Raw genomic sequence first — 203894 nt, 5'->3', positions numbered from 1 at the left:
TTACATATAATATATGTATATATATGTGTATATATATATCATAAGGATTTGTTAAGTGCCAAAGCTTAGTATTCACTGTTTTTATCAAATTAAGCATACTATGGGTAATGCATGCTTTGGAAGCACATACTAGGAAATTTACTAAGCTAATCAGTATTTATGTTCTGCTCATATTTATTTGTTATTAACATCTTTGGATGCTCTTACATGAGTGTAAGAATCCTCAGATACCACAGATACAAATGTTGACAGAAAATTTCACAGATTTGAACTGGGAGTTTAATAGCGTTTCACTGACAGCTCCCAGAATTTTTTCTTTTCTCATTTTTCCTTTTTTTTTTTTTTTTTTTTAAATTAAGCTCCCTTGCCCCATCTATTTGTTCCCTTTTTACCTTTTACCCCTCTTCCCTTGGTGTGAGTTGTCTGAGCAATCTTAACTTTCCTGTAAGTCTTGTATTCCAACTTGCATCTCACCTTCCCTCCTTCGAGCCCTGCTGCCTGCCCAAAGCCCCAGTGCAGGAGTCTCCATTACTGCAGAGCCATAGGATGGGCAGGACCTGTGTCAGACCAGGTGGATCTCCTGGAGAGGCTGTGGATGCTGCAGATTTCCTGACAGGGTAGGTGTCTCGCTGTGCACTTGCACTCATAAAGCCTGTTACTGATCCTGTTTCTGGCTGTGCCACAAGGAACCAGTTGGCTGAGTCTTCTACACAAGACTTGATAGACACCTTTCAGGTCAAAATAGTGTATAAATGTTAGTGGTAAATGTCAGCCCTGCAGAGAGCAAAGTTTCAGAAGCCATTTCTCTTTGATGACCAGCTTTTCTGATTGCTCAGTTGTCCTCAGTGTGGGATGGTGTGAGGCTGTTCTTGCCAAGGCCTCTTTGGCCTCCAGAGAGAAATTAAACCTGAAAAGTACAAACAAGAAACCTAGGAAGAAAACACCAGGGGATCTGCCACACCACTGGCCTCCCTTCTTCATGCACAAAACAGCAAAGTGCTCCTGAAATATTTCCATCCTGGAAGCAACCATTTGTGCCTCTGGGGTGTCTTAGGGACTGCTGGTGTGGAGGGGGGAGTGGAGCAAGGGCTTTGGCATCCATCGGGGAGGGTGGGAAGGGTTGTAAATGTGGAAAGGCAAAGGCACAGTGTAGGTCACATGCTGTGATGGGTACCAGAGGGCTCAGTGGGAGGTTATAGCTGAGAGTGCTCCCAAGATCCCAGGGAGCTTGGGAAGTGCAGGAGGCCCTTCAGCTGGGCCCATCCTGCAGGGTTTGTGGGAGCCTGCAGATCTGAATATGCTTGTTTTCCTTTTATTTGCCAAATGCTCCTGACCCATGTTCTGTTGTGCAGACTTTACACATATGATTTCTTTTTCATTCAATTGTCCTTTTTATGTCTCTTTTCTAGAAGCTAGAAATCTGCCTAGTTACAGAGTTGTCTGAAGTTCTCCCAGTACATTTTTGCATCTTAAAATCACAAAATAAGATGGCACAAAGTAGAATCTATATCAGGGCAGAGAGGGAAAGCTTTCCTTTCCCCTAGCAAACCTATGTGACTGGCCTTGCTCAGCACCACTGGTGACTCCTGACTTGCCCCATCACATTGGCTGACCATCAGGTGCCAACAAGGGATGCTTTTCTGCCAGGAAGGCCATGCTGTGGCTGGACCCCTTGAGTGAGCCCATTCCCTGCTGCCAGTGGCCATCATGAGCCCAAAGAAGTAATCCATGCCCTTCTTTAGACTGCAACAGAAGCTGACTTGGACACCTAGTGACAAATATGCAGCTAAACCCCAGATCCTTCTTTCCTCTGTATATACTTGTCTCATCAAGTGATTCTTTCCTTGAAAATAGGTTTTATCCTAGGTTAGGCACAGATTAAATTGAGCTCTGCCTTTTTACTTGCTTTCAAAAATAAATGGTAGCACATTTAGCCTGCTTTCTCTCTTAATGTCAGTGTAAACTGACCACCCACGATGAGCAGTGTGTGTATGCCATGCGGTGTGATGTGAAGCAGGCAAAAGTGGTGACTTGCTTTTGAGTTTGACCCAGAGTAGCTTTTCATACTCTGGAGCTTCTGTACAATTACATATATCTATATCTATATAGAGATATATATACATAGACTGTAGGATGGGGCAACTCAAGGTGTTTGCAGCCAGATTGTCTCTTGAGAGACACTTTGGGGTTGCTACGTCATGATGGAAGGGGGGAAGATGCAGAGAGAGAAACTGCATGACGTGAGGTGTTTGGTGGACTCAACACCACCAGTATATCTGAAAAGAAAAGCTCATTCCTCATTTTAACTTAATCTGGGTTGTGGGGGGCCATGATGGAGCTGTGTGTGGAAGAGGGCACGGCAGGTCAGCACCATGGTGCCAGTGCAAAGGGGGATACAGAGAGACCACACCACCCTTATTTGTGTTTTTCTTGGCTCTACAAGCACCATTTCTTCCTTAGCTCTACAGCTGCTAAAAATAACCATGCTCTACACCACCATTAAACTGCTAAACTTGTACTGGTCACTCCAATATGGCGTGCCAAAAGTCCTGCTTATTGCACGTTTAAAGCTTTTGTTCTCCAGGCTTCTTTTTGGTAGCAGAGGTTGGACAGGTAATCCTGATTGTGGAGGCTTTTGCTTTTTCTTGGAGCAGTGATTTCTTGGAGGAGAGTCAGCTACAATCCAGGGAAGGTGGAAAGGTGCCCATGTCTGAGGTGAATAGTCTCCCTGAGGGCTTCAACCATGGAATTGTGGGTTATTTCTGGAGGACATTTGATGAGCAGAACTTGTCCCAGAGATGGGACAGGTGAAGGTGAAGTTTCAAGGCTATTTCTGCAGATCACCTCCCCTCATGAGAACTCTGAGCAACTCTTACTGCAGGCCAGAAGAGGAAGCAAAGCAGTGATGCCGCTAACCCCTTTAAATGTGTTATTTTAATGAGTCTGACAGATGCATATCAAGCCTATGTTTATTTCTCTGCTATGTGAGGTACAATGTTAAAAGAAAACAATGGAAAATGTATGGAAGCCACAGCTCAGTGCTCAGACAGCTCTTGGGCTCTTTTTAGTGCCTTGGGCCAATTAAAGCACAGTCATTAGGCTGGGACACTCGATGAGAAGTATGTTGGGGTGTGTGCATGTGTGCCTTTCAGTTTAGGGAGATAAAAAAGAAAAACGTGTGTCAAAGCAAGAGCTAGACTGCTGACTAGGCTGGGGATGTGTACACGAACCATCAGCTGTGTATGCTGTGAAGTAACGGTGTAGGTGAAGTCATGGTGGAAATCAAAGCAGGCTGAAAATAAAACCAGTGGGGAAGTTGCCATAAAGCTCCTTAAAGCAATGACTCTGTTCTAGACAAGCTGCCTCCTACAAATTAGACAGAAGAAAAGCAATGCACTCAGGAAATATGAGGTGCTACTGATTTTCTTAGAACAAAAGGAATGCTACCAACACCTATTTAAATGTTGCAGAGCTTTAACATTCTGAGTTGATACCTTATTTACTTTTGCTTTAATCTGCTTGTCTTTCTCCTCCCTCTGTTTCTTCACCACTTTTTTAGTTTGTTTGTTTGTTTTTGGTTTTTTTTTTGTTTTAGACTTGTCTTGTAGAATTCTCCCAGCATGTCCTTTTAGCAGTCCTAAAATCATAAAACTTGTGGGAAAGGCAAACAAGGAGCAAGGATTCATCATTTCTCACCATAGAAGAGCTATGGCTGAAGCAGTCAAGGAAGATAGGGTTTTCTGCATTACACATAACTAAGTGCAAGTCACTATCATGGTATGTTATAATCTAAAAATACACCTATGTTGAAAACGAGATTAATTGTATGCATACAGAGTGGGGGATTTTACGAACCCCCACTGTAGTTTATGGTAGTTTGTGGTGCAGGATGCCCTTACATCCCTAAGTGCTGAAACCTTGGGCAGGAATGCTACAGGAAACATCACTATATATTCAATATGGATTTTCTCAGATAACATTTAACTAATAATTTAGTGGTGAAAGTTAGACCTGCAGTTTACATTGAGGTGTTTTGTTTCCATTTTGGAGTGGTTCTAGCACTGTGCAGATGTCTCAAGGTGTGTTCATACTGCTGTTTGAAAAACATTCAGTTCTCCTCCAGTGGTGCCATGAGCTGAAACAAGGTCTCTGGCATGTAAAAATGACATTACCCTGTCTAAGATATTTCAGCCAGGAGAGTTGTTAATGCTGCTCCTATATGTGAATTCTCTCATGCACAGCTGCTGTGGAGTCCTCCATGTGTCTGCCCTGGTTGATGGCACCAAACCCTGCAGACACAGAAGAATTACAATAATTGTTTCTGAAGGGTGATTTGTACTGTACTCCTAACAAGCTCAGTTACCTTCTGAGCTCACTGCTTACATAGTTCTCTGGAGAAAGGACCTCTCCCCAGCTGGCCCTGCATTCATCGATTTTTTGGTTTGGTGGGTTTTCTCTTCAGACTTTCTCCCCTTCTTTCCTGAAAGAGGATAAACCCACTAAAACAAACAAAACCATTAAATCGGCTAAGAAAAAGAATATAGAAATCATTAATGAGGAGCTGTGTTCTGCTCTCTTTTCTTCTCCCCTGGGATAATTGTCTGAGGTCTGAAATGGCTCACCAAGCAGCCAGATGAGCAGAGAGGAAGTGATGGAATGGGAGGACAGAAGAGAAGAGTCAGCTCTTTTGGTGACAGAACTCATCTAACACATCAGCTCAGCCCATGTCACCTCCGGCGAGGGCAAAATTCACTGCCTAATGCCTGTGGAGTGGAATATTCTTCTTAAACTTGACTGCTGAATTTCCAGTAGATCTCCAGTTGATTTTGGTTGTTAGGAAGATTTACTCTCTTTCAGTTCCTAGTGGTTTGCAAGCAAGCTATTAGACTTGCACACTATTACTCTTTGCAGCTCCAGGACAGTGTGAGTGAACTCTGTAGAGCCAGAATGACTGACCACGGCACAGGGCTCAGTAATTGGTTTGTTCGAAAATTTCCACACAAGTTTCTTGTCTCCACAATCTAAGTCTGCACTGCTCTGAAATCAAAACCAAACAGAAAATCTCTGCTGCTTGCATTTGCAGTCCCGTCTGTAATCAGCACATTTATAGTAGAGTGAAGGTTCTCATTCTCGAGTGCTGGCTTCCTACAACTCAGGTTTTCTCACCGACTTAGAGTGAAGGAGATGGTAGCCCTGTCCCACAGCTTCAACAGCAACTTCAGGCAGCAACACAACAGCAACTCCATCACTACAGAAGGGCTGGGGGCATTGCAGATTTGGGGTTAGTTGTCGGAAATTTCAACAGCTTGTTTACTTTGACTTTCTCATACTCACTGTTAAACATCAAATCCCACAGACACAGACTTTTGGTAGCATTTGGTCCTTTCCTTGCAGTGGGTGGAAGCGAAGAGATTTGTGGATTAGTGCTCAGGGGGATAGAGACAGAGTAAGATGCATCTTGACCTTGAAGATCTTTGTCATTACATTTAAAATAAAATTCTATCTGAATTTTACATGATGTGGGAGTTTAGCACAGAGAGCCAGCTTTATCTACCTGATCCATACTCATTCCTAATCACCAAACACAATAGCAAATACTCACTGTTATTTAGTAGAATGTCATATAAGAGTTTAAAATTTTCTTCTGCAAAACTCCTTTTTTCTCTGATGGCACCAATAATATAAAACTTACATAGATGGGAGAGGATTTCTCTCACGTTGAGGTGAGTCAGAATTGAATCCATTTACATGCCATCCATAATGCATATTTTTGTATTACTTGGGTTACAATTCCAGTGTCAGCCAAGACCCAAGCTGGTTTGGCATACAATAGTACCAGTAGCAGTCCAAATTTCTGGGTCATCCTGTGCTTTCTGCATAATTTGGAAAATGCAGATGCAAGTGCCTAGGACACGTTTGATGTTTTCCTATCTGGAGACACTGGGATATTTCCACAGGTTATAGCAGAAGCCATCACTGCAACTTAAGATGAAAAACTCTTTTTAATGGCTAAAATCATGAAGAGACAAATCCCACTCTAGGGAATGTGAAGCTTTGACAGAACTGACTGCTCTGGACTGTGATATAACGATACATATTTCTGTGGAGGAGGGTTTCTGTGCTTTGAGTGGAGATGAGCCATCTCCACGGATCAGTTACTTAATCCTATTAATATAAATTGAGAATTTTTGTTGTGATGGCACCAATCTTATTCCAGCTGGCATTAAAAGCTGTCACTCTGGTGGGCAGACAAGTCAAGTTAGGAATAGCTACAGGAATTGATTTACCTCTCATGTAAGGCAAAACTACGTGTCACAACAGAGCATCACACAGAAATATTCCCCCTAAATTACCTCCCTCCTTCTCAGCCAGCGTGGCTATTCTGTGCTGCCACCCAAGCCTCAGGCTCCTGAAGCCAACTCCAGTATCTCCACATGCTGCTTCCCTGTGCTGTGTTCTTTCAGAGCACAGGCAGGTTGGAAGAAGAAGGCCCCATGTGCTGCAAGTTGGAAAACCACATCCTCCATTAGGCAAATCAACACAGTGATTTCACTCTAGCTGCACCAGATAAGGGATCTGACTCCTACCCTGTCCTGCCCTACCCTGGGTACTCAAGTCTGTCACTATACTACTGATTTCTTCCAGATTTTCTTTCAAAACTTGTCCTTGTAGGATTTTCAGTCTGTTGTTGCTAGTAAGAAACAATCTTGTTTTAATGAACTGTAAAGACATAAAACAGTCTAAGCTCATATGACTCGTTTATTAAAGTCATAGTCAACAAGCGTAAAATTGTATACAGCCACCCAAAAAGGGTGAGTGTGCCAGTCTGTGCAATTCAACTTGCATTTAAAATCACATCTATTAATAGCCAACTTGTTTATGGAAAACAGACCAGTAGAACAGATTAAAACTTTAATAAAAATTTACAGAAACTTTTTTTATTTTTCCTTTCCTTTCTCCTAACAAGTCACTCTGGGAGCACACCAAAGCTGACATTTTTAGCTTGCCTGATAACTGCTGAAAACTGCCCACAGTACTTGACTGTGGGATTTTTTTTTTTTTTTTGTGTGTGTGCGTGTGTTTCCTGAAGAAATCACCAGTTTAGCACAGGTCCAGAGCATTGCTGGTCATGAAGCTTGGCTTACAGAGAAAGTGTTCTGGGAGTAAATAGACATTGGCTAATAAAAACAGTGTCCCACAAGCTGCATCCTCCTCTTCCTCCAGCTACAACAGGGAATTAGAGGTTAGTTGACTTTTGCATGTAGAATTAAGGTTTGGTTGCAAAATAATTCTGTTTGAGCATTAACTTTGCAGAATGAAATCTTGTTTTATGGAGGATATATTTGTATCTGTTATAAACAATGTTGCTTTTTGAAAAGACAAAAAATAGCATCACTACTCCAAAGTGGAAAATGACATTATTATTCGCAGTGGAAAATGTCATTGCTGTGCTGATAGCTGTTGACAGGTACTTGTCGTGGCTGTGTGCTGTGATGTGCTAATTATTCTGAAGTTCAATCAGATGGCATTTTGTGTTTTCATTTCAACTGTAAAAACACAGTATTTGTGACATGTTGACAAGTGCGTGTTTAATTGCTCTGTGGAGATCTTCCAAGCTCATGTGTTTCCCGCTTACTTTGTGAAGAAAGGTGCGTAATTAGCTCTCAGGCTACAGGGTAGGTTGCTCATGATTGTATTTTCATTTCCTCTGCAGTGATAAATCCAGAATGGTGACAAATGTGAAAACCCATCTTTGATGCTGAATGCTACCTCGACTGGATTGCAAAGGTGGAGAGTTCTGGCTGATTTTGCAAATCAAGGTCATGAACCACCCATGTAAAAGCTTCCTTCTCAACTTCTCTCTGCTTCACTACCCTTCACAGGTCTAGAACTGAAAGAAAATTATCCAGATGAATCAGACATTAAAAATGTCACCATATATCTTGGGACAGTCTTTAGCATTCACACTACTACAGATTATATCTGTTGTATTTCTTGCTTATTTCCTTGGGATTGTGTTTATTTGTCATTGGTGTCAGGGTCATGGTATTCAAAGAGGAAACAAGCCAAATATTACAATTTCTCCAATCCAGCTCAAAGTAAATGAATTGGGCAGATGTAACTGGAAATAGAGTTAGGTGGTCTATTAGTCCAAAATTGCTTTTCCTTGGACTCAAGGGGGTCTGGGTCTAAATACCACAGCTGTTGACTCTTCAGGTGCAAAATGTGCATCCATGTTTAGACACGGAATTTTGTCCCTTGTAGGTGATCAGGACAGGTATTTTCTCCGTACAGTCCTAGTCTGCAGCTGTGCAGGTCTGGACTCAGTGACTCTGGAACTGCCTCTTGGTCCTGTCTCTTATGGACCTGCCCATGGTAAGGAGGCAATTGACAGCAAACTGAAATCAATATGAAAGTTACTTACCATTTTCACTGATGCTGAAAGCTGTCATGCTGGATCCTAGCAAGGAGACCTTTGAATAAACTTACTAACCAGGATGAGATTTAGGAGAAAAAAGTATGAAGATTACACACTCTTCTTGCCTTGCAAGGATGATCTTTTGTTGCTCCGAATATCGGGAAGAAGATGAAGATGATGGTCTTCAGGTGCACATATGCATTAGGTCAGCTTTAATCAGAATTTATTACATGCAAATATACAGAAATTATAATTGTAATATTTGGTTTTATTGTTTTGGTTTGGGTTTTTCTCTTTTCCAAATACATTATGTGGATTGTTTTAAAGACAGACACGCAAATATCTTTCCTCAGTTAGAAAATAGTTTAAATTATTTGTTTGCTGCTTGGCTAGCAGAGTCCCTAACCAGACCCAGGAGTGTTCAAGGCTCATAGACACATTAGAGCAGCCTGAAAGCTACCACTATGCAGCCTGGCTTGTTTTTATCCTTTCAAAGACTGTCTAGATTGGAAGCATCATTGTCTCTTGCAAAGTGATTCATACTTGTTGATACCCTACATGACAGGGAGAAAAGATGAGCAGGTGGTAAATATCATTCTTGAAGCCTTTCCTGCTTGATATGGAAGTTCTATGGTTGTAACTCATAGAACTTTCTTCTGCTCTCCTCCTCTGTACTGCCATCCCCTCTTGTTTTGGCTTGCTGCTCTCTGTGGTCCACCTGCCTGTCCCTCGTGCTCCATCACAAGCAGAGTTTAAACATATCTATTTGAAAGGGACACTGGTTAGTTATGGCTGTGTGAAGGTGGATGCAGGAGCATGCCTTGTGTTTCTTGTGTGGTGTTCAGTAATAGAGCATTTACAATTTTAGGGTAACTTTAATGTTGAAGTTCTGCCTCATTGATTCTTGTTATATTTAGAATTCAGAATAGCCAAAGTGTTTGAAGGATCAGTCAATCAAGCTGTTCTCCCTCTTCCCCTTTAACCTTATAATTCTATGCCTTTCCTTAGCCAAACCTCTTATGCTCCAAGCAAGCTGGGAAGCAAAGCAGGGGCTCATCTGAAAGGGACAAACTTTGGGCCTAAATTTCAGTATTCCTTCCCTTAACTTGAGCTGGGGGAGGAAATGATCTGCTATCAAGTTACAAACTTATTCAACCTCACAATAAGCTTGTCAGTATTCTCCAGCAAAGAATTTGCAGCCATGTTTTAATATTTATAGCCTAGATAAAAATACTGGAGAAATTATTTCATTAAAAACAGAGAAAATAAGAAATAAGAAATATTTCTCCTGCTCCTTTCTTTGATAGTGCAAGGACCAGACACTGTGGTATGAGAGATACCCTCATCTGAGCCTTCTGCTTTTCTTTTGAAATGACCATAAAGTTATTCTGCTTTTCAGCCTTCCAATGCTATTTCTTTAAACATTTATTTTCTCCTCACAAGGCTAAGTCAAATGGTTTTGATGTGTAGGCTCTTACTCTGGTACTTGAGGGAAAATGCATTTATTTATTTTCATGCACTGATGTATTGGCAGCAACCACATTATAGGTATAGAAACTATTCCCTGCTTCCCCTGCATTGTGACAATTTTTGAGTATAATAGCTAGTGAAATGAGTATCTTGCAGTAGTATTAGGAAACATGAAAAAAATTACCATCACAATTGCAACAACTCTCATGTGGCATGTGCACTTTAATGTTTTTATCTTGTTTGAAACTCTTTTACAGACTTAGTTCCCTGTCTTGTGTGTTTGCCTGTACAGCAGCTCTTGCTATCAGTACACAGGAATGATGTTTACCCTTCTCTCCAGATTGATGGAAGGGAGCCAGTTCAGGAGCTGGGGACTTTTGCATTCTCAATTTTAAATTCATTTTTATACCTGTAAGCTTGGAGATGTCCAGTGATGTTCTTCTGAGCAGCATGAAAACAGACAGGCAAAAGTGCCTGAATTTCCATGTACACATACACACAGAGCCAGAACAGGGAAACAAGCTTGAGATTAATCAAATTTTGTCTTGAATGTGTTGCAGGAGAAGAAAATGTTACTGCTATGTCAGAGCACTCGGGGGGAGCTGCCACACTCTGGAGATGGTGGGACAACAGAAATAGATAAATTGAAGTTTGTGTAACTACAGTTTATGCTATACCTGTTCTGCATATGAATGCAAAGCTTGAGTCCCTGCACTTATCATTTTGGCACCCTTCCTGCATTTAAATATTACTTTATCAAGCCTTTCATCGTTCTAAAATATAGCTACTGCTGTTCTCCAAATGGCTGAGGAATACAGCCACAACTTATTTTTGTGTCAGTATTTTGAGGCTGTACATGCCCAAGCCCTGATAAACATTTACCCTTTCAGGACTGAACTGACTGATTACAGTCATTGTCTTGTCCTGGCTGGAGTGTCTGAGGAGGAGTCAGTGAAGGAGAAGTCAGTCTGGCCTTTCTGGTTACGACCTGACCCGGCCACCTTCACGCTGAGAGATTTCAGCAGTCCAGGGATGCCGTGGATGCTGCCCAGCCCTGAAAAGCATCACATCTCCTGTGAATGACTCACACCAACCATCTGATATGCGAGCTGGCTCTTTCAAAACTGAAGGTACAGACACTGCCAATAATCTAAATTGTTTGTGGGTTTTATTGAAAGGGAAATAACCTTTACAGTTAGTCCTTGGCCTATACACAGTTCACTGGAGATACTTGTGATGTTCTGAATCTGGCATATTTGCATTATATTCTGCCCATAAATGATTGTTCTGTAGCAACTCAGGGTAGTTACAAATATATCCTCCTAAGATTTACAGGGTTTCCCTACTGAGGGGTTAGGAGACCTTGCATATTTGACTGTAATATTTTCATTCCTCATAAATATTTAAATTGTTGTTTAATGGATGCATCGTCTTACTTTTATCTATATTGTGTTAACTCAGGCTTAACAAGAAAGGTTCTCATTGACTTAGTTCTAGAAAACAATATTTACTATGCAAAGTAATTCGAAGTCCATCCTTGCTTTATCAAGAAACCTGTTCAAACTGCTTAAGGGGTCTGGAAGATAATCCAGCTGTATCACACCATGCAAATATTGAAGTAGAAAGATAAACTCATTAGTGGGTGTGGTTTGTAGGCAGCTGTAAAATTGAGAGTTTGCATCTGGATCCTTTATAATAAGTCCTTGCAATACAGCAATCCCAGAAATGCTTTCCTGGCAAAAAAAAAAAAAGCCAGTGGCAAAACCCAATCATAACTGCAGTTGAAACTATTGAATAATGAGAGATGCCTAGAAAATGTTATTGAGCTGAGTTCTCAGCTGTGAAATCCAAGCCTGGTTAGGAGTTGGGTGAAAAAAATGGAGTTAAGCGTGAACCTAAGCATGAGCTTTGTCCAAGGGTTATCCAGCTATTGTCAGACAAGTTTTTAAAGTAGCTGGATTGCATTTAATTAAATGCAATTTAATTAAATTGCAATTTTAACTTTTTACAGTCCCATTTTTCAATAAAAATCTCAGTGGCACTTACATTGTAAAGGCACTGTAACATGTTGGATAATGATATGAGGCCTGATTTTAATTTAATTTTTCAACTTTCATAATTTCTTTAGTCAAAAACAAAACAAAGACGTGATTATTAGGACACAATGTTCTTTGCATAGAAATCATTTATTTCTCCACATACAATAAATAGCAGGTATGTGAGGACAAGCCAGCCCAAAGCTCAGTCAAGGGAGATAGTTACAAAGATGCTGTGGTTTTGGCTTAGATTTCTGAGAAGGTTCAAACTGAGTGATAATGGTTTTATCAATCAAGTTAAAATGTGGGTTATTGTTAATGAAGGTAGTTGGGATCCTTTCAGCCACACTAGTGTGTGATGTACCTGGTCTGAATTACTGATACAAAAACTTGTCCTTCAGATGAGGATTCATCTCCCCTTGCTTCAGGCATCTAAAAATGTGCTTCTAATCAAAGTTAGCCATCAAGCCCCCTTTTACAGTTGTTGCAGAGTGAAAGGATGGGAGAGACACCTACAAAGGACCATTCTTCCCACTTTTCTCAGACAATGTCTTAAAAGGGAAAGGTGGGTGAGATGACTTCCCTCATTCTGCTGATGCAGCTAAAGGCAGCTTCTCAGAATCTGAGCCAAATATAGGGTCACTTTGATAGAAAACTCAACTGTATCATAGGCGATCTTTGGACTGTCTGGCTCAGGCAGGAACAATGTCCCAGGCTTTTGAGGCAGGATGACACTTGTGCTGATCTTGTACAAAGACACTGTTGCTTGCTATTGGCCACTGAGTGCCTCAAGCATCACTTCAGAGGGAGCTGGCCCCATCAGTGAGGGTCAGTGGCACATCCATCTGCATATTTAACTTTATTGAGGATGCTCAAAAGTGACAGTGAGGAAGGTCATGTACCTGTTCCCTGGTGTAGGAGCTGGGGAACTAGCTTGTGTCTTTTGCTTTCTCTTGGCTTTTTTTTTTTTTTAATTCCCATCTTCCCACCCTGCACACTTGACTGATATTGAATACAGCCCATCCCTTGGGGAATGTAACTTTCATTTTTAGTAGGGAAACGGTCTTGCAATCATAAAAAATTGATGGCTGTCTGAAGCAGCAGTTAATCTTGCTTGAGAACTGCATCATTAACCTACAGCACAACGTACACATTACGGACACGTTTATAAATGGGAGAGGGTGTAGAATTCAGTTTCTAATTTCCTTCTTGTGGAGGCTCATAAAACTCACAGGGAAAACACTGCCTTTGACATGTTGCCATGGCAGATTTCTCTGCTTCTGTAGCTCCTTCCAGAAGAAGGATTGCTCTCTGTGGCCATGTCAGTGGAGTAGAGCAGAAGAGAAACCTTTCTGCTGTTCCTTTTTCAGATGTTCCTTTTTCTCTGTAGTGATGCCAGACATTGTGAGAAATATGCCTATCACCACATGCAGCAGCCCAGAGCTGGGTGCAAACGACCTGTAAGGCTCAGTGGAACGAATAGCTGGCAACTGAGGCATGAAATGCTCAGGCTATCAAGCTTGGGTCACCAGATGTCTTGAGTGGACCTGCACACCCAGGAAAGTACTGTTTCTCATCCCCACGAGTTTCTGACGTGCTAATTAGCTGGCATGTTGAATCTCCTGTCTGACCCTCTCAGCCCTCAGAGAAGGCACTTGCCAACTCCACCATCTCAGTCGAACAACTTTGTGAGTCACACCCATGATGTGACCTGAAACAATAGGTGTGTCCTGAGCCTCATGTGAGCTCACATCACTAAGAATAGAAATAGAAGGTGTGAAGCATCCAACACAATGGTGGGTTTTCCCTTCATCACATTAACTGTAAACAGTGGTTTAATATCTTCACCCACAGCAGTGAGCCCACACATGCATGTCCAGAAGGACCAGGTGCTCTGTCCAACTAGGGAAGGACTGCTATACGTGATTTTCCTTGCTCAACACAGATCTGCTTCCTCATGATTGTCATTGTCCTACCTGTCTTCATGCTTCACTCCAGTGAAGAAAGAGCAGCAGTTTTTCTCTCTGTTCACCTCTTTGTTCAGATTAAACAATTTTTTAAATTTATACCTTATGTTAAGCTGGCAAAAAATGGGTGAACTTCGACCAATTTGCTGTAGTCAATGGCTGAGACCTGCTTTTTGTTATGAATTGGTAAACTTTTCTGTCAGACATCTTGAGTTTGGGCTTTTTATGAGCAACAGATAAACAAGATTTTTTTTTCTGTACATTTTAAGTGAATTACCTCAGCTTTTAGAAAAAAATCACCATTTCATACGTCCAAGTTCTTAGATGTGTTTTTTCCATTTCAGTAATTCAGTGTTTGAGACATGGCTTAATTTGTCTAGCTATGAATTCTCTCTGAGATGATCCTGTATCTTTGAAAGGAACAGCTAGTAACCTGGTTCTTGGTTACTCCTAAATAGAGCGGATTTAGGGTTGCTCAGGAGAAATCCTTTAACTTAGAGTTAAAAATGGAAAAGATTCCAGTCTCTGGCAAAATAGGTGTCTGTGTTACAGCTGGGTACCTTAAACAGTACAATTCTTTTTATTCTGCCTGTTCTTCAGAGACAGAGACAGTGACAGTGACAGTGGTTGGAACTGTGAAGAGTGAAAAGCAGTAGCTGAGAGCTTACTGTCAACAAACATCTTGTTGTGTGTGCATGCATCATTTGCATATAACCTCAGAGGTGTTTCCTAGTAAAATGCAGTCTGCTTGCTGTTCTCCTAATTTGAAAATAATGGCAACAGTACTCCAGTCATGCTGTGGCCTTATATGCTTTTAAAACACATAGGTGTGTGGACAAAAAAAAAATGTTTCCAGGGTCTGTGAGAGCTTGTAATTGAATGTGTTATTTCTCAAGTATACTTCTAAAATTTCCACTCCTCCTTGTACACTCACTATGGAAATTAATTTGGTACAGAAAGGTTATTCTTGGCAATACAGAAATTTGTCTTTGGGACGTTTCATAGTGCAACCAGTCACTAAAACCAGACTTTGCTGTCCCAGCAGCATATCTGTAAACAACTGGCAGTGAATAGAGATCTTAGAAATACCACTCTTCCTAGTTATTTTTTGTTTAGAAAGCAAACAAACTGAAAAGATTTTTTTGCTCAGGAAAGGAGAGTACTGAAAGTTCTGGTGACTGAGCTTAGCACTAGTAGGCAACCCATGAATTACATTCAGTTCTACTAATGCCCTGTGTAACTGATGAAAAGAGGCCTGCTGTTTAGCTGAACCACTCCTAAGCTGTAGGATAAATGTATTTTCCTTACATCCCCATCTTGCCCTCTTAACCACTGACATATGTGTCTTAAGGGACTTACATGTTAAGGAAAGAAACCTACAAGGTTGTGCCTGCCAGTAAACAGAAGGGAGGGCCAAAGTGCCTGTTCCCAGCATGTGCTTGTCAGGATATTCTGGAGTCCTGCTGTGTGGCTGAAGGTTGTGGGGACGACAATAACATAAACTAGACTGGGTCTCTCAGGCTAGACACTGACCTGAGTGACTGTGCAGAGTCCTCTCATCCTGCTCTCTTACCTTGCCTTGTCTTGGTCTGTCTTGTCCCCTTAGCTTTTAAGTGCTGCAAGGAATAATAAATCTTTTAAATTAGGTAATCATGAACAAAGGAAATATTTTTCAATTTTTTAGAGTAATGGAGGTAATGGGAGATTCCCCCTTTGAACCAAACTTTTTAAAGTTCTATAGAAGCATCAGAAATGGATTCAGCAACTCGAAGGTTAGTTTCAAAGCTGTGCTGGGAAGGCATGTGAAGTGTCACATGAACAGAAGGAAAAGCTGAGTGCTATGGGTTTTCTCCCATTCATCTCTGCTTTCAAAGCAGCTGAGGACATCTGAAGCTGGGCTTAACTTCTGCATTTAACAGGCATGTTAATACTCTACATCTGTGTAAGTTGTTATCAGAAACTGGCATCTCAAGGAAACTTAAGAGGTTCTTGTCATGTGAGCATGTTTTGTGGCCCTGGGGCTTACTCTATCACCATCACAGCTTGTCATCTCCATAGTGCTTTTGGGCTCACTGTTTCCCACTGCACCCATTCTCCGGATCCGAAATAGCACAAGAAGACTAATTCCTCTTTCATGTTGGGATAGATCCTGCCATCTTTCAGCAGCAGTACAAACTCCACAATCAGATCTTGCTAGAAGTTCAGTCCTGGTCAGATCTATGATAAATGACAACTTAGAGGGTCCTGACTGTCCAGCCTGGATATTGTCTCCAGAAAGAGAATAAATTTGTTCTTGGCAAGGGGGCTTCTGCATTGCAGACAAATATCTGCTAGAAACTAAACTGGGATGAAGCCAAGAATAACTACTGGAGGTTTAAGAGAGTATGTCAGTGTTTTGCCCTATGAACCTTAACAAAAAGAAAACTCTTACCTCGCTCTGGATGGAAGCCTATTTTTCTTGTTACAAATTAAATAACAATGACAGAAGTCTGACCTTTTCCACTCCAAAATCTAATCCCAAAGAAACAGAGTTACTGGAAATCCAGTTTTGCCTTCGAGGCTGATTAATTATTTGATCATGCAAGTGTTGGCCAGCCAAACAGTTCACCTTTCTTGCATGGCTGCTGTTCCAGTTAGGAATGTCACCTCAGAGAATAGCCAGTTTATAGTTTCAACTGAGGAGCTGTAGAGAATTTCACACATTAAAACTGGATTGACTCCCACACCTGTTTCTTCAGCAAAAGTAGGTGTCTGTATAAAAAAAAAAGAAACAAAGAGCTCTTGGAGGGATGGGTGTTATAAACAGTTACCTAGATGTTTTACATAGCATCCCTTGGTTTTATGCAATGTGTATTTGGGATCTACTACTACTCAAAATGTCTTGGTGACAGGATGGCAAAGCCAAGTAGCTGCAGGCGCTGAAGGGAGAAGGCATTTCAGGCACGAGTCACTGGCAGGAGAGCACTGCTACAGCTCTAACACAGGGTGCAGAAAGGCAGAGCACAAAGCTGGGGCCAGGGACACCCAGTGAAGCTGGCAGCAGGAGCTGCTACTTGCTCACATCCTCCCACTGCCTCAAACCAGGTAGCAGACCCTGCACCAGCCTGGAGGAGTGCTCTGCATGGGAGCTGAGCTGTGCAGTGAGAAAGGGCCACTGTGCTTGCACTCTGCAGGCACTCAGCCTATCCTGCAAATGCACAGGCTTGTTTGCATCGTCTCTTCTTCAAAATGTGTAACACTGGCTGAAATGGCAATCTTTTTTGACTTGCCATTATGGTTTTCTGCAGTGCCTATGGACAAGTGCAGGAAGAGGTTTTGTATAAATTTGACATCCTACAGTTTTTGAGCCCAGAGGTTTTGCCCAAGGGACATTTGGAAATTTTGACAATTTGTTTGGAGTTTTGAGATGATCTTCAGCCGTTCTGGATGAAAGACCACACGTCACTGATGGCCACACCACATACATTACTTCTGTCCCAGGCATTGTGTTTAAACATCTGGAAATACTTGTCTCTGAATGATAGTGAGGCATTGGGATAGATTATCCAGGCAGACAGTATTATCTTCAGTGCTGGAAAGGTCTTTAAGAAACATCTAGAAAACCGTCAGTCAAGCATAGCATATACCGAGTTCATCCCTGCAAGGATCAGATCCTTTCCAGTTCTGCATGTGTGAATTCTATGTACAAAAATTCCTACCACAATGTGGGCATGCCCACTGTAGCATGAGCATTTGTGTTGTAGCCTCTCTGTATATAAAATATTCTCTGGCAAGGAATGGCAATTTTGAAAAAACTTTTCAGAATAACCCTCTTTGTAACTTGTCACATCCCTCTCAATGGCATTTCTCCATTTCTGCTGAGACAAGGGTTCATCTGTAGTTCTCAGCAGAAGTAGTCTATGCTATAAATACTTCCTTTCCTCCTCCCAAAAGGTAAGGTGGAAACAGCAAACTGGTTAAGAAAGGCATTTTGTTAGGAGTGTGTTTCTCGGTATGACAATGTGGTTTGGAGAATATTCTGTTTATGAAGAGTGATTTCTCTCAAAGGGGAGTAGCTGTCAGGGAGAATAAAATACTCTGGTGTGGACTTCTCCCACACTCCTTTCTGTGTCCAGAAGCCCCTACATTCTGGTTGTCTATTTTCCCTTCTACTCCTCTCTATCTGTGGCTTTTGAGCAAATCTCACTCATCTCCTCCGAGCTCAAGTTAAGTGTAGCAGAGCATAAAGCTCAAGCACAGTCTTATGTCTTATGCATCTCTTCATGATCTCTGCAATGATTCTCTGACAAAAATGCAAACAAGAAAATGTTTTCAAAGGATTTGTGATGTCTGAGGCAAGAAAGAATTTCCAACCAGCCGCCTTCATCCCACCATCTGTCAAAACTCCCCCAAAAAGGCCATAGGAGCGATCATATTTAAATTAGTAGTAACAGAGAAGATTTACTCTGAAATTATAGAAAATACCCTTTTTCTCTAATTCCTTTTTCAAGCAGTACATGTGGTAGAAAGCTCTTTACCTCTAAAGCAATGCCACAGTACCTTTGGTGGAGGGCAGCTGAAACATGGTGTTGTGAGCATGGTCTACTTTGGCCAAGGCCTGGTTTTAAAATTTAGGTGAGCATAAGATTATTGGTGCTGTGCCAGTTTTGAGATGCTCTGGTGTGACAGCAAGGACCATCTGAGTGTATTTATAATATATTTATTTTTATATTTATATTAATCATGTATTATATTTATCAATATAAAATGACAAAAAGAAAAGGCAGGGTAAATTATGCTTTTACTGTAAAGATTCATTTACACAGACACAGTCACCTTCAGTGCAGCATTGTTATCCCATTGCTTTAGCAGCTTCAGCCTTTGTCCAACTGGAAGAAAGTTCTCAAGTAAGTCTTCACTCCTGCAAATATAACTTTGGTAAAATGAGCAGAAAAAGCTCCTGTATCGCTGAAACAAGCTTCAGGCTGTGGATCATTATTTTTGGCAGGAAGGAGAAGCAAACAGCTGAGATTATTTTTTCCCCTTCTTTTTTCCTTAGTTCAGTCTTTTTGCCCAGCAGTTCAGATTTCAGGAGAAGCCTTCAGGTGAACGACACTGAAGTATTGGCTCTTTTCTCCACTTCTTGCTGGTGGGACTCATGTGAGCTCATTGCAGGACAAGATGCCAGTGGCACTTGCCAGCCCCCCACCCGCCCAGGCTGTTATCCCACACTATGGATGCCCAGGAGCAGAAGGTGCTCTTCCAGCACTTCCTTCCCACTGCAGGCCTTTCTCCTGCAGCTGAGTGCTGTCCCCACCCAAAGCCACCGGGTCACTCAGTAATGCCACTCAGGCCAGGAGGCCACTGGCAGACCTGCCATGGTCGTCTCCACCAGGAGCTTGGAGATCTGACGGTGGCAAAGAATAGCCTGAGTTGGAAGTGATCCACAAAGATCATCAAGGTCCAGCTCCTGGTCCTGCTCAGCCCCAAGAGTCGCACAATGTGCCTGAGAGCATCATCCAAACGCTTCTTTACTTCTTGTGGGGCCTGTTCCAGAGCCCAACCAGCGTCTGGGTGAAGAACCTTTCCCTAATACCCAGCCTAAGGCTCCCCTGGCACAGCTTGGGGCCGGTCCCTCGGCTCCTGTCGCTGGTCACCCGGGGCGGAGATCGCTGCCTGCCCGCCGCTCCCTCAGGAGTGAGGATCCTGCAGGCCCTCAGTCCCCTCTGCCCCAGGCTGAACAAGCACAGCGGCCTCAGCGCCCATGATTCCCGGGGGTGCCGATGATTCCCCGGGGGTGCCGATGACTCCCCGGGGGTGCCGATGATTCCCGGGGGTGCCGATGATTCCCCGGGGGTGCCGATGACTCCCCGGGGGTGCCGATGATTCCCGGGGGTGCCGATGATTCCCGGGGGTGCCGATGATTTCCCTGGAGGCGCCAGGCCGGGCCGTGTCCCCCAGCGCCGCCAGGTGGCGCCGCCGCCGCGCGGGCCGGGCGCTCCCCGAGCCCCGGGAACACAACACCAAACCTTCAATGGTTCGGTTTTAATTACTAATTACTTTAGTGCCTGTACGAGAAAGTGCAAGGGAAAAAAATAAAAGAGAGTAAGAACTTTTCTTTATTCTGACTTATGGGTTTATTCATTTTACCTGAATATGCGTGCTCTCTTTTGGTGCTAGAAAATCTTAACTTCCACGTAATCTTAGGAACTGATGCAGTGATTCAAAAAGAGCTGTATTTTAACAAACACACAAAAAATAATTATGCCTTGATTTTTTGGGAATGATGGTTAGTTGGCTTATTTTTACTATCACAATAGCAGGCACAAAAGATGTTTTTCTCCAAATTTTCACTGACATCTTCTTTGTATGCATCACATCAATGCACCTTTGTAATGTATTGTCTTTCTCCTTGTTACTGGTGACAAAAAGGACATGGCCATAAACTTAAACTAAGTGTTAAACATTTGTGCAGGCCACGTGCCACCTTCTTCTGTGCTCCACTACACCTCCAAAGGCAGGAAACCCCACTGTTCCCTCTTGGAGCAACTTGGGTTTGAGTCACCTCTCATTTCTCAGGGCAGCAACATTCAGTTTTGTCTGTGCCTTAATCTGTTTCTGTTCCACCATCCTTACAAAGGAGGAGGAAATTGCAGTTTAGCAAAAGGCCACCCAGTTAGCTGGGAGGCCTGGGCCTCCCTACTGGGAGAATGTAGGGGAATTCCAGTCCCAGCAGATGAAGGTCTGTGTAGGCAAGAAGGGGTAAAGAAGTTAATTTTCAGGCCTGAGTCCTTATTTTCTATTCCTAGGAGACATAAAGGACACTGCTTTTCATTGTGGTTTTCATTACATGTAGGACTGACCCTGGGAGCCGACAAAAATCCCAAGTGCCTTAAGGCTATAGAAACGCCAGGCTCTCCGTCCTCTGTGGGAATCTCTTCAGTAAGCCAGATTTTGCAGCTGATGTTCATCACAGATTTCTCCCTGAGTTGCACTCAGGACTCCCCAGACCCAATTGTAAAATGTGTATCTGCTTGAGGGCAGAAATAGAAGCTTAACAAAGAGTTAAATGAGGGGGCAGCACAGATCTCCTTACCTAATCTAGATCTAACATATCTAACCCTCTCGGGCTGCATGGGCATTGCTGCCCTGCAGCTTTCCATTTCCCCTGTGGTGGCAGAGAAGGGCAATCCCTTCTGTCCTAGTGTGCTTTCATCTTAGACTCCTGATGGCTGCAGCAGCTGCTGCTCTGGGAGCTGTGGTTGCTGCCTGCCCTGGGCTAAGCAGGCTGAGTTGGTGTCAGGAATGTGCTGAGATGGTGCCTTGTGAAGAAACCAGGACTAAAGCTGTCTGGGGTGCTGTGTGCATCCATCTGCGGCTGATGTTCAGGAGAGGAAAGGGGATTGACCAGTCATACACAATGTCTGGAATTGTCGGGGGAAGAGCAGTTACCTAATCCTCATCTTTTACCTGGAGCTCTGTGTATCCATATACTGACCCATGGACCCCTGCACACACTCTAAAGTCACTGGGAGAGGTGCTGCTTTTTCATTCAAGGTGTGTCCAGTACAAGATTCTGTGGTGGCCTTTTTCACTAGTTAGAGATCAGTAATGGCACCATGGCTAATTAGCAATGATGGACAGTCATAGCAAAAGCAGAGAGAGCAGAACACATTCAAGAAACAAGTTGGAGAGTGGGTGAGACAGATCATAAGGTTTTTCAGCTGTTATTGATTGTGGGTGATACTCAATGCCAGGAGGAAGGTGACCACTTCTGTAGGAGACATAGCTACAGATAACACAAGCAAGGTCATTGGGACGGAAGCATTAAAATACTGTATTCTGGCTGGCTCTCCCATTTTTGGTTAGGCCAGAAGTCTTCCCTCTTTCCTGAAACATCAGTAGCCCTTTGTGGCAATACCCATTTTATCTGTACTTTGGAGGTAAAGGAGCTGAGGCACAGAAGATGAAGCTCTGGCTTTACGTAGCATCTTGGTAATGGAGGTAGAAGCAGAATAGAAGTCTGTAGGTGACAGTAATAGAAATACCAGCCTGCTTTTCTTCTCTGAGGAAGAAAATAAAGCACCTGGAGGGCATGATGGTAACATATCACTCTGGATGAAGAACAGCGCTGGCCCAAAATTGGAGGTCCTCCTAGTGTGTACTGAACATAAATAATTTACCTGTGAGTGAGATGGAGAAACAAAGAACTGCACCAGCTCACCTTTGAAAAATTGCCTTTATTAGACCAGTCTTGCTAAAATTGCTGGGAGTAACAGATTCTAAAATTGAGCTACTGAATTAGTCTCAAATAGAAACTGTGACAGCCAGCCTTAAAGTGGAGAAAATTGGATTTAAGAATTGCACCTTGGGCATAGCAGGATGTCTAGGAAGTTGCTGTGCTGTAGCTGAGGAACTCATATGGAGCATGGATTTCATGCTGGTGAATAGCAATGTAGTAAATGTTCTACAGAAACATTACAAACCCAGGCTGGAGAAAATCCCTTTAAAGAGGTGACCCAGGTGAGAAAACACTTTGTAGACATCTGCTGTGAGCAAACTGCAGCTCTGGAGGATTACACTCTCATAATCATGTGTGGTATGCTCCCAGCCCATGAGGAAGGAGAAAGGAAATGGCCTTTGAAACAGAGTAGTGAGAGTGGAATGGGCAAGTGCTTCTGCATGATCTCAGCTGTGCAATAGCATTTCCAGGGTCAGGGCTCAGTGACAAGGACTTTTGAAGGAATGCACCTCTGGTTGATCAGGAAGCCCTAAGGCAACGACAACAACTATGCCCTTAGAGAGTGGTAGGTTCTGGCTCCAGGGGACAAGGTAAGGAGAAGGGGAAAGTCCGTGTAGAAAATTTTGAAAAGGGCTGAACACTTAAATAAATTAGGTCTGAAAGATTCTTCTGGAGAAGAGAGTAAGGCTTATTAAGGTGCTTCTAATATTAGCTTTCTTCATTCACACAAAGGGAAAAATTCCATTACTATTACCCAATTCAGAAATGATAGATTCTAGTCTTGAAGTACCCAATTCTCTAAGTATTTTACATGGAAGAAGAATCTCTTTGAGAAATACTTGTAAGCAGATTTTCTTGTTGGGGTGGAAAGGGGCCAAGGGTTCATAGGACTAACACCCACAGGCACTAACACCCAAAAGGCATTACAGCAAAAAGAAAAAAAGAAAAAAAGAAAAAAAAAGAAAAACAAAAAAAACCAAAAAAACCCCAAACAAACAAACAAAAAAAAAAACAAAAACAAAAAAGCGCCCCTCCCCATAGCAATTCTACAAATCAAGACTTTTTAACAATGGATTTTCCTACCGATTTTGCTGTATACAGCAGCATTGTGGTAAGAAACTAAAAGTGGTTGCAGGTTTCTCAGAGACCCATACTACAGTTCTCCATCTGCCTACAGGTTTCTGTAATAATGTCTAGTATCAGGATCCTTTCTAGAATGCAGGAGTCATTCTTGGCACTAGCTATTAGTATATTCCTTAAAATAATCAAATGAGGTCAGTGCGATTGGATTTTTTCATTCTGGAATATAATTTCGTAATTTCCACATTTTGTGGTTACTCTATGTTAAAGAATCCGCATTCATTGGTAAGCCCTGAGCAGAATCCTGGGTTAGCTGACAGTTTCAGTGAAGATTTTCGGTGCACCTTGGGTGATTTAACTTAATCCATCTCCCTGTCTCAGCTCCTTATCAGCAAGATGGAGGTGATAACACCATCCCATAGGGGTGACACGGGGATAAATGTAATCAAGAGATTGTGCAGGCATTAGTGTACTAACAACCACAAAATACCTAAGAATTCTTATCTGAATATGAAGGTTAATTGCACTCTTCAGAGGTAGCTACCTTGCATTCCTTTTAGCTGATAAAAGGGAGCATGCTTCATCCAGTTTCAGACCACTCATCGAGAATGCAGTTATGTAGTGTTGGACTCCCTTTCAGCTGCAAAACGATTGCCATGGACATAGCACGTGGGAATGCAACGTTCTCCAAAACACCGGGGGATGGATTTCCAACAGAGCTGCACACTCTAAATGGAGATTTGACATTTTCTAAGGGGTTCATCTCCCATTGAGAACAAGAAGAGACTCTGGGAACTTAAGCGCTTTTGAAAAAAAAAAAATGTGCCTCTGTGCAGGAGCTGAGCTTTCTTAAGACTGCAAAAACAGATGAAGGGTGTGTGAAATCAAACCATAAACGAGCTTGGAACAGCGGCACCCTGTGACCTGGCTGGCGAGCAAAACAGTGTGAGTGTAATGTGCACATGGATGGTGAGAGAGAGAATTGTCACAGAACTGATAAGGCACCTGGATCCGAGTTCCAAAAGGTTAATATGCTTGGCAGAAGACAGAAGTTGGTCTCTACTGGCAGCAATAGCTCTTCAAAGCTCTTCTGACTATTTGTTTTACCAAAGCTGCATGCAGCAGTATTGTGCTTTTTAGCCACATATGTGGCCTTTAAGTCTTAATCCTGTTCTGACTAGGGTCAAATTCAAAGGCTTCTCCCTGCCCCATACCATTAAGCTTCTGATATGACTTTTATTGTGAGGCAGTCAGGCATTACACCAATTCCTAGGTATAAAAATGCACAGCCACATTTTCCTATTATGAGAGGCATCTTGCTCTGTTCACACACACTGGACACCCTGCAGAAGTTTTTCACTTTTTGGTTGGATTGAAGAGCTTTGAAACGATCCAAATGATTTTTTTTTTTCCTTTCTGTTTCTCAGTCGCTGCTTTTCTGCTCCTGTTCTGAAACAGTCTGTCACAGATATGCTGGAATACCAGCACACATTCAAGTGTAGCTGTCATTCCTTTGTATCACTCTTGCCTTGGAGCTCTGCATGCTAGAAAAGGACATGTCCAACCCTCTCCTTCTAGATGGTCTTCTGCAGAAGGAGACAGCTTGGACCAACTGGAATTAGTGTGGTTTATTACACCTTCTGTCAGATAATGGGTACCTGTATCACTTTCTGTAGGATTACAGGTTTTCTGTGGACTTTACCCTCAGTTTCACTCAGGTTTGTATGGATCCTCCCTCTGGACACTGCTGAGTTTTAAGGTTATGTAGTTTTCAAGGGAATGTTTGCCATTTCCTATGTTGTCAGGCTTGATTCCAGCTCTGTGTCTTCCCTTGAAATTCTGACATTCTAGGCTGTATAGAGGAGTGTGAATCCACAATCCAGTTGTGGATATGTACCTAGGTGAAATACCTGTGTCATAAATGGAGGAGGCCTCCCAAATATCTTCCTAGAGGGGATTAATTCTGTTAAACAGTGTTAATGCCTGTCTCTTTTATGTAGGTGAACACCTTAGCATCAGCCACACTGTCCTTCTTCTCCACTCATTCTACAGCGGCGTGCAACTCCACCCTCTACTGTGCTCCCTAATGTCCATTTCTGAGGCAACAGCATGGAAGAGAAATCAAGTTATGGAGAGCAGCTGCATTGCTTCTGTTGTGCAGGCAATCCAGTCTCATCTGAGGGCGCTGGCACTGCGATTTCCCTTCTTTACTCTGTCCCAGACAGGTACCAGCCTCAGGCACATCCCTTGCTTGTGATCAGAAGATCCAGCCCAATATGCATAAGGGCATTCTGACTTTGCCTCCTTCTCTTTATAGCTGGCAGGTTTTAAAGTGAAATGGGAGACATTAAACTGACACTTATTTGCCTTCTGTCTAGGGTAACTGGAAGATTAATATTTTGGTTGAGAATACATTTTATGCTAAATACAATATTTTACTAGACTTGAAAATACAGAAGAATGTAAATGTTTTGCTTTTCAGGTTTTATGTGCAATAAAATGATGACTGGTATCAAATAGGTGTAATTTAATTTTTATGTGACTGTTTCTCCCTCTCCAATTCTCAAATAAAATGCTCAGCACTTTTTAAAAAGCCCACCTGCACTAGGAGACTGCTTTTTGTTGGCCTCCAGAGCACTAGTTTTAATTTGTTAACAGGAAAATATCTTTTGAAGAAAGATTATACAGCCTAAGAGATGTTTTTAGAATGAGAGAAAGTGAAATTGCAGGCAATGAACTCTTAGAAACAGACTCAAGCATAGGATAAATAAGTCCAGCCTTAACCATGCATCCTTTTCTGCAATGTGTGTTCAAAATGTTTAAATTCTGCACATTTTGCTGCACAGGGGACGTTCTTCAGCCAGAACATCCTGCTGCCCTTTGTACTGCAGCTAGCGGGAAAAACCAGAATTGTTAATGCACTTTGTAAAGGTGGTTTAGATGCTTTAAACCATTTGATCCTGCTTGTAGGAATCCCTCTGGCAGATCTTGCTCTTAATTCAGTCCAAGGTGACCTTCGTCCCCTACTTTGTTAGTCAGCAGGTCCAGGACTCTGTTCAGAGAAGACCTAAACACAGATATATGGAAATGCAGATGAGGGAATTGTTCTCTGAGTTCACCAAAGGGAACCTGGTCTGCTCCTGGAGCCCCCCTTTGTGGGCTACAAAGGGCAACAACTTCAGTGTGGGGTCTCCAGTGGCCATGGCCATGGAATAAAGTCATGGAAAGGGACAAGATGAAAGATGCCAGCCTCTCTTTCAGGACTCTCTGAGGATGGCTCAGCACTCTATTCCTTGTCAGTCTTGAGCATCTCTGTCCCCTGAGAACAGGAAGATTCCTCTGTGATCTAATTCCTTTCCTAGATTTTCTCCTGAAAAGCTTCTGAAATACAGCTGTGGTAGAATTGTGTTACTTGTACATTTCCTGTTTTTCTAACATGAGGATTTGCTGAATGGGGTGTATTTCCATGTTCTTTGAACAGTAAAAACCTGGAAGCCATCTTCTTTATTCTCAAAGGATGTATACCCCCACAACTCTTACCAATATAAATAAGGTTTCAAATAGTTAAGGATTGCTGAACTAAGCTTATAACATGATACAAATAGTAAAAAACCCAAATACGAAAATGCTCAAGAAACTTACATTTTTTGTTGCTGTTTAAATTGCTCAAGTAGACCATCTGCTTCTGGAACAGCTTATGTATTTCTGCTTCTGGAATTGCTCGTGTATTTTTGGATTTGGTTACAAACTGACCACAGCATTGCAAACAGCACTCATCTGCAGAGATATCTGTTTTTATGCACAACATGAGACTGGCAAGAGAGATGTGTCTAATCAGTGTTTTAGAAGTCAGACAGAAATGGTATGACTCCAATTGGCACAGCCATCTCCTTGTAATTTCACTTCACTACCACTTAATTTGTATAAAATAGGGAAAATTTTAAATGGATGTTATCATAATGGGAGAATCTAATGAATCCCTTGTTTGGGGCAAAATAAAGCTGTCCATCTAAGGTGACTTCACTTTAGCCTCCTGTGATTCACATGGGATGTGGAATTACAACATTTGTTCTTGAGCAGAATTATAGATGAGGCCCAAGACTAACTGACAGCTCAGTTTTTCTTCCTGATGCATTTCATTAATAGCCCCTGCACCTCTCACCTCTATGAAATTGGCAGCTAGTGAGGTGCCTGTAAGAGGCTAATTGCCTCCAGAGTCAATTGTCTTGGAGCCAATTGTTAATCTCCTGGTGTTAATTGCCAAAAGCAGGGGAAATCAGGGTAGGCAGGGGGCACAGGAGCTGCATGCATATTAGAGCTGTGTAGCAAAATGCAGGTGTTCAACTGTGCTCCGTGACACCACTGCACTCAGCGAGTTGGAATCATAATGAGGCACAGGCTGGGTGTAAATTCTGCATGTTTTGCTGCATTTTTCATTCATCACCTTCAGATTGCTATTCTATGAGGAAGCTATAAAGCAGCTGGTGTGGAATGTGGGCTCTGAGGGAGTCAAATAAAAATTACCAAGGATCTGATTGGGGTGCCTTTACTACCTGATCTTAAGATAACACTAGCAGTGTCGTGATGGGTTGGGAAAGAAAAAGAATGGAAGTGCAACAGTTGTATAGTTTAGTTCTCTGTTTTGCCATGGCTTTTCTATGTGATGTTCCCAGACAGAAGAGTAAATTTAGACCTAGAGCTAAATTAATTTCTGTAACTCTTCTGGTCACTTCAATTGAGTTGATCCCATATCTATAAAGATATGTCTGTAGTGTGTTTGACTTGTGCTTTTGAACTGCTTTTCTAACATTAGATGATTGAGTAGCTTCCCGAAAAACAGAGAAAACTGTGTTACTTTATGGATAAGCAAGGATGTATAAACAACTAATAGGTTAAGTAGGCTGTAGCTGGAGCCAAAATTTGAGCAAGATATGTTTGCTAAGGTACCTATTATGCACATAGTGTGTTGAGAAAAACCCTGCTTGGCTCTTTTTTCAGTTTGTCAGACTGGTGACTTTTGAGCATCCCGGTTTACAGCTTCTGTCTAGACTATGGTTTGACCTTTTGTTCCTGGTGTCAGATGGTGACTTTCAAGAGCTTGAGTCTGCTGCTGTTGGGCAGTGATGGAAGTGTGTATTCTGCTAACTTGAGCAGCTGGAACATCTGTTGGGGGAATAAAACCATCAGTTGTTTGTCTGGATGTTTGAGTGATAAGAGACTTTGGCTGTGGGGCTGTGTTAGCATGTGTGACAAATGTTTTATCTCCCGGTTTACAGTAGAATTCTTTTAAATAAGTATAGATTAGTTTAGATATCTCTAGATTTTTTTTTTTACCTGGGGGAAGAAAACAGAAATTGTCTATGGCTACTGTATATTGTAATGGACATTTTGCAAACTAATGGCAGCAACGATTAAGTTACCTTACAAATTCCAGTCTGGAAACTGCCTGTGTAACTCAAAGGGCTGAGAAACATTTGAAAAATAGCCCTGAAGATTTTTTGGATGCTGGTGACATGAGTGGGAAAATTAAATTTAAAAAAAAAAAAGGAGGAGGTCCTATTATCAAATTGATAGTTATGGTTCGTGAGCAGAATAACAGTAACAGATTCGAAGAGCACCTCTGTTTTGATTTGGTTTCCACGTTGGCTTCAAGCTGTACTTCCAATACACAATGTAGATATGCTGAAGAGCTATCTACAAAGCTCTACCCTTCAGCATATTCTTTTTCTCTGTGTAATATAGTGTGCTAACATATATAGGAGCTGTGAAGGAAAGAGGAAATAAGCTTTGTGATCTACTTTTATACACAAATTAGAAGGTTTAATTTGAGGCACAATCATTTCATCAGGTGTGTGTTAACTGGCAGGATGATTGGGTCCCTCGAGAGAGAATTTTGTTTTGATTTCTTTTTCCCTGCCCTAACTGCAAAGCTACTTGATATTTGCTTTAATGCACGTGTATTTGGCACCTGCAGCTAGGATTGTGACAGATAGAGGTAGTTACAAAAATTAACATAAATTTATAAATAAAGTAATGAAAAGCACAACTGCAAAGATAAAGCTAAAGGCAGGCCCTGACACTGAACTTAGTTATTAAAGAAATGACCAGTTTTTCTGTACTTACCTCAGCTCTGTACCTTCTGGACAGTCTGAAAGTACTGAGATATATAACATCAAATCAAAGCAACAAAGGTGCAGGTATTTTAGGGAAATGTCTTCTGTGGAATGGAGAGGAGACCCTCTTACAAGGGAGTTTGTCTCAGTGTGTCCGAAGTGCTGTCACAAGCGTTTGCTGCTGTACCCTTGCCTGCTGCCCAAAGAAGAAAGGCAATCTCCAGGCATGCTATGGGATATTCCCTCCTCCCTGAGGATGAAAGCCTCCGAGATCAGCAGCCCTCAGAAACACAACAGTGGCTGCCTGCGCTTGAGGACCTGTGTGTAAATTTTTACCATAAGGGCTTGTTTGCCTTAAGGAGGACTCTGCCTTCAGCACTGGAAGAAATCTGGGGTTGGCCTTCAGAGAGAGGAGCTCTGCAGGGAAGCAGCCAGCCTGAGGAACACCAGAAGCACTACTGCTACTGCTGAGAACTCCTGCAGGAAGGGATGCTGTGGTTCTCCAGCCTGCAGCCTGGGATTTGTGCCAGTGGCACAGAACGCTACTGTTCGATTCTGTAAAGCCTCAAATCTCATTTCAGTAAAAGTTGTGTTAATGTATATCCAAGCTGTGCACACACGGCTATAATCCACTTCTCTAAAGTGCTTTCTGGTCATGGTTTATATTCTCCTTAGAATGAATCACAGATGTTTTGTTGTTTGGGGTTTTTTCCCCTTAATCCCATCAGTTACATGGTGGGTGAGCACGCTGTGGTTTGAACTAGGTCTGTTTAATTTTTTACTTCACAAACTGGTGGTAATAAGGGAAAAGGAGAGGAAGAAAGGTGTATAGTCCAAACACATAAAGGAAGATCATATCTACTTCCTCATTGTATTGGGGTTATGTGTCCAGGTTTTGGCAGCAGGAAGGCTGTGAGAAGAGATCAGGGGCTGGCCCTATGCTGGATACAGCTGGCTCTAAAACAGACCCACTGCTGCCCAAAGCTGAGCCTATCAGCGAGGCTGGTGGCACCTTGATGGACAAACGTTTAAGAAAGGGTAAAACCTACTGTGTAGCAGTTGTGTGATAGAGGAATGAGGCAAAAACACCAACAAAATAACAGCCCTGCAGGCACCAAGGTCAATGAAAAAAAGAGAGGGAGGAGGTGCTCCAAGCACTGGAGCAGAGGTCACTGCCCAGCCCGTGGAGAAGGCTGTGCTGAGGCAGGTTGTCCTGCTGCCGCCCATGGAGGATCCTATCAGAGCAAATATCCACCCTGCAAGACCCCATGCTGAAGCAGGGGAGCAGTGTGAGGAGGAAGGACAGGCAGAGAGAAACTGTAATATGGACTGATCCCAAACCCAATTCCTCCATCTCCATGTGCTTGGGGGAGAGGGAGGTAGAAGGGTCAGGATGCTGAGCTGGGAGAAATGGGATTTGGGGTGAGGGTGAGGTTATTTTATTGGATTTTGGTGTTGTTTGTTTGGTTTTGTGGGGTTTTTTGGCGTTTTTTTCGTTTCGTTTTTAGTTCTATCTTCGTTTCTCACAATATTAGTTTATTTCTAACTGTCTGTAAATGAATTGGCATAGGTTGATGTCCCCTAAGAAAATGGCACTCTCCCGAGTCATGCCAACAGCTCAATTGTATGGCACCATTTGCAGAAAGGGCGCTCTCTCAGTAGATCAGTTTGCTTTTCAACAGCCTGAGTCTGAAGCGCAGTCATTCAAATGGAATCTCTACCAGTACTTATCAAGTGATTTCAAGTCTGCTTTGTGTCACTGAAAGAAGATGGTTTGCAGTTGCATTGACAGAAAACTTTCTTTTTAGGGTTAGCTATATGCTTTTTGGGGAAAAACAATGTGCCTTTCAGGATGCATTTGCAACATTATTTGATTTTGAGTGAAAAGGGAACTAATGCAGATTTGAAAGTCATCAGTCATAAACTTCTGCAGTCCAAACTATGCATAAGCATTCTCTATTTGTTTTGCTTAAAAACTGACTACAAGAGAATAATGAGGGGCCATGAAGCCTCCAGAAAACAGCTCTGTTTTGTGGTATTTTTTTTTATGATGAATCACATGTAGAAAATGCTCATTCTTCTTCCTGTGCAGGGCTGGACAGGCAGTTTAATGGTATTTGTTCCTCATCAGCCTTTGACAGATGTTATAGAGTCGATATGAATATGTTATCCTAGCTCATCTCCAGGAAGAGATAAGCTGTGATAGAATTATGTCTCATGTTTAATAAATCAGATCTGAAACCATACCAGAATGGATCAAGAAAATGTACTGTATCTGCTGCTGTTGCTCTGGAAGACATTGTTAACTTTCTGTTCTGAAGAAAGGTGACATAAATATCCTTTTTTGCCTTCTAGACTGTGGAAGAAAAACATATCAAATTACCAGAACTCGGTAACCTTTCTAATTGGGTTAATTTTTCTTAAAATAATTAAACTAGTGGTAAACTCAAACTTTTACTCTCACATAGGCCGAGGTATACTTCACTGTTTCAGCCATGGTTTTCCATAGTCACCTCTCAACAGGGTTCATAGATTCTCTTTGCTGGAGCTAAGTCGTGTTCTCTTCTGCAAGCACTTCAAAACACAGTTGGAATTGTAACTCCAGCGTGGGTGGTTCATAAGAATAGGGAGCCACACCAGAGGGCAAAGGTAAGGAGTGACTTGTTACACAGATGTGACAGTGGTGGAGTGACAAATGTGTGAAGTGGCTTGGAAAAATGTCTTTGCAGATAATATTATTTCAACAGCTGCTGTGTGATTTATTATCTCTGTTCCCTCTCCTGTAAAATCACCTAGACATCCTTTAAATAGAAAGAGTCCCTGAAGTCACACCTTTTAATTGAGAAGGGATGGTGAAAGAGAAAAAAATCTAGCATTTAATTAGCTGTAGAAAATGCTTTTCTTTTAAATGTGTTTCTAAACTGCTTCTTATAATCCCATAGTGCTTTTCAGTTAAGCACCTCATAGCACTTCCCAAGCCCAAGGTCACTAGTGTAGACTGAGAGAAATCCTATGTGTAAGTACGAATTTCTGCCTCTCCTTTTCAGTATGTTGATTTTTAGTAGTGCAGTTGTCCTCTGGGCACAAAACTGTCTTGTTTTCAGCCCTGGATCTCTTTTTAACATCTATACTTCTACTAGCTTAGTGGATTTTTTCTCTTAGTTCAAATGTCAAAGGAATGAGACACAGGAAAAGCATAACAACATAAGAGGTATGTAACTTTCCACTTAAGGCTGTTGACTTGCTGTTGATTTTGGAAATTATTCAACACATTTGAACACACAATTAAATCAAATATGTGTGTAACTGGAACAGGGAGTAGTTATACATGTAAACTAGAATGAAAAACTGCAAAGAACTAATTTCACTACTGAAAAATAGCAAAGAATTTTTCCAGCATCTGTTGACTTAAAATGGTCTTCTGAACACATTCCAGGTATCCAAAAAAGGTATATGTTTGTCTTCATTTTTGGCATAAAAGGAAAAGACAAAATGCTATCTCAAAATTCCATACTTTCATATAAGATTGCCAGAAAATTGGTTAATACTTTTACTGGGAAATATTTTATTTTAAAAATGTTTCTATTTGTATGTAGTTTGATGATTTTTTTTGGTAGGAAAAAAATCTAGGAAAAGAGAGGACATATTACTGACTTAAAACAACCTCTACTGAAATTATCATGGTCAAATACAATGAAAATGAGGCTCTCATTTTTGATTGTAATGTAGGTGAGATGCTAATAGGATACAAGCTGAATATTAGAGCACAGACAACATGAGATTTGGCAGCATTTACTTCAAAACCAAAAGATTTAGATGGCTCTGCTGGGATTTGTTTCACCAAACTGTACAATATAGGTGTCTGTAGCAGAGCCAGGCATCCAGGGGCTTTTCAATCAATGGGCACTTTCAGGGCATGATTCACCTCATTGCACTTTGGATGTCTAAAACAAGGCAAATTAATTGTGTCATGTAAATATGTTTTCTGTTGACTAACCATGTATCAACATCTGACCAGTTGAAGACCAGATGGATGGAATATAAGAGTTGGGGCAGTGGATCTACTCTAGAGGAGATAATATTAATGGTTAATGGTTTTGAAAGAATCACTTTACAGCAATTTATTTATATAATCAGAAATAATTAGAGACTGTTTCAGAGGAGCCAAACAATCATGTAAAAGTTCTTTTAAAATCTCAAACACAGGAGATGATTATGGGTTTTTATTAAAAAAAAATATCTTGGCAATCTGAGTAACTGGTTTTCCAGTTTCCTTTTTCTTTTTGGGTGGGGCAGATCTTTCCTTGTTCCCAGTCCCTCCAATAATAATTTATTCTAGGATCCTCTTCACATCTTCTGCAAAGATGTTTTTTGGGGCTTTTTAAAGTCTGTATGTTCATTCCTATTCAGCTGGATTTTTTCCCCCTCGAGTAACATATCAGCCACTCTCCAACTCTTGGAGACAAATCAATCTGCTCCTGAAAGCAGCTTGCTTGAACTTGAGCTGGGAAAGTGCTACTGGGTGAATGGAGGGAGCAATCTTGTGTTTTGTAAATTATATGCAGTTTGTGCTGTTCTGCTCACCACATCCTGCCTTCCTGGCTACCAGGCTTCATTCTGACACCCTTGTGTCTAATGAGCAGCAGAGCAGGATGCCAGCAATATGTTCTGAAGAGCATGAGTAATCCACGGTGTCTGAGAATAGAATTGGTGTGAGCAACCCTACAAAAAGCCAGTAATTCCTCTTATTTCAGCCTCTCTGTGCTCTGAGTCACACTTCAGATGATGGCCCAAGGTCAGTTGACAAAGAGATCTGAATTTCAGTGTAACTTAAGGGAGCACTGCCATTGCTGGGGAAAACACTTGTCCATTTAAAAGTCTCCTTTCAACACAGGCAACTAACTCAAAAAGGGAATTCTGTTTGTCTTGCAGCTGCTTTGGCCCTTACAATTGTTAAGTTTTACTCCAGTATTTCACTTCATAAAAAATGTCCTTCACTAGCAATGGAGAAAACTGCAAAGGAAGCATATACACAGTGAAATATTTTAATATTGGCAAATATTTTAATGTCTGCTTTGCCCAGGAATTTGTATTGGCTGCTCTGGTTGTAACTGTGGTGATGGGATGCATTGGAATTTTTCTTGGATTTGACTTTCAGGAGGGTGTTCCTCAAATGAAGCCTTTTGCATTTCAGGACAAAAGCCAAGCTCTACCTAGTAAATGTCACAAGCAAACACCAGTTTTTTGGCAGACTTGACCACTGCTACCTGTTTCAGGGCAAATTGATGTTCCCTCTGAAGCCAGTGACATTGTCCTGGACAGTGCTGTACCACTGGTTTTGATCCACTACAGCTGTTAATTGCAGTGGGCTGAGGTGTAAACATCCATCACCTCTAGAAATTGCATCCTTCAAAGCAAAGCTTAAAAAATTGCTTCTGTGAAATTTTTTATCTCCTTTTATCTTTTTATTTTCTATGTCCTACAAGTCTTGTTACTAAGAACTTTACAATTAATATCACCGTGATCTTACATCAAGTATAGATTTTGCTTGAAGGTCCTATTTTAGTCTTTAAATACATCATATATTGCTTCTCCTGGTTGCTTCACGGGTGCATGGGGGGTCTTATTTGGAGGGAAGAAGAAGGGGGCAAAACATCTGCTTAGCTCCAGAAAGGATTGTCTTTCAATTCTCTATGGAGATGGCTTCCTGGAGGTGGGTGGCCTTCTATTCATGCAGACAGTGAGTAGCTGACTGAGAAATCTGTGTAGGGAAATGAGCTTTGTCCTAATTCCACTGGAATCAGCTGGGTCAGGGAGATTCTCACATGCTTTTTCTAATGAGCTCAGAATCAGTATCTTAAAAGATGTTACCATACATTAATGGAATAATATTGCCAAACACTTTTGACTGAGAGGCAGTCCCAGGCTGACATAGGGAGGGTACCTGACTATTAGCATGGTTATTTATTTGACTACCTGCCTTCAGACAGCATATTTTAGGGCAGCTTGTCAAATAAAAGGTCCACTGACTGGCTGGAATCATTAAAGCAATGTGCTTTTTCCTTGGGGAACAAAGCCCAAGACCTAGTCCCTTTATGATATCGCTGTTTCAGCCAGAGAAGTTAAAAACTACCCCCACAGAATATAATCAGAAGACGCATCTGGAAGATTTTTTCATCCACCTGACTTCACCCTATGGTGTTTAGGAGTTGTGATGGGATTGGAATCACAATGGTCTCAGGTTAGACAGAGAGACTGAAATTTTCAGTTTCTGTTTCAGATCTGAAGGCAGCTTTTGTGCCTAAAGCTTGTGTGTATTTCTTCAACATCATTAGATATTCTGTAGAAATTTCACCTTCTGTTTTAAAAGGATGAAGCTCATCAATATAAAACAAAACAACTTTTTTTCTAAGATTCTTTTCTTAGAGACGAAAAGTTGCACAGACTTGTCTCTCACAGATACCTCTGTTTTATAATGGCATTCTGTTTAAACTTTCAACAAGCTCTTCAATATTAGCCTGCTTGTCATTTTTTTTATAAATTGCACCCTGAATGTACTACATGCTGTATTTACATCTGTGCTGTTTTTCAACTGCAGTTTTGCTATTTTTGGAGTTTTATCAATAAATAGTGATGTGGGTGGGTGTGCTTGCTTGTTTCTTTTTTTTTTTTTTTTTTTTTTTTTTTTTTTTTTTTGTGAAGTTCTTCTATTATACAAAATAATCCACAAAACACTGTCTGTACTTCTTTTGATGTCATTGGCATCTGGTTCTTAATCTCTTAAATCTTTCTTTCCAGACATCTCTTGGATGATGGGACTATTTTTATTCAGCAATACTGAATACTGGTTATTGTCATGGGAATGGTAGGTGATTATACCCACAGTATTATCCAGACTCCCTGCTGCTCTGGAGCTGCTGAAGTTTCCACTCAGAGAGAGGCATACTTTAGAAGAAGAGCTTTTCAACTTGGCACCCACCTGGAAAGACAACTGTGTTTCCTTATGTTACCTCAGTTATGCTCTTTTCTGCAGGAAAATAAAACACTGGCTGTCTCAAAAATAGGCTGCTGCATTTCATTGTCCTGACTCACCAGGAAGGTTGTCATAGTTGGAAATTTGCAGAGATGATGTAAGCATTTGGGTGGATGTTGCGTTTATAACTGCCAGTGTCCATAATTGACATTGCTATTGCTTTATAATCCTCTTTTAAAAGTAAATGGTAACACAGCTGGTGATTTTCTTCTTAATGCTTAAAAGCTCTCCATCATTCTATTAGAGGATGATACTTACCAAAATAATAAAAAAAAGAAGTAACTATTGTTAAGCCACAGTGAAAAACCATCCACCTTCTCTAACAGCATAAAGCATTTCTCTTCTTGTGTCACTTGGGTGAGTATTGAGTTCTAGGCTTTTTCCCTCAGTCCTCGATGTCTTATCCAGGCTCCTGGAGACAGTCCAGTTCTTTCTGTTAAAATACTGCAGTTGCTGTTGTGCTGCAGAGCATGTATTGACAGGGGATGCTGAAATGCCAGGCTCTGCTTCTGGTTGACTTTTGCTGACTGCCTTAACGATCCGCCACTTTGATGCATTACACAGAAACGCTTCTCTTTGTCTAGTGCTTTTCATAGAATGCCTTTTTGTCATGTTTGCAGTTTAGACTTAAAAGAGAAAAAATAAATTTAAAGCTTCCTTTACATTAGGAAGACTAGAAAATGGTCACTGTACATTAAAACTGCTAAAAGAAAAAAATGAAGAAAATCTAGAGAAAGTAAAACCTTCCTTAATGAACAATGGAATTTGTTTCCGATAAAAGGAACTTCAGGCCAAACCTAAATAATCTACTCTGTTGCAAATGCCTAACTAATTACCGGTTTATCCTTGAGGTAAAATATTTGGCTTTTGCAAAGTGGAAATGAAAAACTCTGATGACTTTGCATGTTTCTGTCACAATTAACTGGGAATGAGCACTCATACCTTCTGGGTTTGTTGGCTGGGGTTTTGTTGCTTGTTTGTTTTTCGGGGGGTTGTTTGTTTGTGAGGTTTGGCTTTTTGGGGGGGGGCAGGGGGCAAGGGTGGGAGGCGGTGGAAGTGGAAGGGTTTTTTTTAGCTTAAAATATGTTTTACTCCACTTGCTTCCCAGCTCTGGATTCAGACTGTTCAGGGCTATTTTCATTTTAAAGACCCCTCCCCCCAGCTCATCGGAAGAACAGAGAGAAGCGCAAGGGAAAAAAAATCCTTTTACACGTGAAGATGGTATCAGCATCAGTATAATGATTTTCAGTGTAGCAAAAAGGAAACTAATAGCGAAGTGGTATTTGAGTGCATCAGGGAAACAGAACTGTTGCCAGCGCACAAAGACGAATGGTATATTGCTAAGAAGGCATTTCCATTCGGCACTGTACTTTTCAATACCTGTGCTGCTCAGAGCAAGAGGACAGTGCCAGTCCGGGAGCTGTGCCGTGCTGTTCGCATTGGGAAACCTCGCTCGGGACTCAGCCGAGCCGCGGTCGCTCGCAGCCCCCGGCTCCCCAGCAGCCCCAGCTGTCCCAAACCCGCCGCACGCTCGGGCACGGCAGAGGCCTTTTGTTCTGTAGCTCGCAGCTCCTCTGCATTCCCCCCACGTACGGGCTCCTGTCTCACCGCCCGCTGCTGCTCCCCACTACCCAAAGGTAGATCCACCTTCGGCGGGCCGACCGCGGGGCAAGGACCTTTCGATTCCGCCGACAAATGAGCAGCGTTAGTTAATTCAGAAAACTTAGAAGTCTCGGGTTCGAAAACAAAAGAAGCTCCTTTAATTTCTGTCAGGCCAGGTGGCACTGTTAGCCCCGGGGATGGCTCCGTGCGCCTGAAGTTACTGCTTGCACCGCTGATAAAATGAACAGCTCCCGGCCGGGACAGCGCGGCACCGGCAAAACTCGACCGCAGAGACCGGCTGTAACATCACCTGCGGAGCGAGGGGAGCCCTGCAAGGAGGCATTGAGGATTAGCGGAGCGACAGGCACCACTGGGAGCGGGAGAGCGGAATTCCTCTCCACAAACGGAGCGCGGGGCAGAGCCAGCCGGGGGCGGATGCTCCTGCCCCGTGGCGGCTGCCGAACCCCGAGTCCCTGAAGAGGGCGAGAGTGACCCAGAGGTGGTCAAGTTCACGGGCAGCGGGAGGACTCGAAAGGCAGCCTCCAGACGCCCCCGGGGCCGTGAGAGGCCGGGGCGCGGCCCCGCAGCCCCTCGGGGCCGCCCGGCTCGTCCCCGCCCGCCGCCGCCGCCGGGCGGGACCATCTCTGCCCTTGGCGAGGGGGGGGGGGGCGCTCCGCCCCGGCTCCCCGCCTGGCCCGCCTCCCCCCCGCGCGCACAGAGCGCCCCTCCGCCTGGCGCGCGGCGTGGTCACGCCCAGCGCGGCATTAACGCCCCCCGGCGCGGGGCGCGAGCGCCCGGGCATCCTCCGGCGGCGGCTCCTCGGCGCGGGGCGGGCGCGGAGCGGCTCCCAGCGCCAGCCCTGCGCGCTCCGCCGCCCTTTCTGCGCCGCCGGACAACGCCATGAAGCCGGCGGTGCTGGAAGTAATGAGGATGAACCGGGTGTGCAGGATGGTCCTGGTCACTTCCGTGGGCTCCTTCATCCTCGTCATCTTCTATTTCCAAAGTATGTTGCACCCAGGTAGGGCACCGCAACAGTACCGGCGCCACCGGCCCCGCGGAGGGCAGCGCCCGCCCCGCTCCCCGCCGGCGCAGGTGGCGGGCGCCCCGGGAGCCGTCGCTGGCTGCCGCCGGCCCCGGCTCTCGGCGCCGCTGCGGCAGGCGCGGGGCTCGGCGGCTGCGGGCGCGGGAAGGTCGCCTCGCCCCCCGCAGGAAACTTACCGTGGGAGGGAGGAAAGTTGGTCTGTTTAAGAATTTTGTTATTTTTCGCCTTATGTCGTGCATTTGGTGAAGGGGGACGGGAGACGGCAGCGGCTGGCGAGCGCATCGTGGCTGAGCGGTGCCGGGAGCTGCCCGGTCCCCGCGGGTCCCCCCCGCCGGGAGCGGAACCCCAGGTCCCTTCTCCCATCGGGGTTCGCGGGCCTTCGTCTTCCCAGCTTTTCGTTTTCAGAAGCGTCAGGGACGCCGCGGCCGAGCAAGGGCACCCACCACGGTCGGCGGTAGCTCCGCGCTGGCTTGCCCGAGTTGTGCGGAGCGGCGGGGGCGGCTGCCCGGGCCGGGCCATCCCTGCCCGCTCCCGCCGTGTCCCGCTGTTCGGGCGGCCGAGCTGCTCCGGGTGGAGCCGCTGCCTGGGCACGGATGTCCGCAGGGACGCAGGGTGCGGAGCGCCGGGCAGGGGTGCAGGGATCACCTGGGATCCATGCTCCCGGGTACCTAATGCGACTTCAGCTTTTCGATTTCCCTCATCCTAGGGACGGAGTTCTGCCGGGGGCAGCAGATGCTGGCTCCCAGGGAAGTCCCACGTAGATCAGCTGCTGATTCACACAAAGGTGGGATTGGGCTGTGGAAACTTCATGCGGTGTCAGCTGTGTGCACAGACCCCTCATTGATGCCTTGCGCAGCTTAGTGAAATTTGTCCAGCATGGCAAAAAAAAAAATAAATTCATTTTGCTCTGTCTGTCTCACTTTTTCCCCTTTCTGCCTGGGAAATGACGTGGGAATTGCACTTGCAGTGTCTTTTTGGAGGGATCTGACAGCTGAGTAGAGGAGCGAGGCTGGTAAGAGGGAGTGATACCTTGCAATGGGCCAGCAGCTGTAGCTGGCAGACTGGCCACGCTCCTCAGCAGGCGAGTGTTCCCAGCCGTACCTGTTATTGTCTACTGCCAGCTCTCAAGCGTCCTGGCTGCAGGCATATAGCTGTAGCTGATAAGAGAATTGCAGCCTAGTAAAAGGGAAAAGGATCTATTCAGATTGACTCTTTCTTTCCCTGTTTGTGGCCACCAGAGTTGCCATATGTGTATGTGGCACTTAGGGATATAGTTTAGTGGTGGACTTGGCCGTGCTGGGTTAGTGGTTGCACTCAGAGGTTTTTTCCAACCTAAATGATTCTATGAGAAGCGATTTTTTTTTTTTCCTTAAAGTTTTTGGAGAGTTTTTCATCAAATGGTAGTGGCTCAGTGCAGTGATAGAATTAGGAATCAGTAGATCTGCTGTTCTGTGGTGAAGCCAAGTCCTGTTTGGTGTTTTTCTATCAGCTGCCTGCTCCTCCGGAGCTGGTATAATTTGCTTGATGAATGTGTTCTTGTATGGTGCCCACCTGTGTTAATATCTGCCAACTTCTTGGGAAAATTAGCATATTTATTCTCTTTCCTGCTATGTCTGCTCCATGCTAACTGGTTTCACAAGGAGTGCTCAGTCCTTTGCAGACCTAGGGAAGGCTTTATTTCTGGTCTTCAATGCACTGTGCAGAATTATGGGTTGTAACATAGCTTCACCAATTTAATAGAAGTGTGATGTGATATTTTAATTGGTGGAGTTCCCCAGATAATATAATTTGCACGCATATTTAGAAAATTTGGCCAAGACTTCTTATTTCCCCTTGTTTCAGGTGAATTGTACTGCTGGAATGCAAATCATGCAGTAGGTGAGAGATTAGGTAAATATTCTTCTGTGAATTTTTTAATGTAGAAAAATTGTCTTTTAAGAATTCTCAATATGCTCTGTAGTTAATTGTTGGAGATTATGGCTTTATATTCATTGTGTTGTGAGGCTATAAATAGGCTGAGATTTTAGTACAGTTCAAAGGATTTAGCATAAACTCCAAGGAGAGAATGCAATGCTGTGAAATCTCTGGGAGAATAACGTGCACCCATTTTCTGTGTGACGCATATTTAGGTTGTTAGTGTGAGTGGAGTAGATCTGGAAATAAAGAAATCACAACCCTTATTGTGCTTTTTTGATCGTAACTGATTCTGATTTTTTTTTTCTGTTTTTTTGGCTGGGCTGTTTCCATAGTGGAAACTGCTGGGAAGCTCTCGAGCCCTGCCCCTGCTCTAGTCCTGCATGGTGTCCCCACTTGGGTTACACACGGTTTGTAAGGCTCAGACAGCTGCTCTCCCAGCTATCTGTTATGCCATTGTACATGTTACCATCCTGGTAGTGCAAGTGATAAAGCAATGTAGAGTTCTTGAAGGGTCAGGAGAGAGGGAGGTGGCAGACCTGTCAATGTCATATACATCGCGTAGTGGATCATTTTTAGGAATTAAGTCCTTTTTGTAAGATGTGCTTGTAACCCTTCCTGTGTGTCAGAATTCACTGGAGCCAGATCCTGGGCAGAGTGTATGCCAGGACTGGAGGTATTAAGAACTTTCAAGATCTTGATTCATGTCCTTTTGGTTGTTGGAGGGTGTTCTAAATTCCAGGTGGTCTCCACTGAAGCATGCCTTTGGATGGTTGCAGGGGGGAGCTGTCTCTCATCTCTGGCTTGCCAGTGCCACTGTTGCTAGTAGCTTACCATGCTCTCTAGCAGAGGCACTTTGCAATCAGAATTAGATGAAAAATTCCCACCCAAACCTTTTGGAAAGAAAATAAGGTTTTCAGAGAAGTCCTCAACAACCTTACTGTGAGTTTCTTGAACCCCAGAGTTCTCTCGCTGAATTTCAGGAGGCTGCTTACAAAGCTTTCTCATCAGTTTCAAGTGAGAGAAAGTGAAGGTGAAAGATGCTAGAGGGCCACCAGATGATGAGTCCCACCCTCTCTGGGTTAAGATAAATCTTTATCTGTTAGAGGGGAATTTCCATTTTCAGAGATCTCAATATGGAACTCACGTTAGAAGTGTGAGAGACAAATTTCTGCTGATGGCTTTTTTACTTTAGGATGAAAAAATAAGAAAACTACATAGTTAACAGAAACCTTTTTTAAAAACAAACAAGCAAAAAACCCAAACACACCCAATGCTTGAAACTGGGAAGATGAGCTTAACCTTATCTTTGCAAAAGAATATGATGTATCCCTTGTGCTGCATCTCAAATACCAACACATGCATACTAGAAGGAAATCAGATGGTTTTTACTCTTTTTTTTTCTCTTTTTGGCTGTTTACCCATTCTTTGTTGAGAAGCCAGCTGTAAATGTGCTATTTGGTTATTGCACCTTTGCATTGTCTGAGTTTTGTCAGAGGTTGCCTGTGAGCTGGGAACCCACCTTTCCAAGTCAGGTTCCCCAACCAGTTGTTGTTGAGGGAAGGTGAATTATGCAGCTCTCCAGTGCTCAGGACCACTGTAAAGAAAACTTTGGAGCTGATCCTGGCTGTTGTGGCTTATCTAGGGCTATGTTTGTTCCTGAGGGAAGAATTGGTTGTGGGGACTTTGGTGTGTTTTCCCATTGCCTGTCTAGCCTTTTCTGGAAAAAAACTCCCATGCTGCAGTGTTTGCTATATCTGGAGATATAACAATATATAGCTGATTTTCCCTGTCTCTTTTGCTCCAAATATTTTTCCCCTTCACTCTCCTGTCATGTGCTATCTAGATAACTGAGTGCAAGCTGATTATTGCTCCATGCTCCTGGAACTTCTGTCTGCGTGAAATAGGTCAGGCTTGGGGTTTTATGTGACAGCCTATCATAGTTTTATCTGCTGCATTTCCCGTGAAATCAGTTTGCTCACTAGTCTTTAGCCTGCCTACACTTTCCCAGATGTGTTTGCTTTGTTCTCTAGACTTCCCAGCTGCAGTGAGCAGGGGACTCTGAGTCACCCGGTGGAGGCAGGAGCTGCTCTGCCGGGCTGAGGGTCACACTGGTGGTGTGTTAGGATCCGCCAAGGTGGAAAATTCCTCGCAGAGACAGGATAATTAATATTATCTTTATCTTACCTCAGACAGGTTTATGAAGCTAAACTATTCTAAAACCTGATTCCCCTCCCACCCCTCCCGCTTGCATTTTTTTTTCCTCAATTTTCTATCTCCTGTTTTAGACTTGTACTGCTCTCCTCTGGATGCTAACAAAGGTTAGATCCCACAGATCAGACTTGCCTCATGTCCGTGATCATCTCTGTTACATACGCAGCACAGTATGACTGAGAGCTGGTGCCTACCTTTGCTCAAATATCAGAACAACTCAGACCACAGGAAATTTTTCTCCTTATGTCTGAAGACAGGCTCACCATTGGTTTTGATGGCAGATTCTGTTTGAAAATCAATGCAGCAGTCTCCTATCTTGCAATTGATCCGCACTTTCTCTCTTGCTTACAAAGGAGAATGAGATCTGCAAGGCAGTTGGGTGTGTGGCGTTGCTTTGATGGACCCTATATACTGGTTTTAAATTATTCTGTTTGGGATACAGAGAAATGGAGTTCATTTGACAGCCACAAGAAACTGGCCCTCATTTAATTGCATGCAATGAAATCCATCCCCCAGAAACCCTGCCGTGTGCTGTATCTATTTGTTGGTGTCACTATAAAAGCTTTTCATAGATTTCCATGGAGCTGTCATCAGTGTGAACAAGCCTACTCTGGTCACTCTTCTCAAAGGGACTGGTAGTCTGGAGCTGCCTTAAGTTGGGAGTTAAACTACTCTGTGTATCTTGTGAAAATCTTCCTGGTTAGTGAATATTATTCTTATTAGAAGAGCAACTTTTTCTATGGCAGTGCAAGTGAGTTTAGGTTTTTGCAACAACTGCTTGCTGAACTGAAGAAATAAAAATCTGTCTCTGAATGTGTTCAAGCAAAATTACCTGGATAATTATGTCGCAGTCATGTCTTATCACATTTTAACTCATCAGGCTATTTATTACTCCACTGTTACATTTTCTACCATGTAGGTTTTTATAAGCTTTTATTTTTTTTTTTATTACTGTGTATCAATATTGGGAAAGTATGTACTAACTTTCAGAGCACTGACACTCTATTCACAGATGTAAAGTGTCATGATTTAGCTTAAGTAACTTTTTCAGAGATAAAGTTCGTGTGCATGGAAGCTTTGTTTTGAACTTAGCAAAACAGCACAGAGCCAAAATGCCCCCTGCCTTTTTATGAACAAATTTATACAATTGATTTGGTACAAGTAGTATCCCATTTTTATTTCATATTCAGAAATATGAGCATCTTTCTGAATTCTAAAATTGTTTCCATTACTTTTCAGAAGTGGCAGGTAGTTTATCTTGTACTGTACCATGTAATTAACTCTAAAAGTGGTTCAGACAATTGGAAGAAATTAGATTCATGTTACGTTTTCCAAAGCCAGCACTACTGTATTTTGTTTGACTCTGTTGCCAGATGTACTACATCAAATCCTGCCTGACAAAGCTGCTGCAGTTGTCCTTGTGTGAATGTCATTCCAGCACAGTTTTTTTCCTCTCAAGCCTTTTGGGCTGATGCATATGTATTATGTACCAACTCCAAGTTGATCCTGAGGGAGTTAAGGACTAGGATGGGGGACACAATGATTTTAATCTGATGGTTTTTCTTTCTGATTGTTTGTGCTATTCAAAGCAAACGTTTGAGTTCTGTGTGTGACTTGTTGAAGTGTCAACATACATAAAATGAAGCATAAGATGCATGGATGAAGGGCCCAGTTGAAATCAATGAAAAGAGAAGGAGTTTTCCCTTTCACATTAAAGGGATGAAATTAAGGTCAGGAGTGATGTACTTATGTAGACCTGGCATGTCCAGGATAAGGATGAAGACATGTCTGTGGTGGGTTACTTAGATTCAGCAGCCACCTACAATCTTACAAGGATAACATTTCAAAGCATGTTCATATTTTGTTGGATGTTCCTGTTCCCTGTAGCCCATTCATGTAGGGTCTTTGTGGACGAGGTGTTTTTCCTTACAGTTGCAATTCTGACCGAGTTCAGTTAATTCCTTGTTATTTGTGTTTCAGTAGCCACGTTATAGATAGCGTCCTTTTGTTATGGGCAGAATGCTTGCATGTGACAAAGTGGTGTTTCTGGCACAAGCCTCGTGCTCTTCACTAGAAGGTGAGACCACCAGAGACTACAGCAAACCAGTGAAAGAATTCAGTTTCTAATTATCTCTGGTTAATGCCTCCAGACACAGGGATTTTCTTGAATTTCAATTTTGTGAATGTAATCAGCAGAGGATACAGCACGTTCCTCCTTTCATGTAATTCTTTGGCACCTGAAATTTTACTGCATATACCCTTGGACTCTGAGTCACTTTTCTTGTGTCATGTTATCACCCTCCACTTTTCATGTAATGCTGATCAATGAATGTGGTTTGTTTTCTTGCCCTCTCCACATCCTTCATAAGGAGTTAGCTGTTGGGGAAATTGTCTGGAATAGGTCCATTCCCTTCTGTGAAACTGAAATTGGAGGTTTCCATATGAATGGCCTATGTTAGATTTCAGCTACCTCCTCACTGGGGCTGTCACAACACCTGTAGCATCCCTAGGAATTACTTAATGGAAAGCAACCTGTGCACAGATTAGGAGCACTTATCCATAAGGAATAAAGGAATGAGGGTGCTGACTATCCCGTGGCAGTGTGCATCCTCTGCTCTGCCCTTTCTGTGATATCTGATCCCTGCAGGCTGGTGGGGAGCCCCTCAGACACAAAATGGGAACTGCAGGCATGTCTGTGGGAGCTGGTATGTTTTACTGGTTCAACTCTAGGTGCTCAGAGATTGAAAAGCTCTGTGGTAGCAGGCCTCAGAGAGCCACACTGGATGACAGGACTCTCATTTCTGTGATATGCTGACAGGACTTTGGATAACAGCATGGTATAAATAGGTGCAGTACAAGAATTTGTTAATTTGCAGCAAGGAAACTTTGTGTCCATAGGAGTCAAGGGAGGCTTCCTTGTATAAAGAAATTTCACTGCCTTATGCATTTAACATTTAAATATCCAGGGTTTTAAAAATTATTTTAAAATAGTAATGCTTTTTTTGGTTGCTTTTTAAACTGTGCCCAGTGTTGGCTACGAAAGCGGATGACAGCCTTCCTTTGGCCATATTAATTTTACACATTAGAGATGAGGTCTTGAATGAGGTATTAACATTTAGGTTACAAGCATCAGAAGGGGATGCTATTTAAAAGAAATAAAATTAGATGGCTGCCACTGGAACATTTGAAGGAAAATGTTCATTAGAACACACTGCCTGACATTGAGGCTAGATTTGGAAACTTAGTATTTCATGTCTTTTCCCCTGACAAATTTGAATCTATGCATTAAAAAAGCTGAGTATGAGTACTTATAAAGTGCTGACTGTAAAAAAAAAAAAAAGAAAAAAAAAAAAAAAAAAAAAGAGGGCTCTGCACACAAATGTGTGTGAATGTGCACATGCACTCACTCATCTTCCCACCTCCTACGAAATTTGTAGTTGGTGGCCCAGGTAGTCCAAATGCAGTGATTTCTAAAGCGCAAACCTTTTTCTCCTGACAAGGCTGCTGTAAGGACTATGAAGTTCTTTGTTATTAAAAGAAATCCCAGAAGTGCCAAGGCTTCCACATGGGTGCCTTTGTTATTTTACTAACTGAAATTAGTAGTAAGTGTGGTTTCTCCTTTCTGATACTCTCTCTTAACTTACACATTTGGAAACATCCAGGTTGAGAGAGGAATGATTTTATCAATTCTTTGTAGGTTGTAGAAGAGCAAGGATTTTTATGGTTTGTCAGTGTATCAGTTTAAACAGTAAGAGTGCCTCTTCAAGGTAGCCCTCATCTTGTTTGTGCCAGGCTGTAGACACTGAGGGATGACTTTGCTCCATCACCATCAATCACTGCTGCTATGGCTTCACACTCCTATGAAAAAACGTAAAAGAAGGCGCTGGGGGAAATGGAAAATACAAACAATGCAATTGAGCAGAATTTCTCACAGTGCTGCGATTCCGAGGGTTTGGGAGATGGAAGCTGTCTGCAGCAAATGCCATGGACACGGGTGGACTGCACCGTGCCAAAACGGGTGCCAAGGGCTCGCGTGCTGTAAATGTTGTCTGCCCTTCGTTTGGCAGGGAGAGGTAGCCCTGGTTTCAAGGATGTGACTGAAGTGATCGATGTGTGGTTTTGCAGGATCAGGCCTCTCTTTCTCTCTCTTCTCTAGGAGGTAAAAGAGCAGGATCTCATCCTCATCTGTGCTCAATATGCAAAGGAACTGCTGCTGCTGCTTCGAGCATTGTCTTGGGCTAAAATATGCCCTCCTTAGTCTTCTTAATAATAAAAGATTGTGTCTTTTTATGTTATTTGACTGAGTGGTAGGAGACATAGATTTTAATTGCAGAGTCCACATATAAAATCCACAAGGAATAAAAGGCTTTGTTGGATTTTAATCTACTTCTCAAACACATTGTACTCTGTAAAAAGCAGAGAACTGTGGGATTCTTTTTAATTTTTTTTAAATTCATTTTTAAGACATGGACAATCAAGATACATTTTGTAGATGTTAAAAAGGTGGGTTTCAGGACCCTTAGGGTAATGCCTTCTGAATTAATTCAATAAATGACATTGTAGCTAGCCATTTTCACGGGTTCTTTTGCTGAAAAATGATTGTATAAAGAAATCAAAAACTTCAAGATGGATAGCTTGTAGGGATTTTTGAATTAGACAAGGTAGACATATAATTAATAAGGTGACTATAATTGGATCTCATGGATGATCTTTACTGTAATACCTTGTCTTAAAACAAAGAGCTTTAGGGAGTTAAAATCCTTTTAAAGACTATTTGCATTATAGTGCTTTAAAGCTGATTGGTATGCAGGCAGAACAAAAATGTCTGTATTATCTGAAGTGACCTGACACGGAATAGCACATTCTGCACCCACGCTGGTGGGTACCAGGAGCCGAATATGTCCTTCTAGTAATCTGTATTTTTACAGCCTGTGTTGGAAGTGGTAATAGAAAATTTATAGTAACTGAGGAGGAGGGCCTTAACACTTTTTAAACACTTGGTGATTAATAAAATGTGTCAGTTGGGGTCATAAATACAAAACCGATAAAGCCTGTCTTGATTATGTATTTTGGTCTTGATTAACTTCTAAAATGCATTTGAGTTTCCAGATGGTGATAAGCGTTTTATCTTTAGAATTAAGCATGTGTATGTGTGCACGTAATTATGATGTTGAAATAATTGCTAATCACTGAGGCAGTACACCAGAGTGTGATGGACTGCAAGGGTGACTGTGGACACGTGCACTCCCATGCATTGCTGGTTTTATTAATTGTTGCAGGATCAATCAGCTGGACATTGTGCAGAGTTCCTGCCACCGTGGCACTGGCAGTCCTGTGGACTGTGCCAGATAATCTCTGCCTCTCCACATTCCTTCTCTTTCCAAATCAGTCTTGTCCTTTGTGGCAAGGTTAGGGAAGCTCAGATGGAGTGAACGTGGCACGCTGCTAGGATGTTGGGTTTGGGGTTTTGTTTTGGGCAAGCAATAAGTTTTTATCATTTTAATATTTTTTTTCTGAAAGCAGTACAGTGAGTGGTTTGAATTTGCTGATGGGTGGATGGCATGAGGTCTGCATAATGGACTGGAGGAGACTGTGGTTGCTTTTCCATTGATTTTAGTGAGTAAAGAGGTCTACTGTGCTAGAGCAGAGGATTTTGGATTGCACAAAGGACATACATTCCCCTTGGAGGTAGAAATATAGGATTGCAGTCTTGGCTGGAGCCCTGAACTGTTTCTCCCCTGTAGATCTGGGTCAGTTCCATTGACTAGGTTACATCAATTCTGGATCAAAGGTACCGTAATGAAGAGCAGAATTTGTCCCTCTGTCTTCCTACAGACCAGTATACAGAACAACAGCTTTGCATGTCTGTTTTCCCACTTGTCCTTTCTACAGTCAAGAGAATGGAAGGTTTATGTCCTATAGAGATGCGTGTGTGAAGTATTGAGAGGGATGCTGCCTATTTTCAATAGCTCCAGTAGAAATTGCATTGACAGACAAGCTGTATGTAACCATCAGCATGCAGATCATCAATAGGATCGAAGCTGTCTTGTCCTGCTGTAGAGCTTCTCTGTCTCATGCTGAAAAGGCTATTAATATTCTGGTGCAGTAGCAAAAATGTAACTGCATTAAAGAAAAAACTGGGAAAAAGTTGGGGCTTCTAGGGCTATTAACTATTTTGAGATAAAACTCGTTTGTGATACTAAATTAGCTGAAATAGATTATATAAGACAGACATGGTGTAATTAAAATTGTCTTCATATTTGGCCGTCTCAAGCCAACTTGTGGTTTTTTGGTGGTTTGCTTTTTGTTTCCTTTTTTCTTTCACTCCTTCTCAGAACACATCAGTGCTGCTGGTAAATCTTTTCCCATTCTGTGTCTGTTTCCTGAACACTTTTTCTTAAAAACTTCCAGAGTAGAGAGAGAATATTTGCAGAGGATGCAAAACAAAAATACACATTGGGGCTATTGTATCTACATGATTAGTAATGCATGAAGTCCATATATCAGTATAATGTCAGTGCCTTACAACCTCATCCATCTCCAGAATGCTGTAGCCAGTGTGGTAACACGGTACTGTGAGAACTCTTTGTGCAGCTAGAAATGCATCTCATTCCCCCCAGTGTGCCTGGGCACCAAGGGAAACAGGCCATAATTCTTGGATGTCCAAACTAGCTGGGTTTTTTTCCCACTGCCAGTCTTTACAGAGGCTTTTCCCCCCTTCGTTTTAGTGGGTTTTTCTTGTACTCTTCAGACCTTTTGCTTGTTTCTGCATTCACTGGGATGTGATCAAGAGATTTATTTCATGCTCCCATTCCAGTTGTGAGGGGATCTCTTGTCATCAGATTGTACCTCAACCACTCTTACTTTGCCAGAATGGTTTATGCCTGGTGTACTTTTTCAGCATTTTGGGAGCCTGGAAACACTACTGAATGTCAAGCCATGTGTGTTGTATATTGGCTAATGGTGAGTCTGTGCTTTCCTGCTGTCTGTTGCAGTAGAAAGCTTTCACTGGGAGCAAGTTAGGAGTGGCATTTCTGGAAATCTTTGAGTATTTTGGTCCAAATCTACTTCTGGGACACAAGACTTACTTTAATCAGAAGGCTTCAAAAGGGTCCACAAAGTAGATCCAAGCTTTTTTTTTACTCTATAGCTAGGGACACTGAGGCATGGTCAGGAAGGGTGTGGCTGCTGGGATTTGTTTAATGGTTTTCCACCAGGCTCGTGGCACATTCAGGAATAAAACTGGAGGGGTAGAGTGGATTTCTTGAGCTTATATGATCTGAGGTTTGCAATCCCCTATAGGTACCATAGTGCAAGCCACATATGAGGCACAACCCAATTCCCAGCACTCAGCCCAAGTAACACCTCTGCAGCCCCCTCCAGGTGTGCTCTCTGCTTTTGAGGATGACTGTTGTGTCTTGTGTCCTTTGGAGTGCTCCTGACGGGAGAATGCTCCTGGTGCAGATACATGGGCCTCTGAGAGCTCCTTTTGAAAGCTCCTGTAAAAAGTGTTGCCTCCATGAGACCACTCTGAGGTGGAGGCCACGCCTGTGCTTAGAAGTCTGTTTTTTGGAATCAAGCGTGTCTTACTCTAGATAGTGTTGTGCTTGGACAGCTTTTGCCAGTGGAAGTTTTCCTGGATCAATATATGTGGAAAAAAGGACTGTGTCTTCCCATTTCGTTTTCTTTTACCTCTATGTCCAGGTCTGCTAGAGGTTTTGCCAGCAGATCTAAGTTTACTAAAATAAGGAAGAAAAACAAAAAAAGCACATACAATGAAACTGTATCCTTTCTATAGTCCTGCTATGTCAGCAAAGCTTTTACATGTTGAGCAAGACTGATGTGCATGATGCATCCTGGGTTTTTATTCATGCACCAATGTTTAACGTAGCTGTAAATTAAAATATTGCCTCTCTGTAACATACGCTGTCCCTCTGTAACATACATTGTCCCTGCACTTTGCTCATTCTTCTCTTATTGCAGTTTTAAAGTCAAAGTCAGGAAGGTATCAGCTGTCTCTGTGAGGGGCTGCAGCTGCTGGCTGATGCTGTCCCAGATCCTTCCCTTTTAGACCTCCGTGCTTTCTGTGGTGCCTATGGGATATTGTTGATGTTCATTCCTTGAAAAAGAAAGCCTTGGTAGAGCGTTTCATGAATGTGTTTGCTCAGAGCAGCCTCAGATTTAAATCTAGCATCTTTTTCAGTTCCTGTGAAGTTCTGGGATATTAATTCTGGGGAAGTAATGCTTCATGCAGTGCAAGGTGGGGAAATGGGAGCTACTTAACATGTTTGAAAGGGTATTTTTACCTCAGTCTTGGAAACAAAACATTTCCTGTCTATCTTGCTGAACATGTGTGACTGTTTCCCACAAGTGCACAGGACTAAGAGCTGCTGAGGCATTTTGAAGAGATGGACTTCTTGTCATCACTGCAAGGCATCTAGGAATGCATTTCTTCCTGCCTTTCCTCTCCCCTGCTAACCTCTAAGTTTCTGTGTCCCCCTCATAATTAAACAAGCATGGTAAAAAATTTATCTGTGTCTGAAGTTGAGGTGTTTGCTTCTTGCTCATCTGTCAGGTTAATTTTGCATTGAATTATGAAAAATGTTGTTCTGTCCCCAGTTGTGGCTGGTAGTAGAGTGCTTGCACACTACATCTGTTCAAATGTTCAGGAGAGGGACCACTTGAAAATTTCAATTATAGCCTAAAAATACATGTGGTGTCTTTTTTCACATTTGACTCCCTTGCTGGAAATAGCAGGGTTCTGTCATGTTTGTCATATTTTCTAGCTGTAGGCAGTTTTAAGCACAATGTAGTTATGTAGCACACTGGAGAAATGTGCACCCATCTTCTTCAAGTGAGGACATGTGGGAATGATGCTGTGGCCACATCAAATGCTGCACACATGGAAATTACAGGAGCTGGGTTTTGAGCAGACAACCAGTGTTTACATGCTTAATTTATGTAATAGCCCTTTCAGTTCCCATCTGTCCCTGTGCCCTTTGGCAAATGGGTCTGCAGTTTTCTAACATGTGAAAACGTTGTCAAGTTCAGGGAATAAAACCTGGATTTTATTTAATTTCTTCTTTCTTTGTGTGTTGTAAGTTGGTCCTTAGGGAGAAGAGGCTGACCCCAGGAAGCAGGGAAGCTTTGTTTTCCCAGGCTGCCACTAATCTGAGTGACACTCAAGTTTGAGAGGTCAAGATTGCAAGCTGAGCATTTATGGCCCAAATGCATCCACTGTCTCATATGCAAGTAAGGCAGCTGCAAAGGGGTCCTGCTATAAATGAATGTGATCTGAGAACCCCACATTTCTGTACTTATGGCTAAAGTGTGACTGGGACTTCCTGTGAAGGGCATTGATCCAGAGCAGAGGGTGCAAAGATGAGTTCCTGATCAATGGGACCAAAGCAATTGGCTGTCCAGGTAGGAGTGGTTGGTTTCTGTCTTGCTTTTATCTCAGTTCTTGCTCTTCTGCAGTGCCAGGGCATACTCCACCTCTGTGACTCAGCTGTGGCAGGCACAATGCAGACCAGAACTTGAGGACAGGAGTCTGGTGTGCCTGACATGCAGTGGCAACAGTGATGTGTGTTACAGAGCTTTTCTGAACCAATACAGTTCAGCATAGGTGGGGGGTACCACCGGCACAATAGAAAAGCAAATTACTGCTGAAAACAATTCCTGGCTACCAAAACTGATAATTCTGACAGATTTATTCAAACTCAAGTGTGGGCCTGTGTATGACCCCAATTACCACCTCACTTCTGCAATTTCTTTGAAATGGGTTTATGTCAGATACAAGCTTCATGGGAGCTCCAAGGTATGGGTGGAGAAAACACTCACCCTTTCCTTACTGCTGGAGTAAGGATGCATACACCCATGTCTGCAGCATGGTAAGCCAAGCACAGGGTGTCCATAGCTTCCCACTTGTGTTCTTCCCTGCACATCTTGAAATGCCTTATACCAACACTGTGAGCTCGTGCTCAGTAAGTTGGTCCTGTGGGCTCCTTCCTGGGACAGGCAGTGTCCTGTTCTGTAGGGCACTAGGCTGAGCTGCCTCTGCAAGCATCTCATGGCATCTGTGCTGGGATGAGCTGTGCCCCAGCACTGTTCTTGTGTGGGTCATCTGCTGTGTTGGGAGACCAGATTGCAGTAAACTGGCCAAACAGTAAAGTTAACCTCCTTCCTAGCATATGCCCATAACTTCAGGATGTGGTTGGAAGAGCTGGGAGTTCAACCTAGTCAGCTTCAGGCTTACTACTGAGAATGAAGATGTTTTTGGACAATGACAGTGGAACAAGGACAAGCAAGGTGTGAGGAAAGGGATGGTCCTGGTGACAGAGATGTAACTCTAGGGAGGTTGGTCAGGGCAGTTGAGATCTCTTGGTTCCCTGGCAGTAGGCTTGCTAACTCATTTTTATGATCTACTAACTTACCAGCTCCTGAAGAAGCTCTTCTGACAGCCCTCACAGATGGCCTTGTGCTGCAGAGGAGCCCAGAGACAAGTGGTAGGCAGTGAGAGGAATTTACTGTGCTTGTTCCACCATCATGGTCGTAAGGGTTTCATGTTTTATGTAATGGGTTACAGTTAACCTTGGCTCTTAGACTTCCTCAGTGTTGGGTGCTAAATGTGAGGAAATTCCACTTTCAGGGCAGAAAGCAAAGGCATAGTGCAGTAGGAACAGTCCCTACTAGGGGAATCTATTTCATCAGGAACATTTATTCAAAGGACAACCAGTAACTTTCTGCTAAGTGAATACACATAGCCTGGCACGTGTTCACAGAGGGGCAGGACTGGCTTTCCAAGTGTGTGATCCCTGGCAGAGCTGGCTGGTGACATGCAAGAACATTGAAGGTCGTGGCTTTTGTTGCTTCTTCCTCTTCTGCCTGCTGGCTCTTTTGTCTCTCTCTGGTGTTGCTGGCATGCAAATTACTCCCTGCTATTCCATGCTGGGCCATTCCTTACGGTTCATGTTGGTGTGCCTCTAGAGCTGGAACTGGTGGTGGAGCAGGCAAAAGCTGATCAAAGCACACGTCTAATTGGATTTTTTGATCTTGCTTTAAAAATGTGGGATTTTCAGATACTCCCATTAGTGGGCATTAGTACTGAGGAGAAATATGTCACCAGGTAGGGTTTTTTGAGTCAGAATTTCAGTATAATTAAAGAGATTACTGAACTTAATACTGTTAAAAGAAATGCTTTCATGAAATAAAGAACACCACTGGAACCTCTGGATAGGAGTGTGCTGAGCTTTGCCTGCAGCTTGATGTTAAGGCAAGAGAAACATTTTTGTAAGTATGGAAAAAGGGAGCTGCTGCACACTGGGGCTTCTTACTCTTTGCTCTGCAGAAGGTTCTTCTGGAGGGAGGGAATTGTACTTCTGAAAGACTGAGCAGGAGAAACATATGTGGGTTCAGCTAAGAAGTGTCAACCTAACTAGCAACAGATTCTGCAGTTTGTATTAGAATAATAAACTGATAAGTAAAATTTTAATTATTAATTTACATTTGTATCCTTTTGCCATATATCCTAGTTAATTTGCAAATGAATATTCTTTTGCAGTGTTGCTGTGCTTTTCATTCTGACAGTCACCACCTTAGGGCTGGGTTATCATTGCTAACACATATTTCAAATTAAATTGGGAGGTAACAGTGAGAGCAGTTTATCTTCAGCAGTAAGGACAAATTCCCCTAATTCTCAATCATGTGTCACTCAGTTCCATTATGACAGGAATATATTAATCTTTTCTTGTGAGCAATTTAGTATTCCACTTTCTACTGCTAAGGCTTGCATTTTTATGATGCATTATTGATTAATATTGTTAGGGTTTGTGTTTTACCACTGGTTATTCTTAGTTGTGATTTCTGTCTTGTACTTGACTACTTTTCTTTCTCTTGAAATATTTTATTCAGGAACAATACCTCCTGGAGGAGGAAGGTGTTTCCACCTGTGCACAGGAGTGACTGGGAAGCACAAGTAATTAGTTGACAGGATGGCCAAGAATGCTTAGAAGCCATGGGAGAGTTTCTTAGGACTTTTCTAGCACGACTGGCAGTGGATTTGTTTGGTATTTTTATTTTGATCTTCCCATCCTTGCTGTAGAACTGCAGTGGCATAAGCAGACGTGCTGCTTGGCTTTCCCAGGGACTGTTGCAGTGCTGGGTGCTGCCAGTTCTCCTTGAAGGAAGGCAAGAAGAGAAAACAGATACAACACTGATGTGAAAAGCAAATGAATCTTTTATCTTCGTATATCATCAGCAAAAAAAAAAAGTCTCCTGATTTATGTTAGTCTGAAAAATGCAGCTTTCTTGGCATCCAAGAGTTCAGTCTTGAGCTTGGAGTCCTGGTGAAGCCAAACTGTAAATGGAAAGTTTGTCAAGTGATCTGGCTGTAAAAATTTAGATTTGAAGAAGGAGAATTTAAATTTATGTCAATTTATACAGTGTTAATCTCTGCACAGGGGATCTTAATTGCAATACTGACAATTTGGGTCATGTTTGAAATTGATTTAGAGATTGGTCCTTGATAACTTTGGATCTGTTTCCTAAGCTGACTTGTGAGTTGGGATTGAGGATCAAAGCCTAAATGTCACTTTGTTTCAAACTTGAGTGTCAGACTGAGGCATCTTGTTTTAAAGTGGAGTTTTGTTGCATACTTTACCTTCAATTGAAAAATTCATCATTGTACTGAAAATCTTTAGTCTTTGAGGCTTAAAAGACTTATTGAAGATGAAGGTGAAACTGTTTGTGTACTTGTAAGCATTATAAGAAGAGACCTCAGTAAAAATAAAAAAGTGCAAGTGGCATGGAGAATTCTGACAAAAGAGAATTGTTGCTAGGGAGTTAAAAGATGGATGTTTGAAGGCAGTCTTTGCCTGTGTTTGAAGTTGTAGCATTTGTGAGTAGGGATGTGCTGCCCTCCCTCAGGGAGGGAGGCTGGGCAGGATTTGGTAGCCTTCAGAGGACAGCAGCTTTGGTGGGAGATAGTCACTTGTAGCTGCTGCTGCATCATTGTGTAGAATGATGTGCTTATGGCTAACAGAGTGATGAAAAGCCAGTCCAGGGAATGTTTTCAGAAACATGCTTACAGATGTGCCTGTAGCTGTAAGTTACACCTTTAAATCACCCTTACGGGCACAGTTTTCCAAATCAAGTCGTTGGCATAGCTGAAGTGGAGGAAAACACTCATCCCATAGAATCATCTTCCTGCCTTGCCTCATCTGTGTGAGGTACTACAGTGACACCTGGGAGGTGAGGATGAACAGCACCAGGCTGCCAGGAGGTCACAGATGGAGGGTGTAGGGAAATGCTGTGGAAAAAAAGATCGATGGTAAAATAATTGGATGTACATTTGAAGAGGGAGTCTGTTCATTTATTGAACCCATTCTGTATTTCTTATATTAGTTTTCTGTAGGTCACCTGATGTGTGTCACCTGCATACCCTTATCTTTGTCCTGCTCTGTCTGTTCCAGCTCCACTGCTCTGGCATCTCTGGCACTTGCTTGTTTGATCAGGCAGTTTATCAGAATCCTGTTTCTAGGATGGGTGTGTGTGTCCCCAGTACTTTTTAGGGAGTGTGATGCCTTGGCCCAGGAGGTCAGTGTGGTGTGAGAGCTGCTGGGGAGGTGCAGGTGCAAACAGGCAGCGAGGTTGGGGTAGGTGACACCATGCACAGTCACAGCCAGGTGAGCTGTCAGGGTGGCCCTACCTTGGCTCCATCAGAGCTGGAGGAAGCAAGAAGCAGATTTACTCTTGTCTCTAAGTTTCTTCCTTCTGTTTTCCCTTTCCAGTAAAGTGAGTCTGGAGTGGACTGTATCAGAGCCAGTTAAAGATTGGTACAGGGAAGAGGCACGTCTGTTTAGAAATTGCAAAGAATGCAACATTTGGCAATAACGGCTGTGTCTTTTTTGGCAGCATCCGAAGAGCTCAGAAAGCGATTTCTCCTCATTAGTGATCCAAATTTTATGATCACTCCTGGGTTTTGGAAGCATTCTCGACAAGGATGAGATGATGTAATTACATAAAGCCAAGATTTCCTATTTTTTTTATGAAGAACTTATGAAGCTTTGAATGTGGACTGGGTGCTGAAAATGTTCTGGTTCTAGGTCACCTCTACATCTCCCTCGGGCACAGAGAGCAATGAAAGCCAAGAGGATCTGTCGGTCTAAGCTGCTTTAGGGTCTGCTGTCAAGCAAAGGCTTCCTGGGAATGCTCTGTGATGTGGACACAAATGAGATGAGAAAGGGTTTTTTTATTTTTATTTAACTTTTTAATTCCAAGCTCAGTGTAAGCTCTCTGACCTCCAACATGCTCGTAACAACATAGTTTTTGGTGGTACTAGGAAAACTTTATTTTATTTCAAACTGTCTCTTGTGGCTTTGAACAAGCCCCAGAGTCCTAATTAAACATTTTTGATCAGGCATGACTCCACAGTAAGTCAAATCCTTTGCCTTTGGTGTTTTGTTTTATTTAATCACTGGACTATTTCTCTGTGTAGAACACTGCAGCATTCTCATCTGACTTCCTTTGTTAGCGTTTTATTAAAAATTATTTTAACTGACCTGTTTCTATCCTTACTTAACTTTCCAGTGACCTACTCCTTCCTTTCCTTTTTCCTATCTCCTGCTGCAAAATTGCTTGTTTTCAAAGTTTACTTGCTTAAGGAAGTTGAAATTCTTGTTCTGTCTGCTTTACCCAACCTGAGATGAAATTGTGTCCCTCAGATGGCTCCCAGTGAAGCAGAGAAAATAAACTTTGTGACTCCCCATTTATCAGAAGGGGGCCCATGGCATTGAGCTGTGGGGATTGGTGTCCCCTCTGCCTTTTGAAGCTGTTCTACTTGGCCAAGGGGGTGTCAGCCCAAGTGACTTTATATCCTGTTGGTTATGCTCTCTCCTTCCAGCACCTTTAATTGCTGTCCTCATAATAGTTCCTTGCTTTCATAGCTACTTTGTATTAGAGAAATTCAGCAAAATGAGAGAGGAAAAAACTTAAAAGCTCTTTTTGTGTGTGTGTCAGTAAAATTGTGGAAAAACTATTTAAGAAGAAATCAAAAGTTTCTCATGATTTTGTCACCGAGTTACAACAGTTTTTTTTATTGCATGATTTTGTAAGATCACTCTCAGCTGGTTGACCTACAGCATCTAAAATTGCCACTTCTCCATGGCCAAGTTCAAAGTGCTTGGCAGGTCAGTTTTGGGCACTGCCTTCACCTTTCCCACTTAGTGTCATTAGAATTCAGAGAATTTAATATGTAAAATATTTACAAAATACTAATGAGTTCTTAGACTGCTAATGTGTATTATTTATTTAATACAAAATCTGCCCTCCTGGGGTGACAACCAGCCCTCCTCCTCAGGGACCCCTCTTTACTTGTCTAGATAGATATATAATCTATAGTCTTAAAGATCACCTGCTGAGTCATCCTGGCCCATGCTGAGCACTTATCACTCACTTTGCTTGTAAGTTCTGCCACCTGGTATGGCTGTGCTTATATTAGGATCTCGACACAGTGGGCAATCTGTGAGCACAGTGAGACCTAATTTGAATCCAATATCTGGAGAAAGCATGCAAACCTGAATTCAAAAGTCATCTATAAGACAACCACTGAAGGGCAAGATGCTTCCTGCATATTTTGTTGCAGATGGGACAGAAGTTGTGCACAAACTCGTGGAGTAGCATTTGTCCTGGTGTCTGAACTTGGTCAGCACTGTCTGATGACAGGCCCAGGCTGTACAAATAGTGAATACTCCCAGGATTACTGGGTGATGGCCTCATGCTGGAGACATTTGCCTGTATCTATATATTTTACACTTCTATGCAGTGCCACCCTGTATATTTGGTCGAGTTTGTTGCTAAGGAACTTGAAGTGTCTTTGAATTTGATGTGAAATAAATGGTACTGAATGATGTTGAGATGAAGAACTAGAATGTAATCCATGTTCATTTTCTCAGTGAATTGCACATGTAATTCTATAATATAAAGGAACAACACTAAAATAGATTTGGCATGTGCTTTATGTTGGCTGAGGGGATGCAGGGCTTTAATGCTGATTTATGACAATGGGTATGAAGCACTGGTCGGCAAATGAGGGTGTTCCCTTTATAAGCATGTTTTGCCAACATGCTGTGCTTTTCCTGCTGCATCTCATGCTTCATGCAATGATGATTAGGAGATTATTTGAATACAGGGTAGTGCTAATGGGCTGCAAGCTTAATTCATTTGTCTCTGTTGTAATTGGGAATTTCTTCTTCTGTCCTTTCTCTACTTCTGTTCCTGGGTGTGTGATCACAGCAAAAAATTTTGTCATCTTTTTTATCCCTTAAGTTTCTCAGTAATTACGTGGCTTTAGTGGTTTTTTTTGTGTGTGTTTTTTTTTGTTTGTTTGGGGTTTTTTTGGTGTAATTTGGAAGTATCTGAGTTCAGTTGTTGGCAAATGTATCAACACAGCGTGGGATCTACAGCCTGTAAGGTCTCCTATCACAGGTAAAAGCCGTGTGGTAAAAAGTTTATTCACCACAGAACCTTTGGAGACTTGTGGTGAAAAGCACAATCTTTGGCTGTGAGAGTTGAGCAGATTAAGTGGCTGAGACAAAGTCCTGTAGGTGAAGAGCAAGGTGAGTTCAAAGGTGTGTCAACCAGGTATGCACCCTGAGAGCATTGATTGGTAGGAAAAAAAAAACCCAAACCAACCCTGCTCGTGGTAGGCTTTGCAGTGTGTAATAAAGCACATGACAGATTTAATCAGGGTTTGCTGTAGAACACCAGAAGGGCAATGAAACACCAGTAATAATTAACATCTTCAAGGCTGAATTTCAATGTGAAGCATACACCATTAAAATGAATGAATGCTTGAGGGAATGCCTAAGAGAAACCTGTGTTTGTCAAGCAAAGGTTCATTCTTACAGATATGCTGTATATCTCTTGGTAAATAGATACCAGATGGGTAGGCCCTGATAGTAGTATGTGAAAGAGGTTTAAATTCTGATTTTAAAAAAATAATTGACCAGTAATTGAATAAAGGACAAAATTTAGTGAAGCATAACAAAAGAGGCAACTTTTCCCCCCTTCCCTTAGTTAATTATTAATGACTTCCCTAACAGTTCCCAACTCATCTCTTCCATTGGACTGAGGGTAACAAAGGAGGAATTTGAGTTGCATACCTGCTGAGTGTATTGAGTGGGGTGGGAGGTCACCTGGCTTTGTGTCCAGTTTTCAATTAGTGGCAGGGAGTTGTTTGCAGAAGTCAAGTACTTAGCCATGTCTCAAAGTGGGTTCTTCACTTTATTCAGAACCTGCTGTATTGTTTGCACTGAGAGAGGAACCTCCTTTGGAAGTGGAGTCCCAAAATACCCCACCTCCTGTATTGACACCATAAAATTTTGGACTTTCCACAGTTGAGAGGGGAGGATTTTTTCCAAAGCATGCCAAATCTGGCTGCAACAGGAACTTTCTGCACCAACTTTGTTAGGTCAAAGACATTTGGTAAAGCAGCTGTATTAGGACTCCCCCGTGGGCCCCCAGGCTTAGATCATGGCAGGAATAATGACAGCTGCCTCCACAATATCCTTGTTTGAAATGCACAGAGCTCCTTGCTATAAAGTGCCCAGCTCTTTCCTTAGTGTAAGCTGTGGGTGCTTCGCTCTGCTGAGAGGAGACTGCTGCTTGCAAACAAACTGACAAGAATGACACAAGGTGAGGGAGACCTGTTCAGTTTTCAAAAGGATAGACAAATGCACATACCTCGGGTATGAATAAATTAGACACTAGAAAAGTTTTTGCAAAGAAGGAAGAAAAATAAAATAAACTCGTGTTAAATCTTTAAATAGCTTATAAAAAAAGTCTTAGAATATGGCTGCCTGCAGTAGTAAGAAACAATGGTCTGCCCTGAATGGTGTGACTCCCTAGAATAACGAACCTGAGTCATGCCTTAATGCACCCAAGCCCTGTGGCAGTCATAATTGCTTTAGTCCACCTGGGAAATATACTTGGAAGGAAACACTGAATTTCGGATCTCTACTGTTTTGTTTTGCAGTCTATGTGCTTGAAGAGAAAACAGTATTAAATATTTCAGTTCCAGACCCCAAAGGCTGATTTAGATCTGTATGCCACAAAATACATAATACACAAATTAGTGATAACTGCACCTATTCTCGAGTCTTTCCCATGATGGCGTGGGGTTTTTGTTTTGTTCTTTGTTTGTTTTGTTGCTTTTGGGTTTCTGAGGAATTTACCCGTTTTGCTCATTCCAAAAGTCTAAAATACGACAAGATGATGGCACAAGTCAATGATGATGTTGCCAATGACTTTCTTAGGCCCAATCACAGATCCTCTTGGGGATCTTTTGGACTGCATAGACTAAAGCACATCCTGAAAATGTGGAGAAATATATATAAAAAAAATCTTGTTAGGGTTCTGACAGCAGGTTTTCACTCTAAATGCTTTCCTGTGATGCTAAACCATGGTCATTCCATAATCAATCAGTTAAATGAACATTTGGCTGCATCTGTGGCTAAACCCAGTTCAAGCTACCGGGTATGGTTGAGCATTCTGATGCTGTGCTCAGTCCTTTCTTGTGGCCTGGTCCAGTTAAAGTTGATCCCAATTCTCCTTCTCCAGCGGCCTGATCCAAGGGCCATCACTGTAATAACAGTGCATTGTTCTTCCCACTAGGATGTGCCCATGAGACATTAGCTGCTGTGTAAAAGCATTATTCTGTGTAAATTGGTTGTTGAGTTGAACAAGGTAAACTATATCTTAACCACTTTTTCAGAAGTGGGCAAAGTCTAAGAAAGCCAGTTTGATTCAGTATTTTTGTTGAATCTAATTGAAGGGACCTGATCTAAAGGAGGCACTATTTGATAGATCCTGCTTCTGTGAAAGTGTTTTGGAGCAGGAACCGTCATCTCTTCCTGCCTTGAGGCTACTCAAATCAGTGCTTCTCTGCCTGATGGCTGCGACTTCTGCAAACAGATAATTACCTTTTGAGTGTGTGTCTCTGTGTTACCTTGACCTTGCAGCTGTCTCTCTGATCACAGATTATGTAGCAGAACAAAAACTCGTTCTTTAAAGTTGGTGGCAGTTCTCACTATCTGTATATAGCAGTAACAGAAAACTGTTTAGTGTCACTGTTGTGCCAAAATAAGGCCAGGCTAGAATGATAGAACTTGGGAAAGGTCGGACTTGTGAAACCATGGCAAATGGTAGATAAAGCTTGTTATGGTTTGCCTTTTTTCCATAGTTGCTGTTCTTCTCTTTGATTTTTTGCTAGTAATTTAGACCAAGTGTGCTTTTAAGCATGATACTGCAAATTGCTTGTGTTTTAAACAAAATGTTGCTAGTTACTTTTGTTTGTGAGAGTCCATGGCTTTGAAAACAATTAGCCTTTTTGCTTTACCAAATAAATTAATTTGAAATAATTCCTGGAGTTGCCCTGTGTAAGACAGCAGCCTAATTGTTTTCTGTTGTTTTTTGTTAGGCTTTGTTAGGTGGGAGTGATAGGTGCCACTTGTGTCTTGTTGGGAACTAGCAAGATGTCTTTTCTTAACTTAGCAACTCCACTGCAAGTATTTTGGCCCTTCCACTGAAAACTTAGATTTCTTCCATCAAGATTTCAAATTCACATTTGTTTTTCATGTTTAACTTGATTCCTGCATAATTTCACTTGTGGAAGCTGGGAGCTGTTGTGGGCCTCCAGGCTGGAGTGAGAGGTGATGGCAGGATCTTGCCTCCTTTGCTGCAGGCTCTGCAGCTGGAGGAGACTCCACACTGCAGAGGGGTTTGTCATTTATCATCACACAGCTAGAGCATCTAAGTAGACTGACTCATCCCCTTGCTAGTGACTCACTTTGTCTTCTCTTTCCTGGGTGGAAGAATAACTCCTTTGTTTCTAATGGGAATGCAAAGTGACAGTCAGACCATAGATACCACTTTGTATCAGTAAAAGGCAGATACACATTTAGAAGTATTTTCATTACAGGAGCCTTGGTATCCTAGGAAATGCATGCTCATGTGGTTTGAGGCAAGGACTGAGTCAAAATGTGTATTGTTTCAGCTGTTGGGACTGGGAAGGGTGCCCTAGCACAGGAACCAAGTAGCTTGTTCCCGATTGTGTTGGGTTCAGTGCAGAGTCAGACAGTGAATACATCTCCCCTGATCCTTCATCTCTGGTCCGGTATACCACCAGCCATCACACCTCTCAGGCTATTTCAATTAAGTTTGTTGTTTCTCCTATGCAGTATGCTGGTAGAGGTGGATTTCTTTTTCTATATCTCTGATGGTCAAAGAGCCCCTTCCTGTGTCAGTTCTTTTCTGTTTACTTAGTTGTTTTAGTTAAAGAACAAGACTTTTCTTATAGGAGCTCCTATACTAGTCCTCTACTGTATTTATCTAGATCTGCCTCTCTGGTTTTTCAATGTGACATTGCAGCTGCAACCTCCTCTCCTCCGTGTTCAGATGTATTTTCATGTAATGTGTACACCGAGGAGCTGATTCACCAGTGTCTTACTGCATTTACACACAGGCCTCTAATAGGGTTAATGAAGTCCAATTTTGTGTCAAATCAAGTAATGCTGTTCTGTATCTCTATAGAAGTTTTCTCTCCTGATTTTAACTTCAATTTTCATGTGTATTTTTGTCTAGTAGATGAAACTTTCAGAACCACACCACAGCTGTGTCTCTCTGGAAGAGCTGCTGCAGTCCTTTTGCATTTCCCTCTAGCATGAGCTCCCTGGCTCCTGTGTACTGTGAGCACATAGGTGGCCACCATCTCTCCTGGAAAGGAGTCCACTGCAGGTGCTGGGTCCATAGCCTGGCTGGGGAGCTGAGAGGGTGGCATGGAAGCAGGCAGCTGACAGGAGCCACTACAATTACATAGACCAGTTAAAGTACTTTAGCTTTTGAGCAGAAATAGATGAATAATTCTGTAGGAGGAGTGTACTAAGAGTTCAGTTCTTTCACAATAAATCTGTTTCTTTCAGATAGCTCTAAAATAAAATCTGCTATTCCTGCTGACTCTGCAGTCAGGTCCGCATATATTAGCCCCTCCCATTTATAGCTTGCTAAATTATTTTTTATTTAATACCTACATTGAGGCAACAGTGAATGATAGAAACTTACTCCACTGAAATTCAAAGTGTGTATGTGCTTAAAAGTGGAGAAGGTCACATTGACTGGCAGCTGGTATGTCAATAGCAGCTCGGTAGGTCTGTGCTTCAGGCTCTGCGTGCATCTCTGGGGCTTGTGTGTGATGATGGATGTAAACATAACTTCTGAGGCTTCTGCTTGCTTGCTGTTGCTGTAATTCACATTTTTCGTTGTGACTCTGGAATAGCATTGCTATTGCTGGTCTTCATTTTAAGCTGCTGGGTACTATTTCATACTAGAATTACCACGGGCAGGGCTGCAGGGTGGGTCTGGCTGGGGCTCAGGGAAGATGCAGCCATGTCTGGTTTCCCAGCTGTACACTCAGACACTTGTGTCACAGGGAAGGAGTAGTGGTGTGGGCAGCTCTTTTCCACTCAGTTGTTTTATGCTGAGTCTTGTTTTCCATGCCACTTATGAAATCATCAGTGTAGTTCTGCATCTGAGCACTGGGAGTGTGAAGGAAACCTCATCTTGCATCTGTCTGGGGAGGCTTTTTGTGAGGCAGAATACATACATAACTTAAATATTTTACAGAAGAACAGAGAGTATTTAAAACAGGAATAAATAATAAAGGTGCTGTCCAGGCTCTCTTTAGCTTGTCAAGACAGCAGATCCAGACTTTCCTGTTTCATCAGAACCACTGTTGTGAAGCATTGTAAGAAGGCTGGATTCGGGTTGTGAAGGATGATGTGATCAGGAACTGAAATAAAAGTCTGCCTGACCCATAAGAGTGTTTTGTCAAGATGCTTTTCTTGGCCTGGCATTGCATTACAGGGCTTTAGTATTTAGACTGAACTGCTTCAAACTGTTCTTCAGCTCCTTTGTAACCTGAACAGCATTTCTCCTCCACACATACATGAACTTCAGAAGTCCAAGTGTCTGTGGAATAAAGATAGATGACTTTCAGTTGCAATAACTTTTTCTGTTTGCTTTGCCTAAATTGAATTGTCTTGAAATCAATAGCTGATTTATTTCGAGGTTCACACTGTGTCATTGACTTACTGACACTTTTCTAAGTGCACAGTTTATTAAACGTTAGAGTAGTCCTCGCAGAATCTGCTGGTTTAAGTTTTGAATTTCCTTGTATTAAAACTTCATTTCTTTTCCAAAACTTTTTAGAAAGTTGCTAACAGCCTTCAACCCACAAAATTTATATAAAGAAGGTTTTGTTGACTATGAATTTGTTAAACCTACATTAGTGTGAGATGTTACTTGTTTCTGAGACAGCTCCTGTAAATTTGGTTTAAAATGTTGTTCAGAAACATGAGACAAGAGACTCTCTTCAACTTGCAAAAACACTATTCAAGATACTCATCTCTCATCTAGTGAATGATTGTCAGAGATTGCTTAGAGTTCATATAAGGAACCTTTCCCAAGTAGCAAGTATGGAAATGTGACATATGAAGGAAACATTTTTTAAGAAGGGTTTAGGCATTCATTCTTTATTTCAGGATTTCAGCCCCAGGATTTGAGGTTCTCTTTTTTCTTCCTTCTCTCTTCCAAATGTTTAGATTTGGTGTTGGTGGCTAAATGGGGACTAGATCATTGAAAAAGTCCATTATTCATGGAACCTCATTTCAATGAGGTTCTTCTGTAAATCTGTGCTCCTTAAGCAACTGCCACAAATTCTGCTTCGTGACACTTTTCTTCTTCTAAATGAGCCTAGGGGATTTCAGAACATTTTAACATATTCTGATCTTGATAAGTAGCATTTACTGTCTTGCTGCAATGAGCTGGGAGAGCTGAAGAGTAGCAAAGCAGCACAGTCCTTTCAGATAGCATCAGTGATAAAAAATTGAGGATAATCCTTAGACATCCTGGCTCATGGGTGTGTATTGTAACTCTTGAGGAAAAGCATACACTCACCAGGTACTGAAATAAAGTAAACAATTTTTTTTCCCTAATCACTGCATCTCTCTTGAAGACCCTCAGAGTATGAAAGTATTGGCATATTTGTTTTGGGCAATCCTTTTCAGTCAGCCCCATGAGAGACCACATGAACATGTAGGGGGAAGCAGAAGATTAAATCCTGTTAATGATAAATCTAGAATTTGCATGTTATCTGGTTTTTGTGTGTGTACATTGGGTTTTGTTCTTCAGTTGCTGCTTAGCCTGAAAGGAGGCCAAAGTGCTTGTCTGCTGCTCATGATGACAACTGACAGAGGTGCCTCGAGATGCTGGTCCTCAATTAAATTTTCATTTTACAGTCTCTGCTGATGGTGTAGATGGAGGAAGGGGGGAAAATGATGTTACATTTAAGACCAAACCATCTTGCATCATTTCTTTCTCAGAAGTGAGGTTTGCAGCACGTCCTCATGGTCCATGGGGTGGGAAGCCTGAGTCGCCTTCCAAATTCCAGTTCCTGGCTCTGCATGGCTGGTTCCTGTGGCTCCCTGGCAGATGTGGCATAAGGGGCATCAGGTGGCTCCTGCCACCTACCCGAGCTCATGTGCAGCCCCAGGGCAGTGGCAGCAGGTCTGTCTCTGGGAGCAGCCTGGGCAGGAGGGAAGCTGGAGGTGGAGGCAGGATCCAGTCATCTGCCAGTGAGGCAGCTGCAAGATTTATCTGCTGCTGCTGCTCTGAATCCCTGATTGCTGGGAAGGAGAGGGAGGGGGAAGGACTCTTTTTCACCCAGACACAGGTGTGTAACAGGAGGAAGCTGGAGAGAAGACAAATGGAAGGGCAGAATTTCTTCCTAAAATCTAATCTAAACTTGCTCTCCTTCAGTTTAAAGCCATTGCCCCTTGTCCCATCACTGGCATGTCCTTGTAAAAGGATAAGCTTGCTTCTAGGTCCCCCCTTTAGGTACTGGAAAATGCTGTAAGTTCTCCCTGGATCCTTCTGTTCTCCAGGCTGAACAGCCCCAGCTCTTTCAGCCTGTCCTCATAATAGAGGAGCTCCAGCCCTCTGATCAAACTCTCTGAACTTGTTCCAGCAGGTCTTTGTCCTGCTTATTCTGGGTGCCCCAGAGCTGGGTGCAGCACTGCAGTGGGGTCTCAGCAGAGCAGAGTGGCAGAGTCCCCTCTCACCCTGCTGTCCACACTGCTTTTGGTGCACCCCAGGGCATGTTTGGCTTTCTGGCTGTAAGTGCACATTGCAGCTCATGTTGAGCTGTCCATCCACCAACACCCCCAAGTTCTTCTCAGGGCTGCTCTTGATCCATTTTCCAGCCAACCTGCATTTGTGCTTGGGATTGCCCTGACCTTTATGTGTTAATGACAATTATTTGTCACACTTCTGGTTTTGTACTTCTAGCACACAGCACTAAGATCTCCTACAAGGCTCAGATGGATATCTTAATTAAAAAAAAAAATCTGCTGCACTGTGTATAAATACATTTAGAAGTAATTTAAGGAACTTGGAAAGCTGCTGATCTCTGTGAGGGTATTTTCTGTTTCAAAGAGATTGCTGCTACTTATGGCAAGACATCTGTTATCTGAGCAGCCCTGCAAGGCACTGAACAATGGACATATTCTGTGGCAGGTCTTTATAGTCACCAGCGTCCAGGAATAGCACATGGAAGGTGTCCACTCAATAGCAGTTATGCTGCTGCATGCAAGCGGGTGTGTACTTTAATTCCTTGTCATATGGAGTCCGAGACCTTAACTGGTACAGTTTCTAGCTCAGGACTACTCTGTTTGTAGTCAAATCCTGGTACACCATTGGAGACCTAAGTTCTTTGTCCCTTCTATTCAGATGGATAACAGCATGTTTTGGGAACAGCAGAATGCACTTATCTGATAGCAGCACCGTCGTGGGGAAGCTTGCTGATGCAGCTGTGGGTTCTGTGCTCAGAGCGCTGCCTCTTAATGTCCTTCTTTCATCTTCCCTGTCAGCATTCCCTCCGTGCAATGCTGAATTTCTGCTTTATAATGAGGGCTGACACACATAGCAACCTTTACCTTGTGGGGAATATTGGTAGCCTCTCTCCTCTGCTTATGTTACCAAGAGTTCCAGGAACTAGATGACTTGGAGATTTCTGTATCATATTCAGTTCAAAGTTGCTCTAAAGTTAAGAGGAATTGAAAGATGTATAGCTAGGGCTATGTCTGCACAGAAATAATGTCTTATGGTTGGTGCAGAAGACACTTCTAGCTTAGAAGTTTGGGGTTTTTTCCAATGCTTGTCTTTAGAATTGGTAGGAACTGGCAATTTCTTGTCCCATAGGAAACTTTGAGGAAAAACCTCAGACTGCCTCAATGCAAACAACAACAAGTCAGAGACCTGGAGCATTGATTAGTTTTCCCTGGTGCTGCTGATTTCTTTGCAAGTATCCTCTGTGTGCCTGGGACCTTGAGTCCAGGCTAGGTGTGCACAGGGAGGAAAGAGCTGTGATTTTTCTAATTCCCTGCACACTTGATTTTTTTGGGCTTTGGAGAAGGAAAAGTCATGTGATAACAAACACTGCACTAAGAGGCAATAGCAATACCATGCCTGGAGTCTTTTGTAGAGTCTGGTGAGGTCCCTGGAAAACACCATAGCTGAGTATATCCTTATTTAGGAACAAGAGGCAGGAATAGGGATGAAACTTCCGTTCATTTGAGCTGATGTCATTTGTGATCAGGTTTTCAGTAACAAATCTGGCAAAAAGAGGCAAGGTGCTGTACAGATGGTCGAAGGGAATGGACAAATAGAAGAAGTGAAAACTAACATAAACTGACAATTATTTTCTTGTGCCTGCAGTTTTGGAGAGTATCTTATTTGAGAGTGAACTTGCTTCTGAGTACCTTTTCCCTAGTAAATGGAATATTTTACAGCTCAAATCTGGTCTAGACAGTTCAGCCACAAAATTTTAACATTCTTTTGAGATCATTAAAAAAAAGTTCCAGCCACATTTGAACAAATGGCTTTTCATTGAGTGCTCACCCTCACTTTAGCCATAGGACTGAAACTAAAAGGTTCTTTTTCTCCCTGGTGATGTGAGTGCCAAGGAGAAAAAGAGTTGTCCTGTGGACTAAATGTGGGGGAACAGGAGGAGATAGTTTGATAGCTGTGTGTTAATTAATTCTCAACCCGTCAGCAAGCTGCAGGAGTTCAGGTTACTGCTCACTTTGCTTAGGGGCAGAATCTGCCCCTGTGAGTTCCTTTATAAATCTCCAGTAGTCCCAATTGCCTCAACACTGAAACTGGTTTACAAGTGCCTGTCCAAGAGCAGGTGTGGGATGAAGAATGCCTATCTCAATTTCAGTAATTGTAGGTCTTAATCCTTAGTAAAGGTAAGAATGAAAACGTGGAAATTGAGTTAAAAAACATCAACACACCACTGTTACAAAAAAAACCCAGGCAATTAAAACCCCCTGCCTGTTAGCCTTATATACTTTCTATTGCTTGTAGTGAGATGGTTGGTATGGCTGCAAATAAACAACCATTTAAGTGCTTGCAGAATTGAAGCCTAGAAAAGAGTGCAGCCCTCGGAAAACCAGAATATGAAGTTAAATTTGACTCCTTGTCTTCCCAGCCTCTGTTCACTATAGTGGAATGTGTAGCAAGGAGTGCAAGATAGGGCCTGTCTTTGGCCTGAACAATAAATCCTTCTTGAGCACTCTTCAGTGTCAGGCCTTAAAAGAAAAAAAAAGAAAAAAGCCAAAAAACCCTGCCCCATCCTGTCTGATATACATAGAATTGAAGTTCTAAAGATAGCTTTAAGATGAAAGGTTAGTCTGTATAGGGTTTTATAATATCTTTTTGTTCATTCAGTTTCCATGAACATTATGAAAACCATTCTTGAAATACAAACCAAACCACATTGCTATGTTTTTTTTTTTGTTTTTTTTTTTACTGAGGTTTTTTTTTTTAATCCAGAAAGTTGTTCCATATTGTTAAGGTCCAGATCCACATAAAACCACATTAAGTTAGGCACCTGCTGGCAAAATAGTTCAGTGTGTGCTGGTGATAGGGCTTCCTACCCCATCACTGCTGGGGAGTTATTGCTGTCATTATCAGTAGGAGCAGCAGGGACCCAATGATCTTCAAAATTAGGCTGCTTTTACTTTACAGAGTAAAAAAAAAAAAAAAATATGGTGGAAGTGCTAGCTGGTACTGAAGTCCTGTAGTGTACAGTGGATATTTGTATGTATTGCACTGCAGTGATTTGACAGGTTTTTAAAACATTCACATGGCTTTTACTGTTGTTGCTGTAACCATACAAAGCAAAGCTGGAGACGATTTGCTCCTGCTGCAGTCACCACTCATATTTCTGCATGAGCTTTTACTGGATCTGTAGCTGAGCCATGGTCTGTAAGGAGTGGGTAAGGATTAATAAGAAAGATAGGGACAAACTTCTTAGTAGGGTCTGTAGTGATTGGACAAGGGCTTATGGTTTTAAACTCAAAAAAATTTGATTTAGATTAGATACAAAGAAGAGGTTTTTTGCAATGTGAGTGATGAAACACTGAAAAAGGTTGCTCAGAGAGATGCTGGATGTCCCATCCCTGGAAACATTCAAGTCAGGTTGGACTCTGAGGATCCTGATCTGGTTGAAGATGTCCTTTGTCACTGTGGAGAATTTGGACTAAATAACCTTTAAAGGTCCCTTCCAATCCCCAAAACCATTTTATGATGTTTTGAGTGGCGCTTGAGACTTGTGCATTTGTGCACTTAGGGTCTTTTATCTATTTCAGTAGTGATGAAATACTTCTGTTCCTATGCAAACATTTGCTTTGTTTCCAGGTTCTGTGGGCCAGATTCGTTGGCCAGGGAGGTATTTCACAGCCACTGATCAAAGACTGGGCATGGACATGTCCAGACTTGGACAGCAGAAGGAAAACAAACAGTTTAATGTGAAGTGACAGAGTACTTGTGCACAATGAATGAAGTGAAGGGGAAAAATCCACCTAGAACATTTGTTACTCTGTGGATTATGCAGAGATTGTGGAATCCCCTGGTCATAGAGTTAAGGGATGGGCAGGCTTCCCTGAAAAGACAGCAGACCATTAGAAGATCCTTTTGAGGAAGCAGTTGGGAAGAAATGCACACAATGTGTGAAACTTCCTGTCTTTGGGGGGTTTTAGAGGTTTTGCCATCTAACAGAGATTGGGCTCAAGTTAATGAACTCAGGAGAGGATCCCTGTGTGGGGCCAGGGCTGTATGGGCAGGCAGGTTAGATGCTCACTGTGGTCCATGTCCCGGGTGTGTAGGAGCTGTCAGTCACTGGGAAAGCTTCTAGCAATGCTTCTCTAGGCGTGTACACTGCCATCAGAAAGATCCTGGCATGTCCCCACTTACTGACTGCAGCTAGTTGAAGTTTGCTTCTTTTATTTTGGGAGCTGCCTGTCTCTGAAGGAGAGTGGGTTCCTTTGTTGCTTCATACAGGTAATAAATAACTGCCAGTGATGAAAGGATTGGTTTTTTTTTGTAACTGTCATTGTTAGAAAACTGGTCACAAAAAGGTAATCCACTCTTTCATATTTTAGTAGTTAGCTAATTAAACAATTAGCTTTCATATTTACTGATTAACAGTGTTACTTTCATCTTGACACTTTTTTTTTTTTTAATATTTCTTTCTTGTCTGGAATAAAATTTTCAAAACCAGATAGCAGTGTTGATGCTCAAAGCGTGAGAAAGTGGAGAGCTTATATGAAATGTTCTGACTATATCATTGGCTTTGCTTCACACATCAAAGCAATTCATCTTAAAAAAAAAAAAGGAAAAAGATAATTAGGAAAGCATGCAAAGTACAAGAGAAGCATTGTTTAATTAAGAACAAGATTTTCAGACCACTCTGTATGGGGAATTAACTCCAGAGAATTTAGGAAAACATGTTTTTATAATGAGAACTTAAACTAAACATATTGGCTTCCTCATAAAAAAGAAAATATTGGATTGTAGGGTATATAACTGCCTCCACAAGGAGAATATCTCTGTTCCTGGGGGGATTCTTTACTTCCTGTAGTTCCAAGTTAGTCACCAAAACTCAATCAAGAGGGGAAAAAAAGGATATTTTTAACAGTGAATGCAGTGAAGCAGTGGAACTGATTATCAATGATGTGATAAATCCTCAGTTGCCCACAGTGTTTATTTAAATTGGATGGGATTCTATATAATGTGATCCATGTTAGATGAAAGTTGTTGAGCAAAGACAGCTGTAGTGAAAGTGGAGGCTTGTTTTATGCAGGAGATCAAACCCAATAACCATCAACCCATTTTACTTTTGCTGGAAACAGAGATCTGTCAAAAACTGGGCAAAGGCTGCAGCCTGTGTTTGTTTCTTGATTGAAGCTTCCAGGGACTATATAAGACCTCTGTGATTTGGTTCTATTTTTGCTCCATAGCTGAAAGCCAAATGCAATTTTATGGGTTTGCAAATCTTGCGGGTTTTTGGCTACTTCTGTTATATTTGACACTAAAGGAGAAAGACTCTGAGTTGTCTGTTTGAAATGTTTTTAGCCATGAGATCACTGTAAGGCTGGGAGCGATCAGGTTATTATTCATTAAAATCACATGGAAAAACTTCCAGCTTCTGTGGAACAAGTTGTGGTCAGAGTCACAGCTGGAGAATACATTTGTACCACATCTTTTTAATTTATTCTCCATTTGCAGGAGTCTCAGTATTAATTAGCAAGTGTCTTGGGAGGCTTGTATCATAAGGCTGGAGGATGAGTGACCTTGTCACTGTGGCTTCAGTGTGAAGGGGAACTGCAGTTTTGCTGTGTGTTCCTTAATGAGATCTGGGTTTTCCAGGTCCTCAAAGTTGAGCACCCATTCTTTAAAGTCAGTGAGAGACAGCTGCCATTCTGCCTTGGAAGGGCTCATCTTTCATCTCTCCCTACATCAGCTGCTTTCTGTGCAGTGGCAGATGAGCAGTGCCTCAGAACCGCCCTGTAGGGCACAGAGGATGCACGCTGGGATGCTTTCCTGAGAGGTCCTGCCTCACTGGGGGATGTCCTCCAGCAAAGCAGGTCCTTGGTTCTGTGCTGGAGCTTCTGCTGGAAGTTATTGTATAAACAATTCTCTGGAAATCCGTCTCCTGCACTGCCACGACCAGTGCGGAATTTGCCTTTGCAAGATTAAACTCTAATGTTGTGCTGCCCATCAAAACAAGGACACCATAAAATCAGAGAGGGAAGCATGCTGTCCTTTGATGCCACTTGGATGATTTACATTATCAATTTTGTGGAGCTGCACTAATTCCTCTTATAAACAGGGTAAGGTAATAGTCATGGAAATTTTAGGAATAAACAAGTGTTCTGTGAAGTTGGAATTATTTTGATTCCCTGTGGCAGATAAAGTATTTTCGTGTGGGACATTAATATTTATTGAGATCGGTAGTGATAGAATTGATTTTGGTGACTAATCTTCTAGCTTTGTAACCATTACAGGTATAATTTGCTAGCTGTGTAAATACATGGTTATCAGTGTATACACAAAATGACAGCCCAGTTAGATAAAAATACCCAACTGTTCCTAGGCTTTTGCTGTTTATTCAGTGCACAGTTCTATCCATTTTGCTGTTGCAGAGCAGTTACCAAAATGGCCCTATCTTATTCCAGTGGAAACTATTAGAAAAAATGTGTGTGACCTTTAACAGCAGGAAAATCTGTTCCATTGCTAACACTTTCAAGTAACCTTTCTCAGGATAGTGTACTATGGCTACACTGTGTCTGTCCTGACATTTAGTAGAACTTTAATCTCACCTTTTGAATCTACTATTTATAAAAAACCACCAAAAACCAAAAAAAGTGCCTGAAATTTTGAATTTAATGGTTTAAATAGTTGTATTTTTTTGGATAATGGTGCCATGAAGGTGGAGGAAGAAATAAAAAATGACAGCCTTTAAATACATTCTTTTCTAACAAAGGTACATGTTCTTGATCATCCACTTACTTCAAAGTTTAGTATGTTTAGTATCTTAGGCTTGTTGATGTGTAGGATCTACAGTATATACAGCAGTGAGCTTCAGGTTCAGCAGGTTCAGAAACTTTTATAGGTTTAATTCCACTGTATAGTTCTTTCATGTGTTGGTGTTTTTAAGATGGTCCATATTACATCCACTTGATTTAAAATGTTTAACCTCAGATACCTCTTCATAATATAGCAATTAGTTTTTTCATAAAGGTGGGTCTTTAGTGACTTCAGTGTGTGAACCCTCTTGAAAAATAATTGGAGATATTCTTCTGAGTCCTCTAGACCTTTTCAAAACTCACCCAAATTATTATAAATTTCATAGACAGACATGATGTATTGGAACAGTTCCCGTGTTCACAGAGACTGGAGAGCTGCTCAGAGGAAAAGAATTGAGAATATTATCTGGTGCAGTAGCTAAATCTTAGGGAGAATAATTTTTAAATCAAGTCTACCCTACAAAGAGTTTTTCTGTGGTTTTAACGAAAAACTGTGCTTTGTTTTTCCTTTACTTAATAATCTTAGTCCAGAAAGACAAGTTTGATTGTTGCTGTGTGCAGGAGGCCCATCTGGGCTGCTGAGCCAAAAGCAGAATCGATGTAAGATACTGCACCTTGTTTTTCTGTGTCCTCTAGTTTTTCTGATGGATTCATTGCTCAGTTTCTGGTAGAAGCAGCTGGAATGGTGTGTTGGTTTGAAAGCAAAACCAGTGAGAGACTCCAAGTCAGTAATACAATTTAATAGGAAAAAAAAGAGAAAAAATACATGCAATAATACAAAAGAAAAGCCACTGACAGAGTCAGAATACAACCTGACACCCTGTCAGTCAGGGTGTTGGTAGCAGTCCCATTAAATGGTGGCTGCATCCTCCTGGATGACAGATATGGTTCAGTTGAAGCAGTGCTCCTGTAGAAGGGTCCGGTTTCCTCCGAAGGTCCAGCGATGATGTGGAAAAGGTCCGACTTCCCTCTGGGATCCAGTGGAAAGAGGCTGCCTTCCCCTTCCAAACCCCAGTTTTTTATCTAGGTAGGAAAGGTTGGAGCATCTCCCAATGGGATGATGTAATCCTATCAGTCACACAATAGGACTTAATGGCTCATTAACAGAAGATATCTTCTGGAGGAAGGATGTGTTGGAAAAGATAACGATGATCATCCCCCTGATTTTATCAGATGGCACATTAGCAGAGGATATCTCCCACAGAGATAAGGATCACCACCCCTCCCACATTTTAACAGATAGTGATAGAATACACATTTTTGCATTGTAACCCAGGACAAATGGAAATCTTTGCCCTTTTTCTTTTCTCTCTTGCCCTTCAGCTCTCTGGGGCAATGGGTGTGCACAATTCTGGCTGAGGGACATGTCCAAGAAGCAGTCATGTTGTAGAGTAAGGGAAATGTGGACTGAATTGGCAACCTAAGAGGTAATTTTTTGTTTACATTTTTTTCCTCCCCTTTGTGCACTATATAATAAAATACTGCCTGGAGAACAGGAGGCTTGGAGGGTAAATTGGCTGAGATGAAAACTGGATTGTAACAACAGTGTTTTTGTTTTTCTTCAACCTTATCTTGACAGAGTGATTTCTGAGTATTAAATTTCCAAAGATTGCATATGGAGCTGTACATATGTTCTCCATTAACTGGCAAGGTAAAGCTTTTGCAATTGAGTCCTGTGTGGTTTGCCATGGGTTTTGTTGGATTTGGAGGTCCCACGAACTGCATAACAGATTCTTGAGTGCTGTCTGCTGGCACCTTTGTCTGCTGGCTAATTACAGATGTAGAGACAGGGAACAGAGGCTAAAACCACAGAAGGGAGGCCCCTGCATGGCTCAAGTCTGAGCTGAGGCTGCACATCCCACATCTGCAGTGGGGAGCTGCAATGTGGGCAGGCAGGGAGGGTGATGGCCTTGCCATGGGCATCTCTCCTTGTGGCTGCCCCTTCTTGCCAGCCTGCCAGGGCTCTCATGGGGGAGACACCAAATGGGAGCTGGGGCTGGATGAAGTTCTGCAATGTTCAACAGCAAAATCTCTGTTCATTTCTAGTTTCATGGTTCTCCAGTTTTGAAGAATCTCATCCTCAGTTATAGCAATTCAGAGGTGAAGATCCATACCAAATTCATGGGGTGAGAAAACATGATGCCTAGACTGAAGCACAAAGCATCTGTGTGGTGCCCCTCCATGTCAAGGGTTTTCTTTGCAGTTAAAATAGTTTCACTCTTTTTTCTACCTTAAGTTTTATGTTCTTTGAAAACAAAGCCAAAGTACTGTTTTTAAGGATCCAGATTACATTGATGTTGAAAGTCTGATACTTCATAACCTTGTTCTCTTTTATAGTCTGGTACCCTGTTCAGATTATGCCTCTTAAAAGTGTTTGATTGGGGGATATGCTGAGCTAGAAGGGACCCATCAGCATCATTGAGTCCAGCTCCTGAACAGGACACCCACCCCACAGGTCACACCGTGTGCCTGAGAGTGTTTTAAAATGCCTCTTGAACTCAGACTGGCTTGCAGATGTGACCACTTCCCTGGGAAGTCTGTACTACCCTCTGGGTGAAAAACCAGAAAAGGCCTTGACATTCTGTAAACACTGCTCAGGAATAATGAAAACATCCCAGTATTATTAACAGTGTTTTCAACACAAATCCAAAACATACCCACTGTGAAGAAAATAAGCTCTGTCCTAGTGGAAACCAGTGCAGCGTGGCTGGGAGTGCAGTGTGAGCCAAGCATGGGTGTGGTGATCATGGCCTGGCTCAGTGCTGGTGTTGCCTTCTTGCAGCTGCTCTCTGTCCTGGCTGGAGCAGCTCATGGATCAGCCTCACCTTTTAAAGACTGCTTTTTAAAATCTATTCTTTATTCCAGATGTAGACCATTCAGAAAGGACCATCCATGAAGTTTTGCTGGTGATGGAATCCTCTAAGATCCTTTAACTTGCTTTTACAAAACCTGATATTTTTGTCTCACTTTTGTGTTGACATGCCATTGGGTGCAGATATAGAAGCGTTAAAACTCATGGAATTTTTTTAACATTTATGCTATTGAAGCTTCTTAGCATCAAATCCCTTCAGTAGCTGCAGGGCTTGTAGAACACCACAGCATAACTTAAAGAAATGCCAGGGAGGCATCATCTTTGACAGCCACTCAAGAGCTTAATGCTGTGGTTTTTGCTGCTTGTCTGAGTGAACAAATACAAGCATTACTGAGCCCTGTAAATGCAAAGGTGGGTGCAGGGTTTATTGCCTTTAATCTACTTTCTCTGGAAATTACAGCTTTTCTTTTGAGCATTCTAGTGAGATGCTGGTGGAACCAAAGGAGCTATTTGGGATCTTGTAAAGAGAGAATGGTCTCAGAAAGCCAGTGAGGATAAATTGGCTCAAAGGCATATGTGCTAGAGGCTTCTCTCTGTGTATATAGTTCTTGTCAGTCTAGTGGAGAAAACTACACTGACTGCCTGGTCACTTGTAGGTGACAGTTCAGGGCACCTTTTGGTTGATTGTTAACTCACCGTGATCTTGAGAACAAAATAGCTTGGGGCTCCTTGCTGCTATGACTCTTCCCTTCTTTGTTTCTCAGAGACTTGTGAGAGATAAGCATTTTCCTTCAAACTATTTGGTTTTCCTTTCTAGTGCTGTCCTATGGTTCTTTCTTTCCTGGTGAGCCCTTCAGCAAGACACTGTAAATGCCATGGTGCCTGGGGTGTCCCTTGTCACCCTGGTATTGGCCATTTATCCTATGCTACTCTGCCTTTCAGCCAAGGTACTGCAGGAGGCAGTGGCTAAGGAAAGGTGTGAATAACCCAGGTATAAGATTCAAAACATCTCTTAACAGAAATACAGGAGAGAAAAGCATAGAGAAAAGTGACGTGAAAAATCTCTTAATAATTCCTGCATTTCTCAAAAGAGAGATGGAAAACTTCTGAAGAAACTAATGCAGAGAAACTGGAAAGACTTGTCACAGGGAAATGGCTGTAATAATGAAGATACTTGTTATTTTGCTGTATTGGAAGAAGAAAGAGAAAAATCTACTCACAATTTTCTTTAATGTTGTGTTAGTTTTCACAGTACTCCTTATGTCAAAAAACCCAGCATATTTAAGACCATAAAACATGTACATTTTGAAAAAAAAAAAAAAGACAACACACAACAAAACACTACTGGAATATGTTGAATAAGCACTCAATTATCTGAAGTGGGTCTTGTGAATGTTTATCAGTTTCCTTATTTTTGTGGTGTTGAGGAAATCCACCTTTGAGTTTATAGAGCTAATTCTGTGACGTCCAATGGAAACATCCTCTATAGATTTACCAGTCCTTTTTAGCTGTAACAACTCCTGTTCTGTGCCCTAGTTAGGTGCTGTAAGAAGCCTCTTTTCAGACAACTGCTGGGTAACTTTGCTCCCTGACAAAGGAAGCAGCAGAACAAACTTCTTTCAAGAGTGCAGATTAATTATAAATTTTAAGAAGTATCTTTTCTCTCTAGAAAAAATGTAGTTTGTACTTGAGAAAGCAGAGTGTGCCAGTTGTTGGAGATTTGCTGACTTCATTCTAAGCTGCAAGGTAGCTGTAAAGGATTTTTTGGGGGAATCTAAATCTCTTTTGTGATCTATGTTTGGCAAGATAATTCTTTATCTATCACACACTATATGCCTGTGCTGCATTTTATTTTTAATGAAAACATGGCTCTGAACCTACCTGAAAGACCAGTCATACTTGCTAAGCCACAAAATGGGTGACATGTGAACGATGAAATAAAAGACTGAGCAACACCACCCGTTGTCTGAGAGCTGAAGCAATCAGGTGGGCACATAGGGGGAAGCTTTGTTATCCAGGGACTGCTCTGCCGGGGCTGCAGTATCTGGTGAGGAAGGAGATGTTTTATTTATATTTGAGGAAAAGAGCGCTATATATGTGTCAGCTATGCAGTGCAAGCATGCCATCAGTTGCCATCATTCAACATCATAGCAAGGCACAATGTGTGGTAAATGATGTCAAAGGAGGCTTTCTTGCTCTGAGGAAAGTGGCATCCACAATGTGTTAACCAATCTTTTCCTGACAATGTCTATTCAAGACATTTAAAAGCCCAGGTGAAGGGTGGCTTCCTTCTCTTTTCTGTGGAAAAAAATATCACCATCTTCACAGTTTTCAATAACTGCTCCGATCTGCCAAAAATCACCTTCTCCCAAAAGAAGCAGTAAAAGGCATCAGGCACTTTGGCAGAAGGTACCCTCAGGTACCTCTGTGAATGGAGACTGTAGCCCTACAGCACATATGTAGTTTAATAAGGCAAAGTAGTTCAGTTATGGAAAACCAACCAATGACTTTTCTGCCTTTTCTAACTAATAGTTTCAGGATATCTTGTTTTATGTCTCATCTTTCACCTCAGACAAGTACTTCAGCTAAGGGGAAAAAAAATCTTGTTTTTCTTTTATTTGAACTATCTGGAATTATTGACTCTTAAAATTTTATTCATCCAGTATCAAACCACAGTAAAAAGCCAGAACAAAGCAACTTTAGTATTCCAGCCCTCATGTTGTAGCAAAAATATCATAGTCACAGGGAGGAGAGTATTCTAGTCATCTGTGTGATGTCCTCTTATCTCTGAAGCCTCTGTTGCAGCACTTCACAGCTGCAAAGAGCTGTGTTTGGAAAGTTTGGAAATCATTGGATTTTGCAGAGTAGCAAATCCCTCAAGTGAAGGTATGTTCAACCTCCTTTCTAAGCAATGTTTTCAAAATCATTACAATTCATTTAATTTACTAGGATGTTCTTTTTATGCTTTTGTGTCAGCAAGTACAATAACCAAATTGGCAGGCATGTGGGAATAAAGTCAATTTTAATATTTCACCCAGAGGATAAAGTCTACCTCAGAGTCTCATTGGGAAAGGTTGCTAAGATTGACTCTGTTTCATGGACCACACAGCAATTTATTTCCTTACTCTTTTCCTTATGCCCTCCCAATTAAAATTTCTGCTGCAGAAATGCAATAAGCACAGTAAACAATAATGACTCCTGCTTCCTTTCACCCCAAAAGTAACGTTAACAGAGTCTGGGAAATTGCTTGAACCAGATCACAAAGGTTAAATAGCAGAAGCATGTAGAAAGTGATAAGAAAATCTTTTTTTTGAGAAATTAAATCCTTTTTGTGTAATGTCTTCCCTTTCCCTAAGCAAACAGTGGCTGTATGTCCTGCAGCTGTACTTTGAAATCACAGCCTGGTCTTAACCATTTCCTCAAAACTGGAGTATCCCTCATTTTAAAAACAAAGCAAACTGGAAATAAAAGTATTTGAGTGTGTGCACATTAATACCTGTGGTATTCCTCCCATTTAGCAGACCTTCAGTGCTTCTTTGATTCTTTGAGAAAAAAAATATCCACACAAAAGCCACCTAAAAAGCTGTTTAAGTCTGGCTTTACTTGGCGTTTGATTAGTTCTGTAATAAATATTTATATTTTTCTCCAATACACTCATACCATCTTTACATTGTATTAAGTGGCAAGACAATATTTCATTTTATGTAGGACATAAGCAAAACATGAAGTTAATTAAGTTTAGATCCTTGCCAGATAGCCATCAGGGATTAGTGTTTTTATTTTTGCCAGTGTAATGACTTGGTATCTTGTAGAGCTCATTGGTTTCTAACGATTTGCTACAGTTTAAGCTGGTCTTTAATATGGAGGGACATGGTTAACAGTCCTTTAAATACATAAGCACAGGAAACCTAATGGAAATTGACATTCGTTTTTATTTATCATTGTAAGATGTGTATTTCTTTAAATGGATGCATTGTGTGTTCTGAAAATGGTGATTTTTCCAGGGGATGTACACCGCCTCCCTTGCTCTTCCCCTGCATGTGGAATGGTTGATGGGTGTTTCAAAGAGCTCCACCCAAAAGCACAACAATGTCAGTTTTTAATGTAAGTGGGACAGAGAGGCTAAGCTGTGCTGGCATTCAGGACAGGATTTAATCTCTTAATAGAGTTCCTTGCTGTAATTCCCGCAGGTAAGCTGACCATCAGTGTTTACCTTGCTCTCCTGATGAAAGCATCCTGCTGACCACCTGCAGTGGGGATCAGCCAGGGACTGGCAGTGCTCCCTCTCCTCTGCACTGAGTGGCCGGAGGCTAAAGGGGGGGAAAAACAGCTCCTGTTATAGGTGTAGGTCCCCTGTGGGGTGCGAGGCCTCCAGATGGGTGGTTTCTGCTTTTTGGCTAACAAATTTCCTGTGTATGCAAGGAGGGTTCCCAAAAACCACGGGGCAATGCAGAAATCCTGAACCACACCAGTTGGAGATTTCGATTTCCATACAGAAGCCCTTTGCCTCCCTTCCTTGTGTTATTCATGTTGGATGATGAGGTTGGTGTTGGAAAGGTCAGAAGTACAAAAAAGCTTCATTGGAGGGAGAGAACCGAACTAAGGTGCCAGTTATGGAAGCTGTGAAGGAAAGGCAGCTTAGCTTCTCAAGTGTGATGAGGGAGGGGGAATGCTCTGTGTCCAGCAGGGCTTGAAAACCTGTTTTTGTGCTTTTCTTATGAAAACTACACTAGAAATGGTCTTGATGTGCCTAATTCTGAGTGTGGCTAGATAGGTGCAGATTCTTAGTGATAAATCCTATTATCATTGGCAATTGAGGGAAAGAAAACCAAAGTTTTCACTGTAGTTCTGCCATCAAGACTGGAAAAGCAATTTCCATTTTAGTGAGTGTCCAAGCATGAAAAGATGAAGCTGTTTCCTTAATTATAATTTTGTTTCTCATAGGTAAAATGCTGTTGTATTTTCAAAATTAGGTTTCTTTGAGAATGCTGGTCAGAGCAGTGCTGCACCTCGGCTGTGTGCCAATGCCTGAAGGGTGTGAGCTGTGCTCAGGTTCTACAAGGATTCCTTTCATCTGCAAAGAATAACCTGAGAAAGTTAACATAATGGTAAATAAAATTATCCTGGATGCTGTAACTAACTTGAATTTTCAAAATTGAAGCCTTACTTTAAAAGAAACTGTTCTGGAAAGTAATTAGCCACAGAGGAAAGAGGCAATTTAGCTAGAAACTAGGAAGTACATTTGTGATAAGCAGAGTAAAGAGTCAGTGTGAGCACAGAGTGAGTTCTTGAGTTGTTCAGTAACATTATTGGAGGTGAATAGTCTGGGACCAGAGCTAGCACAGCCTGATTTGAGAAAGATCTGGGCAGATCTCTTTGAAAGAGACTTGAATAAATGAATGTATAAGCAAGAGTGTGTAATGAATTAGTATGTGCATGGTGTGCAGGGTGTTCTTATCCTAGAAGAGAAGAGATCGCTTGATTAAAAGGACAAAAAAAATTCGTTCTTTGGTCTGACCAAATTAATGGTATGGTCTTCTCTCTGTCAAAGTTAAATTAAATTGTAAAAAATAAATTGTTCGAAGTTAAAAGTGTAAGAGAAATGGTCTACTACTGTTCCTCAGTGACTTCCCTTGTCAAATATGTAAAGCTTAGGTTGGTTGTGGTAATCATGTGATCACCACTGGAAGACCATGGTGGGTGTTAGGACATAATTTTCTCTTTTGTATTCAGCCAAGCACCAGCTGTTTAATTGGATACTTTCTGTAGAAACATAAATGGGGCCACAGCAAGCTGTGGGATGCTTAGATGGATTAATTATCTTCTATAGCAAATTTTGTATTCCTATTCCAAGTTTTGCCCTTGCTAAGTATTCTTGTGTAGGTTTCCTACCCTGAATGTGGTGCAGAGATGATGTGAGTCTGCATCTTCCACTTGATTTTTTTTTTTCCTTCTCAGAAAGCATTTTCTCCAAAGGTCATTTCGATTGCTAAAGCTTTCTCCTTTATTCCTGCTTTTAGGCTCTGCCTTGCTCTATGCTATCGGGTTTCCCAGGCTGCTTCTGGCTTTGTGCTCTGGTAGAGTCACTCCGCCTGTATCTGCTGCCTGTCCTCTTTTAATCAGTCAATCCAGCCTGTGCTTCCTCCAGTGTTTTGTCCCAACATGTCTTGTCATTCCTCCTTAACGACAGCTGCTTTTTTTCATGTTTCTTTTTCCTTCTGTCTCCTTTCAGAGCTTGTGATCCAGCCAGTCTGAGAGGACTTGCCCTTTCTTTGATCCCTGTGTGTTCCTGGGAAGTGTCCTTACCTACCTTTGCTGCGTGGGATCTCGATTCATGTCCTTCATTTTTCTGCCTAAAGGCTTCTTCACCAGTTACCACAGTCCTGGCTCCCAGCTGTAGCTGCAGCTTGATGCACCAGTTAGCTGGTTTTCCTCTCTCCTCTTTTCCCTGCTTACCTTTGACCTTCCTTAGTTCTGGCAGTGTAGTCAAGAAAGGGATCTCTTGTGTCTCCTCTGTCTTTATCACAGACTCCTGTTGTAGTAGTTGAAGTTACAGTTCGGATTTGCAAAGTGGAGTATTTTAAATGTCATAATTGTTGATTTTTTTGAAAATAAAACCACTGTAGAGACTATTTCTTCTATTAGTACTTTACATCTTTTGTGATCCAATTTTCGATGGTACTTCTATTTCTTATATTCAGTTCATGTGCTAAGGGGCAGAATGTTGTATCTTTCCATTTCACAGCTTGTGCTATTCCAGTGTCAGGTTTTAACAAGGTAAATTAAATTAGAAAAATAAAATATACTCCATGTAGTTTTTTTAGTTTTTGGTTGTGGTTTCTTTTTTTTCTTTTTTTGTTTAGGTTTAGAAGATTGGTATGTAATTTTAAAGTTCCAGTTTTTTGTGCTGTCATTTGTTTTATTTTTATTACATAGAGAAAGAAATGTCAGTATTTGCCTAGTTATGCCCTGAATCAGAGGAGGAGACAGAACTCCACCCGTTGAACATATTTTTAAATATATCCTAGTTTAAAGCTGCAGTCAGTTCCAGTTTAGACCTTCTGCATGTCCCAGCTGGGTTGCATAGGCTACAGGAGAATGTGCTGCTAAAAAAAATTAAATTAATAGTTTTCACTTTTTTTTTAGCCTAAATTTGGGAGAATTAGTCCAAGATGCAGATTTTCTATATATGTTTTTGAATTGTAAGGATGCCTTTAATCATTTCTACATAAATACGGTTGTTTGTGTATGGCCTCTACCTAGCTTGGTTTTGACAGAAGATGTGGTCGATGTGGCCCATATTAAATACAACCACAGTGACATCACTCCCTATTTTTTGAGTCTTGGATCAAGACTCCATGTGGGAACAAGCCCAAACCCTTTCCTGATGTGATGGAAGTGCAGCTACCTTGTGGCTCAGTCTCCAGTCTGGTGGCCAGAGCTGGCTGTGATGTGGATTGCTGGCTCCAGAGCCTTCCCTGTTCACCCCAAAAACCCAAGCCAGGATGTTTCTGCAGGGGTTTCAGTGCTGGCAGCTTCCTTGTGCTGTTCTGAGTTCTGTCCCACCACACTCCACTCCTTGCTCCATGGATTTGCTTGCTCCAGTGTTTTCCTGGAGCAGCTGCAAAGTCTCCCTCAGCACAGAGGGTTTTGCTCTAGCTCTTTTAGCATTTCCTTGCACATATGCAGCCCTGTTGATTTACACTTACTCGTGATGCTCTGTCCTTTTAAAAAATATGATTTATATCCTCCACGTGTGGCTGAGTTATTTTGGGAAGCTGTAGTTAAAACATTTTACACTGCATTCCTGTGAGGCTTTACTTCTGTCAGGTTTTCAGTGCTATTTGGGGGTCTCTGTGCTATTTTCAGTGTCTTTTCATTTACTACAGGAATCCTGTTTTGGAAATAACCAGATGTTTCAGCACTTGGTGGGATTTTTAAAAAAAAGTATTATCTTTTTTTGTATCGTACATCTTCCCTGCAATTGTGGTTTCATAGTCTTTAAAATAAATTATATATGGACTTATATAAGTTATGTTTTTAGTAAGGGACACATTTTGTTTGCTGGCTGTAGTACATTATTATCCTGTATTAGTAATAATGACTCAGTAACAATTTTGATGGAATCTGTGTGACTAATATTTAACTTAAAATAGGTCAATATTTTTTGTTTCATTTTAAACATTTTGTTCTTATATGATGACTCTTTCATTTTTTTTCTGGTTTTGCTTTGCCCAGAAAGCTTAAGCACAATGACTGCTTGCTTCCAGTAATGACAGGTAGCTGTAAGAGTGGAGGCAGCAGGCAGTGGTTGCTGTTATTTTAAGCAGCATGTCATTCTTTTTGTTAGGTTTGAGGAAAGTACATTTTTGCCTGGACAAGTAGAAACCTAAGTCAGTATTTTCAGTTTTGTCAGGGGCAGTCACTGGGTTTTTAAATGGGAACCAAAATTTAGGATGTTACTGTTTTATTTGTAATTGTTAAGACTTTGGGTCCAAATTCTTGGCTGCTTTAGATTCATGTAGTGTTGTCAAAGTTAGTGGATTTGCTGAGATTTGTATCAGCTGTACATGTGCCTCTGTGCCTTTTGATAGCACTGGAAATCATTAAAAGAACAAGGGAAAAGCTTTGTCCTTTTTTTTTTTTTTTTTCATTTTTTTTAGTCACAGACACCATCACTTTTCTTTCCTCAATTGGAAAGAAACCTCTGTTGGCTCGGAGTCCTATTATGTGCACATTGAGTGATCTCAGAGGGTTCCTGGCTTCCTCATGCAGAGACTTTAATCATCCTGCCAGGGTGATACTTCGTTGCTCTGTTTAATGAGTTGTTCAGGAGAGACTCAGCAGAGGAGCTAGTGGAAGAGTTGGGCACTTGCACAGATTAATCACTCGAGCTCTGCTCAATAAGGGTTGATTAAATAAACCTATTTTATCCATCAGCTTGCTGACCTCACACGGTCTTTTTTTCCTCACCTCGTGGGACAATATGTAACTTGGGCTGAAATTCAGTGAGAAGGGCAAACGAGTGGAAACCCACCAGGTCCTACTACTTGTGCTTAAGCCTATGTGTTGGTAGAGGCTGGAAAAGACACGAATTGGGGCAAGTTTAGAGGTATTTTCCATGACAGACTCATGCAGTAGACACCTGTAACCAACATTACTATGATAAATTCTGCTCGTTGTGATAATGCCTTGATATCTCTGTTTTATCAGTGTGACATCAATCTCTATCTGTATCCCTGATACATGGGTCTGTAGGGTAGATAAGAGGATTAAAAATTAGTTACTATTTCATTGCAACATTGAAACTCTTCTTGAAAAGAGTTGTTTTACCCAGGCTTATTGTCCTCAAACTGGTCCTCTGAGAGGTTCTATCAGTGTGGCTGAAAAGGAACCTGGTGTTGCTTCCTTGATAAAGCTGTATCCCTTGTCTCTGCTTAATTCGTCTCAGACATATTACTGATGCAGTGGGCAGGGTCATAGTGCTCGCAGCATTTTGATAGCTGGGGTTTCGGTGAAGGTCAGAAAACAGGCACAGCTTTCTCTTTAAATCCTCCAATGTGGCAGTTGTCATCCCGTGGCAGTGCTTTTCACCTTGCCTGTCTCTGCAGCGAGCCCACTGACCCATGGAGTCACTGTGTAGGTACTGCTGGCAGTAATTTATCCTGTCACACACGCAGTGAGGAATTCATCATCAGAAATGCGGACTGTTACAGATTTGTGAAGTGTCAGTTTGACAGAATTACTCAGAATTGCTGACAGCTGGCGTCCTTCCAACAGACCAGTAGTTGCTTAGCTGTGAAAAATGGCAGAAGATGGACAAATATATTGGAACAAGAAAATCTGTACAACACAGAAGTGGTGCTAATGTGATATAATTCATAACTGGTTGCTGTTACAAAGAGTCACCTTCAAGCATTCAAGTCTATTCTTCTTTCTTCTCTGGCGAGTGATTTACTTTGTGACAGGTAGCTCAGCAAATCAGATCATTTCTTACCTTGTTTGGTCTTTGTCCCTCTTCTTTTGCTTTTATTTTGAGAGCAGGATGGAGCTGACCAGGCTAAATGCATTTTACAAATACTTCTGTCAGGTTACGGAAGAGCAGCTATTAAACATTAATTTCTAGTGAGGCTGAAGTGGGATTTTAAATATTTAAAGGAGTAATTTATGTAAAGGAAATTCCTACCACTTCCTAAAATGATGATTTCTTATAATTTGGGTTTGGATATCCATAGGCAATTAATCTAAAATTTCTACTGCTGTAGTTTTGCTCCCTTTGCACTAGCTCTTTATATAAAAATATGTTCTCAATACATGCCAGCAGGTCTATATTTTGAGCTAATTATGATTGTCATCCTTATCATACTTGATTACTTTTTCCCAAGGACAGAAATTGTTGGGCAAGTGGCATGGGGGTGGAAATTGGAGCCCAGAGCCATCAAATGTAAGGATGACAGAACTGGGACGCATTACCTGATCACTAAAATGACTCAGACCACATGCAGATGGATTGTTTCCCTTGTTAATTCATGCAAACGTGGCCTGGAGGTTAAAGGAATTGATCTTGAGATCAGGAGGTCTCTGCTGTATTTCCAGCTCTGTCACCAGTTTGTTTTCTGACCTTCAGTGAGTCATGACCGTATCAATATACTGGCATTGATTTTCAACTCATATGCATGATGAGAAGCAAGGGCTTCAGTATACTGATGAATTTGGACTGAAGTGGTAGCCCCAAGGTTGCACAAGAAGACTGTGAGGGAGCCAAAAGTAGAAGCCAGAAGTAAACTCTGATGGGAGGTATCAGTTGTGGGGCACCTTTGCTTCCTGGGCAAGAATTTTGGCTCAAGACTTGAGTCTTGCCCATGGACTTTGAGAAGTGCATATCTACACTTAAGAACAGGATACAAGGTATATGATGATGATGTGAAGGAAGATTATGATGGGATTAGGCACTTCTCAATTTGGATTGGTTAACTCTTGCTAAATAAATAAGAGCTGTTCCTTAGTAATGTTAAATGGAGACAAACAATGATCATAGAGTTGTAGGATATCCCGAGTTGGTATGTAAAGGTTGTTTTTTTTTCCCAGTAGAGAATCTGAAATCTGAGAATATTTTGCTGAAGCTGTTCTTGAATGCTCTGTTTCAGACATGAAACACAGCATCAGCTGTGTTCTTTTGTTTTTCAGTAACTGCTATTTTGCAGTTTAGTAACTCAAAAATTCTTTGGGCCAGGGGAAGAGTCATTGAAATCCCTCATAGTGAAGGGAAGGAAGGTGATTGGCAGCCAGTGGTGAGTGATGTGAGTAGTTCTTTGTGTATGAATCTGAGAAAGACAACAGATTTGCTGCTCTTTCTGATTCCTGAAGAGAGTCATAGCTTTTCTTTTTGCTTCATAGTGGAGTTCTGATTTCACACATTGAAAATTAATCCTGTCTACCAATGACCAGTTTGCTTTTATCTTCCAAATAGATATAGTTCTTAATATCATCTTTTGTCCATGTGGCATTGTTAGGTCTATACTGGGTCTTTCCCCATCTTCTTTTGGCTCAGCCCCACACTTACTGTTGCAGTAAGGGAAGTATTTTTCTCCCCATTGCTGAGAGCAGAGTGGTCAAACTTGGCTTTGCAGAGTGGCCGTGCTCCTCCTGCCTTGGACCTCTCCATATGTCTGTGCTTTCCTCTGGAAGGGCTCTGCAGTGTGGGCAGTGGCAGCCAGCTGGGCGTCTGTGTGACCCAGTCCCTGCTCCCACTCACCCAGGGCTGTGGTTGGGACCCCTGGCAAGGAGCCACATGGCTTCTCTGTGTGCCTCCTTTCAGCTGGGTGCTCCTTCTCACTGCAGAGCACGGGCAGCAGCTCACATCAAGAGAGGCAGGTGATCTGTAAAGTACTGTGCTTTTATTTTTACTCAGTGTAGCCAAGGCAGTGGTTGTGTAACTCAAAAGAACAACCTAATAATAAACCTGTCCTTGCATTCAGAATTCAGGCTGAGTGTCCCTGCTTTGCAGTCACTTCTTGCTGCTGCTCTCTTTTGAAGCAGTTTGGATAGACATGGGCTGCTCATGCCTTTGGCTCCAGTTGGCAATGTGGTACCAGCTCATATTTTAGGAAGTGGCCATCATTCAGGAAAGCTGTTGTGTTCAGCACAGGATTGTGTAATTTGTATTTTTAATAACCTTCTGGGTGTGACTCCATGTAAATTCAGTTCCACTGGTGCCTGTGCAGTGACAGCAGTCAAATGATAGAATTGGGTAAGAAAATGTACAAATCTATTCTGTAATGGCTGTCGTGGCAAAGAGAAAGATAGTAGAATGCAGTTAGGTTTTTGAAGAAGCTTGTTTTATTGTTTTTGGTTTTTTGGAAGCTTTTTTGAATTTCTTTTTTATAGGCATAGCTTCTTATTAGTCTTACTTTCACTTAATCACTTTCTTCATATTTTTTTTCAGGGGAAAGGCCATGGGAAGAGGAAAGGGGTGACTTAGGGAGGAAGAAGTTTTTGCTTTTGCTGTATTCTATACTTCTCAAGTCAGGCAGTAATGCTGGTTGCTGTGATGCCATATCTGTTAGAAATAGATTGCATCATTTGTGACCATTGGGAGTGGCCTGCAGTTCATCCTGCTCATTTCCTCTCAGTGTGATTTGGGGAGCAAGATGCCTTTAAGTGCTTGTTTGAGGTATTAGCCCAGAGACTGTGATTTTACCAAGTGACAAGTGGCAGGGCTGACTGTCACCCTGTGCATGTTTATCTTGGCACCTGGCCTTGATGACTGCTTTTAATGGCTACTTTTTGCTGGGAAGCTGAAAATCTTCCTTTGGCTTTTATCATTTCCATCTCACATACTGTAGTTGATGTGGCCAGTAAAAGGCCTTTTGTATTTCAGGCATTCCCCCCTTTAATCCTGATCTAAGCTTGTTGTGAGGAGTTGAAATGGCATTTCTGGGAAGGAGATTGCAGAGCCTGTGTGACTGGTGTGACCATGTTGTGTCTGGGTGGAGGGGAAGAAGAATGCTGCTTGGGTTTGGAAGAAACGTTTTGGTCACTTGTTTCTCAACATTAAAGACTATCTGACTGTCTTAATCTCCAGTTTAAAGGGAGGGAAGAATTCTGTGTTTTGTTTTGTCTGCGGTGAGCAAACAGATGCTGTTTGAAAAACAGGGGAGAAAGGAAATGAAGTCTTGTGTTTTCTTTCTTCAGTGTTGTCCTACAGATAAAAATCCACGGTGGAGCTTGTTGACTTTTTGATTAGACAGATAGCATTGGGAAACCCCTGGTGCTGGAAACCCTTAGCCATGTGCATGGCTTAACTCTCTTTGGCAGTACAAAGTGTTAACAAGTGAAGGAGAGAAACCCTAAATGTTTGGTTGGGGCTTGCTGTGCTCGTGTTTCACTTCCCCTTTTCTCTTCCTCCACTGTTAGTTTTATTAGGGGTTGACTTAAGGATAGGCCTGACTTGACTGCCAGCTGTTTTTTGGGGAAAGCAAGCTGGGATGAGCTTCAACCTGCCACCAGCCCTGAGCACTGTCCAAAGGGTGTGCTGAGGATTCAGCTCCCACACAGCCATGAGAAAACTTCTCTGAAGCTTCTTTGCATGGAAGATGGTGGGAATGTAACTGCAGCATTTCTACCCTTTTCCACACAAATAAGCATTGATGCAAAGAGCTACCTCCGACAGGGAGTTTGTGAAACAAAGCAGGTTTGGAAAGAGATGGTTGCTGTTGCATTGTCCAAATGGGAGCTGGTTTTTAGCTGTTGCTGTGATGGCGTAGACTTTTGGAAAGTTAGATGATGCCATCAGATGTTTTGAAGAAAGCCACAAGTGGAAGCTTATGGAAGAATTCACACCAAATCCGCAAGCACATATTATTTATAAGACCTTGAACTTTAGCTTAAGACAATTTATTTGAATTTCAGTACTTGCTAGCATTACTGTTTACGAGGGCATGGAGTGACAGGATAAGGGGTAATGGCTCTAAACTGAAAGAGAGTAGATTCAGATTAAATATAAGGAGGAAATACTTAACTGTGAGGGTGGTGAGGAACTGGAACGGGTTGCCCAGAGAAGCTTTGGATGTCCCATCCATGAAGTGTTCAAGGCCAGGTTGAATGGAGCTTGGAGTAACCTGGTCTAGTGAAAAGTGTCCTTGCCCATGGAAGGGGGCTTGGAACTAGATGATCTTTAAGGTCACTTCCAACCAAACTGTTCCTATCATGCCAATCCATTACTGGTATGGTAGGTAGGGAGAGCCTCCTGCTTAAATGGGCATTCTGCAGTGAGGCATGAGGTCCTTGGGGCTGGGCTGATGGAGGGTGCAGGCTTTAGGGTTGTCCTCTGAGAAGGGAAGTAGCATAGTTGCAGGAGAAACAGTGAAATTTTCTTAACATGGTGATCAGAGTATACAGCAAACCACCCTGTGTTTTAATTTCCTCATAGGATAAGTAGAACACAAATGAACATCTGCAGGGCATGGAATTAATCCTGTTCATGCAGGATCTAAATGAAATCACTTGTTACTTTCACCCTGCATTTTTAACTTATATTGCAATTAGCTTGGGGTCATCAGAAGCACTTATTTTCAGTTTCACTCATATTCTCATCTACAGTCTTTGTATCCCTCATTATTTTGTGGTCAGTGTAAAACAGTAACAACAACAACAAAAAAAAGAGATAGCTAAGTTCTTGACCAAAATTAGTTGGTGCTAGTGGTTTGAATGTGATTTTCCAAAGTATGCATATTCAGCTGTCCTTTGTAATTAGCACACATTTTGTGGTAGCCACAAACACAATAGTAGAAATGCAGTTTCAGCAAGGTTAATAACAGTGGGGTTATCAACTTGTGGTGTTACCATTTTCTTTTCTATTTGGGGTTCCCATTACAAAAAGCATTCAGAGCTGAGGTAGAATTAATAGGCAGTCTTGATTTCTAAGACCATTTGTATTTACCTGAAACTTCTTTCTAGCACTGATTTTAGCTGGGGCACAGTCTTGATGGGAAGAGTAAAATTCTTATGCACCCTATCAGAAAGTAGCCTGTAAAGTCTTGGAATACTTTCCATACTCACAGCCTTTAATTGTCTGAGGAATGACTGCTCCTTACTTAAACATTTGAGATAGAGAACTGGAAGTGAATACGTAAAAAAGAAAGGAAAAGCTACTGTTTGTTGAGAAATGGGAAAGCACTCGGCAACATCGCAGCCAAACATCTCGGCTGGTTATGCCTTTGTGTGCTTGTGACAATGCACCTGGCCTTGAGCTCTGCCATCTTTCTGGACTGTTTTAACTGCAGGAAAAACAAAGCCTCGACTAAGAGCTGTAAATAATGCCAGTCATGCCTTCTCACCTTCTTGCACTGTAACTCTTGGCCTTGTGATTTGCCTGCTGTCTCTCAAGCCTCTTGTTCATTATTTTGGATTTCAGCTGATGCAGAGCCCCTGGGTAGATGGTGTCTCCTGGGAGTAGAGCAGGGGAATGTGTGGAGTGACAGCACTGAGCTGGGAATGGGGCACTGACATGATGGACCAAGTCTGCCAGTCTCAGGGAAGGGAGTAAAATCTGAAAACCGAGGGGGACACATGGGACAGGGCTCTTTTCTCTTTCCTCTTGAGCAACAGAAGCCAAGTCCCCATGACTTCAGCACATCTTGTCCTCACCACCCCTTGCTCTGTGTTGAGCAGGACGCAGGTTCCTGGCATGGTGGCCAGATTAGGGAGTAAATTAGGATTTTTCTCGGCTTGTTGCTTTAGAGGGTGGAAGAAGGGAGTTGGATTGTGGTGGAAGACTAGGAAAGATGAGGGAAGAGAAATGGAAACAGCCTAAAAGATTGGTAGAGGCGTGTAGGGGCAGCAGAGTGCCAAAGGGAATAATTTGAGGGGAGAAAAGAAAAGGTCAGAGAGGAGTAAAGAGAGGATAAAGATTCCAGAAAAAATAGAATAGGTTTTGACAGGAAAATATTATGTCAAGAGCTTGATTAAATAGAGTAGTTGAAAAGTCGTGTGTTCTGGAAAAAAAAGGTTATTCAATGAGAGACTGCTATTAGATGAAAAATTCACATTGCCATTTTCTCTGAATATTACTTAAGCTTTCATTCTGGGAGCCGTGTAATGAAATAGAGAGAAGCAAAATACAGAAAACGGAAAGGAGAAACCAAAATAAACTGCTATTTCATTGTTGCATTTGAATAGTAGAACATAAAGCAGCATTTTACAATTTTTGAAAATTGTTTACAAAATTAAAAAGCAGCATCTGGCAGTAGGTTAAACACTGGTTTGCTGTGTCAACATCAGTAATGCAAGTATATACTCACTCATGTATGTGTGCAATCTAGTCGCTCATATCATACCTGCACAAGTAGCTCCATGTAAGCACACAAATGGTGTCCTTCCCAGCTGAATAAAATTATTTCATTGCTTTGCCTGCTAAGGACTCAAGCAGTCAATCTCAGTAAATCTTCCTTTCACCTTTCACAGTTCAGGTGCAATTCCCAACCACCCAGAAGAACAGAGATCTGTTTGAGTTCATGGAGCTGAGATGATTTATCTCAGCTTGGAAAGGGATAATGTGTGACAATCTCTTTTTGTAAATTTGAAATCAAATCAGCTTTTTTGTTTTCTTCACTTGTTGTGTTCTGTTATTTAACACAGCTTTTACATACAGTCCTTGGTAAAGACTGATTAATATTTAATAAAGATAAATGGAGTTTTCAGAATAAAGTGTAGGAATTGCCCCAAAAGCAGCAGCCATCTGAGATAAGAGTGATCAGGAGGGAACAATCTGCCATTCAGCTCTGTGGCTGGAGAAAGCATCACTTAGACTGTAATTTTTATTCTGCTCTATATTTTAAAGCTGAAAGTGTAAAGTACTTTCAATTAAAATGCAGTTTCAATGTTTCAGCTCTCAAGAACTTGTGATAAAATTAACCCATGCAGGGTTGAGAGCAAAGCAAGACTGGAATACATCACAGAAGTCTTCTCTGCAGCCTTGGAAGGTTAAAGACGGGCAATGAACCTAAATATCTTTTCAGAAAAAAATTGTTTTAAAATTAATTCACCGAGCTGATGACCCTCTTTGTTTTAATGATACAATATTTGGAAGTGAGAATTACTGCTATACAGGTGATACAGGAATGAACAACCCAAAAGTTAAATTGGCACGTGAATGCATGTCAATTTGGCACACATATTACCGATTTTAAAAAATTTGAACAGTTTGTTAAAATAGCTGTAACTGGGAAATCATTACTAAGCAGATACATTTCCCATGGGATCTCTGGGGGACCAGAGTTTGGGCTGATGTTTGTTAAATATTCTAATTTATCATGCAGAACAAAACATTCTCGTTTATTGATCAAATTTACAGAGGATGCAAAAGTTAGGGCAGTGGTAAATGGAGAGGAAGAGAACTGCAAATCATTCATGCAGAATTGTGAATACCCAGTGACTTGGGTGCCAGCCCAGTTTTAGTCGTTTAACAGCAGTGAATGCATAGAGCAGTCAAATTTAGGTGGTGCTTACTTAGTAAAGGACCCTCTTTTGCTGGACTGGAAAGGGTTTGGGGTGATGTTTCAGCTGGCCTGCCTGCTGCCTGGCACACAGGAGAGCACATGAGGGTGGGGGACTGGGCCAGCAAGGGCAGGTGACACTTACTCATCCTGTGGGTCCTGCCACAGCTCTTGCTGTGTGATGTGGGGCACCCTGGTGTCAGCAAGCTGCAGTGCCACCTCTGAGTGTGTTCAGGAGAAAGGAAGGAATGATGAAGTGCCCAGAAAACTTGACACAGAATAAAGGGAAGTTAGAAGGTGCCTTGATTGTGAGTTACATGCATAGAGCTGAGGAGACAGATGTACCACAAGAAGGTGCAGATAGGTCACATCAGCTTAGCAAAAGGGTATGGCTGGGGAGGAAAACTTGACATCAAATCAGTTTCTCAAGATGTTTCTGTTCCTGGCAAATTTAGAAACAAGGTGAGTTGTCTTTCTGAAATATGAACTATTGCTTATCTGGGAATTATTTTAGGAAAATCTTCTGAAAAGGGTGCTTTCCTTTGTTTCCTCTCTTGCTCTTTCTATCCTTCTCTGCATGAGACACACATCACAACAGCAAGAACAGCATTTGTTCCCTACAGAAGAACTTTCTGAGTCCATGGCTCTGTCAACCAGTTTTGTTGCCTGTCTCTCCTGAATGATACTGTCAGAGAGATCCTGGATTTTAGCTACTTATTGGTCACCATCTGCAGCACTAACAGAGTTTCTCAATGCAGTTGGCAGGCTGTTTTACTGAAACTAAAGCTTACTATTTTGCATACTAATTATTAAATGTTATTATTAACAGTAGAGGTCACATAAGTATCCAGTATTCTGGAGCCTTAGAAACTACGTGTTGAAGTGCTGTGTGGTTCCTTCATTCCCATCTAATGCAGAGGAAAGCCACTTGCCTCATGCTATTTGTGCATGTTGCTTTTATATACATATAGCATATCCATATTATTTGGAGGAAGAGTCCCAATCAATTTAAAATGTTTAGTCTGTCCTATTCGTTAGTGATACCAGAATATGTATCTTTTGCTACTGCTGCCTTTTCTGGTTCCCCTTTGAATGCTGTCATTGGAAATGAAATCACAGAAAAATCGTTCCTCGTTCACTGTTTTTTCCTTTGGGACGTGCCTTCAGGAGGTGGAGTTGGTATTCTTGGCTCATCCGCTTGTGTATGTGTGAGGCATGGCTGCATTTCCTCACTGAAGACTAAAGTCCATCAAAAGGTTTTAATTAAAGTCATTGAAATGACGGGGGCAATGGGAGGAGACAGATGAAGGGAGTCGGACCACATAAAGATAAGCAAGCACTGAGACTTCGTGCATTCACCATGCTGAATGGTTTTGTTGTGTTTTGAGAATTTTTCCTCAGAGAAAGACAGATCCAGAGTGCCTCACCCAGAGCTGACTGTAAAGTGAGGCTCTATAATGGAAATACAGATTATGCTAATTGAGATGAAGTTTTATAGTGCTAATGTGTATTTTACTCTTCTGTGTGGTGAAGTGCAGTCTGGGTCTGAGGGAGCTGACAATGTCCTATTCATATGTAAAATGTTGTGAAGGATCTGTGGTTTGGGATATTTCAGAAGTGCCACATGAGGGGATTCATACATCTGAAAGCAAAATTACCCGTGTACACTTATTGCTAAAGGAGAGAGGAGCTTGTGAAAGCTTCCCAGCCTCCCTGTGTGGATCCTACTGGAAGAAGGCAGGAGTGGTGGAGAGCTTCCATGGTCCAGTGGGGCAGGACATGGGGCTCTACAGAGCTGGAGCTGTGCTGATCCCGGTCAGCAGAGGCAATAAACAGCTGCTGGAAAAGTCAAAGAAACCCATTGCATCTCTGTGCCTTGGGATTACTTGGAGTTTAGAAGTATTAAACAGAATAAACTCTTGGAATAAGACAGTAAGCCCAGCTGTGTCTTAATTATTAGTTCGGACAGCTTTCAAATCACAGAATCAGGCCTTTGCTGCCTGTGATACTTTCTTCTTTTAATATCAGCATTTGGCCTTCACATTGCCAAGGAAGTAGCATCCTTAATTTGTGAGAGCTCATCTGCTTATCCAACAAGCTGCAGTCATAATCCTCTTTGCCATAATGAATGACTGCTCTGGAAGCGATTACTGCAGGATTTCATACTTTCTTTTCTGCTTATCAAATTCTTTAGTGCTTCTTTTTTGTAGAGAAAATTGTTGTTCATAAATCACAGTAAAGTATCAGGGGGCTGTGACTGCACTAAAAATACCAGGGGCACTGCTTCAGCGGTGGTAAATCTTGTCTCTCTGGACACGTTGCTAGGACAGGAATGACCTGTGTCCCCTGGTTTCTGTTTGCCAGGTCAGGTGTGCGTGCACTGCTTCTGCCTCAAGTTCAGAGACCACAGCTTTGAGCCTTTCATTGCTCCAGGTTAAAAAGATTGCTGCAGCTCTGTTTTCTATTCTGCTTGGCTTGTGAGAAGACTTGCTGTGCATTTCAGTATATCCATTGCAAATATGATTTGGTGTTTCATCTTCTGTTCACATCTGTTGAAGAGTAGCAAAGAAACAGTAGCTCAAATAGACTGCAGCTGCGGCAGCCATCGTTTTCATTTTGACTGTGATTCAAGATAAATGCTTTTAAAATTACAGCTTTCTAAAGAAACCTTCCTCCTTTAAAGGTTTGTCTCTCCCTCTTCTTTTTTTTTTTTTTTGGTGAGCTCATAAATCATTTTTGTTAAGAAGACTGGTAGTAACAGTGGGATGGAAGTAGTGGGAAACTTAGAAAAAGAAATTCAGCTTCTTATTTTTTTAGGACAATGCAAATTTACGGCTTTTCTTCCCCCTACATTTACACAGTTTTCTTTTGAACTTACATCAGAGAGATGGGATATAGCCAGCTATCTACAAGCTTGAAAACTAGGCTGATAAGAAGAACAGAGTAGAGCATTTAGCTTTTTGCTCTAAAGATAACCCAGCAGCAGATGTTCCTGCTGATGTTGTTACAGTGAGTATCTAGAAATTGGAGGAAGGCATGTTTAGAAACCTGTAAGCCTCATTAGAAATCTTCCTACCTTCCCAGATAATTGCAGTCTCATTTGGCAAAACACATGCCTGACTTCTAGTGGAAAAGTAGGAAAAAGAGTAATGTCCAGAAAGAGTTTTTGTTTCCATTTAATGTACTGGGTTTAATGTACTGTCCCTTCATGCAAATTCACAATGCACGTTTGTTTGCAAAATACATATGGTTCAAGTCATAATTCCTAAGATTCTAACTTCATTTGTAGAAAGTTGCATTTTTGATGGAAAATAAAAAGGAAACAAATTATTAACTTGATATAGATGGTAATTATTTATTTATTTCTGAGCACTTAGAAATAGTTCAGCAAGAAATCTACTGTTTTGATCAATATTTTGTGACATCTGGCTTTGCTAATTGGTGACATAAATTACAGCATTCTCAGAAGTGAGCAGACAGCTGAGATGGTCTGTGGTCCATCTAAAATGGACCTGTGAAATATTGTGATGCTCCCAGATCTGTGTTTCATGCCAGAGAAAACAAAGTTGTATCAGAAAAGTTCTGGCCAAATCTAATATAGTTTGTAGTTTGCACTCACAAAAACTTGTGGCATTTAAAGAAGCCTGTGTGTTTGAGATAAACAAAATAGAGCTCTCCTCTTGGGAGTACTAAAGCCTGTGGAAAAGTCTCTTGATTTAGGTATGTGGATAAATTCTTCAGACTTCTAAAGAAATGCTGTATAGATTAACTTTTTTTTTTTTAATTACTGGAAAAAAGTTTCTCATTGTTCATTAACGGGAAAGATGCTGTGCTAATTTATGCCACATGCAATGTCTGTAGGGTGACCAAGGATCTAAGTCTATGCATAATTTCACCCAAGGATATTAACTTCCCCACTGTGCCCAATTAAATCCATCCCCATGCTAATCTGAGAACAAACAGGATAAAATACAAATTTATTTCTGGAAAACTATCTAAAGCAAAAAGGAATTAAATATCTCTCTATTCTTTGGAGGATATTTACAACTTTTTGTAATTAGTGATTAGAGCCAAGAAACAAACGTTGAGACTAATTTCCTTACTGTGGATTTATTTCATGTAACCTCAACCATTCAGGGTTGCTGGTCAGTGGAAAGGAGAGGAGCCATCTCCAGAGCCCCTTGGGGTGGCCCATCTCTGCAGGAGTGGCTCTCTGATAAATGTAGGAATTTAAATGAGTAGCTTATAGAAATCTCACTTCCTAACATGAATTCAGACTGTAGCAATGAATAGGTTTGATGGAAGTTTTTAAGGTCTTTGCCTCTACTTTTCTGACCTGGGAAGTGAGCACTGTTACCTGGCCCCATAACTTGCAGCTTTCCTACTCTTCTCAGCTATAATCATTTCACTAAGGTGTGATCTCTTCTTTTTTTCTTTTTTTAATCCTTTGCTTTTATTGTATCCATTTTTGTATGTTTCTCAGGCTAATTAAACCCTTGTTTTTGTAATTATTATTTTGTAAGGTAAAATCTGTTCTCCATTGATATAAAGGAGAATTGTCACATTCTCTGGGTTTAAGACTTCGGCATGCTTATATACAGTATCTAATCTGATTTTTACTTTCTAAATATAGATCTCTCAAGCTCCAAGGAAGAAAGCTGCAGTGTTGCCTTAAGAAATCAAAAGAGGCCAGACAAGAGTTTAGTCATAAATCCTTGTACCTGTGGTCTCCAGATGAAGGACCAATAATTTAGTCTAAAATCCTGAGCTGAATGTAGAAAGCACAAGGCCCCAGATGTCACAAGATGTTGCTATCAATCCACTGATCTTTGTGAGCCCCTGCTGAAGGATTAGTGTTCATAAATCATTGCCTGGAGAGCTATCTCAAAGTCTCCTTACTCAGGCTTTGTAGCCAGTGCTGGTGACAGTATTTGCATTCACTCCTCATGTTCCTGGTTGCTGATTAAAAATTAACCCTTTCATACCATTTGGTGTCCTTTGCCTGATTACTCTGTAGAAGGGAGCATAGGAATTTTAATGACATTTGAAATGAGTTAGACTTGTCGTTGCTGAGTTTCCTGTTTTGCCTGTGGTTTAAACTTGGCTGGAGTCTTGCAGAGCAAATTGTTGTAAATTATTATGGAAGACTCGTTTTCCTGAAGCAGAATGAGCTGTTTACTAATCACAAGCTTGTTCAGCGTGATTTTAGCTAACTGTGTGAAAGGTATGTGGACAAGATGTTCCAAACTGAACAACAAAAACCAAAAAATCAGTCCCAGACCTCCGAGGAACTCTGAGAAAGGGCTACTTCCTTGGGTCACTTGCTTCAACTCTGCCCTGAGTGTTATCATGCTTCAAGAGCATTGGATGTGCAAAATGTTGTTGGATTGAATCTTGCTTGATTTGTATTTGGATACAACCAGTTTGCCTTGAGCATAATGTCTTGTCAGTACAGACAGAGCATTGTTTCATAATATGATTTATAGAAAAATGTTTACAATTGGGCTATGGATGTCTCACTGTGCTTAAGGTGTTTGGTATAGTATGGAAATATGTATAGCAATGCTTTGTCCTATATACCAAATAGAAGTATTTTCTGTGCTGCTTTGGGGTCGTAGCAGAAATCTATGCAAGAAAAACCATGTCCAGGTCTTTAGCTGAAGAGAATCTGTGAACTTTCAGTATGGGTATGATTATTTATTTTTGCTTTTATTTAAAAATTCAGGAAGTTTAAAGGCAGTAGCTTGTGTAAACATGGCTAGAGATGGCAAAAGTGTAAGTAATCATTTTGGTGCTTGCCTCGACCAATTGGCACTGATTTTTCTGTCTAGAAAAGGTTGGGTAGGGAACGTTTAGGTGAATGGTCAGCCCTAACCCAGTGGGTTACAACTCAAGGAAAAGCTACTATGTTATGTACCTGCTCTTTGCTGTCAAAAAGATGCTTCATGGAAAGCATTAACTCTGGCCTGAAATTAGGGGTGGTTGGGCAGGAGGAGAGCAATGTGTTAGTGGAGAGCAGTGTACTTCAGGCAAAAGAAGTTACCATTTTCAGCCTCTCATGCAGAAATCAGACCAAAAATGAAGAGAAATTAGACCAAAAAGAGGAATATATTGGACTTTTTTCTTTAAAAAACGAACAGGATCTGATCCTCAACCAGAGTCTCACCATACTGCTGCCAGTGCTTACTTTTTCTTCCTCAGAGAAAACTTGTATCCCAATAGGAGGAATGAATTATGTATTTCAGCTTTAAGCAATGCTGTATTAGGGAATTTTGTTCTTTGTACTTTAGACCAGTATAATGAAAAGTTAAATATTAATATGTCCTCAGAACTTTTCTCAAATATTTGTAATATGAGATTTAATTTAAGAGGCAGTGAACAGAGGTAGAATTTTTACATTTGGCTTTTGTTATCATGCCAGTAATTAGAATAGTCCAAGCAATATAAATGAAATGGTACCAAGTAGGGAGACAGTTGCTAGACAGCATCTGGGGACCTTTTAATATACAGAAGTCTTGGAAACTGGAGCCTCAGACATCTATGAGATAGTAGAATGGCAGTGATAGAGATGGCTGCTGAATGTGTGCACCCATGCTTGAAATGCCACTTGTTTGTCTCTCTCTGTGTTGAAGAAGAAGTGGCAATTATTTTGTGTCTCTTCTAGCAGAGTCTCCTCTGGTACTGAATCCCACACAGACTTGTGAGAAATTGTTTGATTTGTCCTTCTGACACTTCGTGAGAAGGTCACCTTTATGGCTTTCGGTCTCCAGAAATCATGGTTGCCATGATTTCTGCCTGACCCCCTTTCACTTTGTCTAGGTAGTCCCAGTGTTCACATACATTTTAGGCCAGTGATCTCCCAATAGAAGTGCTACCATGTCGCCTGTCTCAGTTTTTTGTAGCTCCTGGTAGGGAGAGGCAGAAACTGTATTGATGTGGCTTCTCATATTCAGTATTTTCTTCAGAGGTCTCCCATTCTGGCATGGGGTCTTTGTAGGTTACCAAGTGCATTAGAAATGCCTTCTGCCAAGGAGAGGTGACAGATTAAGCTGAGCTCACATTTTTCCATGTGGATGATCTTCGGAGTTCTTGTGCCCAGTGCACTGCTATTCACAGGTCAGATTCCTGCTGTTGCTACTGATGGGTCTAAATGGAGTTTTCTGGAAGTTGAAGCTGTGCACAGATGCTTCTGTTCTGAGATGATTTAAGGCTTACACACTCCTCTCTGTGTATGCATACACAGCTGATTGTTGTGTTGATAAGCAGGGCTGTTTATCTTCCTCCTTTGAGAAATTGAAATTTGGTGCCTAGATAGCGTCCTCTACAAACTTCCTTATTGGATTCATAACTAGTGGTTCCACACATATTTTAGCAAGATGGGCCAAGACTGCAATTTTTACAAATCATTCTTGGTGATGGAACAAAGGTCTTGTTTTTACAGCTCTTATATTTAAGTAACAAACTCACGATTCATCCTGTTACTCACGCTCCTGGCTAACTTCAGGGGATTCATGTTCTTGCTGCACTTGTAGCATTAGCACTACTCTTGAATCATTAAAGGCACTGAATGCTGCTGATCTTAAAGGTCTTTTACAACCTAGACAATTCTAAATTTCTTTGTCAGCTGCTTCACACTCTTGGTGTGTTTGAACGTGATCTTTTGAACAGTTCTTGGATCCATGCATATGCAGTACTTATCATTAGACTATAATTAACTGTAATTATGTATGGAGATCAGCCCCAGCCATAAAATGTAGATTTTAGATATTTACTATGCTAATAAGATTTGGTGAGGATAAAGGGCTTGATTTTTTAATTTTCACTTCCACAATGGTGTGACGGATCCTTAGCAAAATTGTTGTTAAAATTAGTAGAGCTGCTGTTACCCTCCATACTACAGTTTTTCTTACTGCATATTGCTACAGGCAAGGTTCAGGCCCAAAAGGTTTTGTAATTGGCATAATGAAGCACTGCCTCAGAGAAGCTGAGACAGTAGAAAACAGGTTGCAGGAGCCCTGAGAGATAAGTGTGCCCACAGACATGCCAGAAAGTGTTTTGAACTGTATGAAAACATTCCTGGTAGTTATTCACATGAGGGCAGTTGTGCAGAGAGTGCAGGTGGGATTTCTGCTGAGGAAAGGGCAGTATTCACCTTTATTTTGATGCTGCAGTTAAATTCCAGGTACAAGTACTTTCCAGGTGTGCACAGATGTGCTCTGTACTGTTATATCAGGGAGTGCTGTTCCTGACATCAATAAACAGGAAACCAAGTGTAGTGTTGCTATGCTAACCCCACAGTCTGATTCCAAATGCTTTTTTGAAAAAAACAAACCAATTAAGTAATACTGGAAATTATAAAATAGGTTGAATCTCCTCTATGATTAAGACTCTACATTAGCATTTAGCCTTTGCTGGGGAGATAGCTTTTTTTTTTTTAGCTGTCTATTTACATCTGGAAACAAATCTTTCATGTTGTGTAAATAATTTAATCTTTATTGCTGTTACTGCTGCATATAATGTGTTGATACCTGCTGGCTAAGTGAAGCAGGAAAGGATGGATACATTTATGCACGGTACTATTTATTGTATTTAATAGAAATGAAAATTGAAATAACAAGTTAGGGAATGCCACACTAGAAGTGTTATTCTTCTTCATTTTAGGACAAAGCATCAGTGTTGCAGGACCTTAGTTAATTCACAGTTTAATGAGCTGGATACACTTAAATGTTCCCCTTTCCTTTTCCCCCTGCTGAGGTGTTTTAATGTGCTTTGCCCTAGAGTAGAAAGCTTCATTTTGGAAAGGTTTCTTTATTGAGGAAGAGGCTACAAAATGATTTTTGTACCAGTTCTGGTACAAGAGCATGGAGGGGGATGAGGTGGACAGGAGCTCTGTAGTTAGAATGACTGCTGAATGTCTCATGTCCTCACTTGAATATTTTCTTCCTAAAGCCATTACCAGGCTCTGGAAGTTTACACTACTGTGAATTATTTTTAAAGCTTTAACTTTTTCAAACACATTGTAAGTTATCTTTTAAAAAGGCACATTAGCACAGAAATGGAGGAATCACAATACTTGTCTGCATGATTAAAAATGCTCAGAATTTAATCAGGTGCTCAAATGTGTCAAAATTATTGCCTCTACTAATATTACTGTCCTAATTGTGAAGAAAATTGAAGCCAGTTTGTTTACTGAGTATGTCTGCCTCCTGCCACAGGACCCGTGGAATCTGTCTGCTTAGGGAAAAAGCAACCCAGCATGTTATTAGATAATTACCTCCTATTGAAAAATAGATATGAAGTGAGTGAAGGAATCAATTATGTTTCCAGATTGGACTGTATACAGTTTTCTGTGGTTTATATTACGTGATGTATCAATTATGATTGTGTATTGGCCTCAGGGTTAAAACATTACTGGACTGTGTTTTCTGATACAGACAGTGGGCTTGAAGCCCATGACACCACGTCTGCAAGTGGTGCAGCTCATTGTTCTAGGGCACTTCAATAGTTTCTGGTTACAAAATGTAGCAAGAGGTGGTAAAAACATGCCTGACTAGGCTTAACATGATGTTCCCAGCAGGAACATCTCTTTTTCCTTTTTTTTTTTTCTGTTTTGTCTTAATCAAATGTTGATGAGACAATCTTCCCTTGCTGCGATGTCGGATGTGGGTGTCTGACAGCCTGGTGTTCCTTCTGTAGTTCCCAGGGCGAGCTGGGGGCAGAAGAGTATGAGCAGAGGATGGCGTGGACCATGTGAGATGAGAAGCACACCAAGCTCTTGTTTTCCTCCTGACTATAGAAGGTGGTCAGAGCTGAATGACTTCTTACAGAGTTTTATAGCCACAAAGGTCTAAATTGAAGCTGATGGTCTCCATCCCTGGTGGGGCTCAGGTCTACTCCTCGCCTGAAAAATTTGTCATCCAAAATGCTCCTTGATCAGACCTTTGACAAGCCTTTGGTTTGAAAACAGCTGGTCTTTAATGGTGTGACAAAATGCACGTTGTTGCGGATCAGTCAAATTTCCAGTTGTAATATGTAGAGCAAAATTGTGGCAAGAAGGGCAGCAGTGTTTGATTTTTATGTGTGCTGATGAGTTCTAGGATCTGATCTGTTCTAGGAGAAACGGAAGAGTTAGGTCAAAAGCTTTAAAAGAATGTATTTTAATATGAGGTTGCTGTGTACATCTGTGTTTAGGCTGAGAGAGGCTCAGACATTGCCTCTCAAAGGTGCTGATTATAGGAATCCATCCAACTTCTCCCTGATGATCAGAGAAGCAGGTATCTGGCACTGCTGAAAATTGTAATGCTCTGGTCCCCATGCTTGAATTTTTGTGCACCCAAATTGAGAGTTGTTGCATAACAGCTTTTATAAGGGAGCTTTTGTTTTCAGTAACTTCCAGAATAGATGAAGGATTTAGCTCTTGGACAATTGCTAGTGAAAGGAAAATCGGGAGTTAAGTGACAACACCGTCTAGAATCGTAAGATCTGTCAGAAAATCTTTCCTTGCTGTAGGTATTGCAGTTGCTTTCTCCTAACCAATGTTGCTAACCTCTACTAATTTCAATTTCCCCTTGCAGTAATGCGTAGAAATCCATTTGGGATGGACATTTGCTGTCGGAAAGGATCCAGAAGCCCTCTCCAGGAACTGTATAATCCCACCCAGGTGAGTGTCCTGTGGCTATAATTAAGCTTCCCAATCCAGCATACAAATACAGTCTCTTTTGATGATATTTTTTTCTTATTTATATGCAACAATCAGCTGCCTTTTATTCAGGAGAACTTATCCTGGAACCCGCAGGTTTTAGTTATAACGTTCTACAGTTTGAGTTAAAAGCCTGATTTTTAAAGGCTTTTAGTCATCGTAATGATGTGCACTCCTCCAAAATATTTTCTTAGGTACCTAAAAGCCTTAAAAGAGTATACTTTTTAAGTAGCTAGAAGCTACTTATATATACTTACATACTTTTTATCTAGTTAGAAGCCAAGGCATTGTGTTGACACAGACTGGCAGTGTGGGGTGAGAGAATGCAACATGATCTACATGAGACAAGGAGTGCAGTAGGACTGTAAATTGCAATAATAATACATGAATATGATTTCTGTGACTTTCAGGTAGCCAGCTGCCTTTCCTGTCCTGGTCCATGGCTTTTATAGAGTCTAGACAAACACTGTAGCTCATGTTCTTCCTTACACTGTGTGCTATTCAATACCTGACTGTCTTGATGGGAGCTTAGGACCTCAGAGTAATGACCTCAGTTATTGCTCTTCTTGTGACAAGCAGCATAGGAAAACTACCTGAAATTCATGCTCCTGTTTGGTCCTCAAGATCAATTTATTCCCTACATGTGGGCTGAATTGGCACATTCAGAAGAAGCATTTCCTGTTGGCAGCTGAGAGGAAGTACTGCCATTGAGAGAAAATGCCAGCTGACTATTAAACATATTTATTAAAGTTTAACAACTGCCTATTATATATTTATCCATCAATGAATACATTGAGTTTTACTAAATTGGCTATTAGGGAAAGTGACTATCCCAGTAAATCTAACTTGTTAGATTTAACAAGGCAGTAAATGTTTTAAATACTATTTGATTATGAAGAGACTCACTATATAGTGTGCAAAACAAAGTCTGAGCGATTTAAAGTATTTACATAAAGAATTGACAGCAGCCCAAAGATATGTGATATCTGTTATGTAGCGCAGTAAAGCTCCATTTGCTCGTTAGTGTTGTTTTTATGAACACAGACTGACTTTCTAATTCAATTTGAATTCTGGGCATGGCTGGGAGCATAAGTTTGTCATACTATTCTACCACCCTTTATTGACCATTATGGGAGCCAGCATTGCATAGATGGAAAGAGCATGCAGAAACCCTGAAGAGGAACAATCCAGTGCTGCAAAGGAGAACTATTAGCATTTGCAGGTCAAATTTAAAGACTCTTGGCAGATGCTCCAGAGAAGCAGGTAAGGGAGAAAAGACTGCCTGAGTAATTAGTCTCTCTGGGGTCTGCTGGGTGTCAGTCAAAACCTTTTGCCCTTTAACATTATTAAAGGCCAAACTGTAGGAAAGAAACATCCCCGTCCACTGAAGAGCTGTAATCCCAGAGCCCTTGAAAACTTGAACAACTGAAAAGATTTCCTGAGCTTCCTAAATCAGGGGACATAGCTGCCAGCTCCTTCCTTTTTGGGTACCCTGACCAAGTGAACCATTAGCATCCCTTTCTAGACTCACCTGTGAGCCAGCCAGGAAGTCAGTGTTTGAGGAAGTGCAGCAGTTCTGGCAGCTGATGTTGAACTAAAGAGATGATGTTTTTTTATGCAGAAGTGTTTCCATCAGCTTGCTCATACCCATTTGCATCAAGCTTTTAATCTTTGTTTCTTTGTTTTTAGTTGGTGCTTGATTTTTTTGGAAGGGGCTTTGCATGCTGCCCATATTACTATAGGGACAGGCAAATGAGCGTATGCCATCTGGGAAAACAGTAACAAGAAAAGGCAGTGGGTAGAGGCTGCCAGAGAAAACAACAGACTGGAGATGACACCTAGAATGCTTCATCAGATACATGGTTCACCTTTTTTTTTTTTTTCCATTTGTTCCCAAAGAGATGTCTGTCTCACCTTTCTAAAGGTGACAGTATTTTGGCAGGAGGGTGCTTGTTCCTGAAGAGTTCACCTGTACTTGCAAGGGTGGAGATTGGATCTCTCGTGTTTCCTTGCTGAAGTAGTTGCAATCAGCCATTTGTAAAGTCAGCTCAGAAGTCAATATATAATAAATATGCAAGGAGACAAGGCCAGGCTGGATGGAAGCTCTAGTGGAAGGTGTCCCGGCTCATGGCAGCTGGAATGAGATGATCTTTGAGATTCCTTCCAGCCCAAACCATTCTTTTATTCTATGAAGACAAAGAATGGCCAAAATCTCTCTTGTACTAATCTAGATAACGAAAACAGTCACATCTTTAACCTCTGACTATCAGAACCTATTGGGCTCCTGATGCTGTGAATCCACGTTTCTCTCCTGGGTGCCAGTGGCTGTGTGTGCTATCACAGAAAATCTGTGGCACTCAATTTAGCTGCCTCAGAGCAGCACCAGAGCTGATTGAGCAGATATTTGTAGTTCAAAGTAATATGTGTAATTTAAACCCCAAACTTAGGCCACTGAAAGATGCCCTGAAGCTATGGTTTTGGATTATTACAAGCTAGGTGTGTTTTTTTTAAGGGTAGGAAACTTTAAATTTGAGCTATATTAAGGGCCCATTCTGCCTTGCATTCTGTGTGCTCCTGGCTGTTCCCTGCCTGGGGAAATGAGAGTTTGGCCATCGACTGAAATAGGTGTCAGATAAGGTCAGTATTCACTTGGATTTCAGATGTTGTAGTTTAACATGAATTAGGTTTTTCTACACTGTGTTTAATATCAGGTTGCACTACCCTCATAAAACCAGATGGAGACAGGTTGATTTACACCAACTGAGGGTTTGACTGTGGTTATTTACTATGTTGACATATAACAGCTCTCTGGTCCTGGCCTGTTGTTTCCTTCTTTGGAGTTACTTGAGTTGTTTGCAGATGCCATCATTTGACTCTTGAATAATTTTTTGGCCTGGTGAATAATTGTGAAAAGGAAAGAGAAAGGAAAGGGAAAAACAAGAGAAGGAAAAAATAAATATGAAAAATAATAATAGTTTTTAAAAAGGGCAGAAAGGGAGACTGGGCTTCAGGAAATTAAAATGTTGCAATGATCTGAAAGTGACTTAATGGGCTGTCTGGTGGTTTGTAGGAGCTGAATGTTAGGATTGCAATCAGATTTTCAGAGGGCTAATCGTTATTGTTCCTATGTTGAGTGGAGAAAGCACTTGAATCAGGACTTGAGAAAGTGTCCGTGGCAAAGCCCATGTGGTATTTATGCCTTAGCTGGGTGTCTGGCCTTGTGATTATTGTAAAAGTAAGTACAACACGTTTGTTCTTTTGCCTGTGGTAATAAAACAGAAAATGGGAAGTGCATTTGTCTGAGGACAAAAGATTTCTTCTCTAGGGCTTTCACTGCAAGATTTTTTGTGAGCACTAATATACCACGAGGGAAAGAAAAGTCAATATAACTGTACTGGATTTACACTGAGTAAGTGGATATCCAGGCTGTGGTCTCCTCATACATGGCAGGCAATGTGCAGCACATCTCAGACCCTATTTTCTGTTGTTTTGCCTTTCATTTTCAGGTGGAGGTTTAGTACTAAGCTGCAGAGATACCAGTGGCAAATTTTGAGGGCTGAAATGGATTGTTTATTTAATGAGTTTCTAAAAAAGCCACATAATTATAAATGGAAACAGAAAGAGGATTCAAACGCATAACAAATAACAAAGAAGATAATCTAGATGTAACTGAACACAGATGAAAAGCCCTGCAGGAATGTGATACAAGCTTGCATTTTATCTTTGGTCGATTTTGTAGGGTTTTTTGCATGTGAAACCCCAGGAATTTAAGAATGTGGGAAAACAAATACTTGCAAGACATATTCTTAGAAGACAACATATACAACTGTGTCTTGTAATTTACATGGCTGTGTACAGGCCCACTGCTCCAAGAATAACAGATAATTGTGGGTCAGCCCATGAGCTGGAGTCACCAGAAGTTCAGAATTGGGTAACATTGTTCACTCTTTCATGGTTAACATTGATCTATTTGGTACATTGAACGTGCTACTGAATTACAAGAAGTTTCAAACCAAAATAGACCAAATGTTAGAAGAATGGGAAGTAATTGCAAGTTTAAGTTAGATTTTTGTCTTCTAGTTTTCAAGATTAACATTTAATTCTCATTAAATGCAAGTAGCACCATTGCTTAGTCTAACTGTTTAGACTTCTGAGAGGAACACAGAAGAGAGGAAGTTCTGTATCCATCAAGATCCAAATCCAAGGATGAGTTTTCTAGTTTTCTAGTTTTCGGTTTCTAGTTTGACATTGCCTAACTTTAATTCAAGAATCAACCTGTTTTTGCTAAAGGTCATGCTGTTTGCCGTGCTACTTGCCTTTGCAAACATTTCTTTTTGTTGAGGAGAGATATTTCTAAGTGTCTGCTTTTGGTGTAGCTGGAGCCAGGTCTAGTGATTTGCTAAAACTGGCGAGTCAGAGCTATAGACTGTGTGTTTGTTGCCTTTGTGCTATGAAATTTTATTGGACTGGTTTGGTGCAGTCATTCCAAAATGACCCATTTCTTTTATTACTTCTATTTTTTTTTTCCTCCTCTCCTCTCCCTCCCACCAGGAGAAGTGAAATAAGTGACTTGTTGCCTTGCAGATGTTTATACATGTTTATACATCCTCAGTCACCTCAGGCCACAGATGCTGCTTTTTGGGAGCTGCCCTGTGATTATCTGTGGCTTAGACTGCCTGGATAGCACCAGCAAATACCAGCCTAGATCAGCCCACATCACTCACCTGGGTTGTAGTTTCCTATCTTCACTTATTCCCACTCCTTAGGATGACTCTGTGCACAGCTGTACCTATTCCTGGACAGATGTTTGTGGTGAGCTTTGTGGTCTGAGCTCTGTGCACACATCATCCACAGCACTTTGTAGCAAAGGTTCCAATGCTTAGGACCTGGCATTTGTGTCCTTGGTGAGCCTAAGGCACTGAGTGCACTGAGCACTGTGCAGTTTGTTTCAGTGTGCTCTGACTTCTCATTCTCAGAAACACAACAACCAAAGAGCAGGTCATAGAGCAGGATGAGAGCCCCAGTTCACCTGGTGGTCTGTTTTCAGCAGCAAGTGACCAGACTACAAGAAAGATTAAAAAACCTCATTATACTCTTTCAGAGCACAACCTGTGGATCATTAGCATCCTGAGCCAGACTTGTGTATTTGTCAGCTATGTCATGCAAGAAAAGCCTGAGATGACTGACAATTGCTGTATCAGTCTGAAAGGGCAGGAAAAAAAGTAGATCTCTAGAGTTACTTGCCAATTCCAGTAAGACAAGAAAATTACACTGGCATTGTATATCAGTGCTATCCAGTATTTTTTTTCTCCAGTTTTCACATAGATATATTCTGGGTTTCAGATTTCTTCCTTGAGACAGCCATATAGCTGTCCTGGGAAGTGAACTTTTGAATATGAGAAAGTTTATCTAAAGAACAGTATGTTAGAAGTTATTGATGCTTTGAAACTGAGTCATAAATATGTATGTGTCCTTATCGAGGGCAAGAAGTGGCCCAAAAGTTCTACCAGTACTGAAAACATATGTTGTATGATTGATGCTGATCTTTGTAGGCAGATCTGTGCAAATGATAACAGCATGGTAAGTATGGCTCATAATCACAGCATTTGATTGATCATAGATTAAAAACTCCTTAATGGGAAAGATACAGAATGGAGACATAAGGAAGAACAGTTGATGTGCACTGCCAAACTTTAGGTACCTACTCCTGTTGGTAAACAACAACTTCATATGTAATTAGGCTCATTTGCTGCAGCAAAATGCCTGCTGATGAAAGAGGAGATAATTGATTTACTCTGTGGATGACTTCTTATGCAGAAACATTACTTACTGTCATGCTTGGAAGTCATAAAACAGCAGCTGGCCTGGGATGAAATATTACATTAACCTTAGCAGAAAAACTGCACTATTGAGAATGCTTTGTTATTAATTACTGATTACAAACGATAAGAGCTGGTTTTAGATGCTGAGGAAATGACTTGGGGAGGGGAAGGTTTCAGGTATGGTGTGCTTCATAGATCATTCATTGTGACATGATGGATACCTTTGTAAGTCAAGAGGAATTAATCAGACAAGTATGTACAGTAACTACCAGCACTCAAGGGTAGAATTATCCCCAGGACATGCTCATTCAGGTTCCTGCAGTGCACTGGGATGAATTTTTAGGCACCTGTGTTTAATAAAAGACTTGTTACCTGCATGGAATGAAAGAAAATACAGTCTCACTCAAAGTAGCTCAGATTTCCCAGATATGAAAAGAAGCAGCACCTCTTTTTAATTTCTCCAGTCCTTGATTTGTATTTTATTATTTTGAGAGAATGAGTTTTACTACAAAAGATTTCTGAAGGCATAAAACTATGAGAGGAAAGGTTTAATAATACGAGAGACATGGCCAAAACCGAAAGGGTTTTATGTGGTGGAGGTGAAAGAGGATAACACAGCTTTCTGTATGCAATATGTGTAATGCACAACTATCTGTATGCAATATGTGGGCTCTCTGTTAGACAAGCACTTGGGCTGGGTGGAGAGAAGACCTGGACTCAAGCACCTGGTGCCATTCAGTGGCTTTTTGTGTTTGTCTCCAAAGCAGATCTCTGGAGACCTGAACCATGTTGGTTCAGTCAAATGCTTGCTCTGAACTTAGTAATATTCAGATGGGACACCTCATCTGCCTCTTTCTCTGCATGAAATTCTTCATTTTTTCCTCCCCATTTTTATATTTTGGACCAGAAAAGCTGAGTAATCATACATCAGAACGCAGGGGGATATGGTAGCTTGGAGGAAGGAATGGGCAGTGGGAGGATGTCAGTGTTTGCAAATAGCTTTAATGAGCACAGATTTCTGCCCCTGGTCCCTGCAGAACAGTGTCTCCTTTCTGTCTGTGCTCCAAGCATCAGAAACCATCCAAGTGCTCCAGTATCACTGGCTGAGTTGCTGTATCCAATTGTTTTCAGCTTAGACCTTGTAAATAGTAGCCTCTCATGCTTGTTTCTGGTGCTGGTAGTTTTGGGGCAGCTTTCTCCGTTATGTGAAGGAAAGCAACTGTGTTTGGTTAAACATCTGCCTTCTTTTCCCTGTGTTGGGTTTTTGTTTTGTTTTTTTTTTTTTTTTTGTTGAAGAGGTTTCTTAACTGCAGCAGAGTTGTTGCCCACTTGTGACAGGGCCAGATGATCTCTTTAAATCCTGAGAGCCCAGCTGTAACCTCTCTCACCCCTGAGGAACTGTAATGTACCCCAAAAGATGTAACTACAAAAATCAGAGAATACACACATACAGTCTGTCTACTGGTACTTGTAATTCTTGTTTACTTTAACTTTAAGGTGGGACAGAAGAAGTTGGTAAATTTGCAATTAGTTTCAAGAGATCAGATTCTCCAAGTCCCATTTTTGCTGACTTAACTGTATCTGATGCAGAACCTCAAGTTCCATAAAATGGCCTGTAATATCCATTGATGTTGTATATAATGTTGATATATAATATTCATTCACTTTTTCACTTTGTACAATATACATTAATTTCAATAATGTAATGAGCTGCATCTTACCAAAGCTTGCTTCAGTAAAAGTACCATAATCTTCTTGTCTGTTTGTGCAGAGAAATTCAGGAATGTTTCTCTGTGAATGCCACAGACATAGCAAGATTAACATACTGCACTTTGAAGGATATGGCTGCAGGAGCCAGTGTGCCTTTTGGGGTTCCTTCACTAAGGAAATTCATGGTACTATGAGGAGACAGGCTGTAGAGTTTTTGTACAAGTGTGTAAATCATCAAATCAAGCACGGATTATTTAAGGGCACTTTCTAAGGAGGTTTTCTTTTAGTGGAAGTTTGTGGGGAAGTGTAAGGTGTGTCAAGCCAGGTGCTGCAGTCCAATCCATACTTAGTGCACTAGAAGAGGTGGCTTCCCCTGCAGTGAGTCTGCTCTCTGTGATTATGGACAGGGCTGAGCATAAAGGTCAGCTGGAAAATACAGAATTTGTGGATGGCTGAAAGCAGTTGTGAGTTTGGGCTGTGTTCCTCCAGTTGTGACAGGTGGGAAACACTTGGGCTGGCTTGGAGTTAATTTCACAGGGAGGTGTGTGTGTGGGCAATGATGGACTTGAGGTGATGCAGTTGAGCATCTCAGACTGGGCAGGTCATGTATCCAGGTGACACAGTGCACAGAGTGTCCTTCTTCAGTCTCTCCTGTTCATGCTGTCTTGCTTTCTGAAACTAAACAGAAGAAATGAGCAGGATTTCAGGCTGGCAGGCTCTTCATTAAGCCTCTGTCAGGATCATCTGAGGATATAATAGAATAACAGCCATGGCTGATTTAAGACTTTTTGTGCTCATCTGCTGATCTAGTAAAACAAGGAGAAAATTCTGCCTTGCCCTGATAGTCTTGTTCGGTGGCATCAAACCCTTGTGACAGCAGTAATTAACATTTCACTGAATCCAAAGTACAAACTGGAGGGTCCTGGGCTATTCCTGCCAGTGTTCAGGGTACTCTCACAGAACTGTGATACGAATCCCTGCAAAAAGAGGATGTGTGTCCCATGCTGGTTGTTGGAGTTGTCCTTACATTTGTTTGTTTAATCATCAGAAGACTGGTTGTTTCAGTAATCATTATCTGGGCCAGCCACACTTAAGCTGCTTTTATTCACTGGTTTTCAGACCCTGATTCTTACTCATATGGAACAGCGGAGGAAATAAAAGGGGGGGGGAAGTATTTTTAGAAGGTAATACCTATACAGCATTTGAACACAACAAAAAAAGTGTTTGTATTGTGTATGTCTATTTTTTCTCTATAAATAACATAGTACCTATCACACTGAGACCACTCAAGGAGATCATTGTTGATTTACTTACCTGTTGAAGTTGTATATTCTGGTGTGGATGGAATCTTGTATTTGAACCATCCCTAAGTTTATGAGGCAATGGCAAAATGTGGGGAGGCAGAATGAAAACAAAATTTTATTTCCTTCACAGTGATTCTTTTGTGTAGCTGCTTTGGAGGAAGGAATGGCTTTGTATTCTAGGTTTTCCAGAATGCAGTCAGTGTAGATGTTTCTATCCATTTATAACCTTGGGAGAAAAGTGAAACTTGATCGATTGAAAATTGATGGCAACACTCCTAAGGTCTAAAGAGGCCAAACTTAGAGTTAAAAGATCTCATCCAGGGGATCAGAAAGGAGCTATATTTGTGAGTATTTTTTTGTCTGTGTTTTCATCATTCCACACATTCTATGGCACTAGAAAATACTGAAGGTCTTATGCCAAAAAGACCTTTTTCCCTTTTTTTTCCCCCCTCGGTAGTGACATAATAAATACAGTGAAACCAAAGAGAGTTGGAAAATTTACAGTGCATTGAAACTGCTGTGCATTTCTGGTGCCTAGAAAATCCAGGAAGGAGTGTTCCTTTCTTTTCAACCTTAAATCACATCTGAACGATATTCTGAGTGCTGTCCAGCACAGGGCTAAAAGCAAAACGTTACATCCAAGTTTTAGAGGAACAGTAAAAAAATCACAATGTCCGTGCAGTCAAATTGCCTGTCTGCACAGCAAATTAGCAACCTCTGTAGCTATCAAATTAATGCCTTAATATAAATCTTTTCTCCCTGTAAATGTGGGCTGTGTCTTAGATCATTTAAGACAAGCATCTGGGGATTAGTAAGAGGAAGTGAATATTAATTCAATTAGAGTACAGAAGATGAACGTACAAGCTGGCGTGGGGAATTGACATCAGGAGCCCAAGTAACAAAGACATCTCTATAGCTGGGACAGGACAGTTTCATCTGTTCAAGTCAGACTTGGCTTTTGCCTTGCATATATTTTACTTATGAAATAGTGGTTGAAGGAGTCGTATTTACATAGCAATATAGTTAGTGTCATATTTTGTGAACTAAGCCTGGTTGACAATAGATGGATGAAAGATCTGGAGAGCAGATGCATAGTGGTAGCTTTCAGTTCATTTTGATACATTAAATATTCATAAAAAGCTCAGCTGAAGGAGAAAAATAAATGTTTAGTTGAACCAGTAAGGAGAGCTGAAATCACTGGTACTTCTCCAAAAGTGTAGCATCTTACCTAATGTAAATTGAATGAAGGTTCACGTGGGGAAGGTGAGATATGCAATATTAGGCACTGGTTTCTTTCTGTAAGAGATTCTTGTGCCACTGATAATCTCTCTGTAAAGTAATAGCCAAAAGTCACTATTCTAAACACAGAAGCATTTTTGTTCTTCTATTTCCATAACTTTGGACCTAAAAATGCATATCCATGCACTTCCTTATTCTTAAATGCTACGTGTTTGCAGGCTGGAAACAAATCCTTTCACACTGCATTTTCCAGACAGGAGCACCCTGTCACTTTGGGAGTAAACCCTGGATCTGTAGACTTTTCTCACCCCTTCTGTGACACTCTCATTTGTGCATGATTTTCTGCTAATCTGAGTCTTCCTTCATCTAAAGAACATGGGCACTCTGCTCAGCTTCCTGCCTGATGCACAGTCAGGGATGCTTTTGTCTCTGTCCCTGAAGTTTCTAGCTCAGGTAGGGCTTGGACTCTGGCAGCAACTCCGGGGTTCTGGGGTAATGCTAAAAACGAATGCAATGTGCATATACAGATGTGTGGTTGTGTATATTTGGTAGAAAAAGTCACACCACAGACAGCTCTGCACTGGCAGAGTGAGGGAGGAACAGGACACACACAGCGAGCACGTCCAGCTCCCAAACAGCCTCGTGGGCTCAGTGACTCTGTGCAGGGTGTCTCACTGTAGGGATAGCAATGACCCTGCTGCTTTCCCTGTAGCTGCCTTTATCTTCTTTATTTCATGTAAACTTGGGTTAATCAACTGTTGCTGAATTTGCAGCTGTGTGCAGAGGGGTAAGGTTGTCTCCTTGCCAGGACCTAATTCTCTGTTCTTTCCGTTCCTTCCTGCCCATTCCTCCAGCCCTGAAGTCTCCTTCTCAGCCTCAGTCCTTTTCAGATTTCATCTCTGCACAGTCTCCCTCTCCCATTCCTACTTTTTATCTTACAAAAACGAGTACATTGTTTACATGAATTACTGTGTATGTTTAAGTTCATGGCTTCGTCAGAAAGTGAGGGAACCACACAGTGAAAGAATGAATACGAGACACTTCTCCCTCTGAAAATTACACTCTTGTTTATTTGTTTATTTTAGGCACCTAGTGCAAAAACAAACCAGGTAAAAGAAAAAAAAATCTGTTTGCTGGTAAAACTAACATGAAAGTGTGTCACCAAAGTAATGATAGACTAGGTTGTTTATTAAAATGGAGGGAGTTAGAAAACAAGTAGTGCGAGACCTACGGTTTCACCTCCAATCCCCACTAAAGAAGTCATGGGACACTGAGATGTAAATGCATTGAAGGGGTTTGTTTTCAAAAGGGATGTAACAGATCTCTCCCTGATCCTGCTTACAATCCCTGAATCACACAGGTACTGATCTGTCACGGGAAGATTGGTGGAATCTTCAAGCATCACCTTCATGCCTTGCACTAAGTATCAAGTGCTGGTCCTCTTTGAGAGACCCACTTCAATTTTCACTCAGGCTGTTAAGTGAGTTACTATATAAAATATTGACACTGAAGGAAGAAAACTGCCTTTTTACCCAAGTGTAAATGATCTTGAAACAAAATACGTGGGATAAAAGAATGATTTCTTAGGTAGGTTTAATGAATAATTGATTTTTGCTTCTCATGACATTATCAGTGTAATTAAATCTGTGGCTAAAGAAGTAAGACAGAAGGTATCATCCACTAAGACACTGAATCTCTTTATCCCACCACTGGCAAAGTACTGTCATCCTTTATTAAAGGCTCTCCTGCAGTCGTGCGGGTTCACGATCTGTCGTGTCACTAACAAGTCGTTCTTGTGTAAGTACCAACATGATAAAAATCCATGTATCCAATCTGTTATCCACATCCAAAAATAACCTAAATAAGCTTCCTTCCCTGCTAAACCTGCTCCTGTCTTTAGAAGCTGTGCACTGAAATAATTCTTGCTTTGTGTAGGGGATGTAGATATTGGTGCGTGTTTCCAGTTGACCTGTCATGCAACTATGGGTGGTCACTAACCTGAGTCACTCACCAAGCCCCACCAGATGGTTGCTGTTGTGATTTCTTTTGCTCTGTTAAAAGCTTGTTGAAAAATCAGGCCAGAAGAATAAGAACAGGGAATAGGAACCTAGTTTGAATGCAACTGGGCTTGGCCAGTGTGTATATCTTTAGAAAACATACTTATATGGCACTGTGGTTTCTTCACATGGATTCTGTCTTGGAGAAATGGGGCATGGAGGGTAATTGCAGAGGCCAAGCAAGGATAAAACTAAAGGCAAAGGCTCAGTCTGCAGTTGCAAACACTGAAAGTGCATTGATTTAGAAATTGAGTTATGTATCTATTACACTTGTCAGCTACTGTTGCTTTATTTTGCAAAATTAACTCTGAGAAGCAGTTTTTGACTTTCCTCCAAGTAACATCTCCTGGATACCGCAGTGGTCTCCTGGAATAGCTCACTCCCTTGTGAATCCTCACTGTCATACAGATCAGCCTCAATCCCTTATGCAGTGAAGTGCTAGAGTGTGTTTCACTGCAAAGCTACAAGTCCACATGGAATAGGAAATCTAAATCCTGTACTGTGTGGTGGGTCAGTGTGTAGGTGATGAAATGGCCTGATGTATTTTGAAAGTCAACAGAGATCTTTTTGCAGATGTCAGAGCAGCCTGTTGTATCACACGGAAGAGGGGTCTCATTCAGTGGCTACTGAAGTCAGCAGAAAGGCTTCCCCGTGGCTTAGTTTGCCTTAGGGACAGTCCTTAGTTTCAGAGACGTAAAGAAATGCTCCACTCGCATTGTTAGCAGCTCTGTTTGTGTTATAAATACTACTCTGAGCAACTGTTCCTGGAGAACTCCCGTCTGTTCAGTGATACTCAGCCCTGCGTGCTGCAGCCCGTGTCTCCGAGTGTGACAACGCTAATGCTTCCCTTGAATCACCATCTAAATGATGGTACAGTAATCAGCACCACACCAGAGTCACTGCAGCAGCAGCCTGGCAAGGGGTAGTTCTTGTTCCTACCGTGCTGCAGGATGTTCAGCCAATGCCTGAGCTGCTTTGCACCATCAGCACACCATGCATCCTAATACTAGTTCTGCTATTAATGCTTTTTGTCATCAGATCCTTGTGTCTCTGATACACTTGTAATGCCTGTAGCAGTCCTGCCTCTTTATCTGTTTCTCAGGGGCACATTGGTGGTATAATTATTGTCTGCATAGTGTTTTGATAATGAAAAATGAGAAGTGTAATTATTGGTTACAAGTTTGATTGTGCATCCACCAAAACTACACAGCTGCCGTGTGATGTACCTCTTAAATTCCTCCCTTTCTTGAAGGCAAGCCAAGTATTTGCTCCTTTCTATAATTATCTAAGATGTACCTGTTTGATTTTTCTGACATATATCTTTGTCACTGCAACCTCCACCAATATATACTCAGTCTGAAATGTTCATCTAAATGACTTCAGAGAGAACCAGTGTTTGTGTGGAGGCCTTTATGGACCAAGGGCAAACTGCTTTCTCATGCACAAATATGAACATGAATGTGTGCATGCCCCAGCTGCTGCTGAAGTCTATGAATTAGGGATGTGCTCAGTCCTGCCAACAGATTTTGTACCAGTCTTGAAAAGGGATGGTTTTGTATGCCCAGTGCTTCATTATGCATACAAAATACGCATTAGTAAACCTGCATTTTGATTCCCCAAGATGTACTTGCATGACTGGCTGTAGATGGCTTTTCTGTACTCCAGCTGCCGAGCTTAGAGCTGAAACAAGTATTTCTCAATGGGAAGAGTAATTGTTTCAGCTCAGAATTAAGTGGCTAATCATTAGGAATTCAATTGGTATGAAATGCACAACATTAATCATGATGCACTAACGTGCATCAATGATGTGGATGTAGGGTGTGTGCTCCACTAAAATTCACTAATTGATATATCTGGTTTTTATTGAAAAGGATTAGTGGGGGCTGTGTTGTTAAGCAGGATATGGGAATGCCAGACCTGCAGGGATTTTAAAGTGATTACCCTGCTGTTCAGGACACGCATTAGTGAGGGCTGAAACCCTTAGAAAGGTACTTTTTTTCTTTTTTTTCCTGAAATCTGATATTAAAATTGACACCATAGATGTATCTTGAATAAAGCACTGTCCCTACTTTGAGTATCCTTTATACCCTGGCAAGGGAGTCCCAGCCTGCAGCAGGAGTAGGGGACAGGGGCACTCGTGCAGTGTAGATGTGATCCAGTGTGGAGGGAGGGGGGGCATTGCCACCTGCCTGGCAGCTTTCAGCAGCAGCCTCAGCCCCTGCAGGCAAGGGCCAGCTGTGCTCTGTGTCCCAACAGGCTGCACAGGACCTCTGCATCTGAGTCCCAACGCCAGAGAGCCAGAGTCCTGTCCCTGGGGCTGTTTCTGCACATTCTTGCTAATGCCTGTGTTACCCTCAAAAGTTTTTGATCTCTACTTCTGAAACTACTGAAAATATGATACTGTAACATAACAAATGTTGATGAATGTTAAGCTGAATAACATCTGGCTTATTCTAAATAACTTCAAATAAAATGTTGCTAATTCCCAGTATTATGGAAAATTCCCTTCTTGCTAACCAGCAGTTACTGCATGTCTCTGAAACAAAATTATTCCTTGTGTTCATTGGCTTTTCAGCCATGTGAACTCCTGTGTTGAGAATTTTAAAAGTCTCCTATGTTTAATTCCCGAGGGCACAAATGTAACCTGTTCAAATATCATTCCTCAATTATCCTTTGAATCATCTGCCTTCCAACTCTTCTCAGATTCCATAAAATACCCTTCTGACTACCTATCAAAAAAATAGTACATCTGTTCTTTCAGTTCATTTCCCTAAACTGTAATCAAGCACTGTCTATGCAGTAAAAATGAAAAGGAATGTCTATCTGGAACAGCATTCTTCACTTTTATTATTGGAAAATGCATTAATATTCCCTTATCAAACATATCCATTTAACAAATCATTCCATTTCCTTCCATATTCAGCTATTTTTAAAAGAGAAATGCACAGAAAGCCATTCTTTCCTGATCATAAAGGCCAAGCTTGATTTATGTCTTATTCTTGTCGTTTCATGAAACCTAAAAATAGATAATGGTATATAGCCTATTGACCTCTCTCTTTTGTTGAAACATAGCTGAAAGGTTATGGACCCTTACTAAATCTGGTCTAAGCTGCCATTTGTATTAACGTGGTGGAGCACAGAGTAATAATGGGAATTATATTTAGGCTTAGGGTTAAAACTTGTGTGTCTTAGGTTGAAGTCTGTTTCCAGCCTGGTTACTGCAATTAGAAAAGTGTGTGATTCATCCAAGTTTTTGGTCGTTAAGTACTGGGGACAGACATTCAAGCACTTTGGAAAGTGCTTCCTTTTCTGTCTCCACTCAGAGGAAAAGAAACGGAAGGAGCACTTCAAGTACTCGACTTGCAGGCTTATTTTTTTTTCCAGTTGATGTGGAGGCTTTATGAAGTTCCTTTATGAAGTCCTTCCTTGAGGAAAGGACTGCAGCCCAGGTGCCTTTAGTCTGCCAAATCCAAACAGCATCATTCTGCAGCCACTCTGCCCACTTTCCACGGGCTTACACCAGGTCCAGGGCACAGGAGGCTTGGCCTGAAGCAGCCACGGTTTGGTGCCTTCTTGCAGGTCCTTGCAAGGCAGCAGCAATTTCCAGATGTCTGACTGGGGTTTGCTTTTGGACAGATTCCAGCCTCATCTTTCCAGGCAGGCTCTGTCCAGCTGCGGGAAGTGCTGCTCTGTGGTCCAGCTCTCTAAGGTATGAAGAGAAATGGTGACCACCCACCTTCCCCAGCAGCAAGCATGGGCTCTCCAGGGCTCCATCCTGACCCTGTGTGTGCTGGCACTCAGGAACTGCTGCTGTGCTGCACCAAAGAGAGCTAAACAGTCCCAGGGGAACAGAGGGTCTCCTTCTGTGATGGCCAAGCACCATTAAAAATCTGTGTATCATGCCTGAGGTCTGTTTAGCTCAGGAAGAAGGGGAACATTTATTGGTTTTAAGATAATTTGATAATTAGAGATAGTCACTTGGTGTTGGTTTTCCCAAAAGACTGAGATACCATGGGTTTTTTGAGATTCCCAAGGGCCTAGAATGTAGGCACTTGAAAATCTCACTCAGGGACTCTAGAAGGCAGTTAAACTATTCATTGCCATCAGTCTTGGTGGGCACCCAGCAATGTTAAAAGCCAGGCCCAGGATTTAGGACAATCAGCAGCACCCAGGGTGGAGGAGGCCTGTATGCAGCTGAGTTGTTACTTTGGCATGTGAGATGCTTGGTCAGATGAGTGCAAAAGCAAAGCACTCAGCTCCTGCTCTGTCAGAGCCCATAAATACATTCAGTTATTACAGGAGAACTGTATGTTCGTGTTCAAGGCAATATTCAACTTCATGCAGTGTTTGGCTCCATTAATTATCAGCCTTTGACTGTTCTTGCAAGTACTGAAATCCCAAGGAAAACATAAGGTCCATTAAGGCTCACTGCTTTCCCCAGGCATACAGATAGGACACAATGTGCAAGCACTAGGATTCCCAAGCTGTTTTTTCAGTCTTGAAACATCACATGTTTACTTATTTTAATATGTCTGAAAAAAAAAAAATCGCACAAAAATCCAGCAGTTGGGGGAAAAATAAGATTGTGGTGAAATTAAGAGGTTTTTTGAGCATTAGCATCCAGTAAAATTTAAGATCCATGATTATTCAGTAGCAAAGGAAAATAACACCATGGCAGGGAAAAAAAAGTCCTGCTGATATGCCCTTTTAGAACAGAGCTAACATCAATAATTCTTGCTCTGTGCATTAAGTTTTAATGTGTAGACAGGCACTCTGTGCATAGCAGGGTGTCTGTGGAGTCATCAGGGAGAGCTAATAAATGCCTGTCATATGAAGAATACATTATAGAGGGAGCCAAGTTAAGTGAATCATTTAGTTACCATTAGTCATTTTTCATTAATATTTTTAACTGTTGTATTATCCACTACACATTAGGTAGGATAGAGAGGATAATGCCTGTCATGTACTTTATCTTAAAAACAGAGATTTCTTCCAAAATTGTGTGTTGTTGGTGGGAATCAGGATGAACGTTTCAGCTGTGATCTCAACGGTGTCTTTTTTTATTTATTTAAGACTAAAGGAACTCAGATGGGAAAGGAAATAATTTCATCACATGGCTTGGCATTAACCAGTACTGGCCATTTACATTAATGGCAATTGAATAGTAATAACTGTGCTGGAAATGGAAATATTCATAAGCATGTTTAATACTGGGTATTAAAAATAGCACTGGAAAGGAATTTCCACAATAGCAAATGCATTATTCCAATCCGGTGTGTTCTGTTCTGCAATATGCATCTGCTCCTGTGATCCTGGTCAGCTGTGAGCTTTGAAGCTCAACCAGACTGGGACCACTGGGGTCAGAGGTGGGAGAGAGCAGGGAACTGTCCATGACCCTGCAGGTCCTGCTCTGCACTCGAGTCACTGCTGGGCAGGACTCCCTTTTCTGACACATTGTTCAGTTGAGGGCTGCATGAAGATGGGGTCCTGACGGTCACTCAACGTGGAAGAGTTGCAAGAATAAATATGTTGGATCCTACTTATGCTCATAAATTTTTCCCTAGGATAATTTGCTTCTGCCACTTTACACTTTTTCCTTTTTATCTGTTTTTCTTTTGTTTTTCATTACTGTCTGTTCTAAACTCACGGATCCTAATTTCTAAATGTAATAATAGCATGGTTGGGCATACGTGTGAAGATGTATCCTTCCCAAGATGTCAAGCATTTAACAGATAGGGAAAGAGGTACACACTTGAGATGTGATATAAAGGCTTGTTAACATGGATTTAAGATTACTCTCGAATTTGCATCATTCTCGACTTACATCAGTAATGTTCCGCTTCTAAAACTACTCTCCAGTAGTCACAGAGGCTCCAAGGAGACAGGGAAGAAATTAAAATACATTTTAGAAACTCTTACAAATGACTTTGCACAGCTTTTTCTCAACTGTAACAAAATTGAAAGTGAAGTTTGATGGTTCAGTATCTTTGAAAGTTAGAAAGGGATGTTGTAATTCTCTTTAGAAGAATGAGACGCTGCCTTTTAAAGCATCAAAAGCTTTGGTCTCTGCTTTTGATAAGTTGTGAAGTATCAGCTCCAAAACATATAATTGTCTTGGAACTAAAATTTGCACATATTCCAACTCACGCTAATATTATCCAGTGGGAAATGAATTTGCACTGTAGAGGGAAATACATACAATTTTTATTTGTGAAGTAAATTACTCTTGCTATTATTATCTATGTTAAGTGTCCCAAATTATTTTATTCTATATGTTCCAAAAGTAATTTACTCGTACATATGGACATGAATTTTTATTTTCTGAAGGATGTGGAGCTGTCAGATGTGGATTTAACCACAAATCAGAGATGTTACAGCGTCTGTTGCTGTTCCCCTGGGACAGGCACACAGGCAAGAACAGTATCCAGCCATCCGTTCCTTGCAGTAATTTTCTGTGACTGAAGAAATGCTGCATCTGGAGGATCAGAATGTGTGTCCATGGCAAGTGGGACTGCAGCCACAATGTTTGTTTCTATGTGCCACTGAAGAACTCCTAAATTTTAACACTATATTTGGTGCAGAACTAACCTTTGTCTGTACTGCTTGATTTCAGAGTAAGGTTCACAGGGGTCATGCAGAGAGTCCCGGTCAGGTACTGTTGTATGAACTCTGTGGCCCTGTGGTGGAAAGCAGTGATTAGGACATGGCTATAAATCTGGAGGGGAAGTAAATTTAAGAGATGCTACCAAGGAGTAGCCGATTTGCATATCAGATGAATCTCAGGAAAAGTGATTTGGACACATAAATATTCTACTTTTTTGGGCCGTGTCTGTGACTATCAGCACCAATAGCTTCTTTAATGAGTAGAAATATTTCACTATTTCACATTCTCCAGGGCTTAATTTTTGTAAGTGAACTGCTGATTCAGTTCTACCTCACAAAATAACTCAGTTTGGCAATAATTCAAGGCTAAAAATGCGAGCTGTAACTGCCTGCTCTTTATCAAGCAAGCAATTACAAAGAACAGTGCATCATTCCATCAAGCAATGTTTAAGTTCTTTTAATTGTGTTTTAGAAAGTGATGTCTCCGGGTTTTGCTTTTGTTCCTTAGTGGCTCCCAGTGCAGGCTGTGGGCAGCCCACTGCAGTGGCTCACTGTGATAGTGTTTGCTCCTGGCCTCTGCAGGCTTTGAGGGGCCAGGGTTGGTGAGGAAATGCTAATGTGTTTTTCTTGTTACTGAACTTATCGATCCTTTAACCAGACTGAATCATCTGATTGGCTCTTGATCTGCTTTCTGTGTCCTTTCCCTCATTTAGCAGCCACTTGGCACTAAAGGTTTTACCAGAGCATTGCACAAGGTCCTTTGTATATCAGTTCCTACACTATCTGTGTATCGTTTGTACTTCTCCAGGTCTTACATAGAGAGCTACAGGGATTTATAGAAGATCCAGATTTTTGACGTTAAAACTGGGCTGGACCACTTTGTCATCCAAGACCCATTTAAGATCTGCACATCTTAAATTTGAAAGCAAGCATTTGTCTTTGTTCAGCTCCATCTTTTGGTGGCTACTCACTGTATTCATGTAGCCAAGCCCACCCTTGGCTTGCCACTGATAAGAGGACCCGTTGAGTTAAATGGTCTTTGGATGGGATACTCTGGAGGTGGTGAGAGGAGCCTGTGCTTCCCCATCTGCTCAGTTTTGAAGCTGTGGTGCAGGACAGAGGTGAAGGTGTGTTTTCCAGGACTGCTGTAAATGCTTCAGGCAGCCAGCACTGTGGAGAATTTCAAAATGCAATTCAGACATAAAACAGCTGCTGCACAAAAACGTGAAATATGCAGGTCCTGTGCTCTCAGCTGATGCTGGGAATGGCTTCTTGAGTTTCTAGTTTTGAAGCTCCATTTGGGTTCTGAAAATGGGAAAAATTTTTTATCTCTTCCTTTTCTTCTGGCCCCCTTTCCCCTCCAAAACAAGGAAAAAAAGGTTCAGTGGTCCAAATGAAATCCACAGGGAGGCTGGTGCAGGCTCTAAAATTTCCATTTGGTTTATTTTTGCCTTTGTTGCCAGTGTCTCAGAGGTGGAGTGCAATAGCTTGGCTCAACTCCTTGTCTTCGGTGTGCCAGTAATTGTCTGAGTCTGAAATACCCCCAGCAGGATTGTTTGGTGGTGGAAAAGGAGAAACAGGGTGTAAGCTGGGTGTTTTTTATCAGGACTGATTCTGAAGGGTTGTGAACAGTAAAATCCTGCAGGAAGTCAGATGTTGGAGCTCGGGCTGTGTTTTTAATCACTTAGCATTGTGTATAAATAAGCAGGTTTGTGTAGTAGAGTGGTGCTGTATTTGCATGAATGCTTTTCAGAACTAAGGCATGTTTCAAAGGAAGAAAATTGTCTGTAAAAGCCTCATGGTGGTTTCATGATTTGGGTTGATATACAGTGATCACCATTAAAAAATTGAACATTTCCTACTAGTTCAAGGCTAAACCCAGAACAACACAGGATTTCTCTGAATTTGGAATATTTAATGCTTCTGCCAGTTGAAACACTGTGATCTGATAAGCAGTAATCTCTGTAGATAGCCATATAAATTAATATATAAGCTCACATAAAAAACATATCCTTCATAGATAATTCTGTATCTTTTGATAAAAGCCTTGAAAAGCACTGGCAGAATACCATTTCTCTTGCTTGGTTGTTTTTCCTTGTTATTGCAGACATCCTAGCAAACCCAAAATGGAAGTCCTAAAAATTGCATTATGCTGTCAACCCATGTCACAGCAGTACAACAGTTGTTTTATCATTGGCAGCTGCTTCTTTAAGTAATGACTTCGAAGCTGTATCCCTACATTTAAGCAGTGTGCAGTAAATCATATATTCTAAATCCGTTTAAAATGGAACACAGATGAGATTCCTACCTGTTAACGTGGGATCAAGGAGGGATTAATAAAACCTAAAAGACTAAGTCTGTTTTGGCCACTGCAATCATAAATAAGGTTTATAGTTCTGTCTCCCCCCCAAATGGTGGGGAACCTCTGGTAGTTGTGTTAATAATTTTACACAATTTATAATTTGTGCAGTAGTTTTAGTCTTATATAGAATAGAATTGCATTTACCAGGTGTGGTTCCTGCTGTCTGTTTCCTGAACTCTCTCTTTTGACTTTTTTTTGATGAGCTGACTGTTTGTGAGACACCTCTCCATTACTGATGTTTAAAAATCCCGTGCTGACATTCCCAGGTGAGGAGCCTTGGTGACATGTCACAAGCTGGTTAGGTGCATGCAACAGGTAAATATTTATATAAGGCTCAAGTGAAAACCAACAATGAAAGCTCTTCTACCTTCTAGCAACACAGAGCACATTTGAATGTATTCTTCAATACATCAAAGAGCTGGGCATCACCAGGGTGCTGTTCAGCTGTGAGGCCCTTCAAGGTGTATTGAGTGAGGCTCTCAGTCAATGTTTTAAGGATTATTGTGGCCTTCACCATAATTCCTGGGCTCTGCTGCCTTCTGTGTTGCCCTGGCTTCATGCACTGCTGGGTGCTGAGACCTTAATTCAGCAGAGTTCATAGTCAAGTGTGAGCTTCAAGAGTGAACTTGAATAAATTGCCAATTGAGGCTTGTATGGGGGATGCTGTATTACTAAATCTCAGTCCTTTTTACATAAGATATTAGCTGCCAACTGCCAATCTGACAGTGTGGGTGAATGTTGGAGAGGCAGTGATTAGGGAAACTGAGCTGTGTGGTTGTTCTTCCTCTGCTCTCTTCATTATTCATTAATTCACAGTTAGTGTCTCTGTAGTTAATAATTCTCTATGCTTCTGTATAGCCTTCAATCAGAGGATCTGTATTACTGTGTGAACATCAATGAATCAGCATCCTCTCACTTTTCTGTGGGCACTTTTAATCCTGTTCAGTGTCTTGCCCAGTGTGCAAGTGTACTCTGTGCTGCCCTTGGAGCACTGAGCTTCAATTTTTAAAGATCATTACTCCAATGTACTAAAAGCAGCCATCTAACCTTCACAGAATTGAAGATTGGTTTGGGTTGGAAGGGACCTTAAAGATCATCTAGTTTCAACCCCTTGCCACAGGCAGGGACACCTTCCACTAGACCAGGTTCATCTACCAACAGCACTTGTTTTTCAGGGTTAGATTCACAATACTGGCAGAAGGAGAGTTACTGATGGGTTTCCCTTACTCACTAGTTTGGTGATTGTAGCTAATGTTTCTCAGCCTGAAGGACATAATGTCAGGTCTGTGACTTAGAATCATACAATAGTGTGGGTTGGAAGAGACTTTTAAAAGTCTGTCATGGGCAGGGACATCTTCAACTAGGTCAGGTTGCTCAGAGCCCAGTATAACCTGGCCTTGAACACTTCCAGAGATGAGGCCTCTACAGCCTCTCTGGGCAACCTGTTCTGCTATTTCACCACCCTCATTGTAAAAAAAATTCTTAGGCTAAATCTACCCTCTTTGTTTAAACCATTCTCCCCCTTTCTCAATCATTCCGTGCCCTTGTCAAAAGTCCCTCTCCAGCACTAGGACACTAGCTTTTGGAATTAAGGCATTTTAGATCTAATTTCCACTTGAATGGACGTTGATTATTTGTATGAAATTATACCACAGAGACCAAACAGGCTACAAGGATATTGCCTGATAGCTGAGCAGTGGGTGAGTGTGAGAGAGAACAGTACCACTGATTGTCTCACATATTGCTCACTGCCCTTTGGGCTGAAATGGCACTTAGTTTTTCTGACTCTTTTGATTTTCTTTGCATGTGGCCAGAATTGTTCTAGTTCTGTGCTGGGGAAATAAAATATCTGGTTTGGTTGAAAATGTCACATTTTGCACTGGGCAATAATTTGCCTATTTCTACAGATGTGTTTCAACAGCTCTGGGTGTTTGCTATTAATGTAGTGTTATAAATAAAGAGTGTTTGTAACACATAGAGAAGAAAGGTTTTGATCTGAGACTGAAATAAATGAAGTCTTACTTAAGAGAGAATGAACAAATTAGGCCAACTGAGTATCCTTAAATTCATGGAAACCTTCATCTGAATTTGCCTCCAGTCTCCTGATTTGATCAGTATGCTAGCAACCTTCCTAATGAAGTTATGTCTTATCTAATAAGCTTTCTAGGCTTATTAGGCAATGCCGAAGTTTTAAAATTTGCAGCTGAGAAGGAGAAAACTCTAACCATTAGAAATCTCTCCAACAGAGTGGGTAAGTTTCTGTAGCACTGTGCAGACTCGGGAATTGGCAGAATTTGCAGTGGTCACAGTATTAAACACTGAGAAGCATAGTTTGCAAATGAAGATCATTGCTTAGAGAGGAGCTACAGGGACAGTTTTGGCAGTAAAAAGGTTTCATTTTCAACTTCACCTTTAGAGGACTTTCACTTCTCCCTCACATTTGATTTTCTTCATCAGCCTTTGCACATTGTCCTTTAGTGGAATAGTTTCAATGCTGCTCTGACATGAACCTACGCATGTTTTCATCAAGTAAGGTGTTTCTGATGACACGTTCATTGAAATCTATCTCCATTTGCCTGATCTTGATTGCATTCAGTTCACAAGGTGATGTGTTGCATGATTCATTAAATGCCTGATACACGCTAGGCCTTTTCAAGATTGACAAAATAGGCATGGGGAAAATGTCAGTAATCTTCCCCAGAAATGCCAGTCATTTTCTTATAGCACGCTTCTGTACAGCTATTGTGTTTCACCTTTTTCACTTTCTTCCTACTCAGCTTTCACAATATTAAAAAGTTGCAGTGGTAGCTTCAGGTAAGTCTGCTGTTTCCACCCTAGAAATTACAGTGTCACAGAATCTTCTCTCTCTCTCCTCTGCCTCTTGCTCCCTCTTTCCTCTGCCAGTGCAGCAGAGCACTTGATGCTACTGGGTCAACAGGGTTTTGTATACAAAGAGGTGGAAGAGTGGGGCTGTTGAGGTCATAATCTCTTTTGTAGTGATATGTGCTAGATTTGCCAAGGGGCTCAGCTGGTACCCTCTGCCTCAAGACTGCAGTGTTGACCAGCAGGAATCAAGTCCTGGAGCAGTTTCAGTGCAGAAGGCACAAGTGCAGAAGCTGCACATCATGCTTTGTTGTCTCCCGAGCAGTTCTTTGTGTAAAAGGAAAATTCATTTGTCAGCATAACAGCTGAAGCAAAAAGTATTTGTAACCTAGACAGTGTTCTGAAGGAAACAGCAATAACATTTAGTGACAAATCTTAATGTAAGTTGTACTTGTTCACTGGAGTCCTCCTTTCAAATCATCAGCTTTACATAAATCTGTTACTAAGAAAAACATGCAGGTGGAATAACATGACTGGTAATAGAAGCTCCAAAGGTAGTAGATTTTTACAGCAAAAGCAGACAGTGCCTGGAGGGATATGATTTTTCCTATGGTACATACACATTATTTCTCTTTAGAACACTGAGTTTATATGCTAACGGAAACAGAGCTAGTCCTCCTTTGCATGGGCTCTATGGGCTTCTTAAAGTCAGTGGAATAATTTCTGAGAAAGCAGAATTGGACCTCTTGTGTTTTCTGCTTCTGCAGAAACTAGACTAATGTGGATTTGTCCAGAGGCAAGTATTAAAGGTGCCAATATGAAATTGTATTATCTGTCATCAGTACATGGTAGCCTGGAAGGTGGAAGCCTTTGACTGCAAAGTAAATTTCTTGTTACTGTATTTACCTCCTGTTCGCCTTGTTAATGTCTTCAGCAGTTTCAGCAGCAAAGAGGGAAGACCTGTCTGCCAGGCACAGCCACTCCTTCCATGCTCGCCTTTGGCATCATTTACAGCCTGGCATATTTTCCTGCTTTGTTCAGGTTGGTGAGGGAAAAAAAGCCTGCTAGGAAAGGATAAAGAAATATCTTTTGAGATGGATTTATCTGAAGCATGGTGATGTTTTCAGTTACTAGCAGAGGCATAGCTCTGGAGCAGGCAGGCTGCATGGAGGGGTTGTTGGAGCTGAAAGCTCATCACTCAGGCTGTAGCTGAAGACAGTGAGGCTACACCTGGTTGAAGATGGGCAGAGTAAATTGGTATTATTCAGGCTTGAAGTGTCAGAGGAAAAAAAGACAGCTTGAGGAAGAAAAAAAACCCATCTTCTTAGGCAAGGCTCAGTGTAGCAGCACCTCATTATGGCTGGAGTGCTTTACCTGCCACAGCCATGGTCTCTGGGTTGCTCCAGGGGACTCCCCATTCCCCATTTGTCAGGATTATGGATATCCTGTTTGGAAACACCATTAGTGAATGTACTTCCCCTTTGGCTTATTAGGAGCTGCAAAAGCTCTTCCAAATGTGCTCTCCACATAGTCTCTAATTTGTTTGGTCTTTGTGCTGTCCAGAAAGCATACTACATGGTTACATTTGCCAAGTTGTTATAAAATTGATAAAAAATACTAGTATCATCTTGGGAAAATATATATATATATTTTATTTTGGTGTCTTAAACTATTTCAGAAAAAGTCATCCTTTTAAGTCAGAATCCCACTTTGTGGGGTTTCATTTAGACTACCTCTTAATAAAGCTTAGATTAACATATAGATCTCTAGACATCATTTAGCCTGTATAATGTCACTGTTCTTTTTTGCCTCATGATATTTCGATTTCTAGTCTCTATCAACAGTAATCTTCATCTCCTCTACACCTGAAGAGAGAATAGAGAAAATTAGACCTCCCAGCCTAGCCTGTATGCATTAACCCTTCTTTAGCACAATCAATCTGTGTAAAATACAGAAAATTATATTAGGCAAACATTGAGAGCTTATTCAGATGGATGATAAAAGTATTGAGAACAAAAGGTCATATACTTAGCCAATTAAATAGACATAACAGTACTGAATGCATCTCTACATGACACTTGATACAGAATTTGACCTCTGCTTTTGTTAATATTTGCCCATCTTCTGCTGCCTCTGAGAAGATTTTTCTTCTAGTTCTGAAATTGAATAGCATTATCTGTCCATCTAATTACAATAATAATAATAATAATAATTATTATTGTTAATATTATGCATTCACAATTGGGCTTAAAAGGTGCAAGTAGGGTAAAAATTGTGCTTAGTCAAGAAAAGCTGTGTTGCTCCAGTGGATCAGCAATGAAACTGTAGTAGACTGAGACAAGTGGTGTTGGAGGCAGCTTTGATATTTCAACTTTAACTGTTCCTCCAAACTTTATATTTGCATGAAATACTTAATGCAAGTCCACATGACGTTTGGTTTCAAATGACAGCTGTTTCCTTTTAATTTGCACAAAGATATTGCAAAACCCAGAGGAATTTCTGTAATGAGGTTTTAAAATCCTTCCTCTTTTCCCTCCTGGATATCCCAGTGAGGATAACAGTTATTGCCTCTCAGTGTTACTGTGCAAGAAAACCAGATGACAGCTGAGCTGTAGAAAATTTATGATTTAGTCTAAAACACGGATTCGAAGAAGAGGTTGTTTTTAGGTTTCCAGTCATGCATTTAAACACTTGTTTAGGAGCCTCCAAAGCTGAGGCTTGCATTCATTCTCTGGCTGCTGGCACCCTCCTGGGCAGGGGAGTGGCGGCAGCCCCTGGGGCCTGACAGCCATCGGGATTCCATTTAGGAACCTAAGTGGGACCAAAATGTGGAAGGCTCGGGCTTGCCTCGTGTCTCCATTAAACCACACGTGTGTTACAGGAGTTAGTTGGGAACGTGGCCCCTCGTGTGAGGATCTCATCATCTCCTAAGTAGGTGAGGCAGATGAGAGGTTCCCATCCCTGTTTTACAGGTGGGGGAAATGAAGTGTAGAGAGATTACATGGCTTGGTGCAGATCGCAGGAGAAGCCAAGGAGAGAATAACAATTGAATCAAGGTCTCGGGGAGGCTGTTCTTTGCCTTTAATTAGTCTGTCAGAAACATGCCATAGTTTCTTATACAGTGTATCAGTAATTACAAAAGCATACACAGCAGCCTGTGTTTGGAGGGTTGCCCAGACAGGAAAACAAAACTGTTTGTTGAGCAAGTAATGGGATTTGTATGAAGGCATAATAAATGAAATTTATTTGAAGGTAGCTTAGTAGATAGACGGTGTGGAAAGGCAAGGTGTGCTCCGTACAGTGAGAAAATGCAGTAGTTATCCTTCTATTAAATTACAGTGTGAATATCCCTTCTAACTTCTTAACAAATGTGTTAGTGGCTTTCTGTGTCTGGAAACATAATTAGAGTCGCTGGCAACAAGTGCCACATCTGGCAGTGAAGAAGAATGTAGCACCTCTCGTTGCTGTGTTGAGGCAGAAACAGAGCTTGGTGCCTGTGGCTTTGCTGCACAGTGCTGTGCAGAGGTGGAGGTGGTGTCTGTCCCCAGGGCCATGCTCATCTCACCCTTTTGAGGCAAAAAAAGAAATAAATTTAAAAGTAAAGAACCATTCTAGAATCTGTAGCTTCTGGTAAGGAGGCTGGTAAAAACTTGGACCAACACCTGCTCTTCTTAATGTAATAGGTACCTGAGTAGAGTGTCTTTCTGTTAACCCTCCAGAGGGGACTGCCTGACTGCAGCTCTTAATTGGCAGCATTATTTGGCATTCTGAATTTTGTAAAGATGATCCCTTAAAATCTGAGAGAGATCAGCTGATGGCTTTTTGATGTGTCTGTATGGCAAACGGTTTTGGTAGATTCAATAGCTGTCTTAGTATTTTCTCAACTAATGATGGCTGAAGCTGTGATGGAAGTGACAGACGTGTCCAGCTGATCTGAAGGACACACTGAAGTGTGGTTGAGTGGGAGCCAGCCTGTCTTTTACCTGTCCCTTGCCATGTCCCCTGTAAATCCGGCCACAAGGACACCACAGTAACAAGGCTGAGCTCAGTTCCCACCAGGGCTGGCCTTGGCTTTTCCATCTTTCAGCAGAGCCGTGTTGTAGCTCTGGTCAATGAAATCTGGAAACACAGTCTTGCTGGATTTTTGTGCAGATATGAGCTCTTTCCTAGCTGTGGGTAGGTGTTGACTTTGGTGCAGTCTGCTGAGGATTTTCAATAGCAATTTCCTAAGAGTTCTCTGAAAGCCATTTTCCCATTCAGTGTCATTTCCATACATGACAGCAGCCTTCTCTGAAGGAACACCCTAAATCACTAGGAAAGTTGACTCATCTGTTGCTTTCCTGAAGAATAATCTTTAATTCATGATCTGTTCACTGTGGGCTGGGTGCTGCTGAGCCATGGATTTGAGAGGGAGTTGGGCTTGTTTAAAGCCTTCAGTATTAAGCCCACTGGGTTTAGTTGAAAGTTTCTTGGAACATAAAAGCTTGGGAGGCTAAGGCACACAAGTTCTGTTATGAATCTGTTATTTCTTTTAAGACATTTGTCTGTGATGCAGTTGTTGAAGATTAAAGAGACATGCAGAGAGCTGTCCCACACCTCCCTAGAAATTGCTGGCACTTTGCAAAATCAGCCACTTGAAGAATTAAGCAGTTAATATGCAGCTGATAATAAGAAGCAGGGTTTGTTTTAAAACCCCATTAATGTCAATAGAAATAATTCTTGTTAACTTCAGGGATGGACTTTACTGCAATATACATAGCAACCAACCTGGACAGTCCTACACATGGATTGGCTGCTGCTGACACTGAAAGTGCTGGAGGTTCACTCTGAGAATATCTGTTATTTGGGAGAATGATGGATGCAAGCTGAAGGTCTGGAGGTGAAATGTTATTTTCTCTAAAAGCTCTCAAAATATTCAAAAACTTTCTCTCTAGTTTGTACTGCCTAAATTCCTGGACTGTTTCTTTTTTAGAAAATAATGTTGAGAAAGGAACATTCAGATGTATTGTTTTGATGCATTTTTTTCCTTGCCAGACCTAGACAAACTTGTTATTGATAATATATTCCAGTATCTTAGGAGACTGCACTGCAAAAGGCTTCAGAGAACTGTTCATGTCATTAAGCCTCCATGAAAAATGACAAACTGGATTTTAAAAATCCAGTTTTTTCAAATGTTTACATTATTGAAATAGTTTTTAAAAAACCTCATAACTGTTTCAGTGTGTCATAGTTAGGAATTTCCTAAGTGAGCAAAAACTTAATTTTGCATGAATCTAACTAAAAATATTTTAATTGTTTTCCTTCCTACTTTGACATCTGATTAGAACTCTGCAAGGGGTAAAGACAACTCTCATGGTCTGATTCTCAGTGGGATACCTCAGGAGGCAAAGGGAAAAGACAGGGGTGTCTGCAAATGAGCCTAAGTTGGAGTCAGTGCCCTGTAACCTTATTGCCTGTGTCTGGCTTGTGTGACTACAGGGTGAATACCTGCATACAAAGCAACTGGGAAGTTCAGACCTCAGTCCTAAGCCTAGATTCGGATTCATTAAGTGATTCTCTTTCTCTGTTGTTTGTACCTAAAGTACACTAAGACCCACCAGAGTCAAAGTTAGGGATTTTATGATAATTGCAAGACCACGCGATTCATGATAGCACTGAAATGAGTGGCTGCCTGTTCATCCCACAGCCTAAAGGAGAAAGCAAAGTCTCCTGGATGAAACCCCAAATCCCTCGTCAACCTGCACAGCCTAACAGGGGCAGAAAAATATCCTTTTTTATTATGTCTGTGCTGAAATGTGCTGTTAAAACCAATTTCCCCAGAACCAGCACAGTTTAATGGTGATTTATGCACTGAAGCAGGTCTGACATTTAGATCCCTACTTGGTTCTTTATTATACTGTTATCACTCAGGCCACCTCTACATTCAGGGAAAAATGGCTTTCTGACTGAAAATAAATTTTTGCAAAGGTATTTCAGTTTTCATCGGTAATGTCTGGGGTTTTATTAAAAACAAAGAGCCAACTAAAAATCCTTAGCCCAACACAGCAGTCAGACAGTTTTAGGCAGAGCTGCATGTTTGCAAGCCTTTGTGTTTTCAGCTGTGGAAGGGAAAATATATACAGCAAGTAAAGCACAGCACTGTGATCTGTGCAGCAGCTTCACATTTGGGTGATGGTAATAGTCAATCACTGAGCTGGTCAATTTATTCTGCCTGGCAGCAGAGAATGTGTTGTAGATAGAGCCATGACTGAGATCATTCAAACAGCTGTAAGGTATGTGGCGAAGAGAAAACGATATTCTGACAAAACAAATTGCAACAGGGTATGCCAGGCACCTCCTAAAATGGGTTGCTGGGTGTCCAAATTACTCATGCAAAGCCTGGAAAGTTGCGCCTTTGACACGTGAGAAAGGGTCTGTTAAATAAAATGGAAAATACTGTGAGAGTAGTTTGCAGTTAAGCTGCTGGATGCTGTGGAAATTAGTAGCCATTAGTCTGTTCAAGTCCTACTGTTCTTGGCAATTTTCAGTCACCCAGTGCACGATGAAGTGCAGCACTGGTGTGGATGTGTTAACAGGGAGAGCTGAGAATAAAAGGAGGCATTGTATCCCCATCACACATTCGGCAACACACTGTAAAAATTATCAGAGGGGTCTGTCTGCAGGATGTAAGCATTTGCTAGTCATCTGTCTTTTGGGATTTCTGCCTGGCAAAGACCCTCTCTGACGTATCTTTTCACTTCCCAGTATCAATACAACAAGTATTTGAATATTTCCATATAATTTGTTCCAAAGGGATGTAGAGGATGCGAGAGAGCTAAAAGAGACTGAGATTTCTGTTTTACTCAGAACTAGATTTTTCCCACCAGTCTCCATTAGTAAATTGAAAAACACCAGCAGCTGGGGGGAATGTTTGGTATGAAACAGTAGTGAAGATGTCATTATGGCATTTTTCTTCTTCAGAGCTCTGCCCACCAGGGCCCATAATCCCAGCACAGAGGGATGCTGGCTTCTTTGCTTTGCTGTCTTATGTCAACCACTTCTTTTTCAGCACCTGGTTCACAAAACACTGCAGAAAAATAGAGGTGAGATCAGGTATATCACAAAACACCACCTGAAAATGAGTGAGTCCCTGTTTTCTCCTACTGAGAGGGCTCTAACATCAGTGAGGCAAGGCACAGCTCCTGGCACAGACAGTGTATTGTGCACTCTCAGGGAATGAACTCCATAATCAGGGAGTCTGTCTCCATCTTCTGCTGCAGGCAACAGTGTTTTAAAGGTTCTATTCAGCACTCCAGCATTGACTTCCTTGCTGCATCTCACAGCACATGCTGGGCTCCTTGGGACAGCAAACACAGAGGTGATAAGGAAGTATCTCATGAAAGTCCTCAGTGATGTGCTGATGGAGGAGAGCTACCCCTGGCATTCTTAAATAAAGAGGAGTTTTTTGTTACACAGGACGTCTCAGGGAGAGGAGGAAGAGGAGTGTTTGGGATCAGATGTTCTCTTGACCTGGTATTGTTTGCTCAAGTTTGGAAACTTGGCAGCCTCGGGTTTTCATTAAATTTTGATTTTTGTGTATTTGGAAAAGGCTACAGGGAGAGGTAGAGCAGTTTTAGCTCTACCAAACCAATTTTGGTAGAGAGTTTTCATGCTGTTTATTAACTGTAAATTTTAATGTGTGCTTTATGTTTTTTGTAAGGTAGGAAAACTTAGTGACTCTTCCTTGCCTCTAAGTCTTTGGCTTTCCCTATCTTTTCAGGTTGTTCCCATTGAAGTGGCTTTTGTCTCAAAGAGCACGTGCCTCAACATTGCAAATGGGCAGAGGGCTCAAAGTCACACTGCTGTTTTGGGAAACAGATAAACGTTTTAGGTTAGACTCAGAATCATGCAATGGCCAGGGTTAGAAGGGACATTCAAGACCATCTAGTACCAGGGACTGCCACAGTGATGCTTGACTGACTGGCTTTTGAGTCAGTCCTCTGTGGAAGGAAGCCTTTAGGACTTTGCAGGTTTGTAAGCCACAAACAACTTAGCAGCTGCTCTGCTCAACTGCTCTAATTTTAAATACATCCACTTTCATATCTCAGTACCATTTGTCACCTTGCAAAGCATCTTTTAATCTTTTCCTGGTTGCAGAGCGCCAGATTCTTGATCACCTGTTGCATACCTTAATAACCAATGATTTCCCATCTTACTGAGCCTTGTCTCCTGGACAGCTGTCAGCCATCGTCACCTTGCCAGGCTCTGCAAGCAAAAAGCAGCAGATAGAGAGGAATTTGAGTGAGGTCACTCAGCTTTGCCTTCTCATTCATTCCTCTGGTTCCCTCACACTTTAATAGTCACAAGTGGTAACCTATTTTTGTGGAGCCCAATTATAATAAAATTTTTTTTAGAAATCTCTGCAGCTGGATGTTTATATTGGCACCAAGGTATGCTTAATGCATATTTTACAGACCAAAGAGCTAATTTTGGGAATCTGCTAGCAGCATTTCAATGCCCCATTATGATGCCAGGATTTGTAAATTGAGGCTTTGAATAGGTTTGGCTTAAACGCTGAGGGAATGAGATGGTCTTTAGACCTGGCTGCAAGTTTAGCATCTAATGCAAAGTCAGTGGAAAATCAATTCGTCTTTCCATTTGCCTTAATGGACTTTTGGATCTAACCCATATTCTTAAAAGCATTTGAGTGCATGAATAGTGTCAGGTTTTTAGACAGGTTTTTAATTTGCAAGCCTGAGTAGTTAGTGGTGGAACCCCAGGTATGCAGACATCTGCAGATAGGGCCTTCTGCTTCTGAGTGACTGTACCAGAGCCTGAATCCTGAATGTGCTTGTATCCAGAAAAAAAGGAAAGCGTTGTTCAGTCTAAAAATTTGTATTTTTTTAGTAGTTTATTAGAGAAAGTATTCTTCAGAAATATTAGTGTAAAAAGACAGTCAACTGACGTCCTTCCTTCAGGAATGCTGGAGGTTTGGGAAAAAAGGGCTTGCTCTGAGCCAACCACTGCAAGCATATAACACTGCCTTCACCCAAATGCTACAGTGGCTGAAAGAGTATGAGCAAAGCCCTTTATAAGACAACAGTGAATTTCCCTGTGTTAAAAAAATTATAATAAATCAACAGAAGCACTACTAATCTACATCATTATGCTGCAGATCCTTCAAATGCAAATGGTTTATTACTTTGCCTATACAATAAATTCACTGCAAAAACAACTCTTCACATTCCTTATGCTTTTAACCTTGGCCTTGACTGCTGAAAATGTTCTTTATTTAATGCTTCAGTGTTCCTACTGCTTGGCAAGCTTCTGATTCGGCACATAAGGGGAATTTGATTGAAAGGCTGTGCTACATTTAGGATCAAATCCTCAGGGGCCAATTCACTGAGGGTGCAGCACAGCTCAGGGAAGGAGCTGCTCAGGTTTGTGGAAGCTGAGGTTGGTTCTAATGAAAAGCAGTTGCCTTTTTAGTCAGTGCAAATTGGCAGAAGCCTTCTCCAGCAGGTGCCTTGTTGGTCTTGCCCTCCAGCTGTGTGAAACCCTCTGTAAATGTGGTGGTGCCACCCGGACATGCTGTGAAACCTCTCAGAGCTGGGATCTGCCATAAGGTGTGGGAGAACAGCTTTGAGCACTGCATCTTGCACTTCCTGTATATGGATCAAGGCAACCACAAGACAGAATGGTTCTGCAAAATATCATGGAAATTTTAGTGTCCTCCATGCATGCCCAGGCATAAGCATCTGCCATTAAATGCTTGGTGAAGGTTCTTCTGAGTTGGGGTCTTACATGTGAGTTTAGTTGTTTTAAGTCCAGTCTGACTGCTCCTGGATGCTTGATGGTGTTGTCTTTTCTGTGTTTCTCCCCCTCATTTGTATGAGCTTTATGTCAGAAATCAGGAATAATAAAAGAAAGAGGAGATAGAGCTAGTTGCATGAAACAAGTCAAGGCTGTTTGAAGCTTCTTGCGTGACTTCTATATTTCCTTTTGTTGCATTTGATTGTTTGCCTTGAGGCAGGCAAGGGAGGTAGGAAATTTACATGAAGATGGAATTACTTCTATACTTTCCTCTTTGAATTTACATGGGCTACTCAATTTTTTACTGAAGCCTAAGGGGTAATTTCATTAAGGTCCACTTAGGCAAGAGACAGCACATGAGATCAGCCTTCCTGACATTGTGTGTGGCTTCAGTGCTGTACTAGGCAAGAAGGAGCCACCCATGCTTCCCTGCATGAATGCAGGAGGAGTTGTTTGTCTGGGACTTGGATGAGATTCTGGCAAAATGAGCCAGCAGTCTGGCTGCTGAGGAGGGTCTACCCTATGTGTAGCCCTTGGATAGTGCAGAGGAAGCCTGAGGAGGTCCTGGGAGTCCTCTCAGTTTTGCCATGATGAAATATTACCTTGGCCTCCCTCCTGGAGTGCTTACATGCTTTTCCAAATTTGAGCTATAAGCAAATAATGAACCTATGTAACAGGCATGTTTCTCATCCTTAATCATTCTTGTGTATAAAGAGCTTTGGTATTATTTGGATGGGAAGTTCCAGCTGTAAAGAATAATCCTTGCTCTTGTCAAGACAGAGTGTTTGCAAATCCTGTCAAACTTTTAATTTAGGTAGCTTAAAACTATTTCATTATCCTTGTTTGAAATCCAAAGAATCTGAGCACTTTTGAAAATACATTGCTGGACACAGAAATCTTTACAAATTTTCAACTGGCTGCCCAAGTGTGTACAAAAGCTAGCAGTAGAATAAGGAATTTTACTCTTTTTTTTCCTCCATTCTATATTGTGTCCAGAGAGCTACTTTAGCCTTTCTGTAACTGTACAGTCATGGGGAGGAAAAGGCAAGCCCTCTATAAACTGCTATTTTAAAAGAAACTTGTAACCTTATTACTCAGTTGCTTCTTTTCAAGTTAGTAAAAATCTGAATACAAGCAAGGTTCTCAGGGAAAGGTGCACAAGGGAGCTCCATGGCCAAATTACCTTGAAATTCTGTAGAAATTGGGTTCTTGAACTCCTTCCGTTTCTTCTGAAAATCTCAGCCTTAGTCCCTCCATTGCAGTGGGGTTTTCTGCAGTCTGGTGAAAAATTACTCCCTTTCAAAGCTAAGTAAGTCGTAATGATTTAAAGCCCATCTTTTACATGTGTTTGGGGGTAAGGGGGATGTTTGTTTATTTATTATAGAATACACTAGCTGGCTGTCTGGCTTCCACTGCCATGGAGAAGTGCAATGAGAGACCCTATTCAAAACCGGCATTAGCTGCGGGGAGCAGCCTGCACAGGGAAGCCCAGATTACCCTTCTGTACTCCTTTTTTTCTCTGGCATACCTCTTTGATGAAATTTTGGACAATTACACGTATTTTTTTGGTCTGATTGTATGGTTTTCTTCAGAGCGGAGATTGAGAACTTCACCGTGAGCGAATATGGAGACAAAAGTGGGTATTAAAGATACACCTTATCCTTTGTTTTGTCTTGCCCCTGAGCCAAACTGTTTCTGGATCATTCAAGAAAAAGAACCCTGAATGATCACTATCAGCATTAAGTTCAACTGATTTTTTGCATGTTTCACTTTACTGCAAGTAAAGTGGATTGCAAAGGCTTTCTGTGGCCACTTTGCCATACAGCATGTGACTAACTTGCACACCTTTATACAGGTTTTTTTTTGGGAAAAGCTGTGTTTTGGTTAAGTGTTTCCCCCCTATTTTTTTTTTTTTTTTTTGTTAAGAGCTATTTAATCTTGCAGAAAGCTTTGGTTTTCGCTGCTGACGATTAAGATAGTGAGCTAAAAACCACTTCTGGAACGTGTTTTGGCTTACTTTGAGGTGTTATATCTCTGCAGAGAGAGGGGGAGCAGATCCTGCTGGGCACAGCACCACTTGTGGACCATTAGGATCCTGGCTGTTGCCATCGAGGCACCCCAGCCCTGGCCCCATGGGACTAGCACAGCTTTAGGCAGCCTTTGCATGCTGCTGTGCTTGTGTTAGTTGACTACTGACCAAGCATATGCCAGCCTTCCCAGGCTGAATTGCTGGGAGCACCTGTAGGGCAAGGAGAGAAAGCCAGGGTGTAGTTTGTCTGAACTGATTAATTCAGATTTGTCATGCCTCATTTGTGCAGTGAGGTGCCTGGCTGTGCCATCTCAGTGCCTTGGGGACACAGGGTGGCTCAGGTGGCAGAGAGATGTGCTGCTGAATCTGAGCCTTCAGAACAGGGCCCAGAGCTCAGACGAGTGTTCCCAAAACCCCTCGTCTTGCCACCCACGTAGTCCTGCATGCAAGTACAATGTGCCCCTGCAGACCTGAGGCTGACTTAGTACAGGGCATTTAATTCACGTTGAATGGACTGTAAGTAAACTCTGTAAGGCTCCTTCCTTTTCCTTCCTGAAATTCCAAGTAACTCATTGGCACTTTTTTCTGACTTCCAGCAAAATCAGTTGACATCCTCTTTGGGTAGAGAGAGCAGCTCTGAGGTCAGAGAAGCCCAAGGTTTGGAGGATGGCCTGCCTTCCTTTGCCCTCTGGCCTCCAGAGAGGAAACCTTTACTTTTTTGAAATTCCCGCCAAAGCCTCTTTTCTTCTGCTTCCTTTTTACTCATTTATTTACAAAATTATCTTTTCAGAAAAATCTGCAGGATGTGCCCTGAGCACACCTATGTATTTTTAAAGAGCTTTTAGCTGATTCCCCTGGTGTGAATGATGAGATTGATTAGGGGAATAAATACCTGTTAAAACAGAGAAGTAAGAGGTCATTCATTACTCTATCTCACCTCATATTGCTTGGTTTCCAGCTATTAAGAATACATGAGATACAGGGCTGTTGGAAGTGGACACACAATCCTTACTTTTATCCTAAGGTAGACTCTAGCCCATGTAATTTAACAGTGTCCTAAAAGTCCGGGTTATATTTTACAGGCTCACGCTTTGAAGTGTGATACTGTTAGCACTCAAGATACCACAGGCATTAAATTTCAGCACTTGTTAAATTACGAATAATTGTCTCCACTCTGCTCAATTTTGTGTAAGGAAAGAGCCAAGCAAGATTTTCACATTAACCATCCGAGCTTAGTTGTGCCATGCCTGTCAAGAAGTGGAACGTGCTCAAGTTTCCCATTGCATTTCCACCACTTTCTTGGATTTGTAGGTATTTATTCCCAGCTAAGGAAGTTTGAGGATTTCAGGGTAACCTGTTGGAAATGTGTGGGAATGTCTCTCAATAAGCAATCTGTGACTGCTTTGGCTTAAGGTAAAATTTAGCATCCAGGCGAGCCTGTAGAGGAATAAAGACATGCTTTCTTTCCCCCTGCAGTGCCCGGAGCCGGGGCTGGGAGGTGAGCGTGGAACAACACCGACAGTGTTCCCGGACACCCGGCTGCCTCCCCTGCTGTAGTTTTCCACAGTGGCAGAGGGAGTCAAGCAATCTGCAGAGGCAAGGCAAGCCTTTAAAGGAAAATTATGTGCACAGAGAAAAAGAAAATAAGGCAGAGTAGTGATTCCCAAGCCAGCATCTTTGCTGTGTGCGTTCACTCAGTCTCCAGGCAACCAGCAACGTAATAAGGACACAATGAGTCAGACTCAAACCCTGCCGTTTATGCACCTTCATGTTGAGGTCTGTATATATTCAGTGTCTACGAGCCCAATCTTGCCTTCCTTATCCATGCCAGTTTATTAAATGTGAGGAGCTGGCAGGCAGCTGGCCACCCTGCATGCTCAGTGCAGCCTCCTCAGCAGATCTCCAGCTGGAGCGGCTGGGTGCAGGTCATCATCCCCACTTCTGCCAGCCCTCCTTGCAGCCATCTTCAAAGCCTACAGCTTATTTCCCGAGTTTCCTTTAGTTTTGCAGCTTCTCTAAAGCTTTGTGCTGAGTCTGTTAGTCCTCCTTTTGTAGATTTGAAGATTGCCTGGACTTTGAAAGGTGGAGGTGCGTAGAGATGTGTAGTGACTTGTCTGGGAAAAGAAGTCCTTGAATTTCTGAGCACAGAGGGAGTATAGATAAGAGATGCACAGTCAGTTTGGATTTATTGGCCCTGTCTTGGCAGTTACATTGGCAGTACCTGTGCTTGGCACAGGTAATGGCTTTGCTGAATGCCTGCTCTTGGTGCCAGCACTGCTGCAGACAGCACAGCTTGGTGTTCGGACACAGGAAAGCACACTGGGGTAGTTTCATCTATTTTAGGTGCGTCATTGGAACCGGCTCAACACAGATATAATAAAAGCACACTTTGTAGCAGAGAGGAAACTACTGAAAGAGAATACTGTTGCAAAAAAAGCATGAAGGAAATTTCCACTGGTCCCAGAAACCCAGCTAGGTACAGCCTCCCGACCAAACCTTATTCAGTCTCCAGTACTATTCTTTCAGATGAAATCAATATTTATGATTTTTTTTTTCAATAAGCGCACTTTGGAGGTGAGTGATAAATGTAAAAAATCATAAATGCATTACTTTGGGCCGGAAAAATGTTTAACAGGGACATCTGAAAGTGCTCAAGGCCAGGTTGGATGAGGCTTTGAATGACCTGGTCTCTGAGATTTGGAGCTAGATGATCTTTTAAGGTCCCATCCAACCCATGATCTGCATTCTCTGTGGTTCCATGACCCGGGGTCCATCAGGGAGGCTCCCAGATGGGGCTCTCCACATCTCCTCAGGTCTGGCTGCTGGTGCAGCTGTTGGAGCCTTAGTGCACAGACCCAGGGAAGGGTGGCCCCTTAAAAGTGGGATGTCACATCCGATCCCATCAAAAAAGCTCTAGCAAAAAAGAGCAGGGGAAAAGAGGAAAATGTAAAAGCATTCATTGTTTGGTTCGATGCATTAGTCCTTTTAGGTTGGCAGTAGTTGTGGTGGACGAGTAACAAAAACCAACCCAAACCAACAGCACTGTGGGACTGGTAGTTTTTAATAAAGACATTAATCCAAGCACTTGAGTCCCCTGCAGAATTTTTACTGTCATGAAAAGCTCCTCTTCGCAACAAGTGTTTGCCCTGAGCTAATGAGTGGAACACAGGAGCCCAGAGAGAGCCCTGCCCCAGCAGGGCAGTGTGTGTAGTCACAGGCTCCCATCCCCTTGAGAAGGGAGATGGGAATACTTGACAAAACCTCAGGATTTTGGCATGGGTGAAACCCAAGCCTGGTCTCTCTGTGGGACACACTGGTGTTGCTGTTTGGTTTTTAGTGGAAATTAATGGTCAGGTTCTTACAATAAATGCAGTGCTAGACTGTCGCAGTAGTTAGAGCACATCACCCCTTCCAAAGAGAAATACCCCTTTCTCATCAGGGCTTTGAGCAGCAATCTTAATTAAGGCAATCTCCAGGTCTGTTCATGATTGTATTTTCACCCATCTGGCTCATATTTGTCATTTTCTTCAATGATGCAAACCTCTTTTCCCTGGTCTTGGGTGGCAATTAAAAGAAAAGGCTTTTCTGGAAAATAAAAAAAGGCTTTTGAGGAAAACAACAAAAAAGAAGTGTATGTATTAAAATAGAAGACTTACTTTAAAAGACTCAGCTGTGAGGTTGGCTCAAAATAGATTTTGAGTACAGTCTTGATCCAAACCAAGGATTACACTTTGTGGATAAAGATTCACTTTTATTTTGTAAATTCTCATGCATGTTCTTTTAGTCTTCTGGAAAAAAAAAATCACTAATTTATTTTGTTTTTCTCTACTTTGTTTCCCCTCCTCCATTTTTTACGTTTTAGTCTCCATGATCTATAAAAATAACCGTAATTTTCCTCTGCTCTGGATAAACCCATAGCTATTATAAACTAGAAGAAAAAGCCCCTTTCATATTGTTGATATTGGATGTTTGTTTAATTTCAGTGGGGCTTTCTAAAAGTGTAATGCAAGTAAAGTTTATTACTGTTTGAGTCTTTAATTGCTGTAGTAATATTTTTTTACAGCTCCTTATTTTTATGTTTAAGGGTCCCCAGACCCTTTGATTTATTTGCATTGGTGAATGATTGATAAACGATTGAGGTTACGTAGAAAAACTGAAGGCATTGTATGAAATAGAAGCGGTGCCAGAATGACTGTGCAGGACCCACAAGTGTATTTAATGTGATGCATACTACACAGCTGCTACAAGCTGCAGCCAAAGCTGTCACAAATATCAACTGTTCCCTGGGAAGAGACTAAAAAAAGTAAAAACAATAGGAGTGGGGGCTTTTCCTGCTCACCAGGAGAAGTGTGGTGTGTCCTCTTGCAATCTAGCTTTCTGTTTCAGTGTCTCAGGGTGTTTGTTTCTGGAATATCATAACCACAAAAGAAAAAAAAAGAGGTAATAGGGTTTTCACAGGCACCTAAAGCAGTTAGACACCTAATTTCTGTGATGTTTCAATGGGAGTTGTTATTTTTTCCTCTTAAGCTCCTTTGAAATAGCAAGCAAGGGTTTCTGTTTCAGGCTTGTTGAGCTCCCTTACTGCTTCCACTGCTATGGGTTGTTATTCTGCTTACAGAAAATTTGGGGGGCTCAGGTACCTGGCAGACACAGTATTTTTATACTATTTGTATTTTGACCCTAAATTCCAAACAGTTTACACTTACCAGAGTAAGAAGTATTAGGTACATTCCTGGGTGAATGCAGAGGGCATATGCTTTAACGAAATGCTTCTGCTGATTGCCCTCCTGTGTTGTCACCTCAGGTTGCCTCTATTCCTTGAGGTCTTAAAATGTATTGAAAAGCTGGTACTTTAGGAGGAAAAGCATGGAGATAAGTTCAGGATGCCTGCGTTGGAAATAGAATGGTCAAACAGTGCAAAAAGCTGAACAATGAGCATTGATTGTTGCCCTTGGCTCATTTCTTAATTCCTGATTTTTCAAGTTCCTGATGTTCTTCCCACTGGAGCATGCTTGGGTAGGCAATAACTCCTGGGGTGGGTGGTGGATGCAGGGTCAAGTCCCTGCACAGTGGAGAGGGAGCCCTGATAACTTTGCATTTGTGGCAGTGTTTTGTGGAGCCTTGCGGGTAGCTGGACACAGATTGTCCCCAGTGCCTGATCTAGGAGCAGGTCTGATCCAGGAAATGCTGGACAGGGCGAGGAAACCAGGACTACCTGCTTTGGCTGGCGTCCCCCACTGAACTGAGCGAAGCGTGACACAGAGCTGCACCCTGACAGGCGCCAGCTGACTTCAGCTGGGAGCTGGAGCAAGCCCAGCCATGGCATATGTTCGCAATCAAAAAGTCATTAAAAATTCACATAGACAAGTTACTCAGTTTGGAGCCTGTCTGTGAAACTCTGCACTCCAGCCGATGCAGTAGCTCGGGCTTGATGCTCCTGGTAATCTTCCCTAATCCTGTGAATCTGTGAGAGATGGGAGAAGTGCACTTGCTCTGGTTGGATTTTCATTTTCTTAATCTTAAGAGAATGATTTCGCTCACATCAGCCTTGGCATGGATGTCTTCTGAAAGGTGTATCTCTGAGCAGCATCTTTCTTGGCAGGCATTCTGCTGAAACTCAGCCTGGGGGAGAAAAAAAAGAGTAATTAATTTTGTCCCTGTGTTAATCATGTTATCATCAGAGCTAATGCAGTCCTCTGGTTTGGACTCTAATTCTGGTTCCTAAATATAAAAGTCATTAAAAAGGTTAATGTGTGAGCCGTCCTCCCACTCAGGATGCTGCTGTAGGAAGTTGGAAGCAGGTCGTCCACAGGCACCTTAGAAGTGAAGTGAGGTGTGCAGTAACATGCAATGAGTTAGATGAAAACAGGTTTATTCTGGGTTTACCCAGCACTCTGGCAATGAAAAAGAATTTGATACCCAAGAAGCAACAAATTAGAGGCCGTGGTAATTTGCTGTTGGCAGCCACACTTGCACTCGGGTGTGGCGTGACTGACAGGTACTGCAGGCTTTCCATGCGTGTCACTGCCACTTGGAAGTGCAGTGGGCTTCCCCCTCCTCTGTGGGAGGAGACACTGGCCACTAAATATTTCCCTTGGTCCTGTCCTCTTGCAGACCGTGTCACAGATGCCTGCTCCCCAAGGGATTGGACTCTCTGGTGGTCTCCTATAACAAATCAGTAGAGATTCCCTTCTGGTTTCCGACACAGATGTTTTCACTGAAGGTGAAGATGGAACCGAAGTTTATGCTGTCCTACTTACCAAAATTTCAGTGCCACTCTTCTTTCTGTGTCACTGCTCTTTCAAAGGTGCAGACAGTCCTTGAAAGAAGCAGAGAAGTAGGAGGAAATTATCAAGAGGGCCTCTTTTATTGTATCACAGGGAGGAATCCAGCCCTGGAGCCATTGCTTAAGAAGCCAAATTCTTAGCAACTGCTTTGTGGTATGAAAGTCTTTGGAAAAACGAAAATCATTAGGTAGTCAGTCCTTGCTCAGAGTTGAGCTTTGGATAAATTAGCAACTCTTCAAGGAACAATTTTGTTAATCGCCAACAATTACATACTTTGCTTTTACATTAGACCAGCTGTGCTGAAAGTTCCTGTGCCTCTAGTGCATTTTCCATTTTTTAATGGGCTTGGTATTAAGCCTCAACAATCAGGAGCTTGTTTTTATGTTGGAAAAAGTTCTCTGTATGATCTGTAAAATTATCCAGGTAATTTTAGCTTTTTAGTTTTATTTGTGGAGTTGTGTTTGTTTGTTTATAAATCCCTTCTTCCCTCATTTTAGTTATTAAAGTACGGTCTTCTTGACTTGGAGGTTATTTTTACATGACAAACACTTGATCTTAGAAAGAGATGCTTCTAATTTGGATTAATACAAATCTGAAAAACTTGGCTGCATACTTTTGGAATATTAAACAGCTTGATAAGGTGTGAAAATATGTTTTTAATGTTTATTTGCAGATAGTTAAATGCAGTGTAAACCAATTTCTGAGTTTATTTGCTTTTATGCATTTACTCTGGCATGCAGGCTAACCTCACTTTTGGGATGTGACAAGGACAAACACAGCACTGTGTAGATTAATGGGTGTGTTTGCCACAGCTGAACATGTGGTTCCTAAAGTTCAGGATGTGTAAAAATATAGAATAAAAACACTGATGGCTTGTGCCAGGCAGACACTGCCTCTGAAGGGTGGAGCTGTATGGCATTTCTTTCCTTTCTTTTTCCTCTTTGGAAAGGAGAATTGGCACAAAAGGAAAACTCTCCTCTCCCCTGAATTAAAGAGAATGTGCAGCAGCTGAGGGCACCAGGGCTGTAAGGTGCAGGCTGCTCTCGGGGCAGGACTTTGTCATACCAACTCAGGGCATCAGTATCAGGCTCTGCAGGGGTAAGATGGGCAGAGGTGCTCAGCACAAGCCCGTGTCAAGGCCAGAGTGACCAAGCAATGACTTGTGGTGTCCACATCAGAAATGGAGGGCTGAGTTCCTTGTGTGCCAGACCCACAGTGCCTGGATGGGAATGGAGTGAGATGTCCCAGTACATCCCAGGCTTGTTGGACTGCTTCTTGGACCTCAGCAAACCTTGGCTGAGTCTGCTCAGTATGTCTGTGTTTCAGGAGGTGTGGGAACTCTGGATAATTCCTCAAAGTACCAGTATAAGCAGCTCCAGGAAAGAGCATCCTGGGGCTCTTCCAGGCTCGCTCGGTGGTGGGACATTAACCAAGGATGGTGTTGGTTGGACTGACCAATTCTCTGGAGCTGTCACCAGCAGAGACATGGTGACATTCATGAAGTGAGCTTGGGTGCAGTTATCACAGCCATGTTTGGCACTGGCTGGCTCCTTTGCCAGTTTGGCCAGGACAGACAGAGCTTGCTGGGGTTAGTATCTCCTGGTGGTGGTGGGAGAGCATGGAGGTGCATTGCCATGCTTCTGTCCCTGCCTCCTTGCCCCAGCAGCTCTCAGAAAACCCAAACACAAGCTGGAGTTAAGTTCCTTGTTGAGTGTGAGGCAGGCTGTTGCAACAGTGAAGCTTTGCTACTTACCAGAATAACTCTTCTTTCTTTTTAATACCCATTGCAGGAAGTTGGTGCTCTTATATCTGAGTAATAAATTTATGGTTTTCTGAGACCCTCTATAAAATAAAACCTGCTGTGGACCTGGTCCAAAGCCCATTGAGTGAATCACATGGACTCCCCTGGATTTGTCAGTGTTTATGAATCAAGCCCTATAGCTTTCAGTATATTACAGACAGAAAACTCTGTGTTACTATTTTTGGTGAGTCACTTGCTCCTAGATAACTCTTAACGGGGGAGCAGCACCTTCAGTCACTGCTCTTCTCCAAGGAATTACATCTCTGCCCCTACAGAAAAGCAGCTTCTGTTCTTTCAGGCAGATTTTAATGGTTGTCATTTCCATAGTTATTCAGTGGTGACACACATTAACCTCATTCTTCTTCCATATTATTGGGTCAGCCCCCATTAATCCAAAGAGCCAAGCAGCTCCACCCTAGAGGCCTGGGCTGTGGCAAACCCTTGCACCCCCTTCCCAAACCCATGCTGCTGCAATGCTTTTGCTTTCAGCTGCTGCACTGGGTTGTTTTGCTCATATGTTCTGGGACATCTCTCTTCTCCATGGATGGACTCTGAAGGTCGAGATCATTCCCTGTTTTTCCAGAGCAAACTGTTGGCAGATAGGGCTTCTGTCTCGACTGCCATCCAGAGGCATGGCAGCAGGGCAGGATTTTCCAACTCCAAATTCATCCTCAGTCCATCCCCATCCTCAGGTGCTGGTGTGATGAAGGGTGGGATGGATTCTCGTTTTATCCACTGTCATATCTTGTGTGCTGGGTACGAACTTTCACGATGTGGTAACAGGAGAGTGATTTTGCCACTGCTGAGGCTCTCTGGCACTTACTGAAGATGCACACGTTTGCAATCACTTAAACTCTTAGTGCAGTCGCCAAGGGCCACTTTTCCCAACCACCACTGGCTCCCAAATAATAAAAAGAATTGATGAGTTGCATATTTTTAAAACAAAACTTCTAAAGATGTGTTCGCTTTTATTTCCTTTTAAGTTTTTCTGGTTTTCATATCTGTGTGACTGCAAGGGAATTGTCCTGCTTTTCCCCACCTCACATAGTTATGTCATCTAGATTGGAATGTCATCTAGGTAACCTCATCCCTTCTCCCGGCACATACTGGGATTGTGAAGCTTGCTTTATAGTCGAAGCAGCTGACAGCAAAATGTTCTCAGATCCTGGTTCTTCAAAATGCCGTCTGTGTTAGGAAAACCAAAATTAATTCAAAACAAAATTTCCAGAACTTTGAGAACACATGTGAACGGGCTCCTGACAGAACAATGAATCCCTTGTAAATTGAATTCTTGGAGATTCACTACTTCAGAGGCTGAATGATAACCAGTGTATCTACTGCACAGTCTAATTTTACAAACCAGTACATTCTTGAAGGCTAGTTAGGGTTTGGGTTTTTTTCTTCTATTCTTATTTTTGTCTGGATTAGCTGCAGGAAGGAGTGACCATTTTGGAATGGATTAGTGGATCTGCAAACGTCAATTAAATTGATAAAACAGCACAAGTTATGCCCAGAGTGCAAGAAAGTCTACAACAGGTTTACTCATCCAGCCCTCCATCATGCAATTGTAGCAGTGCAAACAGAAACCTCCACAGATTTAGGATGTGCAGACTGCACAGGCTGGGTAGCTCTATCAGCCCCTTAGCAGACTGGAAACTATTTTGCAGTGGGACATTGGAGCATGACTGTTCTGCAACAGGGCTCAGAGCCAAACCTCTCAGAGCAGCATTTGGCTGATCATTTGGATTGAAACAAATGACACATTGAGATTACCCCTTCCTGCTCCTGTAAGATTTCAGGCAGTGCTGCATTTATTTTTGTTTGTTTGTTTATTCATGTATTTAAAAGAGGAAGGTATTTCAGTGCTTATGAAAAGCCAATACCCGGCAGGACTGAGAACAGCCTGAAAAGGTGCTGGCAAGCACCAAGGCATTTCCTTCACCCCACCAAAGCACCCCAGGCTTTCCTGACAATAGTCCTATTCCCTCCTGTGCCTCTCCAGAGCAATGACTGAAAATTGCACCTCTGTGTTGATTTCTTGTTGTTGTTTTTTTTTTTTTTTAATATATGGCATGTATGTGTTTTAGTCTTTATTAGCCACCATTAAAAAGTAAATGAAACAACCGACAACAAATGAAGCTTTTATTTCAAGCAGAGTTAGGTTAAACAAATGATCAGTCCTTAGCTGAAGGAGTCAATACAGTGGTTACAGAAAGCAGACCAGAACACATACAGAAGTGCTTTAGAAAAAGGAAAAAAAAAAAACACCTCGAGACAGCAGAAAACAAAGAGTTATTCAATTGATCAAGTGATAGACGCCTGTGAAGGGGTCAAGGGGTGCAAGACCATGTGAAGAACAACATTTCATTTTAAATACCCCAACTTAAGCCTGCTCTTTGGAAGGGAATTTATTCTGGAAAAGGCACGATATATTGCTGTGCCTATCAGCAGTGACAGGACATAAAGAATAGCAGTGTTTGATCAGACTTTCACAGGTAATGTCGTGTTTCCATTAGGAATTAAACATAAAACTTTTTCAGGTTTTATAACGCAGAAGCAGGCAGGCTTGTAACAAACAATAGTTTAGTGGATGTTTGCAGCCCAAAGCAGCACTCTAAAATGGTGCATAACAGTGGTGTTGCTTTATAGAGGTGAGGAAACCCCACCATCTGCACACAGATGTGTGATCTATGCCAATGCACAGCAGCCCAGGACACAGGGCTGTAATAATTTTTAAAGCTTAAAAGACAGCTGTAACTGTTTACATGAAAACCATAGCAATAGTATTGCTAATATGACTGCTTAGTTTGTGTATTAGTGTGCTCAAATGAAGGTGTACACTTCAGGGTGAGGAGCCACCTCTCCCATGAACTGTGTCAGAGTCAGAGCAGCCTCTGAGAGCTGTGGGACTGAGATGGGAGCAATTCCCAGGTCCCTAGCAGGGCCCAGGGTGACACACGACTGGCCGCAGTGCTGCACTTGGTGCTGTAGATAAACTTCCAGAAGAACAAGCAGTGGCGATGGGAAGGCTGAAGATTTGCAGGACCCAGCCTTTCTGTCTGGATGTGCCCCCTCCTGTAAATGCAGGGGAAAAAACCAAGTACCTAAAAGCTACATGAATGATTTCAGACTTGCAAAGGGAAACCAAAAACTTTCCAGTGACCTGCAGCAAAAGTACATGTGATGAATTTCCTTCAATTGAAATGTTGTTTGCATAGACCTTATGGAGACAGTTGGCTTCAGTGTTTCACAGATTTTGGGGTTGGGAGATGTCCTTTAAACCAAACTTTCTTCTCCAGTGGGGATTGCATGATAGGAGACTGAACTGAGTGACATGCAGGAGGGGGGAGCCCTGAGCCACCACTACCACTGGCTCCTTTCTTTCCTGCACAGTAGCAAAGAGCCAAACCATATGGCTTAGCCTCTCAAGATTTTTGCAGGGTACAGGGATCTTGAGACACCCAGACTAGCTCTGAAATATATGAATGGCACCTAGGAGTCATGTTGAGATATGCAACACATTTGGGATGAGCTTTATGCATGGGTCTCATTTTTTCTCATATCCAGGGTGCCAGCACAGGCATCTCTGCATGGTACTGAGCTGGATTATGTAGTGAGCATAATGTCTCTAAAGATCCTGGAGACTGAGGAATGCTATTGGGATATGGCCTTTCTAAAACTGGATTTGGATGGGCTCAATTGTCCCTTCTTGCACTGGGAATCATGAACCCTTAGGGTCTGCCTGGTTCGCCATGAGAGTTTCTGCTGGTGCACGGGAGGATGCACAAAGCACCTTAAATCTATAAGGGAACAGTAGAAGCCAAAAGCATGGTAACCACAGCCAAACATGGATGGTAAAATAAAATAAAATACCAAACATGGATGGTGACATCCAGCTGTAGTAGTTCAGAGAAGAGATGTGAGGACCAAGGAAAAAGTGCCAGGAGAACCTGGGTGCTTTGGGTTTTGTTATTTCCATGATTGCCAAGCTGGCCACTGGATCACTAGGAGTGTTTTCTGGCACTTTTTTTAAAATTTTTAAGCCTAATGATGAATAGTTTGAACCAGCATTTGACTTCCTCCTGAAGTAGCATTTACAAATTTCTTTAACTAATCAGAATTGTATGCTAAAAAGAAGAAAAATAACAGTGAGGGCTGGAGGATGGAACAGCAGACCACAATAGACTGAAACCCAGCAAACTGCATTTAACCTTGGGTTTAGGCATGTAAATAGTAATACTGATTTCAGCTGAGCTGTTGTCATGAGGGCAGCCAGCTCACTCTGGGGCTTAGTGCATTTGTCATCCAGAGAGAGATAGAAGAGATCTCAAAGGTAGATATACCTGCTGCCAGTTTATAAAAAGAAGCTCAGAAAGTTTCCCCCTCCAAAATGGAGTCATAACTCTGCAATAGATGAGCATAAAAATTAGGGCAAAGTTCTGCCTCCAAACAAGTAATTAGCATCGCTTGTAATTGCCAGACACAGGCTACAATTCTATAGACGTTTTGACTTGCATTCCTCTTTGACTTTTTAAATAAATCTTTAAAAGACCAATGTGTTTCCTTAGGTATGTCCTCACTTTCTCTTTCTCTGAAGATTTCCATTTATAGTTTTTGAATTATTGGCAAGTATGCAGAAGATGTAGGCTGTGCTATTGCAAAACCCAGCACATGTCAGCACCAAGCAATTGCCATAGAGGGACCTTAAATTAGAATTATAACGGGCTTGGTAGTAGTTGAGCTGAATACTTGATTTCTTCAGCTGGTTGGCCATCCAACAAAATAACAGAAAACGTACCTGAGGTGAACAAAAGAAAGAGGTTACCCAATTAAAATGAAATACAAAATGAAGGGATTATGAATTATGGTTTTTGTTCTTAGCTCAAGCTGAATGATTTTTTTTTTGTGGTATAGAAAAATAATTTCTTGCAGGCTAGGTTTCTTTCTCCTGCCAGTGACTTCAAAATGTTTTTATTGAATAAACATTTCAAATTCTTGCCCACTACAAATATGCCCTTTTTGATTGAAATAGTTTGTGGAATTTGTGGCCAGATTTGTTTGGCTTGAGGTATATTTTGAAGGAAAAATAATTGCTGCAAAGGAAATTTGCCCCGCTAACTAGACCTTCTACAGCCCTTTCTGCTTCCCTGGATACTAGTTGCATATTTCTACTTCACTTTGTTTCCTTTATGGAGAAGATGGAGTGATTCAAGTCCTTTTTAATGCAATAATTATAGTTCTACACAGTGAGCAGAAGGATTTGGTGCATTGCTTTCTTTGGATACTTATATTCTCATGTATATTGCTGGCCTGCCTGGGTCTTGGCACTGGCTCCTAGTCCCACCATCTATAAAATCAGGCCAAGTTTTGCTCAGATCGACTTAGGACTGCTGAGATTTCCTGCCTGTGCTATCTTATGGTGAGGCTGCAATATTTTAGTCACTCCTTTATTTAGATTAGAAACTTCAGCATGGCAGCACATCCCCATAATCACCACAAACAGTTGATAAGCTGCTGCTTCAAGGAGTTGTTCTCATATGTGCAGGCTGCAAATGAAGAAGATGACAGTACGTGCAGGTACATAATACAGCTCTCAGAAAAGGTAATTTCCAGAAATGATTATTTGTTACTGCTTCCACAACATGAGAGCAGAATGAGGGCATTCAATTGATTATGAAAATAAAACTTAACAAGCGGTGCTCTTGGTATGAAAGTGTGGCAGGTGAGAGAACTGTTTGGGAGCAGTGACATTATCCTGATTTCTTGCTTTCTACAACTTGCCTAGACATAATTAAGGTTGCAAAGTTCTTGCTTTTCTTCCTCTGGGGTATAAAATGTCTAACAGAAAGGGAAGGCAGAATTTTTGTGAGAAGTGTTGTCCTGTTTTCAGCACTGGTTCAATGTAGATCTTTTGTTATGTGTCATACAGAGTCTTTTCATGAGCCTCTTAGTCAATAAATACAGTTTAGGTTTGAAGAATGTGTGACATTATATAGTATACATTTCATAGAAATATTGTGGCTGCACAGGAAGCAGCAGATACTTTATGCCTTGATTTCTTAACAGTGCTCCATAATCTGTTTAAGTTCTCCTTGACTTGTGCCTGGAGTTATTTAAGAACCACAACCTTTATGCAGTTTCATACAAAACCTGTGCCAAGGTAATAGGTGGACAATTCACTGGTGTTATTTGGCTCTCAAATTTAAAACACCAGTGAATTTGAGAGCCAAATTAGTCTTTTCCAAACTCCCATTTCCATGAGTTAGGTGTCTGGTGTCTTGAGACCACAGCTCTGAGCGATGATGATGTGATTCCAAAGGGATTGATGAGAGCTGTGAGGCTGGGACAGGGCAAGGGGTGCTCCCAAATCCTGCTGGAGGATGGCTGCCGGCATGGAGGATGCACAAGGATGTCATTTATGCCAAGGGATTGTGCTCAACACAGCTCAGAGGGATGGAACAGGAGAGAGAGTTAAGGAAACCATGGGACTCTGGAACTGTTTTCAGACCCCAAAGCAGACTGTGTTTTCAGACAATAATATTATTCAGCAGTGTGAATAGGGAATTGTTCCTGCTTTTCTACAGATCCATGGCGTGCACATTTGATGTTGGGCTCCATACCCAACCTGTGTGCTTCTGGCTTCATTTCCTGACAACCCTGAAGTGCTGCAGAGATGTCGTGGTTCTGAGGCTAAAGTTGTTTGGATGTAAAAAAAAATGCATGAAGGACCCTCAGAGGCATCTCAGGGTGCCACCAGCAGCCTGTCACTGCTGTATGGGGCTTGCACCATGCCTTCTCAGAGGTTTTAGCAGTGCTAAGCACAGCGATTGTGCCTGGCCCAGAGTCACACATTTTCCTTTAGCAGCCCTGGCTGTACGTGATCAGGTGTGTCTTGTGTGCCTGGGCATCTCTATTCACTTGTCTTGTGGCATTGCTTTGGGGCTCTCACCCTGGCTGTGTGATCACAAGCCCCCTAAACCATTCCCCAATCCCTCAGAAACCTGAGAATTTGTGTAATGTGGAGATTTTATCTGTGTTTCACATGGGAACATAGGTTTATACTGAAATAGTTGTACCAGTTCAACATCTCATGTGAATGTGGTTACACACAGTCGGTGCAGGATCTAATTTAACTTTACAGCAGTAGGAACAGAGAGCTCATTTGGATCTTGTAACTGGATGTGTGTAATCAGCTTCTGCTTGTAGGCTGCCTGATTAGGCAAGATCTTGAGGCATTACTATGTCAATTCAGTCCTTCTGAAAGGACTGTGGACTTTGTGTCCACAAAGCTCTGTGGGCACGTGTGACAATCTCGGTCCTGTGTATTCACTGTACACGTGCAAATGTAGAATGTGGTATGTTGGGGACACTCAGTGGCACTTGATCCACAGGTGGCTTTCCCAATGTTCCTCTCCATCCACAGAGGCATGGGGTAGCCACTGGGACAGGATGGTTGTCCTGTGGTTGTGCTGATGGGACACCTAAGCAGGAGCATCCTGGGATACTGCCACGGGGCATGGAGCGATGGGGGAAAGGCTGAGATTTGGGAAGCTGCTAGGAAAAGGATAAGGCCCATGCTCCATTAGCTCCAGCCTTGGAGTAGGCTGGGTCTTCAGCCTCCCTCCAGCTGTCCTCACTTCTCCCCATTTCCCATGCTCAGCCCCTCTTTTCATGTGCTGAAAATGTATTTGTTCTGCCTTTTGTCTTTACCAATGGTTGCTGGGGGAGGGAGGGAGGCTAGTATTTTGTTTTTAATTCCTCCAGGAGCTCAGCCCTCATTGATACTTGCCAGGTCTGAGCTGTAGCAGAGACAGTTTGAGCTGAGTGCATAAATGTCTGGGGAGGGGAAATAGAGAGCTGGTTGGTTTTGCTTTAATAATAAAATAAAGGTCCCACTAAAATTCACCCATGGGCCAAGGAACAAACATGATAAATTGCAGCCCAGAGGGTAATTCTTCTGGAAAGGTAAAATCATCTAAAAATAGCACCTTAGAATGAAAGTGCTTCATTGACAATAACTACAGTGTTGCTACGGTGATGCTGGAAAAAAATGATCGTTGTTACTTAGACTGCCACAGAACTGCTCCCCCGCCCTCCCATGGCATGAATCAACTGCTAGTATTAAAATCACAGACAAATTTTGTGTCATATTTCAATTTTTTCCTCGTCTGAATGCTTCTCTCTTCTAGTGCATGTCCTGCAGACAAATGAAACGCCATCAGGGGAAGGCACTGAAATAAAATTTACTGGTCAGCTCCGTGTGATCTATCTACATATTATCTCAATTGCAACTCATGCTCTTTCTTTTATCACAACAGCTTGCTCCAAGAGCAGGGAGGCAGCAGTCAGAATGAGACCCTAAGGTAACAGCTTCATGGGACTGTTCACAGATTTTGTTTTTTGCCTGCAGCAAGTAAAAGACATAATACTGATGAAATCTGGAGCCTTTTGTTTCAACAAGTTTCAAGTTAAGCACCTCCCAGAGTACATGCTGTCCAGCTTTGTGAGGATTATGAGAGATGAAAAAGTTGAAACTCCAAATTTCTTTTAAGAAAACATAGTTTGGCAACAGTGCTTCTTTTAGCATTCATACCAATAATAGAAGAGTTGGGTAATACCTTTTTGATATACTCAGCCCATTCAGGCCCAATTTGGGGGATTTGAAATGCAACACGACTTCAAAACGTTTATGGCTCTGCAGAGACTATATTTGCAGGCAAGGAAAGCCTCACAATCTTTTGTGTGGCAGCTGAAACCTACTTAACTGTCTGCCTTAGGTGAAGCTGGTAAATGGCTCTGTTTATACAGCAGCTGCATCTCAAATGCAATCCGTACAGCTGGCGGCAGACCAGTTGCAATGTAGATGGTATTTTAATTTCCCCATCAAATGCCGTCTGTAATTTGTGAGGCTTTCCTTAGACAAATGAAGCAATATTAAATCACACAGCGGGTACTGTGTGATACTTCCTGCCTTCCTTGAAGAGCCTGGAGTGTGCCAGTTACACTGTAGACAATGTTGTATTAACATGAAAGAAAAATATATCCATGTGTTCTTAAAATTAAGTTTAATTTCTAGCTGCATATAGAGTCTCTGACTTTCTCCATGTTGATGTTGGGCTAGGGCCATCAGTATGCAGACAATTGCTTCTATGTGGCACCTAGTCTTACCTAAAGAAGATACAGCATCAGTCTCATGGGCTCAAGAAATTATATAATTAGACTTTTAGGGGCTTTGTAGCCCTCTCTAGCTAGGAATTAAATTTTATGAAAGGGTAATTTTAAGAGTGGTTGACTGGCAGTGTGGGAGGATGGAACATTAGATGGCAAAGGAGGAGAGTTTTATTAACTGTCTTTCTCTGGTTTTGCTTCAGGACAATTATTGGGCCAAATTGCATTGAATTCAGAGGAGATGGAGTCACCTGAGACTTTGTAATGTTACATAATCTGTTTAAACAGTGACTCAAACTCTGGCTTTGCTAGCTGGAAGGTTTAGTGCTCTCCTTTGTAGCTGGTATTCCAGCAGTGAGGAAGAATAAGAATGTACAGGAAAGTGAGGCTGGGTTTAGCTTTTCATGCTGCATGCGGGAAGATAATGATGGGCTCTTATCGTGATGTGGCACTGAGCGAAAAGATTCAATTCAGGCAGAGCATTATAGAGACAAAGAATTTCATAATGCTTTCCTCCACATGTTTATATATAGCATGTTCCTTTTGTTCAGCTTTGCACAGACTTCAGGTATGCTGTGTTTAGAAGGTATTGTGATTCAGGTTTAAAGTGATGCTGATCCACACTCGCTGAAAATAATGAAAGACTTCCTCTGACTTCAGCAAGCTTCAGTTTGGGGTTACAAGGCAGGGAGCTCAGACATGAGACCTCCCTCATACAGCCTAATGCTCTAACACAAATTGCCCTAGCTGATAGCTCTGTCATGGAGAGCAGAATTTGCACCTCTGAATGTCACTTAATTGAGACCTGCTTTGCTGTCTGAGAATGCACAGGGGGAAATAGGTGTGCCAGGGAACAGCAAAATTTGGCACGGGTGCCAAGACAGAGTGCAGAAGGTGGGAGTCGAGATGTCCAGTCCAAGAGGGTCTGAAGTTCAGTAGGAGCCTTGCCCAGAGGCAGGATACTGGTGGGCAGCTGCCGGGTGTCACAGTGCCTCTTTGGGTGGCAGCTTCTCCCAGGTCCTGCTGGTCTGTGCAATCTCTGGTTTGGGAAGGGGCAAAGCACATCCCTCATTCTCTTTTGTTGCACCTGCTTTGATTACAGCCCTCTTTGTAACTCTGAAATGGAATTGGATCAATAGCTTTGAGAACTGAAAAACGGCATTTCAAAGTTATGTTAATTCTTGAGGAGCTGAATACTTACACAAACATACGCAGGTGTCTGCCATGGGGGACCAAACTATGTCCTCCATGTCCAAACAGGACAGATTATGAAATTGCAGGTTTGCAGACTGTACATCAAAAGGAATGTCACAGTGGAAACCTTTTTCTTAACTGTGAAGCTTAGCTCCTGTTAGAGTTCTTGCTGTTGGGAAGTAACATTTACATGCTGGTCCAGTAAGATTCCTGGACCAGCCTTAGGTAGGGTTAACCAAACCTTCTGATTGTTTGCAATTCATTTTACAGAGTCTGTCTTTTTAGTGTACAGGTAGTATAAGATCTGTTATTCTGCACAGAGGCCGCTTTTGTCATCTTAATGTGGGTTACAGCTGCTGAATATTTTGCATCTGTGTGAAAATATAAAGAGATTCCACAAATAAATCATCTGGCATCTCTGTTCTGGAGAAAGCACAGGCTTAATGAAGAGTAGTTGTCTAGGATCTGCTTATTTTACCTTTGGCAGAGCAGTTGGTGTGAATACATGCTGTGTGGTGTTAGATCCCTTGGGGATCCTTCAAAGTATGTTAAACACCATCTACATATTTCTCCTCCTTTCCTTAATGACTTGCTGATTTTTATCAATGTATATAATTCCTTTCTCTTCACCTTTGATGATAAGTGAGTTTGCCTAGCAAATGACTGCCCTGTGATGGCCTCTTAGCTCTCCTTTCTGGGCTTTAAAACTAAACATTTGTTCAAAAATTTGTAAAAGGTAGTGTGGTGTTAGCTTGGAGCTTTAAAAGCCTGCCTGTCCTTGGATGAATATATGGGAAGGAAGAGTAACTCAGAGGGCACAGTCTGTGATTGCCCCCAGGAAACAGCAACAAAGACCCTCTGTGAATCCAAACAACCAAAGAGTTAATGCTGGGCTTTCACAGGAATACAGGAGGAGTGTTTTTCTAAGTAGTAATGGAGGCTAGAACCAGGATCAGGTACTTGGTGAAAAGATAGGAAACGGCACGTGAAAATCCTTCTGTGGAAGGCTAGCACATAATCTGCATCCTCTTGTAAGACCCAGAGAAGATCTTTTTGCTAGTTTTGCCTCTTCTGTAGAGGCAGCAGCCTGTGGAGAAGCACCTGCAAATATGTGTAAGATGTGCCTGACACAGAGCTGCGTGCTCATTCTGAAGTCCTGGTGTTTTTAGAACAGACAACAAAGACCCCGTTGCCTGCAGTGAGTTGTGTCAGTACAAGCTCCACCAAAACATGTCCCAGTCTGGCTTGAGAGGCACCCTGAGCTCTTCCACCCACATCTGAACAGCACATGTGCATGGGGCAGCCCTGGTGTGGACAGGGCAACAGAAGCAAAGCAAGTGAAAGTGGAGTGCCTTAAGCAATGGCTCTCAGCCTTAGCACACGTGCCCACCTCCATTTCTGCAAGATAATGTGCTTATCATCCACCCTCTTTAGCTATTTCAAGTAATGGCAGGTTGAGGGCAAGTGGGGGGCACTGAGGCATGACCTAGCCCCCCACTGCTCTGAGACTGATGTGTTTCTTTCCTTGAAAGACCCTCCCAGGCCCTGTGTTTCTGATTCACTTCCTGCAGTAATTACCGTGGCTGATGTTAAGGGCTTCTAATATCCAGTGCATAAATTGCTGTGGCAGAATCATTGCATTTTATATCCACTGGGATTAAAACTAATCTGTTGTGTTATGCTGAGAACTCAGAAAGTAAGAGGAACCCTTTCATACATTACAGCCTCATTTAGTAGAGGTTATCTAAAAGTTGTTTCTGCATCTTGCTGGAGGCTCTTATAAAACAGTGACCATGAAAGCACTGGTCTGCAATATATTCATGTGACGTGCAGTGCTTACACTGTGGTTAGTGGAGATGGAGGAGTGAGTAAACAGATGTCCTTGGGAGTGATCTCAGCCTTGGCCTGAAAAACAGTGACCTCTCACAGAGTGAGATGCAGATATGTTAATTGCTGATCTTTTAACAGCTCCAGCACTGCACTAGATAAGTCCCAGGTGTGTGAAATATCATCCATTTGTCTCGTGTTTCGGCAACTGAATTCGTGTAACAGAGAACTTCCAGTGGGCTGCAGGCTGAGATTTTATCTTCTCTGCAGCATCAGGTCAAATGATTCTTGAGTCCTTGGCCACACATAAAACCTGCTCTTCTGGGTTAGTGGCAAGTAGGAGCTGGGGCAGCAAGTCCACCTGGAAATATATTCAGGTACACCTTTGCTTCCAGATGCTGACTAGCCCTCTGCAGCAATGGTCCTGCAAGGACCATCCACCTCTCAAGCAAGGATATTCTTCTCAAATTGCTTCAGGATCTTTTGCTATTCAGTGTGCCCAGAAATACAAACAGGACCTCACTCTGTTCACTGCCAAAGAGCTACTTCTGGAAGCCCAGGAGATTGGGTGATTTTCCCCAACAAGACTTTGCTGTGTCTGGTGCTCTGTGTGATGTACACATGAGGGTGTACTATCTCTAGTAAAGTTTGGCAGGGTGTCCACTCAAAATCAGCTTCAGCTGAGCAAGGCAGCCAGTGACCTGAGCTAACTCAGCAATAGAGGCTTATCTGTAGTGATCAAAGTCAGCACAGACTGTTCTGTTGTCTTGAATGTGACTTTTGCTTAATAAAAACACTCAATAGGAATTGAGCTATAGCTCCGGTTTTCAGTTGTAGCTTTGTAATTCAGTGTATATCTTGGTAAATGTTATGCTGTGGCTGAGTTCCTGACAATTCCATAAGGCTACAAGCACTTATCCTCATGGACAACACAGAACAATTTTGTGCTGATAGTTCTTTGGTGTGTATATATGTCTTTTCCTAGCTGATTGACTAACAGCACAGGCCATCTGCCCTCTTGGGTTAGGCTTTACCTCTGAGTTTGGTGTCATCCCAGTATCACTGCCTTCAGCCTTGAGACTATCTATTCCACAAGTGAAAAAATAGCTTTTCCCAGAGCCTTTTTTGTTTATTTGGTCTTGGTTTGGTTTGTTTTTTTGTTATTCTAACTCAGTAAAGTTGACCTCGTCTTGAGGTTTTGAAGCACACAGATCCACAGGTCAGAGCCCTAGGGAAGAAGCAGTGTGGTTAAATACCTGATCGTTGAGCAGAACTGACAGTGAATAAACCCTGACCTCTCAAGACACCGTTTGTCTCCATTTGGCTTTATGTCCTTCCCTGAAGTTCCAGGAGATACAATGGTCTTCCAGAGGTGAACTTCATCTGAAAAGAGTCCCTTGAGCAGTAACTTGTTCTTATTTCCTACAGTTAAGCTATATCTGGGAACATGATTGTGATTCGATTGACAGGTCTGTGAGTCAGTTTTGTGAGTTCAGCTTTGGAAATAACTGTATTTAGTTCCAAGAATAAGAACCCTATTGTTGCTCATGACCTGCTGTCCCCATTCCAGTAATTGACCAAAATAGTCGGCATCCTGAGGATCATACATTTTTAAACCTACATTGTTGTTCTTGCAGAGAGAAAACCTCTTTGTATCCTGTAAGGATTTAGTGCATTTGCATGTGTTCATGTTGTAGAGTGCTTAAAGGGATTAGCGAAAGATTGCTTATCGTGGGTAGTTGGCTGAAGGAAATAATTCTCCTTAATCTTTGTAATTTTCCCTATATTGACACTTCTCAATTTTTTTCACAAATAATATAATTTAGAACAAATTTTTTAGCACATCTGTGGATGTCTGTTTTCTCTTTGGAGCCCCTCCTGTTGCATTAACACAAATGCTCGCTTGACTCATCTTTGTTCCGTTGCTATTAAAAGTCATGGTCATCACTAACTTCAGGTAAAACAGGGCTGCATGCAAGAATGTGAGAAAAAAAGTCAGTCTCTGAGAACTTAGGAAAGAGCAGGATTAGAGATGCCTGGTAACCTTAACACAGTCCCTCTGGGTGTTATAAAACAGACTTTGATTGTGCAGTTTTATGTGGCCCAGGGGCTTTTCTGACTTGAGCCAAACTAATGCGTGGCTCAGGACAGGAGCCAGTGCTTCATGTGCTTCAGCTTTCCTTCTCTGGGCACCCAACACCCTTTGTTTGCACAAGAGATGTGAGGCCTGTTTGGCTGCTCTTCTACGTGTGGGACCATTCAAAGCCTTCCCATGGCGCTCCCAGGAGCTTGTAAGGGGAGGTTTTCTGTCAGGGTGCACTTTCGCAGGCATTAGACAGCAAACTGAGGGTTGGACCTGATGGTCTTAAAGGTGTTCTCTAAGCACATGAGTCCATGGTTCTGTGAAGTACGGAAAGCAGCGTATGGCATTATGATTCCTTTTCTGTCTACCATGTAAGCAATACAGCCTGTAATTAAATCACAGTGCAAACTTAACATTTTGGGAAAGCTGTAGCTTACAGTCCCAGTAACTGAAGGACAACTCTGCATTTACCCATCCCTATTATTTTTCATGATTTTTCAGGGCCTAGAAACAGGTTTTCTTTGCAAAAGTTTAACGAGGCGAGCTGCCTAGCCTTAAACCCCACTGAAATGTCCTTTTGTTGGATTCTAGTGCTTGTGTTGTGCTGGTATGGAATAGCCCTTGTGTGGGGAAGATGTGAGCAAAGTGGCTGCTCTCAGCTGTGCCTCACAGCAGATCCACTGCAGGGGACAGGCAGTGTCCATGGCTAGCAAGGATGTTTGGCACAGGAAAATAATTGGTCAAATGGTGCTGGCTGTCCTTTATCTCGCATCTGGATGTCTAAAAAAACCTCAGTAGAATACATGGACTACTGCCCAAGTATGTGATTGCTGCATGATCAGGGGATGCTGTTCTCTGCTTGCTGATGGGAGCGAATGTGGTTGTACACATCACAGTGTAGGAAAATCTGGTCCCCTGTACCAGAGTCTGGAGCTGAAGCCTTGATGAGTCTGACCAAACTAGAATATTTATTGTCCTGATCTTTGGTTGATTTACCAATTTCACTGACTTTATCACCTCAAGCAAGTCCTTCTCAAACACATCAGCAACCAGTTTCAAGAAAACTTCCTCAAGGAAGGCACATGCTTCCAAGACATGTAATTCTTCATTCCCACTGCCTAGCTTGGGAAGATGAGAATTATGAATTTGTATCTAGTGCAGCACTATTTCTTGGTTTCCATCTCCAGTTGGTAAGCAACACTTTGGATCACAAAGCCTTCCTCGAACTTCTTAAAACCTTTTAAAGGGAGTAGCAATAGAGGATGATGGTTGTCTGGCAGCTAATACTTTTTATGAGAAATCAAGTGGCACATACCACATGGCGAGATTCTCTGGAATCACACATTTGCCCTCAAAATGTGAGGATAATTGCACTCTTGTGTGTTGATAAAACATAGTAGTCAAAGAAAGATAATGATGGTGATGATTTTGTAAGGGCCTCCAAGATTCTTAGCATGTAATGGGGGATGGAGTAACTTATTCTATTACTTCTCGTAGCTATTTCTTAAAAAAGCAGAAGGCACAGTTCTTCAAAGTGACAGAACAGCTGCTTGATTTTCACAACAACTAAGCACAGACTTAATGCTAAATGCACGCTTAAGTGCATAGCTCTGTCAAGATGACGAGCTAAGTTAGAGTCTGACATTTTCTCCAAAATGTATGTAAATTAGAAGATCTGTAATATGTGATCTCTGCAGGCCTCTAACTAAATCAGCTGAGTGCCACTTCATGCGTGTGTGCTCTGAAGTAGACAGTGCCTGTAATGTCCATCCATACAAACAGCTCCCTTCTCTTTCCTGAATGAAAGGCGAAGCTTATTCCAACTTAGAGAGTGATGCCAGCAGAAGTCTTGAATGTCTGAAATGGGTCTGTGTCACTGGCTGTGTCTCTGATTTGCTTCTAAATCAGTTGTCGTGAAAATAATTTACCTTTATGAAAAAGACCAAATGAAAATATGCAGTTGTGTTTTGTGAGTGCAATTGCAAATGAAGCCCAAAATAACCAAGGATGTTAATCTATGTGTAATGGATAAAATGGGTGTTTATTATTTAGTTTGGGGGTGTATGCTGGTAGGGGTAAAAGAGTGTAGACTTGGTTTAATCTGCTAAACGATAATTTTCCAGCAAGAAGCAAAATTTGGCAGGATTTGTTGTTGTTTCTGTGATAGTGTTTGTTGACAGAAGTCCAGTTTGATCAGGAACTTTATACACACACTACCATACCAGACTGATGGTTATATACATTTTTATTTTTAAGCTTTACCTAATGGATTTCTAATTCTCTTGATATCCAAAGTGAGAAGAATTTCTCTGAAGCTGAAGAGCTGCTTTACTGCAGAGAAAATTCTGCTCCTATCTCTGTAGGAAGAAGAGGCCCCCTGTGCAGGCGTAATGCAATGGGCCAGGGAAGCTCAGATGGTGGGGTAGGAGGTTTGCACCATCTGATACAGAGCTCAGCTCCTTGGGGCTCCTGGCAGGAGGCTTTGAAGGGGTGGAGGAATGCTGCTGGGTTCAGTGGCCATAACTGAGCTGCTCCAGAGCCTGGCAGAAGGAGCTGCTTGTGCTCCACACGTCTCCACCAGCCACCCGTGGTGCTGATGGAGGCTGCTGGCAGGATTAGCTGTGGCAGTCTGGCAGCCTGGTGGCTGGAGGTGGAGGCTTCTTGGCAGCGCTCAGTAGGATGGCTCTTCATGGGATCCAGGGTTCCACACTCTCCAAATCCCATGATGCTCTTCAGTGGAAGGATGAGTGAACCATCCCCAGGAAATGGAAAGGGGTTTATGTGACAAGGATGGTGCTGTTCATGTCCCATCCAGATGTGTGTGAGGGGGATCATGCAAGTTGCATGAGAAGTCTAGATCAGGTAAAGCATCACTACATCAGGCTGTTACCACAGTGTGAAACAGGATTCTTTGTAAAGGTTTAGGATCTAAACACAATATTACAATGGCATCCAAGTGAGTAAATGTAGGACTACAACTAGCATGAAGGCTTACCTACACTGAACTAATTACAGGATCAATATTAAAATATGAATCACAGCTTAGTGTGATTTGTATCAAGAGTAAAAGGAATAAATCAAGCAGCATGGTGTATTTAATTTTATAAATGCTGGGAAAATGCATACTATTCTGCATGTGATACAGCAGCAGGAATTGCCAACATCTCGTAGGAGGAGAAAACTGGGACTGAGGATTAATGCTCCTTACCCACAGCTGCAAAAACACTTGGTCATAAGAGGCATTATTCTCAAGTACTCTTTTTTAAAAAAAATTAAGATCCTGATTTTCTCCTGAAATGTATGCAGCATCTGCCCATTCTGACCTTGGTAGGAGGCAGCCAGGATGGGAAACCTTCCTTTTCTGCCAACATCACTGGGTTGCACTCCATCTTGCCTGCCTGGTTGTAAACAGGGGTTGTCCCTCTAGGATGTCAGTTCTGCTTATTTTTTTATCTTTGTACTCACAGAGTTTCCATTGCTTTAGTTTCCTTTATTTGCTTTTAACTGTCTATATTATGGTGGCTTCTGCCACCCAGTCCTGGGCAACGTCAGGTGGCACCTCCTGCTGGCAAAACCTGTCCTGGAAGATATTAATTTTTCAGAAACCAGTGGGGAGAAAAAAAAATACCTAATTTTATTTGTTTAATTTCTCATTGAGTCACATGCTTCAGGCACCTTCAGCCTGAAAGACAGACCTGCATTCCAGGCAGTGTTGCCTGAAGACCTCTGTCAAGAAGCTTCATGATAATTTCTGAAGCTCACCACGTCAGTGAAGGGGGCTTAACACTGACTCTCAAACCTAATCCCAGCATGACTGGGGTCTAACTGTGCAGCAGTGTCCAATCCCAACCTGAGCCTCACAAAAATTCAGGATTGAATATGCGCTGTTGTCGGAAGCACGCCCAGAATGAGGAATGAGGATGCTTCCTTGTGAGGCTAAAAGGTCATAGTGAACACTTTGTGCTCAGAGCCTCTGAGGGGGATGTCAGGTAACAGAGGATGGGATTTAGCAAAATGAGCATTATTTAATAATACTAATGACACCATTGGGGTCTCAGTTATCTGCTCCCCTCTGAGCAGGGCTGCTTGTTGGAAGGGTTTTGCACATGTGTTTTTGGACTTCTGTGCTTGTATCAAGCAGGTTCTAATTGCATAAATAAGAGTTATGACATGGCAGTTAGTGGCATTATTTCCTAAACAAGAGTTAATTAAAGGGGATATAAGGTACTAATTTTTCAGACTGAAAAGGAAGGATTGGGGTAGAGTGATGTCCTAAAGCAATGCTATTTTATCTAATGCCAGCTATGTGACATGTATCCAGAAAGAATTGATTTTTACACTGGAGGTTGTATTTCATTCACCTCATTTACCTAATTATTCTTAAAGGCAGAGGTTTAATAAAATGACTTTGGATAAACCATGGGGATTTGCCATCTGTGGTATGCCAGGGTTAGCCAGCTGAAACTGAGAAAGCACCTCTGTCCTGCTTCTGGGACTCCTTTGTCACCATTCATAGCAGTGTGATTGGCACTGACTGCAACCTGGACTGCTCACATGGGTCCATAAATCGTGCTGTTCCTGTCTGCAGTGCCTTACCAGTTTGCCAAGAATGTCTCCCAAACTCCTCTTCCACCCACTTCCTCAGCTGCTGAAATACCTGGGCACAGCAGTGGAAACCGCTCGTGCATTCCTGCCACTGGAAGCTCCTCTCAGGACTGCTGGGGAGGGAGGGCTTGCTGGGCCTCGGGACTTCTAGGTGGAGAGGGGTTACCACAGTCTAAAGGCAGACTTCAACTTGAGTTATTGTGGGACTAAATTAGTAATTTTTTGTAGATGAGGAAGATTTATGTATGGCCAGGTAATAACTTTGAGCTCTTTCTCTGCACGTTCTACTCACACTGCAGATCGTTTCATCACTAATACTAATGACTTCCCAAGATCACTGCTTGCATTATGCTTTGTGAGTGTTGCTTTAGCCAAATAACTCCACCATACTGGAAAATCTAGTGCATTGGGACGCATTAGATTTTTAAAGGTTTTGATGAAAAGGTTAAATTGATGGGCAACATCAAGTATGCTACTTAGTGCAAACCAAAAGACCAAAAAGGCTTTTAAACTCAAAAGCTTATCATAGTATAAATCAAAACATTTTGCTTTTTAGAGAAAAGAGAACAAAAAGCTTGGGATTTAAGAGCAGGCAAAGAGAGCCAGTCTCTGCTCTCTGGCCCAGAGATGAGCTGCCAGGGCACAGATTGCTTTCCTGCAGCTCAGCCGCCTCTTCTCCTGACCAGGACAGCCGTATCCAGACCATCCAGATGGTCCAGGGTGGGCAAACCCTTGTGAACCATGCCCAGGGACTCTGGAGAGGGCTGCATGGCATTGGCCACAGGAATGGACATGGCACACCAGTGCTCAGGTGCAGGGATGAGTTTGGCCAACCTGATCAGTATATAGAGTAGCTTTGAACTTGGAACACTGCCAGCTGAAAAAGGCTGACATATTAATCCCCTTAATCACGTACCTTCATCAGTATTTAACCCATTTTATTGTGACTACACAGTATACAACATATCAGTGGTCAAGTTACCTTTCTACCACTACCTTGGAAGAAACAGCAGGGCAGGACAAACCTTTCCAATTACCCCAAATCTTGCTATGCTGTTGGATCATTTTGATCTGAGAAACTCCATCCTGTCAGCCATCTGAGACCACGGGGGTAATAACAAACAGATCATGAAGGGGTGTTTGACGTAGCTGCTAAATGTTATGAAGCCTTTGTGGTCATAGTTACAAGAGGTGAAGCATAATGAAGGTCTGTTTTAATTACAGAACTCAAATATGGTGGTAATAGGTAACTGTATAAATCTGTGTTAGACTTAGGGTTTTCATTATGTTTTTAATGAAATACTGATTAGCCTGTGCTAATTGACATGAACCCTGAGCAGACAGCAGCAAATGAAAACAATCTGGCAGCTGGCTGCTACCATGCATTGGTTGTGTCCAGCCTTTCCTCACTGCAGGCTGTTGGGATGCCAGGGATGGAGTGAGGTTCCGTGGATTTCACTATGTCAGGTGTCTGTTATCTTCTTTCTTTCTTTCTCTTCTATTTCCAAATTAATTGAGCTTATTTCTTATACCTGCTTCACTCACATTTTTGTTTGCTGACTTCTCTGGGCAAGCAATGGCTTTAGGCAGCCAAGTAAAATAGACTTGTCCTCAAGTCAACTGTTGGTGAATAGATTTTGTATGTGGCTTGGTGGGTTTTCATGAGAGCTTTTCAAGTTCAGTTCCTGTTTGCTCTCTGCTCGCTTCCAGGAACAGGATTTTGTACAAGCTTAACATTTTTGTTTATAATCGGTATATTGTACTTATAGTATGTCTGTTGCTGAAATGCAAGTACTAGATGAAATATTTTTATCTGAGGGTAGGTGCCTGACAGCTTTAGCAAGATTGACCTTTCAATTGGTCTTCTGGTCCTTAGGATTACCTGGCAATTAAGTGGTTCCTTTGATTTTAAATGAAGATTTTCATCCTAGACACATAAGCCCAGGTTTCATCTTGAATCATCTTAACCTGACTTTCAGAAAGTCAGGTTAAAAGCCTAGAGCCAGCCAAAAATTAAGCTACTTTAATTTATCTACCATCTTTTTTGATGGCTTGTTACCCTCTCTAAAATACATAGGCCATTATCTCTTGCAGTGTAAACACTGTGGAAAATGTCACATTTAATAAAAACTATGACCTCATTCTCAGCTTCATTTTAAATGTTTCATTATTTTACTCAATATATTATTTATTCATGTATTCAAATATATTTGTTCAGTGAAGGCAGAGATATTTTGATTAATTCAAAGACTAAATGCTCTGTACTTCTCATGCAAATTGGTGCAGAAACAAAAAAAAAGGAAAAAAGGTAAAACTCTCTTTGTACTCTGAGGGCTAAATGCATCATCAGAATGTAATGAATGCTGTTTGTGCGCAGTCAAGTGAGGAGTCATGTTATCATGAATCTTCCTCCATGGCTTTTATTATTATAGCAAAAATAAAATTCAGCACGTGGGTTATATATCTGTTCAATACTTATTTACAGACTCCATTTAGACGGGGAGTAAATGGTCAGATGAGCCTTACCAGTTACTCAGGTATTGCAGCATGACTCCAATATTTCTTCGCCATTATTTCTATAATTCTATCAACTTTGCCTTTCTCAGTTGAAATATAATAATTAAGGAAAAAAAAAAACCAACAGCCTACAAAGCAATAGCAGTGGGATTTTCAAAAATCACTCACCATTATAACAATTAATTCCCTGCTGAAGTAGGGAGTTAATCTCATTGGCATGACTTTGGTGGGAGCAGAGCTCAGGCCAACACTCAGCTCTATTAACACACAGAGCAGTGATGTGTGGTAAAGTTTGCACAGCTTGACAGTATGGCCAGGAAGTAGGAATTTCAGCAGGGTAAGATCTTAAAGGGGCTTTGGACCAGGCCTGTGATTTTCAACTAAAATTACTCCTAGAATTTTTGTAGATTGAATTTTGCTTAGGAAAAAAGGCTGATGAATGAATTTTGTTATTTTTGGTTTTCATATGTATTTGGGTCAATATGTGTACTTTTTAGAGTACAAGTCCTGCGAGGAGCATCTGAGGGAGCTGGGGTTGTTTAGCCTGGAGAAAAGGAGGCGCACAGGGAACCTTCTTGTTCTCCACAAGTACCTGACAGGAGGTTGTAGCCAGGTGGGGGTCAGTCTTTTCTCCCAGTCACAGGATGAGAGGAAATGGCCTCAAATTGTGTCAGGTGAGTTTTGGATAGGATATTAGGAAAAATGTCTTTACTGAAAGGGCTGTCAAGCGTTGGAACAGTCTGCTTGGAAAAGTGGTGGAGTTGCCACCCCTAAAGGGTTTTAAAAAATGTGACCAACCTCAGTGTGCCCAGCTGGGTCTGGTGATGTAGATGATGATGATGATGATGAGGTAGCAACCATGAGCTCTTTTGCAGCTCATTCACAGTCAGCCCAGGGTCAAGGTCTGGATGGCCAGGGGTCAGGAAACCTTATTTTGCATCACCCAGATCCTCCTGTTTCCCCTGTCTATTCTGTGGTTCTTGACAGGAAGGGAAATACTGGTATCGCATTGCAGAGTAATTTTGTTCCTTGATTCCCCATCTGGTGGGCCTGACAAACAAACAAACACATCATGTCTGAGAGATGAACATGGAATATGTCCATATGGCCTGCTGTAATGCAGATTACTATTCATAGAATCACAGAATGGTTTGGGTTGGAAGAGACCTTGCAGATCACCTAGTTCCACGCCCTGCCATGGGCAGGGACACCTTTCACTGATTGCTCAATGTCACACCCAGCTTGGCCTTGAACACAGGGCGTAATCCTGTCTCTGGTGCAAGTCCCAGTTGTGTGCTGGGCTGCCTGCCTGAAAGGCTGGAAATTTTAATCTGATCCCCGTCTTAGATACAGCTAGAAATTGGTCCAAGGTAGTGCATACCCAGTGCCTCTTTGCTGTGCAGTGACTGACAGTGGCACGGGCCAGGCGTTTTCCTGAGCACCATCCAGAACACAGCCTTTCCAACTGCAGGGTGAGAATTTCACTCTCGGGTCTCTGTACCCATCTTTCTCTCTCATGCTGTATTTGGTCCCCAAGAGAGAATTTCATTGATATTACCTGATTCTCTGTGCATTTTGGATCTGAAAGCAGAAGTTTTGTGCTCAGACTGCCAGAGTCTGTGCTTACAAAAGAAAGTCAGCCTGCTGTAGCCCTGTACAGATCACTGGTAGAAACAGGAAGATTTTTGGTTTTGTTCTCCACAGATCAGCCCATAAGCCCTGGCTGGGCATTTTCACATCTTTTCATGCACCCCCAGACAATATTCTGTCTTGTAGCCATTGTGTACAATATGGACATTGATGTGATTGTGTAGCACAGAAATTTCCAGTAGAGGCACCTGTTCCTCTTACCTATGTTAAAGTCACCCCAGCCATTTACAGACATGCTACAGTTCGTCTGAACCTTGAAGTCTAAAGCAGCTAGACTTTTTGATCAAAATTAGAATATTGAAATAAGAGCATTCCTCCTTCACTTACAATATCTGTATTGCTCTATTGCATTAACAGGATTCTGCATTACTAGTTTTTAACATATGAAGCACAACAAGGCAGTATCTGTTTGTGCATCTAATAATAGTTATGCTATATCAATAAGTTGAGCATATCCATCTGTCTACTGAAGCATGCCCTTACATGGGAGTAACCCAAAATAAGAACTTGCTGTTCCAAAAATCTGGTTACAGAAATTAGAATGTTACTCAGAGCATGAAATAACTGCCTTGGCACGAACCTCCCATTGGCTCCTAGTATCTGCAGAGGCAGAAAAAAAATTACCTGCAAGGTTGGCAAAATGTCTTCAGGTCAGAACTTACCAATCCTCAATGTCTCTATTATGTTCTTCAAAGTGAGACATCTTAAAACAAATACCAGCACCAGAGAAGGCACCTGCAGAGCACTGTCAGTGTGTTGATCTAGACATCAGATTCTTCTCATCTGTTTGCAGTTCTCAGTTACATCACTGTGTAAACTTTCAGGACTGCTTAGGATATCAAAATACTTTCTTTTGTCTTTTTTTTTTTTCAATTCCTTCTGTGTGAAAACTTGGCTGTGAAACTTAATAATAAAACCCACGGGAAGCTGTCTTCATAATATAAATCTCCCTCGTGTCAGTGGGTCATTTGCTGAGCCCTCAGCAGGGTGTGTTGCATCCTGCAAGAATTCTCATAACTTTCTCAGGTAGATATTTTCATAACTACCGGACAGTTTCCATCATTTGAGACTGATGAAACAGAGCAGCCCTGTAGAGGCACAGAGTCTGGAAACACTTGTAGATTTTTTTTGGTGTTTTTTTTTTTAACAAAAAATTTCTGTACATTCCCTCATTATACAAAATGGTGCTTTCCTCTGAAACTCCTATTGATGCTCTACCCTAAGGCATTTGAAAGAAAACCTCTTACACCTGGCTTTGTAATGACAAGAACATTGCCATAAAGTGGCAAAGCATGTTAATGTTATTTGTCTATGTTCCTACTGTTTCTCATTTTCTTTGTCTATTATTTTGGGTCTTAGTTTCTCCATTATTTTTTCTTTTTATTGGAACAACATTTACTGGTTGTTGTTACAGCTAGCAGACAGCCTTTCATGGTTCTGGACATTGCACAAGCACAGTGGAGGAAATTCTGAATTCCTTGAAGTCACTGACAAGCTTGATATTAGTTTTCATGAGGCATCAATGAATGCTGATCCAAGCCACAGTCTTCTTGCTGTGAAATGTGGACATGATAGAAACTTGTGTTGTGTTTAATTCTGGCCTTGTCATTGGCACATTTTTCATTGAGCACTGAACACAGTAAGAAGATTGAAAAGTGTGATGCAGAAAGGGAAATGTTGGACAAGAAACTGGGAAAGATTTACTTTGTCTTGTTATTTTGGTATATTTACTGCTGCAGAAGCTGACGTTGGTGACAGGAGACCAGGACACTGTTGAGCGTCAGGCTTGGCTCTGCCACAGACTCACAGCATCAAAATGACCAAGTTTCACATTTTTTGGGCAGTGATAATGTTTACAAACTTCACAGTGAGCCTGAGAGTTTGTAATTCTGGGGACTGCCCATGCTTCTACAGAGACATAAGCTGTCTGTTTGTTCACAAGTGTCCTTAGTGAAAGGCTGCTGCTTTAAGGCTGCATGACAGATGGGCTTGGGCTAATCATGTTTTTATTGGTGGTCACCTATTCGGTGTGCAGCAGTGAGAGACTGCTGAGTGCTCTTCCTTTATCTTTAAGTAAAGCACGTGTTTTCTCTATCTACAGGTCTTGCTAAGTTAAATATAAAAGATAGGGCGTTGTGAGTAATTGTACATTGTCTAGACTCAGACTTGCAGCAGCTGAGCCTAGGAGTAATCAGTGTGTTCTCGGCTTTGTTGAGCTGCAGAGGGAGCAATGCCTGATGGCCAGAACCAGAACTAGTTGAGGAGTTTCTTTTTTTAGTTTTCGTTGCTTGCCATTTAAATATCTAGAAGAGGCACTTATTTACAAGTCCTTTCAAACTTCACAGAAGGTTCAGGAAGGTTATGAATGCACAGAAGGCAGGGCCATTAGAAAAAGTAAAACGAGGGTGTCAGTGTGTACATTTTAAAAATACATCTATAAATTTCTCATCCAAAATTGTGTTTGCTATTCTCCACAGTAGCTGTTTAGTTGTGAGCTGCCTATCAAATGACTCAGGCATCCCTGAACATAAAATTATGTTGTGTAAGTAACATCCAAAAGTGTTTTCTTGTGGTGCTAGAAAGCCTTTTTAGTCATCCCACCTCTGCCCAACCTGTCTGATTCTAGATGCAGAGGTTTTTACATCTCCATGAAGTGATACGGTACATCACTAGCTGCATCCTCACAATTTCACATATCCACACATTCTGTTAATTTTGTTAATTTGGCAGCAAACCTGTCAGATTGGCCAGTTCTGGGAAACCAGATGGTTAGAAATGCTCAAGGGTCTGTGAGTCACCAAACACCAGGTTTTCCATAGACACATTCACGAGTTTGGCTCTTGCAGCGTGGCCAAGCTCAGTGGATGGCTCACTGTCACTGCCTCCCCCTGGTCTGTCCCTGCTCTCCAGGTAGTTGGGTGACATTGGGCAGGTGATGAGACCCATCACTATTCCTTTCCAATGGCATGACAGGGAGAATTGGGCTCTTCTGTGGGCTTTTTGTCTTCCTTGGCTCCTGGCAAGGGATAGCTCAGGACCCTTCTCCAGCTGCACATCTTGCTCCCACTGATGGTGGCAGTGGACAAGAGGATTCACAAGTGAACACGATAAGAAATTGCCAGGAGTTGGACACAGTCTGTGGGTTTTCTATAAAAAAGTAATTATAGACTTTATTGCTGAGTGCCCAATCCATTTTTCCCTCTTCTGGGAGCCATTCAATAAACTTTATGTTCTGAGGTAGAGCAAAACTGTCGTAGTTTAATGCAGTGTTTTATGCATCTTCCCTGCACTCTAACACCTGATTGTTGCTAATAGCCCAGTGTGGATTTTCTTTTTCTTTCTAAATTATATTAATAGGTCTGAAATGCCTTGTGACTTGGCATTTCCCTCTGGATGCTCACCCTTTCCTGCCCAAGAAGAAGCCAGTATTTCCAGGAGCGTTACCTGTACAGATTTGCCTTTTTGGTGATTAGCATATACGCTTATACTCCTTTCACAGAACCATCAGGCTTTGTTAGTGCAAGTTCTTGGGTATAAACCAGAACAAACCATGCCTGGAAATGAAAAAAAACCCTACCAAAAATGAAAACTCCATCCAAGAAATGCACATACAGAGCAACAAACTCAGAATTTATTTAGGTTGTCACAGTGGTTTTCATTCAGCCTTTTCTAAATGGCAGATTTCCACATTCATGATTTTCTGGCCATGGGTATATGTAATGTGGGGGAGGGGGGGAAGGAAAGGAAACAAACTTGAGCAGAATATCAAAAGAAATGCTTCTCAACAGAGAGGTGCATCAGGATTATAGAATATGTTCCTCCCCTAAAGCAAATGTCCTTCAAAAACAAGACTAGGTGATGCATTGAATTTGGCACACTATGATACTCCACAGCAGGAAGTGAAAACATCTTTTCTAGCTCACAGCTCTGATGGGGGAAAATTTTCAAAGGCTTTAAGAAGCCACTGGTTCAGTAACTCTCATATGCACTTTCAAAAATAATCATCTCCATAACACTGCAGGTAACACTCCCTAACACCCCACACCAGGATTTGAGATGAGCCATCATCCTCTCCTGAGCAGAGGAGCTGGGTGACTTCTGGCACTATCCCTTCTGTCCTACACAATCTCTGTGTAACATGGGGTGAACTATGGGATTTCCTTTGGGGGTGTTGGTGTTGGTATGCATCTCTTAATAACATCAGAAATTCCCAAGGAGTCAAATTTTCAAAGCATTTGGAAATCAAGAGGAAATTTTTATTAACTTCAATAGCTTTTGAACCAGGCCTATATGTGGGGGTTTTTGTTTTGACATTGCCTAAGACGGGGGGGCGGGGATTTGGTTTTTTGATAGTACAGCACCAGATTGCAGGCTCTGCGTCTCTGTTTTTTTAAATTCAGAACAACTCTGCTTTTATTAGATTTGTGTTATCTCTTAGTTTGCTACGATCTTTTTTGCATTTCATAAATATTAATTCCCCAGTCTCTTTTGTTTAGTAGTTTTAATCTATCACAGACTTTTCTGTTTTCCTTTCCTCTCTCGTCCCAGAGAGATGTCATCCTCTGCCATCAAAAGCAAGAGTTTTCCAAGGAAGCTCTTCAGCCCAGAGATGTAGGAGCAGTATTTTTGCTAGGTATCATTTTTGTTTCCTTCTCTGTGTTCCTTCCCCTTCACTGTCTAACACCTGGCTCTGATTCACTCGTTTCCTTGGAAGGGACAGCTTTACCAACATTGTCTTTTCTCTTGTCATCCATGGACAGACATTTCAGACCATTCATCTTTGCACTGATGTAGAGGCACCAGGCTGCTTAAGCAGATACCGTTTGAACCCAGAGGGCTGTTCCTAGGCAGGCTGTGGTTTTGTTACTATTTGGAGGTTTTTAAATGGAATTGCTCAGACTGCTTGTTTTCCTTCACCTTCTCTGCTGTGTTTCTCGTTATTTTTAGTGCCAATGAGTAAGTTGTGGTAGGCTGAAACAGGTAGGCAGAGTTGTAGTACTTCATTTAAGCTGTACCCACTAACCAGCTTCTTGATGCTACTTCTCCAAATTGGACTGGTTTGTCTTAATATTGTCCACCAATTCCAGATAAACTGGTTTCTTCTCACCCTTCTTTTGTCTGCAGTGAACCAGTATTAAAAAAAAAATTCTAACTTTTATTTTTTGCTATGAGCTTTATAGATTAGTGAAATTTATAATTTGGTTTTTCTTTCCAGTAACATACAGGTTGATTTTCAGGGCTGGCAAACTCATATTATTAAATTAAAAAGCAGACCAACACATGCAACCCTTTAATTTTGTACTTCAAGTGATTTTTTTAAATCCTGGTACATTTTGGAATGCTCTGAGTGTACTTAACTCTGATGACTTTCTGTGATCTCAGTGGCATTTAAGATAGTTGTTTTGATAAACAGAAGGCTATATGTGTTACTGCAGAACATGCTAAATATTTCACAATAGGCAGTGCCAAATGTCTGTTACTGATTTCTTGTAGACGCCAACTTGCTATGGAAATTACACCCAAAGGTGAATCTCCCCAGTGTTGTTCAGAGAAGAAATGACAAGGAGGGAAAGGTGTAAGCCTAAACTGAATGCTTTGACTATCTGTAATCTGCTGATTCCAGCATCCTTTTCTGCCACAGTTTCTCAATCTGAGAGAATCTTGAGTCCCTGGTTTAATCAGTTTACTTAACCTGTCTGTAACAGAAAGGATTAGAAACCTCAGAGAGGACAAATATTTGGAGATGTATCTTGTCCTGAAATTCTCCCAGAGCAGTACCAGGAACCAGGGCTGAAAGAGAAACCCCATTTCCCCTCTTAAGAAAAAGGCAAGATGACAGAAAATTGAAAGTGCTGATAGCATTAGGTTGCAGTGTCTTGAACCTGTTCATTGCACCTGGACATAGAAGAGGTGTTGGAAGAGGACAAGGTTCAGCTTGTGAAGATGGTAGAAAAATGCAGCAACACTGAACTGGTTCTTTGTGGCTGGCTTCTCACATCTGGAAAGCAGGAATGATGCTTTCAAGTTTGCAGATTGAAAAAATACCAGATAAGTACTGAGTGTTATTTTTATCCCAGACCTTGGTCTGCAATAGTGGCTCCAGATGCAGCTTCAGGAGAAGTTATCTATCCTGGCAGCACCTGCAGATCCCTCTGCAGTTTATCTGAGCTTTATTTGGGAATAAGCATTTATTCCAATTGAATATACATCTGTTGCCTTCAGTCCCTAAAGACGCTGGTCATAGCTGAAATATCCCCATGTTTTAGTGGACTCAGGTCTGCTCTGCTACCTCTCCACAGCGAGCTGAGAGATCTCACAGTACTTCTAACAAGCTGCACTTTGAGGTTGCAGTTGTGCCCTGGAGATTTACTGATCCCAGTTGATCCACAGAAACTACGTAGGGACTGGAGGATAGGAGGGGCCCAATCCTGTCTGCAGTGGGTGAAGATGGAAAAATATTGTTAATCTGATGTGCAGACTCTTCATAGCTTAACTGGCTGTTGAGCAGTTCAGGTTTTCTCAGTTAATCTTGGCAAGTGTTTTCTTCTCCTGGAAGTAGTCTGAGTGAAGCAGCAGTTTGTCCCTGCTCAGGTGGTCCTCCTCTCTCCAGAGCTGCAGACAAGAAGACATGAATCCTTGTCCTGGTTTAGGAAGACAATCCTGAAAAGCAAAGCAGGAGCAGATGTTCAGCATCAGGTCTAAAGTGGCTGTTTTAGTGTATGGTATCTGCTTTATCTCAGTCTCCTAAGAATACATGTGTTTTGGAGCAGCCTTCTACTCATCCTGTCTAACATCCATGTCTTTCTTTGAAAATGTTTGCATCTACCCCACCCTTCTCCCAGTCCTCCTGAGCGTTTGAAAGTTAAACTTGAGCTCCAGTGTTGTTGAGGGCAGCTTGCAAAAGAGGTTGTTAAATGAAGAGCAGTCAAGGAGAGAGAGGGAAGAGCAGCAAGTGGCACAAGTGGAAAAGAAGCTCAGGTAGAAGGAAGAGTTAAGGCTAACCTTAAAATAACTGGGGTTACCTTAGACCCTCTATCGCATTAACCAGGGGCTGAGTGACCACAGTGGTGTTAATAAGGTGAGTTAAGAGGCCATAACCACTTCTGAAGGGCACTGGGAAGAGGCACTGAAGTTGTGGTCTTGGACTTGCAGGTGCATAAAGAGAAGTGATGGAGAGCTGGAATAAGAGAGTGCCTGGGAAAGCAGAATAAATTGAATGAAATTGCAGTTTGTTCCTGGAAGCAGTGAATCCCGTGTACTGGTTTCCCCTATGAACAAAGTTTATTTTTAAACAAACAAAGCCAGAGATAAAGTTAGGTCATGAAGCAGGAAGTGAATATCTCTAAAAACAGTAGAAGCTGTGAAGAAGCTTTGTGAGACTTCTCTGCTTGTGCTAGCTGGGATACACATGAGTGGAAGATACCCATGGGATGGGTTGCAGGAATGGACACAGAGTTGCAAACACCAGATCAAAACTGTTTAAGTATGGTACTTACAAATGGGCCTTCGTGGCTCCAGCTAGGATCAACCATCAGAAGGGATTTAGAAACAACAGGATATGGAGACTTTAATGAAATCAGTTTTATATTTGAAATGCAAAACTAAGACGGTCAAAAGCAGTTTGGATTGTTAATCATTGTTAATCCCTAGGTCAGCTGTGCTGATGTATCTCATAAAAGACAGGATACGTTAAAAGAGCAAAATCCACTGTTAACCATCAGCGTGTTTGTGGAGGCATTTGTGCCAGGGAAGCACCCCCATGAGCTGAAGGGCACGGAGCACTTGGCAGCTCTCCCTGCCTTGAGAACACAGGTCCTACAGCAGGCAACGCTGTGGGTTGGAGGAGAAACCTTGAGCTCTTCATTCATGGATCCAGTGGGTGGAAGCTCCTGCAGAGAGTCTAAAATGACAGCTCTCTTAGCAAGAAACTGTAATTTAGATGTAACGCTTCAGTCAGGAATATCAGCTCTTCCTACATTGTGTGAACTTGTCACTTTACCCTACTCCTAAGTCCACATCACCTGGCAGCTCTGGAGAAGGACAACCTCTATTCAATAAGCCAGAACATCATCTACTGCTCGTATTTTCTCAGGAGCCATCAGACATCTCTGCTGTCTTGACTGAAATCATCAGGGAGGTGGCAGCAGTTCCAGGTACTGAGTGGGCACCACGGATACTTCTCACACCACCCTACTAAGAAAAATTAGCAAGAAGTATGTTTTTTCCCTCCACTTTGCCACTGAATTTTTTCAGTCCTACCCACTTACACATCAGAACGTGTTTCAGTGCTTCAGTACAGCCTGGGAGCACCCATTAGCCCTGGTCTATGACCCACAGAAATGCGTGTGCCATCTGGGTGCTGACTGCTTGGATGTGGGTAGGGATGCATATACACGTATCCATAGGAATGTATAGAGGGAGATGCATGCATTCCTGCCCAGCTTCTTGGCATTATTTGTTCGTCAAAGAGAAAATAAGCAGCTTATGAAAGCAAAAGTCCTGGGGACTATAACAGACTGGTTAGGGTGGGCAAGCAGCAGTCAGGGGTAGCTGGGCTATTGCTGGCCAAGCAATCAGTTCCCCCATGAGCGCACTCCCAAGGCTGCAATAACAACCAGCAGCACAGTGCGTGTGAAGTGCCAGGCTCAGCCGTACCTGAGGGAGGAGAAGCTGCCCTGCTGTGAGCAGCTCCAGCCAAGCACGCCCTGTGCCACGCCAGGAGCCCCGTGGAGATGGAACAGGGGCTCTGTGTGCGGGACAGAGCCGCCCTGTTCCCTAGCAGGCACGTTTCCATGGAGCACACGGGCGCTTGGCCACGGAGCACACGCTGCTGGCTCCCCTCATGCCGCGGCTGAATGTCCCCACTCACTGCTGGCCGCCCTCACAGAGCCGGCACCAATGCGCCTTGCCTCGCTGCTCAGCCACACGGGACGAGATCTGCGCCATCCTCCCGTGCCCTCCACCTCGCCACCGTGCCCCAGGCGTGTGAGCTCAGGGACAGCGGGGACCTGCTCCAGGGGAATCCGCATGCAGAGCAAGAGCTGGCTGGAAAATTAGTCCTGCAGCTCTGCTTCCTTCCGAGCTTCGCTGGCGTGCTCTAGCTGCAGGTGGGATAAGGCGGATAGCAAGGGTATAAGAGCAAGGAAGAGAGAGCCAGCCCTTTCAGCAGATAGAGAGGGAACTGAGGAGAGGCTGGCATGCCTTCAGCATCTGTGAAAGGAGCAGGGAGACAGCACTTGGCTGCAGCCAGAGAAGGATCCCAGAAGCCTGAGCTCAGAGGGGCCTTTTCTGCTCATTTTCTTTGGGAAGTTTAAGAAGGAATGAGCATTTTAAAAAGGGGAAAAGAAGATGATGTGCAGTTTTTTTCAGGCTGAAAGAAATAGCTGAGGTAACAGTTTGAAAAAAAAAATAGCTGCCATTTAAAGAAATACTAAAAATTTGTTCTTCTGTTGTAAAGCAACATTTAGTATGCAGTCCCTAAATAGATCTGTTATTAGATGAGACAGAGAACCCTTAGAAATCACAGTAAACACAGCTGCAGAGGTGAGGAAAATGAATAAAGCATCATGCTAATATTTGTACCTTCCCGTTGTCTTGAATGGTTGATGAAAGGGACTTTTAACATTGTCCTCATGCTCTGACGTAAGAAGAATTAATGTAGCAAGTCAGATGCTTAAAAATGCAACCAAGTCACCCTAGGCTTGTCAGGATTTAAAGAAGATCACTTAGGTGTATTTTCTGTTCTTTTATTTCTGTGGTGAGCATACAGAGGAACCCAGGAGGACTGGAAGTTTCCAGCAAGGGGCTGGTGGTTGGATCCCGAGAATGTTGGATGTTGTCTGTGTGGAGCTGGCACAGTGGGTGGAGCATCTTGGCATTTGGGAAGAGGTGTCAGTGGCCAACAGGGAAATCAGGTTTATGCATGTGCTCTGTGCTTCCCAGAGAAGCCTCTGGTAGAATCACTTGTGGTTGGCTGTGGCAGTGGGTTTGTTTTGGTCCACAAAGACTGAATGAAACAGCTGGGGGTGTAACAGAAACAGAAAACAGAAACAGAAAACATTGATAAAGACAATTATTTCCTCTCCTGTGTCATAGTTCATCTTCTGACTTTTGTCTTGATCCCTCTTTGGGCCCAATCCTGACAGAATTATAGTTGGGCTAAAGGACTGCTGTGGGCTTGTTTGGGACTGAGCATCCCTCGGGGTTGGAGTCACTGATGTTTATCTCAATAAAGAATAAATCAGACCTAGGAAGCTATTGATGAAAGAGGCTTTTCGTGTTAGCCAGGAATCTTATTTCTGTGCTGCATTCTGCAGCAGGAAAGTTTCCTGGGAAGCCTGTTGTAATTAAGATTATAAATGAATGCTAGCATTTTAGTATAAGAGGCCTTTTGTCTTTTCAAGCAGGAGGTAATCTAATTTTTTTTGTACAGCAGCAGAAAGGTGAAAAGTTTCCAGTTAACTCTAATTAAGGCCATGGAGAAAGAGCAACCCTGGTTAGTCACCTTCTGTGAGCATTAGTGAGCAGCACAGTCAAATGTGCCAGAAAAATTTACCTTAGAACAGCAAGTTTTAGTCTGAGCACAATATAACCTTACCAAGGGGAAACAAAATAAATTTCATGTTAATCTGTGATAGTCTAGTCGAGGAGAAGAAAATCATTACCCAAAATGTTTAGGTATTTTGCCAGTCTGTGCCAGGAGGAATTCATCCAGATCATTACAAGAAAAGAGAGCCATATTGAGATAGGAGATGAAATCTGTTCTTGTTTCTCACATTGACCTGCAGGGAGGGTGAGATTAGCTCTCTCATCCCTGTCTCCTCTGGACTTTGGCACCATCCAGTTAGACAGAAGCAAGGCTCACAGAGCAGAGCTTACAGCAGGGTTATACATGGCAGGCATCAGCACTCTGACTTCCAGCCTCTTACCTCAAAAATAACAACACAGCATTTCTTGCTGGGGGCCTGAACCTGCATCCCTGACACACAGGAGCAGCGTTCACCTGACCTGCTCAGAGATATTGGAAGGGACACCCACAGTGTCCCATTCCAACCAAATGCCTGCTTGAGTTGGGGAACAGCTAAACAACACGCTAAACACATGTTTGCAGGGTTCCCTTCTCCTCGAGGGGCTTGCTAAAGCCCATGAATTATATGTAAGGAAACCAGCTATGCAGCAACTCTCCCCTGTTTCTCCTATTTGGGTTTCAAAAGCTCTGGAGCAATATTGGTGCGCTGCACACTGAGTTAAAAATTGGAAACATATTACCCTGATTTAGCATGGGACTGAGTAAATTGTATTCACTTAAAATAGCAGATATCCTGCTGAGAAAAAAAATAAGTATTTCTACTCGACTGTGTGACACCTAAGCTGCAACCCGGAGGTGCAGGAGGAGGATTTGTGTTTCTGAGAAATCCATAAATGTTGGCTGCCAGGTCAGAGCTGCTGGGGGAGCAGGGCACGTGTGTCGCTGGCAGCTCCAGGCATTCAGACCTCCTGCATCTCCTCCCCATGTCCTGTGCAGGGTTTCACAGGGCTCCTGTCTGAGCTCCTGTCTGGTCTCTCTGCCCACCCCAGAGTTGGATGGTGTTGCCTTTTCCTCAGGGAGGCTTCATTCACAGCACTCACTGGCCCCTGCCTGTATGGCTCTGCAGTTTTTGCCCAAAGCCTTGCTCCTGGAGAGTGTGGAATACTGAGGTTTATGACAGTAAGCTTAGCTTACAGAAGCCACCATCCCATGTTTGCAAAGCTTGAAGGGTCTGTAAGACAACACCTGCCTGTGTGGTGGGATAATTGGAGTCTCTCTCCCTTCTTAGGCAGATGCATGTTCCCAATGCTGGACATTCCTCATTCTGTTTCAGCACACACATATCTTACCTTTCTATTGGGATTTATCCTGTATCTGAGCCTCTCTTGTTAGCCCTGTTGCTACTTGTCCTAACCAGACTGAGTCCAAATTATTCCTTTCCTTCTTCTGGAATTTCTTATGTATTTTTGTATTTATATATCTACTCTGTCCTGTTTCTCTACTCCACCCAGTTTATCTCACCCCTGCAACCACAACTCCTTGCAACAGAGAAACAAATGTCAGTTTTTCCATTGTCTCCTAGATGCCAACTGTGTTAAAATGTTGTTTCTTACTCTGTTTTTGAAGGGCTACTCCCAGCTCCACCCTGGCTGACTCCATGTATCCCCAGCCCAGTGCTCCTCCTGGTGCATCATTTACTGATGTCCATGGCATGCCTTTTCCTAACCAATTCTCAAGTCTTTCCTTCAAAATCAGCTCCCACAGTAAAGATGTAACAGCAGAGTGCAGCAGCTACAGCTCACTCGCTTGGCTTCGAGCTTCCTAACCCACGTGCTTGTCCCTGAGTTTGGGCTGTCCCAGTTAAGGTTTCATCTATGCCCCGACTGTATGTAACCTGGCAGTTGTGAGATAAAAGATGTTAGACCCTGTCTGCACTCCCTGGTGAATTGAAGAAAGTTCTGCAAGCCTGGCCCTTTTCCCAAGCACCTGTGGGCAACAGTAGTGTATCCTTGGGGAAAGGAGGGTTGGGAAGACAGTGGTTGTGTCCCTGTGTGTTACAGGCTCCACACCCGGCTCTGGAGAGCAGGAGCTCAGCCCCAGCCATCAGACATGCACACCTCTGTCTGTGGGCGTGTGTTGGAGGGCAAAGGACAGAGAGTTTTCATTTTAAAACTAAATTCATACGATAGCCAGACCTTTCAGCTTTTTCATGCAAGCAGTGATTTATCACTGCACTTAGAGAATGAGCCAGGAGCAAACAGATTCATCACACGCCGTCCCTCCGTGCCAGAGCGGCAGCGAGCGGCAGTGGCGGCCGTGCAGAGAGGGCAGCTCCCACCACAGAGCCTCTGCCATGGGAAGGCAGCACAGCTCCATCATCCTCACCCCACCATGGCTGCTGAGACCCCAGCCTGGGGTTTCATCCATTCCTTCTCTTGTGACACAAAAAAAAAATAAAGGATTGACCATCTATTTCGTCTCCCCCTTCTTTTCTTTGGCTGCTGGAAAGACAATGCAAAGTGGTCTTTGTACACCAATATGAAGCTCCAAACTCATCTTCTGTAAATTAAATCCCAATAAACCCACCAGCACAAAGATTGCTTGCTCTTGCTTTAAGTGTTCCCAGCTCAAGACTTCTCCAGCCTTCTCCTTGGAGGTTTCTTACCTCTTGCATGTATTGCACTTAGTCACTTTCATTTTGCCTGCCTTGTGTTTGTAATATTTCCCCAGGGCTTCTGAACAGCAACATGCATAGCAGCACACCCTTCATCCTAGATATGGCCAGGCCATAGGTTTTTCTGCCTGATCTTCCTGGGGACTTCCAACTTTTCCCTCTCTATCTCCAGAGGAAACACTTTACTAGATGTGTACATTTATCTTATTAGCCCCTAACCCTATATATGATATGAGTCTTGATACCGAATTGTTCCTATTAGGGAGAATGGGAATGAACAGGCTTCCCAGGTGTTTAGGATTATGCAGGAGAAGGTGGCATTGGAAGGGAGCTGGCTCTTTTACTCCTGGATCTGTATCTTGTTGTGTGACAGAGTTTTAGCCTGATTAAAAAGCTGGTTTTCATATGCTGTGCCATTTGGCGTCAGTCTTTGATTTTTCAAGATTTTGCATCATTTAGCCTCCCTGTGGTACTTTACTTTCTCTCCAAGATGAAAAAGCCAATACTTAATGACCTAGTTGTTTTCCCAGGAAAGTATCAGCATCTGTGGCTGCATGTTTGTCTGTTGCCAGGTTTTGACTGGTTCAGTGTTTGTTTTTTTTCTAGCACCCAAGTAGTACTTGTCTAGTTCAAAGAAGACAAAGAAGAGTGAATGCCAAAGTTGATGTGGGTTTGGGGTTTAATCAAATCATTGTAGTCCCCATAGTAATGCTGAATTATTTCACCCTTCTCTGCTGTACCCTTCTCTGAGTGCACACAGACACACATGGACAAAGTTGGGGACATGCATAGGAAGAAGGAGGGAATGTATGAAGCAATTAAGAATTTTTGGCAATACAGTGTTAGCAGCTACTGTGTATGACTGTTTTACTTTCAAGAGCTTTGATCCTTCTTTTCATAGTCCTGGTGCAGTCTCTGAAATGGGAACTGAAAATTGTGTAGTTATCTTGGTTTGCAATGTGAAGAATTTTTAAAAAAGCATATTCAACCTAATTTTCTCCATACGGCAGTAGGTTCAATGCAGGAAATGGAGGAAAGAAGACAACTTTGTAATATTTCAAGAGTTTCTTTCAGAAGATATAATTTGCTTCTAAAATGTTCTCACTTGATAAAAACATTCCTAAGTTAATATGAGTTTTTGTCTTCTGTTATCTAACCAATCTGTAGAGACATTTTCATAGCAAATTCATATTCCAGTTTGTCTGTCCACAAGTCTTCAGGGAAGATGTTAAGCATTCCCATCTCCAGGACACACTGTACTTTCTCTGAATGAATATTAATTTTTGGTGTTCTCCTCATTTAAGTGCTCAAAGTTTTTGGAAAAGTTAAGTCAAAAATAGTATGCTATGAAATGTGAAGTAAATCAAAGTATGAAAAGCTGCAAAGCTATTACTTTAAAAAAATGTTGCAGTTCAGGTCAGTTTAATAAAATCCCTTTATTGAAAATGCAATTGTTCTTTTAGATACAGTTTTGATTTACACAGCTGCAATTGTCTGTCATCTGTAGAAGTCTGCACAAAGTAATAATTATTTGTGATGATTTGAGAAATGCTTGGACTGTCAAGTGTGAAAAATTGCTGGTTCCCCATTATTGTCTAATGCTGAACATTTTTAAGAATACAATCTGGAAGCTGGTGTATAGCACATATATACACTGAGTAGGGTAGTTAGGGATGCAAAATGTAAAGGCCAAGTATTAAAATAATCTAAACCATGTTTGTAACTTCAAGGCTCTCCATCAAGGTTGCAAGAATCTTATTCACACCTTTCATGTGAAAACAGGATTGGAAACATGTTTGCATGTAACCTCATGCTCAAAAATCCCCCGCCCTTTTAGTATCTGGGAAAACAAAAGTAATACTGAGAAACATTTTTTATATTGATTAACAAACACCTCCTGGAACTCAGGTGGTGTAATTGCTGGGCTGGGGGAAGGAGATTTCACACAACAGACTCTCTCGATGTCACACAACCAGGACCATTAGTGCCACCTATAGTTAGTCTGTCTGACAGGTCTCACTTTCAGACCTTTCTTTCTGTGGATTCTGAGGCTGCTACACACACTCCTTCTGAACAAATACTATTAAGAAGGATTTGGTGGACATGAGCTGTGTTTTTAACAGTGCTGGATAGATCCAGCTGGGTGTCAGCTGGTTTTTAATTGATGGACCACAGATGAGGGGAACTCTGCAGCAACTTACACACTTCTAGCATAGGACACAAACCAAACCTCCAATCATGAAGGTAACTGAAGAATTAAAGGCATATGCAAAGTCTTCATTAAGGCAAAATTGAAGAGAAAAAACAATTTAGCAAGGAATAGGCCTGCAAAAACCATTCAAAATATTTATCCTTTTTATTTCATACCAAACTAATTTGGATACTTTTGCCCTTCAGTCTGCCATGATCAAATGTCATGTTAGCAGTCCCAGCATAGGCTAGTTGTGAGTCTGCTTACAGTAATACAGAACTAGCTGCAGGCAATGCAATTGAACTAAACAAAAGTCTGCCTGGTAAATGTGGAGGGTACTGCTTTCCACCGTAATTTTTATAGGGAGACAGAATTTAATTAATGGGCTTTTTGAGTGACACTTCAGTATTTCCATCCTTCTATTAAAAAACTGCTTTCAGTGCAGGTACCTGTGACTTGAATTGATCTCTGCACCTGGTTTTCAGTACACTACTGTATTCAGAAAAAAAAAAAATTCCCCGTGTTTAAAATCTGTGCTTGCTGCTTGGCCGTCAAGCTTGGAAAGGTCTTCAAAGATTACTTTATCCTGCTGTGCCTAAGTAACCAGAAGGAAATACCTCCCATCTCATTACTCTGGCTTACCTTGAGTAACCTTTGCCTGTAAAGAGTTGATGACTGCCAGTTGGTCAGCACATGCATTTCTGGTCAATATAGGCTCCAGTGCTGTCCACAAAAAGCCCTCCTGCCCCCCCGCCTTCCACTGAACAGAACACATCCACATGAACAGAATGTGCTGGACTTTCCTCCCTGTTGTTACTTTGGGACTGATGGAGATGAGAAGCTTCTGGGATCCGTGTGTCCCCACACTACTTTTTTTCTTTTTCTTCTTTTAATGCCACTGAGCTTAGAAGTCTCCTGCTGCTCATGTCGCTTCACTGTTCAACTTGGTTGCTGCATCAGAAAAGGAAGGAAAGCTTTGATCTTGACATGCCCTTCTTCTCTGTCCCCCTTTACAACTTCTGCAGGAAAACAAAAACATGATTAAGTGCATCTCTGATGTCAGTCGTTTCAGGGAAGAACAGCTGCTTTTATCAGATGTCTTTCCAAAACCTTTAATGCCCTGATGAAGTCCAAGTTGAACTGTGAAAGGACACACCCGAGCACTGACTTGATGACCATCTCCACACTGCTATCAGGGTAATCTGCAAACAGGCTTAAAAATGTCCTCTCCCAAAGTGGATTTAGGCTACTACTTTTTGTAGTTTCTAGAACTGAGGGGTCAGCAGGGACCTCTGGTAATGAGCACAGGCACAGCTATCAATGTCCAGGCAGCTGCACGCTCACAACTCTGCTGTAGCCACATCTGTTACAGCTTTGGAGAAAGGCAGTCCATGACCCTAATTGTTTGTCTTGTCCTTCACCATCCATGGGTTTAAAGATATCTCTTCCTTGGATCTTCTCTCTGGCTGTTTAAATGTGTGGGGTATATTTTCCTCATTAGCTGTGAGCACATTTTCACTTTTCCCCTTGCAGAGTAGTTTAAACAAATGTAGTTTGTTGAAACAAATGTATTTCCAGTCTCATTTAAACTCTCTGTTTCCCCAGTTCCCCTCACCAGCTTAGGAGTGAAATTGTTATGTGGCTTAAAAGCCTTGCCTGCAACTTTAAATTAAAAGGAACCATATTACCATCAGCTAACTCATTATTAATGTATAGTTTCAAAATACTAAATTGAAAATGGTCTTATCATTACCTTCCATGGTGCTGTAGACTCTAGGGGCCACAGAATATATCCTCTGTGCAAAGGAGAGTTTGGTGGTTCTTTCAGGATTCCATTAAAGGTTCTCGGGTGCCTTACCAGACTTTTCACTAGAGCAGGGTCCATGTGGCTTTCCTATCAGCCACTCCTTCAGCAAGAGGGCTGTTCCCATCAAACTTCAAGGAGAACCAGCAGGACTCTGTGTCTCTGGGGGAAGCAGCTAGGTCAGCTCTTCCAGGGTGTATCAGATGTGCTGGTCAGCTGCAGAAGAAGTGGGCTTTGATACACTTGGCATTGTTCTAAGGCAGTCACCAGAATGACCTTTTTTCTTTTCTTTTTTTCTTTTTTTTTTTTTTTTTGTGTGTGTTTTAGTAAACTGAAGTCAGTAGCATAGAGGAAGTCGAGCTTTCTATTCCCTATGTGGCCCTTCATCCATCAGCCATACCAAAGGGTGCTGTCATTGATGAGAATTAGACAATCCCCTTTTACTGTTGCATTGCTATTTAATATGCTGTGTGCCCCCAGGCAGGCCAGAGCATATGCACAGCTCACCCTGGGGTGTTGCTGTATACTTAGTAAATGTGGCTTTTATGCCATTTCTTCATATTTTTTTCCATGTTAAAAAGAGAGAGAGGAAAGTACCACTTGAAAATGCACAAGCAGAATCTTCTAAATTAATTTAATGTAGTACAAGCTCATTGGTAATTGCAAATACTAAGGCTGCTTTTTTCCCCTTACTCTAAATGTCTGAAAATCTCATTAATGTTAATGTATGGGGAAGAAGTGCTTAGCCTATTGATGGAGGAATGAAATCAGGAGCAAAGTACAGCTCTACAAAGATTCATCTGCAGATTAGGGTCTGAAGCAACCATTAGATTATCAAATCTGACCTTCTATCTAATACAGACCAAAGAATCTCATCACTTAATTCTATTTATCCTAAGAACAGCACCAGAAAATCAGATACAGTGCATTAATATATTATAATGTAGCAATATATTCAGGCATTTCTTTCTTTTTTTTTTTTTTTACTCTAAAACCTGGGGCAAACAGCACTCCTGTGCTATATGATTTTTTATAAAAGTCTGCAGGTGGAGAGATTTCAGCTTTATATCTGCAAAAGAAAATTTCTATGTCTGTGTTTTGCATAGGGTTTTGGTTAGTTCATTGAAAATTATTAACTTGTAACTAACCAGTATAGAGCTGGTTGAGATCCATTACTTCTCTTTTGCTCTGAGGACATCATAAATTGAAATAGGGACTTTTTTTTAACAGCAAAAGTAATTTTCTTGAAAAATCTGTGTGGTCCCTGACAACTGCTTTCTAACATCTAATTTGGAAACTCCCTGCCAGTCAGTTTTCGTAGGAAGCACAAAGCACATTTCACATCTGGCTTCTCATCTCTTTGACCATAACATAAAACTGCCCTTGAAGTGCACCTGGGAGGTATCCAGGGGGATACCACACACACACAAAAACCTAAGCTGTCTAAAATAGTTCCACTGGGCTACTGCATATTTTAACCACTAGCCAGCATTTTACTGAACAGAGGGGCAAAAGAGATGAGGGAAGTATCAGGGAATTCAGAGGAGAAGTGGTGGGTGGCATTGTACAAAACACAGAGGTCCCAGGCTTGGCACATATACACTCTCTTGTGAAGAGAAGTCCTCCTGCCCAGGTTTGAGCTGCACCAGCCCCTTGGTGTTGCTCATCCCATGGAAACATTTCTGTGTAACCCACCACAGCCCAGACAGAGAGAGGCAGAGTCTCTGTTGCTCACGTGCTGCAAAAGTTTTGGTGCCCCTTGCTTGGGTGAAACTTGGGCTCTTAGCACTTGTCTGCAACAGTGCAATTTCTGTTTCCTTTCTCTCCAAAGCTCAGAAATCCTGCGACTTGCTTGGTCCCATTTTGGAGCTTCATTTGGGTTTTGACTCTAAAGTTCATTTGGATCCTGTTCTTTGAGTTTTTATGGGTTTTAAAAATATGATTCATGGCTAAGTACTGCTATTGAAAGCAGAGATTTGACCCGTGACTGCAGGAGCTGAAGTTTCAGTATGAACTCCCCATTTGCCAAGGACAACAGGTTTTGCCTGGCATGTACTGGTTTTGTCTGGTATACTGGCAGGGAGGAAGACCCCCTTTAACCAAAGGAACACACATAGCAGGTGTATAAAGTCTACATTGCCTCAAATGCTTATTTTCAGTGTCCTGTGATTCATGTTAATTCAACAAGAAGGTACAAGAAAAATACTTTTGAAAGACTCGGCATATGAGGAGGAATCTCAGACCTCCTTGCCTATCAAATAGAAAGGTCAATACCTGCCTTAATTCTTGTCTTTGAGGCTAAATTAATTATTGAGCTGTTTGTAAGGCTCTTTGAAATTAATTACAAGTCTCTTTGAAATTCAGGGGAGGTGGTGTTAAATAAATGTAAATAATATTACTAAAATGTTCCCAGTGTTGCTTTGATGCAGTTTATTCTCAGTAAGTAATAAGGTATTTGTAGCAGTGAGGATAGGACTGCACAGCAAAACTCCGTGCCATGCAGAGACACCTCTGAATAATCAAACACAGGAGCCCTGCACTGGCACAGTCATCATATCTGAATGAATTTTCCTCTTAGAGAGTAGCACAAATATCCATGGGCTTCATTTATTCTGGCCATAGCCATATAAGCCATATTCAAGGTCATAGCCAAGATTTTTTTGGAGACAAAAACAGTTCATCTTATAGAATAGCATCAGTTGTACTCAGCCACATAATTAATTATTCCATGTGGGGCAAGATCTGTTTTTCTATGAATTTGTATAATAAGCAAAAAAGGCATTGAGAGTTTCCCAGCCCTTGACCTCCTGTTGCCTGTGCTTCCTTTGCAGTTGTCCAACACAGCAATTCTTCATCAGATCCGACGGGACCAGGTGACAGACACGTGCCGCGCCAACAGCGTGTCCAGCAGGAAGCGCCGCGTGCTGACACCCAACGATCTCAAGCACCTGGTCGTGGATGAGGACCATGAAATGATCTACTGCTATGTTCCCAAAGTGGCCTGCACAAACTGGAAGAGAGTCATGATGGTTTTGACGGGAAGAGGCAAGTACAGCGATCCGATGGAAATCCCGGCCAACGAAGCCCACGTGTCTTCAAACCTGAAGACCCTCAACCAGTACAGCATCCCAGAGATCAACCACCGCTTGAAAAACTACATGAAGTTCCTCTTTGTTCGTGAGCCTTTTGAAAGACTGGTGTCAGCCTACAGGAACAAGTTCACCCAGAAGTACAACACTTCCTTCCACAAGCGATACGGCACCAAAATCGTGAGGCGCCAGAGGAAAAACGCAACCCAGGAAGCTCTGAGGAAAGGTGATGATGTGAAATTTGAAGAGTTCGTGGCATATCTCATCGACCCACACACCCAAAGAGAAGAGCCCTTCAACGAGCACTGGCAGACTGTGTACTCCCTCTGCCACCCTTGCCACATCCACTACGACCTCATAGGAAAGTACGAAACGCTCGAAGAGGATTCGAATTACGTTCTCCAGCTGGCGGGAGTAGGCAACTACCTGAAATTCCCCACCTATGCAAAGTCTACGAGAACTACTGATGAAATGACCACAGAGTTCTTCCAGAACATCAGCTCCTTGCACCAAACGCAGCTGTATGAAGTCTACAAACTTGATTTTTTAATGTTTAATTACTCAGTGCCAAGCTACCTGAAATTGGAATGAGGGATGGGTTGGGGGGAAAGAGGGGAGAGAAAGCCTGTTTTATTTAAGATTTTTATTTGTCATAATAAATATGGAGAATGGGTTATTTTGTAAATTAATATTTTCTTTTTTTGAATGATGCTGCGAGCAGCACAGTCAAAATTATTTAAATCAACTGTAAGAAAGGACAGCTCTCTTTGCAGGGTAACGGGATTGTGACGATCTAGCTGTAGAAATGAATAATACTGCTACACTGTTTAAACAAATGTTAATTGTGTTCTGGTGAATTTCATTGATCTTGCATTCCTCCAGTTCTAATTAATGTTATTTATACTTATTTAAAACATTGTCTCTTAGTAGTTTTCACTTCAGCAGCAGAGATAGGATAACGTGGACAAAAAGAGTCTGGTTTTGTGCTTTCCTCGCCTGAGCTTGTTCTGAGTAATAATATTCTTCCATTAGCCATTGATGCAGATAAATATGAGAATGGTTCTGGAAACCACATGCTTTGAGAAGAGTGGTGAAAATAAGTTCTTTAGAAAGTGATGTTGCACTCAATAGCAGTACAAAAATCTATCTTTCTAGGCATGAAAAGGAAAAGTAATTCAGATTTGGGTAGACTGATGATATCTAAAACCCATGACTGAAAGAAATGTGAATGTATTCCTTAGGAAGAGAAACCATGAACCTTTTATAAGTCTTAATGAGTTTATGGAGAATATGACCACTCCCACTGTATCTTGATTTCAAGCCTCCTAGCCTAAATGAATTGGGGATAGTCCATCAGAAAAGAATCAGCATTTGGAAAGTGACTGTATGAGATTTTTTGAATGCCCAAAGCAATTGGCATTGACTTAATTCATATCCAGGATGGAGCTGTGGGGACCTCCATCATCTTCAAGTCGTGCCTCCCTAACTGATCCTCAGATGGGCAACCAAAACTGGCTGGAGAGCCACTGGTCATGATATGTTGCTGTAAACCATCTGGGCATGTCATTTGAAAATTCAAAAAGTCATCTTCATGTTGATTCTCTAAGCATTCAAGGCAATAAAAAAGGTCTCATCTTCCTACATGCTGGTTTCATGGCTTTTTCCTAGGGAGAAGAAGAAGCCTTCTTTAGTTGATGCCTAAATGCCATTGACAGGAATTTTTCTAAGTTCCAGTGAGTTAGAAATTCATCTAAGTCATCTCTAGTGTAAGACCATGACCTTTTTTCTTAAGGGGAATGTCTCAGTAGCATTTATTTTGTGTTTAACAGCTTTTTGCGATGGCAGATTGTTTGGGGTAAGCAAATAATAATCTATACACAGCAGATAAACAATGAAAAATGGGATTTCACCATGGATCTGGTAGCCAGCTAGTGGGAGCAGAAGTTCAGGCTTCTCCAGATGTTTGCTTCAGTTGGATGCAGGTGAGGGAACGCTCTGTAGCCACCTCAGCACCCACAGGCAGCTGATGGGCAAACGGAGGCAGAGGCACTTGTGAAAATATAAAATCTGTTTTAAAGTTGATAGATGGTTAAAAATGGGGGGTTTAATTTGCCTGTGTGTCAATCTTATGATCGAAACAAACCCTTTCAAAAATGACTGATGATTCAAATACACTCAGCTGAAAGCAGAGCTGTTTCAACAGTATCAGAGCCAGATCCTGAGAAATGTCAAATTGTACAGTAGCCAGTAATATCCACTAAATTATATTAGTTTCCAGGACACAGATGTGATTTAAGAAGAAAAATAGTTTGCATTTTATTTGATAAAAATAAGTTGCTGAATAAATCTCATTGAAAAACAAATTAACATAACAAACAGTAACTGAAGTCCTTTTGCAATTGGATTTGGTCTTAGGCAGGATTCGGGTCATTATTTTTTCTATCATACCATGCAAATAAATCTCTTATCCATTCTGGAACAGCCACAGTCTTCATAACCCAGGCCCTGTTTATAACCTGGGGCACTGGGCCATTGGCTGACACGGGGCTGGCTGGCTGCATCTGACCCCTCTGAATTCCTGATTGCTGGTTCTTGTTTTACTTTAAAGCAGTTTAGTCTCATTTAGAGTATGTGGAGCTGTTGCAAGTGCCTCTCAAGGTGTGCCCAGGCTCTCTTATGTTCCTATTTCCATGGTTGTATCTTTATTAAAAAAACAACTGTCTGAGGCAGGTTCCCCTTTTTCCCCCCTACAATACTTCCTACAAGCTATTTGTGTGCTGGTTTGGTCTTGCATCCCACAGTGCTCATATTTTGGTCCAATTTTCTTCTCAGTTAGCTGTTACTCCATCCAACAGAATGTGATTTTTTTTTTAGTTTAAGACAAAAGTTGCTTCAGAAAGTAAATATTTAAAGAACATGGTGTGCTTCCCCCTTTCTTTTTGTACTTTTCTCTGGCATCATCACCACATTTTTATGCATTCTGAAATATTCTCTGTGTTTTCACAGCATTGGAGACACAAAACCTCTATATGGTAGCTGTGATAGAAAAGCTTTAGGTGAAAAACACGTTCAGGAGATGTGAGGGGTGACCATTGCTCCAGGCAGGATTTTTAGCATCAGCTTTGGGTTGGATTACCCAAATTCTGGCTGCCCATAGAGGGTAGCTCAGCACCAAGAAGGCTTTTATTTGAACTTCAGTGGGTGCTTGAAGTCACTTGCTTTTGAAAAACCTTGATCCCAAACTACTACAACCTGGCTATTTAGTGTGTTGTATCTATTTGGAGGTGCTGTGAATGGGCTGTAGATCTGTGTTTAAAATGAACAGCTGACATGCTGGATATGGTCCTGTCCTGTGCAGTGAGCAGCAAGCCCTCACCAGCTCAGAGCAGGATGACAAATGTTAAGAAATATCCATTTCTTTTGGTCTATTGGGTGTGCTGTTTTGACAGAGCCAAAAGATCTCTCTTTCCACTGCAGCCACGCAGGAGGACATTCAGGGTTGTTCATCCTCATCCACCACCTGCAGTGGCAGCCAGGGAACCGGGCTGGTTTTACCCTCTAACTCCTCACTGGGTTTCCCAGCTGGAGGAGAAGAGGGGCTGTTCTGCTCCTGAGTTCTGCCTCTCTCCCAGCTCCATTTCTGCTGAGGCCACAGCTGATCCTGGGAGACAAAGCAGCAGCACAGAGCCACAGCAAAATGTAAAATACAGACGTGCCCGTCTGGGAAGCTGCTGTCGTAGAAGGGTGTGCATTAATTATGTCGAGTAGTGATGAGCACAGAGAGGACCCAGTGGGGGAATTCCTGCTCCCCACCTCTGTCCCCAGCCCCCCCTCCAAGCTGCTGGAGCAGTGATCCTCATCTCTGAGCAGCTGATGCCTCCCTGTCATTTGGCAGGGCCAGCACTGAGCCCAGCAGTGCTGGTGGCTCTGTTCTTGGCATGATACCCACAGCTGAGGGGTCATTCCCCCCACATGGCCCCAAGCACCTTAACCTGGAGTGCAGGCTGGATTTGGCCCATCTGAACATGGTGGTGACTGCTGGGTGGTGGGATGTCCCCCAAACCTGGCTCAGTCCATGCTTCAGCCTCTTCATAAACCACATCCATTATGACAGAAATGTGCAAACTGCCTGAACCATGCGCTGTGTAAGACAAGTGAAATAAATAATCCATAAGCAGAAGTGCTTTTAGAAGTAAGTTAACCCCAGATGTTTTAAGGTTTCACTGTAGTCTGCTGCACTTTTCAGGTACAAAAAGGGACTGTCCTTACTATTACTCTTGTTACAGAGAGTGTTATTTTCTTACATGCATGCACAATACAATGTGTACGAATAATTTAACATCAATGTGGGGTTGGATTTTTTTTTTTTACCTATTTGTATGCAGTAGAAGGCTTGTTGTAGAAAAGTATCTCCTCATACTTAAATATACTGTTAATAAAAGAAAAAAAGATAAATTATACATTGCCAACACAAGTGTGAACTGCTCATGAATCTTTCCTTAAAAAAGCCATTCAAGCCTGATTATTTTTCTAAGTAACTTCAATTAAATTGAAGAAAGAAAATTCCTCTCTGTGTGCTTTATTCATGGCTCGTGCTTTCAGGGCGGATTTTTCAGGGTGGGATTTTTGTCTGCACAGCTTTGCTTTCTCACCTGCCTTATTGAATATTGTAGGCAGGACACACTGAAAACTCAAAATTATCTACTCCTGTGGAGAAGGAGAAATCCCTTGGTGGGGTGGGGGGTCAGTGGGAAGAGCAGCCAGGAAACCGAGCCCAGGCAAGGAGGAACCGAGCTGCAGAACTCAACCACGGAGGGAGGGAGCTGGGGGCTTTACAAAATTAAATTCACATGCACACAAACCCAGAAACTTCCATTTCTGGGGTAATGGAGTAAGAAATGGCCTCTCTGCACAGCCCTGGGGTGCAAAGCTTTTGGGAGATTTCCTTCATTGCTTGTAAGAGAGTGGAAAGAAAAGACCAGTCCCTGATACTGCCACAGAGACTGACAAAATTGGATTTGCACCAGTGGAAGGAAATCTGAGGATTTGTCCTTTTGGCAACTTCAATTTTTCCATTAAATAATTGCAAATTTACAAAATCCCTTCCTGTTGGTACCCAGCAGCTGCCCTGTGGTACCAGCCTCAGGTAACTGCTGTAGGACGGGACCCCTGGCAGCAGCAGGGCTCTGTGCAGCACCCTGGCACTGGGAGATGGATGTGGAGCACTGGGGGACGTGACAAAGTGCCAGGATTCTGCACAGCTGAGGTTTCCAGGCTTCTCCAGCCCAAGTAAGAGATTAAGTCCAGTAGAGACGATGCAAAGTTTGAAGAAAGTCTGTTCCTGTGGTCACAACATGCTCCCCGTGCAGGCGTGAACTCTGACACTTCCAAAACTTTGTTCGGATGAAAACACATTTCATTCAATTCCATCATAATTACAAATGAATTAAAATTATGGGGAATGGGAAGGAAAAGAGAAAAAAATCAAGCAAATGCAGCCAGCAGCAGGGCAGAAACCAGAGCACATGCTTACCAACCAGCAGCACCGTGCCTTTCTCACGAGCTGTGTTACACATCATCACATACAAGGCTCCTGATGCCACACAAAAATATCTTGCATTTCCAGTTGCACTTACAACTTTGCCAAAGATTGAAAAGTCTGAAATATTAGAGTCTGGTTTTATTCCTCAGTGCACTGGAAGATGTATCCAAATGCCACCTCTCCAGATTGCATGCTAATCAGATTTAAAAGGAAATCTACGTTAAAAGAGAAAAATCATCTTCTCTGTTGGCATGACAAGAAGCCAATGGTTTCCCCTATTACTTGAAGTGTCACTCTTTTGGTGTGCTCAAACCTCTGGACCCTGAGATTCAACTCACTGTCAATAAAAAACTCGTCCTGGCTAAGTCAGAGGCATTTAGGACCAAGAGCAGTGACTTATTCATGGAGGAAAAAAATATAGAAAATATTATTGTTCCTTTATACATTGTTTAAAATATATTTTGCCAGTATTTTAATAATAACATTACTGACTTTGACATTGACTATCCCTATTTTTTTGAGTAAAAGCAACCTGAGCTAACATTCCTTTAGGTATTCAGGAGCACACATCCTATCACTATGCAACAAATGGACAGATCATTTTGGAAAATGAGACATAGCACTTGCAGTAAAATTATGTGAGTTTGAAAATCTCATTTAAATCAGTGTTTTTAATTAAAAAACAAACAACCAGCAAAGCTGTTTTCCTCAGTCAGAGAAAAAAATCAAAGTTTATGCCCTGGTTTCTCTTTTTTTCACTGATACATAAAGCTGTCAGGGTAACATAAAGCTGAATAATAACAGCTTAACCATTAGGCTTTGGCTTATTCTAAAAACTAGAATTTTACTGTGACGATTCATGACTTTCTAGCAGAAAGAGGTCTCTGTGCTGTCAGCAAGTATTTGCAGCCCTACATCAAATCAAAAACTGCAACCCACAGCAGCTCCAATTCCCACAAAAGCTTGTGCAAAGTTAGGGTTTAACCTTTACCTAAGTCTTTCTTAGGCTCAATTACTTCAGACTTCCTTTAGTAGATAACTACTCTAGCTAAAACTGATTTAGCTTTATGTCTAAAGTAGAGAGGCTTTTAAAAAGTGATTGCTCTATGAATGAAATCAATAACTGCATTTTTTACTATTTTTTAAGCTTCAAAGTAATTAATTTAGAAAGAAAGGTCAAATCAGAGCAAGCAGCCGTGCTATGAAGAGACAAGCACTGTTTGCAGAGATGTTCAGGTAAATGCTGAGACCTCCATTCAAGAAAAACAAAATATATTCCTTTCACGAATTACAGCTATTCATGATTTATTAAGAAATTTTCCTTCAGTTATATGGAAGGACCTAACAACTTCACTAGCTCGAATTATTTTTACAATGTCATTTTCTAGTTTATCATGGAAATATTCCTGTTCTGTGTGCAATATGATTTTACATGCTAGATGTAGAATTCTCAAAGCAGATGCTTTTAAAGCCTCTCTTTTTTCTCTTGGAAAAATTTTAAAAATTAAAACCACAATTTTTTAGTGAAAAAAGCTCTTGAAGTCAGTGGTGCAAAGATCAGAAGGAGGCACAGCTGAGTGCAGTTCAGGTGAGAAGTTAGCTCTGTATAGCTGCAGAAAAGCAGAAATAGCCCTCCTATTCCTGGTCTGGAAAAGGGATTCCAGATTATTCTGTGGCTTTCAAAGGCTTCCTGCAAACAGGGAGACAGCTGCCCTGGGACATACAGAAGGATACATGGGTCTTGCCTAGTCCACAGAGCTGTAAGCCATACCTTCCTAAAAGCAGAAGAATAGGGGGGGGGAAAGTCTCCTTTTATGTGGGGCAGGAGCTTTTTGTATAGGTATGGATATGACAAATTGGATTGCAAATAGATATCCTTAACCAGCAGGAGACTTGAGCATGACCAGACAAAGACAAGATAACTAAAAATGAGCTTTTGCTGAACATCTCAATTCCATAATATGCCAGAAAACTGGATGCAATGTGGTTAGAGCTGTATGAGAATCAACAAATAGAAAGGTGAACATTCATTAGTTTTGTCTTGTGTCATTGTGAGAGGATTCCTATGGTAATAGGACATTTTTCTCCGTGTAATGAGTGCTAAAAATGTTTGTTTCTCTTAGTGCCAGTCTAAAGGCTATAAAAATTCCAGAGGTATGTGTGGATTCACCAGTGCTGTGATGCCAAGGCTCTACAGCCAAGGCAGGGGTTTATTTCTCCCAGAGGGGTGAACGCTGTCTCAGCTCGTGTCAGTGTCGCGTACGGGGGCACATAACCACACACGGGGTCTAACGGAGCTGCATTTCCTGCTCTTTGGCTCAGTAACCTTACACTGCTTCCAAAAAGGGTTTTACTAAAAAATGAAGCAGCTTTCTAGTGTGGGAATAGAGCAAAGACCAGCTAGAAGTACAACCAGGGAATAAGTATGTCTTTTTGGATCTGAATTCACAGCATTTTAGATCTTTCATTTCGGACAAATAATATGCAGGTTTTTTAAAGGTTCCTTTTTTTTTTTCCAAAGGCCTTGCTGTCTGCTGTTCCAGGGGCACCACAGTCCCCATACACATGTGATAGACTTACACACCACCATAGTACTTAGTGGCCTTAGTGGGTTGGGTCTAAAGAAGACACAATAGCAAAGCGTGAAGACAAAATGAATGAAAGGGAGAGAGCTGATCAGCCAATCTTCACGTACCAGACAAATACAGAGCTTGCTTTTGTCTCCAAATCATTCAAACTTCTGTCCACAAATTAGTACCTGAGCTGATCCCAGCTACCTAAATGTGGTCAAGTTTGGGAAGCTCACTTTGATTCTGGAAATCCTCCAAGCTCCAGAGGTACTCATCTACTTTAAGTGAAAGCCACCCTTCAACTCCCTAGAACCAGAATTAATCAGGTATGTCTGTTTTCCTATCCAGTGAGTAAAAACTGGTTCAGTCTTCAAAAAAATTAACATGAAGTATGTTCTGATGTTACTCCAGAACTCTGGATACTATTAGATAATAAAATAATTAGTTGTGTCAGCACTGACAAAACAGAAACAAAAAGGAGGGGGAAAAGGGCTTTGGATGATCTCAAGTTCACCACAGTATAAGGATTTATGGGAAAGAAGTGGATGATTGCTTCTCAAGTATAAAACAAGTATTGTTGTTCATAACTTTTGAAATACCATTTAGAATGTCAGATTTATTAAAATACTATTCTACTGTACATGGGACATGGCAACAGTTTCATTAATCTGAACCAGGAGGTGACAGAAAAAAGTTAGTAAACAGAAAAAATATTTTTAAAGATCCTATTCATAGTAAAACTTAGAATGTAAATCTGAGAATTTAGCATTATTAAATCTTGAGGATCTGTTCAGAAGTCAGTAGATGTCTACCATATAATTCATTCAGGCTTTCTCTTGCACCCTATTTCACTTGCAAAAAACAGATTTACAATTATTCAAGGAAAGCACTTCCTTGACCTTTTAAGACTTTATACAATTCTTGAGGAGGAAACAATCTCCCAAAAGAGCAAGATGAAGAATGCTAAGTAAGGAAGAAGCATATTTCAAGTATAGTTTGGACTGAGAAATAAAAGCATAAATAGAAGATATGATGAACTAGCCTGCATATTAAATAAACAACTAGCAGGACTTGAAATCAAATAATTTTTTTAGCTGCAGAGAAGGTAAAGCCAGTCCAACCCAGCTGAATGACTCCTGCTCTTGGGTACTCACCCAGAATATGGCAATCTTGTATATTGAGTAAACATGCTGGTTCTTAGCTTTAATAGTGAATTATTCATGTCTTGCTAATATTGGATTCCCCAGAGTATTCATGCACATGATGAGCATGCATGATGATATAATTTTCATTAAATTTAACAGAAAGGCTTTCCTTTAGGACTATCAGAATGAGGCATTAATGACAAAATGCACCTCTCTCCTAGTTCTTTACCAAACTACATATACAAAACCCTGATTTTTAAATTTCAAATACATATGGGAAAATGATAATCCAAAAGATTACTGAGCAACAGACTGACGTGATTAGGAATGGATTAGAGAACACAATTAAAACAATGTATGGTATCACAAAAAATAATTTCTTTCTTCTGGAAAGAAAAGAAAAATCCTGTAAGAGACTTCACAGCATTTCCAGTCTTTTTGGTACTGTTTGTGAACATTGCCTCACTTTTTTCAAAGAAGATTATAATTCAATTACCATATTCTGTTGCCATTTTCTGCACCTCTAAAGAGACTATCTCATTTGCAATAGCAATTTTACCATTACAATAATAATAAGGAATTTCAAACGCTTCATTTCACAGAGTACTTATACTAGTGTTTCCTGACATGTATTCCAAGCTATTCTTGTACTTATGAGAGTTTTTGTGATGCTCACAACTGAAGTGAAATATCAAATACATTAAAGAGATGATGGGTCTTATTTTGAGTCCTGATTCTGCAAACTATACTTCATTTGTAAAGCCTTAATCCTCATGATGTTCTAATCTTTGTATGGGAAAAATCTAATTTTGTTTGCAAATTGTAAAAAGGAGTGAAATTAATTTGCTGCTCACCAATTTCTCATCAACATTCTAAAAATCCCAGTGAAATCAATATATTAAACATGGCAGTGGGAGATAATTTTGCTAATTTAAACATCACACATTAAGACAAGGTGTACAGTAATGCTATAAAAATCAAAATATTGATCTACATATGTTAAAAGAAGAATCCTCCCCTATGTCAAACAGCATAATAAAGCAGAGGAACAATCCTGGCTATATAATCACTCTAAAAAGAAGCTGGAATCATTCAGTAGCTCACTAGAATGATAATTTTCAAAGCATTACACAGGAAAAGAAAACATCTATGGTATGAAACACTACTGACTCCACATTTCAAAGCTGCACCTGGCTGTACTTTACAAATGAGATTATGCCTTTTCATGCACACTCACAGAGCCATTGAGATGGTCACACAGTCCTTCAGAATGGCAAATTACACACATTTCAAATAACCTGCCTGAACTGCTACTTACCTTAGAGATAGTTCCAAAGCAGAGGGAAAGAAACGAGCAGACAATAAGAATGGCCAAACAAGAGCACTCCAAGAGTTGCTCTGCGTCAGGTTACAGACACTAACCTGCAAGGCAAACCACCTGAAGCTTCTGGCTGTTCTAGCTCATCAGCAGAAGAAAATGGAACAAGAAGTTCCAGGAGGAGCTTTAGGACGACCCACAACTTAAATGAGGTGAACGAGCTGATAAGAGCAAGAATCAAAGCCAGTGCTCCATTCTGACTCAAAAGCAAAGAGATGTGAATCAGCCATAGCCCTAATTAGGCAGATTATAAAGGAAGGCTTGAAAGAATCTTCTGGCAGGATGAGAGGAGGAAAAGACTTAATGAATTTAAATACCAAGAGTCATCATTTTATCTGCAAGATTATAAAATATGGCTGCTTTGATAACAAGAGACAATAACATCTCAGGATGTCTCTTTCAATTTTATGTTTTAAGCAGTACAAAAAGCACACAATTTGTCTCTGACAGAATTTCTGCCAACATTTCTTACCCACACATGTAGTGAAGTAATTCACTATTACTGGGCTGTGTTTAAAAAATCAAGTAGGTGGAACGCTGAGAAGAGGCTGAGTTGACTAAAGTTAAAATTGATTTAGCGAGTCCAGCTTTTGAGTACCTGAAAAACTCTCTGGTATCCAAGCACTTTTTGGTGCCACCTCCCATATTATCCTCATGGCTGGAATACATGAAATGTAGTGAGAGCTTTTTGCCTGTCACGGTGAGAGCTGGCTCGTACTGGGCAATTAATCTGGCCACATATGGCCTGGTAGAGAAGCCTCCAGGGAACAGAGAGAGGACAGAATTGGAGACAGACAAGGATGTGATCCAACGAGTCCCAGCCCAGGCTGCAGGAGCTGTTGGTCAGAGAGATGAGCAGCCTGAACTTGGAACCAATCACAGGCTCTTACCTGGGAACATTAAGAAACATTGAGGTGAATTCAGAACAATAAAGAGGTTTTTGTCACATGGACCATAGAGTGCTGTGTCTCTGTCTCAGGCACAGTGCCAGTCAAGGCTACGT

General features: G+C 41.9%; 1 protein-coding gene across 2 annotated transcripts; it reads left to right on the top strand.

The window, feature by feature from the left end:
• The first annotated feature begins 38792 nt into the window (after positions 1 to 38792).
• Positions 38793 to 196819, top strand: CHST11 (carbohydrate sulfotransferase 11). Of its 2 annotated transcripts, none has more exons than XM_014876954.2 (3): positions 38793 to 38944; positions 104973 to 105058; positions 191999 to 196819. In XM_014876954.2, the coding sequence occupies exons 1-3, from the start codon at positions 38842 to 38844 to the stop codon at positions 192845 to 192847; spliced, it is 1038 nt and encodes a 345-aa protein (XP_014732440.1). In that variant the 5' UTR covers positions 38793 to 38841; the 3' UTR covers positions 192848 to 196819. The 2 variants fall into 2 exon arrangements, with proteins under 2 accessions (XP_014732440.1, XP_014732439.1); XM_014876953.2 differs by having other exon boundaries at positions 38804 to 38959.
• Positions 196820 to 203894: the final 7075 nt, after the last annotated feature.

This window comes from Sturnus vulgaris, chromosome 5, assembly GCF_052056855.1.
Source record: "Sturnus vulgaris isolate bStuVul1 chromosome 5, bStuVul1.hap1, whole genome shotgun sequence".
Taxonomy (NCBI): domain Eukaryota; kingdom Metazoa; phylum Chordata; class Aves; order Passeriformes; family Sturnidae; genus Sturnus; species Sturnus vulgaris.
The sequence above is the reverse complement of the archived record's forward strand: the minus strand, read 5'-3'. Positions and strand labels throughout refer to the sequence as shown.

Bases quoted from the DNA above. Each gene is read 5' to 3' on its own strand.
- CHST11 (XM_014876953.2), top strand. From the start codon at position 38,842: ATGAAGCCGGCGGTGCTGGAAGTAATGAGGATGAACCGGGTGTGCAGG. The intron at 38,960-104,972 runs GTAGGGCACCGC...TTCCCCTTGCAG, and splicing joins CCAAAGTATGTTGCACCCAG to TAATGCGTAGAAATCCATTT. The intron at 105,059-191,998 runs GTGAGTGTCCTG...CTTCCTTTGCAG, and splicing joins AACTGTATAATCCCACCCAG to TTGTCCAACACAGCAATTCT.